Source organism: Acinonyx jubatus, chromosome C2, assembly GCF_027475565.1.
Source record: "Acinonyx jubatus isolate Ajub_Pintada_27869175 chromosome C2, VMU_Ajub_asm_v1.0, whole genome shotgun sequence".
Lineage (NCBI taxonomy): Eukaryota > Metazoa > Chordata > Mammalia > Carnivora > Felidae > Acinonyx > Acinonyx jubatus.
Genome location: NC_069384.1, coordinates 76,642,556 through 76,924,810, shown reverse-complemented (window position 1 = coordinate 76,924,810; position 282,255 = coordinate 76,642,556). Strand labels below are relative to the sequence as shown.

General features: G+C 39.1%; 1 protein-coding gene across 1 annotated transcript; it reads right to left on the bottom strand.

The window, feature by feature from the left end:
• Nucleotides 1-40,290: 40,290 nt before the first annotated feature.
• P3H2 (prolyl 3-hydroxylase 2) lies at nucleotides 40,291-187,565 on the bottom strand. Its single transcript, XM_015064368.3, has 15 exons — nucleotides 186,684-187,565; nucleotides 74,025-74,177; nucleotides 72,903-73,092; nucleotides 67,557-67,688; nucleotides 65,326-65,468; nucleotides 64,900-64,989; nucleotides 62,592-62,632; nucleotides 61,248-61,342; nucleotides 54,998-55,125; nucleotides 54,338-54,433; nucleotides 53,721-53,871; nucleotides 52,721-52,838; nucleotides 51,665-51,740; nucleotides 45,786-45,926; nucleotides 40,291-41,274 (listed from the first exon to the last, which is right to left on the bottom strand). Exons 1-15 carry the CDS (start codon nucleotides 187,149-187,151, stop codon nucleotides 41,182-41,184), a joined length of 2,115 nt encoding a protein of 704 aa, XP_014919854.3. The 5' UTR covers nucleotides 187,152-187,565; the 3' UTR covers nucleotides 40,291-41,181.
• Between the last annotated feature and the right edge of the window lie 94,690 nt (nucleotides 187,566-282,255).

Below are 282,255 nucleotides of genomic sequence, written 5' to 3'. Positions count from 1 at the left end.
AATCTTTCCTCAGTGTTCCTGTCTTCCATAGTAAAGAGGCAAGTTTGTTCTTTCCTAAACTTTCTTGATGTTTGGGAACCCTATCTGGGCCTCAAGAGAGAAGGCCTAGCCCAGTTATCTGATGAAGTTAGCTTCTGTCACTGCATCCATATACTGCTGCTCCTGTATTTCGGTTGCAGGCACAGAGATGACACAGGAGAAGGTCAGTTCTATGGACCCAACTGGAAAGACAGTTCACTCAGAACTAGAAAATATCTGCGTTGTTCAAAGGCTTTAAGTATTCATGCTGTTCTAATACAGCCAAAAGGCCTGCCTTGAAAGGAGACCCAGAATGCTTTTTTGTAGCAAAGTTAATCCCACTGAATGTTTCTTCAATTAAAGCAAGCTCTAAGGGCAAAGAAATAGACAAGTGAATTAAGCCTCAGTGACTCAGCCCTTCTTTCCTCCCTGTACTTGTCTACTAGCCAGGAATGTGGGGAGGAAATGAGTTAGGTCAAATCTATGCTTGAGCTCCAGGAAGCAAAGAACTAGGATCTATACACGCCCAAGGTGATTCTTCTATAAAATGCTATTTCTTTACAGTGGATCTTCCCTAGCATTTGGCTCCAATGAGTAAAAATCTCACCTTTACAAGTCTGGGAAGAACATGAGTGGTGAGAAAAGTATGGATGTCTAGGGAAAGGCAATTTAGGCGTGGCCAAAGTAGTCTCATTTGCACTAGGGGGGAATTGGGTGAATCACTATCTTGGGTTAGATTCTCTACTATCAGAGCCAGAACCGAAAAAAATTTTAACATATGAGTGATTTGTTGACAAAGTGCTCCGAGGGAAAATGGCAAGAGAGTGGGAGAAGCAGGACAGGAAAGGGGAGAAAGCCAACCAGGCAAGGGTGCAGTATTGGGCAAAGTCTCGGGCAGAGCAGCTTTAGCTTGAACTTGGAGGTGAACTCTGGAATGTTAGGTTGTCTCAAAGAGGTCCCAACCTGAGGCCATGGATTTTGAGTTTCATAATCTTGTACCTATCAGTTACTGGTAAAGGGCAATCCAAGGAGTATATAAACTTCCAGCCCCTTCCAGCTACCCATGTTTTCGAATTAAGGGCCCCATAATCAGACTAGTACTCCCAAAATGGCCACAGTTTCAGACTGTTGGAAGTGAAATATTCCAAAGGCCAGGGCATACATTTAAGAAAATAGGCATCTTTTTTTGAGTTTATTTATTTTGAGAGACAGAGTGCAAGCGGGGAAGGGGCAAAGAGATGGGGGGAGAGAGAATCCCAAGAGGCTCCGCGCTGTCAGTGCAGGGCCCAGTGTGGGGCTCAAACCCACAAACCGTGAGATCGTAACCTGAGCTGAAATCAAGAGTTGGAGCTTAACCCCCTGAGCCACCCTGGTGCTCCAAGAAAAAACGCATTTTTTTAAGTCTGCAAACAAACGAGGAACAATAATGCTATATGTTAACTAGCTAGAATTTAAATAAAAATTTGAAGTATAAATGAAATAAAATACCATTGGTAATTCCGGGTGCCCAAAACAAAACAAAACAACAACAGCAAAACATTGTGCTTAGGGTATCGAGACCTTAAACCAATGGCATGCTGCCAGCTACATTCCCCGAAGTTTTCTTTTGACTTAGAGATTTTTGTCCAAGAGAGTTAGTTGCTTTCAGTTACTCATTTGCAGGCACTGAACTAATGCTCGCACACATACACTTGTACGGCATGGTGGTTCCCACATATAGCATATGATAAAACAAGACTACTGGAGCTTGGCAGTCCCGGGTTTAATTCTTGATTCATCCTTTTGCTAGCTGAGTAACTTTACAAAAGTTACCTCACCGCTAAGTGATTCAGGGACGAGGGAAGTGGTTATGAGGAATAACCAAGTACAGCATTTAATCACCCAGTCATAGCACGTGGGTAAGATCTCAGTCAATATTGGTTCTTAAGAATGATAGCAATAGTATAGAATTGTTGAGTTGCCATATTATACAACTGAAGCTAATATCACAATATATGGTAACTATACTGGAATTGGAATTTTAAAAGAAAACAGAATGATGATAGCAATAATGATATATTTTTCATTTATTTATTCATTTATACAAGTACCAACAGGCGTCAGAGCGTCTTCCAGGCCAGGACTTAACAGAGGTGTTAGACAAAGGCTTTGACCTCACAGAGCTTACATTCTAGTAAGAGAAATTAATAATAAGCACACAAATAAGTTACTACTACAGTGTCAGTTACTAATCAATGCAATAAAAAATACTGAAGCTAGACAAAAATAAAGAGGAGTGGTGGGGTGGGAGATGGAGGTGATTATTTGATGCCGCGGTCAAGGAACATGTCTTGGGGAAGAACAATTGAGCAGGGACCTGAATGAGTCAAAGCGCTGAGCGAGCTGAAGAAAGATCTGAGGACAAGTGTTTTGGGAAGAGACCACAATAAGAGCAAAGTCCATGGATGGGAATATAGTTGTTAAAGAAATAGGAAGAATCCAGTGCAGCTGCAGTGGGGTGAAGCAGGCCAGGAGTACTAGGAAATCAAATCAGACAGTGGCAAGGACCAGGCCAGATCATATAGAGCCAAGTAACCCATGGTAAGAAGTGTGATTTTTATTTATTCTGACTGTAATAGGAAATCAGTGTAGGGTCACAGTGACACAGACAGTGACAAATCTGAGTTACATTTCTATTATTTTTTAATATTTTTACATTTTTATTTATTTTAGAGAAAGGCAGAGCACAAGCAGGGAAGGGGCAGAGAGAGAGGGAGACACAGAATCCAGAGCAGGCTCCAGGCTGTGAGCTGTCAACACGTAGCCCCGACGTAGAGCTTGAACCCACGAACCGTGAGATCATGACCTGAGCTGAAGTGGGCAGCTTAACTGACTGAGCCACCCAGGCCCTCTCCTGATTTACATTTCTATAAGGGTACTCTTTTCTCCATAGGCCCACATAGGGCACAGGAGCATCTATGCAAATCACTTCCTAGGGACAGCACTGGACCTCACACAATCCCCAAGATCAGTGAGTAAACTAAACTCTAATAGATGTAAACATGGGTCACTCATTCCTTTGCGCATTGCTGTATTGCCTTTCAGACAATACTAGTAATGATGTGTAATATTTGCAAAGCAAGTCTACATAGACAATCTCTAACATCAAGATAAGGCTGCACCATCAGAGCATCTTTAATGTTTAGCTCCTCTTATGTTTCTGGTTTCCAGCTTGTACCTCTAGTTTCTCTGCCTTTTTGGAGTATAGTCTCTCCTATCCAATCGCTTTAGTTTGATCTTATGTAATAAGGCTGTCTGGTTTGCTACAAGGAAAATTGCACACTGTTGGAAATTAATTTTTTGATGCATTCCATTTGACAGAAATTCCCTCTATCCAGACACTTGTGATGGCTCCTCACTGATTACAGATTGAAGTTCAGTCTTTAGCTGAGTGTTCTACACCTGGACCAGATGGATGTCTCCAATGTGCCTTAGCTAGCTATGTTCTAACACACCTGCCATAATATAGCTATTCTCCAGTTTCTCAAACACAACACACATAGTTTTACTACCACATCATTGTATCTATTATTTGTCTCAGTCTTATGCTTCTCTCATGGCCAATTTCAAGTCCCACCCCTCTGTTGTATGGCCTTTCCTGACAAGCAACCTTCACTAGTTATTCCCTCATCTGAATTTCTGCAGTGGCTACACTTAGCATATAATCCCTTGGATTACTTCTGATATTCTAAAGAACACACTTATCTCTATGGGCCATCTGTGATCTTCTTGAAGATGAGATCACATTTTACATGTCTTTGTACACCAAGCCCTCTGCGTATATCACTTGACTTTCCCACCAAACTCATCATTTTTCAGTCATGCTAATTTCACACCTCTTTCCGCTGTCAGCACACCTGCACTTTTTTATTTCCCTTTTGTAGAATGTACAAATCTAAGCCCACAAACCTAAATGTGTAAGAAATTTATTTTCCTTTCTTGTTATTAAACTTTGACTTAATTTCTACTTCAAGCTCTACTTTTGCCAGTATAGAACAGTCTCAGACAATTCAGGCTCTGTTCTTCCTTTGTCTGGTGCTTAGTCTAAGTTGTATTGGTGGGGACGGGAAGGTGTGGTACTCAGGTGCATTCAGTCAACTATCCAGTCAGATATTCACTAAGGATTCCATGATCCCATTTGGCCCTTACTCAACCATCCATGAGTTATGAGAGGTTTCTTTCTGTCATGCCAGTGTCCACCCCTGACCCACAGCTGTCTCCATACCAGGCTTAGAAACATGGTAACCTTTCTCATGCTGTTTAGGGCTCCACCTACCAGACTCATGCACAGCATTCATACTGAAGTCTTGCTACTTTCCCAGGGCTCTGTTCTTAGAGCAGGAAGTACAGCTCCTTTCTTCAGTGCCCACCAACGCCTATATTCTCATCTCTTGCACCTCATTAAGTATGATTGAGGAAAGCCTCTCAGAGAAGAACAATAGAATAGAGACTTGAATGAGTCGAAGGGCTGAGCCCCAGAGAGATCTGAGCAGTAGTGTTCTGGGAAGAAGCCATAGTCAGAGAAAAGGCTCTGGATGGGAATATATTCTTGATCTCTTGGTGAAGAAAACTGCTATGGTCTGAAGGAAGCCAAATCTTATTGTTTTTCAAATATTTTGTCCCTGTCCAAAATCTCTAAGTTACTCTTAGAGATTTATAACCCGAATCCAGGAAAACACTAACACATCATTTCTAATTCTACCTTGAAACTTCTCTATCTTAAGTCAGCAAGACTAGAAAACCTCTTGTTTTGATTAGGTAGGTATGTGAACATATGGATGAACTGCTGGGGAAAAAAATGATTGTGGGTATAAAATGTTATGTTATCACAATTATTTTAATAAGTACAACACATTTATCTTCCACTTAACCCATCAATTTGGGAGTTAAGTTAGACTTTTTCCTCTTACCCATCAACATTGGTCTTGTGCGTAAATCCAATACCAAAGATAGCTCTGTGGCCTAAAATTGGGTCCAATATTAACACTAAGCCCCAGAAGATTCTGCTTGAGAGAAAGTTGTGAATAATACATGTATTATACATGTCCATAAGTCAAAGTAGACGGAGATAAACTTTAAACAGAGAAGACATAGTATGATTTAGACATTCATATGAGGAAGAAATTAATCCCGTAGCATAGCTTCTTGTCTTCTGTAAGGCAGACACAACTGCCTACATATTCAGTAGGCATTTGTTGTTCATGATGATAATGACCTTGGTGTCCATTTGAAGATGAACTTGTAATTTTCTGTTTTTTCTTAAAGCAGGAATCTGGTGTTGTTTATAGTGCGGAGCATAGTATCTTTTCAAAAGCCCACTGCCTAGAGTTCTACAGATCGAGCACTGAACATGGGCACAGCATTCATATCCTTGTCTATAGATATCATACACCTGTATATTTTTCACAGCAATTGTAGACAGCGGGAAAAATAAAGTGCTTTTTAAAAAATGTTTTATTCTTATTTTTTATTTTAGAGAGAGAAAGAAAGACCACAAGCTGGGGAGGGGCAGAGAGGCAGAGAGAAAAAGAGAAAGAGAGAAGGAGAGAGAATCTTAAGCAGGCTCCACTCCACACTCAGCACAGGGCTTGATCCCATTATCCTGGGATCATGACCTGAGCCCTGGGATCATGACCTGAGCCCAAACAAGAGTTGGGTGCTCAACCGAGTCACCCAGGCACCCCAAAAGGGCTTTGTTCTAACAAAACTCGCATATAATAATTCTTCAACGGGTAGAAGTAAAGTGTCTTGAGGAAAGGACAGCATGTTATAATTTACACAGTTGCTGTATGGTCTGAGGGCTACTCTTCCTCCTAAGCATCAAAGCTCTCTAGTTTGACGCTCAAAATTTACTTTTAACAACCACCTGAGCTCTTGATTTTATTCCTACCAGCAGACATTAAGAATACACCATGAGCCATAATTTAGTTATAAATTAAAAACTAACAGAAACAGATACCAGGGACCCCTCACTTTTTCTCTCCTTCCACAATCATATATTGATCTATATAAGGGGCACCTGGGTGACTCAGAGGGTCAAGCGTCTGACTCTTGATTTCGGCTCAGGTCATCTCACAGTTTGTGAGTTTGAGCCCCACATGGGGCTCTGCTCTGACAGTGTGGAGCCTACTTGGGATTGGATTCTCTCTCTCTCTCCCTCTTTCTCTGCCTATCCCCTGCTTGCACTCTATCTCTAAATAAATAAAAAAATAAAATAAAATAAAATAAAATAAATAAAATAAAATAGAATTATACAAAACATGGTATTAGGTAACTACCCAAAGGAGCCAAAGTGAGATTCTAAAACTGCATCAGAACATTCATAATCTGATTTACAAAATAACCAAAGACAAATAGAGCACTATGTGGTGAAAGGAATAATTAGTACAGACTGCTTGGGAAGCACCGGGAAAGAAGTGACTAGCTCTGCCTGAGGAGGTGGGAGAAAGCTTTGGTAAGGAAGTCACATTTGCCCTAGATACTATGGAATGAGTGGGGACTTTCCAGGCAAAAAAGGGAGGGAATGCTTCCCAGAAGAAGAAAACAGAACCTGCCTCTCTCAGGGAAGTGAATGTTGCCGCGACAAACACTAACTGAGGCTGAATCTTGGGGTGCGTGGGTGTGGACAAGAGTGCCAGAAGGCAAATCTGGTGAAGCTGGTTGAAGGCCGCTAAGATCACAGAGGGGCCTGTCCGCCAGGCCCTCGAATTCGCTATGAATAGAGAGCAGCGGAATGTAAGCCTGTAAAGGAGAAGCTTTGGAAGCTACTGGAAGGAGGCCCTCTTGGAGCCGAGTGTGAGAAATGTCTCTCTGACAGCCTTGTGGAGACAGAGTGGAGAAGAGGGGACTGGTGAAGGTACTAGTCGAGGGGGGAGAAGAGGGACAAACCTAACTTCAGGAACCTCCTAAGAACCTCTGCCCTTGCAGGACGTGGTGGGAAAGCCCTAAGTGTCTTAAGAACAAGAATCTCACTCTGACCCCCGTTCTGTCCATAGCACCCAGCAGCTCAGGGTAACCATTTCCTGCATGCCATCCACTTCTGATGTCCACAAACAGTAGAGATGTTGATGGCCCATCTCTCCGTTACTGGCTTTTGTAGGATTGCACTTTTTTTTTTCTTTCCAGCATTTTCCTCATATTTGGAATTATTCTTTCACATGTGTGCTTATTTGACCACTGTCTAATGATCCTCCCTAGACTTTAATCTCAGCAAGATCAGCAGTTTGTGCCTGTATTTGGTCATCACTGTCTGTGCAGGTGAACAGGAAGCCTGGCATGTAGTAGACACTCAAATGTTTGTTGATAGAATATTGACCGAAATACTGAGAAACGATTGAACTGACAGCATTCTGCTTGGGAACATGTTTGGCTTTTCTTGTTTTTCAAAATGTTAAGCAAAACATTCAGTCTGTGATTTAATTACTTTTTAATCAATTTTTCCCTTTCAGATCCCAAATTTCCCTTCAACACTGCATGTGAGCACTAGTTCAGTACATTAAATTCTCACTCTGAGACTCACTTGAAATGAAAAGCAAATTTGACCAAATTATTTTATTCTCTGGACTTAAAATTCCCAAATAAAATTATACCAATGGCATAGCCTGCCTTTGATTATCAGTATTTCCTTTTCTTTCTTTCTTTTTAAATTTTATTTTCTTTTATAACTAAAGAGGACTTTTTTTTTAACCTAGGGCAAGCAATTTTTCAATCATGACTTTAAATTTGATGAGGTTCCATTAAGAAACTCCATGCATGTCCTACATCTAACAGGCATACACATAAAGAGACAGTCAAAGCACTTCATTAAAGGCAGAAAGATTAAGGCAAAGGATTACACAACAAAACCACCCACATTCAGTTTTGCAAATCTAACAGCTTGAATCATCACCCGACAGCAGCCTGCATTCCGTTCCAACTCGTGGCTTCAGCTTACCGCTCAAGACCCAAGAAAGTAAAATATTAGTATTGGTGACCAAAAAGGCAGGTGTGTTTCTCTTTCCTTGGTTATTCTTAGCGCTGGAGGCACCGATTATTTCTTGTTTTTGATTTAGTAACACATCTCTTGGGAGGTAATTAAAGAACTGGCACTAATCTTAAGATCACCAAAGAAGAACACTCGATCCTATCGCTGGCTTAAGAGTCTCAGAAACGAGGGTTTCAGCCAGCCTTACCCGACCCCGCTGACTCGAATCAACAGTACCCTCCACGATGTTCATCTCATTCTTTACCAGACTCTTCTCTCAAATACATTTTTCTCCTCTTCTACCTTTATTCATGTTGTTGCCTTAGCAGTGGTGCTCTCCTGGAAATCTAACTCGTTCTTTACCTGCTCCCTCAAATACTACCTTCGTGTTCTCCAATATCATTCTAGGCAAACTGTGTTATTCCTTTGTCTTCTTTCCTACAGCACATGGTTTATGCACTGTTAGCCAGTCTTCCTACTCTCAAGCATTCCACTCATCTGTTCGTTATTTACCTGCTATTAGACTGCAAGCCTCTTTAAGTCAGAAAAAGTCCATATGCATGGCCCTACCTACAATCCAGTTAGTGCCCTAAATAATGTTGACAGGTGATACTAAATGATGAATGAATGGATTCTAAAAGATATTTGAGGGGCACCTGGGTGTGTCGGTTGAGTGTCCGACTTTGGCTCAGGTCATGATCTCACAGTTTGTGAGCTCGAGCCCTGCATCGGGCTCTTTGCTGACAGCTCAGAGTCTGGAGCCTGCTTCAGATTCTGTGTTTCCCTCTCTCTCTGTCCCTCCCCGCTCATGCTCTGTCTCTCTCTCTTAAAAATAAATAAACATTAAATTTTTTTTCTTAAAAAGTATTTGAGAATCTTTACAATACTAGATAAAGGTACAAGAAGATAATTAAATTAAAAACAAGAAATATTTGCTATAAGAAGAAATAAAATACAGAGCAAGGTCAATATAGTTATTGTACTTGAACATTAAGTGAACATGAACTTCCTGGTGACCAGTGGAAAAAGAGAACTAAGGATTACATTACTCACATGACTTGCTTAGGAGTCAGAGGAAATTGGAATTAGACCAGTCCTCACAAAGATTGAAATTGAGCCTCAAGTTATCACAATCCCTCAGAAACTTGAAATAATCTACCTAACATCTATCTATGAGCTAAAAGAAAATAAATACCCTTCAGAATAAAAAATATATACACAGAGACACAATAATTTTAACACACAATGTCAAGCAATCAATTCAAAATTATTAGTCAGGCCAGGAATATGGTAAAATAACTGGGAGGGGGGAAAAAACACTGTAAAAAAATTGCCAACAGGTGAATCACATTTAAAAAAAGTATTTTCTTAAAAAAATTAAAAAGATTAAAAAAGGATTTTCCAAAACTGACAAAAGGAATTAGCCACAAACTCAAAAAGCTCTGTTTTTTAGTCAGGATAAGTACAAAAAACAATCACCCTCAATCACATTAGAGGAAAACAACTAAAAAAAAAAAACAACAAATAAAAATCAGAAAGAAAATTTTAAGAGCTCCCAGACAAACAGACACATTTCTTTCAAAGAAGTAAAAAACTGATAAAGTAGCTCTTCAAAGGAAATGAAGAAAGCCAGAAGACCAGAGAATGATTAGTACTGGAAACAAACTAACAGTCTAAAATTTTATACCAATGAAAGTACCTTTAAAAAGTACATTAAAAAACAGAAAAAAATTTCAAATAAATACTGCAAAAATTCACTGGCAGCAGACATGCACTAAAAGATACACTAACAGGCCTCCTGTGGGCAGAAGGAAAACAATCATAAACTCAAGTGCAGTAAGGAAATTATCCTAGACAGAAATGTCAAGAGGAGAAAATAAAAACACTGGGAAAAGTAACTATGTAGGTACGTAGAAATGAATACCATTATATAAAACAATACTGGTAATATAAGGCGGGGTTTAAAATATATTAAAATACTTGACATGTATATTTAAAAAGGCTTAATGGGGAAAAATAGAATGTTAGTGGCCTCAGTTTCTCACATTTTCTGGAAATGGACAAAACACAAATTTTGAGTAGGCACTAATAATTCAGAAGTTCATGTTGTAATCCCTAGGGTAGGCACTAAAAGAATAGAAAAGTAATTTGTAACTCAGAAGTTAATGGAGGAGAAAATAAAATGATAACTTTAAAAATGATTAATCAGAAAGGAGACAGGCAGAAAGAAAAAAAAAGAACAGATGGGGCAAACAAAAAAACAAATAGCAAGATGGTAGATTTAAACTTAAAAATATCAGTGATAAATTGTCTGTAAACAAACCACATATTTCAGAGCTGATAAAAATAAAGATCCACATTCAATTTATGAGTCACACCTTACACATAAATATGTAGAGAGGTTAAAAATATAAAAAGTGGAAAAAGATATAGTATGCAAATATTAACCAAAATTTACCTAATCTTATTCTATTACTATCAGACAAATCAGGCTTTAAGGCAAAAAGCATTATTGGAAGTAATAAGACATAAAAATTGTAACAATTATACACCTGTCTGTACCCAAGAGCAGTAAGACTACAAACTACAAACTATAAAACTACCGTCAATGTGAAAGATTTAAAACCTTTTCTCAGTAACTGATAGATAAGCAGACAAAAGTCAGTCCAAATAGAGGTTTGAACCATATAATTAACAAACTTGACCTTAATATCTCAAAGTATTAAAATTATAATATAGGATATGTCCACTAGAAAAAGATACTGCATAGTATATGGTTCTATATTAATTGATGTCCTTCTCACACAACTCATGGACTAAATGAATAAATCATGATGTAAATTACAAAATTCTTTAATGGTGTACAAAAATGCAGCATATTACAACTTGTAGTATGCAGCTAACACTGACAAAAGAAAAAAATTGGCTTTAAAGGCATGAACTAAAAAAAAAGAAAGGCTGTACATCATAATTTAAATTTTCATCTTAGGACACTAGGAATATAACAATATGTACAAATGCCAAGATGCCATATGAAAAGGGGTTTTCCCAGGAATAAAAGTTTGGTTGAAGATATTTAATCAGTATAATTCATGTTATACACAGAATAAATGAGAAAAGATTATCATTTAAACAGATTCAGAGGTAGCATTCAACAAATCCCACACCCATTCATGACAGACTCTTCTCAAATTAGCAATAGAAGACAATTTCTTTAATTTGATGAAGGGCGTCCAATGGAAATAGAAGATAATTTTATACTTTATGGTAAAGGAGAAACTGACAAAACTGTACTGGTTATAAAATATTTGAAGAAAACTTTTTTTTTTTTAATTTCTGCATATAAATTGACAACAATGAGCTTCTGTTGTAGTTAAAGCCAAATGAACACTTTATCTACTTCACTGGGAATATAAACTGATGTAAATCAATCAGGAAATCAGCTAACCAACATGTTCGAGGAGACTGAAAATGATCATTCCCCTTGACCTAGAATTTTCACATCCTAGAATCTACTAGAGGATCTTATCATAGTTATAGGCAAATATTTATGTGTAGGAAAGTTCACTGAATCATTTGTTTTTATTCATAGAACCATATATTGAACCTGAACTTTAAAACTGTGGTAATTAAGGTAATTAAGGTTCCTTAAACTTCCCTTCAGAGAACACAATTTACCTCCAAAATTATTTAGAAACTCAGTTATTCCCTCCCCTTTCCACAGACAGAAAGGAAAGGTGTATAACAATTTTCTTACTTGTCATTTTGTTGTTGCTGTTGTTTATTTTTTTTAATTTATTTAATATCATTTAGTGTCAAATTGGCTTTCATAAAACACCCAGTGCTCATCTTAACAAGTGCCCTCTGCCATGCCCATCACCCCCTTTCCACTCTCCCCCACCCCCCATCTTGTTCTTTGTATTTAAGAGTCTCTTAAGGTTTGCCTCCCTCCCTCTCTGTAACTTTTTTTTACCCCTTCCCTTCCTCCATGGTCTTCTGTTAAGTTTCTTAAGATCTACATATGAGTGAAAATATATGGTACCTGTCTTTCTCTGATTGACTTATTTCACTTAGCATAATACCCTCCAGTTCCATCCTTAAACTGACAAAGAAAGTTCTCTCTAGGTGGCAAGATTGGTTCAGGGAGGCTCACAGCTCCTAAGCAGAAGGACAAGTATGCTTCTCCAGGAGTTTCAAAGAGAACCATCTTCTATGAAAGTAGAAGTAGCTTGGAGTAGCTTGATCAAAGTTTTTGTCCATTCAGTTCAGTTAAAGCATTGATGTGACAAGTGCTAACCAGAAGCTAAGATCTAGATTTTACCAGTTGCACTTTCTTGGTTAACATGAGGGTCCTTTTCTCTCCATATGCTCTTGGGACCATTTTGTCTCTCTTCTTTAAATTCTAGGCACTATCTCAACATAGTGGCTTACATTTTTAACTAATGATTTTCTTTCCATCATCTTAGGGTGTTTACAGATATGTATAGTCTATTGAATAAAATAACTTTATAATTTTATAATATCAAATAATATATCACACACACGCTAATTTTATAGCATTGCTTATCACTTAATGTGAGCTGTAGGCTCAAAGAACTCAGTATCTATCCTCGGAGGTATTAAAATTTTTCTGGAAATCTTACTCTAAAATTATAGCAACAACAAATGCTAGTAATCAAAATAGTTACTAAGGAGATGTTGGTCAAAATGCAGTATTATTGTAGAATAGAATATTTTTCATACAACAGTTATGTTTATGAACAAAGACTGGGAGAAATTTTCACTATTTTGTATGGTAGATGCTCAAAAATATTTGATTTCTTATTTCATGTATCTTCTAATATCGGCATAATAGTACATATACAATTTGTATGCTGCTTTTTTCCATTAATCGCCTTGAGTATATCTGTAAACATTCTTTGAAAACATGACTGTCAAGGGACTATATGATATTTCATTATATGTTAGTAAAGAAATTCAGACTAACTACAATAAAATATATCATGCTGGTCTCAGGTTAAATATATAGCCAACGTTTTTCCAGATTCTACCATATTGTTAAAAAGTATCAAAAGGATTTTCTCTCAAAATTCACATCTGTCTTGAAAGAAAGAAAAAAAGAAAGAAAGAAAGAGAGAGAGAAAGGAAAAAAAAACCCACTGGGAAGCAAATCTCTAACTCTCCAAGGCCACCAAAGAAGACTCCACTCTCTCTATTATAAAATAATCATATTTGCACAGAATTAATTGTACAGAATGAATTTACAATGCCCTTTTCTACTGAGCATATTGTTAGAAACTTACAATAACCTTGTTTCATTGGTGTGATAATTAATCCCACTTTAGAAATGAAAAACTGAGATCAGAGAAGTGACTTACCCAAAGTCACATGGATAATTAATGGTAGAAACATGGCTCCCTTCCTCTGACGATAAAATTCAATCGATGTTTTTTTTTTCACTATTATCTTGTGATTTACTATGGTATTGTTCTATATTAAATAGAAAACACCAATAATGGTTTTGCATAAGAAGCATAGAGCATTTCTTGACTATACAGAACCAGTACTTGTATATCAACGTGAAGACTTATAGTTTTGAGGCAGCTCTGGTTTTTACCAAGTTTGTCTAGCTGATCCTCAGACATATTGAAATTCTAAGGGGAATATTTCTAATGCCTCAACTGCCATACTTTCAGGAGTGTTGTAGGTTCTTGCTTTACAACAGAACTGGTAGAAAAGCTTTAACAGATTGCTGAATCGTATTCTAAGTCTCAGTGCAAGAAGTCACTACATTGCCAATCTGACGATGGACAGCACTTTGAAAATTACACTATGCAATGCTTCTCTAGCTTCAATGGGCATAAGAATCACCTTAAAGAGCTCTGAAATGCAGATTCAAATGTACCATTTCTGATTGACCATATCAGATCCTCTTGGGTTTGGGTTTAGAATCTGCATTTTAACAAGATCTCCAGATGGATTTAATGCAGGTACTCATTAGAAACAGTTCTCTGCTAGATTTATTTTTAATACGGAATGTTTGACAAAGTAGGAAAAAGGCTTCAGAGTTTGAACATTCACCCACAAAGATTAACTTTCGCATAATCATGTCCTTTTAAGCATGGACACCACTGTCTAACTGCTGTCCATCATTCACCGCAGGGAGAGCATTAGCTTAAATAGAATAAGGTGTCCACTTAAAAAGAGGATGTTGGCTGCAGACTAGCTGTGTGACCTTGATACCTTCAGTAAAATGAAGGGAATCATCTACCTGGACCAGTGCACACAGCAGTTATGGCAATGAGATTGGATAATAGAAGTGAAAAAGCTTTGAAGACCAATTCCTACAATGAAAGGTTATTCATTGAATTAGTTCTCAAACTCTGCTTCAACCTGGGAAATCTTTCAGTTTCTGGCATGTAGGCATTAGCAATTTTTAAAAAGTCCCTAGGTGGTTTCAAAGTGCAGCCAAGATCAAGGAGAGTAGATTAGATCAATCTTGCATTTTTACCTTCTTGCACGGTTCAAATTCATTAGAAATTATCAAGCATTGATAAATTACTGCTATAAAATCAATTCATTGGATTCTTGGGACCAACTCCATTCTTACCACAAATCAGCGATGTTTTATGATGGGCACGGGCACAGCTGCCAAACAGCCCATTTTCTCATTGTCTTTTCTCATAGTTTTAGGTTCTGACTGAAGTTGGATTAAGGAAATTGGCAACCAAGTCAGTGGAGTCTTAGGAAAACAGCTGCCATACTGTATATTGCCATAGGGGAGAAGATCAACCCTTCATTTCTGGGAACGCTTAGTCACAAACCACATGTCATCAGCCTTACCAACTGCTCAGTTCCATTTCCCTTCAGGTGAGACTGAGTCACTTTTCTAGAATGATGACAGCAATAGAAGATGGCGGTAAGAAGAAATGTGTTACCAACACGAGGATAAGGATAGCTTATCTCACTTAATTTATTCAATGTACATGCCTCTGGGTACAATTAGTTCAGAAAACCATTAAATTATTCAGGCACCAGCCTAGATAAGGTCCTTTACCTCATAAAAGATTCATTTAAGTTTAAAGGAGGGAATGGTTTGTTTCTGATAGAGATCAACACATAATCCTCAACCCTATCTTGAAATTAAAAAGAAGCACCATGTGACTGAAGGAGCTTGTCCAACCAGAATGACCTGGCAGGAGAATTTGGTCAGCCTTCTGAGAGTTTCAAAGACCACTAGGACTTGCAGCATTGCTCCAACCTCCTTTGTGTTCACCCCCACCAGAGCATCAATTTTACAATCCACCACCCTTGCTGTTCTGGAAGCTTGCAAACATCCCCAACCCCTTCTATCACCACCACCACCACCATTAATTTTCATTGCAGCATCACAAAATGGCCACTTTCTTTTCCATATTCTCTTAAAATTTAATTCCTTACTAGGAATGTGAAGAGCTGACATTGAGTATAGTCTTAATCCAGCTACATAACTGTTAGTAGTTTACATATTGTCTCTGAGTCTCATTTTCCTCATCTGTAAAATGGACCCAGCAATTCTGATTCAGTAAGGTATTGGGAGCCTTGACTGTCATGCTAAAGTGAGGAAGCCACTTTCTAAACAATAAAACTGTTCCAAATGAGCTGATTATTATCACTATCAAGACATCCAGATGCCCAAGGAGTTTCTCTCTCCATTTGGAATATTATCCTTTCATCTTGTCTCCTAAAGAGGCCCCGGTGTGTCAGGATCTGATATAGAATGACACTTGTCTTCAGAACCCTATGGCCCCTTTCGTGCAAGGTGAAGTTAGTGCCATGTAGAACAAGAACTTTGGATAATGTCAGAAGATCTGTGGCTTACTCTTTGTTGTTATTACTAATTTAAGTTTTCTGACTTCCTATCTTCTCACCTAAGAAAATGGAGATTAAAAGATCTATCTGAACCACCTGTTTTAGGATTTACATGGGAAAATGTATATGAAAGTGCTCATAAATAATACTTTAAAACTATGCAAACATCAGATTACCATGCAGGATAATGGTTCTTAAGCATGATGATTCTGCTTAAGGATGACCAGACCAATCTCTGAGATAATCATTTCAACTATTTGGATTTGGGTGATTGTAATATTGAAGTTTTAGGATCCAGATCTGGGGTGGTGTAGAATCAAAGTCAGTCACCCTTGAATAGTTCCAAACCCACCTTCATGGACTGACATGCATACCTTCTGTCTTCACCAAGTCTGGGTTTCTCCTTCTTCCCTTGCTTCTAAGACACACTCCTCATTCTCCATCATCTCTGTTAATCTCTTCTTCTCTGACATTATTTTTGTTTTTTCTCCATGAAAGTAATTTTTAACACAAGCTTTTGTCTTTAATCTTTTTATTCTTCTCTTTCTACACTTTTGAAAAAGAGATGCTTACTTAGTTTCATAGCTTTGACCAAATACGCATCTATTAGGAAGATAACAGCTCTTGTGCAATACACAAGTAACTTCTAAATCCCTGTCTTTAGTATTTTAATTTCTCCTTATTTCTACTCCCACAATTTAAACTCCCTGGTAGACATCTAGAATTTCTGTTAGCACTAAAATAAATAAGTAAATGAAAGTGTAAAACAACGCTCAGGATGCCTAACCCGGATCTTCTCCCATCCTGACTTTTTTCCACCTCTTGCTCTTCTGTTAATGCTCCTACAGTTTTCCAGGCTGTATATGCATTTTTAATTTAAGTGGTTGCCAAATTTTGACAATGTCTCCTCCATGATATTTCCCAGACACATTCTTTCCTCTGTACTCCCCTGGAAAAAACTTAATTATATCATCGCTACCTCTCCCTCAGATTACTGCATAGACACAGTTAGATCTCCCTGGCTCCAGAATCTTTCCATCTTATTCATCCTAGCCAGATGCTGTCAGAGCACTGTTCACAGCAAACTGGGGATAAAAGTATGATGATTTGATTTGCTGATATTATCTCAAAATTTTTTGCATCTTCGTTCATGAATTTTAACTACCTTTTGATACATAAATTTGAAACTGCAGTTGTAACTATACCACAAAATTATTTCGAGTAGTTTGCAACTCATTGTGGATGTGTTTATCCACTAGCCTGTGAATAACTCAGGAAATTAACTCTCATGCTTGTTTTGGACTACTCCAGAATGCAGCAAAATGTGTGACGTAGAGTAATACATGAATAGATATTCATTCAGTCAATTGACCAACTGAATGATTTATCATATTATAATTAAGTACATTTAGACCTCATTCTATGCCTAGAACTGGGTTATTCACTTGGTTATTCACTCAAAGGTGAATAAATCTGGACTCTGTCCTAATGGACATCACCTGATATTGTATGAGTCACAATAACTTAGAATTATTATAAATGTGAAAAATATCCTAATTTCAGAGTATTATAAAAACGGGCCAATCAGCAAAATCCTTGTTTCAAAGCTAATCCTCTACAATAAAATAGCAAGTTTTCCAGTAGGTATTCAGGTTATTCAAATAGCACAAATTATAAGTGATTATATGTATCTACTACAGAAATAAAAGGATTAGAGAGTGAAGTTAGTGGGGGAAATGAGTGTGGGATTTTTCTTTACATTTGTCATCACTCATTTCAATTTAGTTCTTTCCCAATCTCCCCACTTCACCACTGACTTTCCTCTGAAATCTATAGGAAACAATGACAGGGATACTCACAATATGGGTAAAGTTCTGATAAGTATTTGCCGCAACAAAGGTATGACAAATGTCCATTGTTGGTTTTTGTAATTCAAGGGCAATAAAGAGCCTTGTCACGGAAATCTGAAGAATAGAGGCAGAAAGAAAGTAGTTACTTAAGAATTAAAAAGATAATGGGTGGAGCTAGCTGGTTATAAAGATATGCCTTCATTCAGGATGTCATTTGCCGAACAAATGTTTACCAACTTCTTAGTGTGTGCTAGGCCTTATGCTAAGTACATCAGAGATGAATAAACCATGGCCTTCATGCCTTCATGGAACACACAGTGGAAAAGTGTAGGTATACACATAGACAGCTAGCAGTATCTAGCATCACAGAGGTGCTCTGTCAATACTTATTGATTGAGCATCCGTCACTTGCCAGATACTGTTCTAGGTGCTTGGGATATAGCATTAAAGCAAACAGACAAAAGTCCCAGCCTCCAAATTACTTCTCTTCTGACAGGGGAAAATTTTAATGGTACTGAGAGAGAGAAATTCTAATACAGATAAAATGGGAAATACAGGTAAAATATTACTCGTGTCCTAGGAATGAGAGCGCAGTTATGTTGAATTAGGGAGAGTCAAGGAGGATGAGCCAGCAGTTACAGTCCCAATTTGTGTTGTTTTCTTTTCTTTCTTGGAGATTCAAAGGAAATGCAATTCAAGCAGAAAAGAACAGTGAGTCACAGCCTCCATGAGGCAGGCAGGTGCGTGTGTCGAGGATCGTCAAGCCTTTATTGTGGCTGGGTGGGTTGGGTATGTGGCTGGGAATATGGAGACACAAAGTTGCAGAGTTACCTGAGAACCTAGGGACATGAAGTGCATGACTATATAGCTTGGATTTTGTCTTAAAGGCAGAAGAAGGCTATCACTTCTCGGCCTTTTGACTAAGGCCAAGTGTAAAGGCAGAAGAAAGCTAATGGAGATTTTGAAACAGAAAAATGATGTTATCAGAATAGTGTTTTCAGAAACATGGATATGCTATTGTCACTGAGAACAAGAGAAAGGAATTGGAAGCCAAGGTATCTTTCTGTTCATTTAAAACACCAAAGGGGTGCCTGGGGGGCTCAGTCAGTTAAGCGTCCGACTTTGGCTCAGGTCATGATCTCACAGCTCATGGGTTCGAGCCCCGCATCAGGCTCTGTGCTGACAGCTTAGAGCCTGGAGCCTGCTTCAGATTCTGTGTCTCCCTCTCTTTCTGCCCCTCCCCACTCTGTCTCTCTCTCCAAAAATAAATAAACATTAAAAAAAATAAAATAAAACAGTGAATAAACGTGTATGTGGGCCTGTTCTAATCTAAGAACCAAAGTTGATGTTGGCCTTCATGGGCTATGCCTCAAAGCTTGTGATCTTGGAAAAGGCACCAAGATACTGGAGAAGAATATTCTGGAAAAGCATCAACGCCTACTTTGACCTTTATAAAGTTCTACTTTCTCTAGGCAATAAAGTAATCATTTAGGAGGATGACTTCAGAGTCCCCACCATCTACTGAGTCATGGGCAGCAATGGGTCCATGCCCAGAAGAATGTGTTAATATGATGACTCTACCTCTCTGCTCATATCTGCCTCAGAGAAAAGGGAGGGCATTGTGGTCTCCCAAGTATCTAGCTCCTTTTCATCTCAGCAGTTGTTTCTGCACCTTATTATTATTATTTTTTATCTCTTTAGGCTGAAAAAATAAGAGGGAAGCATGGGGAATGAGTAGAAGAGATCACAACTCTGCTCAAGATGGTTATTCTCAGGAGAGAGAGAAATGGAATGGAGGGAATATAGACAAAGTAGTGACAAGCATTTAACTATCTCCCAAGATGGCAAACAGGAAAGTTTACACCTCCTTACATACGCAAGGCCAGAGTAAGTGGGGAAATAAGAAAAACAAAAACAAAAGATAAAACACAAAGAATAACAACATTAAAAAACACACAAACACACAGATGGCTGTTGAGTGGTTCCCAGCCAGCGTAGTGTAAAACTCTACCAAATAATTAAGTTGGCAGATGGAGTGGAAGAATCACCCAAAGCCAGCTTAGGCTACGCTTCTGACAGCTTTGAAGAAAGAGCATTCTAGAGCCTTGACTGAAAGGATATGGATGGAGTTTTTTGGGGGGGTACCTCATACTGTTCAACTCCTACTTTTTCCCTCCCTTTCTTTCTCTCAGTTCACTGGACTACTTTACGAATACCACTCTTCCAGTGGGGTTTAGGTGCAGAGAAACTTCCATGACAATTTTAGAGAATGAGATGGCTATGGAGTGCTATAGACTATTTAGGAAACAGTAGTAACTTTCAAAAGCTGGATCATGTACTCTGTCTTTGTTGTTCCTATCTATTTATGCACATTTGTCTTTCTGGTATGCTTTTCAGTGTGTGGTGAACTTATAGACATTCTGTTAAGACCCAATTCAGCTTTAACTCCCATGTGAAGTTTTCCTTTTTGCTCTCAGCCTAAACCTCCTCTGATGTTGTAATTCCATGACTTTTGTATATATTTTCATTTCTAAAATTGTAAGGCATTTTACTATTTTATGGTCTATCTTTCCCTCTAACTACACCTGAGGGCTAGGGCTATCTGATTCATCTCTGTTTTCCCCATAACAAATAACACAGCCCTTGATACATTAGGGGCAGACAATATACACTAATAAAATAAACAAATGAGTAAATGAGCTGATTGATCTCTTCCCTTCTCTTTCTGTCACTGTACATGTAACTAGTACTTTCTTGAGCACTTTGAGGACCTGCCACTCCCGTGCACTATTTTTGTGGCTGGTCCCGTGGGAATTGGCCTGGCCTTTGCCAGATAGATCTTCCCTTTATTTTTTTGGCTGGAGAGTGATCAGACCTGGGTGTTGGAAGTCAGCTCTACCACTGAGTCACAATGCCTCTGGGCACTGTGGTTCTACTCCGTGTGAAAGGTCTTTCTGCAGCATTCTTACAAGGTGAGTTTTCTAATTAGCTTTCCCTTATAAGGTGCCAGAGGGGACGATTGGTCAGCATTGGGGCCCACAGATGGAGAAACAGTGGCCAACAGACTTTGCCTGAGGCTAATGGGTGGGCTGAGGCCTCGCAGTTAACATGTGGTGAGAATGGAATGACTCAGTGCTCTGTTTCCCACCCTGGGTGTCCTCACCCAGGAACTCTCTTCATTTGGCCGGGCCTGAACCTCAGGAACATGGAATAGAGTGATGTGAGTCTATGACTGAGCTGTTGGCTACATTCTGCATTGGTACAGGGATACACAGGCTAAATGACTTTGTCTTTAAATGGCTAGAAGGGTACAGGATGTTTCACTGAGTAGCCTCTGAGTCCCCTAGATTCTTTGCTTGGGACTACTCCCCAGGAAAAGGGTACCTCAAGGCCTAAGAATCTATAAAATGGTAGAGAAGCTGAGTAATAACTGAATAACGTAACTATTGTTATAGCACAACTCTTATGCATTATACAGCTTTATGAAATATGTTTAACTAATATCTCTTTAGCATAAAATTAATAAGTTGTTTGGAGTGTCTGGGTGGCTCAGTCAGTTAAGTGTCTGACTCTGGACCTCAGCTCACGTCATGATCTCATGGTTGGTGAGTTCAAGCCTTGAGTCAGGCTCTGTGATGGCAGTGAGGAGCCTGCTTATGATTCTCTCTCCCTCTCTCTCTCTCTGTCCCTCCCTTGCTCATGCTCTCTCTCTCTTTCTCTCTCTCTTTGTCAAAATAAATAAAGTTAAAAAAATACGTTGTTTTGTGCTAAAAACTGCAAAACATGAAAAAAAAAATAAGTTTACTTACAATCCCACCATTTAAAAATAACTACTGATGGAAGCCGAGTTGGCCCAGTTATTTCAGTATCTGACTCTTGATTTTGGCTCAGGTCATGATCCCAGGGTTGTAGGATTGAGCCTCGAGTCAGGCTCTGCACTGAGCATGGAACCTGCTTAAGATTCTCTCTCCCTTTGCCCCTTTCCCCTACTCTCTCTCTCTAAAATAAAATAAAATAAAATAAAATAAAATAAAATAAAATAAAATAAAATAAAAAACTACTGTTGAATTTAGAGATTTCTACTTTAGATATTTTTGGCATATTTCTTCATAGCATAGAAAATGGATAATTATAATCTTCATTTTATGGGTGAGGAACTAAGCCTGTAAGGTCCCTGGAAGAGTAGTTTAAGAATGGAAAGATTAAGTCATGTGATTATTTACTGTGATACTGGCTACATCTGAAAATTTCTTTTGATCCTCAGTTTTTCTCTCCAAAGAAGATAAGAGATTTCAAAGCCAATGTCAGTACTAGCTCAAAGCCCTAAGATGAAAGCTGATTTTTATTTTTTTAATGTTTGTTTATTTTGAGAGAGAGAGAGGGAGGGAGGGAGGGAGGGGCAGAGAGAGAGAGGGAGAGAGAATCCTAAGCAGGCTCTGAGCTATCAGCACAGAGCCTGATGCAGGGCTTAATCTCATGAACCGTGAGGTCATGACGTGAGCTGATACCAAAAGTTGGACACTTCACCAATTAAGCCACCCAGGCATCCTGGAAAGTTGATCTTTAAATTCTGAATATTAGTGTGATGGAAAGTTCATATATATTCAATGGACAAGGACACAAGCTAAATTCACCTTTAACTTTAGACATGTTACCAGGGAACCTATGAATTAGGGGGTTGTTTTATGGATTAATTATTTACCTGATCCACGTCTTTTTTTCATTTGGTCCCAAATTTTTAGATCTAAAAAGAGGAGGCAGGAGGTACCTCAAAAGAAAGTGAAAGGAGGGTATCAGCTATCATTTTGATCCAGGAAATAGCCAATGAATGGATCATGACATCATTAGCCCCGCACTAATACCTCTAGTGTTAAAGGTAGTTTTCTGCATTCAAATGACCTGACATCTCATGTCTTGAACCCCCGTATTCTGTGGGGCTCACACCCTCTCCTCTGATGCCCAGACATCATTGCAAAGGAACACCCCCTGAAATAGGCAAAGTGTTAAGGAGATAGGAGGATGTCCACTCTCAGTCAGAGGAATGATGCCCAACTTCAGTGCATAGGTCTCCAGACTGGGAAAGTGGCAGATGTAGGAAAAGAAGAGGATTCCCATTCTCTTCTTTTCATTGCTGGTCTGTGATCTCTTGAGATTTTTTTTTTCTTTCACCAAGTATTTATTTTGGCTAGAAGTTGCATCCTATTTAGGAGGAGCTTTGATTCTGAGGTTGGGGTAGTGGTGGGGTGGGGGCGCAGAAGAACCAGGGTAGGATGTGGAAGCAGAGGGCCAAGCCTGGCAGTGTTGGCTTAGTCCCAGGCTCTGGGCTCTGGGCTCAGGGAGAGAGAAAACTTTTCCATCTACTACTTGGTGTACATCCAAGTTTAAGGTGAAACGCAACAGGCTCTCAGGGCAGAAGTTCCATTCAGTAATAAAGGCCAGGCGTTAGCTGGGACGTTCTTCATGTTGTATCATATTGCGGATTGGTAGCAAAAGACCGAGAACACATCAAGTATATAATTTGCAAAAATACCCAAACACCGTTGTTTTAAACCAAACTCTGTAGGAACAGTGATGATGATGATGGGGGTGATTATAATTACTACTATCCAGCATGTTCTGTATGTACTTGACATGCACTATTCTGTCTACAGCCCTACAAGGATCAGTTTCACTTATACTGTTGCACAGGGGAGGAAGATGATGTTCATAGAGAAGGTGAGCAACTCTTCCAAGATCACCCAGCCAGCAGGTAACTTGGCCAGAAGGTGGGGTTTTCATAGCCCGTGAACTTCCTTCCATTACTTGCTGTCCCTGGTTTTGTGTGTGAGCCTAGGGTTTTGGTCTGTTGCTGCTGGAGCCTGTCAGCAGAGAACACAGGGTGCAAAGGCTGGGGTCTCTGGAGGCTTCCACACCTAAAGCACCAGGGCTACTTATCTCCAAAGCCCTCAGGAGCAGATCCAGCTTCACTGGGTGGCAGAGATGGATGGCGTTTTTCAGCACAGGCTTGCAGCCTGAGGGAGAGCAGGAGCCCTAGTAAATTACAAATTATTTCCTAAGGTATCCAGGGAGGAAAGAAAGGCAGGGGCGGGGTCCCAGACTGAAGGGAAGCAGTTGGGGGGGGGGGGGGCTGGGTTAAATGCTGGAGGCCCACAGCTATTTCCTGTATCTGTCAGGGCAGATCAGAACTCACTTATCTTCCTTCAGCCCAAAACAAGTACTTGTTCTATTATTATTTAGAAAAGAGATTATCTTTAGACAAAAGTGGCACCAATATCCTGCCACCCTGATTAAAAGCAGGATGAACATGAAATGATTTCTCGATCCCTTAGGTCCCATGAAGCCAGCGTCCCCCAGGGAAATGGCCCTCTCCCAGCTGTAGTCCAGCTCTCCGCTTTTGAAGCCGCCTCTAAACCTGTTTGCATTCAGAGCTCCCGCAAGATTCGTGCCCACGCCGCAGGCTGGCCCAGGGAGGCCGCTCAAGCTGAGACCCTGGCTGGCTTCCCAGGGGCACAACCGCGACAGTTAATTACATCAGCCCAATTAGCAGCGGCACCCACCTTGTGCAAGCAAGGCTCACCTGCAGTCCGATCCATGTCTGGAAGAGGGCCCTGGGGCCTTGGTGGGGAGGTAAATGTTTAGCAGTGACCTTCCCTCAGAACCCTCTTGTCTTGGAGATAAGTGAGGGAACTGGAAAAAGACCAATCTCTTACACCACAGTCGGCTAAGCAGCCTGCTGATCATAATGGTTTTCAGATCATTCCATTGGGTAGGAACACAGTCTTCCCTCAGAACCTACTGAATGATCAGAGGTGGAGCTTTATCAGATTTCTGCCTTCTGTAATGAGGCCATGTTTGCCCTGCCTCCGTGGAACACGGACCAAGGACAGGGCCCTGTCGGTGGAGGTGGGAGGTGGGCCAGGGAATAGCACAGCTGTTTTCCTTGGAGCTGAGCTTTCGCTTTCCACCCTCACAGGGAATCAGAATCCTGGGCTCAAAGACAAAACCTAATCGCCCACTAGCTGCTCACTTTGAGTGAGTTGCTTCAATTCTCGGATTTTAAGCAAACTACAATGATGGAGAACACAGCCGGGCTTGGCAGGGAGCTGGAGGGGGGTGCGGTGGGGAGGGCATGGCTACAAAAGGCAGCATGTGGAGGGCCGTGGAACAGTTCTGTATCGCAATGGAGGTGGCAGCGGTATAACCCGATGCATTTGTCAGGACCCATAGAACTGTACGCTGAAACGAGTGTGTAAATTGACAACATACATTCATTTCTTTTTTTAAGTTTTTACTTACTTTTGAGAGAGAGTGAGACAGAGCGCGAGTGGGGGAGGGGAAGAGAGAGAAGGAGACACAGGATCTGAAGCAGGCTCCAGGCTCTGAGCTGTCAGCACAGATCCCAACGTGGGGCTCAAGTTCAGGAACTGGGAGATCATGACCTGAGCCAAAGTTGGATGCTTAACTGACTGCGCCCCCCAGGCGCCCCAACATAAATTTTAAAAATGTGATGAACTCTTCACAGGTCAGGTACGAGGATAAAAATGATAAAAGTTTTGAGAGTACCTAGCACAATGAATGGCCCATATATATTCTAAATATATATAGCGTTTTTTTTTTCTCTTCTTTCAGAGGATTTTTTTTCCTCATCCATAAAATGGGAATTAAAATATTACTTCTTATAAACCTAACAAGTTTTTTCTTCTTCATAAGTCTGGTGCAATGATAATATTTATGAATGCAAATACTTTGCCAGGGCTCAAGATGTAGCAATTCATTCATTAATTCATTCTTTCCTTTACATTTTTTAAATTTATTTATTTATTTGAGAGATAGAGAGAGAGAGGGGGGTGGTGCAGAGAAAAAGAATCCCAAGCAGGTTCTGTGCGGTCAGCACAGAAGCCAATGCGGGGCTCAATCTCATGATCATGACACGAGTTGAAATCGAGTTGGATGCTTAACTGCCTGAGCCACCCAGGCGCCCCCATTCATATTTTGTAATGCCTTTGTTGTGCTAGGTCCTGTTGGAGGTACTGCTAGATCAGCATAATAGAGCCAATCCCTGTCCTCATGTAGTTCACAGTCTAGGGAGGGAGACAGAGATGAAAACATCCGTGTAGTGAGTGCTACATGTGTGAAATTCCAGTGGCTGTGGACACATTTCTAAAGGGTATCTAATACAGACCTTACTTAAATATTTTCTGAAATGAGATTTAGAAGACAAGAAGGAGATGGGCCCAAGAAGCATCAGGGGAAGAGGAGGGGAACTGTAGGCTGAGGAGACTATATGTAGAAAGATCTGGAAGTGAGGGAAACCAAGGCTCATTTAGGAACAGCGCATCTTTCAGTCTGGCTGGGGCTGGTCCAGTTTGAAGATTCAAGTCTGGGCCCAGGGATGGGGCGGGGGTGGGGAGCACTAGATGACTATTAAGGAGACTTCTAATCCCATGAGTATATGTTTCTATGACCATCTTTGGCTCCCTCTTTGCACCCACTTGTAGGCAACCGAGGCCTTCATCCTCTTTTCCCTTTAGGCGTCTGGATCAGAACCTAAGAGAAGTCTCTCCCTTGAGGAGTATGACATTGTAGTTTCCCTGCATCTGCCTTTGCATATCATGAGCTCCCAGCTGGAGGTTTTCACCACCAGGTGGGAGGTGGAAGGAGTCATGGGAGGGATTCAAATCCTCTAAGGCTGCAAGATGATGTCAACCCAATTACCAGAGATGGCACTATCTGCTTGGAGATGGCCCTCAGGTATCTGCACCTGTGTGGATCTGGGTGGAATGCTTTGATGTGACACTTGGCTGGCAGAAGTTCTGTTCCTCTCTGCCTCTTCTTTCCTCTCCTGGAAAGGAAGCAGCATCAGCACTGGGACAAAGTCACAGTTACCTTAATAGCAGCTGTAAGGAAATCGTGCAGCTTTGGGTATTCTGCTGAATTAATGCATGAAGGCAAGGACTGTTGTTCCGCTATGTTGTACAATGATGGATAGACTAGTCGCTAAATAATTCTGGGTCATTTATAAGAAGCCACTTCCCCCAGCCCGGCCCCTAGACCATCTCAAACTTCGCTGCCCTGGTGCCCTCAATCCTTCCTCTAGAACCCTTGTGGCAGCCTCACAGTCTAACAACTGATGGGTTAAAAGTTGCCATGGTGGGCCTCCCTCAGACCCTGTCCCAGCATGTTATTTGTTCTGATTGCTTAAGGGACACTAGTTGCTATATATTGTAAATGTCACCTCTCTAAAAGACAACACAACTGGACAAGTGACTGACTGACTTCCCTGGGCAAATCATTTCTTCTTTCTGGGCTTCTTTCTGGGTTTTAAATAAAACAAAAAATTATTATCCTATTATTAGGTATGTGGGGTTTTTAGACTTGCTGATTTCTATGCTTTTCCCTCTATGACATTCTATGCTTTTGTAAACTTATGTAAACTCCTGAAGAAATTCAGCATCCTGTATCTGTGGTCTGGCTAGTTGCAGTAGTCGTCCAGAGGAAGGAGTTGATAGTCTGCATCTGATCTGAGTAGGAACTTCTCAGAACCATAGATTCATAGCACTTTCAAGCTGGGGGCAACTTGGAGTTCACCCAGCAGGCTATTTGGAATGTGCCCCACACAGCTCTAGGGAGACCACAGAGGAGGATGAGGGGGGCAGGTGGACAGGGCTCCAAAGTCCAGACTCTTGCTTCAACCCAAGAAGCCTGATTTTTCCTGTTTTATACAGTCATGTTCCTCTTAAGATTTTATTTTTATTTTACTTCATACAATTTTAAATTGTATCAAGGCAGGCCTGGGTGGATCAGCCAGTTAAGCATCCAACTCTTGATTTCGGCTCAGGTTGTGATCCCAGTTGTCGGGGGACTGAGCCCCGTGTCAGGCTCCATGCTCAGTATGAAGCCTGCTTAGGATTCTCTCTCTCTATCCCTCTGCCCTTCTCCCCTGCTGGTGTTCTCTATTTTTCTCTATCTCTCTCTCAAAAAAAAAAAAAAAAAAAAAAAAAAAGTTTCCATGTCTAGGGAACAAATCCTAAAATCCTTAACTCCGGGCTTAGCAAACTGCTCTCACTATGGTTTTAACCTCTTTGAGCCTCAATTTCCTTGTCTGTAAAATGGAACCAAAGGTACTAGCTTAAAAGGTTTAAGAGCACAAGGAAACATTCAACACAATCTCTGGCATTAACTATCAGTTGGATATAAATCCAATCCACGGTTACTTCCTTGAGGTGGAATCCAAGTTCCCAGACTGCTCTGAGAAGACTGAGGAGAATGGTAGATACACACACACACACACACACACCACCACATAGAGGTACACCACCAGGAACTGCCAAGAGGGCATTTCAGAAGTAATAATTACACTTGCAACACTTGCTATCTCGGTGTTACCAAACAAGATGACAACAGCAAAATCTTATTCAACCACAACTGCAGAGGGCGATCCTGCTGATAAGCACCGCAACATGGTGGGTTCGGTTACTGCAGAATAACTGGCTGACCTTCCTGGGCTCAGGTTTGTATCCACAAGGTAGCTGTACAGGAGAAGCTGAATAACCGGTCTGGTCCCCCACACGCAGGGTGTGGCGGCTGTAGCACTCTAAGTGTCTCCTTTACGTGAACTGCTCCAGCCCTTTCCAAGTGCCCTAAGATGGCGGCCGACTTGTTTGTCCCACCCGAGGCAGTGTAGCAATAGAGAGAAAATATGTGCATCTTGAATTACTTCCCATTTCTGAAGGGCTGATGCATTTGAAAATGGAACAGCCTAGAACCTCCTAGAATCCCTCTTCTGTTAAACCCTCTGTTCTCATATGACTAATTTGAGAATCCACCCACTCTGGGGGCCATTTGGTGGGTGTGAGGAAAGATTTGCAAGCAGTGCTCTAATCACAAATTGTATCAGTGCCGGGCTTTGTAATCTGATGGGGATTGGCCCGCCCATGGTGTCATTTTCCAGGCTGCTAGGGCAATTTGTCCCTGGGGTGAGGTACAATGCTAGCCCCATAATAAATTGTCTGTGTCAGCTCAGCTCCATCATTCGTCTTCTTGACAATTTCCTCATGTATGGAATCCTCCTGTCTCTCGTATATATATTTTTATCACTTGTAACGTGCACAGCGCTTCTGTTTGCCTGTTAATGTTTCCTTGCTTTCAAGCCCAGGTCGATAACAACATTGGAGTCTGCTGCTTCCCTAGCACTGACTGGTAGGTTGGGAGAATACCACTATTTGTGGTGTCCTTAAAGAGCACCGAGTCCAAATCCTTCATTCTGCAGTTGGAGAAAATAAGAGCTAGAGGGAAAAAGTACCCAAACCAGTTGGAGAAAATAAGAGCTAGAGGGAAAAAGCACCCAAACCCAGAGTGGCTACACTAAAACTCTGAGGCTCCGTCAGCTGCCCTCTCCACTGTGTTCATTGACTCCTTCACTGAATCACGTATGCACATTTTCAATAAATACTTCTCAAGTTCTGCTCTGTGCCACGTACTATTTTAAAGCCTGGAAATACCGTAAGGAATACAGTTCCCGCCCTAGAAACTACATTTGGAGAGGAGGGAGATAGGCAGATAAATTAAATGAGGTGAAATGTAAATAGGTTGTAAGTGCTGTGAAAACAAACCAGAGAGGGGATTTCAGCTGTAGGAATTCAAGCATAAAGCAAGGTCATGGAACACCTCCCTAAGAACGTGAGCTTTGATCCTGATTGCTGGACATGAGGGATGAGCCCTGTGAACACCTGAAGGGAGAAAGGTACAAGCATCAACAATGTATGCAAAGGCCCTGAGGCAGGAGCATCCCAGGCACGGTCTAGGACAGTAAGGGGGCCAGTGCCACTGAAGCTAAGTAAGCAGGGAGTGTAAAGGAGGTGAGGGCAGAGAGGTAACTGGCTCAGTCTTGTGGGCCATTGTAAAGGCTCAGCCAGTGAGATGGAAAACAAGTGAAAGATTTGGAGCAGAGGAGAGACACAATCTGGCTTACGTTTTGAAAGGATGACTGGTTTTTTCATGGTGAATACACTGACAGGGGGACAATGGTGGAAGTAGGGAAGTAGTGGGAGTTAGGAAGCTGCTGTATTCCTTCAGCGGAGAGACAAAGGTTGCTTGGACCAGCGCGGGGAGAGACGAGGTGGCACTAAGACAACCGCTGTGGAAAGCAGGGAAGATGGCCACTTAGCAATTAGGAAAGTGAGAAGACAACAAAGGTCAGAGCCAGACTCCTCAGCAGGGAGACTGAACTTAGCCCAGGGCTATGGCAGGTCAGAGGAGGCTTCCTGCAGGAAGAAGCATCCAACATTAGAGCAGACTGTCCAGGTTTGTCTGGGGCCATCCTGGTTTTAGCCTCAGCTTCTCCCCCAGGAACGGGTGACACTGGCCCACAGTGAGAGTTTCCTGGTGAAGCTGGGGGAGTTGGGAGCTTGAGAGTGTTCCATGTAGAGAGAAAAGACAGCAAACATCTGAGAGGCAAAGGGGGGAACTGTGTTTGGGACGAGATAACCAGGAAGAGAGGGTGTAGACAGGGGCCCCGATGTGCACATAGGCTTTGTTTTGATGTCAGCAGAAGGGTTTTGCACAAGGAGTGGCAACACTAATAACTTGGCAGTTCTATCCCTCATTTCCCTACTTGTAAAAGACTTTTAAAAAAAATCATTTCTAAGTTTTTACTCAAAAGTGAAAAGCAATGGGGTGCCTGTGTGGCTCAGTTCGTTAAGCATCCGACTTCAGCTCAAATCACGATCTCACGGTTCATGAGTTCGAGCCCCTTGTTGGGCTCTGTGCTGACAGCTCAGAGCCTGGAGCCTGCTTCAGATTCTGTGTCTCCCCCTCTCTCTGCCCCTCCCCTGCCTGTGCTCTGTCCCTGTCTCAAAAATAAATAAACATTAGAAAAATTTTTTAAAAAAGTGAAAAGCAAGAAATCAATAAACAGAGTACGAAATAAGTTTGTACTCACTCAGCTGAGTGTCCAGCAGCTACTAGGAGTCCTCATGTCCAACAAGGTCATGCTCTCTATGGAACCAGTTTACTTTTCCCCCTCATTTCTCTATTTGCATCAATGACATTCTTCTCCTAGGCTCGAGAGCTCAGACTAATGATTTTAATCTTCTTTCCTTGGTGACTCTGTTAGCCACCAAGTCCTTATTTCTTTTTTTCTTCAATATGTTCTCCTTAGTCATTTTCCCTCGTCCCATGGTCCCCAGCCTGATTGGGGCTGTCCTCATGGTATGCCTTGGCAGTAGTGGGCTCAGGTGTGTGTGTGTGTGTGTGTGTGTGTGTGTGTGTGTGGTAGAGGGGAGTGGGATTAGACCTCTCTGGGTGCAGGAAGTAAGGGGACGTGCTGTCTATAGGGAATTCAAAACCACCATTTTAAAGTCAGTCTGCTTTGTTTTACTTCTACAAGAGAGGAATTAATGACAATAACAAAATCTCCCCACTGGAACAGAGCACTCCCATTTACTCCCCAGCCCCGGCCTTGATTTCTGTAACAATTTCTTCGCTCGTCTCCCTGATTCTTCCATTGCTCCGTATGCAGCTGCAGCGTGTAACATCCGTGTCTAGCTTCCCCAAACCTCAGAATCCTTCCTGAGGTTTACAGGATCAGCCCCACACCACACAGTCTAGTCTAGCTCTTGGTCAAGCCCTCAGTAACCCGAACCCAGACTGACAGCTGAAACTGATCTGCTCTGCGTCCCAAGCTGTCTCTGCTGTGATGGCCTGTGTCACAAGAGCCTTGGTTTTCTGCTTCATGAGCTGGGATGCAATCCAGTTTTGGATCCCAGCACTGCCAGAGGCTGCTGTGTGACTTTAAGCAAGTCACTTTCCCTCTGAGGGACTCAATTTTCTTATTAATCAAATTAGGATAACAATGTGGGTAAAGCTAAAGTCATAGGATTGCAGTCAGAGTCAAATGGCATCATGGTTGTGAGAGTGGCCACCCATGTGAGCCATGAGGATTTCGTTTTTTCTTTTTTTCTTATATCTTTTTAATATTTTTATTTGAAGGGGGAGGGAGGAGAGGGGCAGAGGGAGAGAGAGAGAGGATCTCAGGCAGGCTCCATGCTCAGCACAGAGTGTGACACAGCATTCGATCCCACAACCCTGGGATCATGACCTGGACTGAAATCAAGAGTTGGTTCCTCAACTAACTGAGCCACCCAGGCGCCCCGAGCCATGAGGATTTCTGTAAGCCATAGGGGTCAGACTTGGGACAGTAGCTGCCAGTGATATAGTGCTGTTGATGGTCAGGACAGCAGGTAGCTCTGCTTTGACAGTTTGTTTCATGTACCCCCTTTCATTTTTGCCATTCTATATTCTACTCATCCTTGAAGGAACGGCTCTAGACCAATTCCCTCAAAAAATTCTACCTTTGCTTTTCAAGCCTGCCGCCATCTTGTTCTCTTCAAAAACCACCAGAACCTACATCCACTGTGTTCACACAGGTCCCCTGCGTATCCTCTCATATCACATCGTCTTCCCCCTGAACTTTAAGGGCCACCTCTTATGTCTGTTTAGCATCCCTCTCAATATTGAACACATATTCGATGTTAAATTGAGACTTGTCAAAATGAATGAATGAATGAATGAATGAATGAAGGCATCATACTTTTTTTTTCTTTTCTTTCTTTCTTTTTTTTTTTTACCCCTTAATGCAAAGTATGCTGATAGTGCCATCTGCTGCTAAGCTTTGATTCTGTGTTTTCTACACCATGGAAATGAAAGTGAGAGAATGCTTAGTAAAAGGACTAGAAAAAAAATTGTGCCTTCCAACGAGCTGGAACAGGGACAACTAAGAAACGTTGCTGAAATATCCCAGTGCAGGAGGCTAGGGCGTCAAAGGACCAGATGAGGTGGGCAGGGAAGCCAGGATCTCCTTCTAGACTGGGGGCTGACAACTAGTTTGGAATTAAAACAGCCTCTCAATATTGTATAACCAGTTTCTCCTCCCCTGTGCCCCTGCCCCCAGCAAGAAGCGTGCTGTTCATGGCCAGAGATAATTTTTAAATCTAACTGTATGAAAATTAACTTAGAAGATTTCGAGATGCTTCATGGGAGCATGCATTAAAAAAAAATCATGAGAACTGAAAAAGCACTGCTAGAGAAATCATAATCATATTCATTTTTCTTCTTTTTACAAAACTGTTCTCCTGTAGTAAAAACAACGGTTACCTTTTAACGTTTGCCTGCTGTGTGTTTGACATTTTCCTTCTATTGTCCCAATTAAATCTGATCACTCAACAGATCGTTATTACTACTTCTTTTATGGATGAAGGCATCGAATATGAGGGGACAAGAAATGTGTCCATAGTCAGAGAGCTGGTAAAAGGCTGCAAATATTCCAAGTCTGGGTGGCACAAAGCCTGCGTTCTTCGAGCTATCCTCCCCTGACTCTGTTGAGAGTGCTCTGGATGGACCAGGAGTCAGGCGACCTGGGTTTAAGTCCAGTTTCTACCAGCAGCTTTTGGAGTAAAGTCGGATAAATCAATTTCTTCTCTAGGCCTCAGTTTCCCCAACTCTGAAAGAAGGGGTGTAGGACCAGATGCTCTCCAAACCCCTTCCAACCTGGAGCCGGCTATTTGCAGCGGCCTTTATTTGCTGAATTATAAATACAGAACTTTATTGTGTCTGTGATTCTCCCTTGAGTTTCCACCACAGGCTTGCTTGATCTTCCCAGTCTAGATAGCTCTGGACAGTTCAATGTGGACTTGAGAAAAACAATGACCCAATGAACTCTGTGCTGAGTTTTGCAGGCCACTCCAATCTCAGTCTCGTTTTCTGTAGTTTGTAAATCACACTGCATGTAAATGACACTTTTCTCCCCGCACAGAGTTCGAAGCATGACGTACATTCTATGCTTATTCTGAAGGCAGTGCGGTTTGAAGCTTTCAGTATGCCAATTTGTCACCTGTGACATATTTGACAACCGGTCTTTAGTTGTAAGTGCCTCGGTAGGCAATGTGTCCCAGGTTGATGGGCACACCTCGACAGAGCAGAGTCCCCAGGAACAGAATCTCCGCATGGTGCCGAGCCTTTGAAGTGCCTCGCTGGCGCTTCAAAGCAAAGTTCATGGTACAGGGAGCAGCATCTGATGTACTTGTATTACCCGTAGAGACAAAAATCATTACACAGATGCCAAATGTCTGGAAGAGAAATCTGTACCCTGTGCTCAGCCCTGCGGCCTGGAAGTTCAGAGGAGGCTCAAAGAGCTCCCTGCGAGGAACCCAGAGCATGTCTGAGCAGAGCTTTCATCACACCTGGCACACTCAGAGTAGTCGTGGCAACCATCTGGCTGAGGACAGTAGATCCTTCCAGATTCCCACTGGGGTGTGAGGAGCGGTGAGTCCTGGGGTCAGATAGGCTCATTACAATTCTGCCTCCCTCCCACCTCTTCAAAAGAATGGCCAGAACTGCAGCGTGTCCTTAGAGAATCCAACCACTTAGTTTTCACTTGGGAAGCTGACGTCTTTGTGACTTTGACTTAAGGCAAAGTATTCATCTATTCCGGGCTTCCTTTTCCCTGTATGTGAATAACGACCTTGTCTGCTGGGATGTTGCAAAACAGTGACCACAATGCTATAAACGATGAAGGAAAATGGAACATTCCTCCAGGAATCCAGTCAAGGGAGGTCCAACAATGCCTTCATGCCTGTTTTTCACTTGGACAAAGTACCTAAAAGCAGAATACATTTCAAACGAAGACCACTCAGAACCCAATTTGCTAAAACATATTGTCACATCTTTATCTTAGATGGGGGGGGGGGGGCAAAATAGTTTTTATTTACTTACCAATATGGACTTTAAAGAAGTATAATTCTAATTCATATGATCGTGTGAGAATATCATGTCCTGAAACTCTCAACTTCAAATCCAGTAGAAATACTGGTGTCTGTTCAGTAAATGTGGCTAAACACTGGAGTATCAGGAGACCCCAGCATATTCCTCTGACCAGAAGCCTTGAAGTTAGCTTCTAAGCCTCGGGGCTCTATAATTTATTTCAAATCTAAGCAGTATAATTACCTAAGACCTTCAAAGGCATTTGCAAAGGTGAATAAACCAAAAACAGGTATAGAGAACAAACACAGTAAGTATGATTGGACACTTATTGAAGGAGGTCCTATCGCAGCCCTTGGGTTTGAAATGAGGCAAATAGGTCCCATTAACTCCTGTTGGAAATGATTTGCTTCCAAGGATTCCCAAAGCCTCTGAAACCCTGTGCCCTTCTTGTCATTGGAAGAGATGTCCTTACTAAAGCATTGCGCAGCTTTCTGGTTTTGCTAACACCTTGACTAATTTTGCCAAATGCTTGAGGCTTTTCAGACAACACACCTGACTGTCCTCAGGTGGGCTGGGATATGCTCATTATTCCCATTTCTAAGATGAAAGGTTAAGAATTTGAGTGAGTGGACTGGCTCCAGGGCATGTGAGATCAGATGCATGGGAGTCCAGATTCGTGGACTCATGGGCAGAAGGAAAGGCCACTGGAAGAGCTCACTGAAGGAGGGGGTTTATTTCAGCTCCCCCTGACACTCACTGCTCCTCTGCTTTTCAGGAAGAGGCATGGTCCTAGGTGGCTTCACCCCACCCACTTAAATATACCTCCTCACAGGGTAATAAGAAACAACTTCCTTATAAAGTGGTATTTATTCGGATTTTCACAGCATTCATTAAAGTGCTTTCCCAGGGCAAACTGCAATAAAGATCCCATTCCACGCCCCCTCCAGAACACCAGCTTTTACGTGAACTCTTTTTCTGACAGTTTAACATTTCAGAACCCAAGAAATCATCCAGGCGACACCCTGTGCTTTTTCAGTGGAGGATACTGTGCTGTGATGAGAGGTCACGTGGTTCATTTCTGCTTATTGGTGGCAGAGTCAGTGTCCTCTGAACTGGTGCCTTTATGGTGAAAAAAGGTCTCTGCAACCACTCCCTTCTCTCAACTCACATGGCCTTTTTTGTCCCTGTTTCTATTGAAACTTTTTATCTTATTTTCTGTTTTTAATGTTTATTTATTTTTGAGAGACAGAGAGAGACAGAGCACAAGCTGGGGAGGGGCAGAGAAAGAGAGGGAGACACAGAATCTGAAACAGGCTCCGAGCTATCAGCACAGAGCCCGACGCAGGGCTCAAACCCACGAACTATGAGATCATGACCTGAGCCAAAGTTGGAGGCTCAACCAACTGAGCCACCCAGGTGCCCTCTATTGTAACTCTTTATCACAGCACTTCCTTCATTTTGCATTGTTTCATTTGTTTACATCTTTTTTTTTTCCACTTTTCTTTGAAATCCTTAAAGGAAGGGATGGGATCTTAGTAATTTTTTTTGAATAACTCCTTAAACCCACCATGGAGCAGCCACTCAAAACTGTCTGATTAACGAATTCAGGGGCGACCAGAGCTCTACTCCAACCCTCCCCCGCAACTGTTCATTTTCCCTGTTTACAAAATGAAGATTGCACTGATGTGTCTCTCAAGATAATTGTGTAGTTATGTATGATTGCCAAGTGCTTCGAGTCCATAAAAAAGCTTTATAAATGCCAGCCATGATTACAACCCTTTGAAACAATGGCATATGTGATTTACAAGTGGAAAAAGATGAGACATAGCAGGTAATGTGTCTTCCTTAGTCCTCTTTTCTACCCCCGCCCACCATGAGGTAGTAATTCCGAGGTCGAAGCACCAACTTGGGAGAAGAAGGGAAGGTTTAACTAGAAGCTGAATAGGGTTTCCAAAGCCTAGGCCATCACACTACCATCGAGAAAGGAGGCACCTAAATCTAACCAAAGGGGTCAAGGGCAAGAGTCCCCAGATAGATGAATGACACCCAGTTCATTGTTGGAGACTGGAATGAAGAAAGCAGGTGGGTGGCCCTTCCAGAACAGACGCCTGAGGAGAAGGACAGATAGAGTGGAAAGGCTGTTAAAGTCTGCTCTTGTTACCTTTGGTTCCCCTTCCTCTCAGGTGTATCCTATCAAGTGGCTAGAAAACGTATGTGTACAGTGAACGAAAGGAGCATTCAGACGTTCCTCCTGGCAAATATGTGACAGGAAAAGAGAGGGCAGGGACATCTTGTTTGGTTATTTTTCTTGTGGGCCCTTAACAAGATTTTTGAGGGCAGAGGTGACTCCCATGCCAACTTTTCACATGGCTGATGCCATCCATTGCGAAGCAAGCCAAGATCCATGATCAGATTGTTCCAGACTTGACGTTGTTTGGCTTCAAAGGTCGGTAGGGGGCACAGAGAACGTGGTGATTTTCCGTGGATAGGCTGTAAGGGGAAGCTCTGACAGCATCAGTCTGCAGCTCCAGCCCAGCAGTGAGCTCAAAGAGTGCTTGACGTTACCTGTCTCAGTGGGTCTGGGGAAATCAACCAGGTTGATCAACCAAACAAACAGCCCTATGTCTCATGCTGGAAACATCAAATTATCTGGGAGTAGGGGATTTGCAGGTGGGCTGTGGGACTAGGTGGGGAGGTCACTTCACATTGCAGGCTTCTTGGCAAGAGGAAGAGAGGGATTGTTACCATGGGCCCAATCTAACCTGTGGTCTGGAGTGTTTGCCAAATGGCTCCTGTTTCCCTGAAGAGTTCTGGATGTGGGAACAGTTCAACTTTCTCCCACTTCTCAGCCACACCACCGTCAGTCACCCCAGAATGTTTAATTATTTGGCAGAAGGGACTGGTGAGGTGGCCCCCATCATCTCCTTCCTTGACGTCAGTTCTTCCCTGTGGCGGTCTTATGTGAAATCATTCAGCATTTGTACTTCAATTAAAATTCACAGGTATATATTATTAAACGGTAGTGACTCATTCTGTGGCTTTTCCTCAGCTGAATAAGCGCCAAAAAGTGCTATGTACGCAGTAATGATGAAGACTGCGTTAACACTAAAATTTCTTGTCAAATAATTTTTATTCAGGGCTCTGAAGAAAGCACCTTGCACATCCAAGAATATCGCTCTGTCTCATGTCAGTGTTTTCTCAAGAAGAAATTGACCTTCCAGGTTCTTTGTGCCTTGGAGGAAGAGGAAAATGACCCCTGACTGAAAGAATCCTCTCTGTGAGCTTCATGAAGGCAGTGCCTGGTACATAGTGTTTTTTCAAAAGTGGGGCTGATCTAATCGAATTATGCAACCTGCATTCGATGTATCTCTGAGGAGAGAAGGGGAACATACATCGCTCAGCAGGAAAATAGGAGACGAGCAAAAGTTCAGATTTTCTAAACATCTTACTTTTCTCTTCACGCTAATGTATTATTTTATATTTAATACACCTGGAAGAATGGCCAAGGGAGCAAACAACCCCGTTAATTTTTCTCCCCTACTGTTCAATTTTTTTAATGTTTATTCATTTATTTAAAAATTTTTTTTGACTTATTTTTGAAGGAGAGAGAGAGAGGCAGGGGAGGAGCAGAGAGAGAGGGAGACACAGAATCTGAAGCAGGCTCCAGGCTCCAAGCCATCAGCCCAGAGCCCGACGCGGGGCTCGAACCCACGAACTGCGAGATCATGACCTGAGCTGAAGCCAGACGCTCAACCGACTGAGCCACCCAGGCGCCCCAATGTTTATATTTGTGAGACAGAGAGACAGAGTGTGAGTGGGGGCGGGCAGAGAGAGAGGGAGACACAGAATCTGAAGCAGGCTCCAGGCTCCGAGCTGCCAGCACAGAGCCTGACACAGGGCTCGAGCTCACGAACAGCGAGATCGCGACCTGAGCCGAAGTAGGACACTTGCCCAACTGAGCCACCCAGGCGCCCCTCTCCCCTCCGGTTCAAAAGGCTGTGCTTCTACCTGAGACACAGACATTCCAAGCTAAGTGATCACAGCCTCCAGTTTCCCTCCACTGCCGTCCATTTCCTCATCTGGGAAGTGGCATAATGATCTGTACCCAGAACACGTCCTGGGGTGCTAGTGTGTGAGCAAGCTCTGCTTAGAAGCATCCAATGCAATAATACGGTAAAAATAAAAGCTTTGTGAAACTGCAGGCTTTTCACCCAAAGGAGGGATGGTCATCAGACCAGTGGTAGTTCCCCAAGAGGTATAGCCGCAGAGGCCCGGACATGAGGTCATAATAAGTGGGCGGGCCTTCCAGCCGGGGCTGTCTCCAGCACATACAGCATTTCTGAGTGAATCAGAAAAAGGCACCGCTTCTGGATCGACACAGCCGTCCAGGTCCATAGACTGAGGAGTAAGTACCATCTCGGGCTAAATCGAAAAAGTCACCCCTCCCTGTAGTGGACGCCATCCAGCGCCAGCATTCAAGAGTCCGCACGCCCTGGCCGAGCATCCTCACATCACTCGACTCAGCAGCCCTGGCTCAGGTTTGTCTCAAGTCATCTGATGACACTCCCTAACTATCTGAAGAAAATCGTGTATGGTTTGATGCGGAGCAGATTAAACAGTAAACGCTTTAGTGGATACATGATGTCCCAGGTGTAAAACGACATGGGCAACCTGAAAAACAGGAATCACTCCTCCGTGCAGTCAGCACATGGCTGGCGACGTGGATCCACACGACATCTATGGAGGCCATCACCCACTTTCTGCCGGGCCGCGTCTCAACATCAGCGCCCAAGTCCCTGCCCCTCCTGGGGCTCCTGCAGCACCCAGGAAGTGGGAGCTACGAGGAGCCAAAGACTGTTTTCTTTGTTGATGCCTTGTTGCCAGAAAACAGAAATTAGATCTTGCCCAGATTCTCCTATCAGCAAGTCAGAGTGCCAGCACATGCTTCTCAGCGAGATAGCAAGCAAACCGAAATCTACCTTTTTAAAGCTCAGGACATTTTAGCCCTAAAGTTGGGTTTAAAGTTCTTGAAATCAGATGTGTACATAATGAACCCATTCCCGATTCTCCGAGTGTTTGTCGAAGTGAATCTGATTGTATTTGCACACATTTCTAAGATCGTCTTGTTTTTGTCTTTTATCTGCTTTGTAGTTTGAGTAAGAGGGTGGAGGGCGTTTGGAAACGATTATAACCAATTGTGTCGCTTTCAGAAAAGGCAACTGAGGCCCAGAAAGGGAAAGACAGTAGCTCCAGGTCACACAGGCATACTTGATCCAGCTGGGATTATAATCTAATGCTCCTTGGGCTCTCCCAACTGGAGCTTGGGTGGGAAACAGACAGCACATAACTCACTATGACTCAGTTTTTCAGTCTCAAAGGATGAATATGCTTATTGTCAACCACGATCATAAACGGCAAAAGAGTAAATGTGATTTTCAGAAAACGTTTTGATCTGCTGGCTCACTTAAGAACTACTCCTCTACCAGTGCCCATCACAGAGGCAGAGAATCTCCCACTGGTTAGCGGCACAGGCTCCCGCAGGCCGGAACCACCCAGGGCTCCACCCCAAACAGTGTCTCTGAAGAGCTTCCCAAGAATTCTGGCCGCGGACCAGTGGTTCTCCGGACTAACACCGCTGCTAACCATTTCTGTTCCTTCAAAAATAGTGCTTCCACTTTCCTTGTGGCTCCAAAGCACCTGCCAGCACAACTAGTCATGGCCCAATGGTGTCCCTGGGCTGTCCGCAAAGCCACAAAGCCATTCCCTGAAGACAAACCAAACATTTGGGAGAAGACAAATAAATGCCAGATGTTAGAATAAGGCTCCCTGTATTAAACAATCAGACACAAGCACAAATCTGTGAACTGGATAGCAGCAAAGATGAGGGGACACCGAAATACATGCAGGTGAATATTGGAATCAGTCAGAAATCCATCTTTCTTACGAAATGCCCCTTCTGGCCAAAGGACCCCACACTCAGGCAATGTGTGGGCGGTGCCCTGATTCAGGCAGGATTGAAGATTTTCTTCCTAAGTCACCGGGGTGAAGAGTCCTTCTACTTCAACCCACTGAACCACCTTTTAAAAGACGCAAGTCTGAGGCCAGTCCTTTCTGGAGCACTGTGGAGGATGAATCGAAGCTTCCAGTGTCACTTTGCTCTCAGGTGAAAATACCAGAGCCAATTAACTCCACCAAGGCCCTGCGAAGGCTGGGGCTCTCCGTCTTCTGCCGTGCTTTTCAGAGCCAATCAGTGACACATGAGGCAGTGCAGACCCCATTGGGGGCTCCTCAGACTCCAGCTCATGGCCGCCAGGACCGGGAGAGGGTGTTGCTCAAGGGCACAGGGCCAGAAAGGCTTCGCGTCCAAATCACACGCTAACTTTAGAACTGGAGCACGCATGAGAGGTGTAGTTTCGCCAAGAATGCGCTTATTCTTTCTGCTTCAGCTTTTGCATGTGCAACAAACGAGGTGTGTGTATGCACATGTGTGGGGGTTGGGGTGGGGGAGGGTTGATGACCAGAGGAAAAACCAAGATAGACAGACGGAGTGAGGCAAAGCAAGCATCCTCGAGAACAAAAGGGGGCTCTGGTGACTCGGATTAACCTGTTAATTTATACCATGGCTCTGTACAAAAATAAAAAGGTTCTCATAAGATTAACAATTTAAATAAATATCTGATAGAACTTTTTCTTTCCTCATTTTTATAGCTCATCTTTGGGGTTGATATTCAGTTCATGCTTCCCTTGTTGTTCTTGATCCAGAATTGCGATCACTTCATCGGCCTGTATTCGCTCCTACAAAAAAAGATAATTTACACATTTCTATTACAAGAATCAGAATCAGCCCCAGTGGCAGGTGCTTCCCAAACACTTCCAGGCATCCATCTGTGCATAGATTGGTGCTAGATCCAGTTAAAGACTAAACCTCATCTCTGTCCCTCGACTGGTGCCTTCTGCTGACTGCCTCATGCCCTAAGCAATTACTTTCCAAGATTTCTCTTTGGCCAAGAAGTCTTGTGTATTCAACTGATCCATACCCTTTCTACTTTGTGGTTCCATAGATGTCTCCCACTCAGTTCTCAATCCAGTGTTCAGGCTGGAGTCAGCGTTTTCTGCCCCACACACCTATGCTGGTCCTCCACACAAGTTCTCTCTGTCAGTAAAGACTGCCCCTCCTCACCATTTGCCCTAAAAGCCCAGCCATGGATCCTTGGATCTGATAAATCACCTACTGCCCTCTGTTCTATCTCCTGTTTCCACTCCTTTTCAGTGCACATTACTGCTGCCTTAGTTTAGAGCAGGATTTCTCAACTGTGGCACTCCTGACATTTTGGAGCAGATGATTCTTTGGTGGTGGTGGTAGGCTTGTGCCCTGTAGAATGTTTAGCAGCATCCCTGGCCTCTGCCCACTCCAGGTACCCAGCAGCACCTCCCTCCCATCTCTAGACATTGCTGAATGTGCCCTGGGAGGCAAAATTGCTCCCACCTCAGAACCACAGGTTTCGGCTCTCTTCATCGAACTCAGCTTCCAAATCATATTCCCATTTCACACCCACTCACACATGCTTCTAATGGGCCTTCTGCACTTTAATTCGGACCCCGTCACTATCTGGTTCACAGCTCACAACATTTACTTGGGTTCTTTTCACTTGAATTTTCAGGCCCAATCTTCTTGATGTGCTTATAAGGAGTTGCCCGAGTCAGAACTTTCTCTCTTCATTGGTTCTCCTTGCCTTCTCTTTTCACCTCACCTTGTTCTGTAACTTCCTGAGTTACCTCAAAGTCCCCGAATGCAGCACTCTCCAAGAAATCCCTTGCCCTAGTCTAGGTTAAAGGTATTTCTGGATGCTTCCATCATATCCTAGGCATTCCCTTCCCCATCCATCAAACCGTCAGCAGGCCCAGTTGGTATACTTCCAAATTGCACCTGCAGCCTTCCATGTTCATACACCTTCTCTATCACTATTCTAGCCCACAACATGTAGGCCAGATGCTTCCTTTCCTGTACGTACTAGAGTATGACAATGTCTTTCCTATTCTGTAACTTCCTAGGTTGGGGGGTAAGTGGGGAGCAGAGGAGGCCACAAGGCTTCCCCACCCCAGTTAGAATAGAATTCAGGATTCTTAACTAGTTTGTCATGTCTGACTCCTCCTCCTCTGTGTCCCCTTTTCAGACCACTGTCCATCTTGCATTTGCCTACCATGTTCTGGCCACTCTAGATTTCTTGGTGTGTTAACCACTCCAAGCCACCTCTGATCTCTGGGCCTTTGCAACCTGGTCTCTACCTGGAATACTCTTCCCAGGACCTTTATCACAGTTGGCTTCTTCTTGTCACTCAGATGCCAACTCACATGTCACTTGTCTGGAGCACCCTCACGATTTGTCACCTCCCCTTTAGTCTCAAACCAGTCACCTTGCTCCCTCTTCCACACATCATTTCTCACCACCTGGACATCTCTCAATTATTTCCTCTTTTCCTTATTTTCTTTTTCCACTAGAAGTTAAGTGCCATGAAAGCAGGAGAGCTTGTCTTTTTGGTCATTCTTGTATTTCAGGTGCCCAGAAAACCTACTGACATTTGGCAAGGGCTCCGTTATATTTGATGAGTAAACACATGAGTGGATGAAGGGTCCCTTCTCTGCTTCAAGTATGTCTCTCTCAGCTGCATGCTAAATGCCATCTTTTCAACGAAGCTTTTCTCGTTTCCTCTTTATGTCCCCTAACATGTGCAACTGCCCCTAATAATTCTTACTGAACTTTACCTGGTGCTTTAATTACTTTAGCTCTTGCACTCAATCTTCATTCTGACCTCCAGCTCCTTGAAAACAGGAATATGTAGTCCACGTTGCCTATTGCTGGCCCCTAGCACAATGCCTTGTGCAGCAAGTTACGGGAAAACTATTTGGTGGCTTGAAAACAAAGCCCTTTTTCCATTCAAGACCTCCGAATTGAAAATGACGCTTACATGAAGTCAACCCAAAGGACCCAATGTACTAAATAACAGACACTAAACCACTGTGATGCTAAGATGCCTGAGCGCTACTTCATGAACGTGGAAACAATAACTTGCTGCTTAACAAACTGATGTACAAAAATGGCACAGACTCTCAAATCTGACTGCCACGAGAGACATCCCAAATCATATCTCTCCTGAACGGAAAGAAGTTCGTGAGCTGGAACTGCGTGTACAGGGAACTGAAGCTTCTGATATTGTACATCCTTAAGAATTTATGATGCTATCCACTCCTTGGGAATTGATACCTTCAAAACAATCTAGAGCACGTGCAGAGATCGGCAAGCTCTGACGACTCCTCCATAGGCTCTCCCTGCGCGGGGATTTAGTCTGAGAAGACGCACCGAACTCAGGACTCTCAAACTTTGTTGCATGTTAGAATTGCCCAGGGAGTTTTAAAGCTCCCCACACCCAGATCACATTCCGTATCCGTAAATGAACGCCAGATCCCCAGAATGTCTGAGGATGGAAGACAGATGCCAGTAGTTTGTAAAGCTCTCCGGGTGGTTCCAGTGCGGAGCAGAGCCTGAGAATCCCCTAGGCTAAATTTTCTAGTAGTTGCTCAAGAGGTTCTGGTCATTCCCTCCTGTGACCACTAGATGCCGCTACTGCCCGGGTTCTGGAGAAGTTTCCCAAAGCTCTCTGGATTAGGAAGGAGCCACAAGAATTTTCTTTGTATTAGTTTATTTTGATAGAAAATATCTTGAAGAGAGGGCTGGGATACTCAGGAATGAAACAGACTGAATGTCTGTTCAATTGAACACTAAAGAAAGGAAGGAGTGTGATGATGTTCCAATAACATACGACCCTCCCTGTCTACTCATCTGTCTAGATTCCCTGGTGCAGGAGTCTAGCGGCGGTGGAGTGAGGGGGGGGGGTGGGGGGCGCGGTGTTGGCATTTCGGAGTGGAGAAGCACGAGCAAAGAATCACACCTGAGGGAGACTGTTCGGTGCCCCCTTGTAGTCTTCAGAACTATGTGCTCTGCCCCCCAACCCTGTCAGGACCACTCTTTTTCCTTTCAGTGCCTGGCTGATGGCTATCATCTCGGTCAGGAGTAAGCTTCTTGATGCCCCCTACAAAACCCACACTGCTGTCTTCAATCTACTTCCTTGTTGACTTCTCCAAGCTCCTCACAGTCACAGACTATGTTCTGTCACCCTTGCACCCCAGGGCCACTAACAGAGTTTCCGGGCACAAAGCAGATCTTCTGTGAATGAAGTATGTGAAAGAACGCTTACAGAACGTGGCCTAAAAACCGTGTGAGTCAGACTTGATGGCAAAAAAGTATGAGGCAGAGGAATTAATTTTAAACAGTTTCTGACTAAAGTGGATCCAAGCAAGGTCTCTAAAGAGAAAGTTGGACAGAATGCCATTTTAAAGACTAGAATTTCAGAGCTTGTCAGTACTCGGGGCTGGAGGGGATGGAAGACTACGAAGTTTCTGTTTCCATTTCAGCATCCCATGGCAAGCTATTGCCGAGGCTTGGGCTGGAGCCAGTTAGTGACAAGGAGCTTAGTGCTTCCGAAGCATGTGACTCCACCAAAAGGTCGTGACAATTTGAAAGTCATTCCTATGTTGAGCCAACATTTTCCTCTCATGGGCTTTTACCCATTGGTCTCATTCCTCTGAAGCCTCACAGATAGAGACTATTACCTCTGGTCAGGGCATCCAGAAGGACGGGATCACGGTCCCTTATTCAGATTGTCTCCTTCCAATGTAATAATAATATTTTAATAGGTAATGTTTAAGTTAATAGTAAATAATCATAAACTTCCAGGTTCACTCATCATCTTCCACACGTGTCTCATAAATTATTCAGTGCTCTTTTTAACGATTTGTTGAGAAAACAAATCAGTTTTCTGGTGCCCAGCAGAAAGCGGTTCCTTCCTCCTGAAGCCACAGTTTGTAACTAAGCTCAAGACTAACTAGAGACTGCCAACTATCACTCTGATGTCTATTTCCACAAACATTCACTTATTAGAACCCATCTGATCAAGAAATGCCTTCCGAGCCCCTCATCTTTCTCTCAACCTCACACCACAGGCATCAGAGGTATAATTGCTTCGTCATGGATCTGAACAAGAAAATTTGAGCTTGTTTGGAAAACAGAGGCGGTGTTGGAAACCAGAAATAAAGGACTCTGTAATAACCTGGTTGGTTGATTGATTGATTTTTATGATCTCTAAGATCCCTAATGGGTATGGAACAATGAAAGGACTTTCCGGAGAAACCAATCCAGGAAGCAGGTCTTCGGGCATCTAATTGGCCTTCTGAGTGGATCACATACTCACCAATTCTCTATAAAGTGGATCCAAGGTAAACCACAGAGCCACAGCGCACCTCTGGCCCTTGGTGACTGCCTTCACTCCATGCGGATTCTCTCCTCCGGAAGAGAAACTGATCATGCGCCCACACTTTGGTTTGATAGAGGCCTGAGTAGGAAAGTGAAAATTGGACTCTCAATTCCGTATCATGGGAATTCTACGACCCCTTTCTCTACCCTTCTATGGGATTATTTAGGTCAAGTTTTGCATCAAAGTAATGGAATCCTGGGGTTGAAATAGACATGGATTGGTTCAATTTCCTCATCTGTAAAGCAAAGATGAGTTCAAAATAATATCTAATTGAGTCACAAAATTATTCAGGGAGAATGGCTGGCATAGTCCATGGCACAGAGCAAGTGTTCAATACATGCTATCCGATGGCCGGCAAACTCCACGAAAACAAAGTCTCTTTTATTCCTCCCCACCCCTACCCCCACCCCGCACCCCCGCCTTGAGTGCTAACACAGTATCTGGCATAACATAGATGTCTATTTCATATTTGTGGAATTGTGGGATGACAAAAACAAATCAAGGGGACATCTAGAGTGTGGTAGATTTTTATTATTGATCTAGGTAGGCTTTCCACGGGTGCGCTCCTCCTCTGTCCTTAATTGTACATTAATGGTTTGTGAACTTTTCACAATACAAAGATTTTTAAAAGGGAAGTCTAATTTCATATGATGCTTTATTTTTTTTTTTTCAACGTTTATTTATTTTTGGGACAGAGAGAGACAGAGCATGAACGGGGGAGGGGCAGAGAGAGAGGGAGACACAGAATCGGAAACAGGCTCCAGGCTCTGAGCCATCAGCCCAGAGCCTGACGCGGGGCTCCAACTCACGGACCGCGAGATCTTGACCTGGCTGAAGTCGGACGCTTAACCGACTGCGCCACCCAGGCGCCCCTCATATGATGCTTTAATTGCCATTACAATATGCCTGTCCAATGGTCCTCAGCACGTGCTTTAATCCTTCCAGTGATGAGAACACTCTACCCCTTGAGGAGACCTAGTCCATGGCCTCCAGGGCTCTGAAATGATCGACATAGTCCTTCCAAGCTTGTGCGTCACTCAGGTGAAACTGTTCACTAATGTTTAAGTAGAAGAGGGTAGGGAGAAAAGGGACACTGCTAGGGGAGCCTAAATGTTAGATCAAATGAGCAGGCTCTCCAAATCGAGTGAACTTAACCAACAGAATATAAGGGGCCTTGCTTCTGTATTTTAAGAAGTGCCTGATGTCAGTAGAATTCATTTTTCTTTTTTGAGAAACACAGAAACATTACTCATTCCATACTACAGCTTAGAAAAGTAAAGTAGGGGTGCCTGGGTGGCTCAGCAGTCAGTTAAGCGCCTGACATTGGCTCAGGTCATGATCTCATGATTCACGAGTTCGAGCCCCCCATCGGCCTCTATGCTGACAGCTCAGAGCCTGGAGCCTGCTTCAGATTCTGTGTCTCCCTCTCTCTCTCTGCCCCTCCTCCACTCTCTCTCTCTCTCAAAAATAAATTTAAAAAAACATTAAAAAAATTAAAGTAAAAGAAAAAAATGTTACCATTCTACTATTGAATAAGAGGGGCTCATTTTAACTAGTTATTTTCTGAATACATGCCCATTAGAAGAACTTTTGGTTTCCTTCACCTTAAAATGGGAGGCTATATTTTTTCACTGCCAGCTTCAGGAGGAATATTTGCAAAACTTCCTGAATCCCTTGGATACTACCTAACACAGGTACCCCTAGACTATAACCTACATATGAAAAGGTGGAGGGAGGTGTATTAAGGAGTCAGAAAGTCTGAGATGTGTGTGTGTGTGTGTGTGTGTGTGTGTGTGTGTGTGTGTGTTAAAGGGGAGAGCAGAGAAAAGCAGTTGCTGGTTACTCTTCTATTCACAGTAATTGAGGAGTGATTTGTTTTTCCTGGAGAGAGTTGATTTCTTAAAATGCATTAAAATTTTTTTTAATATTTATTTTGAGAGAGGAGAGAGAGAGAGGGAGAGGGAGAAGGCGAGCAGAGGAGGGGCAGAGAGAGAGAGAGATACAGAATCCGAAGCAGGCTCCAGGCTCCAAGCTGTCAGCACAGAGCCCAGCCCGACATCAGGCTCAAAGTCACAAACTGTGAGATCATGATCTGAGCCGAAGTTGGACACTCAACTGACTGAGCCACCCAGTCGCCCCGAGAGAGTTGATTCCTTATGCAGCTTCATCAAGGTGAATTTTCTGAGGTAAATCTAGAGAGTTTGCTAGGTATTGGTGCCCTTGGCATCAACCTGATTTCATTTTTCTGGAGAAAGAATGTGTTTTACATTTCCACATAGAAACAGCAACATAAATGATACTTGGAACATATGAAGTCCAGTGGAAAGCCTTTGTAGACACACTGCTTTGAGATCTAGTTTCCAGTTTTCTGAGTGGCTTATGCCCTGACGCTGGTAAGGATTCACTCAACCACACGTGGTTGCCAATGCTTCTGTGTGATTATCAAATGTCAGCAGTAACATTTTACAATATTGAAGAAAGTGTGTGGGGACAATTTAATGCTTTCTCCCTGATGGAATTGGATGAATTGAAAGTACTTTTATACATGAAGAACTTGGGAAAGTGTAGGAAAAGAAGCTATCAGCTGCCTGAAGCATTTGGAATTGATTATAGGTGTGTAGGCTCACAGAAGTCTCTACAACTAATTTTCTCAAATGGAGAGCGCCACCTGTTATATATCAGCCACGTAAAGGAATAAATAATTTTCATTTATGACATTACTTCTACAGGAAAATATGTTCAGAAATTTAGATGACTGTAAACATACTTTTGGCACACAGTTTCATATTGAATTTAACTTTTCACGAAGCAAATAGAACTTATTAAATTTCATCTCTTTCAAACTTGCAGAGAAACCCAAATCCCAAAATACTCATGTTTTACAAACATGCTGCTGTTGAAAATAATCCATGTATCTTCCAAGTATGATAAAAGAAAATTCCTTTTGCTTTCCATCTAACTGATGATTAAAAGTCAGAGAAGCCTTTGTGTTGTGCTTGTAGATGTAAATCTTTAGCCACCATTTAGTTATTCATGCAGTTCCCAGACTTTTCCAAAGTAAAAAACTTAGAAGACTTTTCTTCTTTATAAAGCCGTAAGTTGGGCCATTTCTCTGCTTCAGTTTTCCCTTCAGAGTCAAAGAAACGAAAAGTAACACTATCCATTTCTCTTTATTTGGGCTGATTACCTAAGAATTTTAATTACTCACAAAATGCCTTAAAAACTCCACTATATGTGTTCATCTGAAGTAGAGTTAATCTGTGAAAATGAATCTGTCAACTTGGAGCTTTTGAATCAAAACATTGTTTAAATCGATTTCTCTTCTTTTTTGGGGGGGGTAGTGGTGGTTAGATTCAGTACTTTTTAAAATAGTTACAACTTTCTGTTAAAAGTATAGCTACATTAGACAGCAGTATTATCTGCTTTCACATCTTTAAAAGGCAGAATTACAGGGGCGCCTGGGTGGCTCAGTCAGTTGAGTGTCCAACTTCGGCTCAGGTCATGATCTTGCGGTCCGTGAGTTCGAGCCCCACGTTGGGCTCTGGGCTGACAGCTCAGAGCCTGGAGCCTGCTTCGGATTCTGTGTCTCCCTCTCTCTCTGCCCCTCCCCTGCTCATGCTCTGTCTCTCTCTCTGTCCAAAGTAAATAAACATTATTATTTTTTTTTAAAAAGGGCAGAATTACAGTTAACCTTGCATTCGATAATTAATGAATGACTGATTCTCACATTGTAGTCCAGGCATCACTTACTTTCAAACATTGAGCATTTCCAAATATGGCCACTAGATGGAGAAGTAAAGAAATCTTTTCAACCACCTGTCTGATGTTCTTTCCAACTGTGTGAGATGCAAGCATTTAAAAATTTGTTTTAGTGTTAGCAGAGCTCAGAAAACAAATGTTTTCTGCACAGAAGCTTCTCAAAAAAAAAAAAAAAGATAATTTTGTGTCAGGATTATAAACAACCCGGATCATCAATTTTGATTTAATTTCCCAGATCATGAAGCATTAAAATACTCTGTTGATACTTAAGCTGTTACAAAAAAGTGTGAGTCATGATAGCCTTTTAGATATACATCATTGCATGAAACTGTATGAAATAATTTTTCTTAATTATTCCAATGTTTCTGGACAACCTTAACCACAATTTCCACAGGGTTCCCCCTCATCTGTTTATACCCCAGTAGGTATGCCATGAATGATATATGGATGTTTCACTATGAGTAAAGGGTACAAAATAGGAAATAAAAACATAAAATTCAGAAAAAGTTGTGGAAATAGCTTGAATAATGCAAAATCCTTGAAGTTTGTCAGATACATGCCTCAACTATTTAGATTTTGTATGGAAGAAAGATATCATTTACATAATCCATTTACAATTCAATTATCTCTTCCCTTGGAAAACATGTTTTCCTACCATGGTGTATGTGCTCTGGCTTAAAGTCCAAAGGATGCTGGCTATATGGCCTATTAACTCAGTAGACTGGTTTTCCAGAGGCATTGATTTGCTTAGGAAGACGGTGATGGAAATTAATTGTTGATTTTTACCTATGAAGGCGTATTTAGAATCTCATCCAAAGTGTGTGTGTATGAATGTATATATATATATCAATTTTCAGGTATAGGTTTACTTACAGTCAATCATATAGATACATACGTGTGTGTGTACACACACACACACACACACACACACACACACATTTTGATAACTAAAGGTCTAGAGCCCAATGCTCAATCCAAGCATATAGAACACCACGTTGCTTGAAAGCTATTCTGTAGAATCATTTGGCTAGCCCTAGGCATGGATGACTTAGAAATTGTTGTTTTTTGGGGCGCCTGGGTGGCTCAGTTGGTTAAGCGTCCGACTTTGGCTCAGGTCATGATCCCACCGCTTGTGAGTTCAAGCCCCATGTGGGGCTTTGTGCTGACAGGTCAGCCTGGAGCCTGCTTCAGATTCTGTGTCTCCCTCTCTCTTGGCCACTCCCTCACTCATGCTCTCTCTCTCTCTCTCTCTCTCTCTCTCTCTCTCTCATAAATAAAACATTAAAAAATTTAAAAAAAAGATATAGGTGTTTTTATGCTTCCATCAGACTAATATATATAATATATATACTATCTATATACATATATATATGTATACTATATGTATACTATATATGTATACTATATATATACATAAGTATATATGTATACTATATATGTATATATGTATATATGTATATATGTGTATATATATGTATATAGTATACTATATATGTATGCTATATATACATATATACATATATGTATATATAATATATATAGTATATACATGTGTATATATAATATATATGATATATATATATGTGTGTATATATATCTTCTAGTCCATTTTACAGATGGGCAGTTTAAAGAATATATATGATTGGTGATTCCATTTCTTTTTTTTATTAAAAAATTTTTTTAAATGTTTTTATTTATTTTTGAGACAGATGGAGACAGAGCATGAGCAGGGGAGGGGTAGAGAGAGAGGGAGACAAAGAATCTGAAGCAGGCTCCAGGCTCTGAGCTGTCAGCATGGAGCCTGACACGAGGCTCGAACTCATGAACTGTGAGATCATGACCTGAGCTGAAGTCAGATGCCCAACTGACTGAGCCACCCAGGCACCCCAGATGGTGATTCCATTTCTAACATTTTATGATGTATACATTTATTGGGCCCCTGTATACCTCTTGAATTCTCAAGCTCAGATATTTGAAATCCAATAGTCTGTGAGTCCTCGGAAAATGGCAAGATTGAGATAAATGCTACATAAATTTGCCTGCATAGGTTTACTTACAGTCACAGTCTTGGCATCCATCTCAGTGAATATGAATTCTCCTCCTTCAAAGTCATCATTCATATATAGGAGAGCGCTATAAGAAAAAAAAAAGAAAAAATGTATACTATCATATGTTTAGAAAAGCATCATCACAGAATACTGACAAATGGTTGTAAACTGACAAGCCTGATTGGTAAGTTTCTTTTGAACTAGACATTGAAATAACCGACTTTCCTAACCCTGAAGAGTAAGTAAGGACAGATATAGTTTGGGCCCTACCCCCGAAGTATTTATTTGTTTCACTTATGCTAAAATTTTCATTCTGTTTTAAACTTCAATTCACATTTCACTTTTTCCCCAAGAACACCTAACTAGATTTAGTCTACCCCTTTGCACCTGCCCACACTACTTACAACTCTCTTCTTCCCTTTTACGCTTGTAACTCTAAAGGATGCATTTTTCCCCTAAGTAGCTACAGAACTCCAGGAGGTGTGGTCTTGCCTTGAAGATAGGGGGTGCTCAAGAAATGTTTTTGTCTGGAGCACGCTGCAGTTAATAATTAACACACTACTATATACATGAGGACTGTAACTCCTGACAATTCTCTTTACACACTTACATAACATCCCATTTCTTCCTCTGACTTTCCAGTTTCTTATGTATAAAAGGCTGACCTAGGTAAGTGGCATTGTAAGATCCCTTTGTGCATTGAGACAGCATATCCCTGTCTTCTCAGACTGAACTATACATACGACAAGGGATATGTTTCGGTGAAAGCCAAACGATCAAATAAACAAAACAAAACAAAAGAAAAACCCTTTAGTTTTTACATTAAAACAAAATGGGCACGTTGTGGATTAAGATGCAACAAAACGTGCTTGGAATTTTGTGGCAAAAATATGAGATGATCACGTTGCTTCCTGGTTGTGGCAGCTGCTTCGGGAGCTTATTTGAGAATCTCTGCCTCACAGAGATGGATATGATGACAAGCAAAACAGATCAGTTTTCTAGTTTCCATGGGTTTTTGATAACTGTTGGGCAGAAGCTTGCTTTAGAAGCTTGTGCTGGTTGTACCTGTAGTCCCGGAATGTGTAGGCGGGAGGCTCCTTCCAGCATTCATTGGCCTCAGGATCCAACAGGCAATTGTCAGCATGGATGGGATGACTGAGGTCAGTTCTTCTCTCCTGCTGACCTGCGAGAAAATGGAAGGAGAGAATGGCATGAGAGCAGTAACCTCTAACAGCAGAGCTAACAACTGGACTGTCTTCTCCTATCGCTGGTGCCTTTTGGAAATTTTTGGAGACATAAGTAGACCCAGATAGATTTAATAACCAGATAGGCAGTCAAGAGACTGGTCTTGGTTTGGTGCAAACTTGATGTAAAACCTTGGGCAAGTCACATCTGCCTGTTCTGCTATAAAAGTTTCCTGACATAAACATACATAATTGAATTGCCCTGCATTCCATGGGTTGTACTTCATGTAGGGCAGAAAAAGGGGAGGGGTGAAATGAAAATGTAAAAAAAAAAAAAAAAAAAAAAAAAAAGATCCAGCTGAAAGTTCACATATTAAAGTCTTAAAGTCTTCTCCCATGACACTGTCCCTTCCCTCCTACTCAGGAGGGTGTGGAAGAGAAGATCTAGGGACGAAATAATGACAGCAGGGAGTGAGGCAGTCTCTGCCTTTTTAAGAACATATCTTTCAACAATCCCTTCATCTTCCATGCTTCTACTTAATGCTTTTGGATGCGAAGGGGGACCGTGATTTCCAGGTTCCTGATTCCCTGGAAGGTAAAGCCTAAAGCAGAAAAGTATTTCTCTGTGTGACTTTAAGCTACTTGCTTAAATGGACTTGAAAGGAAAGATAGGCAGAGCAATGGTCGTTTGGAACTTTAGGTGACCAAAAAGGAGTAAAAGAAGGAAGGGAAAAATAAGGATTAGCAAGCTTCTTCTGTTTTAGGAATTTGGAACTTGGCTAAACCATTAGTCTAAAATGTAATAGAGCTTTGTGTTACATTGTTTTCTTTCTCATGTCACTGTGGGTGGAAGAGAACAAGTTCACACTCTGGAATCTTACCAGACAGGGCTGTTCGGCAGACCATGTGTGTATAGGAAAAATACAGGGTTGAGTTCAGCATGAAATAGGATTCTACAATCTTTCGAGCCTTCTCGCTGATGTCATAAAACAGACGGGCACTCTTCAGTGGGACTCGGCCTTCATAACCAAACTGAAGAAAAATAAGAACACTAAATAGCACTGGGTTGATTGCAAGACTTGAGAAAAACAGACACCAGGTTTCAGTAAGGCAACAGAGGGATGGCATCTCTGCATTGACTAGTGGGAATACGATTACATGCTTGTGGATTTGGGTTAGTAAAATGAGCCATTGAAAGTCACCCTTCCTAATCACAGAGGGAACACTGAAAGCTAATCTCTTCATCCTCTCTCCTTTAGAGAACTTTCCTCTTTCTCCGCAATGATGCCTGTTGAGGTACAGGATAATCACGTGGTTCAGTATGATTTCACCATTGGACCAGGAGCTCCCTGAAGACAGGGGGGTTGTATATTATCTGTCAGTTGCAAGTTGATGAGATATTAAGTTTGATAAATTGGTGACTACATGAAGGGATCTAAAACAGAAGGCCCTGGGTTGACACTTAGGAACCCAAGCCCAAAAGAAGCTATGACTGTACCTTGAGTGCTTTCAGGACAGTGGCACCTTCAAACTTTTCATTGGGTGTATGGGGTGAAGTTTTCCCTCTGTATCCATCACCAACGAGCATGATTCCCTGGAAGCAATACACAAGAAGATGCTTTATTAATAACAACTATGAATTAATCAGGTCTCCATTTTTTTCCTTGACTTCCAGGAAGCTAAGGACCAAAGTCAATACTCAGAACCATCCCTATTTTGTACCACGATGCTGGTATCATTAATTCTTCCAATCAAAAGAGATATCTTTATTTAAACTTAACTCTACATTTTCCTTACAAAATATCACTTTTTGTAGAAATGGGTAGAATATAAATGATTAATATATTTGTTTATTATCGATTAAAATAAAGAGACTCTCCCAGTGACTTTATATGGCAGCCAGGGCATGTGCTGAATGGGTCTTGTTCTAGGTATGAAGCCACTAACTACCCCAGTTCCATTCTGTGTCCAGATCTAGACAAAAGTAAGATAATTCCAAACAAGGCTATGAAAATGCTCCCACAGTCAATGTCCCTGTCCTAAAGAAAGTGGTATTTCAGATCTGGTTCCTGACTCCAAGTGCGCCCAGGACCAGACAACTCCAGGGCTCATGCCAGGCCAGCCCAATATCAGTCTCCCCTCCCTCTATGGTCCTCACACTGGCCACGCTGTGGAGCTCCCGGCACTGTTCTTCCGACAGGACGTTATCCAGGAGAACCCGCTGGGTCCCGTTCAGCTGCTCTGAGTTATAGACAAACGTGATGTTCTCGTAGAGCAGAGGACCACCTGAAGGGACAGAACACATTGTCTTCTCTGTTACCTCTGTTCCCAAGGGGGTGAGCACACAACACCCAACAGTTTTCAATGTGAAATTCATGAGACTCCATTTGCCCATGAATGCTTAAGAAGGCAAAGACAAATTGGAAGCCTGATAAATTCAATATGGATTCAGGAAAAAAGACAGATGTCCGACTGTTAGGCTTCTCCATGGCATCACAATAATATTAACACATTTGTTAGTATTTGGGGTTTGATAAACCATCTTTTCACTTGATTCCAGTGATGAGCCTGTAAAGTAGACTCTGAATCTCACAGGATTCTCTGTGATGACTCTGAGAAGACCTTCCAGAATTCTCTGGGCAACAACACCCACCCTTCTCCACAACCCTTGGTCCATAATTCTGTTACAACACCACATGCAATTACTTGATTACATGTTTGTGCACCCACACATGAGATATACACCTCAGTCTCACTTGTTTGTAGAGAAATGTCTTCACTCCACAACTCAGCTGGTAAATCCATCACCAGAACAGTCACACCCAAGCCAGCCAACTCCTTCCCCGTCTTCTTCCACCACTTAACTGACTCTAGATGGTCTTATTTTTGGAATATTTGCTTTTCTCTGCTCTCTGGGAAAATCTTTATATCATTTTCTTTGCACAGGAAGGTTTCCTATAGCCACCTGCTCTCTCCATGAATAGAGCCCATATCTTTATGAAATTAGCCCATATAGGCTTTTCAGAAGGTGATGTTCTGGGGTCATGTTTTAGGTGTTAACTTACAAAATCTAGACCTGACAAAGTCCTTTCCTCACAGACATTATGACTGAAGGACAAAGCCTCTGCCGGTGAGGAAATCTTCAGATGTAACAGAGTACAGCCCTCTTGACCAGAAAACCGAACAGAAAAGAAAAACAGGTTTTTGCTCTTTATAGTACTCCAAAGGGACCTGACGCAGGTGCTGTCAGTAACAACAGTTTGGCCTGGATGGAGGCACTGGGGGGTGGGGGAGCAGGGGCACAGCTTCTCCCTTCTTCCCCCAGTCAAGCAATGGTCACCAACACACTAAAACACATCAGTTAAAGAAGGAAGAAACCAGTCAAAGTTTCTGTCTATTCTATTTATTGAAAACAAAACCAGTCAAAGTTGGGAAAACAACAAATTCATTAGTCTAGTTAGGATGAAAGAGTCCCCACAGCCCACAATTAGTGAAGAGACAGTGTTTCTCAATCTTCGGTAATACACAGTTATCTGTTAAGGAAACGTCCCCTAAGGAGGTGCAGGGCTGACACATTAGTTTGCCACAATTTTGCTTCAGTGCTTACAATATGATAGAACTATGAATGGTATATTTATCCTCAGAGTTTCCAATAACTATAATTCCAAAACTGATTCACAACATTAAATAAAAGCAAGACCATAAAACCAACTACATTCAAGTTAATGATCTTAATGAAACGGTTAATGTTATTTTGCAGAAACAAGAAAGCTACCTTCCATGTGAATATTCTACTAACTGATCTGGCCCAGGTTCTTTTCAGCCAGCATTCTTCATAGTATTTTTGGTGTGTAATGACTCATTCCACTGCAACTTTTCTCTGTTGAAATTACTATGAAATTGTAGTGTTCCATGATGAATTTGGGCCTTTATCTGGTCCTAATACATTACTTACCAGTTTGTTCTACTTCATTTCTTGTCAGCCTTCAACCACTGAAGTATTACGAACTGGTGTTGATGTAACAGTAACTGCACCCAGTGCGGTATGAAATCTCACAGTAGTACTTGGTTATAAGGTTGTTATTTACATGACCCACTAGGGGCCACATCAAAACTTATAAATACAGAATTTCTTGGATTCCAGGAATATAACCACAAGTTATAATTTCAATACCAATCTTTTGGATGAGTTAAAAAAAATACGCATACATACACAATTCAGTGCCTTTGTTTCGCAGAAAGTTTTTGATGAAAAAAGAGTTTATTGATCAAATGTGTTTGGGAGCACTAGGTTACATAAGATTTAAGAGAAGTTCTTAGAACTTTTAGTATCTACACAGGCATTATGAATATCCTGAGTATCAAAACAATATGAAGCAGTTCTCACCATTAATCTTACCCTGCCTTCCTTCCCTCCCTCCCTCCCTCCCTTTCTTTCTCCCTTCCTCTCTCCCTCCTTTTCTTCCTTCCTTCCTTCCTTCCTTCCTTCCTTCCTTCCTTCCTTCCTTCCTTCCTTCCTTCCTTCCTTCCGGCAGAAAGACTCTAAGATGGCCCCCTAATAATGACTGCCTCCTGGAATTCATGGGTTTGCATAATTTGCTTTCCTCAAGTGTGGGTGGGGCCTTGAATTTGCCTCTAAGCAACAGAATATAGAAAAAGTGATGGGATGTCACTTCTGTGATTGTATTGCATGAGAATGCAACTTCTATCCTGCTAGCAGACTCAGTTTATTGCCTTCTCCACTTGCACTTTGATGAGGCATGTGGCTGCATTAGACAGACTCACGTGGCAAGGAATGAGGCAACCCCCAGTCAACAATCAACTAGGAACTGCACACCTCCATCCACTAAGACTTTCAGAACCAAATTCTATCATCTGAGCTTGGAAGATCATTCCCTAGTCAAGCCTTAAAGAGACCCCAGCCCTGATCAAACTACTTGACAGACCCTATGACAGACCCTGAAGCAAGGGACCCAACTAGGCTATCCCCATATTCCTGACCTCAGAAACGGTGGGAACTATGGCATAGTTAATGTATGTTATTTTAAGCTGCTACATTTGTGTTATTTTTTTGTAGCAATAAAAAAACAGTAGACCCCCCACACTCCCCGGCAGAACCTCTTAACATAAAACACAGGTTGTTTGAGAAAGGCTGCTCCAAACTCTACAGCTGATTAACATTTGTTGCCAAATTGAGGCAGTTTCTCAAATATCTGGGAAAGTAAACTGGATATTCCACTCCCATTTAGAAATGTAAAAGAGATGTTCTGTCAACAAGCAAGACAAGATACTCGTAGGTTTGCTGAAAAGCATTTTCTGATATAAAACCCAAATAAAAATGGATGACTGAAGACGGGTTTAGTGAGCTCAGTTGCTTTGTACTTTGTCCTATTTTTTTTCCTTTTCTATGCTGAGAGTGTATTACTTTAAATATAATTACCTTATTTTTAAATATGGCTTTAACAGTTACTAAAACTAAAACATTTAGAAAAATGCCCACCATTATCAAGTGCTCTATAAGTATTTGGTATAATTATGTTGATTATTATAGTATCATCATCAAATATGCCTGGTATATTGTGTTATGTTTTGACTGAGGCATCTTAATAAGCATAAAAGAGTATATTTTAAAAAGTGCTACTAATTCCCCCAGTCCTACCACATGGAACACACAAAAATCAGGTGAAGAGACAAAATGCAACATGGAGTCTTAACTCCCTACACACCAACAGGTTCAGGCAGAATCTGTTCTAGATATCTGCTTTTCATGTAGTTAACAGAATCACCACTAAGCAGAGAATTTTATACAGAGCTTTCCTACACATGCATGTAACAGAAAAACAACCAACTACCCAACTATTAACCAAAAGGAAAAAAAAAAATAGGCAAAACAAACCCTGCTATCCAAAAATGCACATCTAGCAGCCTACAAATGACTAGTAGCACACCAGACAGAGGAAAACATTGAAATAAAAATAAAAATGTGGTCCAATAAGTTGTGGTTCCTGGGGCCTGATTTGATGGCTTCAGCCAACTCTTAACCACAGCTCAAGGAGATTTAGTTAAACAACTTAATTCTTCTCTCATTCATAAAGTATGTGCCTGGCTCTGACTCTCCGGTTGCAATAAAGAGGGATCGTCTAGGAAAATATTCCTTTGTGCTCACTGCCTGTGGCTCACATGCCAGGAAGAAGCATTTGACCATAAATATTATAACATCATACAAGTCACAACAGGGATGTGCTGAGTAACAAGCCCTTATGTGAGCATAGCCCTTTACGGTTTACAAAAGACTTTTCACACTGGTCTTCTGCAAAAAGTTGCAAGGCTTGTTTCACAGCCAAGGGTCATACAGCCCAGAGACACCAAGTCTTTAGTCATCCATCACAGCACAGCACATCAGACTAGTTGATCCTGGAAAGTGGGACTCCCGATTCCAAGTTCAGTGTTATTTCTACTATACTGACTGGGATTATTATGGAGCAAGACCTTTGGAGACTGGTATTGAAAGGAGAATGGGTAAGTGACAGATGGTTTTAGTGAGAGGAGAGGCACGTTCCATGGAGTGGTGTCACTCTGGGATGTCGTCCTGGGTCACTCCTGCAGTGTTTAAGAGCCATCCAGTTGGAATACTACTAAAAACTGTTAGGTAACCAGAGTAGATGATGATGGCTTTGTGAACGATGAGAAAAGCTGAAACGTATTCTACATGGTGAAGCATGCATCCTTTCTCTCCTCCCTGACATCTTTCAGCCAGACTAAGATATGTAAGTGTTTTCTGGTTGGGAAACTTGCCTCTGTCTACCACTACCACTGATTTAGAAACTATTTAGATCTCCAGTGATTACACAGAAGGCTTTCCAGTGGTTTCCCACAGAACATCGTAAGAAGCGGTAGCCCGTTCAACTAAGCAAATTCTAGAGAAAGGACAGAATTTGGTAGCCCAGCCAATCACGGTCTCTCTCCATCCTGTACAGTCTCCCACTCTACTCTTTATACCAGCCTTCCTAGTCAGGTTCTGGACATCAGAGTCCCTGGTAGCCAGAAAAAAATGCTTTGAAGTTTGGCAACTATCCTGGAGGTTCCCAAACATCCACAGCAAAGTGCTGGCTTATTGGCATGTACTTCCTGGGTGATTTCTCAGCTTAAAAAGCAATGTGAACTCTGGCTGACCATGAAATTCTCTGGCATTTATAAAACAGCTCGGGCTTTGTGGCTGCAAACTGAGGTCCAGGTCAGATTAGATGAGCATATTATCCTGTTTACTGCCTCAAACTGACTTGGAAGCTAAGGAAGGAAAGGGCTGGGAAATGTGAGAGCTAGAGAGAGCCAGCAATTTTCAAATCAGCTAGAGGAATGTGCTGACATACTCTCTGGTTGGGGAAAGGAGAACTGTACTTCTCAATGCAGGTTTTTAAAGCCTTCTTATCATGCACGTATTTAATCAATAAAGAATACACTTTGGATATCTATGTTCCATCTCCAGGTAAGGAAGGGAAAATGGGCTTTGGATTCAAATGCCTGGGTTCAAATGCCTCCTCAACCTGTTAAGAGCTGTTGAGACACCAGGCGAGTCACTGTGTCTCTGTGAGCCTCACTTTTCTTGCCTGTGAAGTGAGGACACTTGTCTCACATGAGATGCTTTCAGTATTCAAACAAACGGTGGGTAAATTTGCTTGAAAAATTCTAAAATAGATAGCTATCCTAATAATTGTTAAGGGTCACAACTGAGTACCACCACTGGGGCCAATAACTTATTATTATAACAGTGTTTGGCTCCATTTATAAACTACTTTTGACAACACTCTATATATGTTTGCACTAATTTTGAACTGATATAAATAGGCATATGATGTTCTGCTCTATCTCTGTGCCTTTGTTCCACTTGTTTTCTCCAGCAGAACGGCCCCCTCCACACCTCTGTCAATTCACTAGAATCTACTTATCACTCAGATCCCTGCTCAAGCATATGTGCCTCAGGCATCTTAGGTTAACTCTTGTATATCCATATGACCTGCTTCTTCAAGTTCCCCTGATTCAGTCTATTCTGCACTATCTAGCACTCACTCGCTGCACAACAGAAGGAAGCCCTGGGAACAGTCCAAGCCTCAGGTACTTAACCGAGGGTCCCAATGATCATTCAATCCCTGCCCAGCTCACGGGATTCCTGCGGGAAACAGATGAGGGAGTGACCTTGGAAGCACTTATATTGAAAACCAAAGGCAATGATACACATCTCTGAGACAGTCTTGTTTTTGAGGCTTGCTTTCAGAATTTTATAAATGTCCTAGCTTAGTCCTAACTCGTTACTTTCCAGAGAAAGTGGGCTCTTCCTTAATTTTATTAAGAACTAGCCAAGTCTCATCTCCTTTCCCTCCTGCTGTAAGTAAAAGTGCACAGATACTTACCCTCTCTTAAGTCTCGATCTATCTTGGGTGATGATTTTTTCCCCATTGACAATCCATGAACTTCTGCCCCCTCCACGTTCACTCCTGAAGGGACCCTGCCATTAAAAACAGTTGGAATTGAATTTCTCACTGCATAAATATGCTCAAAGACAAAAGCCACCTTACTCAGGTAGTCTGTGACTCCATATTGTGTATTTTTGTTTTGCACAAGTCCACCTGTTTTTCAGTATCAAATTAACTGCCACTGCCTCCATGAAGACCTCTATTTCCTCAAAGACTGTGCTCTATTTCACTTCTCTAAATCTCCTTAGCAACTTTTTTTTTTTTTTACAGTTAATTGTATCCATAACTTTATCCCCTTGGGATTAGACATTAAGTCTCAACAGAGAGAAAAGAATTATCGTGTGAATCTTTGTAATGTTCAGAGTGTTTTATTTTTGTCTGGAGCAGAGTGCATCACTGAACAATGACTGAATAAAAATAAACCGAGACCTAGTGTAGTGATTCTCGACTATTCCAAGAAAGAAGACACAAGTTTTAAACTTGGCAAACATCCACATCATAGCAATGATGTCCTTTCAATATCCATGGATTGAATAAACCCAAATACGCAGGTGCACTCTTAGGTATCTTCTGATAATTTTAGGCCACCCAGAGGTTGAGGCCTTGAAGCCTAGTGAAAGACCACAGAATTTTGAATAGGAAGATCTCAATCTGCCAGTCCCTTGCAGTGACACTCTGAGAGAGTCCTTTGCCTTGTCAGAACCTCAGTTTCTGAATTTGAAAATGAATAGGATAGACCATGTCATCTCAAACACGTAACTCCAACGTTCTAGGATTCCTTGAACTGTTCATAACATATACATTGACTTTTCACTTCTATCATTTAGAAAAACGAGGTCCCTTCACTTCCGGTTAGATTAGCTCCACCTAATATTTCAGCTTGCAGTGAAACTTTTTGAGCTTCTTGCTTTCAAATGCAGTAAGACAATTCAGCATTAACAAGAAAAAAAAATTAAGCTCAATTCTGTTAATAAATCACAAATAGCATCCAATTTTCTCTGATTTAGAATCACAGAATATTTCGCCTTCAGGGATCACCTGCTCCAACCCCTTAAACTGGAGGAAAAACACAAGACTGGGAAGGAAGATAAATCACTCAAGGTCACACAGAAGTACAGGAAGAGCTGGGACCAGAAGTCTGAGGAACTAATTCCCAGTGTGGAATCTTTTAATTATGTATTTTTGCTTATTTCATAGAGACAAGGTCTTTATACTGAGTATGAATTTAAGTATTTCTCCTCATTAAAAATAAACAGATTGTGTTCTGAATGAAGAACTCACCGATTCTCATCCTGTCGTCCTCCATATCGGATCCAATAATTCTGTTTTAAATTAAAAACAAAGAAACAAACATAAAAACCACTTCAGTAGCTTTATCACTAAAACGTAACTCACAAAAATAAAATATACACTTAAAACACTCAAAAGACCTAAATCATTGGGAAACTTGCACACTGTATAAAGATCCAGTAAATAACTTAAACAGGTTAATAAAAAAAAAAAAAAAACAAAACAGTTAAAGTTGATGCTATTTTGGCAAAGACAATATGCTGCACAAATGGATTTTTTAAAGTAGCATGGAATTAGCCTAAGCATTTATATTTTTTGTCCAAGAAATTATTTGGAATTTGGTGTCAGGAAGACAATTACATGATCATTTAGTCCAACTCCCTTATGTTTTTTGAATAAAACAAACACACAGAAATGTACAGCTTGATTAATCATCTGTGTAGGATCATAAAGTGACTTTTTCTGAAGTCTCTTGGGAGAATGAAATTTTAAGAAGATAGTAAGTAGGGCTGGTTATAAGCATGTTAAAAATGTTTATTAGAGGGGTGCCTGAGTGGCTCAGTCGGTTAAGTGCTGGGCTCTTGAAGTCGGTTCAGGTCATGATCTCATGGCTCCTGAGATCGAGTCCCATGTCGGGCTCTGCACTGACAGCGTGCAGAACCTGCTTGAGATTGTCTCTTCCTCTCTCTCCCTCTCGCTCTGCCCTTCTCCGACTTGTTCTTACTCTCTTACTCTCTCAAAATAAGAAAAATGTTTATCATATACCTTAAATTATCCTAATTTTTTTAATGTGCCAGTAAAAACTGACATAACAAAGACAGAAATGAAAAAAATATGTTACAAATAGGATATATTACTAATATTGTTTAAAAAAAAATTTTGAATGTTTATTTATTTTTGAGACAATGAAGAGACAGACTGTGAGTGGGGGAGGGGCAGACAGAGGGGCACACAGAATCTGAAGTGGGCTCCAGGCTCTGAGCTCTCAGCACAGAGCCCATAATAGTGCTTTTTATAAACATATGATAATGTACATTATATAAAGAACTTATATGTAGTTAACCAACAGGTAAGCAAATAAAAAACAGGTATGCCCAGATAACTCAAATCAGAGGAAAAGTAATTAATCAGAATATGTGAAAAATTTATTTTTGCCGGTCATCAAAGGAATACAAGTTAAAACAACAATGATATACCATTTTGTACCTAAGAAATATGAATGATTTTAAAATGTTATTTCCCATTGCTGAGATGTTTGTAGTAAACTAGTACTTAAAAAAAAATTGAAAGAGAGAGATAGAACACGAGAGGGAGAGAGAGGCAGAGGGAGAGAAAGAGAGAGAATGAGGGAGGGAGAGAGAGAGAAAGAGAGAGAGGGAGAATCTTAAGCAGGCTACATGTTCAGTGTGGAGCCCAACAAGGGGATTGATCCCACAACCCTGGGATCATGACCTGAGCCAAAATCAAGAGTCGATGCTCAACTGACTGAGCCACCTACGCACCACAGTAAACTGGTACTTTTATGAATTGCTAGGACCAATGAAGGTATGAGAAAACTCTCTTAGAAAAGCAATTTCAACAACTTTAAAACTTCTCATATCCTTTGATGGCAGAATAATCCCACTCCTGGGAATTTATTCATAGTTCAATACAGAGAAAAATGCTTCCTGCGTTAAATATGGTAGAAAAAAAGTCAGAAACAAAACAAATGCTCAGTCTCAAGAAAATCATCATTCATTGCATGTCAATTCCACATATGCAGCTAAAAATGATTTAAAAAGGTATAAACATGTAGAAATTGCTTATGAAACCTTAAATAGAAATCAGAACAGAGATCTCTCTGTACCACAGTGCCGGTTCTGCAAAAAGCGTGTCTTCACATGCAGAATGACCGGAAGCGAACACGGACAAGTGGAGGAAAGTCAGCACAATGAATAGTACAATGGAGATCGATTTTGTTCTTCAGCAGGGATTGAAGTCTTTTAATGGTTAAAATGTATAAGAGAAATACAAAATGTTGCATCCAGAGTTCAATAAATAAAACCATCAGGTACAAAACACTTTTCCCCAGAAAAGTTTGCTTTTGACTTTGAGTCTCAGTGCTATGGAGATCTATTAAAGTCTTTTAACATTTAGCATACACATTGAATAAACATCCCCCCCAACTCCCTGGGTTTTGTTAATGTAAGGCAAGAGATTAGAATTTTCAGTAATTGAAGCTGGGAAATAAAATCATAAATAAGAAGTCCATCAAATAGTTCTCTAAAGAAAACATTTTCTTTTTCCTCTTTGCTCTTACTGGCTCTGTGTATGAAAATCCCAGACCCTCTGCAGCTGATTTTATTAGTTCCGATTCCAGTTTATGACGCTTCACGAACATTGCCAAATCCTAGAGGGAAAAAAAAATGAAAGAAAAGTTTATATTTAAATAACAGTTAAGAAATATGATAAATGTTCAAGTGGAAATATTTTTCATTAGACAGTGACATATGAGCTAAAAAAATATGCACAGCTACAAAAAAAAAGTCTCCATCTCAACAGATTTTCACAAGCTATCACATATGAGAAAAATATGCTCCTGGCATTAATAAGCAAAGTACAAAAGAACTGGATTCTACAACATTTACTGAATTGCTAGATAGCTTTAAGAGTGGTGCTACATTTTTACCAGTTCTGCCCAGTGCCTCTCACAGAATGCAGTTTCCTCTCAGGACATTGGTCTCACCTCTCTGGCCTCAATGGATGCTGGGTCACTGCTGTCATCTAGCAGGCTCTCATAGTAATCCACATTGTCTAGTACATCCTCATCATCCGGATGGAGGAGAAGATAAGCTTTAGCACACTCCAAGGCTTTCACGTATTCGCCAACTGAAACGCCAGAGAGCTGCAGCATTAGAGTTAGCCTACGTCCATCTAGAGGATTTTTAAGAAATCTAGAAACTGTTAGAGGTCAGCATTCAACATGAATAAGAGGGAAGACAAGGTAAGGCTGGAGAGCACACACAAAAATAGTCACCAATTAAAACAGATTCTCAAATACAGAGAACAAACTGATGGTTGTCAGAGGGGAGGTGAGGAGGGGGATGGGAGGAATAAATAAAGAGGATTAAAAGGTACAAACTTCCAGGTATACAATAAATAAATCACAGACTTGAAACGTACAGCACAGCAAATACAGTCAATAAAATTGTAATAATGTTGTTTGGTGACAGATGGTGACTACACTTATCATGATGAGCCCTGAGTAATGCACAGAATCGTTGTATGCCTGAAACTAATGTAACACCATATGTTAATTATATTTCAAAAAAAAAAAAATAGCCACAGACAAAAGGAAAGACATGATTTCAGGTGTTTAAGAGGTACTATCTTTGGTCTGCTTTGGTGCTAGATGTTTTGCATCAATTATTAAAAGTTTCCACCTGAAGATGTTTGCTACAACTTATATCATTTAATAGAGATAAACAGAGCAGCATTTTTGGGAGTTAATTCTGTGTTTGTACTGAGTTTGACAACATGATATCTAAAACCAATTTCAGCAACCACAAGTCTATTGATTGCTTTTAAACATAAGGAAAGATGCTCAGTCTCTCTTTCTCAATTAGATACATAGAAATTAAAACTAATTTGAGATAAAAAAAAAATTTCACCTAATGGATTGGTGAAATATCTAAAATTTCCCCAGTATATTCTATTGATGGGCAATGAAAAATGTACTCCATATGAAAGAAAATGTGGCAACATCTATCAAAATTTTAAATGAAGAAACCATTCAACACAGCAATTATACTGCTAGAAATTTGTCCTATATATATATTTATGTGTGAATGTGAAATAACTTACATAAAATGTTATTCATTGGATCCTTGATTGAAATAGAAAGCTGTAACAAACAACACAATGCCCATGAATAAGGAGACACATAAAATAAATTATAGGACAATGATATGCTGCTATAAAGAAAAATGAGTGAGGAAGATCTCCATGTACTGACACAATTAGGTCAAACCATATAATATTGCCAAAATTTGACCATTTTTGACTTAAGCAAATGGCAATTTCATAGGCCCAACTTACTAAAAAGCTTTAAAATCTGGTGTGTGTGTGTATATATATATACATATATATATATATATATATATACACATTTTTTTTAATTTCATGTTTAAATAATCTCTACAGCCAATGTAGAGGGCTCAGACCTACAACCCCAAGATCAAGAGTCACATGTTCCACTGACTGAGCCGGCCAGACGCCACCGATATATATTATTCAGTGAAGAAAACATCGTAAATAACAGTATAAATAATGTGCTACCTTCTATGTATAAGAGGGGGAAATTAGTTGGTGTGTGTGTGTGTGTGTGTGTGTGTGTGTGTATTTCAAAGAGATAAATCAGAAACTGGGTCGTAGGGCATGAAATTGGGTTGCAGGAAAAAGGAAGAGAAGGAGGCTTTTATGATATTCAGTCTTTAGACCTATGAATATATGACTTTCTTTAAGTTTATTTATTTATTTTGAGAGAAGTGCAAGTGGGGGAGGGTCAGAAAGAATCCCGAGCAGGCTCCACACTGTCAGAGGAGGGCCCAATGCAGGGCCTGACCTCAAGAACTGTGAGATCATGACTTGCGAGGAAATCAAGAGTTGGACGCTTAACTGACTGAGCCACCCAGGCGCTCCAATATATGACCTTTTAAAATTAAGTAGAAAATTTCAATTTAAAAATCATGTAAAGTGTCAGCCTAGTATAACTTGCAGGGCATTATCACAGCATTTGCCCACTTGTGGTTTCACCTGCTCTCATTGGCCTGAGCTGCAGTGATGTGAGTTGAGAGCAAAAACATATTAATCCCCACTGCCTCAATGGTAAACTGAGAAATACAGAAGAAAATGCAATGTCTGTAATGATGAGCAACACCCCTCCCTCAAAGGTCTTCAGGATAGTCCATGCTTTACCTCGATAGTAGGCAAACTGTAGGTAGTCATAATGCAGGGGAAGAAAGTTCTCAATTGGTGAGAGGCGGCCAGGGCGGGTGGCAAGCTCCCTGACGCATTCATGCTGACAAACCAGCACCTGCATATAGTGATCTGGAAGACAAGAGTAAGAGGTGGGTCCCTCCTGTCTGCCAGAGTGTCCAGACTTCAAGGTCAGAGCCACAGTTAATGTAGGGCATTCCTCACTTCACCACACTGCTAGAGTGATCTCATTATTATCTTCATTTTATGAGCAGAAATCGTTTTCACCAAGGAAGTAAGTGACTTGCCAAGGCCTCCTGATCAGTGATCACTAAAGTAACTAATAGTAGATTCCAAATCTTCTGGACCCTGATCTTTTCTCTGTATGCACTCTCCCCTTCCGTGTATCTTTTTTCTACATCTCCTGAGAGTGACACAGGCCATCTCACCCCACCCATGCCCTGCTGCTGATGTATCTTTCCTGTTTAATAACTCTGAGGCCTCTCTTTGGATACTGGGTGGCCTGAAGTGTTCTGGGTGGAGATCGGATGTTCAGATCCTGGTCACGCTAAGGAACAGTTGAGAGGAAGTAATTGCCACACAGTTTGTGTACAGAAGAGAAGCAAAGATGCTTTTTCTCCTTAACATTTCCTAAAGGGGAAATAGAATATATATATATATATATATATATATATATATATATATATATATAATTTATGTCTATTAGTCAGGAACCTATTCCACTCACTTACAAAAGGCTCTATCACTTGAACATTGGAAATTCTAATACTATAGGGACTGGTAAAATAGGATAAGGAGGAAAACTAAAGAATTTGGATACACACTCTGACTCTTTGTGTCCCTTTATTTGCTCCCATCCTTCTCACTTACAAATAGGATTCTCCAGTGTAGAGGTTGTCACACTCCCTCTAGCTCTGGGCTCTATCTCATCCAAGCATGAGCTGAGGAAACACAAGTGGCTAATGTCCCAGAGAAGCAAACATTTCCTACATTTTGCCCGAATTATTTTTGCAATGAAGATGGAGATAATCTTTTCCAGATAGAAGAGAGTTTATTCATGCTTGTGCAGAGCAGATTCTCATGAGAATGACGATAAAACCTTCTGACATTATGACTTTATATTTTATTACCACAAATATCTCCTTTCAAAAAGGTTCTCTGTTGGGTGGAGTTTGGCTTGTATCTTGATGACTTGAATAGGGACCTCAGAACACAACAAAAAGGGTGTTTTCTGGTCTGTAGGAAAATCCACCAGTTTTTGCACAGTCTGGCTAACTCAACCCAACATGGCACAGCAAACAGAATCCCTACAGCCCACTGGTTCTTAACTACAGTTGGAGGCTGGGAGGGGAAGAATGAGTTCTATTTGTTTAGCATCTTATAAATAAATAGCTATATAAAAATCCAATAAATAGTTGTTTTATTTCTTAGGAAAACAACAAACAACCTTCAACTGTTTTGTTCTTAGTTACTTGGCCATTGGCATGTCTCTTACCTTTTAATACCCACTCCTCCTAATTCCAAATGACAAGCAAAAGGGAGAGGTGGAAAACACACCCAACAAGAACGCCAAATCTGAATGGAGGTATTTTTCAATGTAAGATATAAATAGCAACAAAATGAGAGTGACGCAAGGATATTCTTTAGAGTTTCAACAAGCACAGTCATAAACAACTGCATTGAGAAGCCATTTGTATTTTTCTCCAATTTTTAAAGTTCTTCTAACTCTAAAAATTCAAATATTCTGACTTCCTAAATACATTCTGTATTTTAAAAGCCAGTTTCAGTCTTAATTTAGAACAGTTTTGAAGCAGACAAGAATTTACATACAGCTATGCTGTATTTTATTAGTTGTATTTCTTTTCTCCTTTTTATATCACATGTTATTATACAATTATTATGTTTTAATAAGTTTGAGATCTAAGTCACTTGTGTGGGAATACTTTTTAAAATTTCCTTCTCATAATAAATTGGATATGCATCGAATTCCCTAAAAGACTTACCATATTTCTGTAATATACATTATTTGATTGAGTTTTAGGAACCATGCCTTTCTAAATCACTTGTCTTTACTGGAAGTGGGGGTAATGTTGGTGATAGGTGTAGTAAGCATTAAGAGCCTACGTTAGGAGATCTCTATTTTTTTCCAGCAACCAACATATTATGATGACCTCGAGCAAATCATTAAATGTTTTTCTGTAAGTATCAGTTAGTTAATTTTCCTAAATCAGATGTAGGACATTTGTGAGAGCTCTTCAGTAGCTATTAATGGAGGCAGGTGTAGAGGAGATTGTGGGGGTGGAGACAGGATACATATCCTCCTTACACTACTATAAGATTATAAACTATAATAAAGGAAAAGGATTTCCAAATAAAAGATTAAGTGCAAACAAATACTCAACAATTGAAATGTGAAACACATATAAAACTGACATTAAAATGAACAGTGCTCACAAAAATGTAGGCAGATGACTTTGCCAGAGGCCTAGCAAAACAAAACCTTTGGGGAAAAAAATCCTCAATAATTCAGATATTTTTACTGATTTTAGGTGAATTGAGTTGGGTTTTGAGTAACTGATAAGGAGGCAAAGAGTTCATCCAACAAATTGATTTCCAGTGTACTTCTTTTTTTTCACTTTTTTTAATGTTTACTTATTTTTGAGAGAGAGGGAGACAGAGAGCGCACAAGTGCGGAGGGCAGAGAGAGAGGGAGACACAGAATCTGAAGCAGACTCCAGGGCCTGGGCTGTCAGCACAGAGCTAGATACAGGGCTTGAACTCAGGAATCAGGAGATCACGACCTGAGCTGAAGTCAGACGCTTAACCAACTGAGCCACCCAGGCACCCCGATTTTCAGTCTACTTCTTAATCTGAATTTTAAAAGATGTTTCCTAAATGTCCCTCTCAAAGACCTTAACAATTTATGACCTACATGTTCAAAATATAGAGTATGAATAATCCTTTTAATCTGCAGTGTGATGATGGAAAGTTCATTTCCTTCTTTTCTCCTTCCCTTCCTTTTTCCCTCCCTCCCACCCTCCCTTCCTTCCTTCCCTCCCTCCTTCCCTCCCTCCTTCCTTGCTTCCTTCCTTCCTTCCTTCCCTCCTTCCCCTCTTTTTTCCTTCCACTCATTGGTTTAAAAATATTTACTAAGCACCTACTATCTGCCAGTCAGTATACTTAGGTGCTGAGGACCAAGCAATTAACAATATAGAACATTAGGCAAGTAATAGAGGAAAACAACAAGTTTCAAAGTCTGTGAGTGAAAATGAACCTAGGAGTGGATCAAAGACAGAAAAAGAGAAAGGATGAAAATATACACAAGTGCACAACAATAAGGATGAATGTCCTTATTAAAGGTTTCGGATTTTATTTCAAGTGCAATGGGAGTCTTTGGCAGGGGGGTTCTGTGAACATACTTTCATTTTTTAAGAAGACTGTTCCCTCTGCCTACAGAGTAAAACCTCATCAGGACATAAGGGCCAGAAAGGAGGCTATCACAGTGGCTTTGTTAAAACATACTGTTGATTTGAACCAGAGTGGTAACAAAAGGGGTGGAGAGAATTAGGGAATCTTACATTCTATTAGGAGGTAGTATAGTTTAGTAACTATGCTAGCAATCATAGTTTGGTAACAAATCAGAAGAGAATAGCAATTAAGGGAAATGTTGGAATGGAAGGTAACATTTGGGATTTGGTTTGAACTCCTTAGGTGAGTGGTACTTTTCGTGGAGACCGAAAACCGTTGGCACTTAAGGAGAACAGACTCACTTCCATAATTTGCCTTTCTACAAGTATTGGTGATGTGGAGCATTGTTGTTTTATATATTTATAACTTGGAACACAATATGCACTCAACAGATATTTGTTAAACACGTATTATTGAATAAGTTATCCTTTGCCCATTTTTCAATTATGTAGACCTAAAACATATGAGCTCTAGAGTGAGATAAGCCTAGGTTTGATTCCCAACTTCACTTTTTTTTGTTGTTAACGTTTATTTATTTATTTTGAGAGGGAGAGAGAAAGGGAGAGAGAGAGAGAGCATGCACAAGCAAGGGAGAGGCAGAGAGAGAGAGAGAGAGAGAGAGAATCCCAAGCAGGCTCCATATTGTCAGTGCAGAGCCTGACTTGGGGCTTGATGCCATGAACCATGAGATCATGACCTGAGCAGAAATCAAGGTCAGATGCTTAACCCGCTGAACCACCCGCTGGACCCAGCCACCCCAGATTTCTAGCTTCACCATAATCACATTGCTATGAGGTATAAACTCCTCAGACACCTACAAGAAGTTGTTTAGAGGATTAAAAGATATATAAATATGAAATATGTAAAATGCTTTCTACATTGTAACTGCTATATAAATGTTGCTTATTATTATGGCTATCAATAAATCAGAAATAAATTACCACTACTAATAATAATTTACAGGTTCTACTCAAATATTATGAATATTAACGATTTGCCTCTAAATATTTTGCAACTTTTTCCCCTTGTCATTTGTAATTCAGCTTAATTTATTGTATCTCTTATATTATAAATCTTATGTAAAGTCTGTCTTTTTCTTCATATTTCTTGTCTTTTGTCATGCTGAGAAGTGGTTTTCTTCTCCTTCCATTATAAAAATATTCTTTTGCATTTTGTTCAAATAGCTTTATTTTCATACTTACATTAACATAAATAGAATTTATTTTTGTGTTTTTGCATATGCTTCCCACCATAAATGGTTAACTAGCCAATCTCCTCAATTATAATTCATATTACCTATTTTAAAAGCCACTTGGTAATATATTAAATTTTCATATATAATGAAATGCCCTTTTAATTAGTTGAAGAAAACTACACAAAAGTATTCACTAATACACTGTTTACAATAATGAAAACCTTCAACGTCCTTAATATTCATCAGTAAATGAACCAGTCAATTATGCTTTCCACATATATTGGAACATTAAACAACCATTAAATACAATAAGGTAGATCTACATGTACTTACATGAGAAGAAGTCCACCTACATTGTTAAGCATAAAATAAAACAAAAAAACAAATATGCTGAAAATCAGTACCCATAGTATTGTCTTATTTTTATAAAAAATGAACTAATAATTATCGATAAATACATAAACATTTACATATGCATCTGAAAAAGTTTGGGACCACAGTCAACAACATTTAAACTAGGTAGATTTATTTATTGGAGATAGGATGGGCTAAATATATCTTCCATTTTTTGCAACATATACTTCTGTATTATTAGAATAGTTTACAGATTGCATGTAGTATTTCTATAATCAGGAAATAAATAAGGGAAAAGTAAGCTTTACCTGCAATGGCTTCATAGAGGCCAGCTTTGTACCCTAAGTACTCATACTCTTCGAATCTCTGAGGCCCCTCACACAGGGCTCTGCACTCCGTATCTTCACTGAAATAGTCTCTTAAAGCTTGTTCAAAGTACTTGATAGCTAGCTCAAAGTCATCAGCCTCATAATGTTTAACTCCTGCACTGTAACTCTCCTGCAAAGAAGCAGAAAAATATTGGGGTGCTTGAATAGCAGGATTTAGACAGATTCAGGATCATTTGGGCAGGGGGCACTGCGCTCTTGTGCTGTGGAAGAATAATGAAGGGTTGTACTGGAAGACAAAAGGTAACTTCCGTGGCTTCAAGTAATTGTAAATGAGATGGGAGTTACCAGCAAGCTGAATGCTGTGGCACCAGTCAATTTCATATTCTTCCTGAGCACGTGCAAGACAATATTTTCTAACCCCATCTGCATGTAGCTATGGCCATGCACCAAAGGCCAGGGAGATTGATGTAGGTGGCTGTGACGCATCCACTTTCCAGGGCTGGACAAATTTAATAATAATAATGATGATGATAATGATGGTGATGATAATAGGCTTCTGAAAATCTTCTTCTCTTACTCTATTCTTCAATTATCTTGGAGGTCACATGTTGAGAATGGTGACATCACCGATTGAAAAAAAAAGCCTTCAACTTACTGTGATTTTAAGTAAGCTTTCATTTAAATGAATAATTACATAGCTTTAAAATAATCAGAATTTTAAAAGTATAGGTATGATGGAAAAGCACCTGGACTGGGAGCTGGGAAACCACAGTATGACCTGAACAATTCACACTGGCTTCAACTCCCATATGTAAAATCAAAGGGTGGTGGGGGCACTGACGTTCAGAGAGGGTAACAGATGTTTATATCACATTCTACTATTCATCATATCTTACTTATTTTCTAAAGGTATTTTCATTTTCTGTTAATTTTTTCAGCCCTGATAATGACAATATTTCATCTGAGAACTCTGAAAATATAAAACTATCACTGTATTGGAAACCGAGACTCAACCTGAAACCCCCATGCACAGGAATCTGCTTTGAGTCAAATGAAACTCAGGAGCACCTTCTGATTAGGGCAATGGTCCCCAGCGCTCACCAGATGTGGTTTGGCTTCTCGGTCTACCAACCGGAGTACCTCAACACCGGCCATTGTTCTATAATTCTCGATGTTCTGCTGCATTTCCATGTGCTCAGGGTTGGCCATGAAAAACGTGTGGGCTGCTTCCACTGCCTTTTCCAGCTGGTTAAGCTACAGAAGGGAAAAAAAAAAAAAAGAACCAAATGAAGACAAACATTTCTAACCCAGCTTGGTACTAGCCCAAGGACTAACAGCTAAAGTGGCAGGGCCAAGTTCTAGTTCATATTCACTATACACAACCCCCCATACTGAAAAGTGGGAGGGTAATAAACAGGGCTCCTAAAATGATATGTGGCAATCTGGGCTTTGGTGAAAATTGATACACATGCTCTATTCTAAGTTCATTCTTTTCCTGCTCTTTGCTGAGCCATCTGCATTTTCAGGGAAATTGAATCTTTATGCTTCTGTTTATTTCATGATTGATCAAAACAGAAAGCTGCCGAGGCACCTGGATGGCTCAGTCGGTTGAACATCTGACTTCAGCTCAGGTCATGATCTCACGGTTTTTGAGTTCGAGCCCCACGTAGGGCTCTGTGGTGACAGCTCAGAGCCTAGAATCTGCCTTGATTCTGTGTCTCTGTCTCTCTCTGCCCCTCCCCCATTCATACTCTGTCTCTCTCTGTTTCACAAATAAATAAAAAAGTTAAAAAAAAAAACACGCAGAAAGCTGCCAATGTGGTGCTACCTCTAATTCATATTTTTGACATTTTTATCTTGTATTTTTCTCTTCTTTTCTTTTTGTTCCTTTTGCCTTTCATCCTGACAATGGGAGTATAAACTATGACTTTCCAGAGGATGGGAATGAATATACCTCTCACTCCACCAAATTTGTTATCCTGCTCTAGAATGTGAAGAATACAAAACTAAGAGTAGTAGAAACCAATCATAAGAAATGTTGAATACAGCACATAAAACTTTCTACCACACTCCTTTTTGATTGAAATATTTCATTCCAGACATATAACTTTGATTCTCATTAATATAAAAGAAGAATTTTTAATAACCACTCCATAGACACCACAAAATCCTCTCCTAAACCACACAATACATTGCTCTCCATGAAACGCAATGATGCATTTTTTTTCCAAGAAAATAGGATTAAATTTACTCAACCTGAGACATTTTGCCCTATGCTCTAGACACAGAGAATGTCTAGAGACAGATCTGTTTGTTCCATAACAGAAAAGTGAACATTCACATTAGCAGTCTTTTTCATGGCAAAGTTCAAATTATGTTTGACTTGTTTTGGAGTATGGTGACATGAAAATGCATCGTTATTAAAAAGTACACAAAAAAAATCACAGAACAACATGTAAGATTCAATTGAGTCTGCTTTTGACAGTCTTGCTACACAGATATTACTAAAAAAGAAGTACTGAGTTCCCAAGTCCCCAGCTACTGCCGTTCCGTGATAGATAATCTTAGTCCTAACCACAGAAAACATAAACTGCCTTATTTTAAGACCTAAGATCCTTAATTTTGTCTAATAATAGTAAAATCTCTTTTCCTCTTGAATGTGCCTACTCTTAGCTATTGGCCTTCCTTCCATCAAATCTTGTCTTGTCTGCTTTCCCTGTCCCCTTTACCTTTGTCCTCAATTCCGTACTCACAGAATGATTTCGCTTGTCACTAATTTGGGATGTGGTTTCTTTCTTAATTTCTATTTTCTCAACTTCTCACATACCAACACAGATAAATATGAATTGTATGGACATCTACACAGTGATGAGGATATAGATATAGAGGAAAAACAGTAGGTTCTAAATTGGGTGTGGCTACACTTGGAAACCGAGACTCAACCTGAAACCCCCATGCACAGGAATCTGCTTTGAGTCAAATGTCCAGGTCAAGTAAACCTGGAAAAAGTCATTTTAAACATTTGTGCCTTAGTTCTCCTTTAAGACAAACAAAGTTCTCCTTTAAGACAAAAACCCCATACCACCATCTACTGCATAGGATTTTGGAAGGATTTAATTGTGTCATGTATATAAATGTGCTTCATAAATCACAAAATTCCTTAAAAAAAAAAAAACAGGGGCGCCTGGGTGGCTCAGTCGGTTAAGCATCCGACTTCGGCTCAGGTCATGACCTCGTGGTCCGTGAGTTCAAGCCCCTCATCGGGCTCTGTGCTGACAGCTCAGAGCCTGGAGCCTGTTTCAGATTCTGTGTATCCTTCTCTCTCTGACCCTCCCCCATTCATGCTGTCTCTCCCTGTCTCAAAAATAAATAAACGTTTAAAAAAAAGAAAAAAAAAAGAAAAACAAACAAACCAATAACAGAGAGGGAAGCAAACCATAACAGACTCTTAAATACAGAGAACAAACTGAGAGTTGCTGGAGGGGAGGCAAGTGGCGGGATGGGCTAGATGGGTGATGTGATTAAGGAGGGCACTGGTTGGAATGAGCACTGGGTGTTATGTATAAGTGATGAATCCCTGGGTTCGACTCCTGAAACCAATACAACACTGTATGTTAAGTAACTTGAATTTAAATAAATAAATTTAAAACAAAAATACATATTTTAAAACAAAAATTAAAAAAATAAACAAAAATACAATTTATAGATGATCTGTTTCAAAGATATAAATATATATTCAATAATGATGGTATAATCTATAGCTCCCATGGACACATAATTTACCAGAATATAGTAAGGTCTTCGTGGTTTGTGGAAACTGTCTTTAGTCAAGAGCCAAACTATAAATTATGAACAAAACAGATTAGCACTGACACACTCTGATTATATATAGCACAAGCCATTAAAGTTGACAGAACATAAATAAATATTTATGATTTTTACTTTCCTACCTTCATCTTCGGCTCAGGCTATTCCACTGACTTAGAGAGTCTTCGTCCTTGGTCTTTTCTTACTGAAATCTAACAAATCCCATAAGGCCAAGCCTAAATCCTGTCTTCTCTAAGAGATCCTTTCTCAACATTCCAGCAACAGGCAAGTACAACAATATCATCTTATCCCTATTCCTCTACAAGAACTTATCAGACTCTTCTGTGCTTTGCGCCTACCTGAGTATATTCGTTTTTTTCTGGTAGAGCTCTTTGAGAATAGGGGTCATATGACTTCTTTTTGTTTGTTTGTTTTCCACCTACTTTACATATAGAGGATGTCTATGATATGTCTAAAAAAAAAAAGAGGAAAAAAAGAACTTCTAACAAGTCAATCTTTTACACACACATCAAAAAGTGTATTACATGTGAGTGTGTTTCCTAAGCTCTACTGTATTAAAAGGATGTCAGTTTAATAACATTTCTGAAGTCATCATTCACACTGAGAGCTTCAATACTGATTAACAACACTGCATATGATTCAGTAGCTCTCAAAAACTGATGTTGACAAATTGGTTCTTTTTCTTAAATTTTGCCACATTGTTATTGTTGTTTTTTCCTATTTGATGCTTTCCCCATTTATAAGCCAGTAGTGAGCTTATACCAATGAAGATGGTGAAGATTACCATCTTCACCAATATAAATATTAAGAAGATCTGGGATGCCTGGGTTGCTCAGTCGGTTGAGCATCCGACTTCAGCTCAGGTCGAGCCCCTCATCGGGATCTGTGCTGACAGCTCAGAGCGTGGAGCCTGCTTCAGATTCTGTGTCTCGCTCTCTCTGCCCCTCCCCTGCTCACGCTCTGTCTCTCTCTGTCTCAAAAATAAGTAAAACATTAAAAAAATTTATTTTTGAGACAGAGCATGAATGGGGATGGGGCAGAGAGAGAGGGAGACACAGAATCTGAAGCAGGCTCCAGGCTCTGAGCTGTCAGCACAGAGCCCGACGCAGGGCTTGAACTCACGAACTCATGAACTGTGAGATCATGACCTGGGCCAAAGTCGGACGCTCAACTGACTGAGCCACCCGGGCGCCCCTAAAAGAAAACTTTTAAAAAGACTTGCTAACTTAAGGTTAAACCATAAAACTTATTCATGAACTGGCCATGACTTTTAAATCATTGTGAACCAGTTCAGGAAACTGGAACTGGCTTCCAAAGTCTATAAAACAAGTCATTATTTTAACTGGAAGCTTGATATCTTTGTACTCAATTTTAGAAATTAGATATACACATCTGAAATGGTAGGAAAAGTCCAAGTGAATATGTGTGTGCTGCATATAATGCTGTATTTTGGGATGGAGATTATTATAAGGCCTTGTAAGTACTAGGTTTCAACTAAGGCATGATCGTCGAAACAAAGAAAACGCAAACTGCCCTTAAAGGCTCCACATTGGACCTCCTTTAAGACCAAAATAAAATAAGCCACAGGAGAGGGTAACTCTATACATTAGGAAGAAAAAAAAACCCTGCAGAATAAAGAGCAACTGAGGAAAGGGGAATGATCTGACAACAAGATGGTACTTTTCAGGGAGCCGACTGCCCCACTGAGATATGAGAAATTCTGGCCAGAAATGCATTCAGGACACACTGGGCCATTTCAACTCAGGCTGTGAAGTGAACATTTTCTCCTGCCAGCCCAGAAGCATGACTGTACGTGGCAGTCATTCTGTACGGAAAAAGAAATGAATGCTGATTAAATCAATGCCCTGCTGACATTCAGAAGTTACTCTGTCCACTGGTGAGTGAATGAAACTCTTTTGACTCACTAATGGTTTTCCATAGCTAGTAATAAAGAAGCATTTCAAAGGTACGCATTGACTATTTAGAAACCTTCAGTAGCTATCCATTGACCACAAAAGAGATTCCAGAAACTATGTACTATGACATTCAAAACCTCCAGGATTTGGCCCTAACTAAATTCCTAATATAACTTCCTCATCTCTGCCATATGTAAACTTTTCCCACCAAAGTTCTAGAGGAACTTCTAAATGTTTTATAATTTACCATCTTTCTATTCAAGAAAATACACAAAGGCAAAGCACTCCAGTCATTGCCAAATTCTTCATTTCATTCATTCACTTATTCAGCAAATATATGTTCTGTATTGAATCAGTGCTAGATGCTGTGATAGTTGATAAGAGTATCTAACAGGGTCAAAACAAAGACTCTGCTTTCTACGTACTTACAGCCTCATCCCAGGGGACGAGGCTAAAGTAAGTAAGTCATTAATGAACTTAATTTCACATTGTGCTGAATGCTATAAAGAAATAAATGAACAAACCATACTATAAGAGCTGCCTGGGGTTGGGATGGAAGCAGGACTCTATTAGATAAATTAGTCAAAGAAGGTCACTCTGCAATGGTATTTTTCAGTTGAGATCTAAATGTTGAGAAGCCAATCATGTGTAGAACAGGAGGAAGAACATTCCAGGCAAAAGGAAGTGAACTGAAAGGGCCCTTTCCTGGCAAAAGAAAGTCAAGTGGAAAAGGTATTGACATGTTTTTAAAGCAGAGCAAAGACTAAAGAGAGACACTGGAAGAACTGGAGAAAGAGAGATCATGGGAGAGTTTATTCAAAGTGCAATAGGGAACCATTAAATAATTTTAAACAATATCTGAAACACATTTTAATATAACAATTCAGACTGATGTGTGGAGAATAGATCTTTGGTAATGAGCAAGAGAACATGCCAGTAATTCAGGTGAGAGATAATGCTTTTACTTTTAAAATAAAAAGAGGACAAGCATGGGTCAGTGCCCTGTCTTTTCCCCTTCCATTCCTTTCTCTCCCTCTCCATTTTGCCTATTCTTTCTATAGTGATGTTTTTCAATTCAGACACATAGAACAAAGCAAACCATTCTAAACTTCCCAAACATAGTTTAGGGGTCATATGTAAGCTCCCTGTCTTCTGAATTAGGAGATATATGAAGCTCAAATAGTTTGAATATGAAATTTAGGACAGCTTGTAAGACATATGCAAGAAAGGCAATTCTAAAGCACATTTTAAAAATGTAAGAATACTGTACTTCTGAGATAGACTATTTAGAATCGCTTTCTATCTTCTGAAGCCTTTTTATGCAACCAGGATAAATCAGCAAGCCCAAAATAAGTAATTTCCATTCTTCTACTCAAACATTCATATTTCAATAAAGAAGGGAACTCTCTCTCTGCTTTCACCACCCTAACTTTGGGAATGCATCCAACATCATGCATTTCATTCTGATGAAGTGCTATATTTTTTGCCTTGGCTCTTTACTTAAATTTCACAATATAGCAACTTTAGAGAATTTTTAACCCACTAGGAGGTTTCTTACCGAACGACAAGCAAGTAAGTTGACACTGAAGGCCTTTCTGTTTCTAGGTCACAGCAGAATTTTTAAATTTTAGTTAGCAGCAGAAACACACTGGCTGGAGGGAAAGGAAGTCACTCGATAATAGCATGCACATCATGTTAAACACTGAAAATTCATTGGCTAAAAGGCATAAACATCCTTTTACAAAACAATAAGATGTTTTGTTTTGTTTTGTTTGTTTCATACTGGTGACACCAGACATTTTTGTAGCATTTGCTAATATCTCCAAATTTACCTCAAATTTTTGCCAACTCAAAGTTAATTTTTCTTTACAAAACCAACTAAGCAAACAAATAATTTTAAAAATTGAACAACATATTAAGAGAATAGTCTTAAAGATCCATTAAGTTTTGAAACAAAATTCGAAAGCATTTTTTTAAGTACTGGGTTAAACTAAATCCTATGGATTATAGTATTTCAAATGTAAAGGCCAGGCTGTTTAATAAGAATTCAATTTTATTTTAGAAAATTCCTAAACATTTCCATATAATGTGGTCAGAATTTGAGAGATTCAAAAAATAGCTAGGTGAAAAACCACTTTGGGGGCCCCTGGGTGGCTCAGTCAGTTGTCAGTTAAGCGTCTGACTTCTGCTCAGGTCATGATCTCAAGGTTTATGGATTGGAGCCCCACACTGGGTTCTGTGCTGACAGCTCAAAGCCTGGAGCCTGCTTCAGATTCTGTGTCTCCCTCTCTCTGCCCTTCCGCTGCTCATGTTCTCTCTCTCTCTCTCAAAATAAGTAAACATTAAAAAAAAAAAAAAAAAAGAAAACCACTTTGCATTCTTATTTCACAGTTTCTGATGGTGTTACTATCCTTTATGTTGTTAATATAACTTGTAAAAATACCAATGTGTTGAATTATTTTTATACTTTAGTTTTTTATACTTCAGGAAGTAATTGCTTGCTTCTCTTGACAAATTTATAAAATTGATTTTACCGAGGCGCCTGGATGGCTCAGTCAGTTAAGCATCCGACTCTTGATTTCAGCTCAAGTCATCATCTCACTGTTCATGAGATCGAGCCCCGTGTCAGGCTCTGCACTGAACACAGAGCCCACTTGGGATTCTCTTTCTCCCTCTCTCTCTGCCCCTCCCCTGCTCATGCACACATCCCCCCCCTCCGCCCCCCGCCTTTCTCAAAATAAGTAAACATTTAAAATGAAAATAAAATAAATTTTACCAGATATTGAAGACTGTATAATATAGTGCATTGCCCTTTTTGTTTTGACTACTAAGAAGCTCTGAGCTTAATTTTATTCTCATATACAGTAACTGTATTATAGTGGGTTTCTAGTATATTAGACTGAAACTGGTATACTTCCCTTTTATCTTTGATTTTTTTTTTGTTTTTATTCCATTTCAAAAATCTAATGATATAAATAATTACCTTAGGTAATTCAAAGTCCTTTTGGACACAGCAGAGGTATAAAAGATAAACCCCCATGGTAAGGGAAATTTCTAGTAATTAATTCTTTCCTACATCTTAATGTAGAAAATTTAGAAATTTCTAGCTCTAAAAAATACATATTAATTCACAGGTTAGGTGTTCATGCTAATGTAGAAAATGAACTTATCTTTGCATTTACAGAATGTGAGTTTAAAATGTAGTCATGGTTATAAGTAAATATTTATAGCTTTCAAAATGCTATTTGGTAAGGATTAGATGGGAGATGGTGTTTCTAAAGAGTAACGTTTTCTCTGTGGAGTAAGTTGGAAAGGAAGAATATGCATTTTTAAAGCATTTTCTTTTGCCAAACTGCTTATACTCTTTCCTTCAATTACTTATGGTCCTGGGCCTGATTAATAGACTCCAGCTCTTTCTGAACTCTGGTAAGTTTCAAGCTGATGTTTACAACTTAATGTTAAACACTGACTCTTGAGTAGCTACAGTCAAATGAGGTTGACCTCATGAGCCCAGGGCAACAACAGATCCTATCAGCTAAGTTTGCTAGAAGGTTTCTTATCTAAATAAAAACCATCTTTCAGGGTAAGGAAAACACTAAAGTGAAGAAGCAGAACTTTTAAAGGTACCATTTCCGATTAGAAACTATTTAAAACAAAAAGCCCTCGAAGCTTTTGAAAAAGAAGAAAACCTCAAAATATTAGCCAAAAAATATGTGTGTGCTTAATTGGACAAAATCCCTCAAGCAATCTGTGTACTGTATTGTCTAACTCCCTAACAAGAGGATAGCCAAAGCTTGGATGCTCTCTGGGTAAGGAGAGAGTACTGTCTTAGTGATGGAATGTGTCACAGATCCAATGAAACTAGTGTGTGTGGCTTATTGGTATGTGCCTGTTGTTTTTTGTTCTAAACATTAGGACAGGGTAAGATTAAATAACTGGGCAGGATCTTAACCTCTGAAGTATTGTCCAGAAGTCTCCCTTGAGGTGTCAGAGGATGACTAATGGTTACCGAAAAGAAGGTTTTGGGCCAAGACCTCTCTGACATTTGCTTCCTGCTACTGTTTTTGGAATCACAGCTTTATTCCTCTTTAGAAATTTCTTTGGAAGGCAGATGTCACTCATTTCCTGTTCCAGTTTTGCCAACGTCTCATGGCTATTGCAGAAGTCATCATTTTAACTGGTAAAGAATCTTATTTGTGTCTTGATTATAAAAAAAAAATAAAATAAACAGAAATCCAGTGTCCCCCTTTGTGAGCTCAGAACTGGATTCCATTCCTCTGGGATCCCCATGTTGATGAGCACAATCTTGTTCACGAGGTTGTTAATAAGAATTTACCCTGTGTATTGTTGTATAGTTTACAAAGCACTTCACAATACTACTAATAAAAATAAAAGTAATAAAAATGATCATTTACTGTCTACCCAATTCCTATTGTGACATTCTTCAAAAAGCTAGAAGAGAAGCCTCACCCAGGGCAGAAGTACCTGATCATTATTTACAAGCACACATTATAATACAAACAATGAGCTGTAGCACCACATAGAAGCCAGTGCTGGGATAGACTGAGTTGCCCTTAATGAACTTCCTGGTACCAAAACAAATTTTGTTGTTCTAACAGTTCACTCATGCTTTGCTTCTGCCTGGTTTTCATTATGATAAATGGAGATGAATGTTGTCTTTCCCTAGTGACCCATTAAAAAAGCTCTCGCTGGCCATCACTTCCCTGGAGCCAACAGCCAGCTCCCTAATTGCTTACTACCAGAGTTATGTCTCTGCAATCAGCGGCAGCCGGAGCACATTCCCCCTCCCCAAACTGTACAAAGTTGCAAAACTTTGACTTCATTTGTCAAATACGATTGCAAACTGGCAATTAACTATGGATGTGGGCTTTGCGCTTGGAAGATAGGCTTTAAAGATCAGCAATAAAATAGCTTCATGTAGACTTGCTGCTGACCTTTCTGTTTTTGAGACTATGAAAAAAAAAAAGAATTTCAAAACTTTTTGTGTGCCTGCAACATTGTTTTGTGGAATAAGAAAGTGGGTATAAAATGCTTGTCATGGGCAAGGAGGGATGGGAGCCCCTAGGACTGAGAATCAAAACCCAGGTTTACTTCCTATTTCTCTCACAAGCAACTGCCTTTCCTGAGTGGATTGTGGGTGGAGGCGCACAGTCAGGGAAAAGAAATAATAAATTGGGCCTTGCCTTGTTAAAAAGTGTAACAGTGCTAGGATAACATCGGAGATAGCCTGGCAAAACTGATGACTTGGGGAGAGCTTTAGAGTTTAGCGACCGTATAGGAAAATGCTGGCATTGTAATTCCCAACATCTCCCTTCTACTTTGTGTTTATGAAACAAATTTAACATTCCACCCAAACCACTCCACTGTAAGAAATATAAGAAAAGCAAACAAGCAAATCAAAAGCTTTTCCACTTGTACGTTTTTGGTATAACTATGCCACATTCCTTTTTGAAATACAAACTCTCTCTAGCCCCTATAAGGGTGGGGAGATTTACTTCAAAATGTATTTCAAAACCTTTACTTCACCTCATGTTAAGGAATGCACCATGGCTGAAAGCCAAAGGGAGTTTCACTCCAAAGACCCCTCTTGGAGGGCTCTTCAAGGGGAGACTAAGGTCCCTTCAGGTATTCAACCCATCAAGCTGACTAATGGGTGTTCCTAACCTGACAGCCCACATGTTCTTATTAAAGAGGTGGTTTTGATGATAGAGTTCTTTCAGTGTTCCATAAGTTCCTCTGGCATCACACCTGCACTTTTTAAAGCATTCAGCCACAGCAGTAACCTTCAGGCTGTATTGTAAATTAAATATCCCAGCCACATACACAAGCTAAATTATAAACACAAGCATTTTCTCTGTACCTTAGCCAACAGACTATACTGGAAAGAAGTTCCAGTCCATCTGAATGTCTGAAGAGGTTAAAGCTTGGAGAAGTTCACTTACTGACTGAACTTATCAGGTAGCATCGTTTCTTCAGTTACTTTTGTGGTACTGGCATTGGTCTGTGGATATGAACTTCCATTAGCAATAGGTAAGCAGGGCTAGAAAGGCCCTTTAAATTATTTAGTACCACTGCCTCAAGTAGAAAAAGGTTGTGAATGGAAAACAAATGGCAAGACTGTGGTTAGAATCTCTTTTATTAAGATGTTCATAAACATGTGTTTGGGATTTTAATCCCTGTTATTTCAAAGTTAGAGGCAAATTCATATATATCTGGTCCATGTAACAAGTGTTTGCTGATCACCCCTGCCATAGAAAGAACATGATAGGTGTTCTGTGAGGATATAAAATATTTTCAGTATGGTCCTTGATCTTTTATTAAATACAGTCCAGTAGGTTAAGAAGACATACACAGACTATAATATCAAGAACTAAGTTTCTACAGGATTAGAGGGCAGAGTAAGTGATATCTGGCAACACAGCACTAGAGAAATTGAGAGACATTTGAAATCATAGTTGCCTGGGAGGTTCAGGGAAGGCCTCATTGAGAAAGTGGGAATAAGGCTGGGTGATGAAGAATGAAAACCATGTGGATGTCTCAGATGCATGGCTAACCTGGCTCATGTGTAAGGTCTAGATTACAGAGTAATGGGAAGAAAGGTGAACAGGGCTGTATTATGGGGCTTTCTGAACACTAAAGTGAGGTGTTTTGATTTTTACTGTTGGAAAAAGAGAAACAGATACACCTATGTGTGTATGTATGTGAGTGTAGTTGTGAACATCTCCCCTGCCTCATTCCAAAAAGGATTTGAAAAATAAAAACCATATTTGAGGTAGCAATGGAAAACTTTTTCTTCATTTTTATTTTATTTTATTTTATTTTATTTTATTTTATTTTATTTTATTTTTTTAAAGTAAGTTTAGGTTCACAGCAAAATTGAAAGGAAAGAATGGAGATTTCCAGTATCTCCCTTACCCCCACATGAAGATAGTCTCTCCCATTATCAACACCCCCGACCAGAGTGGTATATTCGTTACAACCAAGAAAACTACACTGACACATTATAATCACCCAAAGTCCACAGGATTCACTCTTGGTATTGTATACTCTGTGGAATTTGGAGAAATGTATAATGACAGGTATATATCATTACAGTACCGTACAGAGCAATTTTGTGCCCTAAAATCCTGTTCTCCATCTATTCATTTTCCCTGCCCCAACCCCTGATTTATCTACTTTCTCCACATAGCCTTGCCTTTTCCAGAATGTCATATAGTTGCAATCATATAGTAGCATGCTTTTTCAGATTGACTTCTTTCACTTAGTAATACACGTTTAAGGTTTCTCCATGTCTTTTCATGGTTTGACAGTTTATTTATTTTTATATTAAATAATATTCCATCATCTGGATGCACCACAGCTGATTTATCCATTCACCTACTGGAAAATATCTTGGTTGCTTCAAGATTTCATAATTGTGAATAAAGCTCCTAGAAACATCCACATGTAGCTTTTTGTGTGTACCCAAGTTTTCAACTCCTTTGGGCAAATACTAAGGAGCAACACTGCTAGATGAGTATACTAAGAACAGTGTAATTTTGCAAGACAGTGCCAAACTTCTTCTGGAGTGGTCTCCCCATTTTGTATTCTCACCAGAAATGAATGAAAACTCTTGTTGCTCCATATCCTCACCAGCACTGATGTCAGTATTCTGGAACTGGGTCATTAACAAGGTGTATGGTGGTATAGCACGGTTGCTTTTTTAATTTCCATTCCCCTGATGACATACGATGTGGAGGATTTTTCCATGTACTCATTTATCATCTGTACATTTTCTTTGGTGATATGTTCTGCTAAGGTCTTTGGATCATTTTTAAATTGGGCTGTTTTCTTATTTTTGAATTTTAATAGTTCTTTATATTTTGGATAACAACTGTTTATCTCAAATGTGCCTTTTGTGAATATTTTTTCCTAGTCTGTTGCTTGTCTTCTAATTTTCTTGACATTGTCTTTTGCAGAACAGAAGTTTTTTTTTTTTTTTGTTTCTGTTTTGAATGAAGCTCAGCCCTCAATTATTTCTTTCATGGATGGTGCCTTTAATGTTGTATCCAAAACTTACTGTCATACCCAAGTTCATGCAAGCTATCTTCTATAAGTTTTACCGTTTTGCATTTTACATTTAGGTCTATGATCAATTTTGAGTTAATATTTGTGAAGGACATACATTCTGTATGTAGGGTCATTTTCCTTTTTTTTTTTTTTTTGCATGTGAATGTCCAGTTGTTCCTGCACCACTTGTAGGAGACATTGTTCTATTGTGCCTTTGGTTCTCTGTCAAAAACCAGTGGGCTATTTATATATGGGTCTATTCCTAGGCTCTTTATTCTGTTCTATTGAGCTATTTTTCTATTCTTTTGCCATACCACACTATTTGGAATATTGCAACTTTATAATAGATCTTAGGTTTGGTAATGTCAGTCTTTCACTTTTGGTCTTCTCCATAAATATCGTGTTGGCTCTTCTGAGTCTTTCCCCCCTCCATATAAACTTTAGAATAAGTTTGTGGGTAACTGTAAAATAAACTAGGATTTTGATTGGGATTATATTGAATCTATAGAACTGACATCTTCTCCACTGACTGTCAATAGTGAATCTTCCTTTTCTATGGACCATGGAATCTCTGTTTAGTTCTTTGATTTCATTCATCAGAGTTTTGTAGTTCTCATATATTTCTTGTACATATTTTGTTATAATTACACCAAAGTATTTCATTTTGTGGGGTGCTAATGTAAATGTTTTTGTGGTTTTTCTTAAAGTTCAAATACTACTTTATTCATTGGGGTATATAGGAAAGTGATTGACTTCTGTACATTAACTTTGTATCCTGTAACCTTGCTATAATCATTTATTAGTTCCAGGAGATTTTTTGTCAATGTTTTCCTATTTTCCACTAAGATGATCATATCATCTGTGAATAGTTTTATCTCTTTCTTCCCAATCATATATCTTTTATTTCCTTTCCTTGCCTTATTGCATTAGCAAGCACTTCCAATTAGAAGCTGAAAATAAGTGGTGAGAGGGGACATCCTTGTGATCCACCTGTTTACTTGTTCTTAGAGGGAAAGCTTCAAGTTTCTAACTGTAAAAATGATGTTAGTTGTAGGTTTTTGTTATATTGACTTTATTAAGTTGCAGAAGTTCCTCTCTCTTCCTAATTTACTGAGAATTTTTATCATGAATGGGTGTTGGATTTTGTCAAATGTTTTTCCATATCTATTATATATGATCATGTGATTTTTTTCTTTTTTAGCTTGATGTAATAGATTATATTAATTGATTTTTGATTGTTGAGCCAGTGTTGCATACCTGAAATAAATTCCACTTGGTTAAATGATTAAGGTATCTTTATGTCCTGGAATGTGGTCTATCCTGGTGAATCATCCAAAGAGCTTGAGAAGAATTCTCCTGTTTTTGGATGAAGTAACATATGGATGCCCACTATATTTAGTGCACTGATAGTGGTATTGGGTTCTACGATGCCCTCACTGATTTTTCTACCTGATGCATCCGTCTGTTTCTATTAGAGGGGTGTTGAAGTCTCAAATATAATAGTAGATTCATCTATTTCTCTTTGCAGTTCTATCAACTTTTGGCTCATGAGTTAGATGCTCTGTTGTTAGGTACATACATGTTAAGGATTATGTCTTCTTAGAGAATTAACCCCTTTAGCATTAGGTAATCCCCCTTTATTATCTATAACGTCTTACTTTGAGGTCTGCTCCTCTTTTTAAAAAATTTTTAATGTTAATTTATTGCTGAGAGAGAGAGAGAGAGAGAGAGAGCATGAGCGGGGCAGGGACAGACAGAGATGGAGACACAGAATCCAAAGTAGGCTCCAGGCTCTGAGCTGTCAGCCCAGAGCCCGATGCAGGGCTAGAACCCACAAACTTTGAGATCATGACCTGAGCCCAAGTCAGACGCTTAACCGACTGAACCACCTAGGTGCCCCAAGGTCTGCTCTTCTTGAAATTAATATGGCTACTCTTACTTTCTTTTAATTAATGCTAGCATTAATCCAGACATTTACTTTTAATTTATATGTGTCTCTAAATTTAAAGTGGATTTCTTGTAGACAACATGTATTTGGGTCCTGCTTTTTTATTCACTCTGTCAGTCTCTGTCTTTTAATTGGTGCATTTGGACCATTAAAGTTGAAAGTGACTATTGATACAGGTTGATGAATATCCACAATATTTCTTGCCCTTTTGCTTTGTTCCTATTGTTCTCACAATACTGAGGGGGCTTCTATGACTGGGTCCCCCTGGACATTTTAACTCTCAGAATTGTCCACACTGAGCTTACAGCAATTGGTCAATTAGAGTTCAAGTTTCCCTACCCCAGCACTTGTTCCCACAGTGATTTCTACTTGTGAGCCATTGCTCTGTAAGCCATAACAACTTGTATTCACCTATCTCTTCAATCCTGAGGGCAGTGATTTGCCTTGTGTCCCCACCTCTTTTTTGGATCCTAGAATAGTTGTTGATTTCTCAGTCCGTTCAGCTTTTTACTTGTTGCTAGGATGTGATAGCAACATCCAAGCTCCTTCCTTACAGAACAAGAAGCTGTAAGTCTGAAATACTTTAAATTTCTCAGAAGGAAGAAGGGTATGAGAATAAGAGTATATTATCAACTTGATATCTTCTCTCTTTGAAAAGATTGGTCTGGTTGTTGCAGGATAAACTGGGAGTAAGGGAAGACTGGAAAAGAGGAAAAATTTGGGGGCAACATTATAATACTCTCTCACATAAAAAGAAGCAAGTTTATTATCCTAGTCAGCATGGGCTACCATAGTGAAATACCATAGAATGGGTACCATAGACTACCATATTTGTTTTCTCACAGTTCTGGAGGCTAGAAAACTGAGATCAGTGTGCCAGCATGGTCAGGTTTTATCAAGAGCGCTCTTATGGTCTGCAGATGGCTGCCTTTTCATTATGTCTTAACATGGCAGAGAGAGTGTGAAAACTCTCTTGTGTCTCTTCTATAAAGGCACTAATCCTACCATGACAGCCCCACTCTCATGGCCTCATCTAAACCTAATTATTTCCCAAAGGCCCTATCTCCAAATACCATCACACTGAGAGTTAAGGGTTCAACATATTAACTTGGGGGGACACAATTCAGTCTATGTATTAATCAAGAAAATATAAAAGTTAAGGATATCTTTAAAATTTCAAAGCCAGTCAATTAAGAACATGATAGAATAATAATGGAAACCACTATTTTTTAAAGGTGGTTCCAAAGTTTGATTATGGGATAGAGAAAATAATCATTTCATTTTGAACTAGGTTACGTGTGACATAATGCAAAAGAGTACATCTTAGCACTGAAGAAACTTGACTGGAGAACTGATGACTAGAGAGCAGTTGGAGTGAGCATTGGCCAAAGTCTACACTTGAGGCACACTGGAGGTCTTTGGCCCACATAAAGTGAGACTTCCAGACTTCCAAAAATGAGAGCATGAACAATGATTATAAGTGGCTCATAACAACCCAGAAAGACAGGGGAAAATGTCTGTGGGTTTGTAATTAATCTTTATCTTGTTAAGAAGTATATTATCCTCAATGGCCATAAGACTTATTTAAAAAAAAAGCTTTTATAATTAACTAAGTGTAAGATAAACTATATTAAAAGCTAAACGTATTTATTTAGGGTAAGGCTTTTTAGACTTTCAACTACTATGATAGATAATTTCCATGAGTCAGATACTGTATCCTACATTTTTCTAACTTTTTTGACCAAAGAACCATCCTTCTGCTTCAGTGTCTCAAAAGACTAATCAGCTCTCTGAGACTCTACTTTGTTGTATACATACACATGCATATGCCCACACACACACTCTGGGCAAACTTTGTTAACTTTGATGAAAGAATGGCTTTAGTTGTAAAGTCATCATGTAAGTGATCCCACAATCTCAAAGTGCTAAGACTGAAATTGTCTTTAGACATAATTTGGTATAAGACTCCCCATTTTGTTATACTTCTGTAAATAAGATAACTAAAATACAGAGTGAGATATTTTTCCTTTTTTAAAAAAAAGTTTATTTATTTATTTTGAGGGCAAGAAGGAGCAGGGGGAGAGAGAGAGAGAGAGAGAGAGAGAGAGAGAGAGAGAGAGAGAGATTGAGCAAGAGCAAGAACCCCAAGCAGGCTCTGCGTTGTAAGCACAGAACCCCACATGGGGCTCAGTCCCACCAACCATGAGATCATGACCTGAGCCAAAATTAAGAGTCAGATGCTTAACCAACTGAGCCACCCAGGTGTCCCAAGTAAGAAATTTTTGTTAGGGCCACATGGATCCTGATAGAAGTGTTGAGCCCCACAACCTGGTCTTCTAAGTTACTGATTTTTCTAGTAAATTTCATTGTGTCTGAGACTAAGTGGCCAATCCTCCTCATTCAGCAGGAAAATAAAGAGTGTACCATTTTTGACCAGTGCATATAAAAAACTCACACCCAAAATATATCTCTCCAAAAATCATAAAAGGAATACCTTTCTCTATGCCACCCAGAATAAACTAAATTAATGCTGCAAAGTAGGTACTAATAAGTACAGAAGAGAACTATGAGACTGTGTTCAAATGAAGAGACTGGTTTGAATTGAACCACAGCCTAGAAAAATCATATCAAATAGACTGTAAAATTACATTCAGTGGTTTAAAAAACTCAGGCTTTCTGATTTTGACTTTACACATACTGTGGATTTACATTGGCTTCCTTCCCCTGGAAATGTTATATTGTAGTTTAGCAGCTGGATGTTTGGTCTGTACTAGAAATAGAGGGCCACTATTATCTTCTATAAATGGAGTCCAATGTTCCCATTTTGTCTGCAGAGGGTACTATAAGCTTTGTATTTCTAGGAACTGTGAGGCTCAGGATACTCTACTTTGTCTTTCAGTTCAACCTGACCAACATTTAATTAGGGTCCTGTGCTCGATATTGGGTAGGTGGGAATGGTGGACAGAAAACTGTAATAATTCTTGCTTTTTAGCAGCTAATCTGGGAGAAGGGGTGAGAAATCAGAGGGAAAAAATACCTATAATTTGGGGTTGAGTAAGGGACCATAAAAAAAGTAAAAACAAACACTGCAAAGGTTCAAACTAGGAAAAAGCACCTCTAAATAGATGGTTTTGGATCTAGGAAGTCTTTATGGAAATCTTACAAATATGGCTTTTGTAATAGACCCTGAAGGATGGATGGCATTTCAATAGGCATAGATGCCAGGAATGGCATACCAAAAAAAAAAAAAGTGTTATTTGCATGTGAGGATTAATTTGTTGGGAGTGCAAGTGTTCAAAGTGGGATTTGGAGTAGTCAAGAATACTTAAAAAGTAGGCTGGGGCCAAAGTGATGTGGGTTTGGAGCTAAGAACATATTGTGTCCCATTTGGGGGAGATTTGAAAACCTCAGAGCATTGGAATAGTCTGAATCTTTTGAAACGATCTTCCAGAAACATCACTATGTCACTGTAGAGGAGTAAGTCTTTACTAAGTTATATTAGTAACACAGGATGGTCTGCAGCCAGACAGATAGAGTTAATCAATCCTTCTGAACTACAGGTGCCAGTACACCTGACTCCCTGCAATCCGATTTCCAGATGGTCCCGAATCGTGAACATTATGGAACCAGACCACGTACTCACATGTCCAGAGTAGTTGTCAAGGATGCCAATAAAGTGCGAAACTGCCACATTTCCCATTTCTGGAAGACCCACTTTCTGTTAATCTAAAGGCTTTTATGTTTTACAGACTCCATAGCAAGTCCAGTTTTCAACCAGAAAGAAATCTCAGCCAAGTCATGACAAGGAACACATCTTCCATCCGTGAGTTGTCACCTCTGCAATCCGATTTCCACCTCTGCTCTTTCAACCCCGAAGAACATATGGACCTATTAGAAAATAATCTAAGCAGCTTTCATTCTTTTCATTTAAAAACATTCCCATGATGGAATTCTCACTTGCCTAGTGGAATTCTCACTTGCCTCTCCCTGTAGACAGCAAGGCAGAGATAGTCTGTCACTTTAATTCCTCTTTGCCACCTCCCTCATGTCAGCAGAAGTCTCTATGGGAATGGCTATATGAACTGACAATTATTAACCTTGTGCTTTCCTCTTCAGGAGGAAAAGAGATCAATAAGAGATCAATCCTGCTGAGATCAATAAGAGTAAAAGGGAGACCAACGGGAGCCTAACCCTTCCTACTGCCAGCTCTCATGGAAAAGAAGCTAAGAGCAAATGCCTGGATGTGACGTGCATATTCTCAGAGGGAAGAAAGTATGTATGGATGTGTGTACCTAAAATAAACAACAGCCATCTACCGGTTATTTTACAAAGAAAGTTAACATAATTTATCTCAAGTCATTGTCATATATAGATTGGGCAGATATTAATATCCCATGAGAAAAAGGAAGCTCAGGGAAGCTAAATAATAATAGTTGAGCATACAGTATTCCAGAGACCTGAAATAAACATATATTATTACATGCTATAGACTGAATTGTACTCTCTAAAATTCATATGCCAAAACCCTAACCCCAAGTACCTCAGAATGTGACTGTATTTAGAGATCAGAACTCTAAAGAGGTAATTAAGTTAAACTGAGGCCTTTAGTGTGGACCCTAATCCAGTTTGACTGATGTCTTTATAAGAAAAGGAGACTAGGACATAGAGACACCAGTGTAACTGGCACACAGAGGAAAAGACCATGTGAGGACACAACCAGGTGGCAACCATCTGCAAGCCAAGGACAGAGGCCTCAGAAAAAAACAATCCTGCAGACAACGCTGATCTTGAACTTCTAGCCTCCAGAACCATGAAAAAATAAATGTCTGTTGTTCAAGCCACCCAGTCTGTGGTATTTTTTTATAGCAGCTTTAGCAAACAAACACAGCACATTTTAAACATAAAAATAACAGTGAGGAAGAAGTCAATAACTTCATTTACAATTGAGAAAACTAAAAACCATAAGGAATTGAATCTGACTCTAAACCCAGTGATGGCTTATACCAGAACTCAGGCCCATAATCTCTCAGCTATATTCTCCCAAGTGATAAACTGATCAAGACAACACTAGCAACCTAACTAGGGTACTCTAACTTTTAATTCAGGTTCTCTCCACAAAAGTATCATGAAATTACCTCGGTAGACCCATTGGACATTAAAACAGGATGGGAAACAAGATTAAGAAAAATCAGAGTTCCAAATGAGAATTAAAATACATGGTTTCTTTTATTATTTCTCAGGATAAAACTAAAAATTTCAGGGCAAATTAATCTTCTCTCCTCGGCATTCTGGAGCGGTACATCTGTTTTTATTTATGGTACTTAAACCTCCATTTTGGCTTATTCCAAAAAGGAGTTTGATCAAGACTCTCTTCCTCTAAGCATCTCCTTTCATTTTATTGTTAGGTAAAAAGTTTCCTAACATAGAAAACTCCCAAAGGGAAGATACTTTCCTGGTATTATTTTAATGAGATGGTAAAGTTCCTGAAAAATGCTAAAAACCCATAATACCAGAGAAGTCTGCCTGGGAAATGTCATCTTAATTTTGTGAAGCAGAATTTCTAAGATTCCATATAAACTGATCTGATCAAATTAACAGTGACGTTTGTAACAACAGGGATGTACTAAATTACAGCACAATCATATGGTAGAATATTATACGCCCACTGAGGATAATAAGACACACAAAGATGTTCATAATATACCCTTGAAAGAAAAAAGCAGACTGCATAGTAGTGTGTATGGTATGAATCCATTTATGTAACAGAAATTCACTAGAAAAATTTTATGGACCAAATGTTCATATTAGCTGTGTTCAAGCAGAGTCAGGGAACTTCATTTAGGGCTTAACAATTGTTATTTTTTATTTTGTTTTCTAATTTTCCAAAACAGATATATGGTATATGGGTGTTTTGAAGGAAAAGAAATGAAAGAATGAGAAGTATGCAAAAGTCTAAGTTGATCGTGATTTTCTGAATAAAGAAATATTTCCTTCAAGGAAGGGTTTAATCTTGGAAGAAGGTGTGTTATTGTCACCACTGAATTTGATTTATATAATTTAAATAACTGAAATTCTGAAAAAGCTCTGTGTGTGTGCATGTACATGTGCGTGTGAGCGCATGCGTGCACATGTGCATAAAGGGCATAATGTCTAAATACACAAAGAACCATTAGCTGAGGGGAACATTCTTGTAAACTCCTAATCCCCTTAGTCTATTTACTACATTGAAGGCAGAATGATCCTTTCTAAAATACAAATCTGATCTTATCTTTCTCTGATTTAAATTTTCAAAGGCTCCTCCACTGGTATGAGGAGAAAGTTCAAATTCCTTAAGTGACTCATAAACTCCTGCCTGACTGGTCCTGGTTTACCTGCCCAGACTCACCTCACACTAGTCTCTGTTACTTTCTAAACATGGGCCTGTTAACTTTTGTGTCAGTTCCATTCATCTCTCCTCTTTCTGGTTACAGTGCTCCTTTTCTTGGGAAATTCTTCTTCCAAATCTTTTTCTGATTAGTTCTTATTTATCTTTAGTGGCTTACTTAGACATTGTTTCCTCTGCTATGTCTTCCATGAATAACCAAATCTCACATGCCAGATAGATCCGTGAACTTGTCATAGTACTTCCCTCGTATAATCATAATTACCCATTGACATATTTGAGTACTCCATTGGTTCTCTGGAGGCAGAATTCTGAAGACTTTTTTTTTTTAACCAGCATACAGAAGATTAAGAGATATTTCAAGTGAAAGAAAGAAAGAAAGAAAGAAAGAAAGAAAGAAAGAAAGAAAAGAGAAGAGGAGGGAGGGAGAGAGAGAAAAGAGAAAGAGGGAGAGAGGAAGAAAGAATAAACTCACTTGTAGAAAAACAAAACAGAACCATCTTCTCTTTTTTAATTTGAAGGGATGTTCAATTCACAAAAAGTTATGTTTCTGTCTCTCTGACTGGTTGTTGTATTCCTAGTGATTAAGCCTCCTTGGCACAGCTTAGGTTGTCAATAAGAACTTTATCAGAAGCTGTTCATGTAGTTTTCTACTCTTCAAACACTTATTGTCATTGTGGGCTAGCACTGATTACACCTTAGGCACATAGGGCACGAGTGTGTCTCTGCATATACATGTATATAATAAGAAACTGAGGGCTACAACCAGTAAATAAGCAGACAATAATCAGACATTGAGTTAAGTGCAAAAAAGAGTGATGTGGTAACACACAGAAAGAACACTTAACTCAAAATGGTGGCATTTATTAGGTCGACAAGTTTCTAAAATTATGGTAGCCTGTTAAAATTATAGCACTCTCCAGATAACTATTTTTCAAAAAGAGTTTGGTTATAAATTGGAACTAGTAGGTCGTTCTAAAGAATTTTTTAAAAAATAAAAATAAACTAATGGTAACGTTGAGGATCTGTTAGCAAACCTTGATTAACTGAAAGACATCTACTTAAGTAGGCATAGACTTACAACCAGCTACGGAACGATGAATTCATCAGTGGGAAGACAAGCAGATCTGTCTTCTAGCCACGTGGGATGGGGCAAGGGTGAGACATGTTATAAGAGAAAAATAGACAAATAAAATCTGCAAATTCCAAAGGGAAAACAGATTCTCCTTGTAAATATTTCCCCTTAGGACTTCTGACATCCTTTAGGGAAATGATAGTTTTAACAACCCTGGCTTTCATGCTGTTGCGTTTTCAAATATCTTTTCCAGAACCAGAGGGTAAATGGAATGGTCTTGGCTGCCAAATGTTGATGGCTTGAAATCTTTCATAGAGAAAAAAAAAAGAGTCAATTAAATCATCACCTCATAATTTTTGCATATGAAATATTACACCGAGAGACCAAGAATTTGGTGTGAGTAGGATATCAGCAAATCTGATTTGATCTTAAGAAAGGAAAAAAAATATGTGCTATCTTTTCTTCATATTTTTCTCCAAGAAAAATACTCTTCTGGGGATTTACTCTCTACTGGGGGGATGGGGGAATGTTTGGTGGCAAAATATAGACAAAGCATAGCTGATTTATGAGAAGCATTTATTACTTACAGGTCAGGAATTAGGGAGAGATTCATGAAGACTATAATAGTTGTGCTGGTCTTTGGAAAAAAAAGATGTGATTTGGAAATGAGGAGTGGGTGCTCACATAATCAAAGGTTTATTAAACTAAAAGAATGAATGAATAAAATAAGTCTAATATTATATAAAATGAAATAAAAAATGAATACCTATTTCATACTTTCATGAAGTTAGTGAATTCCTTGTATTTTCTTGTCATTGGAATTTCTCTAATTTTTATCCAAATAATTTTTATTATTTCTGAGAGAAAAGTAGACAGGGCACCAACAAGCATGGCTATGTGAGAAAGCATATCATTGGGGAAGGGGAAGTAAGACTGCATAAAGGAGGGGACATTTGGTTTTAATCTTGACAGACGGATAAGATTGACAGCTGAGGATGGATAGAAAAAGGCATTGTAGGTGAAGTAACCATGACTGAAAATAGCATGCTATGTATTGGGAAAGGAGTTTCAGTTGGCTGTAACTGAGGCTGACCATGGGAAAATGGGAAATTGGGCTAGAGAAGAGGTTTACATTGTGAACATACTTGAATGAACATAGACACCAACCCTGACCTGCAACATCTTTTGTGGCTTGAGTCAAAACGAGGGGCTCACTGTCTTCTCTGCCATTTTGGAAGGTCTTGTGGCATTTCCAAGGCCTTGGCCTTCTTTATATATCATTCTGATCTGCATCACTCTTTCCAATAGACAGCATCATGCCCTGAAGCTGATGTCTTCAGAGGTACAGAATATTCTTTACTAGACATATGAGGAAGGAGCTACCTACGTAATGAGGGATATGTGAGACAAAAGCCATAGATTCTAGTTCTGGTTCTGCTGGCATCTTGTTGACCAATCAATATCTCTGAATCTGCTACTTCCTCTGCTGGGTGACTTCTGGCTTGCTATGTTTACATATCTGATTATATAAATTCCAAGAATGATATAATCAAGTCAACTCATTTTAGACGCTAAATTAAAAAATTTTTAAAGGGTGCTTCAGTATATAACAAGCCTTACCCAGACATCCTTTGGCTATCCCTACCTTGCTTCATTCACTGAAGAATAATTCATTCCTGTTCCAGGATCTTCCTCACATGTCAATAAGAGATTGTATTCTACAGCAGAAATAGCACTGATCTAGAAGTCAATACTTCAATCTTTTGGATATTACTGGAATGAGCTAGGGTACAACCAGTACCTTTGGAAAACTCTTTGGTTAAGATTATGATTGCTATAGTCTTGCCGGGCCTGAAACTCTGCCCCAAGGTTAAGTCAACAGATAAAAAAGTCCACTGGAAGTAAGCAATTAGAAAAATTTGAATAGAGAAGTTTGTGTGTGTGTGTGTGTGTGTGTGTGTGTGTGTGTGTGTGTGGTGAGGGGAGGTGGGGTATTTGCATTCTGCTTCTTGATTGAATATTTTCCCTTAGAGTTCAGGCGTGATGGTAGGTCTCTACGATATGCTCCTGCTCTCTACTTTGCTGGTCTTTCAATCCTCTGCCTCAATCGCTGGTCACTACATGTATGGCTCATTTATCCTGAAGGGAGAAGAAATTCACAACATAGATCATTGATGGGATTTCATATTCTGTTGGATTCAGTATATGATAAATCCTAATCTGTCTTAATGTAATTGTCTCATGTGTACAAGGGGAATAATAGCAATGCTTATTTTGTTATTATTTTATTTTAATTTTTAAATCCAGAATGTAATTTGTAGAAAAAAATGACAAGTTTGTAAATTACAAATCTAATATATATTTACTACATTCCCACTGCTTTTTCCATTGAATCTCAGAGCTCAGAAAGATCTTAAGAGTCACCTGGCCAAATCTCCATCCTCTGTTCTGTTGCTTAAATCCTCTTCAAAGTTCCATCAATGGTCATGTGACTTCTGACTGAATACCTCAGTGACAGGAAATTCACTATCTTCCTGAGCAGCCCATTCTAGCTTTAGAAAGCTCTGGCCTTTCCAATGCCCTTGATTGTGCTAACTAGAATGTGTCTTAGAACTTCTAGCAACTGGTCTTCAATCCACTGGTCATGACCATTCCAAATAGGCGTAAGGTAACCCTTCAAACATAGGCACATTGAATCAATGAGTCTTTTCAGTAGAAAATGTTGTTCCTTTAAGAATAGTTTCATCATGGGCTTCAGATGTCTTAGCTCTGAAGGCAGATAGGTGGCAGCACTCTCTCTCATGGAATCTGCCCCCATCTTCTCTCTGTGTGTCCCTTGCTTTGTTCTTTAGATCCTTTCCAGCTGTCCTGTCAGTCAGGAGTGGTCCCTCCATAGTCTAAAGGATTTTGTTCAAGGAAGTAGTGTATCATATGGCAATGTCATTTCTTGTTCCTTCATAAATCAGACAGCCATGACTGCAGCAGTGAAATTCTACTTAGTAGTATAAATTTAAGCCACCTCAGCTGCTCTCTCAGGAAAGAAAAAAATTTTTTTTTACTGTTGCTTCTTTAGTTACAGAAGCTTGGGGATCATCCCAAAAAATATTTCAAAAAGAGGCATTATTTCCAAAGGCTAAATAGCACACACATGGGATGCAAAAGATTTGTTGATTCTGTAGAGCCAGCAACAGCATGGTAAATATATCTGATTCCTGACAATAACCAAAACAAGTCCCTAAGACAGCTTGGATAATGGGAAATAGATTTTAAAAGAAATTATCCTCTGGATTTCTCCTTAGCACATTCATTGCCAGCAGTACACAGTTATGTGTTTGTCATGGAGCCACATCTCTAAGCCATGATGCATTGTGCAGGTGGTATGAGATATTGTATGCTGAGGGTGTTATGGCCCCTGTTATTCTGGAACAGAAGGCACGTTTTGTTTGTGGATTCACAATCAAAAATTTAACATTATATCTCTCTACAGCCTATTTCCTGAAAAGTTTCTCTCTTTGACTTGAATGATCTTGTCTTCGTGATTAAAGCCAAATGACTCAGGACATTGGAATGGTGCAAATTGGCCCTAAGAGAGCAGAAAAGTGCTTTGATGCCAGAGAAAACTTGCAAATGCCATAGTCATGCAACCTCATTTATACACATACACATTAACCTAAGCACAACAGATTTGAACAAATCAGTGAAAATAAATGTGTTTAGCTTATCTTTCCTATGAATTGTCAGGGTGTGACAATACAGTGGTCAATTCTACAGATATTTATGGACTGACCCTCATTATTTCACATGTAGTTGTTCAATAATTATATGAAACTTTATCAGAAAATTTTCTACTCAGCAAAGAGAATTTCTAATAAGAGGGAAGCTACTTTAAGCAAGTTATGCCCTTAGACATTGTGGCCTGTCATACTGAACTATTCACATTTTCTCAGTTCAATATCACTTGCACACCGATGTAGATTTCTGCAATGTAATAACGATAATAAAATGATTACCATGTATTGTACCACTGTGCTAAGCACTTTAAATAAATTGTCATGTTTAGCCTTCTTAATATCACTCTAAGGCAGGTGCTAATAATCTCATTTTGGGTGAGAAAACCCAAGCTTCGATAAGGATTTCAGGCCTTTCTAACACTACTCCTTCCCACTGCTAGTTTATTTTTATGTAAGCATAAGGAGGGAAAGAACTATAAGTGCTGTGGATATATGTCTTCATGTATCACTTGAGGTTGTTGCGTTCTTCTCTGTAAATTGTTCATTGTTTTAGGACAGAGTAAATATTTTTAACTTTTCCTCTAATACAGACATCTGCAAACTTCTTATGTGGTAATGGGCCAGACTATTATAAAAATAGATGCAGAAACCTTAGTGCCACTGTGACTTATGTAGGAAGAAACTACTGGATTCTATACCACTCATCCCTATCCAAAACACACATGGGAGACTTGGAATACAGTTTGACCAAGTCCTCGCTTAAGAAAGCCAAGATAACTGTCATTCATTTCAATAACTGGGAAGATTCAACACAGTCACTTCTTTGACCTCACATTTAAGGAAAGGCTAGTTAGACAAACAAAGGAGAGGAAAACCCAAAGGGCCTGGTCCTTCCAGTGCCTATGAACACAGACTCCTCTAAAACAACAGAGATCAATGGTACTGATGTTACTTTTAACCACATGTTCCCCTGGAATAAATACCAATTTTTAAGCCAAAATACTTAAGCCCAGAAGTACAATGTGAGTATTCCATATTCAGAATACTTGGAAAGGTTAAGCTTAGTTTCTAGAACTGAAAAATTGTCAAAATACTCAACAGTATTGGTTCAATGATTTATTGATTTATTCTTACATGAAAATGTTCCTCTATCCCTACATCCATACATATCGTGATGCTTACAGTCATTTACAATACTTTTAATTTGACACTTTGCAATAGTAAGCAGACAAATGACCTGAGTCTATCTTCTACTGGCAGAACTTCAGTCAAGTAGCTGTACTGCCCTCTTAGTTTTAATAACCCCATTGATGAAATAGCAATGATGATCCCTGCATGGTCTACCTCAAGGATTTCTGTAAGGAACAAATGGAAGATATTACTGAGAATGAACACACACACACACACACACACACACACACACACACACACGCATATCCACAAACCCACAACTAATGTTGCTATCATTATTTCTATTTAAGTATGTCTTCTCTCCTCCATGATGACAAGAACCTGTCATATCTTTCTTATTACCTTGAGTGTTTAGGAAGGGACGCATTCCCTGGATGTTAATGACAGTGACGAAAATAAAATTTAACATGCCTTGTCCAGTAGACACAATTCTGCGAGTAGTCACCATCACTGGCAGCAGGAGGTGGCAGAAACCTGCTGATTAGGAAAGGTTCACAGTTGGTCTACTTCCATAAAACAAGTAAGAAGCTACCAAGTCAGTTCAAAGTCTTTTCCATTAGCTGCCACCTCCAGAAAAGCTATGGCATTCAATACCAGGTTGCTGGTGAAAACAAAGGGAGTGATTTAAGAAGCCCGCATCAAGTATCTTGATAGCATTGGACATGAAATCAGCACACAAATGTGTCATCTTGATAATGAGAACGTCAAAGAGACTTAGGAAAAATTAAAATTAATTAAAATATTATTTGGGGGGAAGACCTGGAAAACTTTCTTAATAACTAACTAAGTTTGCCTCTTCTTTTTTCTAACTCATCCAAACCCTTCTTTAAAGCAACTTACTGGATTCCCAAATATAGCATGAGCAATAACTCTAAAGAAGCTGTGATGAGTCCATCAAGGACTTTCTCTCATAAGCATCATTTTTTAGAGCTGAGTAGGCCTGACCTCAGGTCTCATCTTAAAAGTCAGAGCTTTCCCCTTTCATGAAAGCCTGCTATGTCTGATCAGTCCCAGATACATAGCAAAGATAAATAAGGTCATAGTTAAGTATGGGTCTCTAGTGTGAAGTCCATCCAGGGGTGGGGTGATTTTTCCTGTGCGTGGTCTGGCTGGGCGGCTGCTACAAACACATGTTGATTATTTTAAGTCTGCTGAAGTGCCTGAAGCCTAACTGGCCTTTCAGAAAAGCGTTCTAAGGAATCATTTTCCAAGGAAGAGTGGACTGCGTCAAAAATGCAAGACAAAAGGAAGCAATGTCTACAAAATCCCAGTTAAAATGCTAGAGCAAAGATTGGCTGGTTATAAAACTGGAAGGAGTTTTAGGCATCATTTAGTCCAAATCCCTCAATTCTATAAAAGAAGAAACTGAGACCCAGAATGGGAGAATGATTTTCCTAAAGTCACTTGGAAACCTCAGTCCTCAAGACCCTAACTAGGGATTTTTGCCTTACACCAGGCTAGAATCCTCCAGATGGTTAGCCTAAACAATGCCAAACTACAGGCATCTGGAAACTGATGCTTACACAACACCCAACATGAAATGTTTCCAAATAATCGAAAGTTGCAGTTAAAAAGTTAACATAACAACAACAACAACCACAAAACACTTGGGTGATTTCAGAGATTTCATACCATTTTGGTAAATGCTTTAATCTGGTGGAGAAATAATCAGAAAAAAACAAGATTGATTTCCTTTCTTATGCATCTTTGCAGCTTATAAAATAATAATAATTTGCCTCTGGCTCTGTTTATTTTTTGGCATTTCTTAAGCCTGGAAAAGTAAAATTAAATTGGTCTATTTCACTTTGTTTTTAAAGTCTTCCTTTTTTGAATTTTTTTGTTATTGTTTTATAACAATTAGATTTTCAACACTGTTTCAATGCCTGAATCCAAAGAAAACACATTTTCTCTTTTATAATTTCCTTTTTTTTAAAAAGTGGCTTTCTCTTCTTTGTAAAAATTTTATTCCTGCATTATGTATAAATCTTTCCCATCCACAGTTTTTAAAAATGAAGTCCATACTTAAAGCTCAAATTGTACAAATCTGTAATATTCATTCCAACAAATGTCTATCCCGTAGCTCTCCATCTGCTGCTTGTCCCTCTATCTCTCCATGCAGCCATTCATACATCCAACTGTTCATTAACTTTCTTTCTCTTAGCCTGTTTACTTAAAAATGAGATTCTTGAGAATTCTTGCCATTCTTTTCTCATAGTATTGTTATAACGACCTGAAATGAGAATAGCTCTGTAAACTGAACAGATCATATAGACATTAATTGTTCTATTATCTGGGTCTGGTTTCTCTTTTTCTTTCTCTTTTTTTTTTTTTTTTTTGTTTTAATGTTTTTTATTTATTTTTGACAGAGAGAGAGAGACAGAGTATGAGCAGGGGAGGGGCAGAGAGAGGGAGACACAGGATCCGAAGCAGGCTCCAGGCTCTGAGCTGTCAGCACAGAGACCAACTGTGGGGCTCGAACTCACAGACCGTGAGATCATGACCTGAGCCGAAGTTGGACACTCAACTGACTGAGCCACCCAGGTGCCCCTGGGTCTGGTTTTTCAATCAGTGAAATGCATGTCCTTAGGAAAAGATGATGAATATTTGCCAGGTGTTTTAAACTGCAAAATGAAAAATGTCAGTGAGAAGAGAATCTCTAAATTTTTATTTCAAACATCAGTACTTTCCATAAGTCAAGCAGTGTTTTAGGTGATTTACAAGCACTAACTCATTTAATCCACATAACAATCTTATAAAATAGGGACTATTGTCAGTAGGTAATATTATCAATGCATCGTCATACCTATTTGGGGAAACTGAGGTGCCGAGCACTGAAAAGAAGTTGCCCAAGTTAATGGGGTTAGAAACAACAGAGTATAATTCAAATGCAGGCATGCATTCTGGTTCAGAGGCATGTGATTTTTAAGCTATGATGCCTAACTAAACTCCTGCTACTTAGCTCTGGAGAGAGAAATGACCAAATAGGTAATACTTTACTAGAAGTAGGGATGAAATAAACATGCCTTGTGGTATTATTCTTCTGTATTCTTCCATAAAGACAACCCCCCAAAAAACGGTATCACAACCAGCTAACACCCCCATGTAAAATACAATAATCCATCCTTAACCAATGTTGGGGAGAATGGCTGGGTACCTGAAAAGTATTCGAGTAAATAATTCATTCTGACCTTATAATGTAATATCAGGTTATATGAAGGAGGTCATTACTTGACCTATAAAAGTGCCTATAAGTATTAATGATATTTTCACTAAAATAAAATAGATCTCCATAGTAGGTACTGTTAATATTTAGTGAATCTTAAATGCACAATAGACTATACTACTAATTTCATCCATCATTCCTCTCAGGATTTGACTTTGCTGCTTTTCCCCCTCCCACTCTGATCCTTCTCCCCATGTTGGTACATGGGTTCTGCACACAAGACATTCTCTGTGTTGGGTCTAAGCATCCACCCTCCAATCTGACATCACATAATACAGTTCTCAGACCAGGTTTCTTCCAACTTCTCTACCCACATTGTTCCCTGAGGCCCCTGTACTCTATTCCTTGCCTTTCATTTGAGGTGGCTTTTCTATTCCTGTCAGCAGGTTCCCTCTATTTGCATATATTTCTAGAAGAGTGAGTCAGATTTCTCACAATTCCCATCATCTGGAAGCCAAATTTACAGTACCATACCCAATAAGAGAGAAATGTTACCCCTATCCTCAGAGGGATAATTATCATATTTAGCAAGAAGAATTGGAAAGCCATCTCACCCAGGATACCCCAAAGCAAAAACAGGTGACTGGTATTCCCTTTGACTCCTATTCTTACAGAATGAAAAGTCAGAGTGAAGGACTTAATGCAAAGTCAGGATTTGGAAGAATGGAGATTCATATTTGAAGCGCTTTTCCAGCCAAGCTGTGGAATTCAGAAACCTCCATTTCTTCTTTCCAGTTGACACACCCAAAGGGGAATTTTCATTGCTCCATGTTTCCATGTTGAGACGTCCTCACAGTGAGTGGCGTACCCAAATGAGCAGTCACAGCTCAGACCAATGGTATTTTTGACCTAATCTTTGTAGGGCCCTGCATAAGGTTTGGTACTCAGTGAATACCTCCAGAATTCATTGAAATTCTATGATTCTTAGAATGGGGACCCTGTGTTCTGTTGCAATTTCATGGTGATTTTTATTTTTGTTTGGTTTTCTTTTAGTTTCCTTACAAAGTCTATTCTTTAAAAGCCCAAATGTATCTCTGCTGATATGAGAGAAGAAAATGATGATGTATCTGGACCTTGGCTAAGAATGTCTAGGGAGAGGAGGGAGGAAGCAAGAGAGAAATTTCCAGGAAGCAAAGAGGAAGGTAGAAAGCTTGAGATTACCACTTACTCATGAAGTCATTTACAGGCCTTTTAAATTTTTTACGTTTTTGCACTAAAGTGCTGGCCTGTGTTTCATAAGTAAATATTTGATTATCTCTTAAGAGCCGGAGTGGGGGGCAGTTAATATTTATTGAATGTCCATGGTAAATGTGGCATCCTACAGGTATCTCACGTATATTATCTGACTTCATTGAGCTCTCAATATCTGAATAGGAGTTCATGATCCCCATAGCTGGGATTCAATTCACTATGAAGTCCTTATACCAGAAGTAGACCTGTTATTTAATCTCTTACCAATAATTACAGAAAATAAAGTCAGATCATTGTCTACAATTAGATTAATTGTCACCAGATTACAGAGGGCACCTAATTACTAAGACAGACTATTAAGTTTTCACTTTTTTTGTAGATGTGATTTAACTGAGCTAGCAATATTGTGATATTTGCCTTTTATTAATTAAAATAATCAAAATATAAATCTTTATTAAAAATTAATATTAAATGTGTAAAGCCATACAGAAGAATTCATTAAAGAAAGTAAATATTTAGTCCAGTTTGGTAATTTTCTCATACTTCTTTATAGCAAATCACCTGGGTTTTTGTTTTGTTTTGTTTTGGTTTGGTTTGGTTTTGGTTTTGTTTTGGTTTTGGTCTTTTAAAATCTTTTTTCTATTGGGGCTCCTGGGTGGCTCAGTAGGTTGAGGGTCTGACTTTGACTCAGGTCATGATCTCACAGTCAGTGGGTTCGAGCCTGGCTTTGGACAGCTCGGAGCCTGGAGCCTACTTTGGATTCTGTGTCTCCCTCTCTCTCTCTGTCTCCCTCTCTCTCTCTCTCTCTCTCTCTCTCTCTGCCTCTCTCTCTCTCTCTCAAAAATAAACATGAAAAATAATTTAAAATCTTTTTGCTATTTATGCAGAGAAAACCTAAGATGCTTTATCTCACTAGTTGCTGTGGTGCTTTTCAGTGCATGCTTTCTGGATCACCTGCATCCATTCTGTCTGTTTCTGGAAGGAAAATTTCAATTTTCATCTGCAAACTATCTCTCAATCATGTTATTGGGATGTGGCACTTGGCTCTAACTCTGAAAGTTCCTGAGGAAGAAAAACTATTCTTATCGAGTTACCTACACCTGGTTTTCCTGCCTTTTAATTCCCATGGTTTAAGCAATTTACAAAAGACTGCAGAAGCCATCTAGTCTGAAATCCCATGTTTTTGATGATTTTTCCAAGCAGAAGGGAGCAATATTACCATTCTATCACTCAGGATAAATAGGTCCTCTCCCTTTCAATAGTGTTCTTAGTTTATAGTCAAACATTCAGTAAACATGAATTTGAATGCAATGCCTTAGCAACCAGAGAAGCTAGTATTTTCTGCCTTTGGATATATATTTACTTTCCTGACATAGGTCTCCCTAATTTCAGGCTAATGTTTAAAAACACTTTCTGTAACAATATTCAAACTGAACACAATATTCAAAAAAGTTTTAATATGGTCTCCTATCAAATGCCAGCCAACACAAGATTCAGCATGATGTAAAGGCATCTAAAAATTTTTCATGGACCTCTTCTATAAATAAAATTGTGCAGAAGTCTGATTAAAGAGGTAGTTGGTATACCAAATTACATGTCAGTAATTATCCTCATAATTTCAATTTCAAGTCGGGTTTAGTAATGTTGGAGACACTCAAAGAAAGTGAGAGACAAACTAACATTTTCAGTGCTGGTATTCCTTTAGGTATGTTAGGTACAGCCTATAAGTGATGTAATTTGAATACTGATTTGCTTCAGAAATTGGACATCAGGTTTCACAATAAACATAGGAATTCAGCAGTTTCTACAAGACTGCACAGTTCCAGATATAAATGTTAAAAATAGGGAAATAATCACATATTCTCCATGTGATTCCAATCACACATATAAAATATTTGAAAACAGAAAGAAGCCAGACTCAAAAACCTTCACACTCTTTGATTCCATTTACAGACATTCTGGAGTTGGCAAAACTTCAGGAACAAAGAGGAGATCAATGGTGATCAAGGGCTGGGGGCAAGAGAGGTGTAGACTATAAAAGGGCAGCATGAAGAAATTTTGAGGGGATGATGGAACTGCTCTGTCTCTTAATTCTGGTGGTGGTTACATGACCCTTTGCATTTGTTAAAAGTAACAGAACTCTACACCACAAGGTGCAATTTACTGCTTGCAATTAACAATAAATAAATACACTCGGTGTTATATGTAAGTGATGAATCACTGGGTTCTACTCCTGAAACCAGTACTACACTGTATGTTAACTATCTTGAATTTAAACAAATACAAAAAAAAAAAAGATAAATAAATAAATTTTAAAGATTTGGAAATATCTGCCAGAATGACTATTTTTCCCTTGTTTTTAATGTGGTTCTTTGGCAATTAAGAATAGTTGGTAAAACAAAGCGCTTGGCATCAGAAGACAAACATTTGACCCTTGGCTCCTGCATAATTTGTTGAATGACTTTAAGAAAATGTATTAACTCCTCTGGGTCATTATATATAAAACAGGTATCAGGATAATTGACACCCTACTGACCCCATTATATTTGGGAATTGGGTGAGTTACCTTATATAACATCCAATCATAGATAACATTAAAATTATCAAATGCTATATGAATATAAAGTTTATTGAAGATATATAAACAGTTTTAACTTTCTAAAGACTACAGAATCTTAAATCCTTAAAGAACTTATTTTCTGTTTTGAACACTTGATTCAATTTGCAGGATTCGTTTGTGTCATTCTGTTTTGATCTACCAGTTACAATCTATGTTATCAATTTTTTGTCACCCACCAAGGATCCTATACATTTTCCTTTTATTTCTATCTTACTGATGCTGTTTTCATGCCCTTTGCCTTAATTTACACTAAAAGACAGCAGGGTGGGAGTACTGAGCTATTGATAGCTCAAAGTTATCCCCATGTGAACAAAAGGCAAATGACCAAGAACCATCTGTTGAGCTTGAGGGGGTTTGGGGAATTGAAGCAAACCGGAATCTCACATTGGAATGTCTTATTGGACTTTTTCCCTTAACATGTGCTGCTAATTAGCAGTGAGATTTGGCGTGGGGGCAGGGAATGAAAGGTACAAACAGAATATGTGCCCAACTGTTAGGTACTTTAGTTTAAGTAATATATAGTAAGCTGCAGTAAAGAGTCCCTGAAACTATCAGTGCTGTGACTATTTCCTGTTAATTATTTTATTCTTTTGCAATCACTGTCTGTCCTGTTCTATCTCTGAATTGGTTGGCTTCCTATTTTTCTACCTCCAGAACAAAATTTACTTCTGAAAGTCCTGGTTGTTGTCACCACCTCCCTTTTGCTGTTCTCAAATATTCACTGGTAGGTAGTTTCTGTTTTTGTACTCCATGACTCTCCCTTTTCTTCCAAACTCTTTCTCATTTTTTATTTGGTCTCTGATTTCTCATTTGAGAAGTTTGCTCTTAACTAATGATGCATCCTGCATATTTAATGGGTCCCCAAACAACAAATAGTAAATGATGTATATATATGTGTGTGTATATATATATATACATATATGTAAGTACTATATATATTTATAGTACTTACACATATATATATACACATATGTTTATACTATATATTTACATGTAAATACTAGTGAAATCCCATCAGAACAAACTCCAAGGGAATGATCCAATTATTTTGCACTTTGGAATTGTGTTGAATGATTATTCTTTAATGACTAATAACATTTAAAGTGGTATATCATTTTGTAGTTGAGAAGTTGCATCCTACAGATATAATTATTTCATGCTTAGTATATTCTATGAATTATTCTTTTTTATCTCCACTTAAAAAACAGCAACATTGAGTCTCAGAAACAATTCTAGCAGTTTCTAGCAAATCTGCATGATTGCATGGAGACAAGGCAGAGAATTCAACTCATAACTGTATGTCAAATCACATTCATTTATTTTTTACTTCTTCCTCAGTCTTATTCTCTAAACCTATCTTTGCTCTTTATTCAAAGAAAACAAAATTAGTTCTCCCAAATTCCCTTAGTAGCCTCTGCCACAGGTCAGGGATGCCCTTTGCTCTGCCCTAGAGTTGTGGTCGACCTGACCCCACTGTCCCCACTATGATGTAGACCAGGCAATGACCATGGTATATTAGATACTTATATTGATTCATTTAAAGACAAAGGCCTCCAGATACATGGAAAACCTATGAGCTGAATAACAATCGTTGAAAAACTACATTGACAACATTGGCAAGATAGGAGGGATATATTTACTTGGTAATATAATGAAATTTTCAACTAACAAACAAAAGTTATCATGGATTAGCAGTTGTAGAAGCCCAAACAATTTAAGACAATAATAATTATCTTTGTGTTGCATATTATTAATTATTTACTTCAGCCAACCATATACCCCACATCTTTTGACTCTCAGAAAGGGAGTATCCACAATTTTAGAGATAAAAATATTGTGGGTCACACACATGAGAGGTCACACTGCTAGAATGGAAAGAATTAAGGACTATAATTTACACTTTTCCATCCCAGTTCTAGGATCCTTCCACCCAACACTATCTTCCCTAAAAGGGAAGCTAATTATAAGCCAAAATTCGCATTAGCGATCCTTAATATTACTGGATTATAACTTTTAGAATCTATCGTAAGCTTTAGATTCTTCCCCATAAAAATGATCATGTATATACAAATTTGCATATAATTTGGGGGACTTCATAGATCCCTGAGCTTCAACAAAAATATTGACTCCAAGGAAGAATCACTACTCTGAATAGAGATTGTAGAAAATAATAAGATACTGAGATCTCAGCTTTTAGCAAATGGACTTTTTTACTCTCTCTTAATCTTTATCCCTCAGTCTCAATACCTCAGTCTCCCACACCTATGGATCCTATTTGCATGATACTGCTTTCTTCATATAGTTATTAATCAGCATGGTTTTAAAGTTATTTTGGATGGCTGATGCTCATTAACCATTTGAAATATGAATGCTGATTCTATGGTAAGGCATTTTGTTAAGATCAAGTCATAGCAATTGAAATATGGATACTGTGTCTACTCTTTATTTTTTTTGCATCTGTTTTAGTGTCACATGTTGCACTCAATGTTTGTTCAATGAAACATGATTTTTCTTAAACATTAAGACAATGGACTATTCCCATAGTAGTGTGAGGATCAATATCTGGGTTTAAATAATATCTATAAGTTGTTACCATTTATTTTCATAACGAAGCCATCTTCCAGTCTGTGCTAAGTTTATACTTCTCCACAGATCTCAAAGACCTCCAAATCTAAGAACACGCCTGAGAATAGTTAGTTCACACTGATGATAGAAACTATCCTTTTGGGAAATAGGAAAAATAAAACTGAATTAGAGTCGGTATTGAGATATGTCTAAACCCAAGAGCAAACTAGAGCAAATATTTATTGACAAACACTCCACAGTACGAATTTTATTCTTTTTAAATGTTTACTTATTTTGAGAGAGAGAGAAAGAGAGAGAGAGACAGCATGAGCACATAGCAGGGGAGGGGAAGAGGGAGAGGCAGACAGAGAATCCCAAGCAGGCTCCACACCCAATGCCGAACCCACCACGGAGTCCAATGCAGAATCCAACCTGGGGTTCAATCCCATGACTGCGAGATCATGACCTGAGGCGATATCACAAGCCAGGCACTTAACTAACTGAGCCACCCAAGCACCCCTCCACATTAAGAATTTTAAAACTTCAAATACTCCTGCTGTTTCAACAAAACCACAAAGAGGATATGAACACTTGCCCAGGTGGCCAGGTGTACCAGTGTGATAAGACTCCCCTTGCCAAAAATTTCCCTTCTTGCCCTCCCCTGATTATGATATGGTGACATTGAAATACACCAATGAAATCCTTTTCTGCCTTCTGTTTATGTACTCCACCCTGACACCCAACAAAAGCACTTGCCCAGGGGTCCTCGCTCTCTCCCTCCCTCTCCCCAACTACTTAATACAGTCAGCTTCCTTGGTGCTCCCCTCTCATTACAGGCAGTGAGTCTCTCTCTCTAGGATCTGTGAATACAACACTTTAGTTTCCTGTACCTCATCCTTGCCCCTTCTTATGGTTTTACTGGACTAACTGTCTCCTACAAGAATACAAAACACACCCAAACAGTTTCATAAGGTGCTCATCCCCTATACTAATGACAAGACCCAGCACTAACGTGGAATCCTGACTGGTCCCAAGTCTCTTAGAGGCTATGATGACATACAGAACCTGTTGGCACTAGAGCTGCTGAGGCCTCTCTTGACCCCCTGAGCATCCACTCCACCCCCAAACCCTAGTATTTCAATGCCCTCTGGTATCTTCTGGATAAAAATCTAGATTTAAACAAGAAGAACTCACTCCAGAATGAGGAAAAGAAAAAGAAAAACATGAAAGACAAGCAGGAATAGAAGAAAAAAAAGTCATCCAAAATAAAAGCTAAATGTTTTTCAGTTTACATTCCATCTAAAACTCCAGGGATGAAATAAGGATAGTACCTGGCATTGTAGCCTAAAGAAAGTTGTTCCTCTAGGATGCGTTAATCACTGAAACCAGAATTGGAAGTAACTGAAAAGTCATTTATTTTTTCCTTAAGACAAGCCAGATACATACCATATAGTTTCCTTCCCAAAGTACATACAGTATTTATCATACTCTGAATAGAACCATATGCCACAATAATTCACATTATATAGACAAGACAGAGGTTAAAAATTTAGAAAAATAAACTAGACTTAGTATGCTTCATTATAACCTTTTTTTTCCTTTTTTTTAAACAAATGATCATTATAAGGAAGGAAAATTTTATGGGACATATGATGGTTGAATTCTCCACTAATTATAAGGCCTATCAGATTTCTTCAAACATCACTGCCAATTATACATCAGTGGCAACTCACAGTTAAATGAAAGCACATATTTAATTTTATTAGGAGTGATCCTTCACATTAGTTTAGTGCTTCACAGTTTGCAACATTTAATGCACCTAAATCTGATATTATAACTTTATAAGATATAGCATATATTATCCTCACTTCTTTACTTACAGATGAGGAAAAGGGACCCAGAGATACTAGATTACTAGCTAAAAGTCTTACAAATTTAGTGGAAGATGCCCATTGGATCACTCCACTCATTCAGTTTAGAAATATGTTAATCACATAGTATGTCCCAAGAACTACAGTGGAAATCACGGATACAAAGATAAGAAGACACAGTTTTGCCTTCCAGATGTTCTGAGTCCACCAAAGAGCATAAAAGTAACACACATAAGACTCTCATGTAAAGTAGACTGTGGTAAACCACACCCCCCCCCCCCCCCCCCGCCAAAGACTTCCAAAATAGCATGGGAGTTACAGGAGAGAGGAATTGATATAAGAAATTCTTTGAGGGGTGCCTGGGTGGCTCAGTCAGTTAAGCATCTGACTCTTTGGATTTCAGCTCAGATCATGATCTTATGGTTCATGAGATGAAGCCCCACATCGTTCTGAGCTGACAGTATGGAGCCTGATTGAGATTTTCTCCTTCTCTCTCTCTCTCTCTCTCTCTCTCTGTCTCTCTCTCTCTCTCTCCCTCAAAATAAGTAAAAAAAGAAATTATTTTGGTTGATTTTCTATTGAATTGGAACTTGTCAAGTATAGAAAATGAGACTTATTCATTCTTATTCCCCCAGAGTCTAGAACACTCTGTAGGTATTCAGCATAGGTTGGTTGGAAGGAGTAAATACAGTGAAGGCATGAACGTTGTCTGCTTCCTGTATTTCATTCATATGATATAGCTAAAATGATTACTATGTGTTCTAGGAATAAGGAACAGGAACAAAAACTCACTGAACTACTGACAAACGAGAAGAGTGACCACAGTTGCATTAGATATTTTGTGAAGGGATATTCAGCCTTTTAATTCTTTCTACCTAATGATTCAATATGTGTGTCATAATGTTCACTGTAACTGGCACTGCAGAAATTTGTCTATAAAAGTGCATGTGACAGCATGTTTGGAGACTGCCAACTACAGAACAACTGCATGTTTGGCAGCATAGATTTCAGGGAGAGTTGAAAGTTCTGGGATGGGGCTGTTTGCAAAGAATTGCCAGAACATTTAAGTAGTTTTCATTGGGTCTATAAATGATTATGTTGTTCAACCTCATACGCATAAAGGAGTTACTTCAGGCTTGTAAAAGAGAATGGCAACTAATGTTAGTGAATCTGTCTCTTGCAGAATAATTTTGGAAAAGTAGAGCTAAGATTCAATGTGGACTGTGGTCTCATAAGACATGGTAACGATTCTGATTCTAGTTCCACTATGTGTGGTGGGGGAGAGAGGGGGTTTCCCTGCACCAGCAAGCATTGCTCTGACACCAGCTGGGTGTCTTACAGTTCAAATGAATCCCACAGGTTAAGGGATCAGCCCCACAAGACTGACCTCATTGTCCCTCATGTCAGACATCAGTTGTAAGCCCAGGTTATCACCTGTGCTTCTGACTTACAGTCTACATACCGGAGGTCCCAAAGACCGCCTCCTCAGGTTAGATTATTTTTCTAGAGTGGCTCTCAGAACTCAGAAGACAATTTTACTTACTAGAGTACTGGGTTATTACAAAAGGATATAACTCAGGAATAGCCAGATGGAAGAGATGTATGAGGCAAAGTGTGGCACTTTCATGCTCTCTTGGACTGTTCCACTCTCCCCAAATCTCCATGTGTGCATCAACCTGGAAGATCTCCAAACTCTATTCGTTGGGTTTTTATGGAGGCTTTATCTTATAAAGTTATAATATATAATATGATTGATTCAGTGACTGGCCACTAATGACTGGTTCAACCTCTAGCCCCTTTCTCTTCCCAGAAATCAGGGGCATGGGACTAAAAGTTCCAGTCCTCTAACTAAGGTTGCTTATCCTGGCAATCAGCCCCTGTCTTTAGGTGCTTTCCAGAAGTCATTTCATTAACATAAACTCAGTTTTGGTGGAAAGGGGCTTGTTATGAAAAGCAAGACACCCATTTCACCTTTATGGCTCTGAAGTGATTATAGGAACTGAGGAAAAGAGACCAACTATTATAACAAAAGATGCTCCCCTTGCTCTCATCAATCAGGAAATTCCAAGGGTTTTGGAGCCATGAGACAGGAACCATAGAGTAAGACCAAATATTTGAGAAATATATATTTGGTTATCTAGATAACCAAATACATATTTCTCATAAATCATAATATCACCAGTAGAATCTGATCTGAATGGTCATCTAAGGACACTCAATGTATGGAATAAACAAATTCATATCTATCCCTTATGAAGAGTCAATGCTTTCATCTTCCTGATCACGATAGGTAAAGTAGCATTTTTCCAGGAGTGGTGATGGTTTTGACTTAAGTCATCCACATTTTTTAGTTTGTTGTCCTTACATAAAGTGGCCCTGAGTTAGGACAAACTGAATTATTATCTGCGGAAAAGCTACTGGTCTTGTAGATAGATTGGATACATTTCCATTATACCACACACAAAAAGTGGGCTGACCAACATGTGACCCATTCAACAAATATTTATTGAGCATATAATACAAAGCTAATATGTCACAGTCATAAATTAAGTTCCATATGGTGGGTTATGTGACCTTTAGGTAAGCACTAAAATCTGTGCTCAACACAAGTTCTTTATTTGTTATTTTCATATCCTGTTTCCTTTAAGCTTTTTAAGAGTACATTTTCACAAAGAGGGTGGGAGTGAAGCGAAGAAAATTCTACTGCCTAATCAGCAAAATGTTTAAAATCTCAGTCCAATAACAGGTCCTAAGAGGTTCACAGCTGGCTTCAACTTAGTGCAATTACAGAATTAAAACCAGTACTTTTGTCAGAGCCTGCTCAAAACTTTCCATGCCTGACTTGCAAATGCTGAAAGCCACTAATAGCTATTCTGCAACCTGAAAGGCCCCAAAGACCTAGGTCAACAGCTCAACATCTGGTCTGGCCATTGTTTGCCCTCCATTAACATTTTAAAACTTAAATAATTTCTCTCAATTGCTTTTATGTGACTTTAGATGTCCCCAAGGACAGGGAGAGGGACAAATTGCCTTTATTGGCCACAAGGACAATTTTTAATTGTTAAGTGGAAAGCAGTACTGTAAACAGAACTCAAAAAATTCATGGTCATGGGAAGTTCAACTTTGTGATATTTCTCAACATGTAAGAAAGAAATTACCCCATTTTTCTTACCTAGTTTGGAATCTCCCTCTTTCCCTCTCTCTCTCTCTCTCTCTCTCTCTCTCACACACACACACACACACACACACACACACACACACACAAATACATTCCCCAGACGGAAATACCTTAATGATTAAAGTGTATAGTTGCCTGTATCTTATCTGGCAATTAGCTGTTTTCAATATCTCAAACTGGCCCCTATTGTCTGAATGCAATGGTAGAGGAGTAGAGATGGGGAGGAAGAATTTTTTTTGTTTAAGACCTAGCTGGAGTAGGATCCCCTGATGTCCTGCTAACCTGACAGGAATAGGAATCTCAGATTCTGCACTGTGTTGGTGGTTGTGGGTCATCAGCATGTTGGATGCTTTTTTTTTTAATTGATCCAGTCCAGAGTTTGTTGCAAGTTTCCATGAAATAGCAGTGTAGACAGCAGAAAGAGCATAGTATTAGAAATCAGATGATGTGATTACAAAAATTTTTACTTGTTCACTCTGTATGTCCATGGTCAGGATGCCCTGCAAATGTCATTTTATTACATTGTATCTTTGTTGCAATAATATTGTAATACTATGTTGTAATATTATTTTTATTATTATCATTATTATTATAAAAAATGTAGTAAGAAATTATTAGATTTGTGAGAGAAGATTTTAAAGATTAATTTAACCTCTTCCTTCAGAACAACAGTATGGACAAAAATGCCATATTTTGTATTTTGCACCATTTGCGGTCCCTAAACTAAATCTTCTGGCCTGAATTCAAAGGAATGGTTTTTATTTTACACTGGTGCAGTTACTGTTCCCTTTTAAGGGTAAGTGGGATTCCAGTACGCTGACTGTCTTAGTAACAAGAAGCTGTGAAAATGTGTCCCCAGAGCTCCACATTCTGGAGAATACTGGTGAACCCTTGTATTTGTTTTTCACTCAAATAAAATAACACTTTGGTAGGAAGCCAGAGTAGGAAAGAAGGCTGATCGATTCTAACACTGAAAATGAAGGCAGATAGATATTTTCATTTGAAATGTATCCATTAGAGATGGTCATTACATTTTCCTTCCTAAAATAATCTCTAGTAATAGAATAGAGCTGGATACATAGCATATTAGCAAAAGGTTGTACAAAAGTAAACATAGGGAAGTGCTTGAAAATATACAAAATGAAACAATTTCAAAACCATTCCTATATCATCACTATTATAAGAGAATAAACATGTGTGTGTATATGTGTGTATGTGTATGTATATGTGTATGTGTGTGGGTTAAGATGCAGCATTGCATTGATCACATTTCTATTAACGATAGTAAAACCTCATCTGAGTCCTACTGCAGATAATGGAAATGCAGGAAGTTTTCTTCCTCTAAGAACTAAAGCAGCAAATCAAAATTAAGGCACCAGCTCTCTGTCATCCAGAAGGCCTGTGGAACTCACTGATGCCTGAGGTGATGAAACCATAGTGATGAGTAAAACGGTGCTAGTTTGCTCTGGGTAATTCACAGGTCTCAGCATCGTCTTACTCTCCTTGAATGAGTTACTGTTTGATGTTGGTGGAAGGGAAGAAACCAGGATATAGGAAGCCTGGGAGAGCTTGGCCCAATTTAATTATGCAGGAATTTCCTATTGATTTTTAATAGGAAGGTACTATGCTTCTATCAAGCCCTTCTACTGTTCTTGATACTAAGCAGGTGCACGTCTACCATGATTCCGAATGATAATGAGAATAATGGTAATCAATCTGGACAGGCTTCCACAAATCCTCAGTCAGGAGTGTCTCCCCAAGTCAAGTCGAGAATCCTGGACTTGCAGGAGGCACAGTGCCTGGGCTGAAAAGCAGCATAGAGGCCACAGAAGCCCATTCTTCTCATGGGGAACTACAGCTCAAAGATGAATGGCATGAGGGTGGGAGGTTTCTACAAGGTTCTTGAGGGTCAGTAGCAGAATCAGAGCTGAAACTCAGATTTTCTGACCCTTAGTAAAATGTTCTTTCCACTACACTCACAGTCCTCCTTTAGATCTCCAGCAAATGCAGAAGAGGAAGGAGTTAAGAATTTGACTGCTAATTAATCTAATTTGACTGCCAAGTCAGCAAGTTCATTTTAAAAGAAGAGGAAACAATAAAAGGAAATTAAAACAAATTAAGCTTTGAAGCCAACGAGACCTCGCACGGATTCCCAGTTCTATCAACTATTGGGCAAAATACTAAGCCTTTATAATCCTTACTTGCTTATCTAAAGTTTAAATAAAATATACATATCTGTTCCCTTTCTAGTTTCTTGGACATTTTGCTTTTGGTAAATAGTAAATAGCAGTGCCTGGGGAAGATGTGAAGCCTTAAAACAAATCTATGGCCTTGCAAATACTCCATCAATTTCCTCATGTCTGTTTGTACCTCCACTGCCACTGGACTGTCCAGGCTTTATGGGAACCCCTCCGGGGATAAGGTGCTCAATGGAGTAGATGTGGCTGTGTTGCATTGCAACCCTGTAAAATCCTCTCACGGGTACTGGTTCTGACTTCTCCAGCTATTTCTAAGATGCCCCATCTCATTTCTACCTTACAGTCATTCCAGAACTCAAAGACAGTTCTCAAACCATATCATCATTCCTCCAAGTCGAACTTGTCCATTCCTTATAGCAAAATGAATTCTGTCTTTTTCCCCCCTTTGACAACTATTATGGTCTATGCTTAGTGTACAGTGTAGGTCCAGGATAAGCCACTGATGACACAAAGCCAACTCGGCATCCCACTGAACCATTGAGATGGGACACTTGGAGGGTAGTCAATAGATGGCAATTCGTTTACCCATCTGCCCAAATGCCCAGATGGCATTTGATTACCCAGAGGTAATCCAAATATTTATATAAATAACCTGCTTGAATTTGCGCCTCCATTTGCAACAGCCCTCTCATTTACTATGTTAGGTTTACATTTCCTAAACCAACTTCAGCTAGAGAAGATATTCCCTCTGTAATTTATGAGCATTAGCAAAGCTACTGACTGTGGGTCAAGGTCAATCACTTAAATAGTAAGCATATGTAAATAAATGAGTTGTCTGCTTTTATCTAAGTGATATCTGGTGATATTTCCAGAAAGAAACAAAATCCAGTCAACTAAATTATTTCATAATTCAAATAATACTGACAATGTAGGTGGTCTTAATGCATTGAGATACAGACAGAAAACTACATTCTTACAAGTGACGTCATAAAAGCATATGACATTTGGGGAAACTTTCTCCTCTGAAACTAGAACATGCACATCTGAAGAAGGGAAATCATAAATCACAAGTATTTATTTTTTGATAATCATGGAAGTATCATGCTCTTTTTTGAGCTCTAATTTGCTTGGTATCCACTCCCTGGCTTGTTGTACATCCTTTTATGTCTATCATAATAAGAGCTGGTGAAGTCTTCTGCAGTGTATTTCCAATCAGAAATATTCTTAAGACATAATTATTAATCCATTACCAAAAATTGCCCTAACGATATCCTGATAATACACACAAGTTCATATCCTCCTAGCTGAGAACAATGTAGACAACAGGGAAAACAGAGTACAAAGTTATTCCCTGCATGCTATGATATTCAAAGTTTGAAATTATAATCTGCCCATAAAATAGTGCTATATTTTGAACACACACATGGTGGAGTAAAAAACATACCTTAATTTTTTTTTCCTAGCAAATCTTCCTTAAAATCACATATTTGTTATTAAAATAGGACTTTTGGAATGTTATCTGGCTGAATTCCAGGCAGAAATCCAATGAGAACAATAGAAATATCTTGCTTTACTGGACTTCCCAGGTAATAGTAAACACTGTGCAAACAAGTATAAAATTAAAAATAAAATTGTGTTTTATTTTAATTTAGTTAGGATTTTGCACATCTGCTAAATAATACACAGGGTCAATCAAGTATTTTCAAAATAAAAGCAGAACAAAAGTACCAATAAGGGAATGAATAGATGTCCACCTCCATTCTCAAGATTTTGATAATTATCAGTTAATACTTCTACAGAATTAGGCAGAAGTAGAAGTTACCCCCCAGATACTCACTGCTTTCTCACCACACTTCATAATTCTAACATATGACATATTAGTTTCGGCTGAACCAGATGCCAAAAGGGAGAGATTTTACAGTATAGAAAAGTCAGTACGGTGGAAAGATACAGAAAATCTCAGCCAAGGCACATTCTCTCGGCGCCCAATTCTCTTACAGCTGCCACACCTCTTCTTAGAATTCGTCACACACAGAATACAGTTCTGACATTTGTCTCCCTTGTGGTCCCTATAAGAATTCTAAGACACTGATACATTCTACTCAGGATTGGAGCATCAGACACCTCACCAGGGACACTTGATTAATTCTGCAAAGCCACACATTTATCAACAGAATATATACATACAACTTCCAAAAATAATATTATAAACTAGCTTAAAATAAAAATATATATAATGAGAAAATACAGTGTTAGGAGAAAGGTCAAAGAAAAGAATATACAGGGATGAGTAAATAATTGTATCTGAAAAGTAAATTGGGATGCATCCATTCATTCAATAAGAATGGTGTGCAGCTGGGGTGCCTAGGTGGCTCAGTCGGTTAAGTGTCTGACTTTGGCTCAGGTCATCAGGTCATGATCTCTCTGCTCATGAGTTCGAGCCCCAAGTTGGGCTCTGGACTGACAGCTCAGAGCCTGTAGCCTGCTTTGGATTCGGTTCCCATCTCTCTCTGCCCCTCCCTCACTCACACTCTGTCTCTCTCTCTTTCTCTTTCTCTCTCTCTACAAAAAAAAAAAAAAAAAAAGTTAAAAAAATTAAAAAAAAAAGAAAGAAAGAATGGTGTAAAGCCTTACTAAATGTCAGATGAGGCTCCTGTCACTGTGATATAGTGGAAAACAAAAAGGGAGTCTTGGGGCACCTGGGTGGCTCAGTCAGTTAAGTGCCTGACTTCGGCTCAGGTCATGACCTTGTGGTCTGTGAGTTTGAGCCCCACATCAGGCTCTGTGTCAAAAGCTTGGAGCCTGGAGCCTGCTTCAGATTCTATGTCTCTCTCGCTCTCTGCCCCTCCCCAACTCATGCTCTGTCTCTCCCTCTCTCTGTCAAAAATAAACATTAAAAATTTTTTAAAAAGGGGTCTCTGTTTTCAAAAAGATCCAGATAGAGTTACATAAGAAAACTGTTAAATCACTAAGATTATTACAGATATAACTCTTCAAAATAAAAATTAAAATTGGATAGTGAGATAGAGTAATTTGGGGAAGAGGGGGTTCCTTAGGGTCCTTACTCCTCTCTGAGGAGGTAATAACTGAGATGGGACCTTAGTAACAAATCCTGGAGACAGAAGACTTGGGAGAAAATATTCAAGGCAAAAGAAAAAGGATGCCTTTGACATCTTTGAGGAATACAAAAACTCTTCTGGTTTTTCCAGAACCTGATAATATATGGCTAAGCCTTGATAATCAAGCAAGGTCCAGAGCAGCAAAGGCATGTAGGCCAAGGTAAGAAACTTGGATTTACTTCTAAATGATAGGAAAATTAACGCAATTGGGCATCACAATTAGGTCTGAGCCTCCTGGGAGCCAAAACCTCTAAACTTGCTTCTTCCTCAACAAGGGAAAATAAGACTGTCATTGTAAGAAAAGGCATCTGGAGAAAAAAAAAAAAATCAACTCAAATTTTCTTCTTCCCATTATCTTGCTTTCCTGTTTACTGGATTGTATCCTTCCCCACCCCACCCCCAAATTCCTTCATACATTCTAGTTCTAATCACAGTGGAGAGAAAGAGAGACAGGGAGACAGTGACAGAGAGAGCTAATGTAAACTAAATACCGAAGTGTCATGGCCAGTTTCATATGTCAACTTAGCTAGGCTACAGTCCCCACTCCAACCTGGACGTTTGTGAAGGTGTTTTGTAGATGTAATTAAATTCCACAACAGTTTAAGTAGATTATCCTAGATAACAAGTGAACCTGATTCAATAATTTGAAAGGCCTTAAGAAAATAATTCCTTCTTCCTTAAGGAAAAATAAGTTCCTTCTGTAGACAGCAGCTTCAGCTCATGGCCAAGAGTTCAAGTCTGCCCTTCCTGATGGTCTGTCCTAAAGATTTCAGACTTGTCAGGATAGCCCCCCCAATCATGTAAGCCATTTATTTGCAATAAACATCTCTTAATATAATCTGCTTCCATTTTTCTGGTTGAACCTGACCATACAAGATCACACTTATTTTAAAGTAATATCTTAAAGATAATCTGTGCCAAACACCAAAGACATAATGATAAACATACTCCTTCACTTCTGAGATCACAAAATATGTATTCAATTTTGTGGAAGATGGGCAAAGGAAGGCTAAACCCATGCCAACCATACACTTTCTCATACTATTCATCCCTTCCTTCCTTTTCTTCTTTCCCCTCTCTCCCTCCTTCCCTTCCTTTTTTTCCTTCCTTCCTTCCTTCCTTCCTTCCTTCCTTCCTTCCTTCCTTCTTTCCTTTTCTTCTTTCCCTCTCTCCCTCCCTCGCTTCCTTCTTTCCTTCTCTTTCTCTTTCCTAAAATCACGATCACTCAAGAGTTTTCATTTGAAAAATGGATTCAGTTAAGAAAAATGGTTTGAAAATAACACTAGATTTTGCTTCCTTTCATTAGAGATCCTTTTTACCTAGTAGATATGGGTTCTGACATTCATAACTAAATACATTAAAAAGAGAGAGAGACAGGAAAAGCTAAGATTTAAGCTTGGTACCAAGTCGTTGGTCTATTTTAAAGCTAGTACTTTTCATATCTTTGGCTAGCTGTACTGAGGTTTCTATATGTAATATTTACATAAAATATTCACACCAATATTCTCTTAGAGCAGCTTATTAGATTTGAAGACTTATAGTATCTGATTGGACTACAGGGACAAGAGCTGAAGATCAGTTACAATGTATTCTATATTCCAGAAGTGTTGTTGTGTTGCTGTTGTTGCTGTTGCTGTTGTTGTTGTTGTTGTTTTGATCAGCATAACATTCACAAGTTAAAAAAAAAACTTCTGTAAGAGACAGGAAGGGGATTCTCCTTGCTGCTTCCCAACTACATGTCATCCCATAGAAGCTTCCAGAGGAATAGGAAAAACAGCTTTGCAGGTGTGTGCATATGTGTGTGGATAGCATTTCAAGAGCCGAAAGGCTGCCTGTCACAGCTGTATTAGAATTTGCTTCAGATTCTGGTTTCAAATTACAGAAGACATGAGTAAGAGCATGTCCGTGACTCGGTCCTCAACCCTTGCCAAAGTAGTAGTTTTCTAGAAAGAAAACTACAGGAAAAAAAAACCCAGAAAGTCAGAAAACAGAAGAGGAAAAGAGAGGGCTATACACGTTCATCACTCCTGCTCATAACTAAATCCTGACGGTGTGATAATGGGCACAGGGTCAGAGCACTTAGGAAAGAGAAGCATGCGTATACAAGGTCTACCCAATGTTTCAACAGACACACGGTTATTTTCAGTCACATTAATTAAGTTCTGTGCATGGTGCTTGCACAAAAATAAAACCAGATGTTTAAGATATGATTCAACCCTGTATTCTCTCACATCCCTCCCTGCCCTCCCTCACCACTTTCAAGAAATTGGCTTTTTGCCTAAATGGCAGAGAAGGGAAGGGGAGGAGAAAAAAATAATTCTGGGGTTACGGCCTTACTTTTCTGTTGATGAGCAGTTGATGATGTGTGGTGAATATATTTGGCTTTCATGACCTCTCTGAGGGAGAGTTAAGAATTGTAGCTTTCTTGAGGCAGTTGGGATCCTTAAAGCATTATTTATTCATCATGCCATTAATTTACCAACCTTGACGAAAACTATGTTTCAAAATTGTCAGTTATATATAAACATGCCTTAAAACCCACCCTCTGATACACACACACACACACACACACACACACACACACTGATCAACACATGAATGTGTTAATAAATATGTAGAGAATAGTTTTCATGGAATCAAAGCCATCAGATCTACCTGTTTTAATTGCATTTCTCAATGTGTGTTCTGAGGATATCTGTTTCACAATATGTGGACATTTTTAGGACTTAAATAAATTTGAAACATGCTGGGTTAAACCAAGTAAATAGGTGTCTTCGTTGTGGGAATTTCAGAACAACTAATATGCTGACATCCATTGTGAATATCCATGGAAGCAATATTCTGTGTACTATCTCTCAAAGCTAGTTGACTAGCTGTGAGAAATGCTTATCTAAATGAACCCAAAGTGTTTGTACAGTCTCTGGTTGAATTTTTGTGTGTGAAGAAAATCACTACTTTCCAAAAAAGTCTACTCTATTCTACAAAAGATCTAAGTCAAAACATAATTTTTCTAAGGTTGAACCATAATCTCCCTCCCTATCACTACCACCACTGCCTCTGATTTTGCACTTTGGAAGAATGAAAAAAGAGTAATGTAATCCCTTTTTCCTGTGATAGTTCTTCAGACATATGAAGGCAGCAATTATATTCCCACACAGTCTTCTATTCTGCAGGAAGAAAAATCTCCAGTTCTTAAATGAATGTGTCAAATTACACATTCTAATCCTCTCTGTTTGTATGTCTTCTTTAAGAGAAGCTACCCAGAAGTGAACATGGAAATTCTAATATGCTTCTTCAGATCCAGTCCTAGATCTCATTAGTTTTTGTCTGGAGGACATGTCTTATCATTGATTCCCATTACTTTACTACAACTTTTGAGTCTTTCTCCTAAGCTTTGTAGCTAAGTGTGGTGTATATGTGAGTTTTTTGGAAAATGTTAGAAAAAGTTGGCTGGATTCCAATTGCCCTCCATTGCAGAGACTCTGCTGTACAATAAGTGGGCTCTCTTTTCTGTTATCTTACCAAGTTATTTCAGTTTTAGGCAAATGTTATCACTCTAGGCTACCCCAAAGCTTACTACTAGCTAGAGTCCTTCTTGTGGTTTAATACTGATGCATTATTTGACACCCTTCAAGCAGTTACAAACCCACATGTAATACCAATCAGAAAACATTTCTCTAGCTGGTTATGAATATTAGAATATAATGAAGGACACTGTCAAACGTCTTTTGAAATTAAGATATTAATCGGTAGCAATTTCCTGACCTGCAAGCCCAAGTAAGCAGTTCATAGTTGTAGATAATGTCATTTATATTAATCCACATCTATGACATCAGTAATAATACCTTCATGTGACATGATATGCTATGAGTGTTGCGGGTACAGGATGAAGATAATCAAAACTGATGTAGGTGCAGATTGGGATCTGAAGGAAGCAGGCCGTCAGTATCTGAGTGGTCACTTTGAATGACAGAAGAGCAAGGATGCAACAGAAGAAAATCACCTTAGTCAGGATGATAGGCAATCAGTACATAGCAAGGTTTTTGTTTTCGTTCTCTATAGTAAAATGGGAAACGGGGGCAGGGGGAATGACAGAATTTTATGGCATTAAAATAATGCCATTTCGCTCTTTGCTCAACTAATGCAATTTAATATGAAATAGGTTACATAATTTGCTTAACCTTCTTTACCACTAGACACACTTAAAAAAAATGGATACAAACTGTGGGTGTTCAGTAGCTGCACTAATGAGATGTTACCTAAAGAAGAGCTGATTTTGAAAAATTATAGTTTGGACTATATTCTTTTAAAAAATTACAAGAAGCAAAAGAAATCTGCCATTTGGCAAATTCAAGTGTCTAATTGCTGCTGATAGGCAAAATCCCCAACAATTCAACTGAAACACAGAAAATAATAAAAATGTGCAATACTGGTTTGCCATTTTAAGAACAAATATTACTTTCAAATCATTTTCCCTCCCCAAGATTTAATCTGCCAGGTTTCAGCCCACAGTGAATTCTTGCAGCTGGGTTAGGATCCCTCAAGAAAGGGTGTTCAAAGCAGAAATGCTGAGGGAAGCATTTCAGCCAAGGGAGGCATTTCAGCTGTGGAGGAGGATGGAAAGTTTCTGAGCACAAGATTTTCCTTTCTCAGGCCTGGGAATGCCATCTGAAAGTCTTCTGCACCCATTTGTTCTATTCAGTCTTCCACAAGAGTCCAATCTTGCAACCAATCAACACACCACACAAAACAAACGAGAAGTTCCAAAAAAAAATAATTCATGAAGGAACACCGTTGTGTTCCTGGTAGTACAGATGCTCATAAAGATAAAGGGAAAATAAATGAGAGGTAGAATAAAATCAATAGACTCAAAATGATCACCACAGAGTAACAATTCTGGTTAATGTTTATTGAGCTCTTGCTCTGTGCTCAGCACTGTTGTTCTCCCCAGGAGGGAAGTAATATTATATCACTATTTTACACAAAATTAAACTGAGGGCAGAGAGGCTATTAATTGGACTAAGAATATATGGTTATGTATGTGTGAGTGTATGTAACTAAATTATCTGTGTGTATACACATTATATGAGTGTGTGTATCTACATATGTGTGTGGATGTGTGCATATGCAAGCATACATATAGATCTTTACTAAGATATGACTGATGACTGATACATTGTACAAATTAAAGAATGCAATTTGATGAGTTTTGATATATGTATTCATTCATGAAAGAATACCACAATCATGATAATGAATATATCCATTACCACTACAAGTTTCCTTGCACCTCTTTGTAAAATCCATCTCTCTCCCTTTGCTCATTCAGAGGCAACCACTGATCTGCTTCCTACATTTTTATGTTTTTTGAGGTTTCTTTTAATTCTATAAAATGAATTAAACAGTGTACACTTTTTTTTAGAGAAAGAGAGAGAGTGCAAGCAGAGGAAAGGGGAGTGGGAGAAAAGAGAGAGAGAGAGAGAGAGAGAGAGAGAGTCTCAAGCAGGCTCCATGCTGTCAGCACAGAGCCCAATGTGGGGCACGATCCCACAACCTTAGAATCATGACCTGACCTGAAATCAAGAGTTGGATGCTCAACCGACTGAGCCACCCAGGCGCACCCCAGCATATACGTTTTTATCTGTCTTCTTTCACTCAGCAAAAATAGCTTGAGATTCAACCATGTTGTTGCACATCTCAGTAATTTATTTCTCTGTATTGCTGAGTAGTATCCCATTGTATGTCAATACTGTAATTTGTTTCACCATATACTTATTAATGGATATGTGTTTCTAATTTTTAGCAATTACAAATAATGCTGCTAAAAACAATAGATAAAAGTCTTTAATTTCTCTGATGATAGTAAGCAACTTTTCATATACTTATTTGTTAACTATACATCATCTTTGGTGAAGTGTCAGTTTAAATCTTCTCCTGTTTTTTAAACTTGGTTTTCTTTTTACTGAGTTATAAGTGTCCTTTATATGTTGTAGATACATGATCTTTGTCAGATAATATTTTGCAAATACCTTCCTCCAGTCCATGGCTGCCTTTTCATTTTTTTTATGTGTCTTTTGAAGAGAAATCCTTTGAAATTTGATGGGGTCAAATTTCTTGCTTTTTTTTTTCCTTTTACATTTTGTGCATTTCATTCCCTATTTAAGAAATAATCACCAAATCTAAAATTACTAAGATTTTTCTACTATATTTTCTTACAGAAATTTTATATTTTCAATTCTTACACTTTACTCTGTAATCCATTTCAGTTATTTTTTTTTTTTTTTTTTGAGACAGAGAGAGACAGAGCATGAGCAGGGGAGGGTCAGAGAGGGAAACACAGAATCTGAAGCAGGCTCCAGACTCTGAGCTGTCAGCACAGAGCCTGATGTAGGGCTTGAACTCACAGACCGTGAGACCATGACCTGAGCTGAAGTCGGACACTTAATCGACTCAGCCACCCAGGTGCCCCAGTTTCAGTTAATTTTTGTATATGATGTGAGATAAAAGGTTGAGTCTTTTTTTTTTTTTTTTTGGCCATACGGCTATCTAATCTTTCTGTCACCATTTGCTACAAAAAAAAAATCCTTTTTCCACTGAATTGCCTTGATACCTTAATTGAAAATCAATTGACCATGTATGCAGAGGGCTATAAATGGACTTCATTCTCTTATGTTCTCAATCACTAACACTACATTACACTCTGAAACCACTAATGCAAAAGTGAGTTCACTGAAATAATGCCTAATCGGAGTCCCTCATCCACACTTTAATTTCTAAATGTTTACTTTATTATCAAGAAAGCTATTTAGCTAATGAAAGAATCTGGCTTATATAATTATGGTGGTCTAAAGAAGATCAGAGTCAGAGGAACTACATTATGAATAATCTAAAAGTAGGCGCCTGTTCTCTGAGGATCTGGTGAAGTCATCACCTGCTACTCAGAATGACTTGAGAGCTCATCTCAGAAGGGACATCTGGCTGGCTTTGTCTTATCTTTGGGGTGTGTGTTTAAGGGTGGAGGAAAAATCATAGAATTGCAGCCCTGGGAGAGATGCTACTGACTCACAGTCAGCTGTTTGCACTAGGATCTTCTTTATCATGTATAATATCTTAACTCTTCATCAAGCTTGGATTGGATCCCTACAGTGAGGCCAACATCACTCCCTCCTCTACCCAAAGCAGCCCATTCATCTATGAACCCTGCTTCAAAACTGGTTCTCACATTGTACAATTTCTATGATCCTGAAATTTTCACCTATCAATCCAAGTTTTGTAGTCCCACAAGGATTCTTCTTGGCCACCAGGCATGTGGAGATACTCTCAGGTACTGCCCTAATTCCCCCATCCCACCCAGTATGATGGGTAAGAACCAAGACAACTAAACTTAATAGTCTTCCCTCTTCACATGATAGAGCTATATCTCCCATACTATCTCATTCTCTAACTTGAATAGTTTTCCTTCTTCAATATCTACCTTAAATGGTTAGCCCAAAACTGAACACATTTCTCTAAGAGTGGTCCTGCAAGCAGTACAGCAGGAAAGTCAAATATAATGTTCTTTAGACTTCCCCAAGCCCTCTCCCCTTCCTCAGCAGTGGGGGGCATGGGGAATACACACCTTCCTTGCTTTCTGAAAGAGGGACCTCAGTCAGTCAGGGGATTCCATATGTTCCCCAGTAGAAATAGGATGTGTGACAGGAACATTACATGGTAAAGAGAACATTGACCTCTGTGCTCGTAAACAAGCCTTAATAGTGCATTTTAGAGTTGGGAATAATAACAAGGTGCACATAATATACAGTCTCATTTTTAGTAGTCTTCTTACTCATCCAAGTTTGTTTTGGTTTGGATAAAAACTAGAAATTTCTCAACTTGATTTTTCTTCAGCCAAAGAGTGACATTATATTTAATTTTATAAAACCAAGTCTGAAAAACTGAAATTCACATTAATGTGTTTTGTTTCTTTTTTAAGTCTTATTTTAGAGAGAGAGAGAGAGAGAGAGAGAGAGAGAGAGAGAATGAGAGGGAGAGAGAGACAGAACGAGAGAGAGAGCATGAGTGGAGAACAGGGTAAAGGAAAGAGAGAATCTCAAGCAGGTTCCATGCTTAGTGCAGAGCCCAACCTGGGGCTCAATCCCACAACCCTGGGATCATTACTTGAGCCAAAATCAAGAATTGAACATTCAACTGACTGAGCCACCGAAGCACCCCCATATTAATGTGTTTTAAATTACACCCTTTTATTTGAATAAGAACCATGATAACAAAAAGGTTTTCAATTCATGCAAGGAAGACTTTAGATGATAAGCAAAATGTAAGAAAAATTTTGGGATAGGCACTCTTGCCAGATAGAAAATGTTATTTTTCCCATTCCTTAGTTTCACTAAAAACCAAAATGCCCAGTATTTACATATGTAAGGTATCTGTTAATTACATTTCAAGAGTCAGGCAATAGTCATATTTCACAAACCAGTCACATTCTCTTGAAGGAAGCTGAAGATTACTATGTGGACACTGGAGCAAGTATGAATAAAATAAACCCTGGTTTCCAAAAAGGCACACAGAATATACTATTATTCTCAATTTTATGTTCCTAGTTTTACTGATTTATATTCTGATGGATAAAATAATCTTTATAAACCAATTACATAGAATACAGCTCTAAAAAAAGAGCCTCTATCTTGTTCCTTCTTGTATGTACCATAGTGTGTAATTAGGTCTAATTTGTTTGTTTATATTGTAGACTAAAAGTTGGTGTTCTCCCCAAAATTCTTACATTGAAGCCCTAACCCCAAGGTGGCTCTATCTGGAGATAGGGCCTCTAAGGAAATAATTACAGTTAAACAGTTAAATGAGATCTATAGGATTAGTGTCCTTATAAGAAGAGACATCAGAGAGTGTTCTCTCCCTCTCTGCCTCTCTCCCTCTCCTATCTCTAGCTCTATTCCTATCCCTATCTCTATCTATCTCTATCTCTATCATCTCTATCTCTATCTCTATCTCTCCCTTTGTGTATGCAGTGAGGAAAGACCATTTGAGAACTGAAAGAAGGTAGCTGTGGGCAAGCCAGGAAGAGGGTTCTCAGCAGAAATGGAATGAGATGAAGCTTTGATCTTTGACTTCTGGCATCTATAACTATAAGAAAACAAATGTCTGTTGTTTAAGCCACCAGTCTACGGTATTTTGCTATGCAGCCCCCTAGCCCCCCCCCCCAATAGACCAATATGAATTGTTAAGTGGCTGTCTCCCCAACTAAAGTATAGGCAGTCCCATCAGGGCAGCTACCACCTCCCTTTGGTTATCAACTATATTCCCAAGTACTCAACACAGAGACTCCACATAGCAGTTGCTCAATAAATATCTACAAAAAATTATGTAACTTTAACTAGATTCTTCTCAAATGAAATTTGGAAATTTAAAAAATATTCTCATTCTATTTGATATTGGGACTCTATAAAATGGTTCTGCAACCAATTCTGACATTGGGATGGGGGGCTCCCCCATACCAACACATAATTCTTTAGACACCAGCTTGGTGCCCTATAGTTCAACTCAATTCTGCCAGCATCTACCCAAAGACAGCATCAGATTCCACAGGTTAAGGGCTTAGTCCCTCAAGATTCCACCACCACCACCATGCCCCCCCCCCCCCGACCACCACCTCATTTCGGACACTAATCTCAAATTCAGGTGTTTACCTGTGCTTTTGCCCTACTGCCTATAGATTGGAGGTACCAATAATCCCCTCCTTGAGTACAATTATCTTGCTCGAGTGGCTCACAGAATTCAGGCAACCTGTTTACTTGCTAGATTACTGATTTATTATAAAGGATACAACTCAAGTATAGCCAGATGGAAGAGGGACATAGGGAAAAGTATGTAAGAATGGATATAGAGCTCTTATGCTCTCCCTAGGTATACCCACTCACCCCACACATCCATGCATTCACCAACCCAGAAGCTCTAGAAACCCAGTCCTTTTTGGATTTTTTATAGGAGGCTTTAATACATAGACATAACTGATTAAATCATTGTCCATTGGCAATTGAACTCTTCTCAATTGACTTGAGACTCAATTATAGTGCCTCTCCCCCTCCCAAGGAGGTGAGATTAATTATTCCAACCCTCTACTCACAGGGTAGATTCTCCAGGCAACCAGTCCCCATCCTTAGGTTACCAAAGGGCTTCTAAAAGTCATCGCATTAACATAACAGAAGACCATTTTGGCTTTTATCACAGGAAATTCCAAGGTTTTAGGAGCTATCAGCCAGGATCCTTGGACAAAGACCAAATATGTATGAGAAATATATTTTGGTCATCTGAATGACCAAATATATATTGCTTATAAATCACAATATTGGACACTGAAAGGCCAAATCTATAGGGAGCATAATTTCAAGAAGGCATGGATTAATTCATCTGGGTTAATTCATTCCTCTTTAAGAGACTTAAACTCTAACTAAACTTGTAGGTACCAACAGAAATGACAGAGACTTTTCTCTAGCAGCAGGCAACTGGGATGCCTGAAACATGCCAGAACAGAGTCTATTTCCACAGGTCCAGGAGACTGGATTAAAGAAACCCACACAGCTGCTCAGGCCCCCCCACTTTCCCTGCCGGGGGAATGTCCTCAAATCTGAGCTCTGCCCAGACTCTGCTCTATCTTACACAGGCTACACTTCCCAGGCCTCAACTGCTCAGACAGACCGCCCCCCCCATCCTTCACCACAGACTAGAAACATGTCTTTGGAAAATGTGACCTCATCCCGGGTAACTTGGGTTCATTTATAGCAGAGAGGCCTGATGGAGCTGCCAACCTTCAGACAAGGGAGGAGGGGGAGAGGGGAACTGGAGCAGAAAGAGATGGAATTCAGCACCACCTATAAATCAATTTTGAAAAGTTCAGACAATTTGACTTTATTAAACATCTTCTTATCCTGCTTCCTTTTACATGCTGCTGGGTGGGTTAGAGTCTTGGTCCACAAAGAGTGTGATCCTCAGACCAGAAGCAAAAGCATCACCTGGGAACTTGGTAGAAATGCTAATCTCTGGCTCCACTCCACAGCTCCTGAATTGAAACCACATCTGAACACAATCACCCAAGTGATGTGTATGCACAAGAGAGTCTGAGAAGCACTGGTTCTCAAGGTTCAGAGAGAGGCAGAGGAGGCTAAGTCCCTGGGGAAATATCTAAAACCCACCATTCAGGCCCTGCTGAGGCCTTTGCTCTCCCTTACAGTTCTCTCCAGGAGCCCCCTTCCTCAGAGCTGCCCCTTTTCTTTCCCCTGGGGGCAGAATCCTGTATCCTGCCTCCATCTGAAGCAAATGCTTGTTCTTTTAGGGGTTTCCTACAGGTGTCCTATAGTGGCCATAGTGATGTGGATACTGAAGAAGAAGAAAGAAGCTGCCACACTTTACCTCACAGGTCTCTCCCGTAGGAGACAAAGTTGTTGAAAGGTGGGCCAACCAGAGACCGTGTGGCGTGAGGTGTTTGTTTTAGGCAGAATTTTTCATCCATCTACATTTCCGTACAAAACCAAACTTCAGCTATTCAGATCACCTCAGCAGTTGCTGACTTAGAATCACTTAGGAGAGTGCATATTCTCCTACATGTACCCTTAAGGGGCCTGCACAACGCCTTGGACAAAGAAAATTTTAGCTCATGTCTGTCAATCGGCTTGTTGAACACCTAGTCCTTTTCCAATAAGATGATGGTAAGTGATATTCTGTGCGCAAGTAGCACTTATAAAATTTCTTACGGATTTTTTTATTTTAACCTGAGAGTAAAGATCATGGATATTAATAATCCCCTAGAAGGTAAAAGTATGCCTTGAACACAGGCCAAAACTGTCAGGACCCACAGGAACTGCAAGAGACAGACTCTTGGAGTTTCAAACACGGGTCAAAGTTCTGAGATGGAATGGGTGGTAAATGATCCCAAGAATGCTAGAAACAAGTTGGTAACACAGTTGGAGTGAGGAGAAGAAGGGGTGTGGCAGGAATAGAAAGGGTGACATGTTTATATCAACTTAAAAGAGCAAAAGAGACTTAATTGCCTCGACAGCTTCAACAACATGCTTGAAGCTGGGAGAAGACCCCTCCTACTCCATATCCCCGCTTTACTGATACAGACAGCAAGTTATAGGGAGGATGTAAAAGGGTCAGCAAAATCCAACCTTCATTTGAGCTGCTTCTGTTATTTTAACCTTGTGCAAAGGGTCAGAGTGTTCTTCCCCAATAATAAAAGGATGTTGAGAAAAGACCAGAGAAGGCACACATGCAAAGAAAACTCACCAAAGGTGAGATCTCTTTCAGGGAGAAATCTGGGTTTTACCAGAGAGTCTTTGTAGTGACATTCTGTGGCTTTCTCCTTCTCCTGCTGTGTTACTAGCTTAATGGATTTGGAAGGAGAGCATTTTTATTAGCTACCAATGAGGAACATCCAGTTGTGGAAGTTCTGTGTTGATAACCACCTCTCCGGATAGCTTGCTGGTACCCACCATTTCCCTGGGACAAAGGCTGAGCCAGAGAGGAAGCAGGCCCAGGCAGGTAGCACCTGCTTCCTGGCAGCTGCTGAGGCTGAAGTGGCTTCCTACCCCGTGCTTTTGTAGTCTTGTGGGCATGCCTCTCTCACCCCCACCCAACATGCCACATTAGTATATTAACTGTCTTCATGGCTGCCTCTCCCCACTGACTGTGTGTCCTTTGAACAGCAGGCCTATGCCCTCTGCATGTTTATAAAGTTAATGCACACAGTAAGTGCTCAGTATGCGCTTGGCCAATGTATCAGGTAAAGACAATTTCCAGGAGTAAGGGACTCTCAGCCCAGCTGCACCAGGCAACACCAAAAGCATATACTGTCATCCAACACTAGAGAATGGAAAAGTGGAAAGGTCACTGTTCTCAGTCATGGAGGCCGTGTCCTCCCCTGTATCTCCAGCCATGGTGTCATCATGAAAGAAACAAAGACCAAGGGACTGAGAGAGCCATTAACTGCCAGAAATGGAAAAAGTGACATTTTGTTATTCATCATTATGTCCTTATTTCACTGCTCTACTGCACTCCCAAGACCATTCACGTACACTGTATCACACCCTCCAACAACCCTGGCCACCTTCCATTAATGCTGATGTCCTTGTCCTGCTAGCACTGTAGGATGTGAAAAACAAACTGATGCCAACTACAAAACCAGGACAAATATATTCTTGAACTTCCTTTGGTATCCTGCTAGAGCCCTAGCCACACTCCCTTTATCACATATTCTTGTTTGTAAGCCTAACTGACTTCTTTTCATACCATGAAAGTGCAGGTTTCTGCTCATCAACAGATTTTGTAAGGCCAAGGAATGCCATCATGATTCTAAGTAAGTTACATTGGTAAATTCTATAAGGCATGGTTCCATTTTTAAGAGCAAAGGTAAAGTTTTGTTTTTTTTTTTCACCAGTTATGACAGATCAATGAAGAAAAAATTCAAAGTAATAATCTTGGATTACTCAGATATTAAGGCTTTGGACAAAATCAAGAAACTTCTTTTAAAAACTGGGTATATATAAAATCTGTTTAGCTTCAGAGTTTTGAACATTTTGATGTGACCATTTTGCTTAAATAGAATCCAATGCCTGAAACAATGCCTGAGAAAACTACATGGGTTTTGTGTAAAAAAAAAAAAAAAAAAAAGCTGGAAATTTTTGCTCTTAAGCAGCTTTTGGAGGGAGGCATCAAATTCACTGAAATTCACTGCTTTTGAGGTTCGCCAAATGCCTGAAGGTTAAGGGAAAGAAGCAGCTATTTAAAAACTACAGTAACACTACCACTAATAAACTATAAAGCTAAATCCTAACCCAAGGCATCTATTTTTAAATTAGGCTTAAGATGTGTAAGGAAGTTCATATCTAACTTGTAAGTCATTCAACAACCAAAGCTGCCAAGTTTCTGAAAGTTACAAGTGAACACAAAATCTATTCAAGCTCACATATTAATTTTGTGGGAATTAGAGGTATCATGAATGCCAAATCAGAAAAATTTCCTGGATATTTTAAACAGTCAGTGAGTCATGGAAGTATTTCCCTCTCACTTGCTCTAATTCCAGCTAGTATTTTTTTTTTCGGTAGTTGTGCGTGCTTTTGGTCAAGACATCATTTCTCTGTTGTTAAGTAACTGAATGATACATTGTACCTTAGTCACAATAGCCTAATTTAGACTATGATCTCTATTTCCTGAGATGTAGTATATTCCCAAGGGACAAAGCAAAGATTTCACACCAAACTATAATTTGTGCCATTTTGTCCCTCTGTCTCACAAATGGGTGAATCTGATTATAAAAACTTGGGAGTTTTTTCAGAGTGGATCATAAGCCAAAATCCACCTATTAACATGTTAGCAATGTAGGGAACAGGAGAGAGGGATGGCAGGAATGATTACCTGGACATCTTGATTTTCCTATGCTATACTGAATTCCTGCTTTGTTCCTAATGGTAGGACTCTTAGCACATCCAGTGCCAGTGTTTCTTTTTTTAAATTTTTTTTAAGTTTATTTATTTTATTTTGAGAGAGAGAGAGAAAGAGCACAAACAGGGGAGAGCCAGAGAGAGGGAAGGAGAGAGAGAATCCAAAGCAGGCTCTGCACCATCAGTGCAGAGCCTAATGCAGGGCTCAAACACATGAACCATAAGATCATGACCTGAGCTGAAATCAAGAGTCAGATGCCCAACGGACTGAGCCACCCAGGTGCCCCAGTGTCATTGTTTCTGACCATGAGGCATTCATAAAGGCATTGGGCTGGAATTAAAAACAAAACTAAAAAAGCTTCTTTCACTGCTTGCCTTTCTTCTTACTTCCCCAACAATTGCCTGACAATCCCTTATCCATTTTATTTCCTTAGGCCTTAGGACGGCACTCACATAGTATGCCATGTTTGGGAATTTACTGTGTACAAATTTCAACTGAGGGAGATATGATGTTTCAAAAGAACACATATTTCGTTGAAAGGCTGATGAAAGGAGCTTATGGGTAGATTTCATTTAATGCAATATGGTTCTATGTCCTTAATGAAACACTCTGGTGATGAGGTGGGCGGGCAGGCAATGGCTCAAGGAAAGGTCAGGAATTACAAAGACCAGCAGCAGGATGATAGGAATGTAGATCTAACCACAAAATTCAAAGACAGAAATAGATCACCCAGTTTATGTTTACCAACCCCTCCTACTGTACGTAAACAATACTAAGCCTTGCAAAGTCTAATTCCACAATGTCCTACAAACCATTTCTTGTTCTCCCATCTTCTACTTGAGGCCACCAGTACATCTTACTCTTGTCTCCTTCCTAATCATTGGGCAAAATAGTGCCTAATGAGTAAATATACTCATGTATTCTTCTCCTGAGAAATCTTTAAGGATTTCTTATTGCCTTTGGAAGAAACAGAGTATGATGGAATGAAAACAACATGTGTTAAGATTCATGCAAGTATGGATTTGAATCCTAGCATATCACCAATTGACCTTGGGCAAGATTCTTAGTCTGATAGGCTTCAATGTTTTTTTTTTTCCTTTGGTAGAACAGAAAACAACAACTATTCATGGTTGTGAGAATTACATGACAAAAAAAAAAAAAAAGAAAGAAAAAAAAGAAAAATGTCAAAATGTCTGGTGTACTCAATAAATGGCAGACAGACTTTCTTTTTCCTCAAGGTCCTCCATAATATGCCAATTTTCTTTTCCAATCTCAGCATACTTTTACTTCTCAATGTGCACTAAGAACAAAATGATGCTCTTTTCTGCAAAATTCTCCACCCCACCCACCCACTCCCTCCCTCTCCCCCTTCCTCTCCCCCTTCCCAACCCCTCCCTCTCCCCCTCTCCCACCCCCTGCCTGGAATGTCCTCCAATCCCTCATCACAGGGATCCTGTCAGTTGTATTCAAATGCTTCTATCCTTCAAAGTTCAACTGAAATACTATCTTTTTATTCTGGAATCCTTCCTTATTTCCTTGAACCTTAACCTTTCCCTGTGAAGCTCATAGCTTCTTAGGTTTATCTGTCTTTTGGCACTTCCTAATTCTGTGTCCTACGCCATAAACATATGCACATGACATATCATATCTCCTCATGCCGTAATCCTTGATACAAACATCACCTTATTTAACTCTCTAGTCTCAAAATGTTTTACAGGCCATAACCCATTTAACAAATTCAAATGAATAAATAAAATAATTTCTCACTCCCAATAACTAGCTCTAATAACTGAAACCCCACAAGCCATATATCACCCATTGTTCTATCACATTATGCGAATAGCTATATTTGTATGCCATGGACTTGATAGGTTTCCAATACTTACTGATTAATGGTATGAGTATCATGTGTGAGCATTAAATTTTATTTTATTATTTTTTTAATTTTTTTTAATGTTTATTCATTTTTGAGAGAGAGAGAGAAACAGAGACTGATTGGGGGAGGGGCAGAGAGAGAAGGAGACAGAATCCGAAGCAGGCTCCAGGCTCCGAGCTGTCAGCACGGAGCCCAACGCGGGGCTTGAACCCATGAACCATGAAATCATGACCTGAGTCAAAATCAGATGCTTAACCAACCGAGCCACCCAGGTACCCCATGGGCATTGCATATTAAAGCAAAGCTAGACTATCTATGTTGAAATCCCAGCCCTTCTGCTTACTATGTGGCTTTGGGCAAGTTACTTAATCACTCTGTACTTTGTAATTTGTAAATTGGGGCTAATAATAGTATCTTGCTCCCAGTTGAGTCCTTATTTCCATTATTAATACCAACATCTCTTATATCTGTAAACCCTACCTTCCACCCCAACCATCAGCAATGACTTCAGTAGGGAGCAAGACCCAGAAGGAATGTACTAGTGAGAAGAGAATACCAGCATGAGAGAATACCAGAATAGGTACGTGAAGGCAGGCATAGTTGGAACCATGTGCAAATCCTATTGCATAATTTTGTTTATGTTTAGTTCTGAGCTTCCATGAAGAGGATCCTTTATTTGTTTAAGGAAGTTACGTCAAGCTATTCTGTTAGGGTAATATATTGGTACTAAACCACATTCTCCAATGGATGGTTTGTGAAATGGCTTATTTTAAAGAGAACTACCTTTATAGATTGCTCCATAACCCATGAAAAATGTGCCATGTATGGAATGTAGCTACTGGTAAAGGACAGGCTGCTTCTAATTAGTGAGAGACAGTCTGCAGATAGCATGAGATGGGGAGTAGTCAAATGTAAAACAGTAATTCTGACATGAGAGACTCAGAATTAATCATTTCCATGTCTGAGCCTAGAATCCTACTTCACGGGATGCCAAAGGCAAAAGCAAATGTTTTGGGGACAAAGGTATTTTGCTAAACTCTTGCTCTGGTCCGTGCATTTGACTAGTATATTGTAGTACTAACAGCTGTCTTCTAGCAGACACTGCTTGATGGAAAAAAAAAAAGTTATTTTTAGAAGTCATATTTGCAGTTGCTTCCAGGCTTCTGTTTTGCATTTTTAAACTTGAAAAGTTCTGATGGCATGTTTAATGTTCTATTAAATACCAGGTATATGTTTTATTAGAGATTCAAATAATAACGTTCCATTAAAGTTTCCAACCTTGATGTTCAGTGACATACAAATGTGCCCAAGTCTCCTCCCATCCATTGTCATGATTGTTTTATTATAATTAGTATTACTCGTGGAGTGAATGAAGCTTGTGTGGCGACCAGCAGACACTCTCTGAGCTGCCTCTAAAACTCAAGCCCCGTCACCCAAGGAGTGTAGGGAAAGAGACTGAGGAGAGAAAAGCAGAGACCTTAAAGAAGACTTAACTATTTTCTGCAAGGAAGGAAACTGAGGCGCCTCCATTCTTTTTTTGTGATGAGTTAGATTTGAGACTGCTTATATTCAACTACACAGTTGACTTTAAATTTACACAATTAAGTTTAAACTGACCCTAAATAAACATTAAAACAAAATAAACTTAGAATAAACATTCTCAATAAGAAAATTCTAGGACACAATTAGGTCATTTGGTTTCTGATCCTTTCTGAGGCATGAGTCATGAGACAAATCAATGCTAGATGAGCTGGATATGGATATTCAGAGAGGGGAACAGACAATTTTAAACAGGCACATATTTTGTAGCTTGATATAAATACAATTAACAGCTCGTGTATATTTCTAGTCTTTGTGCATTCCCATATGTATATATTTATTTGACCTCTCTTTATTGAGATTCAGAGTGTGTGTGGCTCTCTGATAGGCACGAGGAATAGGTATAGGGCAAGCACATTCCCAGACTTCACTGAAGTAACCATCTAAATGTATATATTTTAAAAACACAAAGATTGTCCACATTTTATTTTTTTTTAATTTTTTTAACGTTTATTTATTTTTGAGACAGAGAGAGACAGAGCATGAACAGGGGAGGGTCAGAGAGAGAGGGAGACACAGAATCTGAAACAGGCTCCAGGCTCTGAGCTGTCAGCACAGAGCCCGACGCGGGGCTCGAACTCACGGACCGCGAGATCATGACCTGAGCCGAAGTCGGATGCTCAACCGACTGAGCCACCCAGGCACCCCTGTCCACATTTTAAAAAGATAAAATTCTGTACAGTTTTGTAAATCCTCATCCCCCTAAATTACACAGTATCTTGAGCATGTTCTTGGCAGAGGGAAGTAATAGGATGCCCATGCCTAAAAACCCCTTGTCCCAGAATGCAAGATGTCCAAGGTTTCCAGAAGAGTATTATGGCCTCCATTACAGAATCCAGTTTCTCCCAGGGTCAGCACAGATGTCAGTATTTCAGAGTTTGTCTAGTTGTTCACTAAACCTACATCCTTTTTACCCTGGGCACAAAGATAGAGCATATTTCTCAGCCCCTTTGAATTAATTGTGGCCACAAGACTGACTTAGACAATGAAATATGGATGCAGATGTTTTATGCCATTTCCAGCCCTGACCCAGAAAAGCCTCCCATGTAATCATGGACTCTTTCTCCTCTCTTTACTGGCTGACAGATGTCAATACCCAGAATGACCTTGAAAGCCATTTGTTGAAGATGGCCGAGGAAAGTACTCCCCACGACCACCCACCACCACTTGAATTTTATGTGAGAATAATTCTTGTTGTTTTAAACCACTGATATTTAGGAGTTTCTCTTTTATAACAGCCAGAGTTATATCAATAAAGACACAGAGATTATTTTTTCTGTACCTACGCTATTCTAACTGATGGCTTGCTCATTCTTGCTCTCCCTCTCTTCAGCCAAAACCTTGGTCAACACAGCATTTGAAAAGAAATATTGTTTTTTTTTATAATGCTATGCCCTTAATTTTACATAAAATGCCCACACAATATTTGATTGTCATATCTGCCTTTGTCACCAAAGGCGAAAGCCTTTTTGGGTTATTAGAATAGCTTCCATCCATCTTCCATCAGTCTGTCCTCCTGTGATCAGTTTCACAAATCTGACAGTCAAATTCCTTTGCTTAAAATCATTTAAGACCTACCATCTATAATATAAAATTCTTATATGCCGTTCAAACTCATTCACAATCTGGCTCCAACCTATATCTCTGGCTTTGTCTATTCAGAGCTTCCAAAAAACAAAAAACAAAAAACAAAAAAACCATAGAGCCCCTCATCTGTGCTTTCGCTTATGGCATTCCACCTGTCTAGAATGTCTTCCAAATGCCTCCCCTTCTTACTTTTCAAGATCCAGTTCAAATGTCACTCTGGATAATGTTTTCTTTGACAGTCATTAACTGAAGAGTAATTCTCTCCACTATATTTTCAAGTAGTTTATGTTTACATTTAACTATAAAGTGTGTGTGTGTGTGTGTGTGTGTGTGTGTGTGTGTGTGTGTGTGTTGGGTTTTTTTTGTAGATGTTTCCATTATCAGATCCTTGGCTCTTAGTAGACATGATTGGAGTCTGAGCCATCTTTTCACCCAGCACAATGCCTAATATATGGCATTCAAGAAGTATTTATTGAACAAAAAGTAAAGGAAGAGAAAAGAGAAAGAAGAGAAGGAGGAAGAAGAAATACAAATTATTTTGAGGCTCTCTCTATATTCTAGAAACTTGAGGTCCATGTTTCTTCCATAGAAGCAAAGACACAAACACTTGTGTGACTCTATATGCTTTCACTAGTTATTTCCCTCACTACCCAAATAAATGAAAAAAGAAAGAATTAATGACACAAAAACTCCTAATGATAAAACCTCAATATCCTTTCCATCATTCTATCATTTCAATCTCTAGGGTTTTTCTTTTGGATAAGTAATGGTTTTGCATTACTCTCTGATATTTAATGTTAGTCTACATGTGGGATGGACACATTTACCTACCATAAGTATATACTTATGATTCTTCCCACCCATAAGTATCTGATAAAAAAGGTTTCTTTTTAACTATTTGTGAAAGATGTCTAAGATAAATTTTATAAATCACTTATAAAATCCTTTCTCAGAACTTGAAAGAGAATATACTGTCAGCAAACATTCTGAAAGATCTTTAAGAAGGAAATTAACCTAGTTGAACTGCAACAAGCAATTAAAAGTAAATCAACAGCTAAATAACAAGAATTGGAAAAAAAAACAGCTAAATAACAAGAATTGACAAAGTTGTCCCATCCTCTGAAACATTATAAAACTCCAGATACCATAACCAACCCTACTGGTCACTCTATGGGTCCCCTGGTGTTCTGCCCACACTGGGGTGTACTCTTCCCTGCTTGTCACTCTGTTGGTCCTCTGGTATTCTAGCCACACTGGGACCCTGCTGGACACACACAGATGTTGATGGGAAGTTAGCTTCATCTTTTTCTCACACAAAAGTTGTTTGGTCTTAGACATACCAGATTTGGTAAACTGGGCTCACTTTAAACCCTGATGTCAAAACTGAACTAGTTCCTATTTTTTAGCATTTCTCAAGACCTGGCAAAGCCACATACAGTAATACTATGTACGAGATTAGTTTTCTTTGGCAATCTATTGCTTCATCAATACAATATTCCTGGAAGGAAGATACACAGACAGGGCTGTTTTATAATGGGCAGAGTTGCAATTTCCTGAATGAGAAGTCTCATCACTTAAAAGGATCACCTATGTCTGCAAAATGAAATAGAATAATAAATAAATAAATAAATAAATAAATAAATAAATAAATAAATGGGTTATCTATTTTGCTCAGGAGGATGACTGAAATTTGCTGATCTGAACAATGCATTTTTTTTTAGTAACAATTTTCAGTTCTCCTACTTACTGATGCTTTCACGTCCAAAAAATTGAAATTAAAGTATAATTTCTAAGACTTTTATCAGAAAAAGTTCCAAATATTTTTTTAAAAATCAACTGATTTAATCCCTTATTATGACTTTATAAACCCTTGCTATATATGCCATCCCATGCCCAATGGTATCCTGAGAAACTATGGAAAGAAGGTACTTCATGGTGAAGAGGTCAGTGGCACTTTAATTATTAGTTCCAACAAAAACTCCATTGTCTGGTATATTGTCTAAGACAGCTCAACCCATCAGTGCCTTCAACATAATAAAAGCTCAAAAAATATTTGGGTGAATTAAGGAATGAATATCAGCCTCAATGTGGTTTGGCCCCAGACCCTAGAGTAGTACCCTCTAGAGAAAATACACCAAGAAGAACAAGAAAGTCTACGGTGACACACTCTTGGCTTCTCTTCTGGCACATTGCTAAGACTTTGGTTTCCAATGAAAGGAAACTGCCACCCTCAAAATGGGGTTTAATTAGCTCACCAACCTCACTGAGTTAGCACCTTTTGACTTTCACCAATGTCAAGGCTAGAGAAAATTGAGGATACACAGTCCCTAGAAATCTGTTCCTACTCTCAAAGTAGCTATTACATACTTGATGGGACATTTTAAGCTCCTTCCATAAATAAATGTCCCCTTCACCTACCCTAAGCTCCAACCCGACAGATACTTCTTCCCTGTAAAATTTGCAACAAGTTCTTTCCTGCTTTGCCAGTCTTTATCCCTGTATGTTAAAATTCTGCATCTCTTGAGGTGCCTGGGTGGCTCAGTTGGTTAAGCATCCGACTTCGGTTCAGGTCATGATCTCACGGTCTGTGAGTTCGAGCCCCACATCAGGCTCTGTGCTGACAGCTCAGAGCCTGGACCCTGCTTCAGATTCTGTGTCTCCCTCTCTCTCTGACCCATTCCCCACTCATGCTCTGTGTGTGTGTGTGTGTGTGTGTGTGTGTGTGTGTGTGTCTCAGAAATAAACAAACATTAAACAAAATTTCTAAATTAAAATAAAATTAAAAAATCTGTCTCTCTTTAATGACTGAAATGGTCTGGCACTTGCAACCCTCAGAGATCTAGCAAAAAAGAAGAGCCAACAAAGGAGATAGAAAACATTCTGTCAAAAGAAGGAAATCTAGCAAGAATAAGAGAAGGGAAGCCTAGAGAAGTTAGGGTTCCAGATGCAAGATCATGAAAGTGAAACACTGCTGACAGGTCAAGAAAGCTGGAGGCAGATAGCTGACCATTGGCTCTAGCTAGATGTGGACTACTGAGGACATTTATGAGCACCATTGCAGTGTGGTGGTGTAGCCAGAAACCCAATTAGGATGAGTTGTGGAGAAAAAGGGGGAAGAGGCAGAAGAGACAGCAAGACCAGACAAGTTTTGAAAGTTGTGATATTGGAGAAAAAAGTGAAGCCAAAGGAGGTTTATTGTTTCAAGATGGGTGCTTTAATGTAGGTTTATGAACTGATAGCAATCACCTTGTAGCTATAAATATACTGATGATGCAGAAATAAATAAATAAATAAATAAATAAATAAATAAATAAATAAATAAAATTGCAAGCATGAACTCCTTTGGAAAGCAACAGGGAAGAAGCTAGATCCAAGGTACTAGTCAAAATTTTAACCTATTAATCTTTATAGAGATTTATTTTACTTTATTGTCTTTTTTCCATATTACTATTACTGTTACTACTATTATTATTATTATTGAGATAGAAAAGAAAGCAGCATGTCTATATACCTTCAGAAGCTAGTGGGCTGGAGGAATTGATGGTGAGAATATGAGATTACTCTCATCTGATGACATCTATCTCATTTTTTTAGAGGTCATCGTATATTACAAGCTGTAGAATAGGTTCTGGAAGGTATCTGGTTCAATTTTTGTCTTGCATTTGGAATAACTAAGTCCTAGGAATATCAAGTTCCTAAAGTTACAAAAATTGAATGTGTCCTCTGAAGGAATATGCATGATTTGCCTTAGTCATGCTGCCTCCCCTATTCTTCTCCAGCATAATCAAGAGCTGTAACCAAGAGCACCCAATCCAAGGAGGGAGTACTAACAGTTGCAGCAAGGAGGCAAAAGTTTACAAGATAAAAAATCCTGATTATCTACATAGCCATTTCTCCTCCCCACATTAAACACTCTTATTTCTAACAAGCCATATTAATAGCCAGTCTTCTCAAAAAAGTTATCTTTAGTAAAAACACATTGTCTGCCTGAAGCAGGAATTTCCATCACCTCAAACTAGCCTCAAATTCCATGCTTTTGCTATAGCTTTATGTTTCACACTTGTATGTTGCCCTCACTTCTTTAACTTCTGTTAATTGAGTCTAAAATGCTCATTGTTAATCTGGCCAGAGCAGAACATCACAATCAAATTATGTATACACTGCTCAAGGTCTTTTTAAATGATTTAAAAGCAGAGTAAATTATATCAAGGAAAATAATTTATTGGAGAAACTTTAGAAAGTAAAATCATCTTGGCTCTAATTCTGGATTCTAGAACATTTTTTCCACTAGCTTCCAAGAGATACATCAAATCTAAGTACCTAATTTCCTCAGTAAATTCCAACATGTTCCACAATGACATATTTGCACTGAAATTCATGAACTAAGCAAAATCCCATGACACTGGCTTTAGCTATCATGATTTGTTTTAGGCAACCAGACGGTATCCAAATGTTTACAAAGTAAATGCTGAAATAAGTGTCCTCTGAAGGGCTTATACTAATTTCTAAATCCTTCTATTATAAACCACAATAAACAGGCTTTTTTCGTACCAGTCCCTAAAAGAAATCTTACATCTAGAAATACTGAATTAAAATATTCAATAATTTTTTTTCCTGGCAAATCAGTTAAATCTACTTACAGTTCTAGGGACATATAAATCCAGTCTACTTCTATAATTCCTAACTAATCCTAATCAATGGGCAAATGTTGGTTGACAGCTACTAGGAATTTTTATTAGAAAAGTCAAAAATAGAATAATTTGATTTATTCCAAATTATCCCAATGAGAATTTTAAAAGCACTACTGGGCTATTTCACTACTTTCCATTCCAGGAAAGATTATAGTTATCATCTTCTTGTAGTATTCATGGGTCTTTCTAGGCACATAAATGTTGCAACAAACAGTTGCAAACCTGAAAAAGTTATCTAAGTGATTAAAAAGATAATTTATTTTCCTAGTATTTAAAATTTATTTCAAATTAGTACTGGGTAAATCTTCTCATCTCAGATCTGAGTTTGGGTGATAATTTAAGGAACAATGGTGAATTAGGAAAAGTATGTGCAAGGTTAATATCCTTAGCCATAAAATAAATCCTATCATATAGCAATGAGAAAAATAATCAGGGGTTCCTGGGTGGCTCAGTCAGTTAAGCGTCCAACTCTTAGTTTTGGCTCAGGTCATGATCTCACGGTTTGTAAGTTTGAGCCCCATATCAGGCTCCTTGCTGACAGTGCAGTGCGGAACCTGCTTGAGATTTTGTCTCTCCCTCTCTCTCCCTCTGCCCCTTCCCCTCTCACTCTCTCTCTCTCTCTCTCAAAAATAAATAAATAAACTGAAACAACTGAAAAAATCAATACCTTAATAAAATGGACAAAAGACAGGAACAATGATCAATAAACATATTTAAACATTTTTTTTAACGTTTATTTATTTTTGAGACAGAGAGAGACAGAGCATGAATGGGGGAGGGTCAGAGAGAGGGGGACACAGAATCTGAAACAGGCTCCAGGCTCTGAGCTGTCAGCACAGAGCCCGACGCGGGGCTCGAACTCACAGACCACAAGATTATGACCTGAGCCGAAGTCGGCCGCTTAACCGACTGAGCCACCCAGGCACCCCAATTTTTAAAGATTTTTCATATTGATAATCAAAAATGCATATTATGACAAGATGAATTTTTTTATCCATCAAATTATCCCAGTTTCTTTTACTTAAATATAATCTAGAAAGCTGGTAGTAATTCTAGGAAACATGTCTCAGCTGCTGCTGTTTAGAGTATTAAGTGGTACCAACTTTCTCAACAATGATTTGGCAATGTGTTTCAAATGCCTTAAAGTGTGTGTATTATTGATTTAGTAAGTCTACTCCTAGGAATGTACTTTAAGGAAATGATGAGAAATGAATATTTAAATAAACCAATGAGCATTAAGCAATATTTACGAGAGTGCAAAACTGTACACAGCTCAAAGTAGAGGAAGTGTTTGTTAAACACATTATAATACAGTCATATGATAGTTACATTACAGCCATTTAAAAACATAAAGGTTTCATTTTATACATTTGTAATTAATAAAAGTTAGAAAAAAACACGCACCATATGATTCAAATTTTGTTTAAATGTACATATGTATTTAGCGGAAGTGTACCTAAAATGGTACATATTGAAGTGTTAGGAATGGTTAGGTATGGGAGATGATGTTGAGTGAGCATTGATTGCTTAATTTCTTATTTGTACTTTGCTTCTCTGTATTTTGCAGATTATCTGCAATGGACATGTATTATTCCAGAAAAAGTAAATATTATTCTTAAGCCACTATTGTAACAGTCTCATATCAGAGTGTCTTCCTGTACTATTTTTAAGCTGCACTTATATCACTCTGCAAATAGCAAGAACAAAATCACATCATATATACAGAGACAATATAAACAGTAGCTTATAATCAACCCTGTGGAAGGCTGGTTATCAGAATTTCCATTAACACTACTGGAAAGAGAGATCTAGAGTTCTGAATGGAGCGTGGGTGATGGTAAATGGTCTTTGTTAAAAGGATGCATACGTTGCAACTTATGAGCTGTGCACTTTTCTGTGTGTACGTTATCCTTCAATGAAAAAGATTAAAAATATTTCCAGCCGTTGAATGCTGGCTATTTCCATGCAGGCTCACAGAGAGTTAGAAGGAAGCCCACGAGGTCACTCACCCTAACCTCTCAGCCCACTTCTTCAGAGCTACAGAGAAGAGATGCCGCAAAGGCTTGAATGCCATTCCACTGTCAGATAGGTTTGATAAAACCTTATTTTTCACAATGAACCACAAACAATATGCCTTTTTTCAACTTCCAGTCAAGTCTGAGCTAATCAACTACAGACATGCTTGACTGTAGATGCTAAGAGGATCATCAAGCGCTGAGGCCCGGCATGCACTCCTTCATCTGGCCTGAGAGCTGTCGCTGCCCCCACAGCTCTGGTGGCCGTGAATGAAGGACGATGACAAGAGCGTGGCCAGAAACTGTGGTGCGGTCAAGAAAAGTAGGACACACGCAGAGTGGGGCCAGAATGCCTACAGCTTTGCTGATGGCAAACTGAATTTCTGTTTCAAAGCCAGTGGTGCAGTGGCATATGGATGCCCCACAAATGGGAGCTGAAGGAAGAGGTGCTTGTGAGAGTGGAAACATACCTCACATGAGCTACAAATAAGACTGTTTGGTGAAATCGTAGCTGCAGATGTAGGAACCTTGCCTGAATTTTTAAATTGACAAACAAAACTTACAGGGAATATTGTTGAGCACAGTTTAGTCTTTGTGGATGGATCAGTTATTGAAACAGATCATAAAATGAATGTTTATCATTAAGTTAAGAAACACTACTGCACAGACAAAAGACAGGACACTTAACCTACAAGTTCGGACACTTGGGTTACTCTCGAATCTCCACAGAAAAGCTATGTGACTTGAACTAAAACATTCCATCTTCTACTGTTTCAATTTATTCATTGAAGTATAATTGGACTACTTCATCTTAAAATCTCACTCATTCAAGGGAGTCCAAATCTAAATGTAAGCACTATGATTCTAAATTTATAATCTCACACTTATGGCTTCCCTGTAAAGAGAAAGAGATGTCTTACTTTTCCAAACACAATTTAACTCTCACATTTACAAGAGGTCTATCTGTATGAGTATTCTAGAACAATTGCATCTCATTACAGCGACAGGGGAAAGATGAAAAGAGACAGTGGTGCACAACTGAAGGCAAGCTAGTGTCTCCCTAACCAGCATCTCTTTTGTCAACTCTTGTCCCATGTCTTTTTCTCTCCCTTCCTCACACACAGTCTTAGGACCCTTCTAAAATAAAGAAAGGAAAGATGTGAAAGTAAACAGAGAGACAAACGTACACAGAGCATCAAACTCTCAGACAAGTAGAATGACTCTGATCACAATCACTTCCTTCTAAAACCTCCTCTCGTCTAATTTTGCACAAGCTACTCTCCACTCACACTGAATGAGGACACCAGACAAACAGCACTTCCTCCAGATACTGCTCATCCACTCCGCTATCACTTGTTAGTCCATAATGTGGGCGATCCTTTGACAAATACAGAGGTAAAACAGAGAGGGACTCTGTACCCAAGGACCTCACAACCTAGCAGTGAATACCAGAACGTGAAACAAGTTACTGTCATGCAAAGCAGAAAAAGAATCAATGCACTAAGAGGAGGACACAAAGGAAAGCATTCTTCCAACTTCAGGGGTCAGAGAAAGCTTCCTGAAGGGCCTTAAAGAAAAGGTAGGTAATTGAACAGATTTACCCATGTAGAGATGGAAGGGAGAGGCACCAGGAAGAGACAAGTAGGAGAGAGACTGGGCTGGTACTTAGGGTACCTGCAAAGAAGTAGTGGAAAATCAGGCTGAATGATAGGATGGGTCAGACAAACTCGAGAGCCTTGAATTTCAGGCTAAGGCAGGCAGACTGTTTATGCTGTAGAGGGATTATTACAGATTTTGTATTAGAGGAACAATATGACTGAATATGCACTTTGCAATGATTCATAGTTCAACGTCTCCAAACTACTTTTCAGCCACGTTTCAGAGAAAATCCCCCAAGGATATTTAAACCCAGCTTAGTCTTATACTGCTTGTGGTAGCGTCAACTGTTGCTCTGCATGGTATTAGATGTGAATTAAACAGATTTTATTTCATCTATTCAGTTCATATTTCTTGGACAACTTTCTTCCTGGGCTTAAACTTTAATGTCAGCAGTGGTATCTTCCAACCATTTTAAGACATGAATTATATATATATATATATATATATATATATATATATATATATATGTATGTATATACATATATATACACACATACACACACATATATGTGTATATATATACATATACACACACACACATGTATACACACACACACACACACATATATATATATGTTAAAATTGAAGCAATTAAGGACAAGTGTCCTTAATTTTGAGATATTTATGTTCTTTGGAAGGAGCACACTCTGGATGTCAACAGCCAAGTGCTCCCTGCTTCCTGGAATCTTGACAAGAAAGAAGATGTGTTTGACCACAAAGTATCAAAAGCCAGAACATTCCCTGAAGTTCTTTCCTGGCTCTAGAAAATGGACTGTTGGGCAATTCTAAAATATCATGATGTGCTGCATTAATCGTGCAAAGATGAGGTAGCTATCATAGCTCCAGCAACATCCACTAGAGCATGAAATAAGTTACTGCCATGCAAGGTAGAAAAGAATAAATTCACCAAGAAGGGTACACTCTTACAAAGTGACAGTGTCTGCTTACGGATCCACATAGTCTCCCATTTCAAGTTTACCTTGTGACCCACGTAGGTGGAATAAACAGAAGTTGTTTGAGGTTGCTGTCACCTGTCTGTGGTCCTGGAATCAAATAAAGCTGAATAATCCAAAAGGTGTTATAATCCACAATTTCTGTCCTCATGTGTCTGAGGAGAAAGGAAATTCACAGAAAAAAGATGGCAAGCTCAAGGCCACACCAGCTGCTTGGTGCAAACACAGAAATCAGCAATGAGGTCTTTCGACTACAGGTAAGGACACACCATCCTGTCTTCTCTTGTAAACAGTGTGAGGAAACTTGACTTTGACTCAGCAGTGATGATTCATTTGATCAATAATTTCAACTACCTCAAAGGAACTCCAAAGACAAGCAAGCTAAAACTCCCCTTGGGCTTAGTATTTTTTTTTCTCATTCTGAATGGTGGTTTAAAACACAGTACCATCTACATCCAAGAGGCACTAAAATTTTTGAAGCGTCCCATACCTACTGTGAAATCTTTAACCAGGAGTCTGTATCTGAAAAATATAAAAATTAAAGAGAGAGAGAGAGAGAGAGAAACAAAAAAAGAGGTAGGAAAACTTTCCTGACTGTTTTTAGCTCTGGTTGATTCTGACTCAGCCCCACTGGCATGCGTGATTGAACGTTTTGTGTATAACACAAATTCCAGCCCAGTGCCCTCCATCCGACATGTTCTCATTCCTGAGCCTGACAGCACAACTGGTCTCCTAGCAACTCTCAACATTTTCTTTGCCTAGTCATCTGTAGCAATTGGCTCTTTTTCATGGTTGTCCTTCTCTCATCTCCTGTCCGGACACAGGAAAAACTTTCTATGCCAGCAAAGGGGTCTTGAGGTCTGGATCCTGATCTGGAAAATCAGTTGAGATTGAATTTCTTCTCTCCCATCCTAGGTTTCTCTCTCTCTCCCCCTTTCTCCTTTCTCTCTTCTATCACACACAAATACACACACACACACACACACACACACACACACCCGCAAACAGAATGGTCTTGCAATCTTCCTGAGTGATGGCAATATTGTCTAGTACAAAAACAAACAAACAAACAAACAAACAAACAAACAAAAAACAAGAAATATGGAATCCTCCTTGCCTAATGGGGAACTTAGGAATGCTGCCTCACTCTTTGGTTACTTCATCATGTAAAAGGGGATGTTATATACCCACCTCAGCTCGTTATTGTGAGGCTCAAAAGACATAAGGAATGATAAACGGTTTGAAATGATAGAGATTTCAGTTATTACATTAATGGTATTAATTTTAACACTAAGAAGAGGAAATACCCTTTAGACATACATTTAGAAAGAAAAATAGAGGGGGCCAGTAATTACTGGAAAACCAGTAATTGTTCACTTAAGGTTTGACTCCAGTCATAACATGATTAGAATTTATCCCTTCTTCATCATCCAAATTTCAAGTACTGATTGCATCTTACAGAAATAGGAGACCAGAAAAAACAAAATGTCATTCAATGTAACAATTTTCAAATGACTCAAAACTGCTCCTGTTGGCCCAAGGCAAATCAATCAAGGGTCCTTCCGATTGCCTCCAGCATGGCTTGAAACCTCATGTGAGAACTGACAGAGAGATACTCTAAGTCCTCTCAATCCTCTTAAGATACAATAAAGTAGGGGAGCCTGGGTGGCTCAGTCAATTAATGTCTAACTCTTCATTTCAGTCCAGGTCATGATCTCATGGTTTGTGGGCTCAAACCCCACACTGGGCTCTATGGTGACAGCATAGAGGATGCTTGGGATTCTCTCTCTCTACGTCTCTCTCTGCCCCTCCCTTGCTCTCTCTCTTTCAAAATAAATAAATAAACATTAAAAAAAGACATAATAAAGTATAACCGGAGTTTGTAGGTAGACAGAGTAGAGAAATACCTAAGGGGGAAAAGAACTGAGCAACTGTAACCTAGCTCCATGAATCCAGAGATCAAGGGTTCTTTTCTTTGTTTACATATACATTTTTTTTAATTATCACTTTGTTTTCATTGCTTAGAACAGGCTCTACTACTTGGGAACCTTTCAATAAACATTTATTGAAAGATGAAAAAATTCTGTAGTCAGGGAAGTCAAACTGCTCATTTTAGCAGTTTTGATTATATTTATGACGAGTTTGACAAAAACCAATGATTACTACTAGTAAACTAGAAAATACATGTCTATTATTTGGCACTTCCAAGATCTCAGTAAATGGAAGATGCTGTTGTTTCCTCTTCTACTACTCTCCAGTGCAACCATCATTCATTATCACCTACTTAAAGGCAAGTGGTTAGGGGGAATTTTGTACAAGGAACTTTGTAATCTAGCAAAGGAGAACGGCAAACAATAATAGCTCCATTCGACAAGGAAACTTATTTTAAGACCAGATGACATATGTTTTCACAGACTAGAAAGGGCTATAGTAATTCCAAGTGTTACTCTCCTCACTCTTAATTTCACAGCGAGGAAAAATTAGGCTCAGTTCCTTCAGCTGTTGAGAGTATGCCCAAACTTCTCTTTGTTTTTATTTACTCTCGATAAGATCATCATTTTCTTCCTGCAAACTAAGACTCTGCTCTTTCAGACAAGCTGCAAAGAAAGCTGTAGGTACACATTAATGTTTATAGTCACAAGGTGCAAGAGTGGTCAGCCAGCTCCCGTGGGCCCTTTGCTGGGGGTTCAGGTGGGTGAGAGCACTGTTTGCATGGAGGCTGTTTGCACAGCACTGGGGGGCATGGGCACTGGAGCCCGAATGTCCGCCATTCTCCAGTCCTAGCTCAGTCACCCACAACCTATGGAACCACTGACATCAACCTAACCTTTCTGTGCCTCAATACTCCACACCTGTGCGGTGGGACATACTAGTACCTACCACAAGGGATTATTTTGAGAATTGAGTTAATACATAAATAATATACCATAAGTTAATGAACAATAAATGAGCAACTAATGAGCAATAAATATATTTAAATTTTGTTTTTAGTAGAATATGATTTGGCAGCATCCCTTTAGATGCCCACAGCTCATAACACCTTTCCTTGATAACTGATCTTCCTGAGATTGAGAGTCTACTAGTGTCTCAAAGACACAGAAACACTGCCCCAGTTTGCATTACACTTTCTACCTGCTTAACTGACTATCAATACCATACATGGGGCTGGGAACTGGTACACAGAAGTCAATAAGGCATTGAACTTCTTTTTTAATTCACTGACTTGAGGCAGTATGTTTTAATGGCAAAAAGCTTTGGCTTTAAAGCAGATAGATCTGAACTCAAAATACTGTCTGTCATTTACTAATTGTGTGACCTAGAGAATCAACCTACCAGGGTCTACTTTTCTTTCTTATCCATGGGGAAAGGGTGTTAATAGCAATTTTGGAGATTTATGAAAAGCCATTAAATAATGCATGAAAAGTAATTGGGACAGTGCTTAGACCATAAAACCATTCAGTTAACAACTTCACAGTTATTACAATAGGGTAGGGAAAGGCAGGTTATATATTATGCTCAAAGTAAAGGCAGAAGAAACAAATAATAAGAGAATTCACAGCCATGGACAAATTAGGGAGGTGATTACACAATCTGGAAAATCAGTTCAGGGGATGGCATTAGGGCCTGCCAGGCAAAAAAAAAAAAAAAAGGACCATAAGTATAATCACAGATAAATAAGCGGGCAGAATGAATTCATGCAATGCCAATATTTTGATTAAGAGCATAAGGAGTAGGCAATGAGGCTACCAGTAAGGCTGCATTGTATGAAGGACCTTGGGTATCATAATAAGAGTTTTAGTCTTTATCTCATTGTCTCCAGATGATCTTGTTAGCAAAGGTGAAAGGGAATGAGATTTGGGCAAATTTTCTAACCCCTCCTTATGTGGTCTCTGTAAAACTTGAGGGGAAAATAATTGAAAAAAAAAAAAGAACACTTCTCCAGGAGACTTCTGTGATGGAAAAATAAGAGAGAATGGAATAAAAATAATGGCTTTCTCCTCTGTTGAATTCACCAACACCTTCTAGAACCTCTTAATTAAAGCAAAAAGAAACATGCTGATGTTTCATCCCCACACAAACAATAATTTGCTTCAAAAGAAGTTCAGGGTTTACATTACCAACCTCACAGCTATGGCTAACATTAACACCCAGTTAAGACATCTAATTCTTACGGTGTCTCCAAGCAAACAGTTGGCGCTTACGTGCCTCTGTTTCCCCTTCTCCATAATAGGCAAAGCATAAGTATTCCTGTCTTTTTCATAAAGCTACAGAAGTTGTCAAATAATATGATGAATAAAAATCAATCTGCAAATTATAAAACTTTTACATGTTTTATGGCATCATTTATTATTATTGTAAGTTCATGTATGTAAATTACTTTGACACATAATAGACTAGGAATAAAGATTATAGTAATATCCATTTAAAGGAAGTCTTTAAGATTTTCTTACCTATTTTTCTTACTTTAGTATATAATTAATATGTAAAAAAATACAGCTTCATGTTACCATCGACGTCAAAATAAGTGGCTATAATGTAAGGGCTTCCTATATTAAGTTGTATGTTGTATCTTTACAAAACTGAAACTGAATACAAATGGAATGAAAAAGAGTAATTTGGAGAAAGGGAAAGGGCCTTAAATTTTTTCAGGAAAATGAGTCTGATTGCTAAAGTAAACTATCATCTATTTTGACCATTTTCTCCTCTTCAGGCCTCAGAGAGCAAGGGACCCTTTCTCAGTCCATGAGTCTAATCTAGAGGAGAGGCACTATTATACATCAGCCATATACCTGCCTGAGGTACCATCACCTTGCACTGTGTTATTTGCCTCAAGATCTTAAAATAACAAATTTACTTTAAGCCAACGCTATTTTAGAACATAAACTAAGTTTATAACATGAAATGCAGAAAAGCTGAAGTGATTCAAAGAGGCAATGATAGAACCAGTGCAGTAGGAAGAATAATGTGACGATACTCAGGCCACTCACTCATGCCAACAAAATTACAGTTCATAGGGAACAAAAATGTTCTGAATTGCTAGGGCTTTGGCGACATCCAATTTAAGGCATTTAACTGAAAGGCTAAACAACTAATGGCTGACACATTGACCTTGTGAGAGGAACCTGGATGCGAATCTTGAATTTGCTTTTTCTTAATTACATGACTATGCAGAAGGTAGTCTTGGTTTCCTCATCTATAGAAAGATGATAGTAAGAAGAAGAAGAAGAATGGCTACATCAGGGTTCTTATGAGGAATAAATGAGTTTATACAGGAGATGTGCCTAGCAGAGTGCCTTACATAGAACAAATGCTCAATAACAACTAATTATCATTACTAATATCAATACATCATACAGGAAGATAGAGAATCACTTTTGAGAAGAGGTCATATACTCACACATTTTAAAAACACAAATCGAAGTTTCACTGTAATCGTATTTTAAAGAACATAACATTCCAAGTTTAAGTAAGTGAATATGTATATTTAACCAGAATCCCATAGTGCAGAGAATCATGGTACTTACCTACATTCACCTGAAGTCATAAAAACCAACCAGTGAGTAAAGATGTCCAGGTATTCCTCTTATGAAAAAAATGGACTTTCTAAAAATGTGAAAATCCAGTTATGAAAATAATTTATGGCCTTGCTTCTTCAGCGTAACCCATCCAAGTTCGTATTTGGCATGAGTAGGCACAAAACATCTTGTGTATTTTAAGGGAAAGACAGGGAGAAAAGATGGGACGCTCAGGGTAAAGTCCTAACAGCAGGAAACACTAAAATCATCAGAAGTGTTAGGGAGGAGGTGTGCCTCATCCACATCAAAGGAAGAAAACCCACACCCATTCTTTCTAACTTGGATGAGGAAAGGATTCAATTCCCTTGTGTGTCCTTTTCGACTAAAAACTACAGCCTACATAAATCTCCTCAAGAGTGAAAAAAAATCTCAATGTGCAAAAAGGATCAAACCCTTTTTCAAAGGATTTTTAAATGGTAATCTTTCAACTGGGGAAAAATGAGGGGGTAGAAATTATATCTGTCATCAAAGGATCCACCCATCTAAAAATGTGTAATTGTGGTGTGGCCTGCCCCATCACAGACATAAAAGAAGCTTTAAATAAAAGTTCTTTCTAAAATTAACTGAGTATAAAAATTCTCGAGGCACCCCTAGAGATCTAATCCATTTTCAAATCATGTATAGCCTTTCAGAAACATTTTGGATTAACATCAAACCTTTCTTCCCCTTTGCCAATTGCACCCAAGAGCAATCCTGGGCTCCACACAAGAGAACCCTGCCTTCTGGCTTCCACTGGGCCTGTAGCAATGTTCAGACAAAACAGCTAATTAAACTTGTTTAAAGATGAACAAATAATAACTACAAACTTGGTTGGATTTTTACAATGAAAATTTGGATGTTTTTGTTTTAGGAACAATTAATAGGTTAAGGGCCTATGTAGTGCCCCATGCTCATTATTTTGAAAAAAAAAAGAATTTCTCTCAAATTCAATAGGCATTCGTCAAAGCAACTTGAGTTGTTAATGAAAAGGAGATATAAAGAGTGTTGTATTCTCTCAAAGACTTAGCCCAGGTCAAACAGCTATTAAAGAGCAGAGTTGGCATTTGAATCAACCCATGATAGGTTAGGACTCAAGTGAGTTGATTGTGTATACTATGCATTCGGTGTATATGGCTAGAATTCCTGAATATCCCCTCACCACTCACCTCCTTTATCCTACACCAAGACCTCTTCCATGTCTTTGCAGCTGACAAGCTTGAGAATAGGAAGAACAAAAATAAGAAGTCTCTTGCTACCAAAAAGGAATATGGATGGCAATTAATCTCATGAGCTTTTAACCAAACGTTCCCATCGTTTAAGATAGAGTTGCAGTTACATTTCATATATTTTGTGTCTAAATTATTTTGCGTCAAAATCATTTTATGTCTAAATTATTCAGAAAGCTGTCTTAATTTTCTCTATCTTTTGGCCAGAATGCCTAAGACTATGGTCTTAGTCACAGGATTTCCAAGTCCTGAAAGCATACTGGAAAGGGAAGGAAGCCCTACTGTGATGACCCTATAATCCAAATGTCAACTGAGTAAATGAATAGCCACAGATGCTAAAAGTAAAACTGTTATTCTGACCAGTGGTCTTGTAGTTTCAAAGCTACATTAAATATTTTAAAAAAATGTTAATATATAAAAATATGCCAACTCTATGAAATGCCTTTATTCCATTTCTTTATTTTTCTTTCCAGGAGACAATAGGAAACAATGCAAAGTACATAAAGTTTGGGGGTCAGACAGACCTCAGCTCTAATCTTCTCTCAATTGGACTTTTTGAGTCACAGTCTCCTCAATCCTAGAGCAGAAGTGAGATCACTCACAGCTTTAATTGAGATTAAAACAACAACAACAACAACAACAATGTAGCTTTTGGAGAAAACAATTAGGATTGCATTAACCACGAATGTTGCCTCAGACAGTATATGTGGGCTTGGTTTAAAGACGTGTTTGGAGTAGATGCTGGATTATTCTCATGATGCTCCTCATGAAATTCTCTCATTTCACAGAAGTCATGACTGAGGCCCAGAGAGAAATGGTGACTTTTTCTGGGTCACAGGGAGTCACAGGGAAGAGAAAGAGCTGGAACCCAGTGCTCTTTCTGCTGCACAGCACTATCTACTGGTGCAGTCACCTGTGATGTCTGCTGTTTTGACTGAGAGTTTTTAGCAGAAGCATGGTGTCAACCAAGAAGGCCATAATGAGGAAACACCTATGTTTGTCCATACAGACACACTTAAAGATAACTAAGCCCCTGAGATGCTACAAGTCTCTGGATATATGGGGTTAAATACACAGGCTCTGAATTGAGAACAGAAGTGTTGCCACAGCAGAAACATGACTGATTTCCCAATTGTTACACAGGTGCCTAAGCACATTATCCGATCCTTTGCAGCTCCACACAGTCTAACAGATTCAACATGCTCCTTCCAAATGAATGACACTTTAGAATTACTCTTATTAGAGCTGACTACATTTTTCCTCATCGCAGCATATTTTTCATTGTTTAATAGTAATTACTTTTAACTCTTTGTTCGAAACAGGTTAGAAAACCTCGGTGGAGGAAATAAGAATGTTTACGTACAAAATTAACTTTTGAATTATTGGCATATTCGATATGTTTGGGAATGTCCTCCTTGCATTCGTTAACATAGATTATAGAAATGCAGTGCACTTTTACTTTGTTGATAACTTCCTCTTTACCTTACTTTTGTCTTAAATTTAAAAGTCCACACTTTAATATATTCCCAGTAATTTTACAAAATCAATAACATGTAATGGCCTGATCTTTAAATGTCCAGGGTAATACTTTCCACTGGACAGGTAAAGAGAGATGAAAACTGTTCTGTCGAGGAAAGCAAAGTATACTGAAAAGATTTAATCAAACAAAATGTGTTATTCACTACAGCTTATTCTGATTGTTTGTGCCCCTCCCTGCCAAAAAAATTCCTATGGTGGAACCTGATTCATAATATGATGGTAAATGGAGGTGGTGCCTTTGGAGGGTGATTAGATCACAAGGGTGGAACCCTCATGAATGGTATTCTTGGTTCAGAAAAGAGACCCCAGAAAGCTCCCTTGCTGCTTCTACCACATGAGGACATAGTAAGAAGTGGGCTCTCACCAGATTCAGAATACGTCAGTGCCTCCACCTTGGGCTTACACACCCTCTAGACCTATGAGAAATAAATTTCTTTTCTTAAAAGCTATCCAGTCTATAGTACTGTTTTAGAAACCTGGACAGACTAAGGCAATTAACCAAAACTAGCCTCACTAAGTTAACTCCCACACTCATCAGTCTATACTGTTTATTTTTACCAATGGAATCACTAACGACACCATCACCCAAGCAACAAATGTTGAGGTCATCTTCAACGACTCATCCCCCAAATTCAGACTAAATTTGACTCTGACCTTCATGCATCTTGGACCCACTGTCTCCTCTTGTTCCTCAAAATCACTGTCTCATTTTCATACTTCATTATCTCTGCCATGGTGCTACTGAATATTCTCTCCTTGGAAGAGCAAAGCTCAGAGTGGAAATTTTGAAGAAAGAACCACAATATGAGGTGTTGGTGTCACTGGGTGCCCTTCTGGCTTCCAGATACCCAACTCTCCTTTCTACCTCCCAGCCTGCAGTGGTGCTCTGGGTTTCCTGAGCCTGCACACAGCCTGAGGGGATCCACTACTCCTGCTTCCATGGTAGAAACTTCAGAATTGACCCAGTCATTGACACAGAGACCTGGGGATGCAATGAGATTGCAGTGGGTAAAGACTCCACAATTTTATAAAAGGTTAGGACGAGGGAAATCATGAATCCAAACTCTTCTCTGCACAAAATCAAATGGGACCAAAGTACCTCAGTGAATGCCAGTCCAGGGGCTGGATCTGGAGAACTCCATGAGGATCTGGACAAAACTTCCCTGCTACCAAGAAGTCACATAAGCTCTCTCAAATATCCAGAAAGAAATTCTCTTGTCATGGAAAGGAGCATGGGGAAGAGACAGGAAATCCGAAAAACTGAGTATTTTCCCAAAGAGATTGAGCCATTCAAAACAGAAAAAAAAAAAAAAAAAAGAAAAAAGAAAAAAAAAAGAAACCAGGAAGGAATGAAATATAATTAACTGACAAATTAAAGTCCTGCTCCATAGTCCAGCCCCTGGCCCATCCATTTAGTAGGGTGGATATTTATGAAGGTTAAATCTGTAGAACATAAGCTTTAACTTATTCATGCATTTGAGTAGCAGTAAGTAAATCTGTAACCCTTATATGATAACCAGTGCTATTGACTCTATCTTGAAAACTTGATTTGCACACTCTTACCCATCTATCCAGACTCAGTTAAAGTCACTTCTTATGAGGTCACAGCTTTACAAATGCCACCAGGTAAAACAAATTCTTTCCTATGCATATTCTACAGCACTTTTTATTTAACTCTATACAAATACTTTTCAAATTCTATCACTGTTTAAACATTTGTATCACCTGCTTTAATGTAAGATCCTTCAGGGAAAGGTCAATGTGTTATCTATCAATCTGAACTCTTATTTAATGTAAATTAAAGATATTAGTACACACTGTAGGAACTCAATATTTGATTAAAAATAGATTAGTTATTCCAAATGCAGATCTATGAACTTCTATAATGCCCCCAATTTTCATGGGTTTTGTTTCATTTTTGATGACGATTTGTGGGTAGGGAATAAGTAGAAAGAAAGGGCAGGTAGGTAAAAGAAAGAAGACAAAGACAAACTTTGCTGGATTAATGTAAATTAAAGGCAAAGGTGACTACCTCACAGTTTCACTGATAACTAAGCTGAACGATGCCTTATTATATTTCACACATTTAACAAATATTAGAAATAAAAGTATCAGTCCAAGTGTTTAACAAGCTCTTCAAGTGAATGTCTGCTGACTCCTCAACACATGAATTATACAATGAAAGTTTCTCTTATCAAAACTTACATGCTAGGTTTCCAATTTGACTTTATGCAAGGCAAGTTTAACAGAGACCAAACATAAAATTTCCTGTGGAACACATGGAAATAATCCTCATTTCAATAGATCTGAACTCTCACTTGATGAACATAAAATTTAATGCCATTTTTAAAGGAGTTCTTTCTTAGGTCCTTAAAATTAACATTTCCTTCAAAACCTTTTGGAATCACAAAAAATATTATTTCCTCAGATATAAAGATACTTAAAATTGCATCTGGATAATCATGCAGTGGGGTAAAATCCTTTGGCAATACAGAATGAAATGACTGTCCTGAACCACACCGAAAACTTTTGAGATGTCTTGGGAGGAAGGGAAAGATGGAAGATTATTCATTAAGCTCAAAAGGTCCATATCTCTTTGTTGATCTGAAAAGTGGTATGAACTAAGTCTGTGTTTCTTTGTACACTGCTGATGTCTAAAACAAAAAAACAAAAAAACAAAAAAAATGTGGGTCTCCCTTGTAACTGAATTGTAAACAAAATGAGTCAGAATTGGCAATGGAAGGATAAAAATTGTGTCTAATAACACATCTTTATCTTGGCTCTTACCTGATACCTGCAGTTTTAGGGTAAAACTCAGCACACCCCGAGAGACCAGATCAGAAGAGAGGTATAGGGAAGATTGGGTTTTCTTCCCTGAGTAATAACTATGGACCTGTAAGAACGTTAAACATTGATCCAAAGAAAAATCCCTGGGCTTGAATATTTTCTCACTTTTAGGAAAATAAGAAACTAAAAAAATATATATAGTAATGAGATTCATTTTTATTAAAATGATAACTTTTACTTAGCATTTTTACATATGTGACTGGCATGAAAACAGTCCCTGTAATACTTGAAAATGTTCAGGAATGAACCTCCTTCCACCCATGGAAAATATTTTTTAAGTTTATTTATTTATTTTGGGAAAGAGAGAGAGAAAAAGAGAGTGTACAAGCCGGGGAGGGGCAGAGAGAGAGAGAGAGAGACAGAGACAGAGAGAGACAGAGAGAGAGAAAGACAGAGAGAGAACCACAAACAGGCTCCAAGTTGTGAGTGCAGAGCCTGATGTGGGGCTCGATCTCACGAACCGCAAGATCATACCTGAGCCAAAATCCCGAGTCAGACACTTAGCCGACTGAACTACCCAGGCACCCCATATTTTTTGCTTTTGTTTTTGTTTTGAAATGTACAATATTTGACTCTCACCTATACCACCCTTTAGTTCCCCTACACTTAAAACACCCTGAGTACTCAGCATGCAGGAGAGCCAGAGGGAGCAAGAACTAGACCTATTTTAGTCAGAAGTCTTCCTCACACCCCCTACGGTGCCTCTAGGCAGATGTTAGGAGCCCCACAGTCACACAATGTGCTCTACCCCTTTATCTTCCAGGACCCCTGCCACCACCATTCATACAAAATGACTGAAGAAGCTTCCAACGAGTAACTCAGATGTTGAGGTTAATTAAAAAATTCCAACATAGCCATTTGAAACAAGAGCAATAGAGGATGGGCCTCCACGTCCTGAGGCCAGATTATTAAGAACTGCCTAATTTCTCCTTCCTTGTGACTTTCTGCTTCTGCCCTGCCAACCACAGGCAGGACAAAGTAAATGGTCTCTCCCAATTCTAGGAGGCAGTCACAAGTGCTCCGCTTAGGCCCCATCCTCTTCTGTATCTTATCAGGGCGAGGATGCAGTATTTACAGGAATAAGCCATGGAGGGCTTTGAGAGTGTGAGGAGAAGCACGTCAGAAACTAGGAGACAAGTGCTGGCTTTCAGGCTGGGCCTTACCAGCCCATGGCGTCATAATCATCTGGGCAGGACACGATGGGTGTCCAATTTGTGAGGTCTGTTAAAAAAGACTTGGAAACCACAAAGCTACCACCCTAGTGCAATTTGGGTTTTCAATCCCATATTTAGCTCTAGTATTGCCTGATACCACATCACATTTCAATCACAGAGTGAAGAAATGATGAATGGGGGCCTTTGTGGGGAAGGCTTTCTGGGCCTGGCAAAGTCTCAGTGGTTGGTGAGGTAAAGCCTGTGGTCAGTGTCTGTGCCATAAAGTGGAAAGAATGTCAAGTCAATGAATCCTCTCTGTAGGTAGATGATCCGGGACCCTGTGGGTGAGTCTTCAGAGCTGCTCCCTCCTCTGTGCCCCAACAGCATTTTTTCATTCCTCATTATGCATCAGGTCAAACCAGTTTCTTACTTAAATAAACATGGTTGTGTCCTCAAATCATTGGTCATTTATTTAGAAGAGAGCATTTATTTCCTTTTCATTTCTTTTTCCTTCTGGGGTCGATTAGATCATAGGCACTAAAAAAATGTCTTGAGTAAAGTGCTTCTTAAAAACAAAATATTAATCTGGTAAAAAGACAAACATTTTACAGATCTACTTCTGCAATTCTCACTGGGCAGATTATGGACTCAAAAAATCTTTTCCACTATTACCTTAGAATAGGGACTACCCAGTAGAATTCTTTCCAAGCACTTCACCACCACCAAGTCTTTAACCAGGTTTCTCTTCCAATTTGGAAAGCCCCACCCTGTTTCCTCTGTCTGGGGGACTCTCATTCATTTGAAAGGCACAACTTCAATGTCAACTTCCCAGAGAAGTTTTTCTTGACTTAACCCAAGTTGTCCTTTCCCTGATCCACGTTTTCATGGTCCTTTTCACAGACGATTTTTAAAACTTGACATATATGCCTGCCTACATGCCCCCAAAACTATGAACCTTTAAAACTGGGATTCTGTCATGTTTAGTGTATGATGTTTGTTCTATACATGAATTAAATAATGAAGCTAGTTTTTATGATACAAATGAAGAGGAATGTTGGCCACAAATAAATTTAAAAACAGGTGATCCAAAAATTATGCCTGTTGGCTTTCATAGTAATTCTGATGTGAAGACACAAATTTACCTTCTAGGTAAATTAGAGACAACATTAAGTTTAAATCTGTCGAATGCCTTCTGGTCTGAAATAGCTTTCAAGCTGATGGAACTAGTTCTAGGAGTCACAACTTCCAAGTGGAAACAAAAAATACACATAACAGTGACTTAACTTACTGAAGGCATACTCTCAGCTTCCTGCTTCTCCTTAATTCACAGTTAATGAAATAATATAATGGGCTGCCCAGGCTGATTCCTACTTTAAGAAAAGAAAGGAAATGTTATTATAACGTGTGCAGCAAGAGTGACAACTTGGTTAGGAAAAGATACATGTTAAACAGGTATCTGGCAGTAGTTAGTATATGTGCCTTATGTACCTATGCCAGAAAGTTATTTTCTTTTTTTTTTTTAATGACAATCTATAAAAGTTTAAAAGGAAATATGGCAGATGCCAGACCCCTAGTATATACACTACTTGGATAATACTAAAAACATTTATACCAAATGAAGTGAAATGAAGTGTTTTTTTTTATTTATTTATTTTGAGACACACACACACACACACACACACACACGCACACACACACACACACACAGTGTGAATGGGGAGGGGCAGAGAGAGAGGAAGAGAGAGAATTTCAAGCAGGTTCCACACTGTTAGTGCAGAGCCCGATGTGGGCCTGATGTGAATGAAGCTTGAACTCACAAACTGTGAGATCATGACCACCGCTAAAATCAAGAGCTGGGAGGCCTAACCACCTGAGCCACCCTGGCACCCCTACCAAATGAAGTTTTTAAAGAATCTATAGGCTGGCAGAGGAAAACAGCATTCTGACAGGATGAGAGCAAAGAGACGTTGGAAACTCAGTGTCTATTTCTTATGTTTTGACATTCTCTGTGAAGTGGAGAAGATGAGACACAGAGAGGCTAGAACATTAAGGAAAACACTGGAGAAAGGGGAGAGAGAACCTAACTTGAACTGTATGGTAGGAACCACCTGGATCCCTGGTGCTGCTAACGTACCACTAAGGACGTACAGTCATGGTTTCCAGTAGGTCTTAGCCACACCATATTTCTATCAAAGAGGAAATGTTTCGGCTGAAATAGCATACAAGGGCCATGTAGATATTCCAGCCAAGCTCCTACTAGAATAACCCCAGTGCCATGTGTCACTTCCTCACCAATTCTGTCAATCTTTGACTTGCTAAAAAACAAAACCCTCGGAGCAAACAGTCAGCTTAGCAAAGGAGCTGGTGCTTAAGACAAGACATAAAATCTAGAAAATAGTCCCATTAAGAGCTGCATCTCACTTACATGGCTATTACAAAAAAAAAAAAAGGAAGGGCAAAGGACTTATGGCATTTTCCCAAAGGCAGGATACTGTCCTAGTTATCTAACATTAGAGGGCTTAAAACCGACTTATTAAGAGGATTATTCTTTCTGGAAGCCAGGGCCTGAACCCTATTTGGTCTCTGGTATGTGCCCTTTTATTTTGAAAGCTCATTCATCTTAAGCAGTATTTTTTTTCTGTTTTATTTAAGGTAATTAAGCACAAATTAATTAAACTTTTAAAAGGGCAAAGAGGAACAGAAAGGCAAGGAAAATGACATCCTTCCCCTACTCTACTTTCTTTCCTATATTTCTTATTTTTGTTCATGAATCACAATCCATCAGTCACCTAGGCTCCAAACTGCTGGGTCAATTCTGATATTTCTCTTTTACCTTTACTTTATTAAAAAAAAAAAAAAGATACAAATGCCTATTAATTTCACCTTCTTAGGGACTCATATACATGGCCTCTCTTCTCCTTTCCCAACATACCATCCTAAATTCCATCCCTTATTAAAACATGACTTAGTAATGTAAGAAATAAAGTCATGCAGAGAATGAAGAATTACAGATCTGGGGACTCTAAAAGATTCTGAACATCAACTCTGACAAAAAAATATTGAGGAACAGCAGGAAACTCCCAAAAAAACACTAAAACCCTAGCTGTGAGCCTGTGGTGACAATAAGTGGTAGATCCCAAAGGCATGGCTGTGTGACTTTCATCTTGCAGTGTTCAAGGCTTAAATACTGCAAAGCTTGACAAGAGGGAAAGTTAAGGAAAAGAGAGAGAGTCAATCTTTATTGTAATGCAAATGCCCATCTGCGTCTATACAACTGAATAAAGAGGCCAGCCTTGGAGATGATTTGGACAGAATGGTAAATAAATATAGGAGGGGGGGCATCAAGGGAATTTCTGAAATACTAGATAACTAGTCAGGGCAAAATCAGATACAGAAATTTGAGCAGATTAAAGGGAAGCTGTCAAACCAATGTCCTCATGGTTGTTGAATTCGCAGAGGTTGGTAGTTGGAGAGCGAACAAAAAGCCAGGACCATGCCAAAGCTTCATGAACTGGAAGCTGAAGTCTTCAAAGAAGATGTCCAGGAGCCAGGAGGGGGATCAGTAGTAGCATTGGTTAGAATGTGACAGAGTATGGAAGTTAAAGTAAGCAGCTGTACAAAAGGAGTGTCTGTCTTCGTTTTGGTTTAGTTTAACACCATGTCACCAGAATAAATAGTAGATACACAGAAAATAATTGAAAAGCTCATGGCTTCTGTTTAAGTTTGGCAAAACTCACCATAATGTTCTTTAATGATAATTCCAGGACAACTGAAGATTAAATAAGTTTATATATGATTAAATATTATAAGTATACATATATATGTAAGTATATATGTATATATACTTATATATGTGTGTGTGTATATATATATATATATATATATATATATATATATATATATATATACTTCACTGAAAGACCCCAATGTTATTTATGTTTCCTTTTACATGATAAAAAATCTCATATTCTTTCTCCATTATCATCTCTACTTAAGAAGAAACATGGTGCTACGTAGCATAAACCAAAGTAGTTTAGGTTAATTCTGAGAGTTTCACAAACATTGATACAGAGCAATGGCTAACAATCCAGTATACTGTATAACCAAAATTGAGAATGAACTGATCTGGAAGATTAATTTCTCTTCTATTGCCTGCAACTCTGGGACTACATACATTACCAAAAATGCTAATCAACAATCTAATACTGATGCTATTCCTTCCACCCAGCAAAGCAAAATCATGGACCACATCCTCATGTCTATATCCACATCCGTTTTGAGTTAAAAGCAGGAAATCTCAAGCCTCAAGCTACATTTCCTATTTAGCTTTCTTCAGCACTGCCACTAGCCTTGGGATTCTTGCAGAAAACATTACTTTGGGAACTTATTTTCCATTTCTCTTGCATATCTGATGTCCTTCAATTCTGTGACCCTGGTTACTGGTGGCAACAAGAACCATTCTAGACAGATATGTCCTAATTTATGAAACAGTAAGCCAAATTTAGCAGCCAAGCAAAACAGTCCATTGATTCACATTTTCCCTGCAATTTCCACGGGACCCAGGCACGGTTCCATAAACACTGGGACAACGGTGGCCTTGGAAAGGTTGACTCAAGGTCAACATCCCGGATATTACAAATATTTTGGTTGCACTTGGGTGCACAATATATCCACCACGATTGTTTGCTTATATCAAGCCAATTCTACCACCCAGGCCAAACCTAATCAATATTACAAGTGTGAAAACTTACTAAAAGAATAGAATCAGTATTTCCCAAAGTGTGATCCATTAGTTTTAACAGAAAAGCTAACATGTGCTTCATGCTTATGACTTGCTGGGCATATTTAAGCACTTTATATGAATTAGCTCACTTAATACTCATTATACTTCTAGAAGTTGTTCATTCAGACCAAAAAACCCAGATTTATTATTATGCTCATTTGCCAGATGATAAAACTGATTCATAAATACAGTAAATAAATTGCCCAAAGCTACAAAGATATACACAGGAGCTAGAAGTTGAACTGTGTCACAGCCACCGGGCTGGCTCACTAGTAGAGCATGCAGCTCTGGATCTCAGGGTCATGAGTTCAAACCCTATGCTGGATGTAGAGATTACGTAAATAAATAAATAGTTGTGTCTCAAAGACAAACTCTCTCAAAGTCTATAAAATACTAAGAATTACTCCACAGAATGATACAGTGTTCAACATATTGTTTATAATTTCCCAATATGAAAGAACAAATCCCACCCAAAAGTTTAAGATCTGAGATTTAAGTTGAAATTTCTCTTGGGCCACACAGTGGCAACAATAAGAGAGGGCTAAGTCCATGAAGATATGTCAACTTAGGGGAAAACTGAAAAACAAAAACAAGTTATAATCCTCACTCTACAAGTCAAGGGAAAGACATGTAAATATAGAATAAAGGGCAAAAGAAAAAACAAAACAACAACAATAAAAACACATGTAATTGTCAACCATCTCTTTCAATGTACCATCTTAGATTCCAAAAGTCCTATAGCCCTATCGCTGATCAGAGAATGGGATCTAACACTGTATATCAGTGCTTATATGAAGCACAAATAGGATGTTCAGAAATGGAACAAAAATATACACCAAGAACTGGCCAATGAATTTAGTTCTACATAACTATGATTTCATTTATATGAAATGGACAATTGGGAGTATTACCCACAGGGCTCAAGAAACAAGGAGGGCGGTATGGATTCCATCTCTGATGGGAAAAGCTTTTGGTGATCTGACATTCATTTGTGCCATCGTGCTAGCTGCTGGCTGGAAAGAGCATTCTCACACCCAGCCCCTCTCATGTTGTCATAGATCAGTGAGTACAGACACCCAACAGGGGCCAAAAGCTCCTATATATTAAAGAGAGAGGCAAATGACTGAATTATAGTCTTTTTAGCTTGGAAATACTACATATCAGAAAAGATAAAGACACAGAAGAATGGCATCATGAGAGCCTTGGAATGGAAACTTTAATTAGAGTTTATAGCTTTGTGGCTACAAAGAATGCTTCAAATCTGAACAGACAGCAGCTGTGATATGCTGGCACAAGAACACTGGCCTTGGAGTGAGACAGCCTCTACTGAGTCACGCTGCCATTCTCTCAGCGTCTGACTGGACAGACCAGAGAATCTGGGCTTTCTCACATGGCTCCCACGAAAAAGTGAAGACATGTGTGTGAATGTACTTCACCAATTTCCAGGCATGATGCAAACAGGACAGGCAATTCTCTTCATTTCCCTGGTAGTCCTCACCACTCAAAAGCAATGACAACCAGATCAGGAAGTTAAGCACTGCAACCTACCTATCACGCATGTCCTGACTCTGTCACTGATATTTTGCATGACTTCAAGGAAGGAATTGCTCTGATAATGATGCTGGTTTCTCACACACAGTTCAAGAAAAAAGCCAAGAAGGGAACGACTCATAAAACAAACAAGCTATTGATAAAAACAAACAAAAAAACAAACAAACTAAGAAGGCACAGCACTGAAATAACTTCAGCTCTAGGATCATGACAGTTATTGACCTGATAATTAATGACCCCCCCCAACACACACACACACACACACACACACACACACACACACACACACACATACACACACACACTTACTATACTATGGGGTCAAGGAGACCACACTCACAAGCTCACATTCTTTCATTTCTTTCTACCTCATGTATCACATCTAGAAGTCTCACTTGAAGGCCCAGTTCTTATTGCTGCTAGATCTCCCACACATTGCCAGATAATCTTTGGGAGCTAATGTTATCATAAGAATTCAAAACAAGAAGCTGTAAATATTCTAGCCACTGACCTTATCAAACTATTCCTGTTCCAAGTATTGTTTTAAGCAAAATCTTCCACTCCCCACCCCCCAGGGGTAAAGGCATGCATGGGTCTGGAATGTATTAAAGGAAGTCAGAGATCCTAATAATTGCAAGGATGAAAAGAAATCTCTACATATGTTCTCTTATGTCCAAACTATCCACATTTGATTTATATAAGCTTGAAAGCATTTAGAAAAATACTTTTAGGCCATATTATTGAGCTTTATGACCAGTATGATGCTGCCATTGTCCAAGTAAAAATGGGCAATTCAATGTGGTTAATTATATTTATATAATTATATAAATATATATTATATAATTATATTTATATAATATGTATATATTAAAACAATTTTATAAACTGTATATATTCTTTTATGAATAAATAATGACTTTGCTGGTACATTTGTATAGAACTTGAACATTTTCAAAATACTTTACTCAACCATAAAAGTAAATCTGTTCCACAAATAGAATAATATTAGTGATATCCCCATTTCCCATTTTACACAAAGGGAAACTGAGTTTCAAAGATGTTAAAGTCTTTCTCAGGGATCTGTGGAATCTGTCTACTGCTTTATAGTCAGACTGTGTGCCATTTAAGGTTTTAAATGACACTAGGGTAGAGTTAATATCGTGCTACTAATCAACTGAAAATTATACATAAAATTGAATCTTAACTATTAGCGTACAAAATTTCAGAGGGAAGTCTATAGAACTGTGTAGCAAATACAACGTTTTTTGTTGTTTGTTTGTTTGTTTGTTTGTTTCTAACACTGAAGTTACAATTGAACTGAGTGATAAGGTCAAAGTATTTTTTCAGGACCCACAAAGGCCTATTTCTAGGATGCCAGAGGGCTTACACATTTGACTTTCCTTTCTAATATATTCAGCATTTTATGTTGCCAAAACCTACCATTTTAGTGACTAAACATTAAAATTTTTCATCCTGAGGGTAAAATGTTAGGATTTATAATGACCAAATCAAAGAGCAAACAACTTAATTGCTAAAAGTTTCACAATTTAATAACAGTTAATGACTTTTTTAATAGGAGGAAATATTCTGCCTTTTTATTTTATTTTATTTTATTTTATTTTATTTTGAGAGAGTGTGTGAGCACCAGAGAGGGGCAGAGGGAAAGAGAGAGAGAGAGAGAGAGAGAGAGAGAGAGAGAGAGAGAGAGAGAATATCTCAAGTAGCTTCCACACTCATCACGGAGCCTGACGTGGGGCTCAATCCCACAACCCTGGGATCATGACCTGAGCTCAAACCAAGAGTCACTGACTGAGCCACTAGGCATGCCACCTCATTTTATAAATGAAGAAACTGAGACCAAGACAAGGGAAGCACATCATCATATAGCCACACAGAGTTAGTGGCATATTATGATTAGAGCCACAATATTCTAACACCTTCCTCTAGTATTATTTCCAAAGTATCACACCCAATAACTAATATCTAGTATCTAGTATTTCCAAAGTATCACACCCAATAACCAATAACTAGTATCACACCTAATAACTTTCATGTTATTAATCTTTTTTTTCATGTTATTAATCTTAAAATGACTTATAACGTTGGACCAAGTACAAAGAATCAAGTAGTGATATCAGCTATGTATCAATGTCAGGTCAAAGACTCACATGTAATAATCTGTAGAATGAAAGAGGTATTAATTATGGTAATGTAATATTTATTCTAGGACAATAGGAAAGAGAAAAGGGAATCATCATTTAGGAACATTTTTTTTTTCTTAAGTCCTATGTAAATTGGTTTCCCATGTATAACCTAGTAGGCAAATCTTTATTATGTGTCTTATTGGAAAGATGAACCAGGATTATCAAATATTTATGTATCTGTGAAGAGTTACATCATGGTGTTCCAGAGGGGTCTCCTCTATGGGTCCATAAACAAATGAAAGGGCAGGCTAGTGGCAACTCAGCAAAAGTGCTGGGACTTTTTTATAAGCAGGACTTTTTAAATCAGGAGTAGGAAAGAATACTGTTAACAATGAACAGTGGCAAAATCCAGTTGATTTACGTAGGTTTGGTTTAGTGTTGGAGAGAGAAGTGTGACTGAGACTTTTGTTAGAGATCAGAAGGACTTTTCTGTAGCTTCTTGCAGTAAAGCATTGGTAATAGCTCTGCCAGAGTTTTGAAATTAGGTCCACTCCAAATTGTATTCATCATCATCATCATCATCATCATCATCATCATCATCATAGTTTAAAGATAATTTAAAGAGTCTGCATGGAGACTTCTAGTCCTGAACAAGATAGAATAAACTCATTTCTCCCTAGACCTCCTTTGAAGTACACCTAAAAACTCTGGACATACTACAACAGACAAAGACAGGAAGACTGAAAGGTGGCATGAAGGAGGTGGACTGGCTAGGTGAATTCCAACATAATAGTGAATGTTCTGGATTTTCTTTTTGTCTCCCAGATATCTCAGATAGGACTCTGGAAAAGCCTACAATATAGTAATACCAATGGTGGTATACAAAAAAGGCCCCCAAAGCATGTTCTCTCTAATTAAAGGACCAGACAACTTAGTCATAACAGAATAGAAAGGATTGTGACAGTAAGTGTCCTGCTCCAGCCAAACACAAGGGAAAAAACCATGCTCAGCTGGTTGAGCAGAAGGCCTGGACCTCCACTCCCGTCTTCCCCAGGAGAAGCAGCCATGACTCTTCTTCCCATCTAGAGAGTTAAGGCAGAAATTTCAGGGAGGAGGGAGGCAGATAAAGGGATTCTATAAATATTTATGAATTCTATAAATACAAAATCTATAAAATATAAAATTCTATAAATATAAAATCCTTTAAAGGATGTTAAATATTCTTAAATATGAAGTCCTGGGCAGACCCCCTAAAAACCTCCATAGGAAACTGACCAGGAATAACACTGGCAAAGGTTTAAGAACTGAAACTATAGTGTGGAATAAGGCCAGGTTTTCAGACTGGTCTCTGGATAGCACAGAAGTGACACAAATAAGAATAGCAGTGCAGGGGCTCCTGGGGTTGAGCTTCTGACTTTGGCTCAGGTTATGATCTCATGGGCTTGTGAGTTTGGGCCACACATCAGGCTTGCTGCTGTCAGCGCAGAGCCTGCTTAGAATCCTTTCTCCCTCCCCTGCTTGCGTTGTCTCTCAAAAATAAAGACATTAAGAAAAAAAATAGCAGTGCAAAGACTGTGTAAATGAAATTGGGTTTTCTGAGTATATGGTGATGCACTTACTAAGAGAGGTATACCCCACCTTCCATTCTTAAGCATGGATGTTTTGATCCGTTGTATTACATCCAACTTAAAACGTTCAGTGGTACTCTGTAACCGCGACTCAATCCTTTTCAGATGTTACCTCGGAGACACAGTCCTCAGAAACCAGAGGACTGATGTGGATTATACATGTGGATATTGTTACTGCTAAATATTCCATGAGTGTGTGTTCCCGTGAGGGTTTTAAGGCTTGGTACTGTGTTTTGGGTTTTTTGTTTTGTTTTGTTTTTTCTCTCTCTCTTTTTACTTTTTCACATTTCTGTAAACTATTTACAGGGAATGTGCTGGTGACCCTGGTCTAAGATTATTTTAACCAGAATGAAGAAGCAGGACAGAGAGAGAGAACTGTAGGACTTTTCTAATAAAAAAGTACTTAATGATTCCCCCATCTGAGGGTACAAGACAGATTTTCATTTCATAAGATCATGGAGTCTTATTAACTCTGGATTGTAAAAAAAATGTTAAATCTTATCTATTTCAATATCACTTTTGTGCTTGAAATTTAAATGTGGCCTCCCTGTGAAGCATTTGTCAGACTCATTTTCAAACACCTTCTTCTGGGGTTCCCAATTATATCTAAGTACCTCTTAGTATTAGGAAAAGTCTTCTGTGTTTGAGACGAGATCTTTGTTCTCTGTAACTTCTGTTAGTTGGTCTAAATTGTTCAGTTCCTCAATGCCATAAAGATCAAGAATAATTAATTGTCTCAGCTAATGATCTTTTTAAAACCTTGTTTCTTTAGTCTCTTCATCCCTATTTCAACTTTTATAAAACATAGTTTTGAGTCGTCTCTTTGTCTTTCCTGCACATGCCCAAGTTTATCTAATACCTCTTAAGTTGCCACCAAATGAATATTAGTGCAACCTTCTTTCAAGTTCTCCTTTGCAATGATTGACTATCCAAATGTGAGGACCAGCATCAGACACACTGGAAGTACTTCCTTTCTTGTGACCTTTCAAATGCCTTTTATCTCATTCTACTTTTTATTCCATTACAATCTCATCACTTTTTTCTTTTCCACAGGTAGATGGTTGAATCACTGTACCAGTCCACTAAAGTATTTTAGAATCTCTGGCTGGCAGAGATAAATGGGCTCTTATAAACCCTCTGGTCCAGTGTTTCCCTTGTCCAAAAGGACACCTTAAGGCCTAGAGAGAAACATTAGTGATAAAACCAGGGACAGAGCCTGAATTATTTGATCCTAGACTAATTACCCTCTACTTTGTTATTTGAGCTACTCGCCCATTTACCTGACTGTTATATAAGAAGCAGTCTAAATCACTGGTGTCTATGATAAAGAGTTGTTTCTTGATTCCCAAACCTAGGCCATCCCCCAGGGATACTCAAGACCAGGGTGGGGAAGAGGCTTAAAGGGGTTTAAAATTCCCAAGATGTGTTGGTCTGTGGGAAGAGATTTTATCTACTAATAGGAAACAGAGAAAGTTTGGAATGTGTTTGAACAGAGTCCATTTTTTTTTGGAAAATACAAAGAAGAGGCCACAATCTCAAGGAAATTGTGAAATCAGAGAGTCAGAAAACATAGTGGGGAAGAGAGCAAAAGGACTTTTTGCAACACAATCCCAAGTGCCCAGTAAGAAGATGTTTTTTGTTTTAGCCCAATGGTGAAAGGAGGCTGGTAAGTCTGTGCTCCATTGTACAGAGAATTGAACTTGAAGCCAGTAGCTCAAATTGAGCATGTCAGGTTCTGGTTTTTTTGCATCTCTAAGCTTTTCTCTACCTTCTGCACATGTAATTATCTTGTCAGTTGATCATGATATGTTGGTTTAACTTTCCCTTTGCCTTTCACCTTCCTTCACAAGTTTGTCCTCTGCCCAGACACTCAAAGACAAAGAATGAGTACTTTTTTCTTTTCTTTTCTTTTCTTTTCTCCTTCCTTCCTTCCTTCCTTCCTTCCTTCCTTCCTTCCTTCCTTCCTTCCTTCCTTCCTTCCTTTCTTTCTTTCTTTTTTCCCTGAGAGAGAGAGAGCATGATTAGGGGAGAGAGCAGAAGGAAAGAGAGAGAGAGAATCTGAAGCAGCCTCTCTGCTCAGCACAGAGCCCAAGGCAGGGCTCCATCCCACAAACCTGGGATCACAACCTAAGCCAAAATCAAGTGTTAAACACTCAACCAACTGAGCCATCCAGGTACCCCAAATAAGTACTTTTCTGTCAGTGCCAACCTAAGTGAGCCCACAAACTTTAAAAACTTCTCACAAGAACCCAGTAGAGTAGGTATGACTACTCCCATTTGCCAGACAGAACTCAGGTTTAGGGGTGCCTGGGTGGTTTAATTGGTTGAGCCACCAACTCTTGATTTCGGCTCAGGTCATGATCTTGATGGAATTTTGGAAGAGTGGTGGTGGTTCGAAGATGACGGCCAAGAAAGAATTCTTAAAGATGTCTTTTGTGCAAAAAGGTGATTTTATTAAAGCCTGGGGAAAGGACCCATTGGCAGGAAGAGCTGCACTGGGGTTGTGAAGAGTGACTGGTTATGTACTATGGAGTTGGGGGGAGGGAGGTAAAGTCAAGAGGGAGTTTCTTAAAGGGATTTCCATATGCTAAAGAAGACTCACAGATTACTGGAGGCCTGGCTATTGTCAAACTAAGGTTGTTTTCCCCTCTAGCAAAGCATTATCATTAAGACAGTAGGGAGTTCCTGGAGATTAAGCTATTGATAATAAAGCCCTTTTCTTGTAATATTACTAAAATATGTGTAAACTGATGGAGACTCTCACTTTAACCATTTGTTCTCTGTCCTTTTGTTCTTGGGCAGCCAAGAGTGCCTGAGGAATGTCACACAAATCCCACCTTGGAAGGGGGAGAGGCAGGTGAAGGGTTGTGCAACTTTGTGTTTGGCTCTCAACTTTCCTTCTGGTCCCTCATCAATCTCACAGTTCATGAGTTCGAGCCTTGCATCAGCATGGAGCCCACTTGGGATTCTCTCTCTCTGCCTCTCCCCACTTTATTCTCTCTCTCAAAATAAATAAATAAACTTAAAAAAGAAAAGACGAAAAGAGAAAGGAAAGGAAAGGAAAGGAAAGGAAAGGAAAGGAAAGGAAAGGAAAGGAAAGGAAAGGAAAGGAAAGGAAAGGAAGGCAAGGAAAAGCAAGGAAAGGCAAGGAAAGTAAAAGAAAAGAGAAAAAAGAAAAGAAAAGAAAAGAAAAGAAAAGAAAAGAAAAGAAAAGAAAAGAAAAGAAAAGAAAAGAAAAGAAAAAAGAAAAGAAAAGAAACTCAGGTTCATACAGGTGAGCTTTGAGAAGGTCCTACAATGCATAAAAGAAAGGACTTTTTGAATACAGGTCTGTTTGATGCCAAAATGTAAGCCATGAGAAGTAATTGAGAACTCTGGCTTTGTCATCAGAAAAACCTGTGTTCAGATTTTGCCTCTGTTATGTCGTACTAGCTGTATGATCTCAGACATATTTTTGATGTTTTTTTTTGTTTTTTTTATTTTTGTTTGTTTGTTTTTGTATTTATTTTTGAGACAGAGAGAAAGCATGAGTCAGGGAGGGGCACAAAGAGAAGGAGACAGAATCCGAAGCAGGCTCCAGGCTCTGAGCCATCAGCACATAGTCTGATGTGGGGCTCGAACTCACAAACCAAACAGTGAGATCATGACCTGAGTCAGTCAGATGCTTAGCCTACTGAGTCACCCAGGCGCCCCAATCTCAGACATATTATTTAACCTTTTAAGCTTCAGTGTCCCTATAGCAAAATGACAATTAAATTACCAATTAAATGATAATTAAATGATCAATGATCAACATTGGTTTTAGCTGCATGGGTTCACTTACACACAGATTTTTTTTTTTCAGGAAATATAGCACAGACTGTAAATGTATTTCCTCTTCCCTCTAATTTCCATACTAACATTTCCTTTCCTCTAGCTTCCTTTACATAAGAATACAGTAGATGACACACGTAAACATACAAAATATGCGTTGATGGACTGTTTATGCTATCAGTGATGCTTCAGGTCAAGTGTAAATTATTAACAGTTACATTGTTGGGGGATCAAAAGTTGTATGTGGAGTTTCAACTGTGTGGGGGTTGGTGCCCTTAACCCCTGTGTTGTTCAAGGGTCAGCTGTACTAAGATCTGTATCTTAGGGTTGTTATGAGAATTTGATGGGAAAATTTTTTAAGGCTTTTAGCATAATACCTGAAACATAGTAATAGTAAATCAATAATATTTATAATTACTAAGAATTATAAAACATACTGCTTCAAAGCTCAGTCCAAATGTGTGATTTCTGTGGAGTTTTTTTTTAAGGTAATTTTATTATCTTTTCACAGAGATGGACACGGAGTCACAGAGATGGTGAGTAACCAGGCATGCCATAAAAGGAAAGATTGAGCTACTCCTACGATTTCAAAGAAACCTGAAGTAGCAAAATGGCATTTCCCTCAAGAAACTGAAAGTCACTGAAACCACAATTCACTTGGACTGAGCTTTGAGGCAGTATATTTTATAACTCTAATTATCAGTAAAATTTCCTAAAAGGTAGCATTTCATATCTTACCATATATTGATTTTTTTTAAGCCTCAAACATACGATAGAGCAAATGTACTCTTAAAACAACCTGCACTCTTGATTAATTCTTCAGCTTTTCCACCATCTCTGCTTCCAAAAGTTTTTCTTTTTTAGTCCTGTTTTCCTATCTCAAAGTTTAAAATTACCAGCATTTTCTAAAGGGCATTCCTCATATACTACAAATCTTTAAGACATGTCTTTTTTTCATACTTAATTCCATCACGTGGATACAGAACATCCCTGAACAGCGTCTGTATAATCTCATAGGAGTTTCCTTCAATGAACCTACTTGAAGGTAGAAGAAATGCTTTAATCATCTTCACATTCCCAAAAGAGAATGTTACCCCTAAAAGTGCTCAGAAAATTCTTTAATTGCTGATTGGGAAAGCAGTGTAGTTTAATATAAATTAAAAGGGAACATTTTTACTAAGAATCTCTTTTTTGTTTGGTTTCCTGTGTCATTTATTTATTTATTGGAGGGGGATCATATCACTTGGTGAATATTCAGTGCTGTGCATATACAATCTCCCCCAAAAGGATTCCTTCCTTCTCTGTTTCACGGAGGAAACTGAGTGGCTCTCCTACCCCAGGCGTTCTCAAAGCAGAAACGTCTCTACTGAGAACAGGCCTGTGGCATTGGAGGGCTTTCAGAATGATCAACATCTGCTTCTGAATGATTGGCTTTATGACAGACATGGATGTCAGAGTGTGACACCCACGTGTTGCTTCATGAAACCTCCTTATACACATGGGACCTGGCCTGGCCTTTGATTTCATTGCCTTCGCTTTCCTTGTTTCTATCATCTCTCCATCGTTCTCCCTCTATTTCTGTATCTCTCTTTGGTAGGGTCAGAATGTTTGTGTCCCCCTGATATTCATATGCTGAAACCTAGTCCCCTAGGTGATAGTATTGGGAGGTGGGTATCTAGGAGGTGATTAGGTTGTGAAGGCAAAGCTCTCATGTATGGGATTGGGGACCTTATAAAAGAGGCCCTAGAAAGCTTCCTGGCCCCTTCTGCCATGTGAGGTTACAGCAAAGCAGGACTCTCACCAGACCCTGATCTACAGGTGCCATAATCTTGGCCTCACAGCCTCTAGAACTGCGAGGGATAAATGTTTGCTGTTTATAAGCCACCCAGCCTGTGGGTTCTGTGATAGCACCCAAATAGACTGAGATACCCTCTGACTCACTCTCTCTCTCAATCTCTTTGTCATTTTTTCTTTCCTCTGAAACCCTTTTATTTATATTCCCTACTTTTAGGCTTCTATAAGTGGGTGTTTAGGGTTCGAGTCAAGTTGTTTTCTAAGATTACATATGACACAGAGCTAACCCCAAGAAAACTAACAGTTGCAGTGGGTAACTTTTACATGATTGAGTTTGGTTACATTCCAAGTTGAAAGAGATGTAAGTTGGTTCTGGAGTCTGAAGTTTAGAACCAAGAGTGTTAGTTTGTGTTGCTAAAGTAACCTGCCCTATCACATTTAGTTGACAAGTGGAAGTAGAGAGAAGCCAGATCCCCCAGGCTTTCATACAAGCTAACTTAGCACACCCACAAAGGAGGACCAGCTATAGGACATGAGCCCAGGGATCTGCATCTTGGAGAATGAAGCTCTACTTCCAACTTCCAATGGGTTTCCCCTTATAAAAGGTGTCACATTACAGCCAAACATTTGCATAAATATCATGGTCCATCAGTTATCTTAAATATGCCTAAATATTTAAATCAGCGATTCTCATGTGCGGTGATTTTGACACCCAAGAAACATTTTGAAATGTCTGAAGACGTTTTTTGTTGTCACACCTTGGAGTGGGGCTGAAGGTGTGGCTACTGCTATAAAGTGGGTATAGACCAGGCATGCTGGTAACCATCATAACGTGTAAGGGACAGCCCATCACAACAGACAATAATTCATCCCAAAATATCAATAAGCAGAAATTTGGACACTCCAGCTTAAGGCCTACTGACCTGAAAGCATGTAGACTTCACCGTATAATTGAGTCCTCGGTAATCCTATGGAAACAATGATTGACTATGAAAGTCTCTGTCCCTGGTGACTTTTCTAAATGCCATATTCTAGAATCAAATTCTGATTGTTGATCCTGGATTCAATCTAAAAACTATTATTAAGAAACAGCTCTTGCTTCAGTGGGGAAATAATTAGTAAGGTCTTCCGGATTAGTCTTTGATACTATAATTTGAGGTCATTCTTTTAAAAACAGCCAAATCTGGTTTTAAGGTAATTCACTGTGTCTGGAGTCCTAATTATGTGTTGATTTCTTCATGCAAGCCTCTTGATCTTGGCAGAGTAAAAGCTAAAGATTTAGCAGTGAAGCAGGAAAAATCAATCAAAATTGGCTCATTTAACATTTCTGTGATTGAGGGTTTGTTAACAGTTCCTCTGTTTTGCTTTGGATTTGTTTATTTCATTCTATCTCTTGCTTTTCTCCAGTCCCTTCCTGAGTTCCAGTATAATTACGCTGCAGTCCTCAGGAGTATCCCATTACTTGTCCAAAAACTGAAATCCACTATTTGCAGATAATGAATTCCAGTAGGATCATTCTGATACCCCTAAACTTCTGGAAAATCTGACATCTTGGATCTCCCTCTCTCTGGCTCTACTCTTTCATTTCTCTTCCAAAGAAGATTCTTCGCCTCATTCATTTTCATCAGGCTTACTGGGGAACAGCAATAACCCAGGCTCCTATTCCTGAGTTTTTCCCAAAGTGGGCAGAATAGTAGCTCAGGGAATAGCATCGTATAAGGTAGCTTTTATCTTCAGGGTTTATTCCATTTAGCAAATAATGTGTTTCATTTAAATTGGGTTGAGTTTGTGTTTTTAGGGTGCGCCTTATAAACAAAGTGGTCATCTGCAATGTCACAAAGGTGGGACTCAGGGTTCTTGAATTCTAATCCTGGATTTTCCATTAAATTGCTGGATGAGTTTGGACAACTTGATTCTCCTTCAGGCTTTATTTTCTCATCTGTGAAATGAGATGGTTGGAACACTGATGTTCCATGAATGTGGTAGTTAGCAGCTGCAGAAAGATGGGGAGCTGGGAGGGGAGGGGAACATCTTCCCAACATATGCCCAAGTCTTGCACAAGGCATATGGGGAAAAGGGACATTAAAAGAAGTCTCACAGAAGTAGATACCTATGTCTGTACACGAAATTAAACAAGAAGCTCTTATGGCCTTCATTTCATGAGAGCCAGAAATCTGACATTGCTTCTACCACTACCTGCTTTTCTCTCTCCTGTGTCGACCCCCTCAGCCCTCTCCTTTTCACATGTAATTGCACTGTGTGGATCACCAGGAATCAGGGAGGAGAGGAAGAAAGAGCGAAGTGAGTATAGAAAGCAAAGTAAAGCAGAAAGGGGTGTAGTCAAGTGAGACCAGCTTCTTCTGACAATGCTCTGTAACCTTCTTCCGTCCTGAAAACCAAAAATCTTACACTCCAGCACTAAAGCATACCAAATCATTTTTTAAAGATGTGTTTGGGCCATTTGGCAAATGAGGGCTAGGCCTCATGGAAATTACATAGCTAGGAAGTCAGACGGCAGGAAAGGAGGGATGGATAAAAGGACAGAACAAGAATTATAGGAGAAAAGCTGAATGGAAAAAAAGACAGGAGAAATTATTTTTCCTAATGAGAAATGCAAAATTTTCCACCAGACAACTATGACTCTTGGCTGAGTGGCTTATGCATCATGTGAATGAAAATGCAGGGTGGGCAGGGCAGTTCAGGAAGCTCTGCCTTGTGTCTGCTCTGTCTCCGAAGGCAACAGGTCCCCTGCAGACCTCTGCCACACCACTGATTCACCAGACAGTCCTTCAGAAGGTAGCCATGGCCACTACATAGAGTCTGGGAAAAGCACTGGCCAGAAAGTAGAACACCTACATTTTGAACTCAGCTTTACCTAGTGACCCTCCTCGAATTGTCATGGAAACTCTGAGGCCAGTGTCTTTAGCTAGTAAGTGACAGGGACGGACTTCATGATCACTGAGGATCCTTCAAGCTATAGCATCGTTATAGTTGCAACCATTTTCACTTGTCGCCCTTGCTAGACCACATTTCATGAGCAAAATACTTATCTCTCTCTCTCTCTCTCCCTCTCTCTCTCTCTCTCTCCCCCACCCAGCTCTAAGATCTGTATGTGATTCTAAGAAATCCTGTTTACTCAATTCCTCGGCAATACAGAAGAACCATTATTACAGTGAATCCCAGGACTTTTTGTTTTAGGTGAACCCAGCCATCTTTCAGAATGTATCAAGCCCCATCCATGAAGCAAACTGACATTTTATTAAACATTCCCAGAGGAATTCCACACCGCTATCCCTCTGGAAATTATCAGGGAGCTAATGATATTAGTGACAGAATGCATTTATTTGATTCTCAGAGATGGAATCTGTGAAGAGAGACAAGCAGTGTATTGCTTTCCTTTATTAAAACCTGTAAAGGAATCCCTGATTCACCAGACTAGGAGAGGAGAAAAGCTTATAAGCAGTTCCTGCTCTCATCAAGCTGAATATTAAACCCTCTGTGGCACTTCCTATTTGTAATCGCAATGGATGACTAATAAAGACTTGAGCTCCATTTGGGAGGCCCCAAATGGTCAAGCCCCCAATGGAGACAACTGAGATTCTGATTCCTTGGCTCATAGGACTGAAAAGCTCCTAGACAAAGAATCTCCAAGGTTTCCTCCCTAAGAAGTGGGACACAAAGATGCTACTAGTGGATTTTGATGATTCAGGCACAAAAAAGGCCCAGTTGTAACAAAAAAAAAAAAAAAAAGAAAGAAAGAAAAAAAGCCATATCCCTGAGGAAATAATCACTAGGGCAATTTCAGAACAGCTATTTCAAGAAGACATAAAGTTAATTTCCTATTTGAAATAATTTGGGGGAAAAATGTACACTGTCTACATAGAGCTAAAAAAGTTTTGAAAAAGGGACACAAAAAAGGTTTCTATTCCGAAGTAACAGTTCAGAAATAACTAGCAGTCGTGACCTAGGCTTTCCATTTTTTGTTTGTTTTGTTTTGTTAAGGCATTCATCTAGAAAGAGAAAGAAGTTGATAAAGCAGATTAAGAAAGTTCCTTAGGTTTACTTTTTTTTTTCTTTTCTAGAAACCCCTAATAAAATAGATTATGGTCAAGAGATGACTCCAGGAGGGAGATAGGATTGCCTAACTTAACTGCTATTTCCGTTTCCCCCCACCCCCTTTAATCCTGAGAAGAAAAACAAAGGTCAAATGGCCCAAAGCACCAACTCAGAAACAAAACATGCAGGGGCAAGCTTTTTTTAAGTTAACAAAATAAATAAGCAGCACTGGTCTTTTGCTTTTTGTTTTTGTTTTTTATTCAAAGGCTGGGAACAGTGAGAGAAAAACAGCTACTGTCAAAGTATTCCTGAATACAAAGCACAGAGATAAGGGGAAAAAAGTATCTCTCTTACATTTGTCTAAATTCAACAAATATACATAAAACAGGCACAATGTGTCAAAGATTTTCTGAAGCATAGCTTTAAGGAATAATTAAATTAGGGGAAAAAAAAAAAAAAGATGGAGGAAAAAGAGACTGACGTTTGCAACACTAGCCAGAACTCACAAGCAGAAAAGAGTGAGAAGTCAAGGAATCTGCAGCCTTTCTGTAAGTTTCTGCTGCAACTGACCAGCCAAGAAACCAAATAACTAGTATGAGGATACCTCTGGCTGCCATACAAAGATCTTTCGCAATAGTATCTCTACACAAGAAACCAAGCTATTATCATTCAACAAACATACACTGAGGGTTTATTGCTACTGCACTCTGTTTTTGATATTTGAGGGGGATACAGAAGCTGAGGACTCAACTGAGATCTATTATACCTAAATTTCTAATTTTAAATCATATTTTAATGCCTGTATGATTAATAATCATCCACCTAATAATCATCCAGATCTAGAAACTCCCACTTTAGGAGATGCAAAAATGACTAAGACAGTTCTTGATGTCAAGAAGCTCACATAAGTGACAGGCAAATAAAGGAATTTCTCAGAAAACAAAGCTAAAAATAAAACATGCTATGAGAGGGAGAAATTCTTTGCTGTGGACATTCAAAGGAAGGAGAAACTGTGTTCTCTTGGGAGCTCCAGACAGAAGGAAGGAGGGCCTCAGAGAAAGAGGTATATTTGTGTTAGGATAATTACCATTCGAACATGTACAGAAGTATAAATCTACTATTAAACTAGTAAGAAGAAGAAGTATGTTTATTTCTTCTATGTTTATATGTTTATTCTTATTATGTTATATCTCCAGTGTTTAGTGAGAAATAGGACACTTTACCTAAATCTTCTCTTAAACCTAGCCTAAACCAATCAGATAAGTCCTATTATTTCCCCATGTTGCAGATGGGAAAAGCAAAGCTCAGAAAGTTTACATAATTTTCTCACAGTCAAGCAGCCAAAGACTGAGGAACCAAAAGTTCAATTCCAGATCTATCCCATTCTAGAACCTACCCACCACCTAGAGAATAAACAAAGCCCAGATGTGCAAAAATATCAAATACACAAAACAAATACACAAAACATCCATTGCCCCCTCTAGCTGGAAGGAGGCAGAGAGGGGAATATAGGGCCAGGAAGGTTAGGGGGGAGCCGGGCTATGGATACTGGATTCAACTATGTGGGCTTTATCAGGCAGCAAGGGGAAACCACTAAAGGTTTCTGAGCAGGGAATACTATAATGAAAGTTCTATGTTAGGCTTTGGGCTATGACTGATGAGTCATATCTAACAATCTGAAATGATAAAAATCAAAGTTTGAAGAGTCTCACCCTGCATTTAAACAAAAAGGTGTGGCTAGACACCAAGTGGGACTACTGCCTCATAGCTGTCCAGACAAATTCCCAACATGCCAGTTCTTAAGGAACATTCTACAGAGCAGCGCTTAAGATAAATGCAGTGCGTGTCTGTTATACCACGGGACAAGGACCTACTCATCCCTGGAGCTGTCCAAATCTGGCAGAAGGATAGCCCTGGGGACTGCAGGATGCCGGGGGACCTAAGGCGACCCCAGCGGGCAGCAGGCACAGCACAGGCATGGGCATTAGTTATCCACAAAGCCCAGACTCCTGATTTTCAGTCCTGTGCCCATTTCATCAAATCCTATTGCCTCTGCCATTAAATATGTAACACTTATGTGGGCCCCTTTCCCTCTCGGGTTCTCCCTTTCCCCAGCTGTGAAATGAGAAATTGGACTTCATGGGACTCAGATTTTGCAATTCTCAACCCATCTTCCTCTCCAACATACTGGTATAAAAAAATCTGCTTCCATCAGTGGCTCACCAGCTGGGATATGGTAGAGGAACAACAGCTCCTGAGAGCTTCTATAGTTGGTAAATCCTGACCTGAGAAGAACGGTACTTCCTTATCTCTAGGAAGCCCACTAGTTCTGACCATATTATAGGCTTCATGGTTCTCAAATTCTGGTTGTGAACTTGCCATTGAATTCAGTCTGGCCCAGGACTCTACTTTTCAAGTGCAGCCTGGTTCACTGAAGTCAAAAATAATTCAACAACATGAAGGGCCACACTCATATCCAGGCACATGCAGAGAACTCCTCATTCTATCATCAGCGAGTAAGCACTTCTGGACCCACACTTGTCAGAGCCTGAGCATACTTTGTTATTATTTGAGAGTTTTGTTTTACTCTCAAAGGATGGCGTCTGCATGCATGGGTGCGTGCGTGCGTGCGTGCATGTCTTTATGATTAAAATTCCCAGGAAGCCAAGCAGAGACTGAACTTGTGGAGTTCTTGGGAGGAACCATGTTACACCTTATTACACATTCACAGAGACACCCCTATAAACTGCAGCCATCAAAAATGAATCTCCAAAGAAACACAAATATCTCCCCAAGAGATTATCAGTTATGTAGATCCAAGAAACTTTGCTTATTAGAGTAGAGGTGAATAGGGAGAAGATACGTGTTCCGTTCTCAGAAACACTGCTGATAAAACAGAAATTAGCACATGGGTTCATCTTTTTGAGAGAACTTCTTAAACTTCATTGGTTGATCCGTCACACCCAACAGTTCACCCACAGAGGTGCCCAGGAGTAGCTGATTCCTATGATCAATTCACCGCAAAAATGTGAGGCGTGTCAAACCTATAGCTTCACCATTTTGACCCTCCAGCCAGGGGACTGAAGCAGAATGACTGCTAAACGTGACATTAACAGTGATGCAGGCTTCATTGGAGAATCAAAGAAACCGACATTTCAAAAGTTACCTCATGGTTATTTATTTTTATAGGGCTGGAGACGAGTACGCGTGCCTTCTCCAGACACAAGAAAGGAAAATCTCCCCAAGCTGTGTGACAGAAGTATCTCCCCAAGGTGGGGGACTGCCAACCTCACATCTGAGATTCCTGGGAAGACTGTGCTATGGGTACCAAACTGGACCACCCACACATTCTATTCTGGGAACTGGCTCAGTTTATCTTCAGCTGTCAGGTACTTAAGGTCTCTTCCCTCTCTGCTATTGACTGATTTCTCTAAGACCACCAAAAATCATGCCATTCATCCGAAAGAAAGTAGATTTATACTTCATGCATGCTTTAGCAAATTCATCAAGAAGCACAAGCAAGCAGAAGACAAATCTTGGAAAGGATTCAGGCTTTACCCTTATTTCTTACCCAAGATATTAGTCTAGTGGACTCCAGCCCCTTAGCCATAGCACTGGTAGTCTCAGTTGTGATTTCCTGAACTCCACAAACAACTGCAAATCTCCAGAGAGCCCTTCCCACAAGAGCACAGACCTTGTGGGATGGTGTTCACATGGATGTACATGGTGTCTATTTTTGCCACCCTAGAAATTCAGCCTCGTCTACCGGCTAACAGTAAGGGCCAACCCACAAAGCTGTCACTTCAACAGGTGTAGAAGAGACACTGACACCTTGACATAAAAAGCCAGAAAGTGGGGGACGGAGGAGAAAACTATAAGTTCAGAGTGTCATGGATGGTGTCCAGAAATAGCCTAAATTCTCTGCTGAAGCGTCCAGATAGATCGTCAAAATTGCGGATGTGGATAAAATGCCCACATACACCGTATACTGCCGACACTAACTTCAGGCAGGTTGAATACACACAAATAAAACCCAAAGGAGAGTACTGGGCATCTGACGTCAAATAACTCACTCCAGTGCTTACCTCCAGAAATCAGAAGCCCTCTGTAAAAGGAGAGTAAGTCAGCACTTTGGGTAGATACTTTTAGCCAGATTGCCTCACACAGATTCACCTCTTCAGTACCTGCTCTTTAACTTTTGATCTTTACTGCTTTGTAGGTGCAGGGGGAAATAGAAGAAAAGAAATTTGTTTCAGAGCAAGGCAACTTTTAACTCTGTTGTTCTGAGGTTGTTTTCTTTTAAACTTCAGAGAAAAGCTGCAGACTGGGTGTACACGAGGGATGAGTGAGTGGAGACGGAAGAGAAATGGGGGTGAGGTTGGATCAAGAAACGAAGGGAGGGAAGACCTTATACTAGACCCGGCTGTGCCAAAGTCTCAAAAATTAGCGTGGGATGGGTCCTTGAAACCTCATAATATCAATGCTGTCCTCTTTTGGAGAGACAAGTTGATGCCAATGGAGCTAATGGCTTGCGCCCGGTTCATCCATCTAGTGTTGGTTACACACCCTGGGCCACCAGATACCTAGATGCACAAACAGAAGACAGACAGGCAAAAGGAGACGCGGGCAGAAAGGTTAAGAAGCAGAGAGCGCCGGCCAAGGGACAGGAGCCGTGGGGGAGGGCTCGAGAGAGCGTCCCGGAGCCGCAGGGGGCGTTAGGTGCGCGCTCTGGGTACCTTGATGTAGGCCCGCTGCAGGTAGTTGTAGGGCACTCTGCGCTGGAAGTCGCTGCGCACATCCTCGCTGACGCGGTGGCGGGACGCGGGGCCCCCGAGGCGCTGGGTCTGGCAGCTGCGATAGCAGCGCGCCCGCTCCAGCAGCGCGCGGAAGAAGGGCAGCTCCGCCGCGGGGCCGGCGCCGGGGGACGCGAGCGGGCGGCGCGCGGCGCAGTGGCGGGCGCAGCGCGCGCGGACCTCCCGCAGGCGCTGGTGGCTGCGCAGCGCCGCTTCCAAGTCGCGCACCGCTTGCTCGTAGTCCTCGCTGTAGTAGGCGGCCACGCCGCTGGCGTAGAGCAGGTCGAAGGGCTGCAGAGGCCCGGGCTCGCGCTGCGCCTCCGGGCGCGGGCCGTCCGGGGGGCCGCCCCACAGTGGCGGCGGGAGCAGCAGCAGCAGCAGCGGCAGCAGCGCCCAGATGCGCTCCCGCATCCTCCGGCGCGGAGAGGCGCGGGACGGCCACGCTCACAGACGGCTCAGGCACCTGGCGTCAGGGCCCCGTCTCCCACCTCCGCGGTGAGAGCGCCGGCCCCGCCGCGATCCGGCTGCCCCGCGAGCCCCAGGTGGCCGCCGGCGCTCCGCCGACTGAGAGGCGGAGGCCGGGTCGGCCGGCCGCTCTTAAAGGGACGCCCACAGCTCACACGCTCCTCCTGCTGCCCGAGCCTCCGCGAGCCGCTCGCCGGCGCTCAGCGCGCGCCCTGCAGGCCCAGGCCGCCGCCGTCCGCAGGCCAGGTGCCGCACCGCCCAGTGCCAGCCGGGGAGCGGGCGCCGCTAGGGGCCGGTCCGACACCGGTGCTTTCCACGTGGGCTCCCTTCTGCGTTGCAGAATGGATGGGAATGCTCCCTTTTTAGAGTGGAGGAAACCCCGGCTTAGGTTAGGACTCCAATCCTCTTCTGGAATTGGTGCATGGCCTCGCAGTTGGCAGAGCCCGTCACATTCAGGGGAAGCACTGAAGCTCCATCTCAGGCTGGGAGGAAAGCACCAGGGGACCAACTGGCCCAGGTGCGGAGGCTTGAGGAGAAAGGCAATGAGTTCAAGTTTACAGAAGTGTGAAAAGGCAAAGGAAGGACTCAACCTTGGGCCAATGGAATCCGAGTTTCCTGCGCCTTCCCTTAGGGAGGGTCCGTCCCTTGCCTTTTCATCCCACTTTGAGTGGGTGTGTGTGTCTGCCTTGGACCGGGGGGTGGGGGCAAGGGAGGAGCCAAATAGCCCACCTTTCTGTGCTCAGGTGGTATCACGGGACCTAGAGGACCATTGGAAAGGCGAAGCCGTCCTTAACATTCTGCCTGTGTACCACCCGTGTATCTTGTGCAATCAAGCCTCAGCTTCCTCATCTTCTGCAACAGGCAAATGTCCCAACATAGCCAATGGTTTTCAAATAGAAATTCTTACTGTAGGAGTTGAACAAAGAGGCAGTTTAAACTTCCAGTACCCCCAGTACTTAAGCCATGAGCATCCATCTAGGAATGAGAAAGCTGAAAGAAAGGGCTGGCTGCCAGACTCCAATACACTTTAGCTGGGGGCTTTCCTGTTCCTCTGCTTCTCCTCTCTCATAAATACCTCTGAGTCAAGGTGTTCCCCTCTTTCCTGTTTGTTGGCTCCAAACTCTCCAAAGATTCCAGAGAGCTTACTCACTGGACCCTTGACTCCAACCTGCCTCCTGAAGGCATTCCTGTGTTCTCCTAGTGCCTGTGGCAATTTCTCCAAAGTCTCCTCTGTCACTGAGATGGTGAGCAAGAGGGAAGGGTGATGGGAAAGAACCACAAGTATCATCTAGTTAATGAATCTTCAAAAAAAAAGTCTTGTGTGTGGAATCCCCACTCTGCTGAGGAGGTTGCCAGAATTTTATGGTCCTTCCTTCATTCATCTTGCTGGGTTTGACCACTCTGACCATGAACAGCCTTGCCTTTGTAATTCCGAGGCGCCCCAAAGAATCATGCTGTTATTATTTTTCTCCACCAAACCTCTCTCATTCTGGCTCATTCCACTGATGGAAAAGCTCCAGTTTGGAGCTGAGTGTGTACTGAATGCTTTAAATGTTCAGTATGCCAGAATTTGCACTTGGGTCACCCGCCCAGACTTTTTCTCTAAGGATTGACTCTCTTTTCAGATAAGACTCAGAGTCCAGAGTTAATCAGTGCGCTTGTGGCAGGTTTTGAAGCACACTAGGCGAGACAGTCCTGCTGTGTGGCTGGGGACAAAGTGCCAGGAGGCTTTGCTATAGATCATCCTTAGGTTCCATGTAATTCCCACGTCATTTTATAAACGTCCATTAAACTCCTGTCTTTGGATGCTTGCTCTCAATTCGGTATTCTGGGGAAAACGGCAGATGGATAAGCCAGGGTTCTTATTCCTGAAAGCTCACAATGTTGTACAGGACACAAACTTAATATATGGCACTATAATACAAGGTAGAATGTGGTACATGTTAGATTCTAGTCAAAGTAGTGTAGAAATGAAGAGCCTGCAAAGGTGGCTTCTGGTAGAAGAATCTTGGAAAACCGTAGAGAAGAACTGGCACAGAGTCAAAAGCTTAGAGTCTGTAGCCATACCAAACTTCCTCCTGATCCCCAAATCTGAGCAAGTGCTTTCGAATCTTCTGCATAACCTTCTGCTTTTATCTCCCTCTGTAAAAACCCTGTGTGTCTTTATAGAAAGCATTAATTGACATCTCAGAGGTGCTTGAACGTTGGAATCATCTGAAAGGCAAAAAAGCTGAAGGAATCAACTTTGGATTCAACTGATTTCAGTTGGAATCAACTGAAAAGGCAAAAAAGCTGATAATTGGCTCTCACTCAGAGAGATTCTGATTTAATTGGTCTGGGGTATGGCCTCAGCATTGAGATTTTTTTTTTTTTTTAAGTTTCCTAAGTGATTCTAAGATGAATCCAAGATTGAGAACTACCAGCCTAGTGTCAATGCCATAGCCCAAAGAGTAAGCCCATGGGTCAGGACTCCAGGTGCCATGGAGGATTCATGAGTCCGAGATGTGCCAGTCCTCATATCCTCAGATATCTGTTCCCCCAGAAGGACATTCTAATCTCCCCTTTAAGGCTGGATCAGAACAAATGTTCATGACCATATTGGGATAAGAGCCATGTAAGATGGAGAAATTGATACCAGGCAAGGCTCTAACTGATGGCATCAACGTGTGTTGAGGAAGGCAGTCATCTCTGGGTCTCTCACACTCTGGAATGTCTTAGGTGTGCCAAGAATGCACTTTCTCTTTACCTGCGTCATATCTTCGACAACTGGGTGCCATGTCAGAGTTTTGGACTCACTAAGACTGGGATGGGGCTCCAAAATGTGTATTTCTAACAAGTCCCTTGGTGATTGGTTCTTTCCTTCCTTCCTTGAACCCTAATAAGTTCCTGAGGCTTTTTGTGCAAGGATCATACTTTGAGAATCACTTCGTTAATACAATTTCTTACAGAGAGTGATTCTCAAATTTCATTGTGTATCCAAAAACTAGTAAAAGACACAGAGGCCCTGGCTTTTTGAAGTGGAATCATGTATGGACCTTAATGTTTCTACCAGGTCCCCCAGGGGTTCTAGATCCACCAAAGTTTGAGAACCTCCGATTTAGTTAGTGCTGTTCCCCCCATCCCCAAGGAGACATTGTTGTCACAACTAGGGAAGAGTACAGTTGTACACCCGGCTTCTAATGGGTAGAGGCAGGATGCAGTGCTAACTATTTCATGATGACCAGGAGAGCCTCCTACAACAAGAATTACCCACCCTAGTGTATCAACAGTGCACAAGTTGAGAAACCCTGGGCTAGAACATGGCTTAAGCACAGCAAATCTTATTCAGTTTCCTTATATTATGAATGAGGAAACTTAGGCCCATGGGTCATGTACCTAGGCAGTGGCGGGAACAGCAGGATTCATTTGATATATTGACAAAGTAAAACATGCCTGCTGCACGTCTGGGACACTGGATGATAGTAGCTTTGTGAATTTTTTAAAAAGGGAAAAGAAACAAAAATGCATGAAAGTAAGAAAAAATGAAGAGGTGGAAAAGGGACCCATTGGAAGTGACAGATGTTGGAGTTTCTGCTAAGATGGGCACTGGTAGAGTGCAATTTTGCTTTTGTTCCCCATTTCTTACAATTCAGAGGACAGCCAGAGCACAAGACAATCCATCCAAAAGCCTTAAAAGGGATTCCATCACTTCCTTTTTTATTATATTTGGAATGAATCTTGACAGAAGCTTGAATTTCCTTTTGACTTCTGTTTACAAGTTGACAGTATTATCGTACCCACTTGCTTTAGGAAACCCCCAGCAGGAAGGAATTCAGGAAAAAAGGAGATCTTCAAATGCTTCTTATTTTCCCCAAATCAGCTCAATTTTTCAAAGCTGACTTCTCTCTTTCCTGCAAAATCCTTATGGTACAATGAAAAGTGTACTCAGACTTCAGCAGCAGACTTAACACTTTCCGTAAGCAAATCTCATAGTAGTTTGTTTTGATCATGTGTAACCGGGGCTCTCGCTTGCCCCAAACATTTTTGATTCCTTTAAAATGAAAGGAATAATTCTCACTATGCAACAACCCAACCCTGTTCAGCTGCTGTTGATGCTGGCGACAAGGGAGCTGTTTGGAATACTTCTTTTATTACACAAATAGGATCATCTGAAGACTTTTTTTTTTCCTCCATATAAGTTAATGTGAAAGGCAAACCACCAACAATCTATCACCATAAGAAAAAAAAAAGTCCTCCAAGGACGGAGAGGTGTTTTTTGGTTTTTTTTTTTAGAAAAATTAATATTTAACTTACATTTAAAACCGAGCAGGAGTTGCCACATTCCAGGACTCTCTGTTCCCTTCCAATTTCCTTAATAGCTCTGTCTCTGTGCTTACCTTAATTCCTAATCAAGCTCTACAATTCCAAATCAAACAAAACACTGCAAACTCTCAGTCCCCACTCTCCTGTCATGGAGGCATTCTAAATTCATTCCTCCTGAGACTTGCATTTTAGTTGAATGAGAAAAAAGTGACATAAGAATGCTAATTATCCCCAAATAATTTAAGCTAAAAACAGTTCAGAACAAGATCAAGAGAACTGGGTATATCCTCTGTGTTGGTTATTGTGCCAGAAACATGTAGTCATTTAACTTTCGAGTTCCTTTTTGGGAAAGACATTAGTCCTGTCATTTTACCAGTGAGAAAAACGAGACTTCTAAAAGAGGAACAATTTGCCAAAGGCTGCCAGTTTACAAGTTGCAGGCCCAGGGCTGAAGTCTGTTTACTGTTTCTCGTGCTGTACTTAATGGCCACTCCCTACTCCTCAAATATCTTCAAAGCTCCTGTCAAAATTCTGCTTTGGTTAAATTTGTACGAAGCACATTTTTTTCTTCAGTCACCAACTTTGTTTTATGTACCTCATTCAGCTAGAGTCACAGACTCACGATTTTTTTTTTTTTTTTGCAAAATAAATACGGACAAGGTGCATGTGTGTAAAACTATATGTATTAGCCAGAAGCTGAATATGACCCTGAACTCAACTTGATAGGTGACAAAATGCATATAGCAAGAGTCATGACCATAAGTAAATAGGTCATAATTCATTCCTATATAAGACATGCCAGATCACTGTGCATGGATGCAGAGAAAAACCTTACTCTTGAGAAACGCTGGGAGAGATTACTCTGTACGTATGGGTGATCCATTATTCTGAGATTACCCTCATGCTCTGCCTATCTTTGAGACCCCCTTTCCATCTCCCTCTCTGAGTTCTCCATAGCAGGGACTCCCTGACCTCACATTTCAGGCTCAGCCCTACTGCAGGCTCTTGAGACCAAATCTGGGCCCAGTCACCTATTGGTTCAAGAAGGTTTCCTCCCACAGCAAACTCAGCTTCACTTTCTCCTACTGGCCTCCTGCACCCTTGAAATCTGGTTTAGAAACTGAACCCATCTCTTCTCCTATTAGAGTATTACGGCTGATAATTCATCAATTCTCCTTTCCAACTTTAATTTTAGAACCACTTGAGTGGATGCAGAAATTGAAGCAATGAATATCCAAGTATTACCTTTATTGTTAAAAAGCAGGTTTGGAAGCTGTGGTTTGGTTTGGTTTTGTTTTAATGTTTATTTATTTTTGACAGAGAGAGAGAGAGACAGAGCATGAGTAGGGGAGGAGTAGAGAGAGAGGGAGACACAGAATCGGAAGCAGGCTCCAGGCTCCAAGCTCTCAGCACAGAGCCTGACACAGGGCTCGAACTCACAACTGTGAGATCATGACCTGAGCCGAAGTTGGACACTCAACCAACTGAGCCACCCAGACGCCCCAGCTGCGGGTTTTTATATATAGTAAGTGGTTTTTCTATCGCTTTGCCACTCACACCCTGAAATCAAACTTACCTGCCTAATCTCAGGCCAAGGTAGGGAACTTCTGAAGAACTACTCAAGAAGTTCCCACAGCAAGACATATAAGGAAAATGGGGGCTTACCTCCAACATTATACTTATCTAAATAGAATAATGATCATCCCACTTACTCTGGAATGGGGCCCCACCTTGCTCCTTCTCTCTGTAACTGAGATTCTTCTTAAACTAAGCCCCTGTTTTCAGTTGTCTGACATCCCTAATGCCAGACAGTAAACTACCTAAATCAGCACCTAATTCTTGTTGGCAGAAACTGGGGACCGAGCTTCATTTTTCTGCCGTGGCACCCTCTGTCTCATCTTACAGCCACCCCTGATGGTGACTACTAGATGGAAAGCTGAATACAGAACACTTTGGAAGAAATGTAAAGATACTACTTGGCTAGGGTTCCTGGGTGGCTCAGTCGGTTAAGGATCCTACTTTTAACTACAGCTCAGATCAGGATGTCATGATTCATGAGTTTGAGTTCCACATTAGGCTATGTACTGACAGTGTGGAGCCTGCTTGGGATTCCCTCTTTCCCTCTCTCTCTTCCCCTCCCCTGCTTGCTCTCTTGCTCTCCCAAAATAAATAAGTAAACTTTAAAAAAAATAGTAAAAAAAAAAAGATATTACTTGACAGGTAAAGAACTTACACTAAATTCCCTCACAGCATTGGACTTTCACCATTGTTCAAGTTCAAATAATACCAATTGAGGATTCTGAGCTGGGTACATTTTGTGGTTTTACTTGATCTATGGCATTAGGAAATGGGGAAAAACTAAGGACATAATATTGTAAAAACTGTACAAATAAAGTAATTTGGGTAGAAGAAGTTGACTTTTTGTTGTTTTTGCTTGTTTAAAAGAAAAAAAAAGTCCACAGAGGAAATAACTTATGGAGGCAGGATTTGAATATGAGTCCAGAGCCCATTTTCCTCATGATCCCTGATCATGGGGACCCTCATCAGGAATTCCAGACGTGATTTCCTTTCAGCACCTGCCACCAGATGCTTTGTTCTATCCAATTTCTCCAACCTTCTCCTGGCCTCCAGATCATCTTCTGTTGGGATCACAGGGAAATAAAAAGAGCCAAATATTAGGGCAGTAAAGCCTAAGCTACGAAGAACCCCTCAATTCTCGAACTAGGTACCTGTCTCTCTTATTATTCTAGTCTGTTTTGCCCACACTTATCACCATATCCTTCTTTTAGGATATTTCTAACGTTTCCGTCATGGATGGTCAAACCTGTGGTACCCTGCATGCTAGCATCCCTGCTTCTCCAGATAGCATCTAGATGTCCCTCCACCAGGACTTTTGAGCCTCTTATGTTCTGTTCTCTAGTGCCTGATAAGTACTAGCAGCCCATCCAACCTGCTGTAGGGTGAGGTCTCTCCAAGTCTCAAGAAGATACATAGTCCTTCCCCTTCTTAGCCCCAGAAAACTCAGCATCTCATTAAGAGCCTTGCCTTGGCACATCTTCGACAAAATTGCTCTTGAGGTAAGAAAATTATAAATATAAATATATATATAGTTTAAATATATAGTTTAAATATATATATATGTATATAAATTAGTGCTTCGTCTTTTACCAAAATCTCATTTGTAGACACAGAGATTAACAACTCATATGATTTACTATCAGCTACAAAGTGTGTGTGTGTGTGTGTGTGTGTGTGTGTGTGTGTGTGTGTATGAGGAAAAGGTTGGAAAGAAAGAAAAATAATTTTGCTTCACTTTTGAATCAAGAAAAGTGTTCTCCACAGAAATTTTCAAACTCTTCAAAAAAAACTTGGTGATCCAAATAAAACTATCAAAACTAAAATACCAAAAATATCTCTTTAAAATTGATTATTTTGCTTACCATCGTAATTTTAAGGAATTCATTCCAACAAATACATTGGCAGTACTCTTACAAAAGCCAATAATGTGCCGCTGCTGGAGAACTTGTCACTCATCATCCCTGAGTACTTTAGATTCTGACTTCACTACTCATTTTAACTCCCCTGAAAATAGATTCCAGCTTCCTTATTACCTGGCCACCTGTTCCTCCTCACCAACCTGGCTGGGGGCCTGTCCGCAGTTTTTTTAACCATTCTGTACCATGTCCAGCCCACTTCTGCTGTGTTCACTTCCAAATTACCTTTCATTTGCCCTACCTGACCGTGTTCAGATCATCCAAATGGAAACTTACTCAAGGAGATATCTCATGATCATCATCCTCTTAGCCTCTTGGGAAGAAAGAGACTTACTAGATCTCAACACCACATCTGTGTTCTAGAAAATGCTATTTGGATGAGTGAACAAAATGAACCTGTATTTCAAAAGAGACATGCACATAAAATAACCCTGCACAGGAAATCAGAATACTCCCAATCTCGTTCTGCCTCTGCCATGGACTAATTGTGATATCCCAGGCCTCTTTTACCCCCATCAGTGAAGGAAAGTGTAGAACAAAACTTCTGAAATCCCTCTCAGCTCTAAGTATGCTTGGATTCTTTCATGTTAAAAATACGATGTCATCACATTTTTTCATAGTCCCCTAAAGCATTACTTCCCCTCACCCACATCTATTTCTGGGATAAAGTTAAACTTTGGTTCCCAAGCAAATTTCCAAGCTCCCTGGGGGTCATTAAAAGTCTCAGCTTACTGAGAGCTTGTTGATTTTGCCTAGAAATATCAGCCAGCCTCAGCCAGTAGAGTGGGAGACTGGCGTTATTGTTTTGAGACAACCCGTAGCGTAGTAACGATTCCAGACACTGCAGAGTTGATCCATATGCCCCAGATCCCTGGGGAACCTCCCGCTCACTCTGTCCAGCATGTGTATTCTTCTGCCTTCTGTCTTTACCCACAGGAAGGAATCATGTAGAGAATCCAGGATCTAGGGAAAATAAGGAGTAGGTGTTTAGTTACCCTACTCTCCCACCCCACTTGATAAATGGAGAAGATAAGACACCTGCAGTGATGAAATAACTCAACAGAGAAAACAAAATAAATAAATAATTAGCCAAACTGATATTGTAACTCCTCTTTCTGCTGAATCTGTCTCCTTTGCCACCATGTACTTGGAAGAGTTCAGAATGTAAGTAGTAAACTGACCTGGACTTATTTACTTCTGGAGGATGGAACACTTTATATTTAAAAATTAACATTATCTTCAAACCACATTTAAATTTTTAATAATTACTTTTAAAGTACTGCAAAAATATGCATGTATATATTTCAAAACTTTTTAGGCAACTCCTTCCTCTTACTTGATGATGCAAATTGTATAAATAAAATCTCCATTTTTCCCCTACTTCAATCTTTACATATCCACAAGAATACATGGACTGTTAACTTGACATTTGGCATCTGAAAGACTGCCAGACCTCAGGCTCTACCACACAAAGTATAATCACATGTTGATTTGTTAAAATAAACATAAAAGAAATTGTATAGTCAGCTTCCTTCAAAGGAAACACCCTGGGATGCCACACGCTGATCCCATTTAGGACACCAATGCTTTGGGAAGGATTTGCAGAGATATTTTGCATATCATTTTATAATCAAAACTGAATTTTTACCAAAAAAGAGCCTTCCTAGACTTATTTCCCAGGATCAACTTCAAGTGGCATAGATGTTTCTTGAAGTCAAAAAGATAACGAATTTCCCTTCTCAAAAATATTGCAGGTACGGAAGCCAGTCTTTGAAGCAGTCAGAGGTGTTCCTTTTGATTCACGAATGGTGAATTATTTCATAGACAATAATAGTCATTGTTTTTCAGAATATAACATCACTTTGTGGTGCGTGGGTGGTTGAGTCAGTTAAGCTTCTGGCTCTTGGTTTGGGGTCAGGTCTTGATCTCATGGTTTGTGGGTTCGAGCCCCACAATGGGCTCTGCACTGACAGCATGCAGACTGTTGGGATTCTCTTTCTCCCTCTCTCTCTGCCCCTCCCCTGCTAGCTCTCTCTGTCTACATAAATAAATAAACAAAACTTTTATTAAGAAAATAACATCACTTTAATTTTTGTAGCACTTCATCATTTTGAAAGCCCTTCCATACATGTAAGATAATAGATGTTGTCTCCGCACCTGGTCTGGACTCCTGGACATTCCCTGTACAAAGGGTTAAAGTTATACTGCAAAATGGAAGAGCCAAGGTCTCACCACTAGCAAACCATAGACAATTTGCTCATCCATACCCAGGGACAAGATATTTCAAGCTAATTGTTCCCTCCTCTTGTTCAAGAATCTCATCTGATATCCCTTAGGATGGAAGACTTCAGCGAGGCGGGAAACAATTTTATTAAAGCAATATACTTAACTTTCCAGAAGTATGGCTGTACTTTGAGAGATAAGCTATACCAAAATCCTTCTCAAAGTTGGGGATATATGAAAGAGTTTCTGTCGAATGCCCCTTTCTTCTATGTTTCCCCCCACCTCATTCCTCATACACCCACAAAGAAACAAGATCAACTAACTTCTACATGCTCCCTCAGAAAGACTGCCAGACCTCATATCCTATCGCACAAAATTTGAAATTCTCTAGAGATCTGTTTCTGTATTATTGTAGGCTAACAGAAAAGAACTCATAAAAACAGGAGTTTATCCTTGTATTACATTTGCCGCCTCATTTTTATTGGCAAAACTTATATCCCTTTCCATGGAAAATTATACTATAATACTAAGGCTTTTTGACAAGGCTCAAGGATATTAAGGGCCAGATATAGATGTTTTCATTCATTCATGTTTCTTCAGTGACATTGTTTTTAAGAGGGCTTCTCATCTGACATTCTAAAAACAGAACAATGAAGACAAATTATATATTTATTCATAATCTCCACTCTTTTTCCCATGAATGTAGATCAAAACTTCTCAAATTTTTCTGATAAGGAAACAGATCAAGACCCAAGGATTTGTGCTATCGTCAATCCCACAGTAAACCTGGAACTAAGTCAGTGAATGAGATTCGTAACTAGCTTTCTGATGTGGTGAGCCAAATCACATATCCTCCTACTACCATGCATATCCAAACTTCCCACTACCTACAATCATATACTGACTTACCACTCAAAGGGAAGGCTGAAGAGGACACCATGAGCATGAATCAGAGACAACCTTGCATAGTTAAACTCATGGGATGTTTTAGGATGAGAGAACATTTTAAAATTCTCTAGTGCAGATCCCCAATTCAGCTGAAGACTTCCAGGCCTAGATTGGAAAGTGACTTGTCAGCATACAAGCATACAGTGATTTGGTGACTTAACTAGCATGTAAACCACACTTTTGTAATAAAACCCTTTTTCTGGGGAGAATGACCTTATCAAATTTTAAACTCTTCCTTGCTGATTCCTTAATTGAAATGCAATCTGTGAAATCCTTGCAGGTGCTTTACAAACCCTGAGACCTTTTAGAAACCCTGCTTCCACATCAGGCAAAGTTCTTGGATTTTATTTGCATGTAATGCATTAGAAAAAAACAATGCATCTCTGTAATTTTGAAAAACCCTAACTTCAAATATACCACAGTTCCAACAAACATATCCTCAGGAAAGTCCAGCAAAGACCTGGGGAGAAGAATTCTTGAGAACAAAGAAAACATACAAAATCTCTCAAGGTTCAAAGTTGAAAATACCAATATTGTTCAATTGCACAAGATATTATAAGTGGCTTTGCTTTTATTTTCCATTTTATTTATGCTGTGCTCAGATTTCTGTAGAAGAGGATATTGTTTACTCTTAGGCTACATGTCAAGATGAGCAAAGGAAACAAACAGAGCTACTGTAATCAGATCTGAATCTGAATCCAGCAGGTCTGTAGAGTCTGAGATGGATCTAAACACAGTGGAAATTCAACAGAGGGTCAGAGAGAAACTCTGAAGAATAGTTTTATACGCAGAGGGCAAATTGGAGAAACTTGAGACAGCAAAGACAGAGCCATTGGGTAGATCCAACCAAATTGCTTTGGGGACCCCAGAAACATGAGGAAGTGTCTCTTTATCTCAAGCCTTCCCCCTCAATCTCATTTGACTTTTCTAGTCTTCCCCATATCATGAAATCCAATATTCACCTGGTTGCTCAAACCTGGTTGCTCAAAAACCTTAAAATTATTCTTGAGATCTGTTTTCCTTATACTAATAGCTAATCACTTATCCTTTTGCATTAAAAATTAAAGATATATCTCTAATTCACTTTTTTTCTCTTTAGTACAGGCCACCACGCTAAAGCAAAACATCATAATCTCTCAGTTGGTAAATTGCAATAGCCTTCTTTCTGCTCTCCCAGCTTTCATGATTGTTTTCCTCCAATTTGTTCTCCATACAACAGTTAAAATAATCTATATTAAAATTATGTAAGTGTGATCACATCATTCCCCAGCCAAATATTCTTCAATGATTTCCCACTGTAGTTGAGATAACATACAAAATTTTTGGCTTTTCTGCAAGGTAATGGATGATCTAGCCAATGCCAAACTCAGCCTTACCTCTTGCAAATTTCCTCCTACTTACTATTCTATTTTTACAGGACAACTTTTACTTTAGTAAGCTTGTCCAGATCTCAGATGCTTTCCCCATAATTCTCTCTCTCTCATTGGAATTCTCCCTCATCCCTCAGTTATCAACTTAAATGTTACTCTCTCCCATGGATTTTTGTTGCCTTTTTAATATCAAATCCATGTCATAATCTATTGCACAGTGCATTGTCATTTTTCTTCATGGCACTGGCCACAATAAATATGTATATGTTTGGATTTCATCTTTATTCTTTAGCAAAAAGGGATTCCTTTAGGAATCAGATATTTTGTTTACCACTGTATACCTAGAAACTAGAACAGTGTTTGATATATATCAATACTGTCAATTGACTAATTAATTGGAAGAACCAATAAATCAAACAATAAATAAAAATGTAACAAACATTCAGCTGATATATCCCTGAAAAATTCATGGAAAGCCCCTTCATCAATCTCCATGGCCCATGTAACTTACATCAATTTGTTCTCATCATCCCCTATGACAAGAGGAAAAAGTTAAATCCATTTACTTGACATCTCTGACAATATTTGAAAACAACTCTTGTTGTTTCTCAGTTCTTTCATCTTTAGCAAGATTCATAATTGCATGGATTTAATAGATTTCTTTTATGTGTCTGCTATGTGTAAAGTACTTGCTTGATTTAATGGAGAATGGAAGAATGAATAATGGACCCTGTGCCCCCAAAAGACAACCTAGGAGTTATAGAAGCAAACACAGTTCAAAGCAAAAGACGGCTTGTGTTTTAAGAAATTTCAAAAGACCATGTTATTTGTAGCTTAGGAGTTACAGAGAACTTCTTGAAAGAGAGAATAGTTGAGCTGCACTTTGTACAACAGACAGGATTTCAGTAGAGTGATATGAGGGAAAGATAACCTCATTCTAGGGAGATAAGAATGTAACAAGATGTACATGTTTAGCAAACATGGCATATTTTTTAGAAATAGAAAGGAGCCCAGTTTTCTTGGACCATATGTTATGAAAAGCAGTAAGGTATAGCTAAAAAGGAGATATGATAGCAATTTTTGAGGCCACTGATTCTCAGGGTTTATATTCTATTCGTAGAGAATGGCCATCTATTGAACCTCTTGTGCATGGCAATTGTGCATTTAAAAGATAAGACTTGGGGAATACCTGGGGTTCTCAGTCAGTTAAGCATCTAACTTTGGCTCAGGTCATGATCTCATGGTTGGTGGGTTCAAGCCCCCCATTGGGGCTCTGTGCTGACAGCTCAGATCCTGGGGCCTGCTTCAGATTCTGTGTCTCCCTCTCTCTCTCTGCCCTTTCCCTACTTGTGCCCTCTCTCTCTCTGTCAAAGATAAATAAACATTAAAAAATTAAAAAAATATATTAGACTAGGGCATAAAAAAACAATTGTATTAAGAACCCTGGGCCCCTGGAAGAGGGGATATTACTGAGATAGTTACTGCAGTTGCTTAGGAAATGGTACTTCAGACCAAAAGTAAGATGTGGTGAAGGAAAGGAAAGAGCAAAACTAGCTCTTGATTGTGATAAATCTCAGGTATGTTCTCCATTTGTGAGATGTCCCCAGAAGAATTGAGCGTCCTCTGGCCACTGCAGCAATATGCTCCCTAACATGTCCTTCACTGGCTTCCTTTCCTTGTCTGTTTCCCTTCCCTACTTCCTTTCCAGTTCTTCCTGGAATCACCTCTCAAATATGCTACTTGCATTCACATCTTTGATTCAGAGACTATTTCTGGGAAAACTCAGCCTAAGTCAGATGATATTAATAATAATAATAGAAAACATAAAAATTAGAGCAAGCAGAAGGAAAGGATCAAAATTTATTTTTGATATTTTGAGTGGCATTGGAATTTTTATTATTATTCATACTTAATTGAATCAAATCCATGCAAAACATAAAGTATAATTTGAATTGATATGATAAACAAAGGCTTGTAACTGATGCCAAATTATGAGAATTTAACAACTGCAAATAATTTACATCTGTGCATTCAAGTTTTGTTGTTCATCACTCTTTTGTCCCCATTAAAGCTCAAACATCTGAGGGCTCTGGTTTACACACATACCAATACAGCCTAAAGTTGAATACCAAAGATCTTCTGAAATATCTCCATTTTTAACAGCAAAAACAAGATTGTAAAATCCCTTCCTTTTATTAAACATACGCCAAATAAAATTCCAACAGAATCACAGTTAAATATAAAACCTGTAGTCATCAGGAGAACAAGAAAAAATAAAGGTGAGTATTTGATCAATAAGTAAGGAGGAATTTCAGAAACATAAAAGTAACTATGTTACAAAGTAAAAGATTAGTGGATTTAGCTATATACTTTTAAATATTAAAATTAAATATTAAAATTATAATCAGCTGTGAAAAATTTCAACATATATTAAAGTGTTATCTTTAATATCAAGATCTCTTGTATTAATATATTAATAATTAATATAAATATTAATTTAATAGAAAGTTTATCAATACAATGAATTCAACTGTAAAAGACTAAAAGACATTATAACAATACCAAAAGAAAGACAATGAAATAAATAGCATATAAGGAAAGTGTTGAAATTTTTAAAATATTGTATTTTTGTTTATCAAATTGTTAAATTTAAAAATAATACTGGCTAAAAATTCTATGAATTACTATGCTCATTCACACTGTAAATGCATATCAATTGATACAGATCTGTAATCCTTTGTCTACACTTCCAAAGTTTAAAAGTTTTTCATAGCTTATTTCGTAGCAAACCAGACTTAAACTGATGAGAGGCTACTTATAGTTTTTATTTATTCTTTTTAATAACAACAAATGCATTTTGCTAAGGAAATACTGTGTTTGATTGTGTTTGATTGGATGTGTTTCCTTATACCTGATTAAGGATTTTACCTGCTGTCTGGTTTATACAACCTATTTTTATTCCAAAATCCCTACATTTCTAAATTCCAACCTGGACTTTAATTTTGGGGAGGAGAAAAATTTGTCAGTATCTAGTATCTTAGAAAGAGTTCACATTCCCTTAATAGTAATACACTTAGAGACTTACTCTAAGGAAAGCTAGCCAGTAACATGTAACAATATTTATAAGTAAGGACATTCATTGAAGTGTTAAACCTAATATTAAGAAACTGAAAATAACTTGTATATTCATCAGGAGAAGAATGTAACATAAATGATGGATGTTAACATATGCTGGAATATCATGGTAAGAGCATGCTTTCAAGGAAATTGAATGACAGCTGCCAGAATTGAGGGAAGAGCAAAACACATAAGCATATTTGGAACAATAATACCAACTCTATATTTATAGAAAAACTACTTGAAGGAAATTATTATCTCTGAAAAATGAATTATGGGTTGTTTTAATTTTTCAAAACTTCGTTCCTGCGTTTCATGGATCTTCCTCAAATCGTGTGTTACCCTTATAAACAGAAGAAAGGGCATGCTATTTAGCCACAAAATTTGAAATCTTTTTAATGATTTGAGCTCAGAAAAGAGCTTTTGAAAACAGAGGCCCACGCTTAGACATTTGGACAAATATTTGCATGGCACAGACTTGATTAAGTCACAAATGGTATATCAGTCTTTGCAATTAAATGAAAATACTTTTCATTCAGACATTGTTGACTGGTCACTCAAGCATATATTTCAAGGTTTTTGCTATCATTTGTTATTTGTTATAATGGAATGTAAAAAGAGCCTTAGACAACATTTAAATCTCAAAATTAAAACTCGCAATATGGAGATGAAAAATAGAGCATAGGGAATATAGTCAATAATGTTGTAATAACGTTGTGTGGTGACATATGGCGACTACATTCATCCCGCTGAGCACTGTGTACCCTACAGAATTATCGGATCACTATATTGTGCACCTGAAACTAATATAACATTGTATGTCAACTATACTTATATAGTAAAAATGTTTTTTTTAAGTTACAATATATTTGGAACTTGCTGTACATTTTTAAAGCCTTTTGCGGTTTTCCCACAACTGTCACATCTGTTTTCTAATTCATTCTTCGTGTATATTTCTTGTGATTCTGGATTTTATAAAAAAAAGTTCCCCCCAAATCAAAAAAGTACAAAGAATAACAAACTTCTGAGTTCCCACAACCTGGTATTAATAACTGCTAACATTTTGTCATTTTTATAAAAAAAATAATGAACACCCTCTGGCTAAACTTAAGTCTTCTTTGACTATATTCCTTGTCTACATTCACACATGTATCTTGAATGTATGCACATTTCTGTATATACACATATTTCTCCATGAACAATACATAGTGTTCTTTTGTGTGTGGGGGGAGATATTTTAATTTATACATAATTTTATATTATGTATATTGCCTTTTATTTTTATTTCAAATTATATTTAAAATTTTATCCATATTTGAACACATACACACACACGTTTGCACTGTGTAAACTACCCAATTTTATTCTCATTTGCTCTTCAAAATAATCCTATAAGGTAGGCAAAACAGTGATTTTTTTTTCCTACCTTACAGATAAGATGTTGAGTTACCAAGAAGTACAACACAAGGCTTAACTGAAATTGCTCTAATCCTAGTTCAGTGTTCAGTATTCCTTCTCTGATGAAAAGCATTTTTAGTTAGAAAAGCCAGAACTTACGCAAAACATGGAAATTCATCAATAGTTATCATTTGATGTTGCCCTTGTGAACATCTGGAGATTTGCCTCTTTTCCAGGGACCAGGAGAGTTGGAAACAATGACTTTAACTTTTACTAGTATCTCTTGCTTGTTGAACTCATGATGTAATGAGATATAACTGTATGTGTGTCTCCCACTATTCTCTGAATTTTAATCAGTGAAGTAAGTCTTCCTAGGCCCTGGAAGACACAGCTATAGGCCCCATGGCTTCAGTTCTTAGTTTATAATTTTATGGTTACTTTCAGTGTAAACAGTATGAATTCAGACACTGTAATGTCTGTCCAAGATACTAGCCAAATTCCTGCACCTGATACAGCAGCTAATTGTTCTCCTGGCCAAGTTTGGTTCTACTTCAAGTTGCAGGCCTGCAGTGGGGAAGGGGATGAACTAAGGGTGCTAAGGTCCTTCTGCTCTGTCTCTTTCACTTACTCACTAGCTGTTTTCATGTTTCTTTTTCTACTGGAGTCTAAGAAAGAAGGAAAGAAGGAAAGAAGGAAAGAAAGAAAGAAAGAAAGAAAGAGGATGAGTAAGACATTTTTTACTTGATTGGGTGGCTTTCTGCTCCATGGAGTTGAATGTTAAGAGTCAAATCTTTCTCTTGGTGATGTTTTTGTGAATTCTGTGGAGATTCTTTGCCGAATCACTCTCTTAAATTCCCTGGATACCTTTATTCCAGGTGGTTATCTGTAATCCTTTTTCCTGCACCTGGTTATCCAGGGTTACACATATAGTTTCTTGCCTCTCCCTCGTCCAGGCAACCCTTTTGGAGAGGACCAAGAAGACTCTTTGCTGGCTTTGTCTCATGTGGCCCTTAATCTGACCCTTAGAAACAGTCAAGCATCCCTTAGCCATTGGGCAGTGATGGATCACAGTGCAGAAGCCCTCTCCAGTCTCTATCCCAAACCCAGGCCTGCTTTTGTTCTTTAGAATTCCTAACTTACAGTCTGAAAAAGCTTTCTCAGGACAGAGACAGCCAGTGTTCTGTAATGCTCCATTTTTGAGAACACATGCTAAAGCTCTTTTAGTTATATTTTCTTGAAACCCCTCCCACTGTGTTTGCAGTTACAAGTTAACGGCGTCCCTACACCAAATGGATGGGATAAAGATTTAGAGCATAACAACATGTTTCCAAAGAAAAGTCCCTGCAAATCCCATGATCACACCTTCTCTTCCAGTGTTTTTATTTTTGCTCTGTCCCAGAGATTCCATAGCCCAGGTATCATTTCATGTTTAAAAAAAAAAAAAAAGAAAAAAGAAAAGAAAAGAAAAAAAAAGTTGGTAGGAATGGTTTGTTTTATACTTTGGTAACTAATATTTATCTTATTGGCCTCTCAGTCAAAATGAAGCCAGGAAAATCCCATTCTAATTTCCTGTGGTACCTGACCAAGTGACCCAGGGCTGATTGTTTACCACTCTGCCATCTCCAACATTAAGATAAAGATTGAATAAGGTAATGAGTTAACACTACTACTGAAATCATAGGGTTGTTGAGATGATTCAATGAGTTAATAAGCCATGAGGATATAATGTATAGCATGTCGACTATAGTTCATAATACTGTATTGCATACTTGAAAGTTGCTTAGAGAGATCTTAAAAATTCTAGCCACAAGAAAATAAAAAGTTTTAACTATATGTTGTGATGGATGTTTACTAGACTTTGGTGATCATTTTGCAATATATACAAACATCAAATCATTTATGTTGTAGACATGAAAATAATATAATGTTCCATGTTAATGACACCTCAACAAAAAAACAATAAACTACATAAAAGAAAAATTCAACTAGACTAACATTTCTCCAACAAGTTTTTCTTAATTTATCCTGTCAGTATTAAGCATGCCTTCCTCAGTATTTCCAAAATACTGTAGGTAAATTCTGTCTCTTTGTATTTTCAAATGCATGTATCACGTTCTTACAAATAGATGTTTATATGCATTTCTTCCCCTTTAACTCTTCAAGCCAGGGACTTTGACCATTTATTTTTGTTTCCTAAGCATGTTTGATGGATGAACAAATGGACAAGACTGAGAGGATGGCTAAACACTCAAAGATAAATAATGTCAGTAGATGATCAACTTTGCTGAGGTAGATGAATGAACGGATAAAACCTGAATAGCAAACAAGTCTCTGAAAGCTCGAAAAAAGCACAGAAATATGCACAGTTTACACATGACTGTGCCAATATTTTCCTATTAAAGCCATAAGAATTTGTAACAAAAACAGACTAAGGAAACATTGGATTCTAGTAGACGTTTAATGATACCAGGCTGTGTTCAGAAAGAAAAGCAAATATCTTTATAACCTTTCCATGTAGGCAATTTATTGAAAGAATATCAGTCTAAATTTTTGTTTGTTTGTTTATTTTTGGCAGAGAGAGAGAGACGGAGCATGAGCTGGGGAGGGGCAGCAAGAGAGAGAGAGAGACACAGAATTTGAAGCATGCTCCAGGCTCTGAGCTTTCAGCACAGAGCCCGATGTGGATCTCAGACTCATGAGATCATGACCTGAGTGGAAGTCAAGCACTCAACCGACTGAGCCACCCAGGTGCCCCGAAAGAATATCAGTCTAAAAAATAGAGGTAACCATTGCTCCCTATTGCTATTAGATTATTCTAGCTGATCATTATGCTCTAAACCCCAAAGAGAGAAAATAGAAATTCACAATTGATCATAGCAGCTAGATGATGAAACTGTTGAATATTAACACTGAAAGGTATGTTAAAATTAGAAATAATCTTCTATAATCAACTTATAGTACTTACAATGTCTATGGATAACAGGCTACAATAGAGTTAAACATAGTGCAATGACATTTATTTTTTCTTTTGATTCATAAAGAAGTTTTAGTATTAAATTAATTCTTTAAAAATAATATGACTATATATAACTATATATTATTATATATATTATTATATATTATATATATTAATTAATTATTATATTAACATATTTTATTATATATAAATATTATATATATAAGTGTATATTATTAATATATATATATTAATATAGTTAATTTGGGACTGAAAGGCACCCTAACAGAAAAAGAACTGATTTCCTTGACATTCAAAATCAACTCAATTATTTTTTCAAATGGATACTTTCTGCAGTTGTAGAGGCAGCTGCTAAAAACATTAGGAATCATTAAGAGAAAGTCATAGTGATGACGTTTTTCGCTTTTTTATTTGTTTTTACTATTTAAGCCAAAATATTCCATTTATTTAGTTGCATCAGATCTGAGACTTCGGGGATGTTTCGAGCCATGAAAAATAAACATGTTAACCCTCATAATTCCCCACGAATTCCTCTTTGTAACATGGCTTTACAAACTGCCGTAGGAGCCATGCTGGAACTTTGGATATATCGTTTTGTGAAACTGCTATCCTGTCTACTTCAATCCTTGTAAGATAAGCAGTCTTGAGAAGGTCTGGTTGATAACATGAGGACTGGGGAATTGGTTAAACTCATTCTGCCTTCACCTTGCTATCTGACTTTGGGCAAGTTATTTAAGCTAAGCTTTAGTAATAAAATGGGGCATCTGTTTAATTATTGGTAAATTGGAGATGAGTATACTTACTTCCTAGGGTTAATTTTTTTATGTTTACTTATTTATTTTGAGAGAAAGGTACAGAGAGAGAGGGAGAAAGAGAAGTCCAAGCCGGGGCTCGATACCAAGAGCTGTGAGATCATATCCTGAGCCAAAATCAAGAGTCTGATGCTTAACCAAGTGAGCTGCCCAGGTGACCCCACTTCCTAGGGTTATTTTAAAGCTTAAGACCAATCTTTACTAAGGGCCTGAGAAATGTCTGCATATTCTATAACTATACAAGTAGTCTTCTAGTAATAGATTTTGATTGCAAGGAACAAAAACTAGTTTAAATAAAGGGGTAGGTGGGCAACAGTCTTCATGGTGGAAAGTAGTGGTTCCACTCTCCGTTTTCTCAGCTTGGGATATACTAATGCATTCGAGTCCAGCTCAGAGGTACTTACCCCTTGACTGAGCAAATATAGGCACACTTACTTGATATATGAAAACTTGAAGCTCTTTAATTCACTCACACTTTGGATGTTTGAATCAGAATTATAGGTGAGAAGCTGTTCCTCTTTACACAAGGGCAAGTTTTCCTAAGTGATCAACAGCTGGTCAAGATGTGGAGTTAGTTTGGTTGAAAACAGCCCTGATCAGTTAAATGTTCCTTCTCCAGATCCTTAGGCCCTGATAGTTTATAAGCCACAGACCACCTATGGACCACTCGAAAGGCTGGGGGCCACAAAGCATCCAACCCCTTTTTCTGTTCCCGTGACCCATTTTCTTTATTTAGGCCTTCTCTTTTAGAAACTGTCCTCCAATTTCTTGTCCTGCATGGGCTTAACAACTAATCAGAATTTGCTTAATGGCCAACCAGGTGGAGCCTCATGATTTAGCAACACAAAATATGCTTTACATTCTCATTGAATGTATGGGGTCAAATCATTAGAGACACAACTGCTGTTCTTAGTCATCTGTGAGGAAGGAAGAGTGTTTTGTTTTTGTTTTTTCCTTATTGATACATCAATAGTTGACAATGAGAGCTTCATGATAAAGAAGCAAAAATCAGTAAATACATAAACAGGCAGTTACCTGCCCTGCCATAATACCACAAGCACTTAACCAGATTTCCAAGTGAGGAAATAAAGTAGTGTGCACACAGGCCTCACTCACAGCAGAATGGCATGTACTGAGAAGACCATCTCTCAGAGGCCACACTCTTTTCCCCCATTGCTTTATCTCTCTGCATAATTTTGCTTATCAGCTTTATCTATTTATTCTTTAGTATCAGCTTTTTTATCAGATCTCTTTATTACCAGCTTCTTCAACATATTCATCTTGTACATAATCTGCTAAAAACATGATTCTTGGCTATCCATCACCAGGTCTTAGGTCTGTCACCTACCTTCAGCTGACAATAGTCTCTGGGTGTCTAAGATTAGAGAGACAATTAGATTGCCCCAGATAGTGATTGTCTACAGTCAACTTCTTGGAACTATCACCAAGATAACCTGTTGACCACCAAAATAACCTCTTGGAAAAAGAAAGCAGTGTTTATTACTTAACACAACAAGGGTAAGGGGCATATTTTGATGCCTCAGTAGCATCTCAAAAACAGAGAGGGCAAGGGTGGGATCTATATGAGGATTTGGGGGTATAGTTTAGGGTAAATGTTTCAATACTGGAGCTAACTTGAGATTGAATAAGTTTGTGACATAACAGTTAAGGGCTGGTGGATATAGAGGAGCAAGGATTTCTAAGAGTCTTGAATAAACAATCTTCTGATGAACTTATTAAAGTTACCTATTGTCCTAAGAAGGAGTAAGAAGAGCTAATTGAGTAGTCTGCTATTCATATAAACGGATTTGGGGGATAGTTATTGAAACAAACAATAAAGGCATTTGGAACTTCATCTTCCTGGCCTGGGTTTTCCTAAAATTATGTTAATTTAGACAATAAACTGTATGTTATAGATGGCTTTCTGTTCTCAGTTCTCAGTGCTGGTTGTCATTAGAGTCACTTGTTGGAGGAGGTTATTAAAAATATAAACTTTATCCCACATTGGGACATTAAATGTTTATCTTGAGGAAAGGTACTTGGGCATTGACAAATTTATAAAAAGTTTCCAGGTGATTCTAATGTTCAGCCAGGGCAGTAAACCAATGACCTAGATGACCTTTTGAAACCAGGCCACAGAAGTCTTACATATCTGTCCATCCAGTGGTTTTGCATGTTTGAGCAGATATCCATCTGTGATGGTGGGGGAGGAGAAGAAGAAGCTGGGAAATGTGAAATATAATGTTGTTCCTTCTGGGGACTTTGGGTGGGGCAGGTAACTGGAGTCTCCTAGAGGTATTTGTCATGGGGAGTGCCTGATCAAAGACAAACCACAGTATGTGCACTCCACCCACATTTTTTATCCAGGTGTTAAAAAACCAACACCCCTGGAAGTCATAGGAGTTTAAACTGCCAGGACGTGAGTGTGTCAGGAGCCTGTGTGGACTGGATATACCAAGAATCATGGTTGCTATTGATGACTAAAAGTGGGTGGAGACAGCAGAGGGAATTGTGTTGTGCCTGGGCCATGGCCCAGAGGTTCCAAAGAAAAGACACACTGAAAATATTATGAATAAACTAATCAGTGACGGAGTGCAAGATTATGGTCAGAAAAATCTATGGGAAACATCAGGGGACTGGAGAAGTGGGAGACTGGCTAGGAACCTGATAGGGCACAGAAGAAGTGTGACAGGAATCGAGAGAGGTATCCCATGGTTCTCTTAGTGAGGAAAACAAGCAGAGCAGGATCTGGAGATGAGGCACTAGGGAGAGCATCAGAAAAAAAAAAAAATTCAGTCACATTTTAGCAGAGAAAAAAAATAATCCAGTCCAGGGATAGATGCCGGTGGTATTTGATCTCAGGCTACTTGACAAAAAGAACTATAAAGATTATATATGATGACAATCACGGCTAGCCTGAAATAGAGGATTAGTAGCAGAAAATGCAAAGGGATAATCCTTCAGTGTTACCAAGACAAAAAACAAAAACAAAACTTGTTGAGGCCAAATGAAAGAATACCTCAGAGAGTCATTATTCTCAGGGAGGGATCTGATGGCATCAGATCCATGGAGTTATTACTTATGGGCCAGGAAAGTTAGAAGGGAAGATATGCCATAATACTGACCAAAAATAAATAAAATGACAATAAAACAAATACTGATGTGGCAAGATTATAGAGACAAAACTGTCATGTACTGCTAGTTTACAAAAATCCCCTTGAAGAGCAATTTGGCCTCAGAAAATGACCTGAAAATTCCACTTCTAGGGATAACCCCTAGAGAAATTCTTGCATATATATACAGGAAGAAATTTACATGGATGCTCATTAAAATGTTGATTGTAAAAGGAAAAAGTTAGAAATAGTCCCAGTGTTTGAAGAATTACCAAATTAATTATGATACATTCATGTGAGGGAATAACATATGTCAAAATAAAAAATTAGACTCTAAGAATTGGTATTTACAGATAGTAAGTGAAAAAGCAAGTTGAAAGAGGATACATGCAATATGGTACTATTTATATATACTTTAAAAAACATATAAAAGAGTCATAGATTTCATTTATTGATGCATATATGCATTTAGAAAAGATATGAAAACATAAATTGCATATGCACCAAATCCATAAGAACAATTGCCTCTGGAGAGAGAATTGAGGTTTGGGATGGCATTACAATTTGATGTGTAGTATTTTTTTTTTTTTTTAAATCTTGAGCATAGGGGCACCTGGCCAGTTCAGTCAGTTAAGCATCCAACTCTTGATTTCAGCTCAGGTCTTGATCCCAGTGTTGCATTGGGCTCTTCACTGGGCATGGAGCCTGCTTAAGATCCTCCCTCTCTCCTTCTAATGCTCATGCTTGCTCTGTCTCTAAAAAAGAAAAATTTGAAGCATATATGATAATTTATTATGAGTTTTGTAGGCTCATGGGTGCTGTTAATACATATATTTTTGCTTCACTGATCTTAAACCAACAAAAAATAAATATGCAAACAAAAAAGTTTAATCACAAGATGTTCTTCACAATACTTGGTGAATTTTATTAACTCAATTTATCAAATATCATATACAACATTGAGAATGTCAAAGACAACAAGACTTGGTTCATAGTTCCAAGGAGTACACAATATCTAAAGAACACACACACACACACACACACACTTATTAAGGTAAGTGTAAACTCTTATGGAAATACATGTAAAGGAGATACAAAGGAAGATTGCTAAGGAAGGGGGGCAAAAAACCAAAACAAAACAAAAACAACCCCCCCCCAAACATACAGTATAGATAGGACCTTTTAGATTGGCCATTAGGAAGAGTAGTTTTTATAGCAGGCAAAGGAAGAAATAGTATTCAGGAAGGTAGAACAGGGTGAATAAAAAGGCATAAAGAACAAAAACCTGAGGGTAGTTTTAATAACAATGCTTAGTATTGTGTTATTGGGCCCTATGGATTGTAGAGGTAAACAGCAGTAAATGGACCTATAAATTGGGCCTACTTCATAAAGAGTTTAGAATTCCTTATTAAGAAGTTTGATGTACAAGGGTACATTTCAGTAAAATAATATTGAGGCTATGGAAGATAGATTGAATTGACATTAATCTGGAGGAAGGATTGCAAGAATCCAAATAATAGATACTCACCATACATTACTGGATGATCGAGAGTATTTAGATAGACTCACTTCCAGGTCAGTCACTATAAATATAGCTTCAAAATTTCAGAGGTGAACTGAAAGTGAGAGGTGGAAAGATTAGTCTGCTCATGGCAACCCCAGCAAGAAGTCAACAGTGAGGCTCAAAATAACCAGAAAAGTAGAGCACAAAGTTGCTCTTCACCCAGTAGAGAAAGATTTCTGTTGACTATTCCTCATTTATAATGAGTAAATAAAAAATATTTAATCCACACTCTCTAGGCAAAAAGTTTTATTTGTTTGTGAAGCAAAACCAGATTTCTTGAATGGTTCTACTGTAAACAGGAGCCCTTTGTAACTGCACCCTTAAGATTCTGGTGAACCTGCCAAAGGGTGGGTCACCTTGGCTGGAGTAGAAACAAGATTGGCTCCTCCACAGGAAAACTGAGGATTTGAAATAAACAATCAAGGACCCTGAGAGCACTTGTTGAGTGGTATTGGTACTTGTTGGAGTGACATTTTGGCTGAAACAGATTTTTTTTTTCTTCAGCCCTCACCTTCCCTCCCCACACTGTAGAAAGAGCACCGCTCTGGGTGTCAGAGGCCTTTGAGCTTGCCTTAGTTACATTTTTTTATCCCATAAATTATTTATAAACCTGCTTCGCCTTTCTGGGTTCCGGGGCCCTCATCTAGAAATAGATTTTACCTCTCTAATTGTAACCTGGTCTGGGAGCATGGAATATGATATCCACAGTACTTAGTAGCTTGGTTTAACTTGCTGATTCGGTGTCCTTCTTCAAATCCCTTCCGCTGATTCAAGCAAAGGGAGCGCAATGTTTTTGAGGGATCTCAAAAACACTCCTATATGCCTTCTGGCCTTGGAGGGGAATGATGATCCAAATGCGGTCTCTGATCTTCACAGGATTTGGCAGAGGGCAGCCGGTCAGGGTCCATTTAGACGAAGATGAGTGTAACTCAACTGATTCCAAAGGATCTGAGAACATGGCACCCGGTGACTCTCCCATCAGTCTATAGTGGACTCTCTGGCTTTTTCAGGCTTCCTGGAGAACTCCAGGGACAAGTTACACGCTCAGCTGCCCCCTGTTCTAACATCTGTTTGAACACATCTCTACAATAAGAATGTACACGCTACCTGCAAGCAATGGTTAGTAACGTCATCGTTAATCACAAAAACAGACCACTTTTCTGGCATTTTTATTTTGGGCTTCACCATTTAGAAAGAATTAAAAATAGAATGATTAAGCTATTTTTGCTGTTATTGTATTAACTACTCATTTTCTAATAGCATATGGGTAAATTGCTTGTTAATGCCTAATAAAAAAAATGAGAAACAGAAAATGATTTGGGGACACCAATTATTAGAAATGGAAGTAGATTTATCTGCTTAATTCCCTCATTTAACTTATGTTTCCTCCATATCTTGGAGAGGTAGATGATTATCATGGACAGAAATGGAGCTAGAGTTGTTTTTAATTTCAGTCTGGTGATTTTTCTGTTCAGTAATACCTATGCCAACTAGAAATCTACAGACTATTTACACAGTAAAATAAGATTATTTTATATGTATTTCAGAGAAGACACCATAAAGGCATAAGTATCCATACATTTTTGATTTCTTGAATGCTAGAGTATGTGAGCAACTTGGTCTCTTGCATTTAGTCAAGAATATCTTTCCACTATTTCTGCATTAAACACTAATGAGCAGATCCCTTCGGAAATTTGGCATTGCTTCCTGAACTAGAATTAAAGAAAGTTTTCTCCTGAAATAACTGGAAACATAGCACGTGTTCTATTCATTGCTTCGTACCAAAGCCAGCCTCATAATTCCTTTTCTGATTTTGTCTGGACAGGTCCAAATTAGCTACTACATGACTAGCCTAGACAGCCTTTCATAATCAAAATTGGTTGGCAAACGGCAAAAACTTTGGCGAAAGATGTGTTTTCCTGTGCTCTTATAAATTGCTTAGTTTAGAGGGAAGTGAGAGTTAGACAATTGCTGTTTTTATAAAGAAGTGTCTTAGAATCATAAAGTGGTAGAGTGTATTAGAATAAAAATGCCTCTTTGGGGTCCATTTGGCCCTGCGTTTCTGTGGAAAGGACCAAGTTTTTGGTGTTTTCAACTCACTGCCCATTTGTCAAATACTGATACTCAGAAAAACAAAATCAAAATGAATTTCTGGAAACAGGGCCTACAAAATACAGGCACCACGTTTTATCATACTTCCAGAAGAAATGAAATCACTCTGCCAAAACGTTGTGCAATGTCTTTAAGCACTTGTTCTCAGTTTCTGTATTCATCACACAGCATTTTGACAGGTAACAATGGCAATACCACTATCACCTTGAAGGCTGTAGAGGGCAGAGTGTGCTCATCTTAGCCGGGTACCTCAGGCCTTGAACTACTTACTTCCAATTAGCTGTAGTTATTTAACAATTGTTCAAAGGCCTGTTTGGCCTCAAACCCTGTGCTCTTGTCACCATAAATTTCATAAAAACATACTTTCACATAATGGAGTTGATATGAAATAAATTCAAGTTACGTATCTTCTCTTAGTAATTTTGAACATGCCAGAGTCAATAGAATACTGGATGAAAAGTGATCCATTGGGAAAAGCCAAGCTGGTGAACAGTAAAAAGCTCCTGAAGAGCTTAAAGAAGCCCACAAGTATGGAATAAATTTTTTTTCACAAAACTCTATTGGCTAATCTAGTTTTATTTATTTTTCAAGCCTTCTTGTTCTTGACACCTTCCTTCCCTACATAATAAAGGGTGAAATCAACTTTTCAGCAGATCAAGGCAGACTTACCAAAAAGCTAATGAACAAAGTAAACTTTCTGTAGACTGTTCTTGAGACTCGGGAGGAGCCCTGGCCCTGTAACCCTATGGTCTTCCATTGCTATAAAGTTTCTAAAAATTTTATTTTCTCTCCAATTCCTTCTGTTACATTTCCATTCATGAAGTGTGTCCTTGGAGTTGTCACAGGGAATTTGAGTTGGGATGGAACGCATCTAATTTGGGTTCAGTGGAATATATGTATGTGGCATGCAATTACTTAAGTTAAAAGGGTTCAAGTGATATACACTATTAGCACTGAGCACACCCAGCACACAGATCTCGGCCTTTAATACCATCTCCACTGACAGGAATCAAGGATGCCAAAGTCATGGATGGACCAGTGTTGGACCAGGTCAAAATGAGCTGGATGAACGATTTGTTAGTTCTGAGAGTAAAGTGATAAAAAAAGTATAAAGTCATGTACAAGGACACATAAGAATGTGGGTTCAAGAAATTCATGAGTTCACATGATGATAAATAAGTAAATGATTGGAGAAAAAGAGAGAAAGGCTGAAAAACAATAAAGCAAAAGGGAAAAACATTAACAATGAAGGAATTAGGGCATAGGTTATATGCAATTGTTCTTTTACAAGTTTCATTTTTGAAACTTCTCTGTAAATTTAGTTATTTCCAAATTCAAAGCTTTAAAGGAAAAAATAGTCTAGTGATAATATTTTCCTAGGAATAATTTTCAGGCATACTCCTACAGCCATTGTGTCCATCCATCTCACAATGGAGAATATAGATGCAGGACCAGAGCTCATATTGTCATAAAAATAGGTCCTGTGACAGCCAGCAAATGGCCTAAAGGTAATGGAAAGCAAAACAAGGTTTGAAATGCATTGATTCAGAAGATAGTGTGGAGGAAATTCTTCTAGACATCAAATATATAAACTATGACAGCCATTCAAGTTCTCATCAATACCTGAACAAAAGGAAACCTCTCCTTGCAGAAATAAACCTAATCTTAAAAAATATATATATATATATCTAATACTATAGGATATGCAATTATAAACATCATCTTTCTTTAAAAATTCAGTTCAGGGGCGCCTGGGTGGCGCAGTCGGTTAAGCGTCCGACTTCAGCCAGGTCACGATCTCGCGGTCCGTGAGTTCGAGCCCCGCGTCAGGCTCTGGGCTGATGGCTCAGAGCCTGGAGCCTGTTTCCGATTCTGTGTCTCCCTCTCTCTCTGCCCCTCCCCCGTTCATGCTCTGTCTCTCTCTGTCCCAAATAAATAAATAAACGTTGAAAAAAAAATTCAGTTCAGAACTATGCAAAACAGAATGTGTCATATAATATCTGGATATTGTAGAATAAATCTGTAGCACTACTACAATAGTGAGTACATCTGTGAGTGAATATTCATGTCACATATCCCAACATATGGGAGCATGTCTTAGCATTTCTGTTTCACTTTGACCTCACAAGTCTGGAGCTTCCAGATGAAATAGCATGCAAAACTGCCTTTGACCCAGTGAAATGGACTGAAGCAAAAAGTATTCCTGTGACAAATCCCCTGCATTTTTCCATCAATAAGTCAGTATATGCAATATAGTAATTATGCGATCATACAATTATGTAACCCAGTATAACACATCAGGCAATTTCCAAAGCATTTGAATTTTTAATATGTGTTCACATATCCAATACTGAGTTGTAAGGTTGCTAAACATTTCTTAGAACTCAATAAAGAAGACAAAGTTTGATCAATCATGCTAGAAAAATGATTGGATTCTGCTTCTGGCCAGTATAGTTACAAAGTTTAAATTTACTTTTCCTCCCTCTACCATACACATCTGAGATAACTAAACATCTGTACAAAATGACAAAAAAAATATTGAAACAATTGTTTTCAACACACTGGACCTCAGGCAACAAGGAGCAGCAATCACTTAGGGAGAAGCAAATGAGCATTACTATTGCTCTGGCTTACTGCCTTGAGAGAGTTTCTGGCCTATGACAGAGAAGGAGCCTTCAGACTCCATGACTGACAGACCCAACTGAAAGTCTGGGAAGACGTTGGCAGTACAGCCATGTTGCTGACAGCTATACGCAGAGAGAACTCCAGAAATCTGCAGTCTCCCTCAAGTATTCAGGAGAGTACAAATAAATGAATGGTTATGAGAAAATGGCTTGAGGCCAGGGAAACAACCACCTGAAAGGATTAGCAATAATTGTACTTGAAGCTCACAGGAGGCAAGAAGAATATATCTTTCTACACAGCCAGACTAGGAAAACTCTTAATTTATGGGGGCATTGGGTGGAATGCTCAGAAGACAGGTCTTGTCTCAGTAGCAAGGTAAAATTAGCTCTAGAGTAAGTACTGCTCTACTCTCTTAGAAGAGCTTAAAAGCAAGACTCAAAAGGATCAAACTGCTTCCCAGTCACTTAGCATTCCATACCAAAGCTCAAGAATCTTTACATGAATACAAAACACTAAGCACTATATTCATTTCCTAGAGCTTCCATAACAAAGTGCCAAAATGTGTGGCTTAAAACAATATTGTCTTATAGTTCCGGAGGCTAGAAGTCTGAAATCAAATCAGCAGGGTTGTGCTTTCTCTGAAGGTGATAGAGAAGAAATTATTCCATGACTCTTTCTTCAATTCTGGTAGTCTTGAGTGTTCTTTGGCTTGTAGATGCATCACTTCAATCTGTCTTCATATGGTGTTCTCCCTGTGTGTCTTCACATTGTCTTTCCTCTGTACATTTTTGTCTCTGTGCTCAAATTTCTTCTTTTTATAAGGACACCAGTCACATAACATTAGGGCTCACTCTGAAGACCTCATTTTAACTTGATTGCTTCTGTAAATATTTTTCTAATAAGGTCACATTCTAAGGTACTAAGGATTAGAACTTCAACATATCCTTTTTGGGGAAGACAAACTCATAACATGCACTCAGTGGTGTAAAATTTACAGTGTCTGGCATCCAGTTAAAAATTGCCTGGCATGCAAAACAAAACAAAGCAGGAATATGTGACCTGTAATGAAGAGAAAAATTCACCAGTCAATACCAACCCAGAAAAGAAACAGGTTTTAAAATTATTAAAAAGTGCATTGAAATAATTATAATTGTGTTTTGTATGTTCAAAAGTTAGAGGAAATCCTGGTTATATTAGTTAGAGTCAAAGAAGATATTTTTTAAAAACCCAAATTGAATTTCTAATGATTAAATTACAGTGTCTGAGATTTAAAAATAATACATTGTGTAGATTAATGACAGATCAGATATGGCAGAGGAAAATATTAGTGAACTTAAGGCTTAAGAATAGACACTATCAAAATAAAATGTTAAGAGGAAAAAAAAGTAAAAAAAAAAAAAAAATTAAAAGGACACAGCTGCAGTGGGCTGTAGGAGAATGTCAGGTTACTTAGTTGACATATAACTCAAAGCCCTAGAAGAGAAGAAAGGCAGGACAAACAAGAATATTTGCAGGGGTGCCTGCATGGTGCAGTCAGTTGGGCATCTGACTCTTGATTTTGGCTCAGGTCATGACCTCATGGTTTGTGAGATCAAGCCCTGAGTCAGGCTTTGTGCTGACAGTGTGGAGCCTGCTTGGGACTCTCTCTCTTCTTCTCTCTCTGCCCCTCCCCTGCTCATCCTCACAATCTTTCTCTTTCTCCCAAAGTAAATTTTAAGAAATATTTAAAAAAGAATATTTGCAAATATAACCAAAATTTTTCAAATTTGATGAAAACTATGAATTGACAAATTTAATAAGCTCAGTGTACTTCAAACAGAAGAATCATGAAGACAGCTACACTGAGATACATAAAAATCAAACTGCACCAAACCAATCAAAAAAAGAGAATTTTCATAAAATACAGACGAAAACGACAGTTTATGTACAGAGGAACAAAGAAGGATAACAGAAAATTTCTCAGGGAGCAATGCAAAAAGCACAACAATGATGTAGCATCTTGAATGTCTTCAAAAAATTTTTTTTATTATTATGTTTATTTATTTTTTATTTTTTTTTAAAGTTTATTTATTTTTGAGACAGAGAGAGACAGAGCATGAACGGGGAACGGTCAGAGAGAGGGAGACACAGAATCCGAAACAGGCTTCAGGCTCTGAGCTGTCAGCACAGAGCCTGACGCGGGGCTCGAACTCACAGACCTCGAGATCATGACCTGAGCCGAAGTCGGCCGCTCAACCGACGGAGCCACCCAGGCGCCCCTATGTTTATTTATTTTGAGGGAGAGAGAGACAGAGTACAAGTGAGGGAGGGGCAGAGAGGGAGGAAGACACAGAATCTGAAGGGAGGCTCCAGGCTCTGAGCTGTCAGCACAGAGCCCGATGCGGGGCTCAAACCCATGAGTGTGAGACCATGACCTGAGTCGAAGTCAGATGCTCAACCGACAGCCACCCGGGTGCCCCACATCTTGAATGTATTTAGAGAAAAATGTCAACCTAAAATTTTATGTTTATCAAAGTATCTTTCAAAATGAAGACAAATTAAAGCTTTTTGAAACATATAAAATCCTAAGGAATTCATTGCTAGTAGACTTGAACAAGAAGTGGTAAAGTAAGTTCTTCAAGAAGAAAAAAAAAAACGATACTAGATTAAAAGAGAAGAATCAAGAAGCCTGGAAATCATAACTGTATGAGTTAAATACATGTGATTTTGTGAGATTATTTCTTAATTCTAGTTAAAAGATAATTAGCTGTTTAAACAAAAACATCACCAATGTAGGTTGGTGTTTATAATATGTATATAAGTAATGTGTATAGCAGCAATAACATAAATGCCAGGAGAGGAGAAATGAAAGTAATACTTTTATAAAGTTCTCACATATGAAATAGTATAACATCACTGAGAGGTGTAGATTGTGATAAGGTAAAGAAACTACTGTTATAACCAAAGTGTTGTAGTTAATAAGACAACAAATGAGAGAAAATGGAATCATAACAAATAAAAGAAGGTAGAAAAATAAAGGGAAAGAAATAAAGAACAGATGAGAAAACAGGGAACAAAAAGCAAGATGGAAAAAAGCCTGAAAATATCAACAATCTCGTTAAATGTAAATAGTCTAAACACACCAATTAAAAGGCAAGATTTTCAAGTTGGATTAAAAAAAATACATGCCGGGGCACCTGGGTGGCTCAGTCAGTTAAGCATCTGACTTCGGCTAAGGTCATGATCTCACAGTTCATGAGTTTGAGCCCCGCATCCGGCTCTGTGCTGACAGCTTGGAGCCTGCTTCAAATTCTGTATCTCTCTCTCTCTGCTCCTCCCCCACTCATGCTCTGTCTCTCTTTCTCCTTCAAAAATAAATTAAAACATTAAAAAAAGTTTTTTAAATAAAAAAAATACATGCCAATTATATGCTGCCAAAAAAAAAAAAAAAGCTTTTAAGTATAAAAACAGAGTTTATCTTTGACCTCAGCCCGAGCAACTTCTTACTAGACACATCACTGAAGGCAAGGAAATAAAAACAAACATGAAGCATTGGGACTTCATCAAGATGAAAAACTTCTGCACAGCAAAGGAAACAATCAACAAAACTAAAAGGCAGCCTACAGAATGGGAGAGGTAATTTCAAATCACATATCTGATAAAGTGTTAGTATCCAAAATGTATAAAGAACCCATCAAACTCAACAGCCAAAACACAAACAACTCAGTTAAAGAATGGGCAGAAGACATGAATAGACACTTTTCCAAAGAAGACATCCATATGGCTAATAAATACATGAAAAGATGCTCAACATCACTCATCATTAGAGAAATACAAATCAAAATCACAATGAGATACCACCTTATGCCTGTTGGAATGACTAAAATTAACAACACAAGAAACAGCAGGTGTTGGTGAGAATGCAGAGAAAGGGGAACTCTTGCACTGCTCATGCAGCTTCTCTTGAGAACAGTAATGAGGTTCTTCAAAAAACTAAAAATAGTACAACACTACAATCAAGCAATTACACTGTTAGGTATTCGCCCAAAGGACACATAAACACAGATTCAAAGGGGTACATGCACCCCAATGTTTATAGTAGCATTATCAACAATAGCCAATCTATGGAGAAAGCCCAAATGTTCACCGACCGATGAATAAAGAAGATGTGGTATATATTTACAATGGAATATTACTCAGTGATCAAAAAATGAAATCTTGCAATTTACAACAACATGGATGGAGCTACAACGTATTTTGCTAAATAAAATAAGTCAGTCAGAAAAAGACAAATATCATATGATTTCACTCATCTGTGGAATTTAAGAAACAAAACAGATGAATATATTGAAAAGGAGCAGGAAAGAGAAAAATAAACCACAAGAGATTTTTAATGGTAGATAACAAACTGAAAGTTGATGGAGAGAGAAATGGGTGGGACATGGGCTAGATGGGTGATGGGTATTAAGAAGGACACTTGTGATGAAAACTGGATATTGTATGTAAGTGATGAATCACTTAATTCTACTTCTGAAACCAATGTTGCACAGTATATTAGCTAAAATATAAATAATAATAATAATAATAATAATTTTTAAAAAGGTTAAAAGCAAAATGATTGAAAAATATGTAACAAGCTAATACCAAATCTGAAGAAAGTTGTAATGGCTATATCAATACCAGACAAAGTAGATTTCAGAACAGAGAATATTATCAGGAAAAATGAAGGCCATTTCAGAATGATAAAGGATTGAACTAATCAAGAGGACATAACAATCCTATACATTTATGTACCTAATAACATAGCTTCAAAATGAAAGAAAAAAAAACGATAGAAAGGTAAAGGGAAATCAGCAAATTTACATTTAGTTGAAGATTTTAATTTTAATTCCCCTCTTTCAATAACCGATAGAATAGACACAAAGTGAGTAAACGTATATAAGACTTCAACAACAGTATCAACCAACTTGATCTAACTGACATTTGTTTTTGTTCTGTTTTGTTTTGTTTATTTATTTTTGAGAGAGGGAGAGAGAGAGAAAGAGTGCAAGCAGGGGAGAGGCAGAGAGAGAGGGGCACAGAGGATCCAAAGTGGGCTCTGCACTGACAGAAGTGAGCCTGATGCAGGGCTTAAACTCACAAACTGAGATCATGGCCTGAGTCAATGTCAGATGCTCAACCAACTGAGCCACCAAGGTGCCCCTGAAACGACATTTGTAGAATAATCTACTTAAAAAGGACAGAACGTGTTATGTGTTGTACACAAATATTTTCCAAGATAGACTATATTTTGGGTCATAAAACAAATATGAACAAATTTAAAAGGATGCAAGCCTTACAGTACATGTTAATATGGAATAAAATTAAACCTAATGTGGAATTAAATTAGATATGAAAGAGTTTTGAAAGGTATCTGCAAAAGTCCTTCGTATTTGGAAACCAAATAATGCATTTCTAAATAGCCTATCTGAGTCAAAGATTTCAAAAAGGAATTAGGAAGTATTTTGAATTGAATAAAAACAAAAAAATCCTCAAATTTTACAAGATGTCACGAAAGCAATATTTAAAGGGAATTTTATAGCACTAAACACTCATGTTAGAAGGAAATATAAACATATAAGCTGGTGATGTTAGAAAGCCTTGGACACATTACTACTCACAAAGATCATTCACCTTCACACTCTACAATTAATGATAAGACCACACAGAAATGATCCAGGTGGTCTTAGTAGATGTTTAAACACATGACTATAGGGGTGCCTGGGTGGCTCAGTCGATTAAGCATCCGACTTCAGCTCAGGTCATGATCTTACGGTTTGTGAGTTCGAGCCCTGCATTGGGCTCTGTGCTAACAGCTCAAAGCCTAGAGCCTGCTTCAGATTCCGTGTCTCCTCCTATCTCTGCCCCTCCCATGCTCATGCTCTGTCTCTCTCTGTCTCTCAAATAAATAAACGTTAAAAAAAAATAAAAAAATAAAATAAAATAAACACATGACTGTTTCAGAACTTCCCCGTTACTGTCAGATAAACATTTTCTTCCTACATGCTCTTTCCGAATCAGTGAGAGATTACGGTCGAAAAATTTAACGCAAAGAGTTCAAGTGGATTTAAGGCCACACACTCTGTGAGCAGTGGCCAACATCTATGACTTTGGAATTATAACCCAGTGTTTTGTTCTTATCTTAGACACAAGAAGCTCTGTATTACTCTGAAGCACGTATATGGCCATGCCATTGCACAGATGGTGGACTGCAAATGGTAGGAACCTGACCAATTTCCCCCTGGGAGTTCTAGTACCACTACTCCCTTCCTCTTTATTATCTCCAGAACACACACTGTGGGGGAGGACAATGTGTTTATTGAAGAGCTTTACCGGGGACATGGCAAGGGACATTCGCAACAGAGACTTTTTACAAGGTTTGACCAAAAGACTCCAGCGCATTTTCCATGTGATACTTTTTTTTCACCGAAGATGTGGTTTGAGAATTTAATATCTCTCCGCAGTTCTTGCTTGTTAAACCACTTTATTTTCTCTGTCTGAAAGACTTGTGGAATTAAGTTGCAATGGCTTCTGGTGAAATACAGAGTAGAGAAAAACAAACCGCTCGAAGTGGGATACAGATTGGAGAAAAACACATTTTATTGTTTTAGTCAAGAATGCCATTGGCTGGAAGCGGATGACTTAAATGGATTGCTGTCTGCCAGACCACAGCATGTGGCAGACAAACAGAAAACAATGAGGTCATGCAGGAGTAACTCATTATCCCTAACACAATATCAGTTTTAATAGAAGCCTGATTGGTGCTTGGTGTGATGTTTAAAGGCACTGGACTAGAAATCAAGACATGTTGATTCTAGTCCTGGTTTTACTGGTAACCAGATGTATGATTTTAGTCAATTCCTCTTTTTGGGTCTCTGGTTTCACTGTTTATGAATAAATAATAAATGGATAAGTTTAGATAACACTTAGAGCTTTTCCATCTTGGCAATCAATCCGTATTTATTTAGCACCAGTATGTACCAGGAACTTTATCATGTGCCGGGAATACATTAATAAACAAAATAAATTCGATTTCTCCCTTTATTTCAGCATGAGGAAAGAGCCAACAAATTGGTTTATAAGGCCTTCATGGGGCCTGCAATATTCTCAAGGAGCAGGAAAGCCCCAGGACTTCTCTCACTGTGCTTCAAGGGGGCTATATATTTGTATTCAAATTGAGATTTTACTCCCATTCCCCACTTTGTTTTCATTACTTATTGCTGGAACAAGAGCAATCCTCACTATAGTCTCTTTGTCTCTACCCTCAGTCCATCCATATAGCCATGCAAAATGCTATTAGAAATTACTGTCAGTGTTCCAAGAAAATATTAATATTATTCTCCTTCTTAAAAAAATATTGTTTTCCCAGTGGCAAACATAAACATGAACAGGTTCCTTAAGATGAGATTCAAAGCCCTTCTCCTCTGGTCTGAAATTCCCTTTCTATTTTTGCCCATCATATACATCAGCCAAACTACTTATTTCAACAACCTCAGTCTGCGTCAGAATCTCGGTTACCAGTGTCAGCTTCTGTCACTACACCGGGAGCCCCAATGTGTATGCCAGTACTTGGCGGCACAGTAGACACTCCATAAATATTTGTGGAAGTGACTGGATACCCTTTGGGTAGGATCTTGCCCTAATTGTTGTGTCTCTCACACTGTGAGCCCTTAATAAATAACTGTTGATTGTTGCCTAACCTGTTCTAGGCAATGCTCTGTGAACTCCTAGCATCAGCTTCACTTAAGAGCTTGCTAGAAATAAAAATTCATGAGACATAGCCCAAGTATCTTTTAGTGTGCAGACTAGGGGATGTCCAGACTTCTCCAGAATTCTGATGCATGCTAAAGTTTGAGAAGCATGTCGCTAAACCATTACCAGAAACTACTTTATAGACTCTGACTCACTTTTCATTTAATAAAAATGTGGTTATTTAACCAGTGCCAAAACACTTTGGCCAGGGGTTCCACAGGTTGATAAAATCTAAATACAAAGTCAGAGTAAAACCTGAGCATTGATGAAGTTGAGAGAAATGCCAAGAATTGCTTTTGAGCTGCTTTGTTCATCACAGCTCCAGTGTGGTCTTCAGCTCCACTCCCAATAAAAAACACAAAAAATAAACATTTGCAAAGGTTCCATTATGTGATCAAATTCCCCTATACTGTGATATTGATGCGTAGTCAGCAAGGGCTAGGGAGGTGTCAATCCTAGATATGTTAATCCTACTAGATTATATATATATATATATATATATATATATATATATGTATGTATATATAACCAGTATAGTTTTAATTTACTGAGATCACCATGATAGCAGCCCTTTATTTTTTCAACTAATATTTGTTGAAGGCCTACTATGTGCGATTATGCTATTGTGGAGTCACACAAAGAATTAAAATGCAGTCTTTGGACTCAAATTGCTGATAGTGTAATAGGAGAAACAATGTGCAATTTTAAAACTATGCCATTTGTATTAACTAGGAGTAAACACCAGTTGTCAACCAGGCCAGCATATGAGCCCTAACTCAGCTAACAGGGTTTAGCAGGCTTTCTGAAGGAAATGGTATGTTGGCTGAGGCCAGAAGTACAAGAGTTATTCAGGCTAAAAGTGCAAAGAGAAGGAATGGAGTGGGGAATAGGATAAGAGGATATTCCAAGTAAAGGAAATTGCATTTCCATGAGCCAGGGAATAGGGCGGGACAAGTAGCAAGGTGCTTGCATGGGACTCTAAGTTGTTCAGTCTGGAAGGAGCACAGAATACAAAAGGAGTGAGGAAAGATAAAGGTGATGAGAGACAGAGACAAATCACAAAGGCCTCCTGAGCCATATTAAGGTGTCTGAAATTTATCCTAGAAAATGGGTGAACGAAATTAGGGTGAAGAGGAGGATAGGAGGTGGGTGTCAGCCAGAAAGAGCTGAAGAGGTTTAAAGCATCAAAATGGCCAGAGTCTTATTTCTGTTAGTCTGGCTGGCCTGTGGATCACTGATTGGAATGGGACAAGGCTGGAGGCAGGAAGGGCCAACAGAAGCACTGTGTCCCAAACCAAATCACAGAGGGGAATGAAGGAAGGATGGCTTCAAGGGGCTAAGTGCTGAGAAGTGGCAGGATTGATATAATATTGGCTGTAGGATGGAAAAAAAAAGTCTAAGATGGTACCTAAGTTGGGTCTTGGAACAACCTGTGGGTGTGTGTTCGCTGAGAGGAAATGTAAGAGATGCCGTGTAATGGGGGTGGGGAGACAAAGAATGGGCAGCGGTGGGTGAAAGATATCAGTGATGGAGTTTTAGCTTCAATGTGGGGATTTGGTTTGAAGGCCGGGGGTCTGTTGCTCTTCAAAGGCATGCTGTGAGAGCACCCGCTCTGCTTGAATGTTCCACAGACATTTCTGTATGAACATGCTCCATTGCATAGTACAAGAGCCTGCAAGGCACAGTGGTTTGAAGAGGAAGCATAGTCATAAAACAGCCCTTTGTCCCGTTATCCAGCTCAGTGAACCAAGGAAAGCTCTGAACACGAAGACTCTGCCCCTGAGTTGCTCTATAACCTCTGCATGTTTTTCTGAGTTTGTGAAGTGGGAAAAATATTATGTTTTTTGTACAGCTTCTTTGTACAGCTTCCCTAAAGAATGTCCATTTAAAATATACATAATACATTATACACATTGAACATAACCATGAATGCATAAGAACAGACTTGCAAAACATAAAAAAAGAAAAAATTCCTAATCTGTGAAACTTCTCACCCGTTTGGAACTTCTTTGAAGCCGCAAGTCCTGAGTTTTACAAACTGAGTGTTTCCTACCTTATCCCTCAGCATAAGCTCAGGGAGAATATAATATTTTTTCTTACGTAATTAAAAGCAAGTAAAATGTTAACCTTAGAAGGAACTAGAAACGAAACACAGAGCACTTTTCATGTCCTGATGAGCATGTCTAAGCTTTTGGCTACCTGGTCCTCAGGACTACTCTGTTTAGGTGTTCTAATATCTCATTTCAATTTGAAAATAGTATTTTGAGGGGAAAAAAACTTCCCAAGATGGGTATCAGAGAATTTGGACTTGGGCCCCTGATTTGATGTTTCCTAGCTGTTTAGCTGACCCTTGGGTAGGCCTCTGTGTCTGTTACAGCTCAATTACTTCATCCATTCTATGGAATGAAGATGGCACTTCTTGTTTTGCTTTCATCACTGGCATCACCAAACATTTATTTAGAAGGATTTACCTAGGGCTTATGACAGACAGGGCAGTTTGCTAGGTTTGGTGAAGCAGAAGGAGTTTGTAGTATTGCTGTGGAGATCCTTGTTTAATTGGAAACATTACTAAATAACACTGCATTTACTATTCATTTCTGTAAACAACTGTAGAAGGGCAAAGAAGAGAAAATCGAACATCCTCGGTGAATCAAGGAAGGCTGCATAAAGGAGGTCGTTTTCGAGCTACATCTTAAAGATCTGGTTGAGTAAACGGGTGGTTGAAGGCCTTTGTTTTCATTTGGAAACATCTTTCATTTCATCTTCATCATTTCATGTGATGAAGGTACAGAGTCATGCTGGGGGATTGTGAGACATAATTATTACTATTAAAAGTCATTGCTATCTATAGGCACAAGCACAAATCAAGAAAAGATTCAAGGCTTAGGTAATCGTTTCCATCAACAACACCTATACTTTTACCTATCACTACCTTCTTTACCCAAACTATCCAGATATACCCTTGCAGTACCCCAGTGTGAGTGCTGCATTTGAACATTGTGGTCAGAAATAAGGGCAAAGTTATTACCCAAAGAATATTACCCAAGGAATCCAAGAGCATTGAATTGGAAAGGTGGGTATGAGTCAAAGTCTGCAGAGTTCAACCAAGGACAAAGCCAAGGAATCTGAGTTCCCATGCCAGGTCCAAAGGGCAGGAGAGAGGTCACAAGATGGAAACGAAATCAAGGGTTAAGTGCAGAATGGAAAGTGGCCTAGCACCAGATCATGAAAGAAGAAAAGGTCCTGGAAACTACTATTGGAATATTGTACCTTTCTTTTATTGGTAATCGGGCACATGGAATAAATTGTAGATGGTCAGTTTTATTATTTTTCCTAATTCTGCTTTTGTATTTCCTCAATTCTGCTTCTTGCATTATTATATGATCTGTACTTGGTTTAAAAAGTTCTGGCTTTTATTCATTTTTTAAGTTTATTTCTTTATTTTGAGAGAGAGGCAGATGGGGGGGGGGGAGAGAAAGAAAGAAAGAGAGAGGGTCCCAAGCAGGCTCTGTGCTGTCAGTGCAAACCCCAAAGCGGAGCTTGATCTCACGAACCACGAGATGGTGATATGAGCCCAAATCAAGAGTGAGATGCTCAACCGACAGAGGGCTGAGCCACCCAGGTGACCCACAAAGTTTTGGCTTTTAAATTCACCTTGAAATTCCTATCTATATTTACTTTCATTCTACCCACCCCATAAATTCATTCTGCAGATAGTCTAATCCTGTCCCTTTTTATTTCTCATAAGTTAACTGTTAGAGATATTTATCCAATTTCCTTCAAATACCTACTAATGAAAGAAATTAAACCATTTTTTCTTGTCACATTCTCCTCTTAATATTTGAGGTGCAGATTGAAAAATATAATACTCAGGATACGTGAAAACAGACACTTTCCCACTATTTGCAAAAGGGTGAGGAAAGATTTGTAAATATCTTATGAATGAAGGGTGTGAATACCCACTGACCAAATAGTTTTATTCACAACATTGAGCAAAATTCTTCAGGCTAAAAATCCATTTATTTTCAAAGAAATGCACAATACAATAGTAAGATTCTGTTTATATTCTAGTAGAATGTTAAAATTTAAAGAAAGATTTTTAATGTCCCATGTTGGCAAGGCAGTGAGGAAATGGACATTCTCTAGGACTAGTGAGACTTTAAAATAGTCAAAGCTTCCTAGTAATCAGTTTGACTATGTACGTAAAACTCTAGTAAGTGTATCATACCTTTTGTCTCAGATTCACTTCCAGACATTTAGTTTCTAGATGGAAAATATTATGGCCCCATGTTCTAACTGTCCCAGGAACTCATTTCACGGTGAAGGAGGTGCTGCACTAAACGTACATCCCTGGAATGGAAAGGTCTTTTAAAGTTGATTTTAAATACTTTCTGAACTTTAGGCTCTTCCTCTCTCTCTCATTAGAAAGAGAATTCTAAGGGCGCCTGGGTGGTTCAGTTGGTTGAGTGTCCGACTTCGTCTCAGGTCATGATCTCATGGTTTCATGGTTCATGGGTTTGAGCCCCTCATTGGGCTCTGTGCTGACAGCTCAGAGCTCGGAACCTGCTTCAGATTCTATGTCTCCCTCTCTGCCCCTCCCCTGCTTGCATGCTGTCTCTCTCTCTCAAAAATAAATAAACAAAAAAAAATTTTTTTAAAAAAAGAAAGAAGTCTAAATTCTAAACCACACTTTGTGCAAAGACTATATGTTGGGCATATCTAACCCTGTGTTTGGCTCGTTATGTACTGTGAGCCCTCAAATCATGCTCCTCTTTTTTTTAATTACTAAATTATATTTTTATTTGAGATTTAGCATACTTTTCAAAGGGGAATTTTCTTTTTGTTTTATTAGAAACTATAGGTGTTTACAATAAAATTTAGGTAGCTTAGAGCTTAAAAAACCAAGGTATTCCAAATACCAAAAAAAAACCATATATACTATTAAAAAGTTCAAACAAAATTAATCATTTCCTGTTTTAATAACATTGTTTATTGAGTTCCCTTGTCTGCAACTTATATTTTATGTATTATATTTTGTATACTACCTCATATGCATAGAACTTTTTACAGATGTAACATTTTTTTTTCCTTTCTCAAAACAACCTTATGAATAAGGTTCTAGTTCTGTTCCATTTTACAGATGGTGAAACTAAGTCTCAGGTTGGTGAAATGACCTGTGGAAGATTTTGGCTTATAGTTACCAGCTGGGCCTGAGAAGCATGTGTTCTGCCTCCAGGACTCAGGCTCTTTACACAACATAAGGTGCATTCCTGGTCTCTTGGAGACTTCCCAGAACCACCCTGGAACTTTTGGCAATGGCAATGTCTCCCTCTGTACTAGACGTTTTTTCAAGTGTTTCGTTGTTGTTGTTGTTGTTGTTGTTGTTGTTTCCCCAATGAGATCCTTTCTGTGTCTGAGACCAGTACATTCTGTGGCCTCTAGGTGTCCTCTCTCCTGGACTCTTGATTCCAGGTCTTCCCCCCTTGCTCACCTCAGTGTCCTACGTTACATCGTTCAACTTCACCAAGGCCACTTCTTGGTCTCTGTAGCTCTGGTTGTTGTGACCCTCTCACCCCCCTATGCACACACAAGCTGCTTGGCTGGACATCTACATAGCACAGTTTGGAAAATCCCAAAACATTTCTAAATTTAGTCTACTATTTATATTTCTTTTTGCACCCTAGAAATGTTATTCACCTACTAGACAGTTTTCTGGAGCCCAATTTCAAATCAAGCATACTTGGAAATTGAAGAAATATTTACACTGCTTCTGAATCAGTTTTGAAAATGACAGCATATAAATATATTGTTATTTATAAAAGCTTTATAGATACTGCCAGATGCAATAAAGTTTCTCAGAGAATATTGGCTCTTACTCTGGTGTCAAAGCAATAAAGAGTGATAATCTACATGGGATAGATCATCTATTAAATTTAGTAAGCCCTCTGATATTTAAGACCCACAACCAGACTGATTAAACTTGCATTTTGGTCTTTTGCATCAAATCTCAAGGCTCCAGCTAATATGAATTATTTGTTTTTTCTCAAGCATGACTTTCAGGCCATGACTTTCCTTATGTTGATCCTTTGACCTGGCAGAATAATAGTCCAGTTATTAATAAAAGCCTACATTTGCAAAAGCATCTCCATATATATTATTTTATATGGCTTTTACAATAGCCCATTGCCATTTTACAAGTGAAAACCAGTGGAAATTCCAGAGGGAAATGCCTTACTGAATGTCTCACCCCTGGAATGTTATAGATCTGAGATTTGAATCTAGGCTTCAAAGCTTCACTGTGCTATACTGCTGCTCCTGCTGTAATTTAATTGAAATTCAAAGAAAGGTGCTTTCAATAAATACAACCACATATTTATGTTATATATTAGCCAAATGCTATTAATGTCATTGGGCATAAAGATGAAAGAAAATAGAAGAATTTAGACTTATAAACAGCAAAAAAAAAAAAAATAGAGGCATCCTTCACACATTCAAATCTTCATTCCCCTCCTTTTTTTCTAATTCTTACTCATTATTAAGATTTTATCTTAAACATCACTTCCTGTAGGGAGCATTTTCTGACCAATCCCCCTTTGGAGACTAGAATAGATGATCTTGCCATGGGATCCTATGGCACTGTGATTTCTCGCCAAGGCAATTAATACAGTTTAGTATCTCTTGTTTAGTTTTTTTATCTTTGCTGTTAGAACAAAAGCTCCATAGGAGGAAAAGACTATATGTTTCCATTACCCTAGTGTATACCAGAACCATACATATCCCCTGGAACACGGTGGCCATTTGTATTTGATGAAAAAAAGAAAGAAGAGAGAGAGGAAGGAGAGAAAGGGGTTATAAAAAGCCCTTAGATTCTGGAGTCAGACCAAACTAAGCCATTGTGCGTTTTTTACTTTGCGTAGTTACTCGACTTCTCTCAATCACAGCGTCTCATCAGTAAAAGGGCCCCTCTAGAGAGAATAACAGCTATTTATAAGAGATCTTATGAGGTTCCTGGAACATAATAAACCTATGAAAAAAAATTGTTTTAATCAAATCACGGAACATGTTCTGAAAGTTACATTGTGACTGGAGAACCTCTGCTTTCAGTCTTTTGGTGGCAGTTCGTCTGATGACTCTATCCGCATTCTAACCATGAAGAAAGAGCCCTTAGATATTTCAAAGTCAACATCACAAACTTGAATTTGTTGTGTTTCCTCTCAAGACTTCTCTTCCCCCTTTATTCCCTTATTCTAGTTAAAGGCTTCCCTATCCACACAGAAGACAAAACCAAAGCCAAAACTCTTGTCTCCTACCCTCACCCCCTCCCATTGTTTTTCTTGGTCTATGTAGTGCTTCTCAGGTCGGTGTAATTTTGTCTTTCAGGGGACATTTGGTGATGTCTGGAGACACTTTTGGTTGTCACATTAGCGAGAAAGTGTGGTGGTATCTAGTGATCGAGGCCAAGGATGCTGCTAAACATTCTACAATACATAGTACAACCACCCCGCCCCCCGCCCCCAGCAAATAATTATTCGACTGAAAATCTCAGCAGCGCTAAGGTTGAAAAAATGCTTGTACAGTGAGGGGTTAGTAGACTTGCAAAACTGACATTCTAATTGTTGGTCTTTGAAACTCCTGGCAGTACTGTGCAATTTGCTGGTGGAAAAAGGGGCTGGCTTCCTCTAGAAAGTGCTGTAATTGTCCCAGATTTCAGTAGAATTGTGGCAAGTTTTCAGATGGAATCCAAGGGTGACTGTTCTGGAAGGAGTTGTATAGATTCTCTAGATTGTCTCCACAACAACAATCTCACAGTGTCTTCCAGGGAACCCTGGAAGCCCCGGAGACATTTTGAGGGAGTATTCAAGATTAAAACCATTTTTATGATAATATTAAGGTATTACTTGCCTTTTTTCACTCGTTACTTTATGGGAATATAGTAAAGTTCTCTGGAGTCTACATGATGTACAATACTGCCACATATTAAATTCACAAGTAAGTATCCAGTACAAGAATCCAGCTGCTTTCTATTAAAGCAGACATTAAAGAGTTTTGCAAAAATGTATAACAATGCTACTTTACTCACAAGTCTTTGTTTTTAAAAAAAAATGTGCTTACTTTTTCATTAAAATGTGTTATTTATGTTAACATAGAGTAAGTTGTTATTTCAAACTAATGAATAATTTCAAAAATACTCAGTTTTCATTTGTAATATAGGAAATATCAATAGATAAAACCATAGAGACAAAAGTACTTTGGGATCCATAATATTTTAAGAGCGTAAAGGAGTCAACAGACCAAAAGATTGAGAATTGTCATTGTAGTACATTATTTCTCATACTTGTATTTGTGTATTAAATGTATGCATATACATTATATGTTAAAAGATATACTCTGGGTAAGTAGATGTGATGGTTAATTTTATGTGTCAACTTGATGGGGCCCAGTAGTGGACAGGTATCTGGTCAAATACCCAATAATTCTGGCTGTATCTGTGAGGTTTTTCCAGATATGATTAGCATTTGAATTCCTAGACTAGGCAAATCAGAGTGCCCTCCTTAATGTGAGTGGCCCTTATCCAATCACTTGAAAGTCTGAATAGAAAAAAAAGGCTGACGCTCCCTAGAGTAAGGGTGAACTCTTCCAGTCTTGACTGCCTTGAGCTGGGACATTGGTTTTTCCTGCCTTTTAACTCAGGGAAACATTGGTTCTTCCAAGCCTCAGCTTGTTGGCTTTTAGACTAGAACTGCACCATTGGGTAAGTGTCAGACTTCAGCTCAGGTCGTATCTCGTGGTTCATGAGTTCAAGCCCTGTGTCGGGCTCTGTGTTGACAGGTCAGAGCCTGAAGTCAGCGTCAGATTCTGTGTCTCCCTCTCTGTCTGTCCCTCCCCTGTTGATGCCCTGTCTCTTTCTCTCTCTCTCTCTAAAATAAATAAACATTAAAAAAGAATTTTAAAAATATGCAAAAAACAAAAACAAAAACAAAAAAACTGCACCATTAGCTCTCTTGGTTCTCAGGCCTTTGGATTCATACTGGAACTCTCCTAGGTCTCCAGTTGGCTCACTGCATGTCTTGGAATCTGTCAGCCTCCAAAGTCACATGAGCTAATTACTTATAAATGAATCTATTTATCTGTATATTTCTCCTGTTGGTTCTGCTTCTCTGGCTAACTGTAATATAGTAGGTCAGGGTGGGGTCTGAGATTCTGCATCCTAACATCCTTCTAGATGATTCTAATGCTACTGGTGCATGGACCACACTTCTAGTGGCAAGGGTCAAAGCATCAGCATCACCTGGGAATTTATTAGAAATATAGAATCCCAGACACTGCCTCAGATCTACAGAATCAGAATCATCATTTGAACAAGATTCCCAGGTGATTCATTTGCACATTCATATTTAAGAGACACTGCTCTAGTATGGTATTTCTCAACCCTGACCACATAGTACAATCACTTGAATAGCTTAAAAAAAAAAAATGCCTGGACTCCACCCTGCTTAAATCAGACCAATTAAATCAAAATCTCAGTGAATACACCCTGAATCCTTCTGTTTTAAAAGTTACATGGAAAGGCATCTGGGTGGCTCAGTCAGTTGAGCGTCCATTTCTTGATTTTGGCTCAGGTCATGATCTCAAGGTTCCCGAGTTTGAACCCCATGTCAGGTTCTGCTCTGACAATGTGGAGTCTCCTTAGGATTCTCTCTGCCTCTCTGCCCCTCCTCCACCTGCACTCTCTTTCTAAAATAAATAAATAAACTTTCAAAAAATAAAAGCTACATAGTTAACATTAATATGCAATGATGAATGAAAGCCATTGGTCTAGAGAAAAGACTGAAGATCAACAATTGCAGTCTTTGAGTCTTTTAATACAATTTAATAATTAATTATCTGTCGATAATAATTAATAATTGATTAATTATTAATACTAATTAATAAAAATTAATTGTTGTGAGAGTAAAAGATGTCAATTTACTACCTAGCCTTTCTGAATATGGAGTCGATAGCTAATCAAGCAGCCAAATGCTTGAATAAGACACCAAAAGAAACCATGGTACTTCTGTCTGTCAGAAGCAACTATACAACTTCTTGTGTGTTTGTGATCTCTTCTGAGAATGGAGATTTAGCTTTGAGGGTTTACTGAGTATTCTAGGTCTAGGGTTGAATCGTTATGACTTGTACAGTCGAAGTAGATTCACAGAGCCAGAAGTGATCTTCCAGAACTGGATGTAGCCTAGATTATCTAGATTCATTTATACATGGGGAAATCGAAGCTCAGAGAGGGCAATTCACTCACCATAGGAGGTAGTACAGTATAGTGGAGACAAAAGACGGGAGTTCGCCTCAAAGCTCTTACCCCTTCTCTCTGGAGACATCCTCTGAAAAACAAGCCATACACTACAGCCAGCACTGTCAGAAGTCTAGAAGTACAGTGACCAGAATGCTTCCAATGAAATTTTGCTCACTGATTACTACCTATTTTATATATATTATTATATATATATATATATTTTTTCCATCATTCAACAACTGTTTCTTACGCCTCTGCCAAGTGGTGTCAGGAACTCAGTAGACCTCATTAAAAGTAGTGATTTTGTCATACTACAATCACTGCTAGAATTATTTAGCCAAGCCAGCAGTCCTGATTTCCACCTCAGTATTTACTTAATGGCATGTCATACTGACCTCCTTGGCAGATGCCGATGGCTGAAAAACTGAACTATTCACCCAGCTGGGAAAGTGGGCCTGAGACCTTGATTCTGGACCCACAACACTGTTCTCTCTGCAAACAGACTGGGGCCTTAAGAGCAGGCACTGACATTGGAAATCACTAACCACTAAAACCTCCTCCCAGCTTTTCCTCCATTCTCTGAAAATAGTACTTAAAGAGAGAGAGAGAAATAAAGGAAAGAAAAGAAAAGGCACACTGTTTGATGTACTGTATGCTGGAGGGTTCTGGAAAAATTTATAATGTGTTCTGAGCTCAGAGACAAAATTTTCCAAAAGGACATTTATACTATTTTCTTCCAAGAGTCTGCATCCTGTTATACTCTGGAAGAAGTGACCTCATGGTGTTTGTATTTGTCTCTCTCACAAAACCTCTTTTATAGTATTAATGCATGTGCAGATCTTAGGATACGTAATACATGAGGCTCTGAGTTGGGCAGGTCATTCAAAGAACAGGCCGTTGCTTTTATAATGGCGTCATCTTGTTTTATAGTGGCAGAGAGGCTGGGAGGAGGAGAATTGGATAGGAGGAAGTTCTATGCCAAGTTACTTGGAAAATATATGCCACAGCAATCGAAGGAACCTAATAAAAGTGAGAGAATATTAACTAGTGATACATGTTATTAGTCTCAGAGGAACTGACAGTAATCACTATAATCCCTTACAGACTATTAGAATTATAAGGTGATTGCTTGCACATTACTTCATTTGTATAATACTTTACAGCTTATAAAAGTACTTCCTCATAGATCATCTTCATTGTTTCTTCCAACATCCATGTGAGATATGCAGCACCGCTATTATCCCAAATTTGTAGGTAAGAAAACTGAGGCTTTGCAAGAAATACAAATGGATAAATTCTTTTACATAGGATTTCACAACATCAAAAGCCCTTTTACAGACATGAATTCAATCGAATTCCACAAGTATCTGTAGCAAATAAAATCATTATTAATCCTATTTTGCATCTAAGGACACCAAGAGACAGAGTAAATGGCTTAACCCAGATTTCACAGTAATTTAAGTGGCAGAGTGAGAAGCTAGATCCAAAATGACTCCTTAAAAAGTGCTCTTTCCACTATGTAAAACTGCCTCTTTACATATAGAGCATGGGCTTTTGGAGTCAGCCAGACCTGAGTATAAATCTTGGCTCTTACACAGGCAAACTGTAAGATGAAGTCTGAGAAACCACTTAACCTCTCAAAGCACAGCTTTCTAATCAACAAACTAGGGAAAGTAATCCCCACCTTGTGGAATTACTGTGAGGAAAAAAATGACCTCATATTTGTAAAATGTTTAGCATAGTGCTTGACACACAGAAAGGGCTGTTACTGCAATAAATTTTAATCTCTGGCCCCCACTGCCGCACAAGCCCAATGCTCTCCCAACTTTAGTCCCACTGGTGTGGCTCAAAAGCTTTTGAAAATATTATTTTTCCCAACTGAAGCTGGGGACTCCTCTTGGAGCAGTGCAGGAAGATTTGCACTAGTCTCTGGAACAGAATTCAAGATTTGAAGAGCCAATGCTTTCATCTTCCTCCTTTCGCGGCTCCTAGAACTCCTGCAAGCCCCCCCCCCCCCCCATTTCCAGCCCCTGTCCTCAAAGTGAGAACCACATTCAGAAGGAAAACAAACTGGAGCTCTGTCTGAACATCTGGTTAACATTCCAGAGCCCAGGACCCCACACTAAGAGGACCCTGCCCCCCCCCCACCCCCCGCCTCTCTCTCTCTCTCTCTCTCTCTCTCTCTCTCTCTCTCGGGCGTCTCATCAACCTCAGATGTCTCTGCTGCACCTCCAGGAAATCAAGCACCTGAAACTCAAGGCAGGTTTGAGGCAAAGCAGTGCTTACAGTCAGGGAATAATGAAGACTTGTAGAGATCAGCCCTGACCATTTGTTTGATAAACACATGGCTAATTCTCATGGGAAATTGATATTTCTCAAAGCTTTTCCCTCTTCTGGAAACTCGGCACTATATTAAGGTGGAGTGACAGGTATGACCGCCCCGGCCTGGCTTTACAGCCTCACGTGCATCTTGCACCCACTCGTCCTGCACTGTGTTCGGGTCTCCAAACACATGCCGATCGCTTTTAGTGCCTTTGCACAAGTTCTTTTTACTGAGACTTCGCACCCATTGCCTGAACTGTTGTTGCAAGGTGAGTTGCTATGTTTCACAAAGTTGTAGCTCAAGGAACTCTTCTTTGAAGAAATGCCTCCTGGTGGCCTCTGTCCCTGAGGAGCTGTCTGGGGTGAAGTTGGTGATTTTATCTTTCTCCGACCATCTTCATTACCACCTGAGCCCTCTATATATGCTTAATGTTCACACGCCTATTTCCTTCACAAATCTCTGAGCTCACTGGGGTAAGTTCTTCTGTTGACCCATGAAGCCCAGCGCGGGACATATGGTAGGCATTTAATGATTTTTTTGAAAGCCAGTATGGGAGTTTTTGAATCTTAATCATTTTTACATGCTGGATACCTTCGGCTACCTTGAACTCCAGGACTACTGTGATTTTTTTTTTTTTTTGTCATCACTCATAGTTGATGACAGTGTTAAATTTTATTAAAGATTAGTATGAAAATGATTACTTTTTTCCCATCCAGGTTGATGGACGTTTTGAATTCTATCTCACATCCTTGACAACTCCTAGAAAAATGTGGAGTATTGAGAATCAGACTGAGAATCAAATTATCAACATCTCTCTAGGGAAAGTAAATTTGATCTTTTTGAGATTCTGTTTCAGATTGGTGTAATGCTTAGCTGTGTGTGAGGTGGCATGAGAGAAACAGACAATACCTCGGATGGCATCTGACACATGGCCACTGCTCAATAAATGCTGAATGTTTTGAGTTGATTGACACTTCACAGGACAATGAAAGAAGCCCCAAACACACTGCATTTGAATCTTACCCTGCCTCTCAGGTGATTGGGCCTCTTTACATGTCCATTTACTCATCTGCAATATGGAACCAATAATACCTTTTTGTGAAGCCTTTCACAAAAGGCTTGATGAAGCCTTTTTGTGACAAGGGATACAATAGGAGATATGGTTGCAGGGGCCTGAAAAATAAGAAATGCTCAATAAATGATAGATGGAGGGGCGCCTGGGTGGCTCCGTCAGTTAAGCATCTGACTTCAGCTCAAGTCATGATCTCACAGTCCGTGAGTTCGAGCCCCGCGTCGGGCTCTGTGCTGACAGCTTGGATCCTGGAGCCTGTTTCAGATTCTGTGTCTCCCTCTCTCTCTGCTCCTCCCCCACTCATTCTCTGTCTCTGTCTGTCTCAAAAATAAATAAAAACATTAAAAAAAATGTTTTTAAATAATAAACAATAGATTGAATAAATGATTGACATTTGAAAATATAATTAATTCTGCTTTTTTAGATCCAATTTCAGTTCCTAATGAGGTTAAAAATTCTCAAAATGATGGTACTGATTTTATCGACTTATTCAAAATCCGTTAAAGGTAATAATTTGTTGATTTTTTAAACAGAAAAGTTAAAACTTAAAGATGATGTGAACTATACTTTTTGTTTACAGACACCTTTATTTGGGGTGCCTGGGTGGCTCAGTCGGTTAAGCGCCCAACTTCGGCTCAGGTCATGATCTTGCAGTTCGTGAGTTTAAGCCCGCGTCGGGTTCTGTGCTGACAGCTCCGAGCCTGGAGCTTGCCTCAGATTCCATGTCTCCCTCTGTCTCTTCCCCTACTCTGTTCATGCTCTCTCTCTCTCAAAAATAAACATTAAAACAATTTTACAGACACCTTTTTTATAGATGTCAACGTTTTTTTGAAAATCTGAAGAAGGGAAATGGTTACATAAGCAAAACATATTTCAATTGACACATCAATGCAATTCTAAAAAGATAATTTTTAAAAAAATTTTTTAATGTTTATTTTTGAGAGAGAGAGAGCACAAATGGGGGAGGAACAGAGAGAGAGAGAGGGAGACACAGAATCCGAAGCAGGCTCCAGGCTCTGACCTGTCAGCACAGAGCCCCAAGCAGGGCTCGAACTCACAAACTCTGAGAACATGACCAGCCTGAGCTGAAGTTGGATGCTCAACTGACTGAACCACCCAGGAGCTCCTAAGAAGATAAATTTTTAATAATTTTATTAAATAATTACTTATTTCTTAGAAACTATTTTTATAAATAAAGACATATTTTCACCTGTAATATAGGAACATATTGTTAAAATACTGGACATAAATACAAGTAAATCAGAAAGAATTGGAACAACAGCTAACGAAATATCTAAGTACTTAACAAATGTAAGGACTAAAGATTTATTGAACACAGGTGCCAGCCACATATGGAGAAGTCCTTTGACTAACTGCTCACTATTGCATTTCCTCATAGCTTCCCATCACTTCTCCAGCGTCTCAAAGGCCATGGCGGATGGCGGATGTGCACGTGAGCTGGCCACCCCAGAGAGCTCTGCCTAAGTTTCTAGCTGATGTTTTACATGAGAATAAAACATTAACAGATGCTGTGTCTTAACGTTGCCTGCTGTCTCACTGGCTTTTCTGGTGGGTCCCTCTTGGCCGATGATCATCTGACGCCAATCCTGGAAAGCTGCCTGGGAAAGGGAAGGAGGTGGACATGGGTGGCTCAGTCAATTGAGTGTCCAAATTCGGCTCACGTCATGAATTCGTGGTTCGTGGGTTCGAACCCCGTTTGGGGCTCTGTGCTGACAGCTCAGAGACTGGAGCCTGCTTCGGATTCTGTGCCTCCCTCTCTCTCCTCCCTGCTCACACTCTGACTCTGTCTCTCAAAAATGAATAAATGTTAAAATAAATAAATAAATACAGGGAAGGAGGGGGAAATGAAAGACAGTGAGAGAGAGAAAGAAGAGATTGTATTGTGTGCTACTGGGAATTAAGATATCTGAATGCAGTTTCACTAAAGCCATTAACTTACTGAGGGAATTTGGGAAAGAGATATCTCCACCTCTCTGTGCCTTCCTTTCCTCATCCATAAAATGAAGTAATAAGATTAGATGGCTTAAAATCTTTTCTAGGGCTAGCTGTGGTATTCAGTGCTTAAATTGCAGTCTTTAATTACAATTAATCCTATGCATTTATAGCCTTTCCAAAACAATAAAACCTCTATTAATAAGACCAACGTGGCCATTTGAGTAGGTAAGTTTTATCATTCCATCAATAAAAGGGGGAGGAAACTAACGATACGTTTACTATCTATCATGCACTTTCATACAGTTCTCCTTGCACATGATGCTAGTCCTGTAAGCTAGTCCTTCTCCATTTTAGGAAGAGTAAAACGAAGTCCTAGAGATTACTAGCTTAACTACTATCAGTATATTATTTAGCAAGTTCAGAATGTGACTGCTTCTATTTATTTACGTATTCCTTCAATAAATACAGTTGAGTAACATGCTCGGTACTGGATTAGATGTAGGGGTGTCATAGTAACAAAGTGTCTCCAAACATCTTATCTCTTTTTCTGCTACACTGAAGGCATATTCTTCCCAGAATATCTTGAGAATTTCAAGGAGCCAGATCATTTAAATTTTTCAAAATACATCAAATATTTGGGGGAAGACCTCAAAGTCATTTGAGAGTAGCTTTCCAATATTTAGGCTCTGATTCTTATTTTACATTTAAAACATGAACTTCATAGGTGCACCTGGGTGGCTCAGTCAGTTAAGTGTCTGACTTTGCCTCAGGTCATGATCTCACTATTTGTGAGTTCGAGCCCCACATTGGGTTCTGTGCTGACAGCTCAGAGCCTGGAGCCTGCTTCAAATTGTGTTTTCCTTTCTCTTTTCCCCTCCCTGCCCATGCTCATGCTCTGTCTCTCTCTCTCTGTCTCTGTCTCTCTCTCTCTCTCAAAAATAAATAAACATTAATTTTTTTTTAAACATGAAGTTCATAATGAAGAAAAATGTATTTTATTAGTCTCATCTCTATAAACACAAAGCATACATATATTTCTCTTTTTTTTAAGGGAGTGACACTAATACCTCACAATTTTCACTACAAAATTGTAGAGTATTAACAGCACTTTTAGAAAATATTAATTCTCCAATATAAAAGGCAAATATAAGTACTTGAGGAACGTACTATTAAAAGATTAGTTAAATATAATGAATAATTAGAGAATAATAAGATAAAAAAGATTTCTCATAAGCATCCCTTATTACCGAGTGCATTCCACATAGTAGACATTAAGCTAGGTACTATGCAGGATCAAAAACTCAAAAGAATTCAGCTTTTAAAAAAAGGGGGAATTCAGATCATACCAAAGTGAATGAAAGATTCTGCTGAGTTTTTTCAGGATTGCTGCTGCTGCTATCTCTACTACTACCAGCAAAAACGATAATTCACCTTTACTGTGTTCTCACTTTTTGCCAAACTCAGTGTTAAAGAGCTTTGAAAGCATCACATTAGTCTTCTCAATGCCTTTGTAACATGGGCACCATTCCTAGTGCATAGATAAGGAAGACAAAGAATTAGGGATGCTAAGTAACTTGCATAATGACATAAGGAGTAAAAGTGGTAAACCTGATATTCAAAGGCAGATTCTTTTAAGTCCAAAGGTAATGCTATTAACATCTATTCTAATAGTCATTTTAAGATCTCAAGCCTAAGTAATTACCAGAGAGATGAAACCGTTAATATCGTAAAACTCAAGGAGCGCCTGAGTGGCTCAGTCGGCTGAGTGTCTGGCTCTTGATTTTGGCTCAGGTCATGATCTCCTGGTGGTTCCTGGGTTTGGGCCCTGCATCTGGCTCTGTGCTGGCAGTGCGGAGCCTGCTTGTGATTCTTTCTCTCTCCCTCTCTCTCTCTCTCTCTCTCTCTCTGCCACTTTCACACACTCTCTCAGGATAAATAAATACACTTAAAAAATTTAAAAATACCGTAAAAATCAAGATATTCATTGGGACAAATACAATGAGTTAAGATTCAAACGTGTTCACTTTTCAGTGCCAGTAAGACATATAAGTGAATGTGAATGTCCAATGGGATTCGAGCACGAGTAGGTTTTAAACCTGCCCTTGCAAACAAGCCAGGCAAAGAGATAGCAGATGCTTAGAGGACAGCCTGCAGGAACGCTGAAGCTGATTATGGCAAAAGAGTGGAAGGAACCTGATGCCTGAGCACCTATGGACAGGCTGGGACTTTAGAAAGACTTTAGAAAGACTTTAGAAAGACTTTAGAAAGACTTCTAGGTAGATTTCATGGTTTCATGCACCTGGAGATATAGTACAGGAGTTTAATATTTGTGCAAAGACTGAGGGTCTAGACACGAAGTGACCTGTTAACTTTCAGAAGGGGTAGCCTTGGGTTTCTCTATTATATTAGGTAAGGTAAAGTCTAAGAGATTCTAGTAGGATTTTTTTTCTTCTTCAAACTTTTTGGACTGTGACTCACAGTAAAAAATACATTTTAATCACAATCCAGTACTCACGTTCCTATAGATGCATATACTTAGCTAACACAAATATCTGATAGAAGGAATATTTTCGTTTACTATGTCATTATGTTTTGATAGTTTTCTTTTTTGTTTTTGTTTAAAATTTTTATTGGCTTTTATTTATTTTTTGAGGGAGAAATAGAGAGAGAGTGAGCTGGGGAGGGACAGAGAGAGGGAGACACAGAATCTGAAGCAGGCTCCAGGCTCTGATCTATTAGCGTGAGCCACCCAGGTCCCCATTATTTTTCTATTATATTTCATTTTTTATATTGCTAGATGCAATTAACTACATTAATTTCCCAACCCACTAATGGGCCACAACCTGCTGTTTGAAAAATATTTGCCAAGAGGTCACTGAGGGAAGGTAAGTACTAGCAACCTATCTTCCTTAGCCTATGAGACATGCTGGTCCATTATTAAGAATATGAGACCTGAGGGGAGCCTGGGTAGCTCACTCGGTTGAGCATCTGACTTTGGCTCAGGTCCTGATCTCACAGTTGGTGGGTTCGAGCCCTACATCGGGCTCTGTGCTGACAGCTCAGAGCCTGGAGCCTGCTTCAAATTCTATGTCTCTCTCTCTCTCTGCCCCTCTCCCACTTGCGCGCGCTCTCTCTCAAAAATAAATAAACATTAAAAAAAAGAATATGAGACCTGAGGATGAAAGCGAGTTCAGAGTCAAGAAAGCAGTTTGGGGGTTTTGGGCACAGGGTGATGGTTGAAACAATTTGGTAGTTATCTGGAGGGAGAAAAAATTGAATTAAGGAGAAAGTAAAAAATTGACCTGTATAGAATACCCACAGCTCTGCACTGGATGCAGAAAGCTGAATGAAAGACCAAAAAAACACAATGTTGATTTGAGGACTTTAATAAAGTATAATTTATGGCAATTGTTTGGAGTCAGGGATTATTGATCTATTTTATGTTGTTTTTTTAAATAACTCACCAGTGTATGCTGGTGCACTGTGGGCTAAAAATAATTTATTCTCAGTGGGGTTGTGAATCAAGTTTCTTGTCGGAAAAGGTTTACAAGAGTACAGGAAAGATGGTTTGTTCTGCCATCTAGTGGACTGTTTTATTACACTGCCAGCCATAAATTGACAAGTACTGGATTGGAAAACCCAAAACATTTTAGCAAACACACTTTTTTTTGTTTGTTTTTTTGGAGATAGAGTGTGGGTTGGGGAGAAGGTGAGGGCAAGAGAATCTTAGGAAGGCTCCACACTCAGCACAGAGCCCAACAAGGGCTCTTTCTCACAACCTTGAGATCATGACCTGAGCCAAAATCAAGACTTGGATGCCTAACTGACTGAGACACCCAGGCACCCCATAAAGACACATTTTAATTACTCAGAATGCTATGTAATTGTATTGACTGGAAGCGAGTCAATAGGGCTACGAATATGAAAATCTGAGGTAGACTCTTAATGTTGAGATTGGCCACCTTTTCAAAATATCCCTTCTCACAAAATTCTAGGAAAAACCATACATTAGGAATAAGCCTAACATAAAATGAGTAAGACTTTCATTAAGATAATTCTAGAACCCTGTCAAGGAATACAGAAGAATGGAAAAGTATGCTGTGCTTATTGAAGGAAGATTCATTATTAGAAATATGCACACTTTTTTCAGATTAGGTATAAGTCAAATAAAATCCCAGGAAAATCCACCCATTGGTTTTAATGTTTAAATGAAAGGGAAAATGTGAAACAGTAACCTCCCAAAAGATAAGATAAAAAACTTGTTTAAAATGTAAAAAGGTATCATAAAATAATAGTTATTAAAATATGTAAAATTATGCCGGAAGAGACATATAGGCCAATTGAACAGGACACAGAGTCCAGAAACAGAATTATGAAAATATTGAAATTAAGCTGATGGTTAAAATGACATTTCAAATTGGTGGGAAAACAGAGCAAGTATTCAATGAATGGTGTTGCCAAAATGTGTTAAGCATTTGGAAAAAAATAGTTATTTTCAAGCCACATATCAGTATAAATTCCTTATGGCTTAGAGAGGTAAATTAAAAAAAAAACAGAATTATAAAAGTGTTAAGGAGAAAATGCAGGGTAATTTTTCTAACCATATGGTGGGGAAAATCTAAGCAAAACACAACCCCAGAGCCAGAAAGAAAAGGTTTGACACACTTAACTACATAAAATTTTTTAATTTGTCTGTGCTGACAGACACCGTAAACAAAGTTGAACAAGTGACAGACAGGAAATTATATTCAGAATATAAAACTGCTTCTACATCTACACATCGATAAAAAAACAGGTCAATAAAAACTGGGCCATTGGTGTGGACCAGGATTCACTGAAGAAATACAAATGGCCAATAAAGTGATAAAAATATGCTCACACTAACACTAATCAGAAAACTGCAAATCACAATCAAAATCAGATATTTTTACTTATTTTTAAAGTTTGGAAATACTAAGAATGTGTAATAATGCGAGGAAGTGAGCACTCTCAAACACTCTGGGAGGGTAATCAACTGTTGAAGCAGCTTTGGAAGGCAGTTTGGCAGAGTCTATAAAATTTCGAAATGTACATATTTTTGACATAGCAATTCTACTTCTGGAATGAATCCTCAGGAAATATTCACATATGTTCACAAACATGTATCTTCATTGCTTCATTTTTTAAAATAATAGCGAAAAATAGGAAGTACTTTAAAGCAAAATAATTTCTCTCGCTTTCCAAAACATCGTGCTCTCCTGGCTTTCTCCCTTCTTCCATGGCCACTCAGATTGGGTCCCCTTTCTTTATTCCTCTTCATCTCCTCTCAGTTCTCCTGTTTTAGGTCCCCAGGACTCAATCCTAAGACTTCTTTCCATCTATCCTCATTTCTTTGGTGACCTCCTCTGGCCTCTTGGATCTGGCCTCTTGGTTCTGATTTAACATCTGCTGCTCTCCACTCCACACTTTCTTCCTCATACATTCCTCCTCTGACTTTCAGATGCCTGCTGGTGTCTCCTTTTCTGTATCTTGTATGCATCCCACACATAACATGCAAAAAAACCAAACCAAACCAAACAAAAACCCCCAAAACAAAACAAAACAAAAAACAAAAAACAAACCTCTCGATTGATCTCTTCCAAATCTGTTCCTGTCTCAATTTTCTAGATCTCAGTAAGTTGAAATTTCATCATTCCAGGAGCTCAGGCCAAAATTCTAGAAGGCATATTTGAAACCCCTTATCTCTATTTAATTTCCCAGAAATTTGTACAGCCCTATTTTGTCTATTTAGACAAAGTTTAGAGACATATGAAAATTGTACTCATTGTTCACCTCCTCCATTCTAACTACTCTGATCTAAGCCACCACCATCTCCTACCTGAATGATTGAAACAGCCTCCTAACTGGTCTCCAGACTTCCACTCCCTCCCATGGTCTACTTTTTATAGGCCAGATAGAGTGATTCTTTGAAAATGAAAATCAGATCCTGTCTGTCTCCTGCTTAGAATTCTTCACCGGCTTCCCCTCTCCCTCACAGCAAAAGCCAGTATTTTACAATGTCATATAAACCTTACCTCAATATAATTTCCTCTCCTCCCAGTGCTCCCTCTCCTTGCCTTTCTCCCCTCCCCACCCACCACCAACCAACACTCTCTCTTGGCTCACCCTACTCGAGACATTTTGCCATCCTTTCAAATCTTCTAACTCCAGACGTAACGTTGGCATAGGGCCCATTCACTTCCTGTTCCCTCTGCCTGTAATTTATCACTTGTTCCCTGACCTATTTCAAGCCTTCACTCAAATGTCACTAAGCCTCTCCTGACTACCCTATATAAAAGGGCACACTTCATCATTATCATTTAACATAGTGTGTATTTTATTTTTTTATGAATTTGTGTATTTATTTCCTGCCTCCTCCAACATTGGTGTTTAAGTGTTTTTTTGTTTGGTTAGTTGGATAATTTTGTTAATTTATTATTCACTAATGTACCTCCAGCTCTTAAAATAAATTGTTGGGCACACAGTAGGTGTTCAGTAAGGATCTGCTGATTGAAGGAATGATAGAAGTCTATCAACAGGAGAGTATCATTAGACAATGATCTTTAAAATTTTGTTTACCTGTTCTTCAAAAGGACTTTGAGAAACTATGACTTCAACTTTATTTTAATCACAATGTTTTATTGCAAAATATATGATTTCTGATGTTTCTAATATTGTGCGCATGATTTAAATATATTTTCATCCAAACCTAGGTGTTATAAATTCACTCATTCAATTTATGGAAAATGTCTGCCATATAATCCAAATAGCAAAGATAGTTCTTGCATTTGTGTCAAAAACATTTGACTTCATTTTCAGTTTAAATAGCATACAAATAGCTGGGACAACCATGTCATTTCCAATTCTATGCTATTCCAATTGCCTGAATAAAATCAATGTTATCTCTCAATATGTTAAAACTTTCTGTCCCTTGTTCTTCCAGTCCCTTTGCTCAAGAAGCTATGCATTTGCCAACTGTCTTTTGATTTGCACCCCAAAATCATTTCTGTCTTGAGGCAATTGCATCATAGTGAAAGATAAGGATTGGTGAGAGGTGTACTTCTCTGCTGTTAAATGGGTGAATGGTGATTGATCTGATCGATTGACTGATTATTTGATTGCAAATGTGGAGGGAGGAAAGGAGGACTTTTAGTCAATAGGATCATTCTCAGGCAAATCAATTTTAGGTAAAAGTTCATTTGAAAGTTGAAGATCTGGAAATCATTTCCTTTTTCCATTCCCATACATTCTTGGAAAGTCTAGGTATGAACAACCCTGGGCATTCAGACACCCATGCCCAATTCTAAAGATAAATCTATTTTTGTGGAATTCTATTGTGGAATTCTATTACAATAGTGATTTAAAAAGATGATGAAAGAATGCAGATTTCTTCAAGAAATAATTGTAGCTGAAAACAGCCCACAAGCTGCTTAACAATGCTTCTTATGTATCTCTGAAATATGTATTGAATATATTTGCATATGTGCCTCAATTCGTAGAAAGGGGCTATAAGAATTTGTACAAAGCCATCAATAGTGGGTACCTTTGAGGTGGAGTGGAGGAGTGGTGGCTGGGAGACATGGAATAAGGGATTCACAGTCTGCTCAGTTAATTTTGTATACTTAAATTCCTGGTTAAATTTTATATGTTAGTTAAGAAAAATTATTGAGGTAAGAAAAATTAATTAAGAGAAGTACTAGCAGACTCTGATATTATAGTGCTGATATCATCTTTTGTGTTTTTTTCTTAGAGCAGTTTGTAAATATAGAATATTGCCAATAGCTTTACATAATGAAAGTCAGTTGAAGCAAACTTGCCTCTTCCCTTTATACAATTGCTATTTTCTTATCCCATACTGTTGATAGTCACTTTCAACCTCATCACGTCACGTGTTCTGTTACAGCTCTTTGTACCTATATCTGTTCCTCTCCCTAGATGGTATTTTCCTTAAAGGGCTATACCATTTCGACTTAGCAGTCTTCATACAATGCCTCGGATAGAGTAGGCTCTCAATGACATTTTGAGTGAACTAATAAATGAATAAATGGATGGAAGTAAATGCTCTGTACCCTTGTCCTCCTCTTTATCTCAATGATTAAAAAGCAAACAATTTTTTAAAAAAAATTTTATCTTGCATGCCTAATGATCTATACGTATTGGACAGTGAGTTCTAGACTTTTAACACACTTACAGACATTATCACATTTTTCTTCCCCATTTTGTTGTGAAGAACCATGGGTAGACCTAGACTCAGCTTACACATAGAGAAGTAGAATCCCACAGATAGAAAGTGTCTTTCTAAATACACAACCACAAACACTGTGACGTTAGGTTGTAAGTGTTGATCTAGCAACATGAAGAGCCATGGATGAGTTTAGTACTTGGCCAACAGATCTTCTAACAGAACATCATGATATTTGAGATTTAGTAGATGTTTGAAAAGAAGTCTGAAACTGGGCTTTCTTTCCTTAGCACCTTAGATATAATTTATTAAAATATATTTTAGAAAGTTTCTTTAAGAGTATATAAAGTAACCCTTAGCTGTACTTGAAATATTTTTTTAAAATGCCCGAAAGAGGCATCACAATATATTTGCCAAAGGAAAAAGGAGAATGACTGTTTTTATGACATGGGTATGTGTTCATGCATGCACATTTATCAAAACGGAAATTTACAAAAGCAGAGAAAAATTTTATTTGTGTTTGAATTCTGTCGTGCTTTTGATATTGAATATTAGTAGCAGCAGTAGTGAAAACAATGTCAACAAAAACAAAATAACAAAGTGAAGTAAGATAATCGGTCAGAGAAATCAGTACCCTTCTCCCTGCCTCCCTGGAGATAGAAAATTTCCTCTGCATAGAAGCAATAAAGCCATTTCTAGGTTAGAAAGAAATTACTACAAAGTTTTATGAGGTGCAGAGTTAAGACAATATTCTACTTCTCTAATTGGTACGGTATTTTCCACATTTATTTAAAGTTAATACAGAAAGAAATGTAATAATTTCAGAGATAGGAATGAATAGGTGAACTATTATACCTTCAGTATAGAACCCTTAGACTAACAGGTGTGGTCCAGTTCAAAAACAATATTATAGTTTTTCTTTAAAAAAAAAAGACTGCATTACTCATTTGAAATATAATAATCAATTCCAAATTTTCCAGGAATACATCCTCCTATTTTAATAGAAAAGACCCAACAGGAGAAGCCAGAAAATTTAGGGGAAAAAATCTTGATAAATGGCAACTAAATACCAGAAATTTAACTGCTTTATACACCAATCAGATCTTCATACTAAGGACTGAGTGAAATGTTAAGGTCTTATAAAAATTGCACACTATTCTAATTACTGCAAATTTAAAATATGTCTTAAAAATTGTATTTACTCATCTTTTGCAATTACTTTTGTCTTTACCCTTACAGGATAAAGGAGGTTCTACTAAATCTGAAAGTAATAAATTAAATTAGCAAGTAAAAATATCACTCAATTTGGACCGACAATTGAAATATTGGTACCAAAACTTCATAGATAGTATTAAAAAGAAGACACAGCCTAGGAATGAATATTTGCATTGTATATGACAGGTGAAATGTTCATATAATCAATACACAAAAGTCTCATTTATATCAATGAAAAATACTTTTTCTCTCCAAATGAATAATAAGCAAAAGATACAAACTCACAAAAAAAAGAAATATGACATCAATTCCCACGTGAAATAAAATTTCAATCTCTCTAATAATCAAAATTCAATAAAAATATCAAGATATTTTTTAACATAAAACATTGGAAACAATTTAAACTACTGAAGAAAATTACTTTGTAAATGTGATCAAAATTTAAACAATGGAGTTTATTTATTATCAATTATATGACTTAAGATGATAAAATATTTAAATGGCTTAAAGACCTTGTGAAACATTGGTATAATATAACATTGAATCCTCAGTAAAATAATAAATTTGAGGAATACTTAATGGCATAATTTTCAATATAGAATATTAAATGAAAAAGGCAAGATTTAAGTTGAAAATATTATTTTAATTTTATTTTTAAAATATAATGACAGTAATTACTTGAGACAGTCATTACTTTATGCTCTTGTACATGTAGATCCCTTCCCCCCTCACACACACACACACACACACACACACACACACACACTAACTTCCTGTCCCATACCATTCTATCCTCTATCTTTACTTTAAAGGAAGTCACAAAGAAAGCTTTAAATAAAAAGCAATCATTCTGAAGTCCTCAGAATGCTATGTTCTTGATCTAATACCTTATTTTCTGAAAAACAGTCTCGGCTAATTTCAATACATCTCACATTCCTATTTATCTCAACACTAAAGTTTTGTCTCAGTGTATGTTCTAAGAAGCTCAGGTGAAGACAGGTGTTTTGCCTGCCTCCCTCCTCTTAACCGTAACTTAAAGATTTCTTCTTCCTTCTTCAAAAGCTCAGCTCTTCCCAAGTTTAAACCATCTGTCTGTGTCATTCACAAGGCTTCCACAAAACTATCACCTCCTGGCCTTATTCATGGAAATCTTTATCTTCTGGATCACTCTTTACCTTTCCATCTTTCCTGTGCTAGTAATTATCACCATCACCATCACCATCATCACATCATGCTCATTCTCATTATTATTGTCACAGATAATACCTGTAGCACTTAGTATGTAAGCATTTTATAGGTTTTAATGCAGTTCCCACAAAATCCAAAGAGGCAGAAATCATTATTATTCTCATTTTGAAAAGAAAAAATCAGACTGAGGTTAACCACTTGCTTCAAGTCTCATAGCTTGTAAGTGGCAAAATTGGCATTTGAACCCCTGTGGTCTAGCTCCAGAGCCTATGTCCTAAACTATTTACTTATCCTGTCTTTCAGTATAAAGACTTATTTTTAATGTCTTCAGTATCCAAGTAGACATTCAAAGCTCTCATCTGCCAGCTCCTTGACCACCTGTTGCTGGAGAAAAATCACAGAACCAAAAATAATGGGTTTCTTTTTAAATTAATTACTACATTCTGAGCCTGGGTTCTTCTAACACCAGAGCCTGAGAAAAGGTAGATATGATGGCTAATTTTATGTGTCAGTTAGGGTAGGCTATAGTGCCAATTATTTGGTCAAGCACTAGTCTAGATATTGCTGTTAAGGTATTTTGTAGATGGTGGTTAACTTTTTTACGGTCAGTTGACTTTAAGGGAGATTATCCTTGATAATGTGTGTGGGCTTCACCCAATCAGTCAAAGGCCTTGAGCGAGCATAAACTGAGCTTTCCCAAAGAAGAAATTCTGCCTCAATGAGACCTTAACAGGAATCCAGCTTGGGTCTCCATGCTTCTGGCCTGTTCTACATTATACAAACTTGCCAACTCCCACAATTACAAAAGCAAATCTTTTAAATCTCTACTCTTCTTTCTCCCCTCTCCTTCTCCCCTCTCCTCTAGTATGTATGTCTACACACACACACACACACACACACACACATTTTATTGGCTATGTTTCTCTAGAGAACACTGACTGACACAGTAGGTAGGAAAGAAATGTAAAACATGAGTTTATTACCAAGTTGGTTAACCATGTAACAAACACTTGAAAGATGAAAATGAGAAGAGACAGCTATGCAATGCTTTGTAGGGAATACTTAAGGTACATGAAGTAACTAACCTATAGTTAGTTAATGATACTCCTTTTCAACCTAGTGAAAATTTGGGCCAGTCAAAAAATAAGAATATGTGGCTCTTGCCTACAAGGAGATGAGTGTATAGATATAAATTCAATAATTCTCACATGTAAATACTAAATGGATCATAAAATAGGTTAAAGTAAAATGTGATGGGAATATAAGAATTGAAAAACAAATGTTACTTCCTGAGTCTGACAATCAGGGAAAGGCTGTAATATATCAGAGCCTTGATGTATCATCATAATTTTCAGAGGCAGAAATGGGAGGAAAACATTTCAACCACTTTCAAGAAACTAAGGGGATTGATTCTTCAACAGGAAATTCTTCAAGTCTGTGTTGAAGTGTTGCGATACCTGAATCTCAGCTACTAATTTGCATTCAAATTAGTATTACTGTCTTTCTTTGTGTTTTGGTTTTGACATTTATTCATTTGAAAGGATGGCAATCTTTTAATTCTGCTCTATTCAAAGGATTAACTAATAAAAAATGGCTTCATAAAATCTTCATTCTATAGAAGATGTTATTTTGTTATAAATATTTATGGTTATTGGTTATTCCCAGCATAGCTGAAAATGGACTCCAAAGAAATCATAACAAAAATTGTATTTTAATATGGCCTCTAGAGCATGTGGTCTTGTTAAAATTTTATTACAGTGTCTCAATAATACAAGGCCTTTTAATGTAGCTCTTAAAACTAAAATCAGTAATGATTTCACAGATCTCCAATATTTATAAGCTAAGTAGCTCATCTCATTATTCAGGGCAGTGTGTAACACATTTTCCTAGAAGACTATAACCCTCTCAGCTCTGCTCCAAGGTTTAAACTGTCAGAATTCAACTGTCACTTGAAAGTCCTCAATGACTGAGGATCTGAAAAACAATCTTTATGCCTATAGGTGGAGCCACATGAACATAATTTTTAGAATTACTTCATTTAATTATTTATTTAACCTTAAATCATGCCTCAGACAAATACACCTCTCTCTCTCTTCCTCTCTCTCTTTTTTTCTCTTTAACAGAGAAGTCAATTCCTCTTTACCATTCTTTTGGTTATTCCTTTTTCTTTCTGTTTTGTCTTTCCTTGTTTCTTTCTCCATATGTCCCTTCCTTCTTTCTCTCTCCCTTCTCCTTCAGAGTATTAAATGTATTGCTGAAATATATTTTTATGCTAAAATATGAGTCTGACTTTTATACTTGAAAGGATCCTTGTGATGCTCTACTCTAGTCCCTTCTGGCTGGATTTTTGAAACTAAAGCTTTGGTGATTTCAGGGTTCATCAGAAATTTTTCTTTCCCAATTGACTAGATATGTCACAGGATCCTAAGGGGGAAAAAAGTTTTATTTCTTTCTTTTATAAGCTGTACTGCTTCTTGCCCTCTCAAGAGAGTATTTTTCTTTTCATATTCAATATACTAAACACAACTTTACTTCTCAGTGCCATTACAGAAGACTCACCTTTTTGCAAAGGGGCAAAAAAAAATGGGGGATGGGGTGATGGTGATGGCAATTCAATTCTTTGCTCAGCAAATACCTCCTAAGCACCTTCAAGGTACTATCATTGTATGTTAAATGTTTCTCTCCTTTTCTCCACTAACAGCTATTAAGTCAGTGGGAAGGGGGAAAAAAGGAACGACGGATGACTATAGTAATGAGATAGGATAAAAAACAAATGTGCACATTTAAAGTAAAAGGAAAGATGAGGTAAAAAAATGGCCTTTCTCATGTAAGCTATCCAGATATCAGACCCCAACATCACTTCTACTCTGGTTTTCATTCTATGAAATTTGTCACTTTGATTCCCTGGAGAAGTCATAGCTTTCTTTAGATCTCTCAACAGGAAAACAAAAACTTGAGTTTACATGTCCTGAGGGCTCTCATTGCAAAAGATACTGCATTCGATTTTGTGGCAAATTATTAAGGAAGTAGAAAACATCCGTTTTGTTCTTGAGGAACTTAAAACCAAAGTGAAGGTGGAACTCACCCCTTTGGAAAAAGAAGACAGAGGTTGTCATAGAAACATCGCACACATCCTTTTACATTGTGACCCCAGAGAGAGAGACTCAGTCCATAGGACGCAGTCGAAAACCTTCATGGAAGAAGCCATTAGCAGTATTCAGAAGAAAAGTGGTTCAATCCATTGTCCAGGAATGTGGGCAGCAGGCCATGCAAAGGAGAAAGGATACCTATGAGCTCCCTAGACGATTCCACTGCTTCATTTACACAGGAAGGTGAATAAGTCTGCTGGTCAGAATAAACAATAGGAGTTGGGGCAAAGCAAAGTATTTTGGAGATATTTTGAGGGAAGTGGTAGGAGAAACACCCGTGGTTTTAGATTGATTCAAGTAGAAATTTAGAAACTTATGAAAAAGAATCATTCTTTTACATTTTACTAGGGACATTTTCAAACCTACATCAGAGTCAAGTGGTACCACAAACCTCCATGTGCCCATCATATGCCTGCCGATAAATATCAACATTTTGCCAAATATATGAGTGGGTATTTGTTATTGCTACGGAACATGTGAATTATTTTGTCTCTTGTGAGTGGTAGTGTGTACTTGGATAGATTGTCAGAAAAGAATTATGGATTTTTCAAGCCAGAAAAGGTTTAAACATTCATGGAAAGTCAAATCAGTTCTGCTTTTAAACTAGCTTGCCATAGGCCAGAAACAGAAACAAAATGGCAAGTCCTTCAGAAGTCAGATTTCTGGTATGAAGGTCTTCCCCAGGGAGCTGACATAAGGTAGAGAGACCTTAATGGGGCCAGTGCCTCTCACTGGGCGTAGAAAGAAGTATAGTCTAAGTGTAACTAAAGAAGACAATATTCTTGCAGAGTGGAACCAGCAATAACAGCCAGATAGTAACTTTGTTTCAGATACTGGAAGGAGAAAGGATGTTTGATAAGAATTCTACAAATGCTATGTTAGGCATTTACCCATGTTATTCCATTTAAATATCACCAAAAAACCTCACAACACTTTAAAAAATGTCCCCAGGTTACATATAAATAACTGGGGCATAGAGCTGCTAAATCACTTAATTGCTGACACAGGACTGGCTGGAACAATAACCAGTTCAGTCTGATCCCCAACTGTGTTTGTTCCCCAACCAAGCAACCAGAAAGAGAAAATGAGGTCTTGTTCAACATCGTGTTGCTCAGGGACCCAAGGCCAGAATGACTTCTAGTAGTGAGCAGTGTAGAATGTTCTGATATCTAGAAGAATATGCAGTATAGAAAAGAAAGTACCTACTTCAAACAGACTGTGGACTGGGCACAACCAAAACCCCATGCTTTTTAAAGTCTTTCCTTAATGTGTGTGTGTGTGTGTGTGTGTGTGTGTGTGTGTGTGTGTGTGTTTTATCTTGCATGTGTTTGGACATGAAAGGGAATTGTCCACATATAGCACACAGAAAAGGACTTTGAAAGATGATGGTGGTGGGAAATTCCAGAATGGAGTAGATGGGTAGACCTGGTGATTTGGGTGGGTGTTGAAGGGAAACTGGGAGGTGGAAAGTGAGGACACAGTGCTGGCTTCGTTGTCCCCTGGAATTTCCCTCACAGGCTGCCTTTGTCTTCTCTGTTATGGGGACAGGTTTGCTTGTAGAGCACCAGTAGCCTTTGGAAAACTTGTTTCCCAAAGTTTGATTGGGGTACAGGGTACAGGGATAGACATTTTTAAGTTATGCTGTAAGTTTTGTGAGTATTAGGGGAAAAACTTGTCTTAAATTTGTGAACTGGTGGATGTGGTGAGTTAGAACATGGACAATGTATCATAGAAACCCAGTTTGAACTCTGGCCCCACCTGATCCACAAAGGACTATAAGCAACATACTTGATAACTGAGATCTTGATTTCTACAACGTTGGAACAATGAAAAACTTATTGCAAGGTATATTTGAAGATTTCAAATAATGAAGATCACCCGTGTAGCTCCTGACACCTAGTAGGTATTAAATATGTGGCAACTGTCATTACATGAGTGGTGGGGTAAGAGAGGACAAGGGAATGTTATGGAATGGTCTCAGGACCAGAAACAGGAAGCATTTTGATGTGGTACCAACAGAAAGTGGTTAAGTAGGAAGGGAAGGGTGGGTTTGGGTTTTTAGAACCACTTTTGGAGAAGCTGGTAGGTATATGTTATGCTTATGTTAGCATCCTCATTCTGGAAAGTGAATCATTTTCCTCCCCATCATGCCATTTCTCTTAACATTCCCACCAAATACTGGGAATTTAAAAGATAATTTCCTAAGTGAAAGCTGAACTTCTAGGATCTGGGTTCCATGAAACTACAATGTTGACAGCTGTTAATGAACATTTTTGGCATCTGGATCATATCAGCTTTCCTTGAATCATAGATCTTTTATCTTTCCCACTTTTGCAAAAGCAAATTAATAATATCGTTTCCATGTGGCTATATTTCTTTGCATAGCAGGACATAAAAATGTGAACTGCCTCTGGGAGGAAGCCAATGCATTGTATATGACTGGTGGTGCCAGCTGACTCCTCCCTTTAGTGTACATTATCCTGAAAGCAAGTACAAACACATTCTTTACATTTGTACAGCTCTTATGAGTTTGTAAGTTACTTTCACACAGATTATTTCATGTACTTTTTATGACAATAGTATGAGATAGGTACTAATAGTCTCATTTTCTACAAGAGGCAGCCAAAGTTCACAGTACCAGCATCTTTCTCAGCATTGCATAGCTAATGGGAAGTTGATCCACATGATCTGAATTCAAATTCAATATAGGTTTCACCATGTATCTCCATTTCTTATTTTCAGCATTCAATATAAGATAAAATGTAAAAAAAAAAGTTTGTCCCTGTCCTCAAAGAAACCCCAATTTCATTTGGCAAGGAAATAACACACAGACACACACACACACACACACATCCCTGAGTAAGACATCCCTACAGGCAAAATACCAGTATATGATGCCAAGTGCCTTACAAGTGCTACTCACAACAGAGTTAATAATGAACAGGAAAAAAGAGTTTGAGATCACTAGGAGTTGGAGTGGTCAGGGGCATATCATAGAGAAGGTAAGAAGGATATTTTTGAAGAGTAGAAAGCCAAGCACCATTTGAGATGACTGTAATGATCAAGTTGTCCTCCACCCCCACCACTTACAACTCTCATCTGTAAGCATTCCAAAATGAATAGGACATTGCATTCTTGGCTGGAAATGAAACAAGCAAATGAATCATCTGAAAATGCAGGGTTGGAGTAAGTTCTCATGCGATTAGTATGAGAGATATCCATGTTCCCGGGCTCCCTGCTGACAGTGTACCCACAGTAGCCAAATCCACAATGTCCAACACCTTTCACGTTCTGCTATCCAGAGCCTCACTCATAAGCAGAGTTCAACAAACCAAACCATAACTTTTTTGAGTCAGGGCGGTAAGCTCTGTGGACGGGGACACAAAGGAAAGAGCACTACACTAGGAATCAGAAGAAAGGGACTGTGTCTTAGTGCTGTAGCAACTGGCTGAGTATATCCTTGAGCAACTCGCTTCATCTCTCTGACTTCTAGTTTCATCATCCGTAAAATAGGCCTAATGGTGTCTATCCATCCTACCATTTTCTGAAGCATAAATGAAGCCATATATGTGAAAGTGTCCTGAAAATGGTAAAATATTATATAAAATATTACACAAGTGTATAGATTATACAAATATACATGGTATACAAATATTATAGGATTTACAAGGGATCTTTTCTATAAAATCCACTCCAAGTCTTTTTGTCAACTTTTCAAGCAGTTGTGGAAAATATTTTTTATCCTTATAATTCCCAAATATCTGCTGTCTATGAAGATAACTGAATAATTCTACATAAATACTCTGTGAAAAACCAGTTTTCCCCTAATCCTACTCTTCAGTGAAACTGTTGGTTATCACTCTGAGCAGGAATGGTATTAAGTGAGCATTTGTATGATTACTAGAGTGTAGGTTGATATGTAGGGTTGGGATAGGAGTTGGTGAAGATGGGGAAAAAATTAAAGTATAAAAACTAGAAATTATCCTTTTCAGAAAACTTGCTAAAATGGGCTAAAAACAACCCATTACCATCTGATGCTTTACTCTCTACCACCGTGCTGTTCAAAGTGTGCTCTATGGACTAGCCTCATGGAACATCACCTGAGAACTTGGTAGAAATCCAGATTCCCCAGCCCTGCCTCAGAGCTACTAAATCAGAATCTGCATTTTAACAAGATTCTGGGTGATCTGTGTACATATTTAAGTTTGAGACTCACTGGCCTATGGGACATTTTCAGATCCATTTGATTCTTGAGACTGTACTGTTACAAACAGTGTTAATCAATACCTTTCCCTCCCACACGCCATTTTCCAATGAAACTCAGAGAGGTTAAGCCCGAGTAACATGGCTAGGTGTGGTGGCTGAGGAGTTTCAATGTCAGCTTTCTGATTCTAAAGTCTGCTTCTTCCATCACAAACCTCTTCTGTTCCATCCTCAAACTCCCAGGTATATTGTAGGAGGACCCATGTTGAAACCAGCTCTGATCTCCAGGAATCCTTTCTGACTGACTTATATATCCAAGGTTCCACACTCACATGGCCCTGCCTGATGAAGGAAATATCACAGTATTAAAGGAAGAACTGCTTCCTTTTGTGGCACATTCAGACCCTTTGGGTCTGTGCCAAGGAGATGACGGGAAATTCCCATTTTACATTCTTCTTCTTTTACTTAGATAATTGAGATCTTTAATGACATCAGACTTTCTGAGATCTTTCTGGGAGTTCATTCTTCACTGATTCCATCATCAGAATACCACTGTTATAAGGGAGTCACCCTGGAATTGCTCAAACCCAGTGGCTGACTGGGCTTCTTTCGGTTGCCTCAGGGTGGCTACTTGGACCATAGAGTCTGCTTACATCGTAAGGTGAAGGCCTAATTCAATTGCTTACTAGAAGTTCTTGAAATACGTGACTGGATGTCCTCCAGCTTTCTCTTTCTTAAAAGATTCCCATCCTTGTCATAGAAAGTATGTTTGGGATAGAAGTCAATAGGCAGTGGTTTGAAAAGTTTCATAAGCAGTGATTTATTTACAGCTGGGAACTGGAAAATTAGCTACATTTCACATAATGTAATATGCATATGTAGGCAAAACATTTAAAAAAGAAAACAACTCCCAAATGAAAAATCCAACAAATAATGAAGATAACAAGGGTGTGCTTTGAAGCTTCTTGGCATACCAATGGTGCAAACTGTAGTCGAACCCAGAGGGGAGGCTTTTATTGTGTTCCTTAAGAGTGAGCTCAATTGGATTTCCAGGGTGGGTAGACCTGGGCCTACAATATCTCACTCCCTTCCTATCTACCCTATGGAGGCAGCACAGAAAATAACAACAGTTTCTAGAGACCTTTAAACCAAGGTACCCTCCCCCCAAATCCTTACTGCATAGCTGGACTCAAAGTCATTCTTAAAATGAGAATTAATGGCCAGATGGTTGTTTCTCTTTAGTTCAGGTCAATGAGAAATCCCATTTTAATCTCCACTAAGTCTTTCTATTCATCACTGGAGCCCCAGCAGCTCTAAAAGATGCATTTAACTCTTGCACTATTGCATTGCCTAGCTACAGATACACAAAGATCTTTGCTTATAGTGTTCTTTTAGCCTGAAATGTTCTTCACCAGTTCTACTTTTCAAATCCCAGGCACCATTCAAGACAATTCCTTTGTGAAGCCTCCTGTGATTATTCAAATCAAATGTAACCACAGCTCATAGCTTGTGTCTACTAGAACCCTTGGGTTTTCTGTCTGTTTCAGAGTTATTGGTGTACTGGTCAATCTTTCTTACTGGGCACATATCAGTCTGCTTTACTAGATTTTGTTTTTCTTTGGGTGATTTCACAAGCTCTTGTAATACCTGTTTCTTACGCACTGTGAGAAGTGTGGGTACAATAATAAACCAGCATTAACACTAAATCAGAACAGTAACAAATCATAATGGGAATATCTCACTCAAGGTGAAACAAGAAATGTCAGGCCTTGCTCCTGCATTTTGGAGTACCCAGGTCATGATTATGACCCTCAAACCCTGTGCTCCTTTGAGGCTGTCTGTGCACCCTCTGGGCTGTCTTCAAACCTGTAGGACTTGTTCTCCCGTCTCTGAGAAAAGAGCTCTTGACTTCAAAAAGAGGTTCCACCCTTTCTTATTTTATGAAACCTCATATCATGCTCTAACATAAAATAGATACATGCATTAGACTTTTAAGAAGATGCTTTTTATCTTTAAGAAATCACTATTGTGGCACAGGTGGCATAAGAAAAAAAATAAAAATTAAAAGAATAAATACTATTATAAATATTATTATTGTCCTAAATAATTTTGTCTTAAGTTCTTTTTTATATGCTATATAGATGAAAGCATTCCAAACAGTTCTGAACAAAACTGGCAGTTATTCCAGGATCAGGACTTACGAAGGAGTTGGCTTCTGAGAGGAAGTACAGAAAACACAAACCTCTTCTACGTAAAGGTTCTGTAAAGGATTCTCAAAAGGGAGAAATGGAGGCATGTTCCTTGAAGAGGTCTCCAATACCCTGAGATTCAAAAAGTAGATGAAAAAAATTAGGAGGAGCTTGAAATGACAAAATATTGCTGGTGGAGTAGCTGATCATAGGGGAGGTGATGCATGTGTGGGGCACAGGTGTGTGAAAGCATCTCTGTACCTTCCACTTAGTTTTGCTATGAATAAAAGTGCTCTAAAAAATTAAGTCTTAAAAAAAGAAATGTCTCTGGATACTGCCAAATGTCCCCAGGAAGGCAAAATCTCCCTGGTTGAGAACCACTTCCTTAAATTTGTTAGAAATGCAAACTGTGGGCTCCACCCCAAACCTACTGAGTCAGAAACTAGGAGGTAGGTGAGTTTCAACATGCCTTGTAATTCATTCTGATGTAGTTAAGTTTGAGAACAACACTGGTCTTCTCTACTCCTCAGGGCAAGTGTATCCCAGAAGTTACAGACTGGTATTCCTTAGTGCAGGGACCATGGATTACCTGCATCAGAATCACCTTTGTTGTTTGCTACCATAGCATCTGGGGGCCCACCCTAGAATTCTTTAATCAAAATCTGAATGTGGATGGAGAAGATGAGAGTGAAGTGGGAAGCAGAGATCTAGTTTTCCCTTTTTTCTTTCTTTCTTTCTTCCTCTTTTTTTTTAAATGTAAGCATATTCCAATGACTCTTATGTTTTCAGATGTTTGGATACAACTGACTGGTACTGTCTCTTTGGTTTTTGTTTTTGTTTTTTTTTTTTAATGTTTATTTATTTTTGAAGGGGGAAGGGACAGAGAGAGAAAGAGGGAGACATAGAAACCAAAGAAGACTCCAGGCTCTGAGCTGTCAGCACAAAGCCCAATGTGGGGCTCAAACTCACAAGCCATGAGATCATGACCCCGGAGGAAGTGGGATGCTTAACCCACTGAGCCACCCAGGTGCCCCTGGTATTGTCACTTCCAACTCTCTTTATTCATATCATTAACATCCCAAATTCTAATTTTATGTTTCCAAAACAACTTTCTGATAACAATTTGGCTTCTGGTTTGGACTTACCTACAGCAGTGTTTCCCAACCCTAGTAGCATTTTTGAACCACCTTGGGAGGTTTTAAAAAGTATCAGTGCCCAGTTTCACCCAAGTCCAATTAAATCAGAATCTATGGAGTAGTATTTTTTTTTTAAGAGTACTAGATAATTCTAATATGTAAGTAGTCCCCAAAACCACTGCCTATAGGGGGAAATGTACCACTCTTACCAATTGTAATATTCTAGTAGGTTTAATGCTTACATATCTCATTACAAATAATAAAGGTAACATTCTGGTTTGTATTTCATTCCCTTTGTGTGTCTCTTTAAATCCTTTCAAGTTCTGAGGACCATAGCTAAATACCAGATCCTGGAATGCAGTGATGTAATTGGGATATTCTTCCTTCTTCCCACACCATCTGCTAGCCTTTTCTGTTACTCTTTGTAAGTCAATTTCAAGGGTTTGTTCAATTACTTATAATAGAGAAATGGCAGAAAATTGATATCTTCAAAAATAGAGGCACTTTGATGTTAATGTAATCAAATCTTTAGCTCTTACTTTCAATTCATAAGAAATATGGAGGACAGAGGAAGAAAATCAAACACCAATAATGAAGGATTTGCATCAACATACAGGCTGGACTTTTAGAGAATAATTTGCCTGTATTTTCAACAGGTCAATATTTTGAAAATTAAAATAATAAGTAAACAGAAATAATATATTATGACATTAAAAGAGGGAATATTTTAAACTAAAAGAGAGTTAAGAAACAACTCTCAAGAGGCAATGTCTTGATTGGATCCCAGTTAGACAAACCAGCTATAAATGAAATTATTGCAGCCGTTGGAAGAATTGGAATATGATTTGGGTATTAGATGATGTTAAGGAATTATTCTAAATTTTGTTAGGTATGACAATAATATTGTGGTTACATAAGGGAATACACTTTTTCGTTTTTATAAATGTATCACAGAGACAAAAATGCTGTGCTATGAATGATTTACTTTAAACTAAAGTCAAAAAATTCATGATGTAAATGTAGCAAAATATTAACAAGTGTCCAGTCTAGATTATATGGACATAAAAGTATCCATTATACTGTACTTTCCTTTTTTTTTTTTCATTTGTTTGAAATTTTTTTAGCAAAAAATGGGGTGGCAAAAACGAAGAAAATAAGAGAATATATAAAGTCAGTTACATAGTGGAGAAACTTCTGGAATGGGAACAAAACCACCTGAATCTGCTCTTGACTTTGAGAAGTGCCCTCTCTGCCTCATTTGCTCCTACTCTAAATGAGGGGGTTAGACCAATGTCTTTCCTGCTGCAATCCTGTGCTGAATGTCCTCCTACACAATTTTATTAGAATCAGATACAGTAACTGGACCCTTTAAAAGCAAGATACTGCCCTCAAATACAACTTAGAACATCTCTGGGTAATAGCAATTGTGGATGGAGAGGTTTTATTTGACAAAGATTTTCTATTAACATTTTAATATGAATAGTTTAGCATTTCTCTTTGAAGTGTATGGAAAACTGGAGTCCTATACCTATGATGGGAAAGCCTAAGAACAAATTTCTTATATGGAATTATTTGTAGCTGAGAATCCTGTCTAAAGGGCAATCCTGTGTAAAGTGTGAATAAGATTAGCATTTTGTTTTGTTCCAGACTTGACTATTGAAAGAAGAACATGATTCTAATGGGATGATGGTGCTTTATTAGGGAATCAGGAACAGGCTGTTCTTGGGACGCCTGGGTGGCTCAGTCAGTTAAGCACCCAGCTTAGGCTCAGGTTATGATCTCACAGTTCATGAGTTTGAGCCCTGCATTGGGCTCTGTGCTGACAGCTCAGAGCCTGGAGCCTCCTTCAGATTCTGTGTCTCCCTCTCTCTCTGCCCCTCTCCCACTTGCACTCTGTCGCTCAAAAATAAACATTAAAATGACAACAACAAAAGAACAGGCCGTTCTAAAGTCCTCAAGTGGGAAACCATGCTAAAAAGGATTTCAGTCATTTGAGCACATCCTTGCTAAGCACCCCTGTGTGTATGTCAGTGCTGTTGGGGGGGGGGGGGGACACACACAACAAATATTTGTGGGGCACCCACCGTGTGTCAGGCACTCTTGTTAGTCTGGGGGCATTTTGAAGTCAGCCTTTCAGGTGCTTATCAAAATGGAATCCCTAGACACCTGGCTGACTCAGTCTCTTGATGTGACTCTTAATCTCAGGATTCAGAGTTTGAGTCCCACGTTGGGTATAGAGAGTACTTGAAAATAAAACCTTAAAAAAAACCAAATCCCTGTCTTCTTGCAACATTTGTACATTCAAATGGGGGGATATGTTCTATAAACATGTAGATAAGTAAATAAGAAAATGTCAGCTACTGAGAAGTGTTGTTAGAAAAATAGAGTAATATGTAAGAGACTGAGGAGGGAGGTCTTTTAGGAGGCAGCGAGGGCTTCTTTGAGGAGGTGCTATTTTAAAATTTTAAAATTTAAACTTAAAATTTTTTTAAATTTAAAAAATTGAGACCTGAATAAGAGGAAGTCAGTGAGTGATACACAGATAATGTCTGAAGATAAACTACCTACTGTGTGCAAAGACTGTGAGCTCTCTACTTTTAACTAATTTAAGCTTAATGGCAACCCTTAAGAAGGAGGGACTATTACTTATTATCTCCATATTAAAGGTGAGCCTACTGAAGCACAGAGACATGAAACCACTTGCCTGATGTGACAGACCTGAAATTTAAACGAGGAAGCCCATGACCAGAGCCTGTACTTTCATGCCATGGCGTCACTCAGTAAGCTGGGGCAGGAGTTTATCTCAGGAAGAAGAAATAGAAATTGCAAAGCTCTCAGCAATGAGTGTGGTGTGTTTGAGAGACGAAAAGAAGGTCAATGTGGCTCTTGCCAAGCAACCACAAGGGAGAAAAGAGGCAGGAGAGCTAGAGCAGACCTGATCATTTAGGGCCGTGGGGGACTTTTTTTCTGCTTGCAATGGGAAGCCTCAAAGATGTTGTAGTCAACAGTGTGACATAATCTGCCTTTTATTTTTAAATGGTCACACTGCCGTGCAGAGAATGGAAGCTTGGGAGCAAAAGTGACGCATAGTTGGACTAGGGTTTAATTTCAGGGACAGATACCAGAACGTTCTTATATGTTGCATGTGGGATGCGAGAGTAGGACAGAAATCAAGGTTGATTCTTGGGGTCCCTGAGAAACCAGATGGGTGATAGTATGATTTAGACGACTGGGGAGTGCTATGTCAAGTTTGAGTTGGTCGTTAGAATCCGAGTCTAGGTTTTGAGTTCAGAAAAAGTTGACTTGGCTTATCGTAGCCCGAGAGAAAAAGAAACATTTTGATAAGCAGAGTCTCTTCTGAAATAAATTCAGTCTCGGCAGTAGAAAGAGGCATATGTGGCCAAGAATTTATCAGTCTAGATCAAAAATTGCATACAGGTGGCCCAAGGATATGTTTTACTTGGAATTCAGAACGTTTTAAAACTTGGATCTCACATAAAAAATGCTTCTGGCTTCTCTTTAAAAATAGGAAGTCTAGGGAATACTGAGCCAACATTTCCATGTTTGGAGCTCTCTACTTTTCCACAGACTTTACTCTTCCTTGTTCTAGTGCTCCTGTTCAGACTTTATAGGAATTGGAAATCATGGCACTTGAACTAGATTCTAGTCTTCACTCTCCCACTTATGACTGTTTGATACCTTGTGGTTATTTAACTTTTCTGGGCCTCAGGTCCTCAACCATAAAATGTATGCTGTGACTAGCTCACAGAGTTCTTCTAAAAATCACATTAAATAATGGAGATGAAGGCATCTTACACCGATAATGAACTCTAAAACTGTGAAGTATTTTTTCCTTGGAAAAACAAGAGTTCTGGGGCACCTGGGTGGCTCAGTCAGTTACGTGCCCAACTCTTGATTTTGGCTTAGGTCATGGCCTCACAGTTTGTGTGATTGAGCCTGTGTCAGGCTCTGCGCTGACAGCGAGGAGCCTTCTTGGGATTCTCTCTCTCCCTCTCTCTCTGTCCCTTGCCTACACTCATGCATGATGCTCTCCCTCTCTCTTGAAATAAACTTAAAAAAGTAAAAACTAAGAGTTCAGATTATCAATTCATATTGGTAAATTGACACTTATCAACTCAGATTGGTAAGTTCTCAATTTAATGACTTAGGTATTTTAAAAGTTTAAATTACTTCTATAATAAAGTCAAAGTTAAAATAAAACAGAAATGGGGAGGAATTCATTTCCCAAATTGAGGAGAAGAAATTCTTTCAGGGAAGATGTATGCATAAACTACTGAGAATGCTAGACATTTCGGTGGGACAAGGAGTAAAAGGGAAAGCAGAAGAATGAAAAGGCAGAGAAACAGGAGTCCGAAACCACAGATTCTTGTTTTAGCTTCATAACTTCTCTGTGTCAACTTAACATGTAGTTATAAAAGGAGTTCATCCTTCAGGAGTGCTTTACATACATTATTTCACATAGCACAACAATCCTATGAGACAGGTAGAACTATTGTCCCCATTTTATACAGGAGGAAATTAAGGCACAGATTAGTTCAGGAATCTGCCCATAGTTATGCAGCAAACAAGTGTGAGAACTGGATGAGTCACATCACTTCTCAGTGTCTCAGAATAAAATGTGAAGAGATGAAACTTTATTTTGTAAAAATTTTCCTAAAGTGCTATAGAGATGTATTCTGTAGACTCATGGATACGTATACATGCCTACATACATCAGTATGTACATACACACATGCATCAATACATACGATGCATACATTCATCAAGAAGCTGTTATTAATTCCAGTAAGGTATTGCAGTTCTATATAATTCATTTAGAATGCCTATATCTTAGAGTCTGTTCTCATGTGATTTATCAAATCTTAGTTACAAACTAAGTCATGAGGTGGCAGTTTATGAAAATAGATGCACCACTAATGAGTTGTTTAATATTTTATTTTAAACTTATTAATGTATGCATCTACTGAAATATATATTCAAAATGTTTCCACAAATACATTTGGCTAACACAACCTATAATTTTTTTTAATTAATTTATTTTAAGAAAGGGAGAGGGCACAAGCGTGCATGTGGGGGAGGGATACATGCCCATCTTTATTTTAAGAGAGAGAGAGGCAGAGAGAGAGTCAAGCAGGTTCCACACTGTCAGCTTGGAGTCCCAGGCAGGTCTTGAACTCACGAACCATGAGATCACAACCTAAACAAAAATCAAGAGTTGGAGGCTCAACCGACTGAGCCACCCAGGCACCCCCAACCTACAATTTCTATGCCCAGCACAGAGCTATGTAATTAGGCAATTTATGTGTCTTTGTTGTTGATGTTGAGGCTCCAAGCACGTTGTACGAATGAGATCTCACCTACTCAACCTCCCTGGCTTCCCCTTTAATGCTAATATGCCAATTCCTTTGGTAGTCCATAAATAAAACATGAGGGTGGGAGATATTGATCTGAGTTCTAAAACTTGCTCTCCTGCTTACCTACTAAGTGGACTTTGAAAAGTCAATATCTCTTTTGGGATCTTAGTTTGGCCACCTATAAAATGAGAGTGGGGCTAAGTGATGTCTACGTCCCTTTCCTCTTAAATTCTGGAATTTTTGAAAACTAGGTATAGAGTGAAATGGTGCCCTTTCACTGTTTTTGGCTAAGTATTGGTTGGATTCCTCATTAAAAATAAATGAGTCTCCAAGAGTTTCCAACAGGACTAGAAGAACAAAAATGAATCATAGGTTAGTCGTTCTTATTCCTGAAGTCCATGGCTTATGCTTGACTGCAGGTCTTACACATTTTAATAGCCCTGTAGTTCTTCACTTGAATTGCTAGACTGAATGCAGACCAGGGACTCTGGCTGTGCAGGGTGAACCTTGTCTGATTGCATCAGCAGGGTGGACTGGGATGCTCGATTCAGTTCAGAGTAGTCATTCAGCAGTTCAGTGACACATAGAAGGTCATGGACTTCAAAGAGAATGCTGAACGCAGAGATGAAGGCCTGTGCAGAATGGTCCAGTTAATGATCACACTTCATAATTTCACGGTGTGCTGACTCTCCCAAACATTGGTATTCAGCCTAACTTGTACTACTTTGGCTTGGGAATCAGGAGCCTTCACCTCCACATCCCTCACTGATTCCTCTGCATGTTTAACTGAGTATTTCCTTTACATAATTTTTTTTATGCTTAGCGAATTCAGCAAAAGAATGATCCACATTATGTTGGGGCACTTTGCGCCATGATTTGCAAGGTTCTTTTCACATCATTGGTCATTTCTCTGAGCCTGTGAGGTGCACAGGTCATACACAATGACTTAGACCTTACAAGTAGGGAAACAGAGTCAGAGAGGAAAGAACTTGCCCTGTATCACATGGCTGGTAAGTGGCACATTTACTTTACATCTTTTATGCACTATGGAGGAACGGGTATAATGTCTGCTTTTATAAGATACATTTCATGTCATTTAATAATGACCATTTCTTGCTCCCTTGTAGTATGACTGATGATATTATGATTAGTGTCCATCTGGTTTCCCTTTGTATACAGTGGTTTTCAAGCCATGTTCTCCTACAGTGGGTTTCAATAGGTCTCTTAGGGACCATCAGAGTGTGGTGATGGGGAGAGGGATAAATAGGTCAGTCATAAACACCATCCCCACTCCAACTGAAGCATCTTTGCCATTATTTTCTTTACGTGGTGAACTGTCTACTCACAGAAAGCCAACCCCAAATTAGGTTAGTAAACACCTTATTTGTTGTCTTACTGAGGATGATAGCCTGGGAGACAGTCTTTCAGATTGCTGTAAAGAACTGCTCTGAAGCTTGTTAGCTACAGGGGATTATATGTATGAAAAGGGAAAGGTGTAAATACTTGCACATCACATGATCTCATTTATTATGGTTGTAATCATTGTTCCATATAGACACAAGAAAGACCCTTAGGTCAGCTGAACACATTATGTTTCTATCACTTCTGATTGTTTAAAAATATTGTTTGTGCCTCTGTCTAACTGGTTTTCCAGTTCTTCCATTTTTTTACTTCTCCTTGAGATCACTTGAGACAGTCACAGGAGGGTGACATCATCATCCACTGCAATTTTAGTGCACAGAACTTCTTCACTACATTGTGAACAAAGGCATCTCTAGACAAAATGTTTGAAAACCACAGAGTAATCATGTTCTTTTCAAAGGAGGCCATATTTTATTACAGCAACAAGCTCTAATTGGGTACCAGGAAAAAGCACCGGACTTTGGCTTCAGGAAGAGCTGTATTCAAGCTTCAACTCACTTGTTATAAATAAACCTGAAGAACCTCTTCAAGCCTTAGTTTCCTCTTGTGTGAAATGATAACAGGGAGGAAAAGAGGAAGAATTATCTCTGCACTTCCAGATCTTCTAGTTGGGCTAAGAATCAAATTGACAGGAGACAGATTAACAGGAGAAAATCAAATTTAATTTTGTACATACAGGGAATCAATCCATATAGACATGGAATTTCAAAGACAGTCAAGAAAAATGACAGGTCCTCTCTCTAAGTTCTTTTTAGACAGTTGTGGGGGCTGTAAAGAGCGTTTCCTGAATCTGCTGTTTTTATTTTTATTTTTATTTTTATTTTTTAACATTTATTCATTTTTGAGGCGGGGGGGCAGAGAGAGAAGGAGACACAGAATATGAAGCAGACTCTAGGCTCTGAGCTGTCAGCCCAGAGCCTGACGCGGGGCTCAAACTCACGGGCTGTGAGATCATGACCTGAGCTGACGTTGGACACTTAATCGACTGAGCCACCTAGGAACCCCATGAATCTGCTGGGTTTTGATTGCTTTTAACTTAAAATGATCTTCATGCCACAGTAGCTCAACTTGGGCTGTTCTGCCCTTGTCCTCTACACCTTCTGTATTAGTTTGCTAGGACTGCAATAGCAAAGTACCACAAATAGTGGCTATAACAACAGAGATTTACTACCTCACAGTTCTGGAGGCATGAGGTCAAAAATCAAGGTGTCAGGAGGGCTGGTTCCTTCCAAGGGCTGTGAGAGAAGGCTCTGTTCCAAGTCTCTCTCCTTAGCTTAAAGATGGCTGTCCTCCCCCTGTGTCACCTCACATTGTCTTCCCTCTAAGAGTGTCTGGTACCAAATTTCTCCTTTTTATAAGAACACCAGTCGTATTGGATTAGGGTCCACTCAAAGGACCTCATCATAACTAATCATGTCTTCAACAACCCTATTTCCAAGTAAGATTCCATTCTGAACTACTGGGGTTAGGACCTCAACATGTGAATTTGGGAGGTTCAAAAACAACTCAATCTTCCTTACAAGAGTTAGATGAGATGCTACATTTAAAGTGCTTTCCCAAGGACCTAAGCCATAATACCTATTTAACAGGCATAAGTTTCCTTCCTTTTGTACAATGCTACCCACATTGCTAATTTTTCTTCCAAACACACCCTTCTGTTCCTCTTTGCTATAATCTTTTCTATCCTTACCTTTCCCCTTAGACTCTATTATGACCTTTTAAGGCTACTCACCTCTACTCCTCATTTCTAGGAGAATTTCTGAATCCTAGGTTGAGGTTATATGTCCCAAGCTGCACCTTTCATGGGAGAGTATCCTAGGAATGAGCCCGAGACTAATTTTTCAAGATCATTATTGTTCCTCCATTTTTCTTTTTAAAAGGTGGATGGAGATTGACCACCTTGACCCCGATCACTGCAGCATCTGAGGGAGGCCCTGGGCAGCTAGAAGAGTTGTTGAGAATTCATTAAAATTTGGCTCATGGAAACGCTTCTGACAAAACTTCCCAGAGAGGTAACGTCAGAACTTTCTGAGAAAAGTTCATAAACATGTCTGAGCATGAGGGGGTGGTTTGAACAGCAGATGCCAGATTCTGAAGAAAGAACAGTGCTAATGGAACAAAAGTTCACTGGGGCAAACAAAGGAAGGGAAAATACAACTGCATTTTTTCAGTTCAAGTTTGTCTAAAACCAACATGTCAGAGGTACCTTCTACCAGTCTTTGGTTAGCTATGCCTCTCTTAGAATGTTGAAATATGGCTAACTCCCACAGCAACCTGGCATTCCCTCTGGCACCTGCACAGTGTTATTGACCAAGAGGATTGCTTTAAAGTGACACACTTTAAAAATTCTGTGGGTACTCATGGGTAGAACTTCTCTCCAAAGAGCTGCACACATAACAAATTGAAACACGAAAATTAGAGTGCAGTGGTTGGGCAGATTGCGGGCCTGCTTCTGGTTTGCTGAATCCACCTGACACATGTCAAATAGCTAGACAGAAGCATATCATTAGGAGTGGAGGAATTTTTTTGTGTGCTCAATGCAAGCAAGGAGTCCCAGGACAGAAAGGCAGAAGTTGATTCTGGGGTAGGTGCATTTTCAAGGTGACTGAACTAACTACACTGACAAATGTAAGTCTCCTGCTCCTCAGGCTGCTGTTTGAGAAAACTGGGTCACTGGATTAGGGGTTCCTTTTGTAAACCTGTCCCTGGTGTCTTGATATCAGTGCATACATTTCTAGATGTCTGCGGATGGGATTGGGAGCTTTGGAATGTCAAGGGGAGCTCCTTTTGATGAAGGGATTGGGTGGGTGGAGTTGAAGCTGGAGGCTAATCTCTTTATGCAGGTGTGTGTGTTTATGTCTTGTGTGTGTGTGTGTGTGTGCGTGCTGACCTGGGCTTGGCTAGCTCAGCTGTTGTTTTAGAAGAGAAAACAACAGTTCTTAATTCCCTAGAGCACCATCAACCATCAGCTAATGTTCCAGCTCCACGATAGAGGTGGTCTTGAAAATCACAGTAGACCACCCACACAGAAAAGAAATGAAAACAATACCTAGCCCCACAAGCAGGTTTGGCACTTTTAATCTCAAAACATTCAGAAGCAGGAAATCTTTTGCAGTTTATGATCGTGAAGTCCCTGGCACAGGCATCAGCAATTGAGAAGGAGTGAAGCTAGGTCAACATGAGGCTTAATAATATCAATAGTGTACAGCAATAACAATGGTAATGTATACTTTCCATCTCTCTTTGAAGAATTCTGTTTTCCCATGGAACTTTCTTGAAGACAAAAATGCCCTCAGTTTGGAGTGACTTAAATTACTGTTTTGACTCTGGCATTAGCTCTATCACTTTGTGCAGTTACCTTTACTTCTCACAGCCATGTTTTCTCATCAGTCAAAATGAGGCTACACGGACACCTGGGTGGCTCAGTCAGTTAAGCGTCCTACTTTGGCTCAGGTCATGGTCTCACAGCTCATGAGTTTTGAGCCCTGCATTGGGCTCTGTGCTGACAGCTCGGAGCCTGGAGCCTGCTTTGGATTCTGTTCTTCTTTCTCTGACCCTCCCCCACTCACACTCTGTCTCTCTCTCTCTCTCTCAAAAATAGATAAACATTTAAAAAAAATGAGGCTACACAAGGAAGCCATCCTCACTGGCTAATTACACAGATGTATGGATGGGTAGATGGATAGAGAGATGATAGATAGATAGATAGATAGATGACAGATAGATAGATATAGATAGATGATAGATACAGAAGAGTAATATCTCCTTTTTGCTTCAACTTTTGAAAATCAAGATTCTCCACTTTAATTTAATTTACAGGGTACTTTACTCAAATTACAATTGGGTCTTCATAATCAGCATTAACAAAACAACCACATTGGTGTATTTCACTGCACTAGGGCTTGGGGTAGTCACAAAGACATATGCAGATGGGCTCGCTAGAGAAGCAAGACCCACACCCAAGAGTCAGGCAGGAAGGAGCAATATTAATGTGAAAACTCACACTCATAATTTAAATATGAAGGTTCCTCACATATGTTATTGGACTCATTTCTAAACCCCCGAAGACACTATGCCCTCTTATGTCTCACTCCATAGACATCTCCTTTTGTGCATTTCATAAAAGTTTTTGAGGAGTTGTGGTCTCTATATTACAGTACCTTCCTGACAAATCCAAATGATGATTTTTCTTCCTGGCGTCTCTCTTTTCAGTAAACACTCCTCAATGGTTCAGTGAGGTTTATTCATTCTTTTCTTCATATTTTGGAGAAAGCACTATGGCAGGAATAGCCCAGGAGGACGGTAACAACATACTTGTAGAGACTTTGGAACAGGACGAAGAGTTGCTATTTAAACATTTGTACAGCCTTCCTACAAAACAGAAAGTTCTGAGATTTTAAGTCTTCATGGATCCTCACTGTCTCTAAACATAAGGGATGGAAAATAGCAAAAACTCTCCAGTTTCCAATTCCAAATACTTTATTCATGCCATCCTGTGCAGTATCAAAATAGCCAACGACAAACCCTTTGATGGCTATAAACGAAGTAAACACTGATCACAATCATAACTATGTGGCAGCACCCACATGTACAATGAAGCCAAAGCTTCTCCACACCCTTCCTTCACCTGTATAAAAGTGTTTGAGAAAGAAGATTGTAGAATGTAATTGTTTTCAAACCTTAGTGTTCCAAATGAAAACTTGTTCCAAATTTGGATGCCTGGGCCATATCTCCGGGAATTCCCATTCAGTAGCTTTGGGAAAAGGCCCACGAAACTGATTTATGGACAGGTATCTCAGGTAGTCTCATGCACGTGGTCTGGACAGCACACTTAAAGAAATACCAACACAGCATCTAAGAGCTTAGGATTTCAAGTAAGAAAAGTGTAGATTTAAATCCCAGAACCTGTTTTCAAGAGTGGCTGCACCAATTTGCCGTCCCACCAACAGTCCAAGAGGGTTGCCGTTTCTCCACATCCTCTCCAGCATCTATAGTCTCCTGATTTGTTCCTTTTGGCCACTCTGACTGGCGTGAGGTGATATCTGAGTGTGGTTTTGATTTGTATTTCCCTGATGAGGAGCGACGTTGAGCATCTTTTCATGTGCCTGTTGGACATCCGGATGTCTTCTTTAGAGAAGTGTCTATTCATGTTTTCTGCCCATTTCTTCACTGGGTTATTTGATGGGGGGTGGGAGGGAGGGGAGGGTGGGTGATGGGTATTGAGGAGGGCACCTTTTGGGATGAGCACTGGGTGTTGTATGGAAACGAATTTGACAATAAACTTCATATATTGAAAAAAAAATAAAAGCAATTTAGCATCTAAAAAAAAAAAATCCCAGAGCCTGAAGTTCCTACACATCATTGGGAGTTGTTCAAACTGTCAAAGTTTTAGTTTTCTCAATGATAGAATAGAAATAATAACACTTAACTGAGAGTGGTCATTAACTCACCTTGAAGGGAGGTGATGTGTGCAGAGAACTTGGCTCAGTGACTGCCACCTAGTAGGCACGAAATCAACAGTGGCTATTATTTGATATGACTCCTGGCCTAAACTCTGGCCACTTTTTAAAAAGTTTTGACTCCTTGAAGGATAACAAATTTATCCCTGAGTGGAAAACTAATAGTGTTGGGGTGCCTGGATAGCTCAGTTAGTTAAGCATCTGACCTCAGCTCAGGTCATGATCTCCTGGTTCATGGGTTCAAGTCCCTTGATGGGACTTAGGATCCTCTCTCTCTCTCTCTCTCTCTCTCTCTCTCTCCTTCTCTCTCTGCCCCTCATCCACTCATGCTTGCTCTCTCTGTCTCTCAAAATAAATAAAGTTTAAAAAAAAAAGAAAATTCATAGTGTTATTTTTTTTACTAAGATGGCAAAGTACAATAGCTTGAGTTTATAATTTATTTATTTTTAATGTTTATTTATTTATTTTTGAGAGAGAGAAAGCACAAGCACAAGTGGGGGAGGTCCAGAAAGTGAGAATCCCAAACAGGCTCCACACTGTCAGTGCAGAGTCCAGTGCAGGGCTTGAACTCAGGAATCATGAGATCATCACGACCTGAGCTGAGATCAAAAGTCAGACACTTAATTGACTGGGCCACTCAGGTGCCCAGTTCTTCCCGCCCCGGTCAACTCTATACAACCACATTAAAGAATATCAAGTTAATTTGAACATAAAGACATGATACATTTGTCCCTGAGGGATCTGTAATAGAAGCTGAGTGCTGACAAATGTCCTTTACACAGTCATCTGGGGGGTATGTTGAAAAAGATTTTGACAGTCATCATAGTATGAGGTAGTAAACATAACGTAGAACTGGGGACCTGGGTGGCTGTTCTCCTGGGGACATGGTGATAATACCAGTTCTGTCTTCTTCACAGTAATGTAAGAATCATATGAAGAAATGTAAATGAAAGCAATTTAAAAATTATGCAACATTAAGATAATAGGATTGTTATGATGAGGCGTCTGCTCTAAAATCCAGAAAACATAACACACAGAATAAATAATGGACCATTTCATAAAGAGAGCCCAGTATTAAGGACTGATCATAAGTCTAGCCACATGCCACCCACTGTTGACTGACTGGAAGACCAGATGTCCACATGGTAGAAATGAAGAAGAGTTGATTCAAGAATCAGATAGGAGGCCCAGATTAGCTCATTTTAAAGTCGAGTGCAGATATCACAAGATTCTAAGAAACACCGCATCTAATTAGACATTTAAGAAAATACCGAAGGAAAATTTATTCCAAATTTTGTAGTTAAGCTGGCAGACTTTCTAGAAATAAATTTATAGTGAAATATGTATTTTTTTAAAGGCTGTAGTTTTAGGCAACAGCTCAATTGAGTGAGAAAACAAAACCAAAATTACAGACCACGTTGTTTACTAAATGAAAATTCTAGCCTTTATTATGGCTGTGGGACTTAGATCTCTCAGAGCTATCACACCTGGCTTGTTGAGCAATAGATACCTGTGGCACCATGAGTCAGATGGTACTTTAACTGGCAAGTCAGGAAAATCAGGAACATACTCCTAAAATGACGTCTTTCCACCTGTATAGGAACCCTTGCTACCCAGGAACTACTGCAGCTTAATGTAGATAGGAACGGGGAGGGAGGAGGGGGTAAGGGGCCCAGGACTGGGAGCTTCTCTGAAGAAAATGTAATTTCTATTGACAAACCTTCAGGCAATTTATCTCCACCTTCTGTGTTCCCTCAATACTTTATATTCATCTGTACAAACTCATTGGGTACTTGTTGTGATTCCCCCACGAGTCAGGGATATACCTGATTAATACAGTGGCATTGGGCCTAACACACAGAGCCCAGCATAAGGCTAATTGGGCACAATAGCATAGATTAAGAAGTATCCCAGGTCCAGAAAATACCACCAGTTGGTGGTAGAACATATGGGGTTCAGTGGAAACCTCCAGAACAAAAATACACATTAAATTTAGGTACAAAAATCAGGAATCTTTTACAATAAAGGGCCATGCAATCTGATAGCAGAGACAGCATCAAGGTCTATAAAATCTGAAGGTCTCCCTGTGAGGTAAAGAGGAGTCATTCTGTGCTGGCAGAAGGTCAAGGACACTGCTCCAGTCTTCCCAGTAACCCTACCCAAAAAGATAAGTGATAACACTTGCTAATACAAAAGGCAAGCCTCAGTCCCCAATTTAGCACCTTGAATTCTGGCATCTGCAGGCACTGCTCTTTTAAGATGACTTCCAAATGTTTTTAGGGACCTCATTTGGTCAATTCTCAGTCAGGAATTTCCTCAACCTATCTAGACAATTGGATTGTTGACTATTCATTTCTTTCTGAAACCCAGAACTATGATATTTATGATGTTCTATGGCAGCATTCTCTTCCAGTCTTCTTCTACTTTACAGGCAAATTTGTTTGCAAGTTTTCTTCCTTCCTTCACCAACCCGTGATTATTTACCACAAAACTCAGCCTTTGACCCTCATCTTCTCTCTCTAAACAATTACCTTGTAAAGATTTAATTCACTGGCAGAACTTTAGCTACATCAGTGCTCAAGAGACTCCTTCACAATCTCTATCTCTGGCCCTGACTTGTACTCTAGTTGCAGATTTCCAAATGTTTGCAACACGTCTTTTCACAGATGCCCCATCGTCGACTCATTACCTCTCATTACCTCACACAAATTTGGGTGAGTCTCTCCGTTGGTTTTGGTTTCAACTTTCTCATGAGTTAAACAAAATGGTAGAAGAAATGTTTTTAGGTATTCAGTACAGCTTTCAAATTCATGGTGAATGTTTCTCCAAATGAAACCCACAAGTTTTCTAATGTCATTGCATTTTCTATCATTTTTATAATTGTATTCCTAATGCTCCGAGCTAAAAACCACAATGGATATTCTTGCCAATATTCAAATTCTCAGACAAATCTTATTATTTTTACCCATTTCAGAATTTGAGTGGCTATGGTTGGACTAAACCGAGAGACGTGAACATCAAGAGTCTCAGAAGGGAAAGTCTAGAGCTTGTTATTACCAAATTGATTTAAAACTCTACCTGACATATTATTTCTTCATAGGAGTCCCCAACAAGAGTTGAGGTCCAAGAAGAAAAGATTGACATTTGATTTAATTCTAGTCTCATCTTCTAACTCAGTGCTCAGTAAGTATTTGTCGAATTATTTCAGTTATCAAGTTCTAGGATGTTTACCTATTCATCCCCAATTAGTACAGCAGGAGATTGCTTAATTAGACAAGGATATGGAAGTTTATACTTTTCATAGGATTATGATAGAAGGCAAAAGATCAAACTCAATGTCCAAGAGGCCACCACAGAGAAAAGGAAAGAAAAGATCCTTTCAGCCTCTAATGAAGCACAGACTAAAGAAAATAGGGCTGCAACTATTGCTGGAAGGGCAGGGTCCTTTTGTGGTCTCCCTTGTTTTATGATCCCTAATGAGAGTAACTGGGCAATGAGTCAGGGTTATTAGCCAGAAGCCAGAGAGTGGTTGAGACAGAGAGCAAATCTTACCCTGGAGTTTTGACACATTCCATGAAATGTCTTTCTGACCTCCTTGCTATCGGAATTGTTCAAGCAGAAGCTAGACAAGTGTGGGGCAAGGATGCTGTAAGGGGAGTCTCAGATGCAGAGTCTCAGATGGAATTGAACTAGTGGCCTTTAAATCTTCATCTATTATACTTTTTTTCCCAACTACTGTATTTTTAAAATGAGGCATGTTATTTATTGAGCATTTCATCAGGTACTCTCTCTATATATACATAATTATAGCCAACACATAACATTTTACTATGCACTCAATAGAGTTCTTTGTGTATATGTATTCCATAATTCTTCATACAAGCCTATGGAGAAGGTATTGTTTTAAGTTCCATTCTACAAATGAGGAACTTGAGGCACATTGAGGGTCAGCAAATTTCACAAGGATATTCAGCCAGTAAGTAGCAGAGTTGGGATTTTAACCCACGAAGTCTGGTTTCTACTCATATACTCATATTCATTCTACTGCACTGCTGCTCTGAGCTTTACAGTAACTATATGCCAGTGGAATTACTACTCTTTAGAGATGAGAAACAGGTACAGAGGTATATACCATGTGCCTTTGATCACTGTGGAGTCTTCTCCAACTTCCCTGGTTCCCCTACATGGTTTAGTGCTGCTCCCTCCATGCCAGAGAACCTGCAAAAGCTTTTTATCTCTACTTCCAACCTCTCCTCCTCCCACTCATCCTTCAAATTGCTGCCTGATGTCATTCAAGCATCACCATTGGCTCCTTGTTGTCTGTAGCATCATGTTCAAATATGTCAAACCTGTGTGGCTTTTCATGACCTGCTGCCCTTATGTCTTGCAAACTTTTCTCTGACTCTTTAAAGTATAGACTCAATTCTCCCTCTTATTTTATCATTGTTCCACTCATTTTGTAGGTCTGGTTTCCTAGAACCAATAACATGTCTTTGTTAAGGAATATATTTTGTTTACAAAGTCCTCAAATACAAGCTTCTTTTTCTGTCTCTGTCCAACATTCATTCTGGTCCCAAGGTCTCTCTCTCTCTCCCTCTCAGTCTACTCTTCCTCAACGTCACTACAGTCTTAGTTCAGACCCTCCTCACCTTCGTATGAATTACTTCTACATTTCTTGCTTTCTTTAATGCCAGTCTTGTGTTCCTAAAAGCCACTGTCAACAAGGCTGATTAAAAAGCCTTTAATTTTTGATAGATAATCATTTAGCTTACTGGGCCTTAAAAGCCAGGCTAGGGATCTGGATAAGGAAATTTTTCATGTGGTATAAAATAATATTTGAAAAACTCATGCTTTCTTCTAGACTGTATAACTAAGGAGTGTGTTGGACATGCAAAGGAAAAGCAAAGGTACTTGAGAAAGGGCCAGACAAGATGTTTGTTGTTGTAGCTTCCTTTATTCCTCATCCCTGTTATGATTCTGTCTCTGGAGAAGGTTGGTTTGGTAGTGAAAAGCCAAGGGGCAGCGGAGCAAAATGCTGTAGATGGCAGGTGTTTGCACAAACAAAACTATAAAGCTTTGGTTCAACCTGTCCAGGCTGACCTTTAAGCATGATGAGAGCTTCTGACTGTTATTGTAGCAGGACCCTACAGCCATCCTGCTGCAAAAAAAAAAAAAAAAAAAAAAAAAAAAAAAAAAATGCAGATTCTGGTATGGATTGAAATAGAGAAATCTTATGTGTCTTGATTCCATTTCCGATCTCTTATATTTTGTTTCTGTTTCATGAAGGCTCTTTGGCTTCCTCCACACCCTCAAAGTGGATCTTGACACTCTTCCTCAGATTTAAACTACTTGCCCTCTCTCTTACAGCTCCTGTTATTAAAATTATGCACGTGTTTCACCTTTTGTAATTACTCAGCAGTTCTTGAATGTTCTGGGGTGGGCGTTGTTTTATTATTTTGTTTTTCTCTTTGCTTTGCAGTTTGAGAAGATTCTATCAATCTATCTGCAAGCTCACGGATTCTTTCCTCAACCTTGTCCAGTCTCTGATAGGACCATGAATGGCATTTTGATTTCTGTTATAACATTTTTTACTTCTATCATTTATTTTTGGTTCTTTAGAATTTCCATATTCCTGGGCGGCTGGGTGGCTCAATGGGTTAAGCATCCAACTTCAGCTCAGGTCATGATCTTACAGTTCATGAGTTCAAGCCCTGCATCAGGCTCTGTGCTAACCGCTCAGAGCCTGGAACCTGCTTCGGATGCTGTGTCTCCCTCTCTCTCTGCCCCTCACTGCTTGAGCTCTCTCTCTCTCTCTCTCTCAAAAATAAATAAAGATTAAAAAAATTAAAAAAAGAATTTTCATATTCCTGATTACATTATCCGTTTTTCTCATGTTGTCTGCTATTTCATTTCAAGTCCTAACATATTAATCATAGTTATTTTATTTTTTATTTTATTTTTTAATGTTTATTTATTTTTGAGATAGAGAAAGAGAGAGAGAGAGATACAGAGTATAAGCAGGGGAGGGACAGAGAGAGAGGGAGACACAGAATCTGAAGCAGGCTTCAGGCTCGGAATTGTCAGCACTGAGCCCAATGCGGGGCTCGAAATCATGCACTGTGAGATTATGGCCTGAGCTGAAGTTGGAAGCTTAACCAACTGAGCCATCCAGGTGCCCCAATCATAGTTTTTTAAAATTCTTTGATACTTCCAACATCGGTGTTATGTCGGAGTCTGGTTCTAATACTTGTTTTGCCTCTTTAGCCTGTATCTTTTCTTGCCTTTTGGCATATCTTATAATTTTTTACTTAAAGCTGGATATCATGAATCACATAACAGGAAGTGAGGTAAATAGTACTTTAGTATAAGGATTTATGTTAATCTGCCTAGGAAATGGACTCTTTAATGCTTGGTGCAGTTTTAAGTGCCAGAGGCTTCTGATTCCAGTCCAGTCTTTGTTTTATCTCCTGTCTTGACTTTGAGCTTCCCTAAGTACTCTTCCTCAGAGAAAGCATATGTCTTGTAGCTCTTTTAGCTGTAATCCACTGTTATTATGCTGGAGCTTATTGGTGGTAAAATATGGGGGAGGGAAATCATTCTATAATCCTGTGATTAGATTTCAGTCTTTTAATGGGTCTTTGTTTCTGGCCATGACCTTCAGGGGAGTTTCTTCAGTGATTTAGCTTCCTCTCCCCACCCCCTCAGGTGTTACAGGAAGGCTAGAGGGGACTGAAGTGGGAGGAGTGTTCTCCCTCAAGTAGAATAAAGTTTTAGTAGTCCTTTATTCTTGAGAGTAGGCCTTTGTTACTGGAGAATGCTTGTATATTTCACAATGATTATACTTCCCCTCCCCTGCCAGAGACAGAGCATCTTTCTTGGATCTTCGATTTAAGAACCCAGTGGCGTACCTGGAAGTAAAACCTACAAAAATGTGGGAATTTACTGAAGACTGCAGCCCCTAGGAATTTCTCGTTCTCATGATAGTCTACACTCAGACTATAGCATTTCATTAAAATCATCATTTAAGTGTTCCTATTAGCTTCGTACCTTCCAAATCAGATAGGTGGGTCAACTGTGTCTCTCTGAATTTATGTGTTTTTCCAGGGTGGTAGTTTTCCCTGTGATCTCGCTTTTCTGATGAGTCCAAGAAAAAAATAATTGATTTTTAATTTGTTCAGCTTGTTGTTGTTGTTGTAAGGACAAGAGTGATGACTTCTAAGATCTTTCCATTGTCAGAGCACAAGCCAGAATTTGTTGGATGTAGAAGGAATGTCTTCAGGAAAAAGACATGTATGTGCTATATGTTATTGAACGTTGCATTTAGCTTTATGCTCAGAATAGAGTGGAAACTCAACAGATTGTAAAGTATTAGTGTTGAGTCAACAGAAAGGGACAAACCTTCCCACATGTTAAGAAACTGGTATAATTAAGTTAATCACCAGAATCAGTGAATATTTCTAACCATAATAATTGCATAAGTCATAGAAGACACTTATACAATGCAAAAGCATAATAATATTTTGTGGTGTTAGATGTACATTTTTGAATAAAATTACAACATTAATACCAAGTACATTATTATTCATCCTGCTTATAAGTCTGAAACTCAAAAGGGCAACCTATAAATTTTCACCAAACAATAGCACCCACATACTTCATTCACATGTCTGTTCATTCCCAAGCACCATATTTTACATAGCTGCCTGGAATTTTGGCAGAGAACTTCCCAGATGCTGCCAAGATCGTGAGAGAGGAAATGGGTCTTAACCTAGCTGATTCCAAGTTTCAGGAAGCAAGAGATCATGCATTTCTGAGTATTCAGCAAATGTAGACTTGGGGATGAGAAAAATGGGTGAGCAGGAGAGAATCTCTTCATTACTGAGACAGAATTCCTAATAAGGCATGAAGTACTCATTAGAATATAGCTTTATGTTACAGTCCTGTGTTCAATAATAAAGGAAACAAATATTTGTATATGGGTTTCTTTGGGTAGCTCAGCCTTATATCCCTATGTATATCAGCCTCAGCTCTTCCCTTCCCTTCCCCATCTACT

Excerpts from the sequence above, each read along its gene's own strand:
- P3H2 (XM_015064368.3), bottom strand. The coding sequence starts at position 187,151 with ATGCGGGAGCGCATCTGGGCGCTGCTGCCGCTGCTGCTGCTGCTGCTC. Across the intron at positions 64,990-65,325 it reads CATCCATTGAGGCCAGAGAG|GATTTGGCAATGTTCGTGAA; the intron begins GTGAGACCAATG and ends TTTTCCCTCTAG. Across the intron at positions 61,343-62,591 it reads GGACGACAGGATGAGAATCG|GGTCCCTTCAGGAGTGAACG; the intron begins GTGAGTTCTTCA and ends TTTTAATGGCAG.